The sequence below is a fragment of the Phalacrocorax aristotelis genome, chromosome 3 (genome assembly GCF_949628215.1).
Source record: "Phalacrocorax aristotelis chromosome 3, bGulAri2.1, whole genome shotgun sequence".
Taxonomy (NCBI): domain Eukaryota; kingdom Metazoa; phylum Chordata; class Aves; order Suliformes; family Phalacrocoracidae; genus Phalacrocorax; species Phalacrocorax aristotelis.
In genome coordinates, this window is record NC_134278.1 from 98,235,629 (window position 1) to 98,523,986 (window position 288,358).

General features: G+C 41.8%; 3 protein-coding genes and 1 long non-coding RNA gene across 8 annotated transcripts; 1 reads left to right on the plus strand and 3 right to left on the minus strand.

The window, feature by feature from the left end:
- Positions 1–3,750: 3,750 nt before the first annotated feature.
- Positions 3,751–35,727, minus strand: FOXN2 (forkhead box N2). Of its 3 annotated transcripts, XM_075088652.1 has the most exons (7): positions 35,615–35,659; positions 33,253–33,398; positions 21,263–21,813; positions 14,153–14,277; positions 9,241–9,305; positions 4,891–4,959; positions 3,751–4,431 (listed from the first exon to the last, which is right to left on the minus strand). In XM_075088652.1, the coding sequence occupies exons 3-7, from the start codon at positions 21,797–21,799 to the stop codon at positions 3,914–3,916; spliced, it is 1,314 nt and encodes a 437-aa protein (XP_074944753.1). In that variant the 5' UTR covers positions 21,800–21,813; positions 33,253–33,398; positions 35,615–35,659; the 3' UTR covers positions 3,751–3,913. The 3 variants fall into 3 exon arrangements, with proteins under 3 accessions (XP_074944753.1, XP_074944752.1, XP_074944754.1); XM_075088651.1 differs by lacking the exon at positions 33,253–33,398 and having other exon boundaries at positions 35,615–35,727; XM_075088653.1 differs by lacking the exon at positions 33,253–33,398 and having other exon boundaries at positions 9,241–9,302; positions 35,615–35,704.
- A 71,506-nt stretch (positions 35,728–107,233) lies between these two features.
- Positions 107,234–118,713, minus strand: LOC142055133 (uncharacterized). The gene is made up of 3 exons (XR_012659818.1): positions 118,521–118,713; positions 117,944–118,038; positions 107,234–108,501 (listed from the first exon to the last, which is right to left on the minus strand). It is a non-coding gene; the product is annotated as an uncharacterized LOC142055133 (long non-coding RNA).
- Positions 118,714–118,937: 224 nt separating this feature from the next.
- On the plus strand, positions 118,938–196,541 carry FBXO11 (F-box protein 11). Of its 2 annotated transcripts, none has more exons than XM_075088656.1 (23): positions 118,938–119,414; positions 157,407–157,534; positions 157,667–157,748; positions 164,236–164,380; positions 165,693–165,822; positions 166,902–166,985; positions 167,068–167,200; positions 172,286–172,392; positions 172,491–172,602; positions 177,648–177,754; positions 177,836–177,973; positions 188,019–188,236; positions 188,553–188,638; positions 188,721–188,815; positions 189,892–190,014; positions 190,120–190,205; positions 190,571–190,647; positions 190,755–190,898; positions 191,816–191,926; positions 193,082–193,189; positions 194,523–194,631; positions 195,036–195,134; positions 195,208–196,541. In XM_075088656.1, the coding sequence occupies exons 1-23, from the start codon at positions 119,306–119,308 to the stop codon at positions 195,335–195,337; spliced, it is 2,661 nt and encodes an 886-aa protein (XP_074944757.1). In that variant the 5' UTR covers positions 118,938–119,305; the 3' UTR covers positions 195,338–196,541. The 2 variants fall into 2 exon arrangements, with proteins under 2 accessions (XP_074944757.1, XP_074944758.1); XM_075088657.1 differs by having other exon boundaries at positions 164,239–164,380.
- On the minus strand, positions 196,508–211,550 carry MSH6 (mutS homolog 6). Of its 2 annotated transcripts, none has more exons than XM_075088655.1 (10): positions 211,192–211,550; positions 209,792–209,994; positions 206,853–207,037; positions 202,886–205,427; positions 201,277–201,542; positions 200,505–200,622; positions 198,207–198,296; positions 197,561–197,715; positions 197,159–197,358; positions 196,508–196,677 (listed from the first exon to the last, which is right to left on the minus strand). In XM_075088655.1, the coding sequence occupies exons 1-10, from the start codon at positions 211,464–211,466 to the stop codon at positions 196,596–196,598; spliced, it is 4,116 nt and encodes a 1,371-aa protein (XP_074944756.1). In that variant the 5' UTR covers positions 211,467–211,550; the 3' UTR covers positions 196,508–196,595. The 2 variants fall into 2 exon arrangements, with proteins under 2 accessions (XP_074944756.1, XP_074944755.1); XM_075088654.1 differs by having other exon boundaries at positions 202,886–205,430.
- Between the last annotated feature and the right edge of the window lie 76,808 nt (positions 211,551–288,358).

Sequence of the window (288,358 nt, forward strand, 5' to 3'; positions counted from 1 at the left end):
ACCTACTGGCAAAATTATTCTAAACAAACCAAAGGACATTGCTTATGCTACATTAGAAACAAGCTAACGGGAACTGTTTAAAAACAACTCTGGTTCATTTGATCAGAACGCATTCTTACAATTCACTTTTAAATAAATAATAGTTACAATGAATTGGCAATTATAAAATGTTTTATATCGCTATATGGCAGTAATGTAATACTTTTAATTATGCACTTTTTAGTTTGAAGAAATGTACATTTATAAAACAGACTTGATAATGGCACTGGCAGTTAGGTGTGAAGAATGTGCTTTAATATATAGTGGCAGGTGCAACATTTAAAATATTTTACCTTTTCAATAAATATTTTGACTACACCGTTAGTATCATGTATGAGTGTACTTTGCTTTAACCAAAGCTTGCACTTACTTTTCAGGCTGATGAAAAGCTGCAAACCATACAACTTCTGTTTACAGTCAGATTTTATAACATTTGATGTGACTTTTGCAAAAGCAGTAATTTAGTATTGGAATCTGAAAGGCCAATACAGGTTTGTACAGTACTCACATCAAATTTAGCCTGAACAGAGCAGCCTCCCTTGCACACAAGTCTCATACACTTCTTCACTGTATTTAAAGAATTGAATGTGGTTCATTAATACTTCTCTTGCCAAAATATATCTGAGTCAACCATTGGCATGAACATTTTACATAGTCACTGAAGAAAAAAAAAAAAAACAACCCCAAACCCAACAATCAAAATAACTTTTAATTATACTCCATTTATAATATATACACCAGGGTCTCTAACTGAGGTGGCAAACAAACCCAAACCCAATGTTTACGTAAAAGGAGGGCAGCTATTCTCCCACTACCAAGAGGGTGCTCTGCAACTGAGCTGGCGGCCTTCACCTGCCAAAACGTGCGGGCAGAGGCATGGGACAATGTGGAAGAATAGGTCGGGGCACAGATCAGCTGCCTGCTCCTTCGCAAAGGGGAGAGGGAAGATGGCAGAGCATGGAGAGCATAGCCCCACTTCCCCCTTCCACAATTCCAGTCCTCCCAGGCTGAAAGCCATAAGGACGGATGCAGCTTTCACCATTAAATTCTGATTAGTACGGTTTTATTGCTCATTGCATATGGTATTTAAACACATTGTTAGCATCCCAACCCCATCCCTTCAGAAATGCTGAAGTCATTATCAACAACTTCAGGGTTAACAGCAGCATAGCCACACTCCTAGTAAGTATTAACCTTCTCAAAACTTTATCTGAGGCAGAAAAATAATTCAGAAACAAAGCAAACCATGGAGCCGACTATGACCGTAGTTTCCAGAACACTTGGACCTTGATCCAGCTTTCACTGGAAGCTACAGAAAAGCTGCAACCACCTTGAGCAGGAGCCAGGCAGCACTCCTCTTCAACAGCATGCAACTGAAATCATTGCACCGAGCAAAATCCCAGGTTGCTAACAATATTTCTGTGTAGCTGAATCCTCGTTTTCACATTGATACAAACTCTGCCCTTTGCAGTTCTCCATCCAAGGTACAAAAGCAAAAAGCAATTCCACCGAGCATTCATATCTCCACATCCCAAAAATCCTAAGAACCACTGCGTTGGTACTTAATTTTCCTTTAAATAGCGAGTTTTACCCCTACTATCCATCAGTAACACATCCGAGATCAGATCTAATTGGCTAATGCACCACTTGTGATATCCAGAAGACATACACATCTGCACACGTTACCCTGTTACGGATGTGGGCTAACAGGTATTCACACAAAGCAGGAATGCAGCAAAGTATTTTTCTTCCCTTTCAAGAAATAAAACAAATCATGCTTAAAACTGAAATAGGTGGAAAAAGAAAAAAGAATCACTTTTTTTTCCCCCTAGTGTTTGTGCTTTAAAAAAAAACAATGTTGGCTTTAAATTCCAGAACACAAAGAACCTCAAATATGTCAGGCTTGATCCAACAGCCACTGAGTCAGGCAGAGCACCGCCGTTGTCTTCAAGAGGCACTGGAACAGGCCCTCAGAGCAACAGACCTTCAGCAGCATGGCTGTGTTCATATTTAAAGTAGACAGTTTATGGCAGTATTCACAAAGAAACTGACAAATAAGAAAAAAAACCAAAAAAACCAAAAACCACACTGATCAAAGAAAGGCCTCCAAATAGCCAGAAAAATACCCCGTTGAGGAAAGGTTAACTTTTGGCTCAATCCAGCACTGTTTTCTACAGCCAAAACAGTGGACACTAGTTTCCTAGGTGGCTCTGCTCCTAATTTTCAACCAGTTTGCCCAACACCTGCTGGAAGCAACAGCTTCATGTGTTAGTGAAAACATTTATGGCACATTGTGCTACCTTTCGAAAAGAGGAATGACCTTTGATAGTTGTGTACTGTTCTGCAACATATTTAAGGCATCCTTATACTTATAGTCCTGTTAAAACCCACTCCAACAGAACTGCTAACCATTTTTGAACAGAAAACTTAATAAAAAAAGCCATCATCTACAAGAAGATATAAGCAATCACCACTGATTTAAAAAAAAAAAGAAGGAGAAAAAGTTCACCATACCACTAAAACATTTTTTGGCTGAAGGATGTCTGGGAACTATAAAGAGATTCTTTTATTGCAAAAATTAATTGTGAAGGAATTTCTTCCCAAAACAGAGTTCCTCCCGAGCTATGATGTGCATCCAAAGGCTAAAGCCTAGCCTCGCCCCTTAGATGCCCCATATGCAGCAGGAGGCTGACAGGACTCACACAGCGCAAGGCACAGTGATCGGGGAAACAAAAGGGATAGAGAGCCCAACAAGAACTGGGGGAAGGGGCAAAACCCCAAAAGCAGTTTGGGGTTCACTGGTCTAAAAGGAAAATCCCTTTTCAGACATTCCCTTTTCAGCAGCTGTTCACCACCTAGGCATCTAAAGCCTCCATCTCATCCATGTTGTCCCCACCATCAACTGTCGGGTTCTTTTTCCCCCAAAATCGGTATAGGGGAGCAGAAAGGTAGATTTTGCAGGACTACACAGCTACTACATATTTAACAGTGGTGGTAACACGAGGACAACAGCAAACTTGGCAAGTGGCAGTTTTCACTGTTGGCTACATCCAAGGTGCATGTATGCATGCATGCACCTGCATGAAAAGGACCCCACACCCCACCCCCCACCCACACACAAAAAAAGACAATTTGTCTTAATATGAAAAAACCCCGTTTTCCTTCAGGAATCTGACCTGCACACAGCAGATTGAGGGGAAGGAGAAAAGAAAACTGTGGGTGATAAGCACCTCAGCTACCCTTTACCCCCACTCTTCCAGGAGGTACTTAGCATCTTGCTGAAAGCAGCTCCTAGAGTGCTACAGGGTTTCAGCCACCATGTCAGATGGGCTGAAAACTGCAGCCACTCAGAGCTGCTTCACCAGTGTTTCCACTGAGACCTGCCCAGAAGAGCGAAGAGAAGATGGGTGGAAAGAGGCAACTGAGGCCAGAACCCTTCCCCCCCACCCTTTCTTTGTCTCCTCCTTTGTAATCCTTTACGTGGAAGTCAGAGCCCTTAGTTAGGGCAAAATTCACCTCTGGAGATGGGGCCAGCAGAGATGGAACTATAATCCACAATGTGCATCTGAACAAACATCTCTCTGGAAAAAAAAATATATCAACTATAAAAAAGAAAAGAATTAAAAAGTGATCATTAAGAAGTATGCTTTCAGGTTTTCACAAGTCATGCATCTCTTCTAATTTGAGAAGATTAAATATTTTTTTTTTTTTAGGCAGTGATTTAAAAATAAATGGCTAAATTATAGTTAGCGCCAAAAAATAAAAAAGCAATGAGTCCTCTTATGGCTTTGATCTCCCTTGTGAAGGGTAAAAGTAGAAGAGTATTGCCACAATTAAAAAAAATATATGTATATATTCAACACTGAGAAACATACTATTTTTTCCTTTGCTTGTGACAGTGGGTCTTTGCAGTACTTATTAAGGAACTCAAGCACGTTTGGATGCCAGCAAGGTGGAGCAGAGACCCTGCTGCTTCTTTCAACTCCTCATCAATTTCTTGACATAACTCCTTGAGTGCTTTGTTGCTAGGCTGATTTTCCTCAGAGGTATCTACACAAGATTGTGATGCATAGCCACTGTCTCCAAGAGGATCATCTTCATAGTCAACGTCTGTATCCACTTCGCTGTGAAATCCTTCGCTGCCATCACTTCCGTCATGGCTGGTCTTGGAGATAAATTCATACACCTCGTCAAGGGAGGAAAAGGAAGACATGCTGGACCTGGATGCACAGCGCTGGGAACCCATGCTGCTGGCACTGTAGTTGTGATCCTCCTTTGGATCAATATTGGTGGCTGCAGAATCATTTTCCTGCAAACTTATGGAACTGGGAGGATTAAATGCACTGCCGTAACTCCTCTTCTTGGGTGTCTTCAGAGGCTGAGGTTTCTCACCTATTAAAAACAAGGTTCGTCAGTAAGCCAATACTCCAATGAGATCACCTGCAAAATGAGCACAGTATGGCTGGCTGATTGCAAAGTAAGCTGAATGTGAGCATTTAAGAGTCATAATATCTTGTGCACATTTAACGTCATCCACAGAGGACAAGGGTCTTCAGCTAATCACAACTAAGAGCTGGAGAAACAGAGAAAGAGGTAAGAAACTCTTCTTACCATCTAGTACAAAGAGGGCAGGGGAGGAACTTCCCAGAAAAAAAAAATTAATGGGGGAGGGGAAGAGGGTGATTCTATAAAACTCTGTAATGCCTGCAGAAAGAATTATCAAACCAGAATTGCTTCTTGACTGCTCTTACTGTTTGGAAACTAGACTATACTCATTTCATGAAACTTCACAGAGAAAACATTTAGCTGCTGGGTAGAGAAGAAAAACAGAATAAAATGGCTTATACTTACAGTCCAGCATCCCTTGTTGAATGGAAGTATTTAACAGCATCATTGCAGTAGCAGCATCAATATCGGATTCTGTGAAGGAGAAGCAGCAAAACATTAGATCTTGGGTAAGCCTGACAAAATGAGATCCCTAGAACATATGAACAATATATATCTACATATACTGGCCTCCGATAAAGAGCAGGTGAAAAAAGACATGTACAAATTTAGACAGAGCATGACACTTATAGAGTACAATACGGAAGTCTCATATCTTAACAATGACTTTCAAAAGCTGAACTCTCACATTGCACTTCCCAAAGCTGAAGCCAAGAATCAGTGACATTAATTAGGCATTCATTTGATGATGCTGTTGCTATACTTATCAAAAAGTGGCTTTTGTTTGTACCAGTTGAGAAAGATTATGCATATGGCACAGCGAAGCATCTAAGCAGCTTCGTACCCTGGTTATGTGAATATGCAAAGCTGAGGAACAAATGCACCCATTAACGCAGCACTAATTCAGTGCACCTCTCTCCTCCAGCAGTACTTTTCACACTAACAACAACTCAAATGGAAGAAATGAAGAAGATGAGGAGGGAAAGGGCACTGAACTGCTCAATCCAGAAAGCATGGGGATCTAAATAATAAATAGACACTTTAGAAGGTTTAGGCGAACTGTGGCACTTTAAGCTAGTGGCAAGCACTGCTGTAAAATTCCATCCTTGCCGCACCGAGCGGATTGCTTACATCTCAGAAAGGGCACCTTGAGGATATTATGGCAAAGAGTGACATTTCTAACCAGAATCAGGTGAAAGGGAAAAGAAACAAGCACACCTTTCAGCTACAGATGACAAAGAACAGGCTATATATTCATCTCCTTATATAGGAGAGAAATATGTAAAACTACATATATGGTGGACTAACCAGGCAAAAGAAGAGTAAAGAGACTGTGAGGTCTCACAAGAACCTTTTACCTTTGTGTCTCAGAGCAAAAGATCACATCCCAGGTGTACATTTGTACTTAGGTAGGTGTACATATGTACGTACGTACACGTGAGTGGAGGAACAGGGCTGGAAAACAATGCGTGGAAGGTGCCAGCAGTGAGCTGAACAGGCTCTCAGTCCTGCTGGACTGGAACTGGGGTGGGAATTGCCAAAGTGAAGCACCAACAGTGTAATTTTTGATGGCATTTCCTCCCCCCTGGCCCCCATCATATGCATTAACTATGTTACTGAATTTGAGGGGAGGGTTAGCATTGGGAGGGGGACTGCAGAACTGTCAGTTTGGCTTCCTTATCTTATACAATTGTCCCTAACTTCATCTTGGTTAAGGAGAAGTTAGAAGATGGCATTGCCTTGGGAATGTTGTACCAACATGGAAAGGGGATCGAGCTGCTGTTTCCAACACAGGTTATAAAACATACACATTCCCCCCTTGTTTTCACTTTCTATCATTTTAAACCCAGCATACTTTAAGGTCTATACCACTGCACTCATGAGATTATTCTATTCTGTCTTGTCTTTTTTTGGCAGCAGCAGAGCCCCTGAATTTACAAGTCATATGTATCCAACTGACAACGAGAACAAGAAAAAAAAAAAAAAACAAAGCATGAAGAGTTACTTTCCTCTGCTACCACATCAGAAAGTGAAATATTCCCATTCTTTACTCGCTGTCACAGACATTTTATTTTAACATGTGATGTTGGTATATAAACACCACCTTGTTAAAATGACAAGCAGTCAGAGGCATTAACACAACACAGAATTACTACCTGCAAATAGCATTTCTGCATGTTAGTACCCCCAAAGAGGAGACACATTTCTGCAGTGACTTCTTAGCAGTGCTCTGCATCACCGTTAATGTGCTTTGGCTTCATTTGTGATCGCTCTCCTCGATAGAGCGGTATTTCCTAAATTTATGCTTCCCCAGCTGAACGGCTGAGGAAGCGCCTTATTACAAGGAATTCTTTCATCTGCACAACAGCTGTCCTATATGACCCTGGGTACATTAATGGCTTTCCTCTAACGCCAGGGAGATGCTGAGCAGGTTCACCAAGATGCAGAAATTAAATGAGAGCAGATAGACGTCATTATTTCGGCACCTCCAGTGTAGGAAGTTGGAACAGTTAGCATCAGACTGGCAATCTCCAAACCTGTCACAGGACACACCAGCGAAATCATTAAGAGAGGGATTTCTTATTTTCTCTAACAAGCCCCAAGAATCCCAGATCCTGCAGCCCTGCAGCAGCCAGCCAAGGATGCTTCTTTGCCACCAGGATACCACCATAAAACCTCCATCTGGATGCACAACAATTATCATCTATGGACCAGGCAGCTGCTAGGTCTTTAAAAAAAACCTTGGCTTTGCTGCATAACCAATGTTTCTGGCTGAAAGCTAAAAGCAACCTTCTCACCTCAATAGCTCACCGTGCTAGCAAAACCAGAGAGCTGGATGCCTGCTATGCTGCTGAAGTCCTACTTCCTCGGTGGCCTTTTATTAAGCTTTTGAAAGAGCATTAGCAATAATCCTCTACAACAAATTAACACATGCTCACTTTTTCTTGGGATCAGCTCTTTTTTTTTTTAAAAAAAAAAGCACAATTCACTTTTCAGCACGTTTTAAAAAAATTATTTTTGATGAGGTTAAGCTTTCAGTGGATTAAGCTTTATTACTGAGGTACAAGTCCTGTGCTCAAAAGGCTTCTTCTAAAGAAATGCTGCAATATCCCAGCATGCTGTCTAGCTCCCTCCTGGTATCAAGGTCCACTAAAATGTTTTAAAATGAAGAAAAAACTTTTTAAAAAGTACATACGGGAAAATGAAGTAAGCATCTTCTGCTCAACAGCTGTTGCTACTTCTATTTGCATTTGACTGCTGATGAAAAACAGATTTCTATCTTAAATTCACTTTTGGGGGTGGGGGGGTGTTTGGTTTTGCTCTAAAATCTGAATCTGGCTTGCTGTTTTTTGTCGTGGAAAGCAGAAGTAGAAATGCCTCAGACAGAACGATGGCCAAGTCCTTGTTACTCTAACACTTGTTAAAACCTGTAAAAGTAGGTACATCCCAGTGGGCTGAAGAAGGGGACACCAGAAAGACGAGCAATGCTGCACTTCAGCAGGGATTCCCTGAAAATAAACAGCAAAAAATACCCCCAAAACCTGCATTCGTTCTCAGTAGTAATACCACTTCGGGTCTGTCTGTGCTACAAAAGCACAAGCACAGCTATGTCAACATCCCCTGCACAACTTGCACACTGCTGCCAGTGCCCATCCAGCCCCTTGGGCAGGTTTGCAAGTGCCGAACAACTGCCTTAACAGTGGTGCCAGCTACTGCAGGGACAACCAAGAGGGACGGGCACCTTCTGAAACATCATCTACAGACAGCTATGTTTAACCTGCTAGGTGGGGAAATGTGTTGTGCTACTGAGTTTCTGCGATGGCTAGATCACTCATTGACAGTAACGTCCTGCGTGTGACTTGGTCTGATCCAATCTTTCTCCTCCAAGTTTTGGTGACTACAGTTAAGGTAACATTTATACAACATAAAAGCTTTTGGTTGGGGACATGCCTTGGTTTTGCCTGTACCTACATCATTCCTTCTGCAGGAAATACAGAAGGATATAAACTTGGTTGAGAAGCAGCACTGCAGCAGATGGTATCAAGACCTGTATTTGGAGTCCATATATTAAACCCATCCTATTTCTCTCCCCCAGAAGTTAAAAATGAACATTTTGCAATTTTTAAGGCGATACCTTAAACTAAACAGACATCATGGGGCTCTTCTGTTAACTAGGTTAATATCCAGAACGGAGGTCTTCCTGCATAACTACACTAGCAATAAGGCCAGCTTGTGCCCAACTTTCTGGCAAGCGAGTGAAAAGTACCACGTAGCTGTGAAATACTCCCCTGAATTGCTCCACATTCCCCTGCAAGTCCTGTCATGCTCTCCCAGCCACCTGTATCAAACAACCAACTTCAGGGTACTTCTATGGCCACATCCCACAAGTTTTAGACATTAAAATTTGCTGCCTTTTCTAGTTCTCAGTTCTTGGTAACCAATAAAATTAACATAGAGATACGTAGGTTTCAGACTGGTTTTCTACTGAACTATTCATTCTTTAAGTATGTCATATTTGGGAGTGATGTGTCTGCTAAATACCTTGCTGGCAGAACGAGACAACTCCTATTATACCTTGAAATTCATCTTATGGATTTGATCTTAATACACATGCATGCATTCTACTACATCAGGGTTTTTTTTCATGATCTAGCAGACCCTTCAGAGCAGGTCCATACACAACATCAGCTGGGCTTCAGTACATGCTTGCAACTAAAAACAGGAGAGCAGCACAAAAGAAAATTAAACGTTTACCTTTGAGGGATCGGCCATGATTCTGCTGAAGCACTGAACTTAGGTAGTGGGGGGACGCTGACCTACTGAAAAGAAATTCAACAGGTCAAAGCCAAGCCCTAATTAGCCAAATGATTTGTGCAAAGTACAGTAGACGTAATACTATGATCATAGAAAGGTACAAACAAAACCAACCCAGTCACCACAGTTGGGTGGGCAAGCAATTTCTATTGCCCTCAGTAGATGGCTTGACACATTGGTTGATGGTTTATGTAGCACAATTAAGCTATCATCAGCATTTTGAAAACACCCCCAAACACATACACTAAGCAAGTCTTGTTGGCAAGCAATACAATTTCTACAGGTTTTATGTACCTGGATCTTAAACGAAGATATGTTTTTTTTAATAAGTAAAACCTACATATGAACAAAACATTAGCTTATACAGGGATGCTTAGAGCCCAGGAGCGACAGAACAGATAAGGACCAGTTGTGTCCCTCTGCTCTTCAAAACGGTGGTGAGAGGTTAACAAAACCAAAAGGTAGTGTCGTGCAAAAAGCCAGGGGAGAAACAGAACCAAACCAAGTTATCTGCCTATTTTAAAGTTATCTGAAGCCGGGCTGTTTTGGTTATCTGTCTGCTTTTCTGCATTATCAGACCAGCTTTGCGCCTAAATAAAAGGCAAGTTAAAGCTTTCATGTGATTTTCTGCTACATGTCCAGCCCTAGTTATTCAGTTCATTATAAAGGTACTAGCAAACAGAAATAAATACAACAGAAATAGTACACAAGTATTAAAATTGCATGAAACATAGCAACGTGCCATCTTTTATAGTATTGCTAGAAGAATTCAAAGGGTGATAACAGAATTTTCAAGCCTAACCTGTAACAGCAACCTCATAGGATTAATGGGGTGACTTCTATCATTAAGGTGTGTTTACCTTCTATATTTATCATATTTATAGGCAGTTCTATTCTCCAAATAGGGAACAGCCACAAATTCCCCCCCCAAAAATAACACACCTGCTAAGTGCTTTATATTTTTTTAATTACTGGTCTAGATGATTAATTAAAACCCACACAATTATTTCTAGTTTTAAAAGGGTATTTTAAAATAAGGTCTTCATTTTTAAGTTGAATTTTGAGTAAAATATTTTTACTGGTCACTAGCCAGTGCTGTGGCTGCACACATCATAACAACCCTGAGATCAGCTACTGTGCACAGCTGTTTATGAGGGATACCTATTTAATACTCTTGCTGCTCCAACTTGCCATCATAGTATCCAGACTCAGCTGGCCATTGGTAACAGCTCCAAAGGTTAGCACAGTGCAGACTGTTAATGGCAAGGAGGAGATGTGAAAAAAAAAAGACTGAAGCAAGATGGCTTGAAATGCATCATCTGAGCTACGTAAGGAACTCTTGCAGCTCTACAGTTGCATGGTGCTGGCAACCAAAGCTACTGAAAAGGGGAGTAATATTTAAGCATCTCCCGATGTGGTAACCTATGGGAGAAAAATCCAGTGCAGTTGAACACAAAAGTAGAGTTCACTGTCTGGTATGTTTTGTTGTGGGGGTGATGCAATGCAAAGGGAACAGATCCAAAAATTGCAGAAAAAAAAAATTAAAATAATTAAAATACTTTTTAAAAAATCTCAAGGAAAGCAATGTGCCCACCCCAACATGGCTGGCTCTGCAGTCTACAGGTAAATTGTACAAAGAGATGCTAAACATCTTAATCCTTTTGTCTGAGCTCAGATCCTTCAAGATCATATCCACGTAGAGCTTTCCTACAGCAAATTAATGCTTAGTATCGATTAAGACAAGCTATGCATATGCATAAGGTATTTGCAAGATGAGGACCCTGGCCATCCCCAGAGCCTAGGGATGTAACACAAGTAGTACTAGAAACAGAATGCAGCTAGGGGCCTTCCATCAACTTGTTGAACAAGCTGTGCAGGAATAAAATGCACCACTGATGCCAATCATCTATGATAATACAAGTTTCAGTTTAACTAGACACAGATTACAGTTTCAGAAAGCTTCTGCTCAAAGTAATACCTTAAATTTTATTTTAAAGTGCTGCTGAATGATAGGTATATTCCCCACTAACACACTGTAAAATAATTATGAACACAAGCCCTCCCACAGAAAAATTCAGAGACTCTCACGGTCTAATTCTAGCATCACCCTATAGTTAAAATTGGAGAGTCCTTCCAGCCTCTCTCTAGCTGTACCTCTGGGCTTTCTCTCCACACACAAGGCAGCCCTTTGGGGACCCTTCCCCAAAATTAAGCCTGAATTTAAATCTAATACAAGAATTTTTAAACACAGAAGGGCAAAATATAAATCTCTTTTTTTTCTATGTATGAGTGAAAGTCCTACAAATGTTTTTTATTAAAGGGAAATAAACCAGCTTTCATTAGGAATAAGTTGAGTGTCTTAAACACTGTTTTTATTTTGTTGTCCTTATATTTATAAGCACTGCAAAATCCATCACATACTTAAGTCCGTGGGGAATTTTGCCATGTGGTTTCTTTAGGACCAGGATTTCCTTGTAATTGTGATTGTTGGCAAGTGTGACTAGTCCTCTAATAAAGGAAAAAAGAGTTCACAGAATCACAGAATCACTTAGGTTGGAAAAGACCTCTAGGATCATCAAGTCCAACTGTCAATCCAACACCACCATGTCTCCTAAACCGTGCCCTGAAGTGCCATGTCTACACATCTTTTAAATACCTCCAGGGTCTCCCCTCAGCCTCCTCTTCTCCAGACTAAACAACCCCAGTTCCCTCAACCTCCCTGCATAAGACCTGCTCTCCAGACCCTTCACCAGCTTCGTCGCCCTTCTCTGGACACGCTCTGGCAACTCAACGTTCTTCTTGTACTGAGGGGCCCAAAACCGAACACAGGATTTAAGGTGTGGCCTCACCAGTGCCGAGCACAGGGGCACAATCACTGCACTACTCCTGCTGGCCACACTATTCCTGACAGAAGCCAGGGTGCTGTTGGCCTTCTTGACCACCTGGGCACACTACTGGCTCATGTTCAGATGGCTGTCAACCAACACCCCCAGGTCCTTCTCTGCCAGGCAGATTTCCAGCCACTCTTCCCCAAGCCTGTAGTGTTGCATGGGCTTGTTGTGACCCAAGTGCAAGAGCCAGCACTTGGCCTCGTTAAACCTCATACAGTTGGCCTTGGCCCATCACCAAAACCAGCTTCAAATCAGAGTCCTGGATCTTGCAAGTACCTTCGCATTCAGATAAAAGCTCTCCTTCCCTACACCTGATTTCAGTATGTTGTATTTATACAAGCTAGGTAAATCATACTTCAACGCTTGTATCACTGGAGTAATCTTGAAGACCTTGGAAACATTAAAAGCTTAACTGGTCAAGGCTCTGAACGACCTGCCCTAGATGGAGTCTGTCTTGATCCTCTGCTCCTCTGGCTGGACAGACAACAGCCAGAGGTCCCTTCCCATCTGCATTGTTCTCTAAATTTTAAAGTTTGACCATGTTAACGTAGACACAGTGTTAACAAAGCTTTCAAGGACCAAACCTTCACTCAAGTTGTACTGAAAAACGGAATTCTATGACCTTAGATAGAAACATTAATGCCTGTAAAAACATTATCATCCAGAGTCAAATTACAGTAGTTTTGACAATCTTTGTTCCCATAAAACAAAGGCTGACAATACCATCAGCCATCTCATATTGTCTGATCTTACTATTTCTTAATACTTAAATGCTTCAGGGTTATTTTAGTAATGCTCGTGTTCCAGCAGAAAGCTGGAAAACAGGAAACTTCTGTCTGGCTCGTTCAAACCCAAAATGATCCTTTACGGCTCAAGATGGCTGGAAGGTCAGAGACCTTGTAGATCTTGTAGATTACAAGCCCAACTGGAAAAGCCCACGCCAGACAGCTAAGGCTTGCATGGGGGTGCCAGCTCCCAGGGTCAATGTCCCCTTGGACCCTTAAATGTCTACTCAATGTTATCAGTTTTCCATCCTGCTCCAGTAATCCCAGTTCCTCCTGTTTGTTAAGGAAACTCCTTGCAATAAGGTTAAGGCATCGGGCAATGTGCGGATACCTTAATTATCTCTTATCTCACCCAAATTCTTTGCTGAACTAGATAAACCAGCCACATGCCTACCTAAGAACTGAGCTCACCAATAGCAAGGCATTCCTCTCTTTCTGTCCTCCTCCTCTGTGTCCCACCTCTGTAGGCTGACCCAGCTGCTGTTCCTCTTCCTCTACTGAGAACACATTACATAGACTTCAAATTCTACAAAATGTATTGCCTAATTTTAAAATGTGTCAGCTGAGGAATCCCTGATTTCAGAAGCCTTGCATGCTCCACTTCAGTGTATGTTTATGGTAAAGGCTGTTCTTTGCATCCCTGCTGCAAAATGCTTTTAACAGCCTCAGAGGAACGCTCCTTTCTTAGACCAGCCGCTCTAAGCACTTCAGATTGTAGAAAAGTTGATTGTTTTTGACAACAGCATAGAACATGTATATTTTATAACCAGATGAGTGACTTACAGGAGAAGACACACACCTCCTTCTAAGCTAGCAGCACCGGGTACCCTAGATCAGTCCTGGTAAACTGTGCTTGAAGGAAGATTTTGCTCCAGTCCTCAGACTGCCTGCCCTCCAGAGAAATGGGGTCGCCAGTAAGCACCCAGCACAGTCCTGACCTTTTAAATTCTCTCACAGTTATGAGGATGACTCGGACACAAAGCCCAGATCTGGTATCTGGGAAGCCTGAGTTCGTTACGTCTCCCCACCCCATCTAGCTAGTCTCACCTAAGCCCCAGTCAAATTCTTCTCTTGGGTGGCAGCCGGTAACAACACATCAGCATCTGCGCAGGCATTTCCTCTGCTAGGTGGAGTAACACAACCACATGCCGCACTTGGACGAGAAAATTCACCTACCTTGGTGGTGACGCTGGTGGAGTATAAAATGCAAGTGCTGAGGGAAAAGGCTGCTTTTTCAATGCTTGGACAAGATTAGGTTTATATTCTGGGTCAACGCACCATAATGAACCTTTTCCATTCACCTGCAAGAAATAAATACTGCAAATTAGAAAATCCAGGGAGCAGGGTCTTACAGTAATTTCTAATTTAATATTCCCAAGATGTAGCAAAATGCAATGACATAGGCACCCACCGCTGTACAGCTGACATATATCACCTGCATGAAAAGCGGATGGTCCTAAACCAAGTGTGTGGTCCCAAGACCCTTGTTATACTGTATGGAAACACCCATCTTGCAGCTTGGAATAGCATATCCAAAGCCCCATTTCTATTCATGTTCATCCACTGAAAGCTGTAAACCTTATTTAAACACTTGGCAAATACAGCTGTGAGTTTAAGGATCTGTCCAGGCACCACCAATGAATTATCAGCAGTCTTTTGATTAACAGGTTTCTAAGTAAGAAACCAAAGCACCTTTCCCTTCACTTAGGTATGGCCACATACTAATTTAACTTTACACCGCTCTGTCAAAGCAATTTGCCAGATGTTTAACTACATAATGGATTATTCCCACTTTTTCAAAATCTGAAAGCATAATTAATATATTTTTGATGCACCTAACACTGTAAGCACCACTGTGCTAGTTACTCCTGATATTAAATTTAGTATGCCGAAAGGTAAGCACGATAAAGCACCTCATGCTCCTCTTGAGGGTTTCTTCAGATATTTATTATATAAAGAAAAAAATCCTGGTTTTTGAGCCTGCTAGTTCTTGCAAAATAAAGGGGAAAATTAAAGAGGAAAAGTTAAAACAATTCTATGATCACTGACCTATGATCTATGATGATGACTGATAGAGCAGCTAACAGCTCTAGAGGTAGCCGCACCAGGTTTTTTTGGGGGAAAGAGATGTTACAGGGTTGGTCACGCACATAGCAGAAGGATGGGGCAGCTCTACACTTGAATGGGAAGATCTTTCTATAGGAATTCAGGGGGAAAAAAAATCTCAGAGCAAAAACCCAAGCTTCATGGATCACCTCCTGTGAGCCCAGCCAGCCTCCTCCTGCCAGTACCAAGGGGGTATTAATACCATTTTATGGATGGAAACTCCATGACTTACTTAAGACTGAAAAGGACCTGCAAAGCATGTAAGTCTGTGGCCCTATTTAAGTCATGGGATTTTTCCTGAAAAGAGGAAATACTTCGCTATCAATAGTGAAAAATCAAATCAGTAAGAGCTCCAGCTGAGAAACTGAGAGATGCTGTTCCATAATTTTGGTTGAAGCCACTGCCTTCCATAAAGAGCTGCAGCATCTCTCAAAAGTTCTTTGTTTTTTTTACCTGGATCTTTCTTATACTCATCTTTACATGCTAAAACTTGAGCACAGCCTGTAAGATACCAATCAAGAAGCTTACCTTTAATTAAACAGCCAATTCCTTCACCATAGTGACTGGCAGGATGATTCAGCTAGTTAGGTACTAATGGATGGAGCTAATTAGGAGGATATCCGCCGTCATCCCAATAACAGACTAATGCCCTGATCCCTTCCCTACACCTTTCCCAAGCCAGCCAGCTCATTACTTTTTCCCCTGTAAAAGACCCTGCCTAAATCTGAGTTCCCTCCCACTTTAGTAGCTTTGAGGCTCTCACCCTCCAGGAGCAGCAAGAACAACCACCACCCACACACCGCTGCTCTACACTATTTTATCTGCTACTTTAGGAGAGCACTTACACCTGACACCTACTTCAGTTCAGCTGTGGGCAGCAGCCAGAATAAGGTTAGTTTTCCTTTTCATCTTCCCAGACACTTGCTCCCACCAGGTTGCTGCCCTGATAATACAATACAGTGATTTTGGGTGGGTATTGCAACAGCAAGCTGAACCAGGGCACACCCTTGACACCATACAGACATTCAATCCAGCGCAAGCAGGTGATAAACAGAGCGACTTCTTCTTCAGGTAGTAAGGCTGGATTAGGTGTAAAGCAAAACCATGCTTCCATCCACCGTTATTTGTACTAAAAGCAGACATTGAGAAAAGAAATAATGCCCATGGGGCTGCTCACATGTGCCGTTGCACTCACGTCTGCTGGTTTGCAAAAGAAGACAGACACACAGTAGAAAGCCAACACAGGCCTGAAGCTAGTGCCACACTTTAGGGGAAAGATGTGCACAGCTGGAGCTGAGAATCCCATAAAACACAGATACATCCAGCTTCAGAACAAACCAGCGGTATAACCACACCACCAAAAGACTGCCATTTCTCTAGAAAAGACAAAGCCTAGGTGATCCAAAATGCTAAACCACCTTTGGAGGTTACTAGTTCACATCAACAGTGGGGCAGTTGTTGATGTGCTAGCTGAAATGTAGATGTAACTTTTATTTACCACCTACGGAAACGTCCCTCCAGAGTCAGCGCAGAGCAGCCACCAGACTGTTTTGATTCCCCATCTCAAAATGAGTGGGCAGTTAAATTGTTCTGAGATGTTTTTTTGGTCTGACTATCATCTCTTCTGCATCTTTGTAACATTTCTTATTTGACTTGTAGGAATTTATCCAGCCAAATAAAGAAAATTGGGAAAGGAAATAATCCCTGCATTTTGAAGCACTGGACTATTTCATAACAACAGTAAGTTTCCAGTCCCCAGCATTTCCGGGCTTGATTATAGCAACATGGGTTGGAGGCAAGACGTCCCCCACGGCACAGCTGTGTCCTTTACCTGTACTACCGCCTCACCATGGTCCTTCCTCTGCTAGCAATGAAGTATGACCACCAAGTATGACCAGATCAGTGAGGAAAGCCCAAGGAGCGACCAAAGCTGAGCAACCCAGCCAGCATTGGTGGCTTGGGCTTGCTACAGAGGTAGACACCCGTCCCACGCTGCAGAAAGCCCTCCATGAGCTCCAGCCCTGGGCAGCGGCCCCAGCTCCATTCAGTATGGGCAGTTCTCACCAGCCTCTTCCACTCGAGCTAGGTGAACCACGGGAAAACATTGTGCATGTGCACGGAGGTATATCATATATTCACCAAGTTTATCAGGTAACAGACATCTCTCTCCTATCTCTACAGGCTTATAGATAGGACCTGCTCTTTGCCCAAATATTTGACTAGCCACACAGACTGTTTACCACCATCTCTTGTAAAAAAAAAAAACCTCTAAAAGAAGGAAAAAAACCCCAACCCTAAAACACATATCTACCAAGAAGAAGAAGAAAGGGAGATCTTTTGGAAGATATTCAAGCCCTGTCCCCACCGTCTTCTGGAGAGAAGAGACGGTGGCAGGGCCACATCCATGTAAGCAGTGAAATGCCAAATTGATGCTTGATGTGGATGCCAATCCTGTCTCCTCATACCTTTTCTCCTCAGGGGTATCGATTAATAAAAAATTCCCAAACCCAAAACTGTAAAAACAAGCCTAGCAAAGAGCAGGGAGACTTTTCAGGGCTTTCAACTCCAAAGGGCTTTTCATTCCAGGTCCTCCCATGCTGTATATCAGACACTGCTCCCTCAAATAAAGCAATATCTCACTGTAGACCTCTGTCCCCCCAACCCCAAGGCTGCGCAACAGTACTTAAGATGCAAAGAGCATTAGCAGTGTCTTCTGAGGATCACTAGCCCACAATCACACCTTCACACCTTCAGGGGCACCAGGGCACAGCAGGTATGCTGGAAGGCAAGCAGCGTCCCAGGAAATGGCTCCAGTGCTCTCCCCTTGCTCTCCATCAGCTCCAGCTCCCAACCACCATTCCCAGAGAACCACTGAAACCTCGTCTGTCTGGATGACTGCAGACATGAGTTCAACTGCAACTCTAATAAGGGTATTTCAGCTCATAAGTCTATCACCTGGGGTAAACCTTGACAAACCACTTAGATACAGCAGCATCACAGTATGTGCATGCAGAAAGGGTAATGTATATTTTAGCAGAGATTTGACGTACATACATCCTGATTCCATGGCATGAGAAGTTCCTCCTCTCAACTGCAGTGCTGGCTCATAAGACCTCTCAAAGCAGTTACTTTCCCTTCAGTGCCCTTCAACTCATTAAAAGAAAACCATAACGTACAATACTTTTCAGCAATCCAGGCAAGGACAGCCTTCCCTCAATCTCTGCTGAATGCCATCCTGGACTCCCAAATGCCCACAGCCTGCTGCAACAGGCAGGGTAAAGGTATTTAGCTGGCTGATACGAATATACATGCAAACAGAACAACCATCCACAGCTACGTCTGCAGCATTGTGCAGCACAATGCGGCGCAGCTCAGTGGAAATAGCTCTGCAGGGTGAGAGAGTTGGTGCTGGGGGATCACCTGCACGTGCCTTGCAGGTTTTTTGACTCCAGATCTGCTAAAGCAGGGTCTTGTGAACAACATCTGGGAGCAGTCAGGGCATAGCAAGCACGCTTCTGCAGGACATCTTCCAGGTTAGCACCAGCCAAAATGAATCCGGTTCATGTGTCCCAATACTGCCCTGCAGTGCCAGCTCACATGGGTAAGTGGGGGAACAAATCATGAGACTCACTTCAAAATGTGAAGTCCAAACCAGAATATTAGCATTATGGCAAACATGAGGAAGGATTCTTCCTACCATAGCTGCCAGACCTCCAAGAGATGATTTTGTAGCTGAGAGTTGGCAGCAATAGTGAGGGAGGTGTCAGAAAGCAGCCTGCTCTGGGATGCAGGGGCACAGATCCTCCCCTCCTGTCAGACACTTACACTCTTCCAATACAAGAGCCAAGATTCATTTGAAAGGCTTTAAAACCCTTCTAACCCTGGCATTGCAAAATAAAGCATGCTCCTCTCATGCAACATGCCATAGGCACCTCTGCTTCCACAGGCACTTGGGATAGAAGAAAGCTGACTACATGCTCACTTCGAGACACAATTAAGATGACATTAACAAAGAAAAAAAAAAGGAAGAAAATACAAAATTATCTTGCCCTCTCAAAGAAGCACCCAGAGGCATGGTTACAGGCAACACAAGCAGCAAGACAAGCTTGCAAGCTATGGCTGCTCGCTGCAAGAAGTGACACCAGAGGAGGTCATCCAAAGGGGTCTGTAGCATTCCTGTCATCCCCCGTGGAGTGTGTGCAAGCCACTGTGCTCCACAGACTTATTTTGCAGGAAGAATTTAGAGCAGTACCCTCATCTGGTCCTTTTCAAAGCAGGGCAGAGAGTAAAGATTTAACTACTGCGTGCTAGAAATGGGGAAGCTTCAGCAAAGTTTCAGGAGAGGCTTTTTTGGGGTAGGTTTTTTTTGTAAAAGCAGTTTCTGTTCTTAAGAGTTAGAGTTGTGCAGTCTCTAGAGCCTTGGGAAAACCCTGACAAAGCACATCAACATCACCTTACTGGTAGATGTGGTACCTACTCTACATTTTGTTTTTGCTACTAGAGGTGTCACATCTAGCAGCAAGCCATCCTTTGCCTTCCTTCAGCCACCCTGAGCCCAGCAATACTGGTGGAGTTGGCAGAGTAAGAAGAGGACCTAGTCTCTAGCTCCTGCCACCCATGTGCCAGGACGTGAGGTTTGACTGGTAACTCCTAAATGGCAAGGGTTTCCAGGCTGGAAACTGCTGAGCTTTAAAAGGCAGATCCACAGACAGCAGGAACTCATCCACCGATTTAGGAGATTTCCCTTCCCTGTGCCAATTCTTCTGAAACTCATGTCTCCCTTCCTGGATAGAGCCACCCAGTCCTTTAAGGGCACCTTTGCCACCTGCAGCAGCATGCAGTCGCTGCTCAGGTCCACAGGCACAGCTTGCAGCATCTCAGTTACTCCATTACAGCACCTGGAGCCAAATTAAAAGCCTGTCCTAACACTTGGCAGGACACAGCTATGGGGGAGTTACTGGACTTGCCATACAGCAGTAAAAAGTCTTTTTTTTTCAGGGAAAAGCTGCTACTTGGGAAAACAATGCCCTAACAATTTAATGTAAAAGCAGGGATATTGAGAAGTGGTGAAGTTCAGTCCTACCAGTGCAAGGCAGTCCTTCCCAATGCCCACTCAGCTCCAGGACGTCTATCTACAGCGAGAGGCCATCAAGCATGCCAGACATTGCATGCATTTCTGATAAAAAGCCTGTTACCACTTAGGCTGACCTCCAAGCACACAGGTCCAAGATTTGTTTGCTGACTTTTGGTATGTCGTTTGTTGGTTTATTTAAGTCGGAGCTGGCTCTTTGAGGAATGGGATGGGAAATGAGAGAGGGAAGAAGGAGATCACAAGTAAAATCATACAGATCAGAAGAAAGAATTTGTACAGAAAAGAGCATCCTTGAGTTTAAGAAGCAAAGCTTGTGTCTGCACCATGTAGAGACACACACTGATGTGTTATGACAGGTGTTAAAGAAATACAGTACATTAAATGCAGGAATTAAGATGGTTATTCAAAAGCTAGAGCTGTGCTACGTGTAAGAGAAGATCGCAGGTGGAAAAGTCCGTTTAATATTCAAGACAGCTTTCAGACTGAGAAACTCTCAGCCATGTACATACAGCATGCCTGCAAGCAAGGGCACCCTGCAGAAGACCACATCTGCACCCAAACGGGCAATGCCCATGCTAGCCATGTGGGGAAGGTGCTTGACATCTTGCCGGTATCTTCTGCTTCCCAGTGCAATCGTAGCCATAGCCAGGCTGGAAAAGCAGGGAAGGAGGAACACACCCCAAATTTTCAGCATGGGAAAAAAGAGAGAGCACCAGTTTAAGAAGCTTCAGCAAAAAGACATCCTAAGACAGATATCTGAAATTTCAGGCTGCGTATTGCAGGCTAACAAAATTATAAGTGGAAACAGGATCCTTTGCAATGGCATGTTAGCCAGATTTAAAAAGGATGCATTACAGATAGCTCTGCCCAGGTCAGTACTGAATAACAAAACCAAGAGACTTTTGTCATCCTGTGATTTGCCTGAAGTGGGATTTCCAAACCATCTCCAGATGCAAATAAAGTAGACATGGAGGGGGGAGGCAGAAAAAAAAATAAATCAAACAAACCCAAAAGTCCCTGAGAACAGTGTCTTCTCCATTTCCTCCTTAATTTCAACCTTGATCCACCTCCCTCCCGCCAGGTCTCACCTTGCCATGGCTTCTCTCCACCTTTCGGAAACACTTGTTCAAGGAGAGGTTGTGTCGGACTGAGTTCTTCCAGCCAGTGGGTGCTGTGGCAAAGTAGGGGAAGCGCTCCAGGATCCAGCTGTAGATTTCTTTGACTGGCAAGCTCTTGTTGGGGGAATGCTCAATCGCCATGTAAATGAGAAGGCTGAAAGAGTACGGGGGTTTGGAAGTAGAGGATTTTTTTTCAGGGTTCTGGTAGCAGGATGGCGAGAAGGATGGCACACTGTCGCCCTCAATGTCATACAAGGGGCTAACGATTGGAAGACCCTCGCTTCCGAGGCTGAAGTTTGTTAGGAGGTTAGTACTTTCATGCAGCCAGTTCAAATTCGTGAGCTCATCGTCTGCTGAATCTCTGTCCACCACAGTGGCCTTTGGCCTGCCGGCATCGCCTGCATCGGGCAAGCTTCCCATCCCATGACACTGCCGTAGTCCTGCAGCTTTTTCTGCTCCTGGTGTTTCAGCTTTCTTATCCGGAGTCATTCCAGTGACTGGACCCATTTAGCTTTATTGGTCTGCAACAAAGGAGACAGTCAGAAATCAAGGCAAACCTTCAAAATCATGTTCAGTGGCAGCCCACCAAACCCAGACAGAATGCTGTATCATCCCCACACTGTACAAGAATACTGCAGTCACTGATAAGAGCGAGGGTCCAACACAAGCCCCCCTCTGGCAGTCTCACGAGCACGTTAACTCCCCCTCATTTATAACCAGAACTTAGGGTAAGCACTTGGAAACTGCTGTACCTATCTTGGAATGCCAATTTGGATAAAAAAATAATGGCTATTTTGATGTCAATATCTGAAATCTGAAAAAGACCTTAACAGGTAGATTCTAATCCATTCAGCTCTCACATTAACTCTTTAGTTATTATATTGTAAATTGATCCTATTTAGAAGTGTTTGCCTTTGGTGCCCAAAGAGTGAAAAATAAGTTGCAAAACTTAAATCAGCATTAAGTGAAGCTGTGGTCTCAGCACAAATTAAGTCTTTCCAACCCCCTTCAAGTCACCGGCATGCCCAAGTACTGTCCCTTGTTTTCACCAGAGAAAGATCTGACCAGCTCATCAGTTCATCAGCTGGGGCCCATGGAGCTGCCCAGGTCTGAACAACCTTCTTTCCCCTCCTACAAGGCTTGCTGCTCTAACTCAGGCTTCCCTGCAGAGCAGAGGCTGGTGGGACCAGCTCTCAACATGAAGGGACCATCTACTGGGGTGGCATTTCAGACCTGTTGCAGCGATAATGGCTGACCATTTGCTTTGAACTTTTCCCTAAATGAAAAAATACATATAAAATATAAAATTTTATCTATTAAAAACTGCCACACAGAATGCACAGTCTAATAGGCTACCCATGCTTTAGAGGCATTACACTAACAAAAAGCATCTTCTTGCTCATGGAGTTTTAAAAGGGATCATCTAGCAAACTAAGTTATGCTAACAGCTGTTTTTTCTGCTGGTGTGACCATGTTAGAGCTTCACTACACCTACAGCTTTGGCCAACATAACTGTACCAGATGTACAAGGCAACAAAACCACTCTAAAGATGTGGGGCGTGTGTATATACACACACACGAATATATGCACACACACACAGGGGCCATACCAGCCTGCTATAAATACAAGGCACTCTGACTATGGATGCAGTTTACCAGCAAAGCTGAGATTCATATTAACAGTAAAAAAATTCAAAAAAACCCCAAATTAAAAAACCAAACAACCAAACAACCCAGTTCCCTGTCCCACTACGTGTGCGTGAAACCATTCTGGTTTCATGTTCCAGCTCCTACTGCAAAAGCTGAATTGCAAAGCTAGAATATTTTCTATATCATATCTTACCAGACAGCTCTGTGCAGTTACTGGATATTTCCTTGTAACAGAAACACATGGCTTTGTGGACTTGTATCTTCTACAAAGCAGAGGCAAGCAGTTGGCCAGCTTGCATACACAGTCTGGCTGTCCCACCTACAAAACCACACTGCTGCCTGGCTCCCACCTGACAGCCTCACTGCGTCCATGCAATTACACTGCCCAACCTGCCCGGAGACGTATTTGCCCAGCCTCCTTATTTTGGAGGAGGGGAGCAACGTGCACAAGGGAGGTGCAAGTGCGCGATGGAGGTGTGACCTGGTGATACAGAAAGGCAAAAGATACACCCATTTTACACTCCCCACAGGAGCCAGAGCCCCGCCAGCTCCTGCCCAGTGCCGGGCAGGTGTGGCATGCAGAATTCATGCCTCCCTGAGAAAACACACTGGGTTTCCCACCAGCAATTTCTTCTCCTCTCTTCATCTGCTCATACGCTTTCACACCAGCTATTGCAAAGCTGTTTTAACAGTAACACCTGAACCTATGCTCACCAGTACTAGCACTGGAAACCATCCCCAGATTTTCTATTTAAGTACAGGGACAGGCATGATTAACTACCAGCTCAGTCATTAAAAAAAAATTAAAGCAAAGTGAACTGCTCAAATAGCTGGTCAAAAATAGCTTTGCTGTCCCTACATTTTACTTCTCTCCCAAGCCATCAGAGCAGATTTATATTGGCAGTCAGTGATTGCTGGCTTTAAACACAGCAATATATACATATGCTTATGTCAATTTTCAGTCCTTTTTAAAATTAAAAAACAAACAAAGAGCTAGTGATAAAATTCATACAGTGAGACAAATCCCAATTCTGCTGCAATGTGAGTTGCACTATTTTCCTTATAACGATTAACTTTACCTCCTTGTTCAGCGCCTCTTTAGCCAGCTATGTACTAGCTTACAACTCTCAGCCATGTATTAGTAATTTTAGCACTCGGTTCATGTTGCACAAAATATCCCTTTGCAAATCTTCAGTCAGCACAGTAGATCAAGAACATGCACATGCACACGCACACATGCAAGTTTTAGGTCACTATATTTATTCCTCTGGTGAAATGGGGTAATAAAGTACGTTTCACAACACAAATATGGCTTGGATACTCTCACAGTCTTCCCAAAAACACAGAGGGAAGAAAAACATGTTAGCTTATTAAACTGGCACTTAAAATCAGGTAGGCTTTATGGTGTCAATGCACTATTTGTTTGCACACTGTTATGTGTTAGCAGAGAATCATTAGAATAATAAATACCCTACTTTAAAAAAATTATTTGCAAGAAATAGTTACAGTAAATATTGTAGGCTAATGCCACATCTCTCTTAGTAGATGCATTACAAAAATCCATGTCTCATATTACCTTCTTAGTGCCTAGTCCACAACCTTGCATATCATCTACATGAACACATCAGCAGGAATAAAAATATTTTTTCTAGAAAGCTATAAAGGCCATTATTAGACTATTATCGCCTAGTAAGTAAGAAAAATAAAATCACAGTTCCATAACTACTGCAGTATTCAAAGAGTCTTCTCCAGTGGTCTAAACTGAATGCTGCATCAAGGATAATTTAAATATAGAAACAGTAGAGTATGCAACAGGAAGAGTGATCTTAGTGAAGTAATACCTAACTCCATTGTGATGGCAGTTAACGAGACTGGTAACATCGAGGACCATAAACTGATAATTTTGGTGCTGCGTTTCTGGAGATAGGCAGTGTTCCTAGACAGCATCACCTCAGCACCAACAACATAATGTGCTTTATACCACACTAACCTACCCATGCTTCGCTTGATCTCAGAATATTGTAACCTCTAATTCTGTCCAGTTTACTCTGGCCTGCTGCTGCATCAGTCTGAAGATGAAACTAGCGTTGGCAGCCTTCCTACTGCAAAGAACTGCAAAGCCATCAAAAGCTCACCCTTCCCCTAGACAAAGATCAACGACCACAACTCCAAAGGGTACCCCACAGATGGGCTAATTAACAGCCACGTTAATGTCTCTCTCACCTCTCAAGCACTCAAGGACCATGTGGACCATAGGACCTCCTCACTTCTCAAGCACCTGAGGACCATGTGGACCACAGGACCTTCTCTACCTATTCAGCTGAGACAGCACTGCTTTCTGCCTGTAGCAGCCTGGTAGGAAGCAACAGCAGTGCCACTGGAGCATATCTGAAGACACACAAGTGGTCAGCTTGCATGCCCTCCAAAGCCCCTCTTCATTCACACAAAGCCTTAAAGACACCCAAAATTCACAATTTCATTTTCTCTGTGTGTGCTCTGCCTGGCATAAGCAGGTGGGACTGTGAAAACACAGCTTCCAAGCTGTTGTTTTCAAGAATACTACTTCCAATATTTGAGGTTTAATATTTTATATAAGGTCCATGAAATTCACCAAAGCCATCTTTGCTGTAAGCTAGCAGGGTTTTGTAGGCAGGGATGACCCAGTGGGAATTCCACAGTAAGAGCAAGGAGAGCAGACTATGAGAAGAGAAAGAGCACGAAGCTCTCCAGTGAAGGCATCGCAATAAAACTGTGTACGCTTGGACCCTTGGATTTTTTGTTAATGTTTCTCACTGTTACTGGTTAGAAGGGTTGACGCAAACAAGGTTAGAGATAGCCACTAGGACTTGCTCTCCACAGTGCTCCGACCCAAGCTGAATTAGCAGCACCAGTGTGAAACAGGGAGGGAGGGGAGAGGGAAGCCTAGCAGAAAGGCAAGGTTAAGAGCGCACACGAGCATTGCAAGGCCACTCAGTGAAATTTATCGTCCACTCCTTTATTCCCTTACTGCCACCTTCCCTGCCTCTGCAGCTACTCCAGGGGCAGCAAAAGCCTTGCAACAAAACCATCTCCAAATGACACACGCCTGCTCAGCTATTGAGACACACTCCCTGTCCCCCTCTGGCTCTCCCGGAGTCACTTCTTACTGAAGGAGGATGGCAGATGGCAACCATTTAACCGACCTCTCCTGCTGGCACACTGTACACCCAGAGACTTGCTGCAATTCCCACGGGGACCGCCCCAGCCCCACAAGCAGAGCAGGAAGGCAACTCCAGCCACGCAAATGCAGAAATAACATGCTTTAAGTGCACCTCTAAAAAAAGTGCAACAGTTTACACTCTGTCCCTTGTGCTTTGCCCTGCAATATAGAGTATACCAATAGGTGCCCTATCTACACAGCAACACAGCACATTGCTGTTAATCAGTATTATAATTTGCAGCTGAAGGATGAAGTATTCAAAGCCTGAGACCATCATGCATCCAAACCCTAAGGAACTCAAGCACCTATCTCCTGTAAGCACCTTTAAAAGAAAAGCCAACCAAAACACCTACTCCTCATACACAAAGTACTGCAGCAGAGGTGCACGTTATTTTGCATGGTAATTATATACAGAGGACTATGATTCTAGGGTAAGAAGATTAAAACACTGCCAAGTCAACTGAGGTTGCTCAACTAAAAGTTAGGGCCAGAGATGACCTTCTGTCCAGCAGTCTTATGTTTTTGGCATTGCTCAAGAGCATACGGAAATAATAAATGCCGGTCCAGCACCCAAACCAGTTAAGTCCTGCTCTTCCAGGCCTCTCGCAACCTGGACAGCACAGTCCATGTCCGAAGGGGCTGATAAAGGCTGCAGGTGTATTCAGGTGGCAATCAGGTTCACAGAAGCCCTAATAGATTGGAAGAGATTCAACGTCATAAGACAAGGTAATTTTTGCAGTCTTCTCTCAAACTCACTCAAGAGCTCAGTTTGGGAAAGGTAATGGGGGCTGGACGGCCCTCAGGCTACTGGAGCATATCTGGGGTTAAATCAGGTTTGCACGCCCCTGTATACATACACAGCCATGACTTCACTGGATGGAAGTCCTTGAGCACCACTGTGTTCTGCCACAGAAATGAATATTTTAATGCACAAGCATTTTATGAAGACAAAGCTTTTTTAACAAAACTGGGAGTCCACTTGGGCATATATCATCAGGCAAGCAGAGAAGCATGGTTTTTTGCAGTAGCAGCCCTTCTTCAAGAAGTCTCAGCTCCAGCAGAGTCCAGGTCAAAGGGGCAAAGAGATAGATACCAAAGGTGATGTTCTCCAAAACTAGCAGTGTTTCAGGTAACAGTGCACAGCTGTTGTTTTAATACTATGGCCACCATGGCTGGACTCATTGACCCAACAAGAAAGGATCCAGCTTTTACATTAAAAGACGCCATAGACCTCGTCCATGCCAAGTTAGTGCACGAGCAGAGCTGCTGCTGCAGCTGCTTGACCCTTTGCTCTCCAGTGGCATGGGATGAAAGGTGCCATTTGGCATCTGCCCCAAGTTAGGACAACCTCAGTGCCCCAGGTTAGGACAACCTTCTCCACAACTGAACGTACCTATTTACTTCTGTAGAACCAGCCAAGCAACTAGGTCACCTCTGCTAGTAGCAGGAAGACACAGAACTTGCTACCAGTGCAGTAATTTCCCTCCTTATTTAGAAAACAAAAATAAATAAAAAAAAATCTTACCATGCATTGTCTAAGTCTACTAGACATAGACATATTCTACTCTAAGGAGTAGAATACGATTTTAATCCAGCAGAAGAGATTTTTAGCCATAACACACCTACGTTAATGACAGCAGCTCTGCAACCACACTCTCTGCCACAAGCTCAGGGCATGCAGCCTTAGTTACAGAGCTGGGGCAATTTGTGTACTCTACACACAACTTTTGTACTAACACATACATGCTCTGAGAGAATATTTTAAAACATTGGTATGTGCCCTTGCATGCAAGTAACTATACCAACAGCAAACTCTTCTATTGATTTTTCATATACCCTTGCATTTATGGGAAGCGTATCGACACCGGGGTTTGTGCCTACTTAAATACATTAATGTAGGTATCGCGTTGCTAGAATAGCACAAGAATTACACAAATAAATGACTGTCACACTCACCTACACAAGTTTACAATAAACTTTCAAGACAGCACAGGACCAACTACAAGTTTTTGTGCATTAGAGGGAAGAGCACCACCAAAAAAAAAAAATCTTGGCACAACTAGTGGAAACGCATTGATAAAAAGCACCACATCCGCTTGACTGGGAGCATTAAAAGGACGTCACCAGACCATTTTTCCCCCCATTAATTTAGCCTTCCCCCCCCCCTTCATCCCCTTTGTCTCGGGCTGCCCTGCTCCATCCCCTGCCCACCTCACACGGGCGCCTCAGCAGGCTGGAGGTCAGCCTGAAACCCCCCTCAGCCCTGTAAAAGACCTATATTTGATTACAACACTATATGATGTCACGTATCCAAGACAACTAAAGGCATTACAGTCTCCCAGGGACAAAACCGCCTCTCGGCCATAGATTTTGGCGAGCTGGGGCCCATTGTCTGCAGGGGAGAAGAACAGGCAGCTGCACCCCCCCGCAGCAAAATGCACCCAAAGATGCTCCCCCAGGGCAGCACCCACAGCAGGCAGGACCCTTCCCACTCCCCTTGGCATGCAAAGGGGGGTAAATTTAAAATAATTGTTTAAAACCCCATTAAAAAGGCAGTTATTGGCATCTCAAAGCCAGCCTGAAAAAAAAAAACAAACCAACCAAAGGACCTGAGAAGTGGCGAGCTTGGGGGTTTCTTTTTAACCTTGGCATTGGTGGGCTCAAGGGAGGAGAGAGGTTTTCCAGGTCCTTGCTGAACTACTTCCAAGACTCTCTCATTTTAATGTCTCTTTAATGTCAATATTATCCCACACACTCTGATCTAATCAAAGGCGGGGGGCAGGGGGGGAGGAACCCAAAACATGGTAACAAAAATCAATTAAAAGATCCAATATTGGGAATAGTTAAGAAATGCTGCAAAATTTAAAACGGGAAGGGAATAAACCCTTATCATAGCCCAGGGAAGGGCAGGGAGTGAGAGAAAGGGGTTTCATCTGAGATCTAACTTGTACGAAAGAAGATTTAATTTATTAAAGTACATGTATACACACACACAAGTGAGTTTATGATTGAAATAAACATCTGAAATGAAAATACTAGGTAACCTCAGACATGCCCAGACCCCAGTCCAGACCCTGTGCACAGCCCAGACCCTCTGGGCCATTCATTCCAGAGCTGCCTGCAGGGACTTTGCAATCGTGAAGGCTTTCCAAAGGCTGCAGTCACTGTTGGATGGGGTTCCCTGTGCCTCAGATGTAAAACATGAACATGAAAATAGTCTGAGTGTAAAAGAGAAACTGGGAAGTGATTAAAAAACAAGAGTGAAATCTCAACTATTAAGAAAAGCCCTTGGGTGTCACAGAAAGCCGGGGAGGGGGGAAGTACTTTTAAGAAAAATGCTTTACTGCCAGTAGTAGCTTTTCAAACGTAGCTTTTCAAAAGATGCCTTCGGGTCATGTTCCTTAAATTCAGTACATTGCTTGCTAAATGGACTAAAATGCAAAAAAATGTAAGCCATTGATATGTTCACAAGTAAGCCATTTGAGCAAATGCCTTGCAAAATAATTCTGATGCTAATTTCCTTCCCAGGGTAACCCTTCCACGTGTTTCCCTACCATCCTCTTGAAACAGAAGTGAATATATCTACATCTCAGCTGGTGCTAGTACCAATTTACCAACACTAGAAAACATAATGCTATTTTTTCCATCCAGCTCTTCTGCCTTCTTCAGCCTTGAAGTACCAGAACTCTTGATTTTCAGCTGGAAACGAACAATTTGAAGCTTCACCCCAAGTGACCCTCATGCAAGATTGAATTTAAAAGCATCATCGGAACCATACTGCAAAGCCTCCAGCTGCGGCGCTTACAGCCATGTGCGGGCCTTCCCCTACGGCCGGCGACAAACTTGGTCTCTGCATTACAGCCACAGACCTGCGTACCTCAATATGCCTTGGAACGGCATCGTTGAGTACCTTCAACTTTATTGGTGTGACTGCATTTTCCATCTATAAAGTGCTGGATGGGTGGTAAGCATGGTATGGGTGATGCTGCTCAATCCTCATGTTATTTCACTTAGGCATCTGGGTGTCCCACCAATGTACGTTGTACGAATTGCCATCACGTTTTTATTGTGGACTTCGTGACGTGTGACTGGATGTGTTCCCAAAGCCCATTTCCTGGAGCAGCTTATCTTGATACCAGGCTCAGGCTTTGCTTCTTCTCTCAGATTATTTTCAGTGCATTCCTATCTTGCAGTTTGTAGCTACTTTTAGTTTCCCGGCTCACGTGTGGTCCCCTGCTTGCTTTCTTTTTAACAGTTTCTCTGGATTGCATTGTGCTTAGGTTTTTGACGAGTGTTTGGTTGCCTAAAAGATAATTACTGGATGTGGAGAGAGCTCAGCAACTAGAAAACTTGCACAAAGTAGAGCTGAGTGAGCGGGAGCTGGAAATCTTGCTGCCACGCACCAGCAGCAAGTGCTCATCCCTCATCCTCTGGTCTGTGAGGACCATCACCAGACCTGTTATCAGCCAGTTTGGTTTGGTTTAGGGATGTTGAGTAGTCAAAAGTATGAGCTGGTACGCTTTTGGGCTTTTGACCATGCCATATGAGAAGTGTCAGATGGCGTCTTGTACCTTGATGGTCTAGTTTTGCTAGCATGGGTGCCTGCCTTCTGTGTTTAGAGAAACTTGTCTTCTGTAGCCTTCCATCTGAAGGTGTACCTCAACATACAAACACTGTCTGATTAAACGGGGCCATTTTTCTATACGGGAAACCTGCTTGGTCCACTTGTTCCAGTGTGGAGTCACTGTATAGAAGAAAAGGTAATGTAATGCCACAATCATTATGAGCAGAGGCATTAGTCTGATATAAAATAACTTTGAAACAGAAAGCCAAGTTCAACAGTTGTGGAGTAAAATTAAGAGCAAGTTGGCTGGGGAGGTCAGCACAGTGAAGAGCATCGCTTTGCCATGCCTGGGGCTCTGGAGGAAAACTTGTGCTTGGGGAGCAGGGGATGGGAAACAGCAATTGCTGACAGCTTCACGATCACGAAGTTGTACTGGTAACGTGGTGGTGGCAACCACCCACCGTCCCATTAGCAAGTTCAGAGAAGCGGCATCAGCCACCTTAGACCACAACCGCCACCCTGCAAGGCAGCCAACATACACGGGTAATGCTGACCCGAGTAAATTGTTTCAGGATTTTCTGCCAGCGGGAACTGGGTGAAAAACATTCCCAATTTATAATCTAATCCTTACAGAGGCTGCAGAATAGGGCTGGGGACTGATTTCTGCCGCAGCAGTAGCCAATTTAATGGAGTCCCTAACACACCCTAACCTTTGAGGAAGAAGTAGAGAGCTCTAAGTTTAGTTTGAACATGACAGAAAAAAAATGTGAACACACAGGGGAGGGGGGGGAGGGGTAGTAAAAATCCACATCTTTGACTTCTGGTATAAATCCTCCAACCTGCACCATTTCCAGGCTTCTCTTGAAATGTCCTGGTACATGAGCGAGCAGCCAGTCAGTAACACGGGTATTTTTACCCCAGACACGACAGCTTGTCTTCCCGGTTGCTGATTGCGCAGACCTCCAGGCACTCAGCACAGAGGAGCATCCAGCAGTGCCCTCCAAAAGCGAGTGTGACCCAACCCACGTGCTTCTCCAGCCGTAACATTTTACAGGGAGGAGGCAGAGTACCAGGGGTCATAAAGACGCCGGCTGGCATCAGGCAGCACTTCTTCTGTACAAGGTTTATTACCAAAGTATGGGCAAGCTGTCTCCCACTGGCTGACTTAAATTGTACTTTACAAGTATGCCGGAGCATCGCTGTGTGCTTTTACCCAGCACAGTGAGGATGGGATGGCAAGTGCATCGTCTCATGGCATGCGCTAAATCAGAAGGCATGTGTAATATAACAGGGAACAAATAAACATGTACCACACATAAAGGTTCAGCCAGAAAAACGTGAAGCAGCACCTCAGGGGTTTCTTGTTTTACTTGTGGGCGTCCTCTCTGGGAGCCAAGGAAGCTGCTGGATCTGGGAAGAGACTCACCATGTGCACCCAAAACAACCCTTTCCGTTGCTGCGCTGGGATGTGGATGAGGTTTGCAGTCTGCAAGCGTGCACTTGTCGAGAGAAGCCGCGTGCTGACGTTGAGTCACCAAGTGCCGCTGACAGCAGCGTCTCGGCACAGGAAGTTGCCCAACACCATTTCGGTTGTCGAGCGGCGGGGCACACACGCTAGGATAAGGCACTCACTGCCTCCATCTACTTCCCTCAAAAAAGTTAGCATCAATGCAGTGACATTCTATATACGAGCTTATACACAAGACATCTCATTAATAGGAGGGGGAGGAACAGCAACAGCCGTAATAAAACTTGAGGAGCCAAATGGAATAAAACAGACAGAATTTACACCTGTGCTAAAAGGTAGTGAGCATGCATCCGTACCGCTGACAGCCTTTGCTTACAGGGACTAAAGGCTGCTTTTCACTGATTTACAGCGAGGAAAGGAAAGCTGTATTTCACACAGCTTGTTTTCCGCCGCGGCAGTACAGTAAGGCTACCCCATTGAAGGGAACAGCATAAGGGATGCACAGCAGCGGCAGCTGTGGGCACACCATCGTCACTCCTCCCAACACTCCTACTTTCTATCACTGCACCACCTATAATCCCGCTGTCCAGCTCATTCTGGTAAGGTAACACAAACTGTATTTGGAAAAAATCTTCTGAATGCCTGGGATATTTCCTCCCATAAACACCAGCTCCTTTTAATCCCAACAATGAGAAGCCAAGGACCAATGACGAGGGAAGAAGGTGGAATTACAACCCTAGTGTAACCAGCAACAAAACTTCCACTGTTTTTATGGGAACAAACGTCCCCATGCAAGAACTACATTGCTTCCTCATCAGTTTAAACTAAATCCATACACAGCACCTTCAGGTGCCAACCTATCTCATTCACCAAAAGAGCCTGGCTTTGCTCAATATGTCAGGTTTTCAAGCCGAATTCATAGAGCAGGCAGAGCCTGTGGTTAATTAGAGATGGCAAAAATGAGCCTGATGTACCCCTAAGCCTCTGTCTCCCTTCCCAGGTGCTACAGTCGCTCGCCAGGCAGTGCTTTTTCTAGTCCGACAGGACCGTTGCACATCTCCATCTGCTCCATTACTTACTGGACTGGCACGTCCTGACACTCAGAGTTGTGGCAATGCTGGTGCCTTCCATCTCAAGCTCTCCAGAGGACACAGGAGGGCTCCTCAAGCAGAAAACCTGTGGCGGTTGGAGCTGTTGAGGCAGCACACTCCTTGGTTGGTGTCCCCTTTGGATAAAAAAAAAAAAAAATCTTACTTCTGCGCTGAGCAGTCCGTGCAGAGTTCCTTCAGCATAGCTCCTCAGCGGCAGCACCCAAAAGGGTCACAGCTTCACCCTCTGGTCAAGACGCTGATAATGAAGACGTCCGACTTTTATTCCCGCAAGGTCCCCAAGAGCGCTCAGGGCCGCACACCTGACACAGTACGGGGTGGGTGCCTCCAGCTCCCTCCAGCGCCCTGCTCCCAGGGCAGCACCACAGCTGGAGCCAACGCAGCATCTCCACCATGCTCTGCAAGTGTAAACGCCACGTGCAGGCACCGCTCAGTTTATGGGGCATTTGGGGGGACGAAAAGACTAAGAGCACAGAAAAGTCCTAGATGTATGCATCTTGTGTAGGCAATTCAAACATACCAAGTGAGAATTACCATCTCCTCCCTATTTCTACAACGCTCAAGTCACGCAGCTGGACAGAAGCGAGCCCCCTGCAGAAGCCGAACCGCTGCAGCAGCACGTGGACGAGCTCAGAAATAACACACCCTGGCACTCAGCTAAGTTCATGAGCTCAAGCTCTGTGCCGTGTTAACTGCTACTATATCGCTTTCAGTTCAGAGTTGATGTGTCCAACTGCCTTCTGCAGAGCTTGGGAAATGTGAGTTGGCACCTGCCAAGGAGAAAAAAAAAAAGGGGTGGGGTGGGCAAAAACCCACAAAAAACCAACACCCTGCAAACTATTCAGGTTTTCTGACAGAAGATGATGCCAGCTTAGTTTTTCTTGCATAGGTATAGCATCACACCAGCCTTCTGGGAGGGAAGAAGGACCCCAAACCAAGAAACACAACAGAAATTAAATGATTCACGTGCCAGTATATTACAACACAACCGTTACCAAAGTCCATCTAAATGCAAGTGCACCAATAACAGGATTTGGAGAGAGAGAGTGTGTGTGTATATATATATGTAGTATATTATATACAAAATTGTCTTGATTTCACAGGTTAGCCACAAACTTAATCAAGTCACCTTCACAGCATTCAAGTCCAACATAATTCAGCATTTTTAACTTTACATTTTGCACATAATGCCCATACCTTAGGCAGGCACCAAGGCGGGGAGGTGAGTTTATTGGGCGCCGCTCAAGGTTATTCCGTGTTTTCTGGTTTTACTCTTTGTCCTCTTTACTCTTTGTTTGGGCCTTGTCAGAATCCAAACCTTTACGAACAAAAGCCAGTTTCCGCTCCCATACAAACTGGGAGACGAGGAGGATTCGTGTCCCCGAGCAGGAGCAAGCCAGGCGGGCAGCAGGACGCTGCCCCTCCGCCGCCACCCTCCCTCACCGCCCAACTCCACCAAAAACCCCCGAAAAAGCCGGAAAACTCCGAAGAGCCACGTGCAGACCCCAGCCTTGCCTCCAGCACCTCACGACCAGTTCCCAGCGTTTCACCCCAAAACGCGGGACCCCCGTAAGGCGTCTCCCACTCCCCCCTCACCTCCGCAAACCACAGACCCTTTGGACACCCGTGGGGGCTTCCCACCGATTCGGGGACGACGGGGCGCGCCGGAATAAAGCCGTTGGGGGTCTCAGCGCGGTGACGCGGACGCGGGGGGCACGGCGGGGCCGCGCTGCCGGGTCCCTGCCCCGGGCGGGCCCCGCTCCCATCACCCCACTCGGAAGCGCGTAAGAAGCGCGGGCCTGCGATGCCGTGGGAGGTTACCCGCGTAAAACCCGCGGGCGGGCGGACGGACAGACGGAAGCTCCGCGGAGCCGCGTCGGGAGGAGGAGCTGGGGGAGGGGGGGGAGGGACCAGGGGGTGGCCCCGCTCCGGGCACGGCCACCGCGTGGGGGGGTCCTGACGCACCGTGCGCACCCCCCATCCCCCCCCCCCCATCGTCGTCGAGACCGGTTGAAGAGGAAGCGCCGCGCGTTGTCCCCACGCGGGGGGGAAGGAGGGGGGTGTCGCTTCTCCGCCTCCACGCGTGGGGCGCAGCATCCCCGAGGGGGGCACCGGCCACCCCCCACAGCACCAGCGAGCCCCGCCACCCCGCTCCCCGCGCTTTCCCATTCCCCCATGAAATCCTCCCAGAGCGTTAAAAACAAAAAAAACCCAACCCCCCAAACCCCGAAAACCCCCGAAACTAAACCAAAAAAAGGGAGGGGAGCAATAAAAACGGGCGTGGGGATTGACGGGGGGCGGGGAGAGAAAGGGGAGCGCCGGCTCCACTCACCGCGGTCATGAAGCCGTGCGGCCGCCGGCGCGGACACAATATGGCAGCGGGGGGATGTGTCAGGGAGCAGCTGCTCCCTGCGCAGCGGCGGCGGCACCGCCCTCCCCGCCTCCCCATGGCAACCAGGAACACCCCACCAACACCAACACCCCTCCGTCTCCGGTACCGCCTTCCCGCTCCGCCCCGTCGGCCCCGCGGTGGCGGCGGTGCCGGGGGGGCCCGTCACCCCGGGGCCGACGGGGCGGCGTGAGGTGCTTCCAGGCTCCTGCCGCCTGGGGAAAGTTTCTAGCCCCCACCTCAAACAGCCCCCAAAAAACAAATTTAAAACATAAAACCTCCTTCTAGTTTCACTTCCCTTTCGTCTCCCTTTGCACGTCTACAACCACCCTTGTGCTGGTGTATTTTCCACCCCTTTTCCATGTTTTTCTCATTTCTCCCATGACATTAAACCTTTTTTTTTTTTTTTTTTTTTTTGTCCTCCTAACAAAGATGAAGCCGCCGTGTTTGCTCTGCCTTGTAGTGCATTGTCCTCCACTCGTGCCTTCGGCTTTAAGCTTTTCAGGGCGAGAACTTTGCTGTTTGCTTAGCGGGGTTTTACAGTCCCGCGTACACTTGCAGTTTTACAACATAATAAAGAGGACCTCGGGAAGTCACTTGCAGGGAGAAATGTTCTTTTGCAGCCCGTCTGATGCTGCAAAAAAAAAGTTTATTTGCCCTTTCAAGGTTTCTTTGCCTTCTGAAGGACGCTTGGCTTTCGTCTGCCTCATGATGCATTGCAGTAATTTTATTTATAAGGGAGGATGGGAACGTGTTTCAAGGAAATTCCCCAACTCCACGTTAGCAGGAACCAGCTGGGTTCTTCTTTAATTTGAAACCATTTCAGTTCACAGAAAAACCTCTTGGGATTTTTAAGAGTGAGGATGCATTGGGCCCAGGGTTATAGCAGGCAGAATATTCTCCCAAGGGCGGAGGATTGAATCCAGTGGCAGGAGGCTCAGCCCAGCGTGTACAGGCACCTTCCGCTATGCTGTGAAGGACAACCAGCTTCAGAAAGAGTCCGACCGCACAATTTTGACCAGAATAAATTGTTTCCAGCAACTTTCATTTTGCTCCTACCTAATTGCCACTGATTGAATACATTATGATTCATTTAACCTTTACTTTTTTTTTTTTTTTTTTTGCTTTACAGCTTCGGAAGTTATCCGGGCCCTTCCTACCCTCTCAGCAGACAACAGAAGTGCGCTGATATTAATTATGTATTACTAAAGCCATCTAATGCTGAATGCACCCTTCACTCCTAAACCATTAAAAATAGACCTATCACTGCTGGTACCAGCAACGCTTTGCCCGTAAGAGGATCTTTTGCCCAAATTCCCATCCCTCCGCCCCCAGCAAGCATGGGCTGCAGCTTGCCATGGTAGCTACCACACTTCAGCTGCTTCAGAGGGAGGGAGGCGTGGGGGCCCAAGCTGTGCGTTGTTTGTCTGCTGGAATCAGGGCGTGTTGCTTTGTCTTTTGCCTGGCTGGGCAGCAACCTGAAAGAGAGACATTTGAATCTCAGATCCATTCAACTTCAAAATATTACGTGAAAGGTTTGGTGTGAGCCACTGAGGGTGGCATCCATTCTCAACCCTTGATTGCATCTGCACCCTGGCCTTTAAAGCAGAGCTACTCACACATTTTTCTGTTTACCCGTTAAAGATGCAATCTAAGTTCAGTAGGAGTATATGCCCTATCACCCTTTATATATTAGTGGAAGACAAAAAACCCCACCAAACCAAATAAAACCTAAAAAGATAAAAGCTGAAAGTGCCCTGAAGTCACCACCCCCTCATGGAAACAAAAAATACAACTTGGCCTTTGAACAGGCGTTTTATTTAAACCAGGGTGCAGCACCACACTTCAAGTGAAATGTTCCTACACCTCCTGAAAAATGTTGTCGCCTTTATTGTCCTCAGTCCTCTCTACTGCTCAACGTGCCCACAGTAGGGTTTTTTTGGCTTTAAACCACACTATGTTGTTAAAAATCCAGAAACTCCATATCAATAAAGGCAGTAACCGAGATCTGAAGCCTTCTGGAGCACCTTCTGCATCACGCCCTCACCTCCAACACCAGCCAGAGTCACCTTCACTCTTCTGCTACCTGTGAAGTCACTGGTGGCTGCAGTAGCACATTTGGGGAGAGGGGGCAAAAGAAAGCCCAGCACAATCCCTAGAAAGGTTTCAGCTTTCTGCCTCATATCATACTCATCTCAATAATAGGCCATAGGCAGAACTGCATCTTCTAGAGGTGCATGTGTAGTTGCAATTCTGCAGCAGCTCGCCCATGCAGTGTTGGAGGACACGGAGCTGACCTGGCTCGGTTGGGGTGCAGAGCATTTTGAGTGGGCATTGCCAAGGCAGGCGGCGGGTACAGGACAGGCGCCTGCCACGGTTACATGACTCAGTATCCCTAGTGTTACAGTGTTGCTGGGGGTTGCTCCCCAGGGGTGTTCACTTTCCCACCAGCCACAGCCCCAGGAGCAGTCCTGCAAAAATCAGCACGTTCCTGATGGAGCACTATTTGCACCCTGGGGCGATGCTTCATTTTCAGCCTGTCTTCTGCAGCAGCCCGGATCCATGCCTGCAGCTAGGGCAGGAGCCGAGGCACACGAGGGCTCCAGGCTCTCCTGGTCCCCACCAAACACACAGCCAGAGGGAAAGGTATGCACCCTTCATAAACAGGCAGGGACAGTCCTCCACCACAGGCCTTCTTGGGCCATCATGAGGGCACTCACACCGTGCCTGAGGTTTGCCTGCTCTGCCTGTCCCTGCCTGTACTGGCTCCTGACTGTCGACCTCAGCCAGCATCAGGACACCTTCACTTAGTGCCCAGGCAGCTGCCGTATGATCAAGGAACCTGGGTTTTTCTCTAGTGTCTGTGCCAAGTTTCATCCAGGCATCCTTACCATGATCCAGTTTGCCTGCTAAATCCTGCATGCAGTTTGTAAGAGCAAGAGGGAGCAGGTGGTGGAAGGCTGGGAGCAGCGATATCAGGTGGAGCCAAGGCCACCAGTGACATCCTGCTGTGCGTTCGCTCACCCCTGAGAAGCTGGAGAGCCACAGCATGGAGGACGCCCTGCCAGGCTGCTTTGTGCAAAATCCCTGAAAGCTGCTTGTTCCCAAATTTTGGACTGAAGGGTTTAAACCATTCTTTCCTAAAATTGACCCTGTCCCACAACGGAGGCCTGCAGCTACGGGCAGTTCAAGCCCACATGCCACCTTGGTCTCCCTCTCGCTCCATCTCATCTTTCTACTGCACGCAGGACCAAGCCCCAGAGCTACTGAAAGAAACATACAGCAAAACAGCAACCAAGAAAAGCAGAACTCATCCAATAAATATGACAAGGACATGGTTCTATTTCCTAACACAGACCTTTAAAACAGGTGGGACAGACATTAGTTATGGTGCTACACCACGGGTCTCCGCACGGCTCCCCAGGATGCCCATGCAGCACCTCCTGCACTCCCTCAAGGCAAGAGGCGTGGGGAAGACAGGCTGCAGAGGCTGAGGCAGGTGCTGAGGAGGTGGCAGGAGGTACCCTCCACCCTATCCTTATCACCTCCTGCTCAGGGCTGAGTCAGACTCAGCAGAGGCTGCTGGTGCCTCCTGGCCTGGCTCCAGGGCTGTCCTTGAAGGTACTGCCCACTCAAGGACACGCCGTGCCTGCTTTGCCAAGGCGGCTCTCATCACTGCAGCTCTCCTTCCTGGCTCCTGCACAGTTTCTGCCAGAGGCTGGCTCTCCTCTCCCTTTCAGGGCACAGTCATGGCTCTGCTTGCCTTGCGCTCACAACAGGTGGTAAAATGCAAACAAAAAAAAAAAGAAAAAGAAAAAGAAAAAGAGGGGGTTTGGGTTTTTTTTTTGTTTTCCTGCTCTGGGCAGAAAAAAGGCCCTCCCACCTCTCCTGTGTCAAGGTCAAAATCCTCAGACCTTCTCTCTTATTTTGATTGGAGGTGTTGATGGAAGATGGCATTTATACATGCATCACAGAATAAGGCTTTCCCCAGGCAGAGGGGATGGTCGTCCAGACCTGGCACGTAGAGGACAAACACCATGGAATATGAAAGCTGCCTCCCAGCAGTTGCAATCTGCCTTTCCTGAGAGGAGAGGGCAGAGCAGGAGCTCTCTGACGGCTGTATCAGCTGGACCTGACCTGTGCCGCTCACTGCCATGAAAGCACCTCCTCACCCAAGACAGTCACCCATCCTGTCATCTAAAGTACAATGCATCATCGGTGCTCTTAGGCCTCACCTAAGAGAGCAGGGAAGGGCAAGAAAGAAACTGCTAAAAAGCAGAAAGGTTACTGTGCTGGGATTTCTGCCACACATGCGAACAGTCAGCTGGGCTTCATAGTGCCTCAGCACTTCACATCGTGAAACCACAGGCACTTTGATCTCGGTGACCTACAACCGGTGTATCACCCTGTGGAAAGCTGTCATAAGAACAGTTTGTCAGGTTAATCCACCTGGGAATGGTGTTGTCTCCTCCAGTGGGGCAAACTGGGAGCTGTTTGCAGGCTCTAGCTAACCTTTGTTTCTGCCCAGGAATGCCATGAGAGAAATGCTGGTCCAGTACTGGTTGGACACCTGCTTCTTCTAGGACTTCTTGTTGCAAGCAGCACCTCTGATTTGCATTGGCAGCCTGTGTGAAGTAATAACTTCAAAGGGACTTCCTCTTTCTCCAGGTTGGTCTGCCTACTCAGCTCCCACACCATAACTTTCTGCTTGTGGTTTCTATCTGGGAATCTCTCCCGCTTTGCTCGCTCCTACCACCGGGCTAGTTTAGCATTTGATCTCTTCCCTTGCCCTAGGCAAAGCCACGAGGGATACTGTTCAGTGTGTGATTCATAGCATTTCTTCTCCCACCATCCTGCCACCTGCCACATTTGCTTTCTCTCTCATCTCTTGCTATGTCCTAAATGGGACTCAGTGCTGAGGTTCTTGTTCGGATCTGGTTGTAGCCATATACAGACACGCCCGAAGTCCCTCATTTTAGGGACTGAATATGCTTTCTGCTTTTTTCTTTCCCCCTTAACAGATCCTCCTAAGATTGAGCGCCTGTGAACACCTCCCGAGACCCACTCTTCTCCACTGAATGTCTCTGCAGTATAGATCCAGAGCTTAGACAAACAGGTAGCTATAAAGGAAGTCTTAGGGGCAATATTATCTGGCAACCTTAATAATGAAGTGCTTTCCCGACCATACGAGCAAAGTCACTGCACTGATTGGGAAGATGTTCAGTGCTGGTTGCAGCATTCCTCCCGCACTGCATGTTGCATGTCCAAGAACTGAAACACATGTGTTGAATCACCATCAGAGCATGAAGACTCTACAATCCTGGACATGCAAAACTTTGCAAAGCTAGGAGCTGTCTGTGTTAGAAAGTTTGAGATTATTGCTATGCTGGGAGACCTTTTGGGTGGGAATATTGATCATACTTGCATCTGGTTGTTTGGTATAGGTTATGCTAACTCAGTGAATTATATAAGCCCAAACCTCCGTGAGATGTTTCTGTCGAAACAGAATAGTGAACATTTTGCCGGTTTAGCTATGTCACTTAGGGTGACTTTTTTTTCAGACTTCTAAATGATACAGCTGGAATATCATCACCAAGAGAACCAGGCTGACACAGCCTCGTTTGAAAGCTTATGCAGAAGTACCTACTCAAGAATGGATAAAACAACCATGGAGTAAACCAAACGTGATCTTCCTTAGCAAGACATTTGGATTATTATTTAGCACCATTGCCTATTTACTCTCAAGCAGGAGGAGGTTTATCTGTAGACTTGCTATCCTCAACAATGGATGAGGAATAAACCCAGCATTTTTACTATTGGAAAGAATCTTGCATTTTAAAAAGATAACTTACCTCCCTCTCTTCATGGGTCATACAAAAACCTTACAGAAAATAGTAGCAATTTACCAAGTAAGACCAAGTCAATTGTTTCTGTTGTGCACAAACAAAAAGATTCGTGCCTTTTAATAGATAGCCCACTATGTAATCTGCCAGGCTGAATTACCCAGAGATACTTTGTTTTGAAAGGAGTGCAGAAATCCTGCAGGTTTAATTGCCAATAAATCAGCATGACCTCCACTCCCTGACACTTTTTTTTCACAATGATCTTTTCAAGCAGAAAATGAAGAGACTGATTTTTACAGTGTGTGCATACTGCCTTTGGAGAGATAAGAGCAATGACACACACGCAGGTTCCTCCATTAAAAGCTATCCTAGATAATGAAGGACTCAATCAATGGTGTGTTCTGTTTGCTTTCTGGTTATTTTCACCTTGTGTTATGGTGCTCTCTTTTTGTTATGATTAGCAGAGTACTTGCTTGTTTAACAATTGTCTTTCAAATTGTTGTGTCCATGTATTCTGCAGTATTTGAATGGAGTTTATTTGTGGTTTATACTGATGGTTAAAAATTTAAGGCAAATGGCAATAGTTCAAGTTCTGATCTGGAGTTAAATATCTGACTAAGGGCTTAGCAGTTTAAAGAGAGCTTGAGAATTTTTAAAAGAAACTATTTTGATTTCAGTGCAAAATGCTCATTGTGGTGCCTCTCAGTAGCAAAGGTTTTATGGTTTTACATGATAATTCAAAAGAAAAGATCTGATTTAAAGCCCAGTGCAAAACCTGAAATCTAGCCCCTCATTTTACTATACATTGTAAGCTTTATGTCTCATATCAGCTTTTATTTAGCTTCTCTTTAATCCAAGTATCTTCAAACATTTTCAGATGCTTAGTTTCAAAACACTATCTGAGGCAGCTGGTTATTATCATCTCTTCTGATAGATAGGTGGATTGATGCAAGGAAGGACGGAGAGGTGAACAGCGTCTCATCAATGGATGGTGGTGGGCTGGGGTTCAGCAACTCTGAAATAATCCCTGAAGAGATTTACTTTCATCCTGCCATCATGTTTTTGGCCGAATTAGGAACAGTGCAGAAGAGTTGTGGCTCTGCTGTCAGATGTTTTTGGACTCACCTTACACAGGCCGATAAGCCTGAGGTGATGCCATCCTAGTGTTCTGCCCAACAGCAAAAGGAATACATAAGCTTTCCAAGGCCGTTGCTGGGAGGACAGCTTTAGGAGATGCTCTATGAAAGTCCCCTTTTGCACAGGACATTTACAAACCAAAGAGCACCTAGCACAACACAAAAAGTGACAATGGTCAGTCTTCCAACTGCTTTAGTCTACCTGTGTACTGCAAAGGCAAGTGAACAGATGCTGCCCAGATCCGGGGGAAGAAAGGACAACCAGTCTCCAAATGCGGTTTTTGGCATTGGATAAGTTGGTTTTTGGACAAGAGACAGAGGCAATCGGAATGGCAGTAATGGGGACTCTGATGGCTGTAAGGGCATAGCTCAGAAATGCATGCTTAGCTCCCTGGCTCTCCTTTGTCTCCTCCTTCGTTGCCAATAACCCATAAAACAAGGGATTGCAGAAAGGAGAGAAAGATTGCACATAGAACTGACCCTTCAATCTTATGAAGTTGCAAGTGTTTTCAACAATATATAAAAGGGAAAGAAAAGAAAACAAGACAAGAAATAGGACTGTGGTTGGAGCAAGTAGAACTGCATATTTCTTGTAGATATTTCTTATATACATGAGCCTCTTTGTGCAATGCTTTCATGTCAAGAGATTGCCATGGAGCTATGCCATCACTGGTATGAAGCGGTGACCCAGGCAATCCAAGTTATCAGTTCCAGTGGCTTCATGATATGATAAGAGCCCATAGGGAGAGCAGCGTTGAGTTCCCAATCCTCTCTGTCTAGGGACCACATGGTTTGAGCCCCCAGGTGCATTGATAATCGTGGTTTTGCAGCCTGGTTCTGCAGGTAAGTTACCCTCTATCTGAATCTTCCTCCACTCCTGAAAGAAGTTGCTTGATAATCTCTTCATACAAGAGAAACTCAGGATATGTGGTCCTTGTACGAGGCAAATAGCAATGGCTGGTTTGGTACCTGCAAACCAATTCTCAATGAACTTTTCAAGCAAGCTAAGAAAAGTCACTCTCACATAGATGATATTCCAGCACCAAGCTGGAAAACTCACAGCCTGTTCCAGTCAGGGATTTCAAACAGGCTCCCTGGCTGGAAATATTAGAAAGATAATGGTCAAAGATCTCATGTCTGGTTGCTTCACTGCCTCCGACAGCCAAAACCACGTTTTTGCTAAACTTTCTTTTTCAGCTAATGAACTTTGAAATCTTTATCACCATATGTCTGGGGGGATGGCATAGCTCCTGCTAGCTGTTGCTGATGTGTAGAAATGAAATGAAGGCATATGAAGTAGATAAAAGTATCAACCTGTGACCTTGCCATCACTCACAGTATAAAAAGCATGAGAGAGAACGGTGATTGAATGGTCTTTGTTCTGTAGACAAAAAATACTCTTTCACCCTTTCATTGCCCGGGCAGGATGTGCTGGGCTGAAGGATCAACTGTACTGAAACTCGCAGCTATGGAATAAAACTTGTTCTCTTCAGTGCGCTGACACTGGGTATAAATCTCATGAGTCAGAGAAGGAAATGGATGAGGCCCTGGAAAATAAGCTTCGACTCAGATGTACTGTTGATTACAGTCTTATTTGGAGACAAGAAAGACTATTCAACACCAGCTGGTGCATTTCTCTGTGGCATTCAGGAAGGTGCCTTCCAGCTGATTAAGGGCAGCATAATGGTCACACAGCATTTTGTTTACATTCTTATACTTATTGTGGCCTGCAAACCTTATGCTGCTAACCATCCTGCTTGAGTACAGGAAGCCTTTTCTCTCAAAGACAGTCCTTTCAGGCACATTCACGATACCCATTGCTCATGGATTATCAAGGTTTTAATCCACTTCACTATCAAAGCACCAACAGCTGGCTTGCCAACATTAAACCTGTTGATCATGGATCTGCTGGGTATCTGAGGTAGTTGTGCTAATAATGGGACTGGTGGTGTAGACCTCTACACAGGCTGATACATCCTGCTGGGGAATGGCCCTTGTGATGCTCCAGTGGCATCTCCAACTCTTCAGCTGGGTAGTTTTGGCACCTGACGCAGCTCGAGCAGGGCTGGCAGGTCCCCATGCAGCACAGCAGTGTAGTGCCTTTTAGACATATATCACCATGGCATCCAAGTGTGAGCAGTGGTTGGCAGCTCCCCAGGGATGTTTCCAGATGTGAGTGGGAATTTAAAAACCCTTAAAAGGAAGTTTTAAGAGTTTAGCTTTAAGAGTTTAAGTTAAATGGTGGATGGGCTGAATGTGGAAAGGACAGAAAGTAATTCTGTGCAGGGCCCGTATGTCTGCACATAAGTCTAGAAAATGTCCTGATCCCCATCTAAGGCTGGTTTCTGTCAGGAACCAAAGAATAGGAGCAAAATAATGTTACTGATTTTCACTCTGCACATTTATTTCAACTCAAAACCCTTATAACAAAAGAGAGACTTTGAAGTTCGAACTACAGCAAAGCAGCACTTTGAAAGAGAGGTTCTTTGGAACCCCGAGCATCCAAGCCAGGCTTGGTTTTGGCTGCGGTTGTGCCATGCACGCTGCTGTTGTGCATCTCACCCCTCACCCCCTCTACTGTTGGTCCATCCTCCTCCATCTGCCCCTGCCTCTTTTGTGGCTCTATCCTCTTGTCCTCCATCAGCCTTCCCTCATGCAGCTTCAGCCTTATTCCCTGTTCAGTCACACAAGGACAATTTCACACTTTCACATAGTCCTCCTCCCTCCCCTTCCCCAGGTTATTATTGTTGTCTCTCTTTTGAGGTGGACAAAATGTTGGTGAGCAGTCAAAGGCAGCCCTTAAACGCCTTGCTTTGTTCAATGAACACAGTCTGTGTTGAACATGCAATGGAGAGAATCAGCGGAAAAAACTGTATAAGATTCAGTTATGAGCCTGTCATTGCCCTAAACTGGCCGCTTTGACTGGAGCTGTTCAGTTCAGGGATGAGACCAGAGAGTTCATTAAAACATCAGGAATTAGCAATGTGACATTTTGTCACTTACTTTTCATTTGTACTTTGAAAATATAAAGTGTTTTGTCCTTGTATGAATCAGGGCGGGGCGGGGGGTGGGGGCAGCAGGGGTGGAAAGAGGACTGAATTAGAGATCATCACTGCAAATGCATGTGATATCTGGGATTTCCCCAGTGAGGGGCCCCCAAGGCCAAATCTGGAGTGGGAGAGAGACAGGGTGGGAGGAGACATAGTGCAAAATCTGTAGGAAAGGCCCTTTTTAAGAGGCCAGTTTGCATGGAGTTGATGCGGAGGAGGAAGACCAAACATCATGCCCCAGCAAGCTTGCTCTCCTAGCTGTGCAGATCTGCCCCTCATCAGAAGGCATTTCTTCCTGCCTTGTCTCCAGTGTCTTCAGAAAAAATAGTTTCATGACAAATGTTGCTTCTATGCCCTTGGGAAAAAGTAATATTTTAGAACCAGGCTTTAATCTGCTTTTTCTAGTGTAAGACTAGAGTTCAGTCACTGAAGCTGCCAGCTGAGTTTTGGAGAGCTGGTGATGGGTCCTCCATGCCTGTGCCTGCTGGTGGGGTGGTTCTGCACTCTGGCTTTCCCAGGCTTTAATAGCCTTTACGTCCTAATCTTTCTGTCACCTGTGAAAACACAAATAATTCAGAATTGTCTAAAACGTAAAGCTATCCAGGAGAGAAAGGTTTTCTCTATCTCCCATCAGAACCAAGGTAAGAGACAATCCAAGGTGCAATTAACATTCCTTCGATCTCGCTGCTGCCATATATCAGACTTCCCTAAAATGACTGTAATCAAAACACTTATCACTGAACATTACACTTAACAAGCAATTTCCACATTTGCATGTAGCATTGGTTACCACTCAGCTGCAGTTTACAACTCTTTAATCGTTGCAACAAATTTTCTCTACATGCCACTCAAAATATCAAAGTTGATGTTCCTGGGCTGGACTGTCCTGCATATTCAGGGATATCCTCATATAAGACTTTCAGAAACGATACGATTTGTCTTTTGAAATTTAGGTTACTGTATGTGTGTATATATATATTTATTTATATAAAATGTGTACATGCATATATCTTATGTGTGAATATATGTGTATATTTTTGTATATATATAATTTAACTGTAAGATTATATCTAAATATTGAATATAAATCTACTTTGTTATAGGCGTGCATGGAGTCCAGCAAAAGAGGGAGCTATATCCAGGTTAGGAGTATCAGGAAGGACAACAAGGTGAAGAGTAGTAGTGAGAAATGGCTGGGCTCCATCACAGTAATCCTCATTTGAGTAAATTTTCCAGGATTTTGCTGGGCATCTTGCTTGATTTAGGATGACAGAATTTGCCCCAAAGTAATTTCTTTCCTTTCTGGAGTCTGAGAGGATGTCTCCGATTTGGCACACAAAGTCAAAAGTGCCTTCTGCACACCTATTCCCCATGTGCAATAGGGACTGCCTCTGCCAGTGTGACATGGGGGGCTTTCTCTGCCCCTCCCAAGGAGGCAGAAGGGACCAGAGGAGAGTTCAGGCTCCAGCACCTTTTCTCCCAGTCAGCCTGAGCCTAAGCTCCCAGCATGGTACTGGAGAACCTCTTAGAGGTCCTTCTCCCCTGGCACAGGAGCAGTTGCTATAAAACCCATTGCAACTCATCTGCAGAGAACTGACCACCACTGTGACCCCACTCTGAGGAGCACCTGTGCTTTTACTAGCAATCCTGATGGCAAACCTGCATGCTCTGCTTGTTCAGTGAGTTGCTTCCCATGTCCTTTCTCTGTCGAATCTCTCATTTAGACTTTTCAAACCTAACCAGATTTACAGTGGCATAACTTAGATCAAAATCAGGCTCTGGGGCATGCACCAGCTATTCACTTCCATAGATCACTGCAAGTTATCACCAGAAGTCTTTTAGACTTATATTATCTAAAAAGTTAGTTCAACAAAGTTGAACAAAGTTCAAAAAAGTTAGCTCAACAGAGTTTGGTACTACAGCCCACTGGAGGGTCTGTGCCCTGGGCAAAGAAAGACAGGCTTTCTTAGATGATGCTTGTTGAGTGATCCAATCTATAAATGCTTCCAACAGGCACATCTGTGCAACAGCTGGCAGGGATCACTGCCTGGACCTCATTCCAGCTCTCCAGAGGACTCATACTCTCTGGCATCTGCATGGGGATAGCCTCTTCCATAGCTGAGGATCTGTCTATTTCTATTTAATACATACATAAAAGATGTTGCCTTACCAAAATTGCATTGTTCGCCATCCTCCAGAAAGCCCGAGGCCTCCAGCCACCCCAGTTGCCTTGGCCAAAACCTGGGGGTGGAGGAAAGCCTCCAGCCCACACGGAGAACACGCACTCATCCTGAGAGAGGCAGTGGGGAGACGGGAACCTGATGAGAAACATGATGAGAAACAAAATAAAGTGCAAACCATCATTAACATTTCATGTTACATTGGTATAATTGACATCGGTTCTGGCTCTGACCCCCTTGGTGCACCAGAGAGAAAAACCTCAGACAAACTCAGCTGGCTGAGAGAAATACAAGTTTTAATTAATTAATTATCATGATGAACAAAAACTGCATTTAATTGTCTCTGAACTGATGTCTTGCTCAAATCAGATTTGATCTAGAAACATGGAATGAGATAATCAAGTGTACTAAATGAAGGTTATTCCACTAGCATCTCTTGAGGTGGTGTGAAACTATGAATCATAGAAACTGCTACCCCCTCCTTAAGGGTTCATTTGATCATTCTGGGAACCCATGAAAAATAAGTTAGACAAACCAAGTTTATTTTGTATAACTTCTAACCTAAAGAAACATTGCACATGAGTCAAATTACAATGAAAGTAGGATTAGGCTTTTGTGTAGCCCTTTATTCATAGATCTAGCAGTACACCCACCACCAACAAGTAATTTTGCCCTGTTAACTTGAAAGATCACTTCTAGTGAATTAAGATGATGAATTTACTTAGTGTTTAAGCAAAAAGCCAGTCAAATAAAGTCCAAAAGTATTTTTGCTATTATTCACTGTTCCTATACCCAAAGGTTTGAGCCACCAATAAAGCAATCCATCCAAACCAATCACCAACAAACCACTTATGTTGCCCAGGAGCCACATGAGAAGGAAGCACTGTTGCCCCACTATTTTGAAGACTAAATCATTAAGCTTGGAAATGCAATCACTTGTCCTCTGCAGAGGCAGGACTTCAGCACGGGGTAACTTCTGCCTGTGAACAACCATTCAGAGGCTATGTCTTGCTCCTGAAAGCCACCGATGAGGTGACAAGGTGGCCACGCTCACTCCAGCCAAGGATCCCTCTGGCCCATCATTCTGTACCCCAGTGGGCAGTGAGGGGAGGGCAGAAGCAGCACAAGCGTATGTGATCCTTCTGCCCTTTAATACTCTCCCAACCTGTGCTTATGTTCATCTTGGGGGCTTTCTGAGCCTGATGCACTTTGTCTTCTGGTAACCAAAGGGTCCCTCCTCCAAGCACTTTTCCATCTGCCCCTTGAACTCCTAAAAGCATATTGCATCCAAACACCACCCTTTAGGAAAGACTTCCTAAGGTCCATCACTTCTTTCATGGAGCACTGCCTCCTTTTGTCTTGAACCTGGTTTACTTTTTTACCTATGTATAATTTGGAACCATTTGAGTAAAGGTCACCCTGTTCATTGTAAAAAATTCCAGCGTCTTTCTTTGTAAAGACTGTATCTATGTGACAAATGCTAGCCAGTTCCCCAATTATACTGAAAAGAAAGTACCCTGAATGATCTGAACCAAACTTTTGCTTTTTAACAAAGGGAAGCTAGGATGAATTACCCAAGAGATGAAAGTTGGTGGCCATGCCAGGAAGCAGCTTGGTCATGGAAGAGGTGTCCCCACATCGTGGGTCCACAACCAGATGGGGACCTCGGGCCAGCAAGTGAGGAGCAGCCAGGGATGGGAGTGGGGCGCATGGGTGTCCCAGGAGCAAGGCAGCGGGTGCACTCAGGGCCCTGGCAGCCAACAGCAAAGGCCAGACATGCTGCTTAGGGGGTTTTGGCTCATTTTCCAGTTCCAGGAGGAAGGAGGCTGTGGCAGGAAAGTAGGAATTAATCTTCTGGCTTGATCTCAAAGTGGAGTCGGTTCAGCAATTCTGATGCAGACTAGTATTGGATGCTTCCCAGGGTGCAGAAAAATCTGCATTTCTCATCCCAACACCAGGAGTTAAATGCTGGCATCCAGGAGGCCATTCAAGAGCTTTTTCAACTTTATTCTCATTTGGGTTAGCAATAACAATAGTAACGCTGGATATTCTTGATCGTGCCCGCTCCCTTTTGAAAATCAGTGGCAATAGGAAAGCGGAACTGGAAGTGATTCATGTGGCTAAAATCTGCAGAACAGAGGTGAACTGTTGGCTGAGCCAACATGGGCTTGTACAGATAACTTAGAGTTTTGTGGGTAGGAAAAACTCTTCATCTAAGAAACAGAAAGACCCCCCAAAAGGCACTGCCAAACCTTTTTTAACTTCCTGATCACATAGCTGTGTTTACACCACCCGCGTTATTTATTGGCCGTGTGCTTGACAAGAGATTACCGTGAGGAATACTAATTCAAGGTGGCAGTAAATTTCAGGAAGAGAAGCAATACATTTTTCAATTAATATTATTTGCAGCCTTACCTAGACATGGTGACCTGCTCATATGGAGATTTGTACAGAAAATAATTTACTTTGTCTATATGTGTGTTTGATTGTTTCAAATATATAAAAGAAATAAATCTGTTCCACTTTCTACTAAATCTGAATGATATTCTTATAAGATAATCAACAGCATCACACCTTTATACACTTGCTTGCTTCCTGATTTCTGTGTCAGCTTTATATGAGGCGGGAAGGGAATAATAACACTTGCTTCGACCCCACAGCCAGTTTCCAAATAAATGTATAGATACCACTTGGTGAGAATAAAGCCAATTAGCTATTAAGCTGGCTGCTACTGTTCTGCCAGAAATGTTTTTATTACCATACGAAATGCTTCTGACTTTTGAGTCAGCATAGCTGTATTCATTGTTTTTCACAGCTTCCCAAAAGCGAATGCCACAGCAGTCAGGGCTGGAAGCTGCTGGAAACCAACAACTGCTTAAGGATGCTTAAGGATGGGGAAGCAGGAGATAAATTTGCCAGTCAAATGGCCAGTGAAACAGAGATTTTGGGAGCGCTGAGCAAACCCCTGTCTACCCTGCATCACCACCTCAAATTGAGATCATCATGGCATAGATTGATAAGGGCACAGAAAAATCAATCCACAGTATGCCATAAAAAACCTATTGGCATACGCAAGGACACAAGTGATGTATTTCACAAAAGTGCAGCTATGCACAACAGTAATTTCCCTGCCTTATGTAATCATTGTATTGGCATTCGTTGCAACCTACTTTCAAGAGCATATTTTGAATTTTCAAAGCATGGCTAAGCTAGCAGGCACTGTACGAGTCAACATCGAACTGCAAAACTGCACATGTGTGATGTCCTATCATATGTTAATAGTGGCACTATGCAATGACATGAAAAAACTTTTCAACTTTTAAATTAAATATACTTTAATTAAAATTAATTATGGAAATTATCTCAAACTGGATGCAATCATAGCTAATGACTTTTTTTTTTTAAAAAATGAGGTAAACGTTCAAAGAACAGCCCTGAATTTTTAACCTCTGCAGTTGTCCTGTTGCCTGTTTCTACATCAGATTTTTGAATTTGCAGGAAGTCCCTAAAGCTATGTTGTTGCTAATGATACAAAAATATAAATTTATTTATTTACTACCCCCTATAATTAAAAAGTGAAACATCTATTAAGAAGGGGGCTGATGAGATGTACAGGATTACACCTATCCAGGTTTTTGCTGGCTGGTACCATGCCACATCTGCACATGCCAGTGTTGCAGCACTTGGCTTTGGGGCACTTCACCTCCCAATGTCACGAACATGCATCCTTGCTGCATGCAAGGAGACCAGGTCAGCACCTTGCACTCTGCCACACTCGGCCACCCAGGTGCCCAGGAGGAAAACCAGCAGCCAGCAAGGTGGCTAACGAACATAATTCCTCTCCTTAGTACTCGAGCTCCTGTCTGCTGGGCAGCCGAGCCCCCAGCTCTTCCCTTGGGCTCAGCACCTCCACCAGCCCTTTTGAAAATACAGAAATTCTGTTTCTGGGAGCAAATGACAGCAGTCAGGCTGGGAATGGTGGAGCCAGGCTGCAGATCTCAGTTTCTGTCCTAGGAAGAAAGGGAAAATTTCCTCCTGATGTAACTAGTTCAGCTCTGCTGAGCTCATGAGAAGGGTTTGTGTTTGTATCAGCCGCACATCTGTCTCCCAGCTTCCTTTGTTTACCCCTTCCATGAATGATCAAATGAAATAAGGAGTCCAGAAAAGTCACTCCGAGAGACTGTTCTGACGCAAGGACGGGCAGGGCAGTTGCTTGCATGTGACAAATCAGGCGTAACGTCAACACTATCAATGTGCATCAGGCCTGCTTTCAACCCACAGTGCGGCGGAGGATGACAGCATCGCTGTGCCAGCGCAGCCTCACTGGTATCAGCACCACTGTAAGTGCAACCCTGAAACAACAGGCTGGATCACAAAGAAAAATAAGGCTGACCTCGCTGTGAGTTAGCTGGCTCCCCCATCTTCAAGAGATACTGCACATACAAATCCAAGACGCTGAATTTGATGGCAAATGGAAATTTTGCAGTTGGACTCAGTAGAAACACAACTTAGTCAATGGTGTAAATTAGCTTTATTTTGCTTATCCAGGAAACATCAGGCTGATGCAAGTCCCATGATTTTGCCACTTAGAGCTGCTTTCTGGTTACTGTGGTGGGGGCATCCTCCATCACATTTCTTCTGATTTTTCCGGCTCTCTTCTTCTGTGCCTGTACAATATTGTGCCAGCTGTCAGCATTTAATGAATTACAAGAAACCAAAAGGGTAAGCTTTTCCCATGAGAATTAAACCAAAGCAAGGCAGAGGATCATTTAGGAACTTTATGTATTACAACAGAGGCCAGCAGGATTCCTGAAACACCTCTGTAGCAGTTTTTCATTAAGTTTTATAACTAAAACAAAGCTTAATGCTTAACTGCATTTAAAGTAATGTTGCAGACTTCAGGCAGCCAAATTTTCCTCCCAGCTGCTCCACCCAGCCACCGTCAGGCTGCTCAGGTGAAGACTTACATCCATGGTCAAATCCACACTTTGAAACCAGTCTTCAGTGGAGCCCATGCACTGGACAACACAGCTCAGCAGGAGCCTGTTTGGCAGGGCTTCCCCCAGTTTTGAAGTCTCTTGGGATGAATTTAACACAGCAAAAAGCTCAATGGGAAACTCAGCCTAAGGTAAGGCTGAGAGCAAATCATCGTCTCTGATCTAGATTGGGTCCCATGTAGGCTTGAGCATGCAGCTGCTACGAAACACAGCAGCTAGGAGAGCACAGGGGACTGCCTTTCTTGGTGGCAGATGATGCTGGATTAAAGTACTGGTGAAACTGCAGACTGAGAGGTTGTCTTTCATGTTACTAGGTGGAGCCTGGAGACAAAAAGCTAAAACCCACCGTGGTGATCATGCCATGGACAAACAGATACCCCAGGGTGTAATGTGCCACTCGGTGCTCTCACCACAAGCACTTTGCGGTTTGCCTCTGCCTGCTCAAACCCACCCCTGTCAAGGGATGTTTGAGCAGATGCAGTGACCTGCTTCTGCAATGAGCTACAAGGACAAGCAAAAGGCTCTCCAACTGCTGGAGCAATGCCGGCAAAATAGTCCCTGACACATGCACAACTCACAGCAGCAGTAGAGTCTTTTTACTGTATTAATTGCGTTGATTGGGAGATTTTATCTCTCAAGGAAGATTAGTTCTATCATTACAGGCTCCCTCTCCACTGCCATCCTTGCTGACAAAATCCTACCAACACAAATTTCTATACAGTAGCCTTTAGTCACTCCTCATCCCTGTCTTACGATGTGGATGCAAATGAACTGTTTGTATTAACTGAAGAAACCTGATCTTTCTGCTCCCAGCAGCATTAAACAGCTCCTCACACATCCTCTTATTCATATGAATTTCTCCCCAGCTTTATATGTTTCCCATCTGCTAAGCTAAATTTATGACAATACAGATTTAAAATCTGTATCAATCAACAGGAGGAAATTCAGATATTCATCTTGAAAGCAGAATTTAAGCCATGACCACAGAAGCAAGAGCACTTTTTTATCACCGCTGTGGTTATTAGTAACACTGTGATTGCTTGAAAAATACAAAATTCTTTTAAGTAAATTCTTTTGGCATTCGCTAAGATATGTGTTAATGTAGATAGCATATCTGCAACAACTACAACCATGTATTCTCAGTAATGACTGTAACAGTGAAACTGTTTTTCATGTTTTTACTGACGCGATAATTGGTTTGAACATCACAAAGTATGGGATGTGAGAAATTGCTGCTGTTATATTCTAAAAAAAAAAAGCTTTTCTTTCTGTTTCCATAACACAAGGGAAAGTCATAATTAATGTAATTTGCAAAGATGTTATTACATTAGTTGTGCCACACAAATCAAACAAGGCAAACAACTGGTTGAAAGTGTTCTCGATATCCATCACACATTTTGCACAATGAAAGCGATACTTCTGTAGCTGCCAGTTAAAGAACCCTTAATCACCTTCTGTAACAGCACTCAGTAATAAAGCCAGAGGAAGGATTTTGATCTGATTCCGTGTGAGAAAAGGGGAGCAAAGAAAGTGACGACAAAACTGATTGCTTTTTAAATAAACAGCCACTTTGAGAGACAGAATCAGAATAAGAGTAATATGACATTTAATTTGTGACTGATATTTATAACAATCTTGATGGAAAGGTGAAGGTTTTAGACAAAGGAGCCAACTGTAGCCATGCTGTACCTCCAGAGATTCAATGAAACCACTGAGCTACTTCATGGAAAGAATGAAGCCCACTACCTTTATTTTTCATGAGTCACATCTTGCAGACTTTGAGTTAGATGGATCTGCTCTTGCATTTTGAGCAGATAAGGCAAGACCTTCAGCTGGCACAAACAAGGCAGCACTTCTGGCTTTCCCCCATTCAGCTTGGGTGTCTCCTGTCCAGCTCACCCAGGCTCAGCACATGCTTCCAAGTGCCCCTGTTATTCCGGTTTTGGCTTTGAGGTTGGTTTGATACGGGATTATTTCCTTCCGATAGTAATTTGCTGCCCTTAATACTGAAGCCAGAGCTCACAGGCTTCTTCAGCATTTGGTGGCTGCAGAGTGTAGCACAGATTCCAGCTGCTAAGGGGTGGCAAGCCTTCAGCACAGACGGCACTGCCAGGCTAGCTTGCTGCTGTTTTCCTACATTTTTTTCCAAAACCCTCAAATGACAAGGTTAGGACTGACCAAAACCCACCTCTTTTGTAGTGGTGGGGTGGAAGGGTGAGTCACTTCAACTTGACAGCAGTGGGGAGGAAGGTCAGTGCATGAGCTTCATCCTCATCCTGCATCCAGAGGAGTCATGGAGTGTTGTCCCAGACCACATGCAAACGACACTGTCACTGCAACCTGCATTTCCAGCGGCTGTGGGGAGGGAGTCAACATGAACCCCACCTGGCCAGCAGCTCTTTGCTGGTACCAGCGCAGATGAAACACACAGCAGCTGAGGGGAGGAAAGTGGTTTAAGGTTTAGTAAACACTGGGGCAAAAAATGCCCCAGAAAGAAAGAAACAAAATGCCTTCATTGTTGAAAAAGGTGGAGGAAGGGGTTGCTTCAGGGATCTTTCTTTCACCACCCATTTCCTAGAGAGGTAAGACACAGACATGGGACTGGGATGTAGATGGACAATTCCTGAACTTTACCCACCTGCATGACAGTAAAACTACTGTTGCATTTTCTCCACTAAATGAGACAAAGTTTGTAAGAAGAGATTATATCTTTTGTTAGAGTATACCCAGACAGGAAGAAAATTATCCATCACTTTGCATGCACAAACCCTTTCCCTGGACTTTAGAGTAAGATAATTGAAGCACACCCATATTTTATCTGTGAAAGTGAAACAACTGCATTTGGCAACAGGGCAGTCATGCCCAGCCTGAGGTTTCTGCACAAGGGACTTGCCTGTCTGCCCTTTAGCATCACTCCAGCTCACAAAACCAGTACTCAGGTGCCTGCCTTTTAATAACGCACTGCTCCCAGAGGTCATCTGACTACATGTTATCAGTTACTGCTGCAAAAGGAAAGGGACCTCCAAGATTTTGGGGATTCAGCTTTGCTACGGCTTCTCAATTAACTGCCCTAAAAGAATAAATGGGATGTGCTAATAATATACCCGAACTCCAATGCCAGGCCTGGGAATTTTCTGTGCAGATACCCTGATTGGGTCCTTGGGAGATAGCACCTGGCCCACTTCATGAGCACAAGCAGTACATGTAGTGAAAGGGCCCCAGAGGCATCATCAGTACTGTGTGTTTTACTCACACAGAGAAATATTATTATAAATGAATCTCTAAAATCTTCTAAAAACGCAGTCACTGTGCCTTGTTACTGAGACACTAAGCCTCAAACTTTAAACACTTTGATGTCCTGCTTGTTCAAATATTTCAATAAATTGAATACCTCGTGCTCTTGATACTGCACATAAACTATTCACAACAATCTGCTTAAACCATATCACTGAGAGAAGCTCTTTATCCATTTCTCTGAGCTTGTAAAGCAGCAGGAATGTTTTATCAGTGCAAGAGCAGCATGGTTGGAGAGGCAGAAGGTGTGGCCTCTGTGATCTTTTCTCAGCCACTGTTTATCCATGTGATGGTGGATGTCGATATACTGGTCAAAGAGAACCACAGCTGAGTGATTTTCATGGAAGATATTTAACCATCTGAATATTTTAGATGCCTCTGTGGTGTCTATACTGAAGCAGGGTATTTGTGCACTGATTCAGTCCTAAACTTTTAGCCTTCTACCCAGCACCAAGAGGGTTTGATAGCAGAGGGTTTAGTGGCACGTACTCAAAGCCCGAAAACAGGCAAGGAGGGAATGTCCTGTCTAAAAGAAGCTTTCTTCTAAATCCTGTCTATTGGCAGTTGCCTCACATCTAGTTTACAGCTCATCTGATGTAACTGAGGATATTCTCATTGTTCCCATAAGTGATCTAACATCTGTTCAGCTCCCGCGTGCACAAAGTCTTGTTGCAGCGATTGCTGTGGCCCTTGGTGCAGAAATACCTCCTTCACTGCCTTACATCTGCAGCCTTCAGTGGTTCATAGGATGCCCAGTTGTGGAGGTGGGCAGATAAAAGGAGACAGAGAATGCTTTCCGTCCAGGTATTGTTCTGGGCAGAGCGTGCATGTGTACACACAGGTATTGTGTGCTGCAGTCTACCAAAAAGGCCACGTGGGTCAGCATTTCCCATCGGTACAGGGCCATGGCAGGAGCAGGCACCGTAGGGTTGCACTGAGGGACATGAAGGAGCAAAGGAACTTGATCTACCTCTTACATCTGCGATGCAAATGTTCTTCGCTTGACATGTAATGGAAAGTTGAGTCTGTTTCTCTCACTGTTGCTGTGACCAGCACGAGCAAACACCAGTAGAGCACAGAGAAAAATATTAGGAAGGCAGTAGGGGATACAGATATTCACCTCTTACGTGTGCAAGCAAACTGTGCCAGTCTACACTGCCTGCAAGGATGGGACTGCAGAGACATCTAGTAAAGCGTTATCTACTTCATAGCAATAAACAGCATTTTTTCCACTTTATTTTTAGCTTAGTTCCTCCTCTTCCTCCCCGCATCTGAGCCCTTCAGCTCAAGGCAAAGGTCCAAGAACAATAGCGTTTCGAGCCAAGGACTAAGCTCACAATAGGAAAACCAGAGCCTAGATATGACAGGCTGCTCTATTTACTAACACAGAGCACATAAAACCAAACCAAAATAACCTACTTCAATATTTCTGCTTCATACAGCAAGGAAAGCAAGTCTCCCTTGCACTCAGCTCTGATGTGCTGCCATCAGGAATACCCTGAGAAGTTGGACGAAATTTATAAAAAACACTGAAACCCTTGTGTGTATGTTCTTGCTATAAATTTGAACCTCAAATGGGAATGTGATTTGAATTTAAACACTTAAAGCTGTGGTCTTAACAGTAAGCACTTTTGTATATTCATGCTCCTGCCACTGTCCTCAGTCTCCCATGGTCTTGAATGACGTGTTGTTTTTAGACAATTAGCTTCTTGTCTGCAGAAGAGCAGTTTGGCCCTATCCCTTCCATTGTCTTTTATGTCCAGTGAGGAAAAGGGAGGGGAGAGGAAAAAAGAGAGAGACAGATTTCAATCAAAAGCACTACATTGACAAAGGATTAATGACAGCCTGCCTTGTGATCAGATGAAACCTAACAATCAGCCTGAACACCTTATAATTGATTAGCAAAAATGATCACTTCCAAGTTTTGCACATACAGCTGGCTGTACTTAAAGCAGCAGCAGCTCCCAGTGATGCCCATTGCTGGTCGGTTTGCACTCCAGCAGACCCTGCCGCTGTCGACTCATTTTAAGGACAGGAATTTGTTAAGCTAGTTGAGTGACATAGAATGGTGTTTAACAGCCACAGTTAATGCTGAAGCCACAAACAGCTTTTTCCTAAATACACGCAATCTGACTAGGAATCTGAATAGGAAAAAGCAGGTAGTCTGGTGAGCACGGTGGGTTTGTGCTGTATTTTAACTGTTGCAGCAGTTTTTTAATATTTGAAGTTTTAAGGGCCAGATATCCCACTACTGTGGAGGATGCAAGCGATGCCAGACAGAGCACAGACCAGCAAATATAGGGCAGATGGGCACTGCGGGGGTAACACTGGTTTGGGTGCAGGCCTGGGGGTGTGCAAGGCAAGGGGGAGGCAAAGTCCCTGGCACACCTTGCTGCTTCTTGAGGTACTCAAACTGTCCCCCACTGAAGCTGAAGCCAGCAGAAGCACCATCACACACAAGGAAGATGCTTTTGCTATGGGAACAAGGTTCAGAGACTCCAAAAGAGAGTAAATTGCCATGGATGCTCATGCCATTCATCAGGATGGATCCACCTATGTCTCTGGGATGTGTGATTCACTCCGTGAATTAATTCCATAGTGATCTCATTCCCACAGCTGCAGACAACTGGTGCTGTACCCGAAACAGTCAGTCATCCTTTATCCTACTCTTCACTGAGGTAATTCAGCGTTTGAGTTAGTTTCTGTCACCATGTGCTGTTACGATTCTTTTTATTGATATTTTTACAGCCATGTGTATATTTGATCTGGGCCAGGGCCAGGGAGCCACCAAAGGGAAGGAATACCTCTTAGGCCGCCGGGACTCCCTTGCCATCTTTGATGGCCCTTTATGTCCAGGGAAAGGGAGAAAGGGCCACATGCCTATGTCACTTTAGGTTGCCACAATGAAACACACAAAGGTGCTGTGTAGATATCACAGGTAAATATGGACTTGTTACATTCCTTGAGAGATAAAACAATCAGGTAATAGTTAGGGGTGATGACAGCTACCTCATGCTTTTTGTTGGCTCCTCATCAGCCTCTCACATGGTTTGCTGGAAGGAATAACCACTCTTGCCAACCACTGTCCCTGCCAGCACACTTCTTGGTGACAAGCCTGTCTGTCACCACTTTCCTCAGCTAGAGATAGTCCAGCCCCAAAGTTCTCTCTGCAGCTGAAATGGGGTCTCTTCCAGACACCCACCTAGGGCTTACCTGTTAAATTTGCGGACAGAAAATCAGCACTCCGCTGCATGTACATGGAGAGCCTAGTACATCCATAAGGCATTGCACATACTGTGTGCCTACAGACTGGTGTTAAGTGTGCAACCTGGGGAAGCCAGGCCCACCACACACAAAACAAAGAGGCACTCTTGTTTGCACAGGAGTCAAGATTTCCAGGGATCCAGCAGATTACCAGGAAAAGTTGGAGGATGCAAGATTACTGGAAGCAGTGATAATCCAAAACATCTGAGGTGGCTGAAAGAGGCTTGACACTTCAGCAGTGGTATGTTAGATACGAACTTACACACACACAGAGCCAGATCACATAACTGGAAAACCAGTGCAAGCTCAGACTGTGCTAGCAGAAGTACAAACGTCCTAAATGCAAGGCCATGACATCCCTGGTAATTCACAGTGTCTAGGGATGATGAGCAGGGTGGCCACTAGCACATGGCTTGTTTTCTCTCACCTGGCTTAGTCCCCCCAGCAACATGAGACCCTCTACACTGATGAAAACTTCCCACCGGTTTCAGTCTTTCCCCGCAAACCCATCTCAACACACCTCTTGTCACTTCTGTTGATCTAAGTTTCCATCTCCCTCCCAGCCCCTTCCCTTCAGGGCAGAAAAAGTCCCATCCCCTGCCTAGATCAACCCTGCCACCAGATATTTGAGTGAGCCAAGGTGCATCCAGGACCCACCTCAGCTATGCACTGGAATGCCCATGGATAGGTACAGGTGACACAGTGGTTAATACAGCAATTTTCATACCCTGGCAGGAATCATACAGCCAGATTCCCCAACTCATCCTAGAGTGATGCTCATCTGCTTAAACATCTTCACCTCCTCCCTCTGGAAAATGAAACAGAAGAACTAATGTATTTGATTCTTTGATCAGGTTGAATTTATTAAATACCGAGTTAAACACAATGCAATGGATTTAAGAGGCTCACGAGAATGACTGAACTCCTGACAAGTGTGATTGTCAGACTCTCATCTGCAGTTGTCCCACAGCCAGTAAGTAATCCATACAAGCAGCATCTTGCCTGAATGACGACTGCGCTTTGAACATCTCATTTTTTGCTGGGTAATTTGGCCACGTATAACACCAAAGCACACATTGTGTCATGGAAGATGATGTTCTGTATTTTACCTATATTATTTCTTAAGCTCAAGACATCATAAGGCAACACTGAAAATTTCTTGAGCAGAAGCAGGGTCACATTTTCCACCCCACACCGTGTGTACGCTGCCCTTAGCGGCAGCTCACCTTTCAAATGAGGAGAAATTGCGATACCCTGGTGCCACAGCTCCAGACCACGAAAAGCCTGACGGGAGGTTTTAAAAATGATACCGCAGATGTTTTACCAAGCTCCTGTTCACCATCTGCTCCAAGTGACACCACCAGTTTTCCTTTCGAAAGGTCAAACCCGGCGTCGGCGGGAAGACGAATGCCGCTTTCACGTGCTTAGCTACAGCTGCGCTGTGCTTGGTTACGCCGGGATATGCACACAGCGGCCACAACAGGCTGGCTCCTCTTTATGGTAATTAGCCATCTGCCAGAAGGCAGCCCAGCAGAGCCGGCAGCGAGAGCAAGCAGAGCCGAGCCAAGGCAGCCTTGTGAAACAGTGGGAAATAAAGGTACGAGCTCTTGTCCGGCAGGAGGGGGCACAGCTTCATGCTATGCTCTAAATGTTAGCCCTGGCTCTTTGAAGGTATGTGATCTGCTGGGCTTGTATAAATATATCTGTCATGGTGATCATTCCATATGGGAAATAGAGATGCAGTTTTCTAGATATGTGTTAATCACACTATGTTATGGGAGACGGAAAACACCCTGTGCTGTGCACAATCTAGTATTGCAAAACAAGACATCATCATGCCTTCTGACCATATCACGATATTTATCCTGACACTAACTTGCCTTCTCACATGAGACATTTTAACTATATCTGTGTAAATATACCCATTTCATAGTATGATGGCATATACTGGCAGCATGTCCTATTAATAAGGGTACGTTCCAACCTCATCTATAACCATTCACTTCACTGGTTCCTAAACACTGACAAAATAATTCCACTTAGACAGCAGGTTTTTTGTTTTTAACCTCTTTTTAGAAGCAGGAGGGTATTTTTTTTAAGTTCATAGCAAAAAAAGGCTGAAGAAACATTACTATATATGTATGGAATAAGTGTGCTCTAAAGAAATAGGTTCGGCTCACTGTAGGATATGTAACATGCTTAAGTCATGGTATCATGGCTTATTATACTTTTAACAGTTCATATATTTAAAACAAAAGGAACAAAAAGATAAAAGCAGCCTGGAGTGAATATTTAAGCATGAACTCTATAAGACTCAGCACAAGGAAATTTCAGCTGACAGAGATCCCAAGGGAGGGGCACAGGAGGAGTATCAGGCAAGTAGTGCCCAGCACTACAGTGTTCATGGGAGAGCAGGGGTACCAGTCACTGGGTGCTACCACAAGAACCACCGTCATCCAGCCCTTGCTGTTCCACTAGCTACAATGAGCTTCAGCTGCCCAACAGCCTCAGCACCACTGGAGCTATAGCTGAGAAGTTAACGGCTCAACAGATTTCACATTGACTTTCACTTATAACTCTTAAGAAGTTTTTCAAGAGTCTTTGCAGTGCAGCTGAGAAGTGAAGACAGAATGGCTACAGGAAGCTCAGAGACCTCAGCATTTTTATCAATTTGTCACTGTGACCATATCTCCTTCAGAACACACAGCTCCTTTCCAAACCAAGCCAGCTAGCAACTCACAACACTACGCATTTTCTTCTGCTCGTCAAAAGCATTTTGCTTGTCAATAAATTCTGAAGTAATCTGTATATCTTAAAGGAGACAGGTATGTGGGCTCCAGGAGAAATGGCAGTAAAGATGACTGGAAGAAGCCTAAAGAACTTTAAAGATGCCACTGCAAGGATCCTTGCTTACTTCAATGAGAAGAAAATTAAAGCCTTTCAAACTTAGGAAGATAAGACGCTTTGCACATGCCTATGTCTTTAGTGGGCATCATGGGTAGAAGACAGCATAGAATTGTGTCTCTGTTATCCTCATGACATTTACTGTTGTACAGCGCTCAGTTGTGTTCAAGTTATTTCTCATGTGCTGAGACTGTTGTGGAGCTTTTCATGCAAAGAGAAGACTGCAGGATCTCAAGCCCAAGGATACCTACCCAGATGTTTCAAGATTTTCTTCTACTTCTGTGTTTGAGGGTATTGGTATGGCCTGCTACTGTCATGTTTTCCCGAGACCCTGATAAGTTTTAAGGTATTGCAATAGTGTAGCTTTATAGTCTCATTTTATGTTTTAGTATCTAAGAAGCAGAGAGATCAGATCCACGTCCATGAATTTTATTGGGGCATATAACTCCCTTCAAGGCGAGTGGAGGATTAAGGCTACTATAAGCTAAGAGTTACCAAGGAAGATATGTCAAAATAAACTTCAAGAAGCAATCCAAGCCCAACAGAAACAATGCCCAATAATGTAGTCAATAATATTTTTGTCTGTACATTTTCCCAGCTCTGAAACTCGTTGGGGATTTACTACCTCACTTTGGGAGATGGACTACACAGCTCAAATGAAGCAGTAATGGAGCATTAATAGAATTAGTGCACTGAAAGTGCTTTGTAGGCTGGAGTTAGATATTTTTATCTGGGATGACGGGATCACTTTCCTACAGTAATTAGTGGAGCAGCTGACATTAACTGCGTAAGTGACCTGCTTGTTGCCACCACTGTGAATCAAAATTAGATTAGCAGCCCCCCTACAGGTGTGGCATGCAGTATGGAGGTTAAAAGCACACAAAATGCTTTGCTGATTCAAAATGAACCGAACTGCATCAAAAGGATTACATAGCATTTGGATCAGCTGCATGTGGTGAGGATTTGGGAGAGATCATATAGCCCTGGGGAAGGGAGGTAAAGTGTCAATACAACAAACAGTTCTCGCTAAGTATGGAAATATTTATTCCCAATTCCTCATGAAATTTACAGTGGTCACGGGTTGCACATATGTGCTGTGTTCAAAAACAACAGATGAAAATAAATGAAAAAAGGATTGGCTTGAATAAATCAAAAAACCCAGAAAATTCCAGTGCAGAGGGGGGTTGCTATAAAAACGTACTTTGAGAGAATACCAGAAGAACTGGCATCTCTCAAAAGTATATTATACATCTTGCAGTATTTGATGGTTTAAAGTGATGGCCCCAAAATTCCATTTTCATTCTAAAAGATAAGGTTTTAGCCCTCGTGGTTGCAGAACAAAGCTTGAACAAGTAACCCCAATGTATCCAAAGGACTTCTTAAAAACCCAGACAAAACAAAAAGAGCTCTAATCTATTAAAAACAGTCTCATGATTTCTGAGCTACTCTCAAGATGCTGTGGGGGCCTAGCAAAATTTATAACATGTAAATTTTTTTTTTTCAATTCTGTTATTAGGCATAAGACGAAAGGCACTGGGAAAAAAATTTGAGAAGTCAAGTACCATCTTCTAGGGCTGCAACCTTTAACTTCATTCACGACTCCATCATCATCGAGTCAACTGGGGGAAAAAAAAAAGGAAAAGAATGAACCCAGGAAAACAACATACACAATTTTTAAGCCAGGTAAGTGCATCAGGCCAGCTGAAGGCACAGGAACAGCTCAGGGGAGGAAGACACCATGCTGTCCCAGCAGCAACACCTTAAGCTAGTGCTGCTGCTGAGCACATGGCAGAATCAAAGCACTTGCAGGACAAAACCCCTCCTAACTGGGAGAGGAATAAAAGGTGGGTATACTGGGAAGCAAACCAACACAAAAAGGAAAAGAACAGGGAAAACAAGTGTCCAACTGAGAGAAAATAAACAGAAAAATTAATAGAGGAAAGGTTAAAAAAAACAAACAAACAAAAACAAACAAACAAAAAAAAAACCACATTTGCCTGGGACCATCTCTGACTGAACTAGCCAGGGAACTTTTCCATAGCATAGGCTCCTGGTCATATAATTAGAAGAATATGCATTGACTGCAATAGATTTTTACTAAATTCTAAGTGTCTTTACGGAAGCCATAGCGCTTCAAGCACACACATCTCAAACTGTGTTTCTCTGAATTCAGATTTATCAGATGATTTCTGGATAACTTTGGACATGCAAAAGATGCATTGCCACAGAGAAGAAAATAATTTGCTGAGATTTTCTAGTATCAGGAAAAAATGAGCAATAGGCCAGTTATAGACTGAATTAAGCCATGTTAAATTATGCCCACCATATGTTCAAAATGCACATATAAATTAATATGGTTATTGGAAAATGAAGTTCTTCCCCCTCCACCTTGTGCCATAGGGTGTAGTAAACAGCAACTTGTAAACATTCATGCGACCATCCACCCTTACTAAATGGACAAGATAGGATGAGAGGAAACAGCTTCAAGTTGTGCCGGGGGAAGTTTAGACTGGATATTAGGAAAAATTTCTTCACTGAAAGGGTTGTCAAGCATTGCAACAGGCTGCTCAGGGAAGTGGCCGAGTCACCATCCCTGGAGGTATTTAAAAGACATGTAGATGTGGTGCTTAGGGACATGGTTTAGTGGTGGACTTGGCAGTGTTAGGCTTATGGCTGGACTTGATGATCTTAAAGGTCTTTTCCAAGCTAAATGATTCTGTGATTCAATGAAAATGAGATTGTTGTCAAAAAATAAACTGTGACTCTTCTTACCTCAAGAGCGATCTAAGTTTCATGCTTAACACTAAGCAGACAGGCAATAGCAGTAGCAATAGGTACCATATATGGAGATACTGTCTTACCCCGCAGCAGTAAGGCACAGGTATGCGTCTACTGAAAGAATATATGCTTTTTTTGTGTTTGTTAAGAGTTAACACTGCTGACAACAACAAAAAGGCAGGTGGCATTCGGTTGCGTGGTTGTCAGCTACTGTGCAGATTTTGTCACAGGAGCAAGTCAATGACAGTATTCTGCCACTGACTCAGATCAGGGAAGGACACCTTTAGGTCTCATCTTTCAGTGTGCATTTTATTGCAAGAGAGGACAAGCAGGACACACTAGGGAGTGCTGACTTTACAATACTAGCTATCAGTGTCTTGCAGTGCCCACATTTGTTTGGGTGGAGATTTTGGAGGCCCTTGTAGGTTGGCAGACCAGTTGACAGCACTATCAGTGGTCTGGAGTTGCTAACCAAGCTGGGTCCCTTCCAGTTCTCTTCCTCTCTCCATTTTTTTTTTTTTTAAATACATGCAAAACTTTCACCCTTTAGTCAGTGAGCAGTGGAAGGAAGAGACTGACTTAGTTTCTAGACAACACTGCTATTGAAAACAAGCCCAGAACTGGGGTTGACCCATTTGGGAACTCCAGCAAGACAAGCAGTAATTAACAGAGCCAAGAAGCTGCTGGTATGTGGTACTGTCACCAGCTGTACTGCTCTTCGTCACACCCCCTCTTCTGGGCCAAAGTGCTGCTGCTAGTTCACCAACATGCAGGGCCTGCCTTAGGAGGCTCAAGGAATGGGGTTATTCACCAGAGGCCAAATGCCAGGCTTGATATTAGTTAAATTATTCTAGCTATGCCTTTCTTCCTGGATTCTGCCTCATATTTCCCCTGCTCTGCAGGGTGAAAGACACCACCATCCCCCAAAAAAAGAAAAAAGGATAATAAAAAGTGAAGCCATCGTTCACTCTGAACAGCTTTTAGCATTCTCCAGACCCTCTATCTTGATGCAACTACCTTTAGTGTAAAAATCTTTAAAGATGAAAACAGATGGCCATACAGTCTCCAGGCAAAACCATTGCAAAGTACCATGGATCTGAAATTCTTAAACTCTGTGGTGGCTTGTAATCCTCAAGGAGCCGATCGTCATCTGCTAATGGTTCCTCCCACATTTACATGGTCAGAAACGACAAACTTCCCTAGCATGCTTTCTAAAAAGCAAGCCATGTCTGTAATTGTCACATATGTGACATGTGACTGTAAATAAATGAGAATGAAGGCTAAGAAACTTTTAAGGTGACCTTAAATTGCTCTGGTAAGATATTTTCCACCACACAAAGAATAATATATCAAAGTGCGGGAAAGCAGGAGATTTGGGTTTGCTTCTAACCACTGAAGAGAAGATGTCCACTTATTGCAGACACTTGTTGATATGGCGGCTGCACTACCAGTTGCTCATCAGCATCATCATCTTCTGACTCAAGATGCACACAAAATTAGGGCAATGTTCAGACCATTTATTCTAAGTGCTGAAGTAATCAACTTCAACCAGACTGTTTATATCTGAAAAATAGCTGCCAAAACCCCTCTGTATCTCAGGACACAAAAAAGTCATCAGAAGCACTAATACTTTTGAAATTAGTGAATATGATTATCATTCAGATCCTGATACTAGTGTGTAATATTGGCATGTTCAGATAAAAATTAGTGCTTGTATTGAGTTAAAACATCTCTGACTGGTGATTTTGAGCTCAGGTATTTTTGCATATGAAAAGTTGGCTGGAAACTGGTTTTCCTTCTGCATTGTTTGACAATACATCCACTTGGAGGTAATTTTAAGTTGTGTTAATAGCATAGGGTGTTGCAGGTTACCTGTCTACAAAGCCCCTAATGAAAAATTTGCTGCTGTCTTTAGGCTTACAGTTTTGTGGGTTTTTTAATGTAATTTCCTTTAAGAAGACTACATAAGAAGTCAGACCCTGAGCTGATATCACTGTACATAGCTGTATTGGAGGAAATTAAGAAAAGCCAATATATAGCAGCTGTAAATCTAATTCCCCAATCTTAAAGTCCAGAACCATTTAATTTTAATTTAAAATAGCAATACAAAAAAATGGAAACTGAAGGAGAGAATCATTATCATGAAGATGAACTAGAATAACCCACCAAAAAAACCCTTTTATATATAAAATGCTTTTTAGAATGAGCCTCTATGATAAGTCAGAAATCCTTGTGTTAAGTGTCATTCAGCTGAATGCATTGATTTTTTGCTTTGCCTTTCATGATTTCCATCTACTATTTACTGAAACAGATGGAGAAGACTGATCTATAAAGCCTCTCAGCCCAATGCCTCCCTCTTTCAGAAACACATGCGGGTAAGAGCTTAAAGAAGAGTAGGAAAAAATTCCCAGACATCCAAGATGCATTAAACAGAGCATATCTTCGTTCAAACCAACAACATTCTTAGTAAAGGCAGGAAGGTAATAGCAGATTTTGGAGGCTGTGATCCTTTACACACATAGGTTGCTTTTTTGGATGTTTTGTTCTGTTGGGTTTTTTGTTTGTTTCTTTTTTTCAGTATATACAGAAGGAAATATCTGCTCTGAAGCACAACCCATTCACATTATAGAGCCCTCTCTGCCATTGCTTTTTCCATCCCACCATAATAAGGCTCCAACAGAAGCTGTGTAGACATTTGCTGGCACATCCTCTTTCTCAGCAGCTACCCAGTACCTGCTTTAGAAGTAATGCAGGAATAAGTAACCAAATCTCCTCTCCCTTATGGTTTTGAGTAGGGGAAATAATCAAAAGGAGACACGGGAAAAGCTTACCACCTTTCTTTAGCACCAGCTCTTCAAATCCATAGGCTTTCATACACACCAAACTACACAACAGGGTCAGTCAGCTGATATAAATCTGCTCAGCTGCACTGGAGGAGAGCAATTTTAAGCCAAAGTGCAGCAGCTGATGATCTGGCAGGGCAGGGCAGATGATGGTAGTGGGGGAGAGGAGGTAGCATTCATCTGTCTTCTGTAAGATTTGGGGTTTGGTTTCATGTGTGATGCCACCTTGCATCATTAATACTGTGTCATAAAGCAAAACAGGAGAGGTAAGAGTAGAAGTAGGGCACAGATTTATTCATAGTTTTCCCAAATGCCCACTGCAAGGCCATGTTTGGGAGACTAGAAATTAGCTTCACATCAGTTCTTGCAGTTTTCAGAAACTCTTAAGCATATCTCAATGCAATGTTCCTGCAGCACTCACATGTACTAATTTTTCTATAACACAGAGTAGGCAACCAGAATAATTGGCAATAAATTCAACTTAAGGTAAAAATCTTCAGTATAAAATTTTGTATTGTGCCTTGAAATTACAAGAAGTCAAGGAATTTCAGCTTGGTGGAGACTTATTGTTCCATTAACCAAGATCTCTTAGCTGCCTCCAAGTCTTGTCCAATAAAGACAGAAAAAAAGGCATTTTAGAGCAGTCCACCCTCTTCACCAGAATCCTATCTGCCTGTGTGGAATAAAAGGAAAGAAATGTTAACACTGCTATGGAGCTGATGGGCACAGGAGCATTACAGAAGTTGAACAAGACGGAGTTTAGGATTGCACACAGAATAAAGCAAGAGTTCCCAATACGTCCATACATCTTCCTCACAGCTCAAAAGACTTTGGATGAGGCGCACAGACACGCTTTTGAATTGCTAAATCCATATAATTATTTAGGCTATTTTCCTGCTGTGAAAGGATGGGTAGGAGTGTCTAGACACTAAGAGGCCAAGACTATTGATGCTGGCGGGATCTATCCCCATGGAGCTGTCAGCTCTATAGAGCACTGCAGCTGCATGCTCCAGCTCTCCAGCTGTGCTGTGCAGTAGCAGACTGCCAATGCTCATACAAAAGACAAAGCAGAGCTGTATATGATGATGAAAACGAAAGTTTTGGGGGGGAATCACCTCTTCAGATCCCCAGCGTAATCCAGTGGATCTTCTCCAAAAGCCTCTTAGAGACTGCATTCAGAAATTTATGGATTAAAACCAAAAAGATTAAGTAACTTTTAATCATGTCCCATTTTGCATGTATGTGTAGGTACATATAAGGCAGAAGAGATTCTGTTTGTGAACATTGTAGAGGGAAAACCCAATAAGCATCCCAAGCATCATTTAATTGAGAAGAGCTAGGGCTGGAGTACCTCTCTTTCCTCTCTCCTGAATTAATATAGTGAGGGTGAGGAGGTGCCAGGAGTAGGTATGTTTGGCATCCTCTTGGCTGAGCTTTGCTACACTGACGAGGAACAGGAAAACTCAGTGATGGCCTTCTCACATGGATGCTGGGCATGGAGGATGAGAGATTCCAGACCAGGGCTCCTTCAGGGCAAATTCCTGCTCCCTCTATGTCCCCTAACCTTCCTCTGCAGAAGATAAATGGTCAGTAATAAAGACTGGAACCAAACCTGATACCTCATCTGAGGCAAAAGGCATCTTTGCAAATTGTTGCTCTTGTGGAAGAGTAAAACAGTGTCACCTGGAGATGAGTCTACATTTGTGGGACCATCAAAAGGCAATCACTGAGGCAACTCTGTGATAACCCTGGAGACAACTTTCAGAGGAAGCCATCTGACAACAGAAAGTTTACTTACAGTTGCAAGCTGAAGACCACAAATATTTTATACCCAACGAGAATGCTGTAATCAGTCAGTTCAACTTGCCTGAGATGACATCAAGAGCTGCTTCAGGAGAATATGGGAAAGTTGACTGCATTTTCCAGAGCACTAGAAGGGAATCATGATATTGAAGGCTTTACTCAATTCCTCATTGCTGTCGTAGCATAAGGGAGTAATGTCGAGTTTCTTAGGAGCTATTTGCTCTTGAGGATTTCAAGCCCCAAGGCAATTTAGAAAACCTATTTATGACATATTTTTGATGAAAACAACATGCAGCTGTAACTTCTGGCCCCTGTTTATAGGTGGTACACCTTCAGTAATGAGAAGGACAATGGGTGTTGCAGCTCTCATAACCAAGGGATATCATGGATCTGTTAAGTTGCTGTTAAGTCTGAATGTGCCGAGCTTGTTCATTATCATCATATCATTCACCAGAAAGCTGTTATTGAAGACATCTCCAATGCAATGAGAATTCTTGGGAAGTCTGTAAACATCCTTAAATTCGGAACAATATTCCATTGCCTGTTGGAAACTTTTCTGACAAAACGAAAGTCAACACATTTTCATAGCTAAGTAGGTCCCAGCCTACAGTGATTTTTCATGTCATTGAAAGAAATGGATAAAATAAGGAAATAAAAGGAGGAGGGCTTAGCCTAGCCAAGCTATTCTGAGAGACTCTTTAATTTGGCTTTCTCAGGTGATACTGCTCAAGTAATGTTTCTTTAGTTAACTCAAACCAAAGCACAAGGCCAAAGAAAATTTGCATTTGATTTACAGCTGAGAGAAAACTGAAACCATTGAAGAAGAATGCAAAAACTCAGCAGAGAAAAAAAGTATGGAAAGCAATCAAACTCTTGCACTTGAGCAAATACTTGAAGATCGCAGAATATTTATAAGTAGAATTCAGTTAGCGTTTCTCCGACTTCAAATCCCAAGAGCAAGCATTTGCTGTTTTTCAAGGGCCTTATACTTGTGACTCAGGAAGTCCTCCAATACAGGGCTCCAACTCCAGTTGTTAGAGTTTATTGACTTCAAGTGAGTATAGAGACAAAGGTTTGAATGAAGTACGGCTGGTTTCTGTTAAAGGCGGCTATTATGAGCTATACAGTGTTTATTCAGTACTACCATTATCATTGTTGAATCTCTCCCTACAGAAAAAGGAGTAAATCTTTTCCACCGTGAATATACATTAAGAAGCCTAAATTCTGATCACTGTTGGCCAATGCCCACTTTCACCTGAACTCTTGCACTTTGACCTGCATAAACCCTATTCACACATCAGCTGAGTAATAATGGCCCTATTGTAACTCTGCACATGTAGGCATGGTGCATCAGTTTAACATAAAGGTGCTGGATTGCAAGTGGCAAGCTTCAGCAGCTGTTGGCCAAATATCCTACATTTCAAATGACAAAACACGACCCAAACTTGAGGAATCAGTGTTTTAAAGACTTATTCCTGTAATCTTCACTGAGGGAGTGGAGGAGCCCATGCAACACTCATCCACCACCAGCTGAAGTCAGTGCTGCTGCCTACAGCAGGAGCAGGGCTGCGCTAGCTCTTGCTGGTACAGCAATAAGCTGTGATACATCAGTATTACAAAGAAAACAAAGATTTGCTATTTCAACCTATCCCTACCATTTTACAGATAGTAAGATATTTTTTGCTATGTAGAGGGTAATTCCCCTAAAGGACACCACGATTAAGTGGCAAATTAATTTGCTGCTTACATTCACTAGCTCTTCCAGCTGGCTTAATTCTCATCAGCCACCATAATTTATTAACAGTGAGGTGAGAAAAGACATGAATCAGCTTAATGTGTTATAAGTAGGGCATTGTCATGGCAACAAGATGCGGACTGTTTTCTACTATTTATGTATGGTTTGTTTTGTACTCAACCTTAAGATACCGCTTGAAACAACTCGAATTAGAAACATCTTTTTTTTCAACATTTTTTTTTGCTTCAGTGTATTTTAAAAAAATGATTAAAATAAGCATGTGAAAGGCTCTGAAGCATTTCTCCAGGAAAATAGCTAACTATGTGCCCTTCAATGAGTCTTCCTAGAAACAGAAGCCTTAACTCTGATCTCCTAACCATTTTCTCATATTGTCACACAACTGGTTCCATGGATTAACTCCCAGTTTATACCAGTCTGAGATCACAACCAGACCTTCCCTGTTCCATGCTGTACATATGACTAATAACTAGAGGGAGAGCTGGGTGGGTGGGTGTGGAATTAAACAGTATCACTGAAAAGAAAAAGTGTTTTTTTTTTAAAAATGTAATACATTTTACCTAACACAGGACATGCAAAAATAATTAAGGATATTGCATTTTTACAGACTCATGATGGGGAAGTATAAAGTCAAAAATTAAAAATTAATTGTAAAGGATTTTTATTGCCTTCCTGGCTAAGCCTAAATCCCATGCACCTTTTGCATCAGCAATTAATGGTTTTCATAAAACGAGCTCTTCATTCATAGTTCATTTTATTTACTACGCTGCTGCATAAAGGGAATGGTTGGAATGCTAACACAGCCTTTTGAAAAACAATTACCCATGTTACTGTTTTGATTTCTTTTTTTTTTCCCCACCACCTCAGGAATCTGATAGTAAATAGTTAATGAAATTCAAAACATCTCTAAGATAGGTCAGAAATAACACGCAGAAAAATGAAATCCCTTTCATGAAAAATTTTGCAAGCTTAAAACATTGCTTTGTTCTGAGTAAGGACAAAAAAAAAAACCCCAACAACCCAAACCCATTTGAAAAATCTAAAGAGTTATTCCCCTTTTCTCCATCGAGTACTCATTATTATTTTTTTTTAATATATCTGGGTTTATACTACCCTAGGTATTTGTTTGCATAATATGTAGGGCAACAGGCAACTAGGCTGTACCATAACATAAAATAAAATTTTTTGTATTTAGGAACCTAAGAAAAAATAATATACAGTATAATTTTGAACTCAAAACTTCTGTCAAGCTACAATTGCAAATGTTCAGTTGAGCTCTACTAAATTATACCTGCTGAGGTCAACTGTAGAAGTTAATTAAGAAATGAAAGATCTGGACAGCCTTACCTAAAGGTTCAATGGATTCCTTCAGTCAATGTTGCTAATGGCCCTAAATACACAAGAGTTGATAGCTGTTAATTAAAAATGCTTGCAGAGGCCAAGTCAGGGGAATGCCAGTCTTGTTTTCAACAATTCTTTACCCCATGTCAAGTTCAGTGAGAAGTGGGTCTGAGCTGCAAAGTTTGGCTGGGGGCCTGGATCTAATATGGCACATAACAAGCAGGTATGCCAAAACATTTGGTGGGCAGCATGAACAGAGGCGTGCGCGTGTACAGCAAGCTGGCAGCGTGCTTTAACTGGAGGTGCTGTATGACTGATTACATGGCTTTACCGCCCAGGGGCCTTGCTAAATACCACCTCCCCACTGCAAGTGGTATTGGTTAGAAATACAAGACAAAAGACAAAGTCATCCCCCAAACCCTACGGTTAAGAAGGGGAGAGGGTACTGGATTGTCACTGCGCTTGCATGTCCGGTGGCACTCTGTTTGGTGCAACGTGTACCTCCGAGCATCACCACACGAAGCAACCTGGGCGCTCCCTCCGCAGGCTGAATGCATTTTTTTAAGGTGGCAGTTTCTAATGGACAGATTACATTTCAGCCGTCTTCTCCTTGCACAGAAGGTGATTATAGTTAACTTGGAAGGGAAAGGATATTTTCAAAACTGGCTGGTGACCTTTTTCCTTCCTTATATGTAAGAAGACAGTCTGAATAATTTCCCCCTCCCTGATATTTTTGACTGCTCAGAGTTGTTGGTCATGTCCATTGTGTTGGCAAGATCCTGACTGAGTGGGTGGGAACGCTCACTCCTTACACGAGACTTCCCTCACTCACATGGTGAATGCTTTTTTGATGTTAGACAATTGTTAACGCCCCAACGATTTTCCCCTCCCAGTGTTAAAGTGTATGGGCATTGTGTCCCAGGGTGCTACAGGTCCTGGGCTACTGCAGGTAGCTAGCGTGACTTCTTCATGCTCATCCTGACTACAGGTAAGTGCGCTGAATGAGACAGGATTAAAATGAAACATACCAGACCCCTGCCTTTGTGCAATTACCTGATGCTTTCCTCATGTTGAAAATATAAGATATACAGCCTCACCCTTCCCAAAGCCGGTCCTCCTCTGTTAAAAATGAATGTACATTTTGATACCAAATCCTTCTTTGAAGTTTTCAGCTTATGTCTGTAGGAGGTAATAAGAATGTATTTGCTGTTTGACCCTGAATTGATCTTTTCACCTCCCTGTGATTCATGTTACTGAAAGGTACTGATGTAAGAGTCCACCAGCAAAAGAAGACTTTCGAAAATGCTTCATCATTTGCCCTAGCTTCGTGATATTTAAAACTGAATTTCCACCTTAATGAGAAGTATCACTGGTATCATGCATCTCTGCCCAGTCCCGAGAAAATGGCAGGGGGAGAGAGAAAAAACCCAGGATGGAGCTTATGGTTCCCAAGATGAGGGGAAGGAGAAGGAGGTGTCTGGGCTTAGGTTGCCTCTGTTGTCAGTGATCTGACATTTAAATCAAACCGTGGAAAACATGAGTCTGGGCAGCCATTTGCAGAAATAGCTAGAGGAACCACATATCCCAATCCCATAGAAAACAAATAGGAGGCAGGGGCCTCCTTCCAAATGTTCTGTGCCAGACCATGCCTCAGGGAAAGGGCTCCACCAAGAGGTCTGGAAGCAAAAGTCCTTTATTCAGCCCCAGCCATTTTGAACTCCTCACCCTCCTGCAACACCTGAATTCCAGTCATTAAATATTGCTTTTATTGGTAAAGACTCATTTCAGGAGATTACTTTGAAATGAGGTGATTAACCCTGCTGAGTGGAGCCAGGCGAGATCCTTGCCCACCTTGGGTAGTCTGGCCTTCAAAATCCAGGCTCTGAAGATCATGGAGAGGAGCCAGCTCTTTGTCAGCTGGAAGGAATGTCTTTGATTTTGCTTTCAGCTAGTGATGTTGGATGTAGGACCAGACAACTGAAAAATAATTAAAATATAGTAGATGAAGAAAAAATTTACTCCCGTGGTATTTATTCCATATAATTTAAAAGATAACAAATTAGTAAAAGCAGGCACATTGCAAAATTCTGTTGAATTCATTGCAAAATTCAACAACGTTGCAAAATTCTGCAAGAGATTTAGTGTGTAGAGGACAACTGCTGGGTATTGAATGACTTAGTAAGTAAGACTTTTAGAAGATCTCAAAGGACTGCTACAAATGGCAGACGCAAAGGAAACCCTATGAGGGTTCACAGAAGTTGCTGTGTTAACCACCGTCCTTTGCCACAAAAACATTACCTGCTGCGGTGAAGAATTACTCTTCCTGGTAGTGCCACATAGAATTGTTAACTGTATTTGTGGATGAAATGTGATTTATTCCATTGAAACATCTTGCAGTCCCCATGTTAGAAGCAGGGTCACTCATAAGATCAGCTCTTGGTCTAAGACCTGTGGTATGAGAAACACGACCTAACGGTTCATTTCTATACAGAGGAGCACGTATCTCAGACTTGAGGTTGAGTTTCCCAGTATCCACCAAGATACCTCTTTACACCGAGATAAATTTACTGATTAAAATAAGGCAACATGCACGGCTGATGCAGAAGATGAGTATTTTCATTTAGTTCATAAGAAAATTAAGATTGATTTAGGCAATATTATTAGAGCTTCCTAAAATACATGCAAAACTTTATGTGCTAATTGTACTTCTCACAATGGGACTGGTAAGACCCGAGGTTGCTTGCGTTGCTGGCAGCACTCTGATTTGCAGTTTGTGCCCATCTCCTCAGGGATCGATAAAGATCTGGAGAAGTAGAGTCACTTGCTTAGCTTACCTCTTAATGCTTTCAAAGATAATCATCAGGGAGAGAAGAGTAAAAAAGCCCTTTTCCCACCTTACAAAATGTCTCAAGCCTTGAAAAGTGCCTCTGTTCTCCCATGCACCCAATTCTGGCCCCTGGCCATGAAAGGGAGAAAAGCCAAGGCTGGAGGAAAAAGGCAGTGGTTCTTCAGAGAGTGTCCAGCCACTGGTGAGACCTACCTGGCACAGCACCATGTCCCCACCCCTTCCTCACCTGAGCGTGACCAAACGCCTGCATCTCCATTCCCCCACATCCTTGCTCAGGGCATCACTGGGACCCTCCATACAGAGAAAAAATGCAGGAGAGCCTCTGGTTCCCTGCTTTGGGGAAAGTGGCACCTGGGGAAATACCTTGTGGCTATTTTGTGTGAACGAGAAGTATGCTCACATGGAAATTTTGGGCCGGTCAGTGTCCAAGAAGAAGCGGGACAGCTGGATAGGTTGTGGCAGCATGAGTGGTGTGTGGCGGGGCTATGGCCCTGGGCATGAGCCCCTGGCCCTGGCAGGACTTGGCTCTGGGTGGGCAGCTCCAGAATTTAAAAATTAAAGTTTGCCATCTAGCGGTAGGTCTTGGGCTTTGGGCACAGCCACCCAACCCCCTCCCCCCCGCAAGTCTTTAGGTGATCTGTTTATGATTTCTGAAACTTATATTTTTTGTTGTTGTTGGCGCCAGCTGACCCTTCCTGCCGTTATGCCTGTAAAAGTGATGAAAGGAGGACTTTCGATCTCAGTACATTGCCTACTGGTTACAGCTCCCTTTGTTGTCTTGTGGTGCAATGGAGATTGTTCTGTGTAGCATTAAATCCTAAATGATTTAAAAAACCAAAACCCTCAGACTTCAGAAATGTCACTGTGATAAAGAAACTGAGACAATGAAATGCAATTTTTTCCCTCCACGATCTTGTCTTGCCTGGGACAGTGGTAATTTTTAGGGGATTGTCTCTCTTTTAATTATGTATCTCCCCTTTGAACAGAGCTGCATCTGCAAGCGACACACTTGGACTGAGTTTGTGTGGTGCTCCCTTGGTTCAGACCGAAGCTGCCAGGAGCCATTACATCTGCAGAAGCACGTCCTCCTCAAAAGATTCCCTGTGACCTTCTTCTGAGCAGTGCATGTTGCCTATATGCAGTCATATGTGCCTATAGGATCCATTTAGAGACCTCCCCTGGCATCACCTGTCATTTATTTCCACGAGAAGGAATGATGCGAGGCAGTGGGAGTATAGGCAACATTTTCAAAGGAAAGAAGAAGTCAAGGATCCTTCACGGAGGAAGCCAGCAAAGAATGGCTGTGGCTGGGGAAAGGACCTGGAGAGGGGGGAAAGGGAAGGTCTGGAAGGTGATGGGCAGCGTGATCTACTTGGGTGCCCAGACTGTAATTAAGGAGCTGCAGGCATCCAGCCTGATGCCCGCACAAGCTCTCCTCTTCCACATACAACACTTCTAGTAACAGAACTCTAGGTGGGATTAGCAATTTTTGGAGCGTAATCACATTGTTGAGTCATATTTAATTTATGAACCGCTATACACACAAGATCATTTTCTCTTATTGACACTGAGCTGATTATTTCCCATTTTGGATTTATTCATTTGATATCTCCCTCTGCAGTGTAGCGCTTCATACTTGCCATTAGTGAACTTCATCTTGTTGATCTGAGACCATCTCTTTGATTTATCATTTTGCATTCTAATCCTGCCTGCCAGACTGAGCAAATTTTATAAGTGTACTCTATATTTATCCTCCAAATCACTAATAAAAATATTGACTAAAATTAGTCCTGAAGATCTCTGCACATCTGCTTGGAATACTCTCTTGAAATTTACTTCTAGTTTGACATTGAGTCATTGGCAATAATACTTTCAGAGTTTTTTCATCTATTTGTATACACACTGATAATCACAATTTTGCATAAATTGCATTTTGTTAGCTTATATGTAAGCATTTGGGTCACTAGTGCCAAAAATCTTCTTAAATATATTGTCTACTGTTTCTTCCCTTCATCAGTATTTAGAATACAGATATTTATGTCCTGCTACAAAACTGTGTCAATGCAGCTATGTCAGAAAGGAGCAATTTTTACCCCCTTCTTCAAGCGTATGAATTTCACTAAATAGGAATTAAGTCTCCTTCTTTAATGAAGGACCTGGTGAGGAATAAGGCACTCAATTTATGTTGAGAGTCCAGGGGGGGAAAAAAAAGCTCTGTACCTTCGCATTTGACTTCGTGCGCAGTATCAGCACAATGAAAATATTTGCTGATGATGTAGATGCTCCTTGATATAGCACATAGGACAGAAATGATGCAAGCACCTATTAATCCTAAGATAGAATTCCTGGCAAAATCCAAAAAAAATAAAAAAGAAAAGGACGTAATAACCATAACTGTGTCAGTTTCACTGCTAGGACATAGTTAGATCAGAAGATGATTATTTCAAAATGTCCAGATCATAACTGCTTCCTGCTATTTAGGTGATGTTTCTGATTCAGAAGCTGCAGGTCATCTTAAATTTTTAAGTGTAAGAACCTCTTCAGGGCCTACGTCCCCAGAGTGGCAGCAGGAGGATGCTCCTTCCCAGCCTCCAGATTTTGTAGTTTTCAGAGGAGAAGTATTTATCCTAAACAACAAAAAAAAAATCACATGCTTATAAAAGGGCTTGTTTTTTCCCTGCACAAGACCTCTTATATGTAATGTCTTTGTTTCTGGCATGGGCTGGAGGATTTTAGGGATGCCGTCAATCTGGAACATAGCATCCGCACACCACCCCTCTCAGACAGGTGCTTGGGAAGAAGCCAGGAAAAAAGTTGTCCACAGCCCCATGATGGAAACAAAGAAATTAGTCAACAACCTCTTCCCATAAAAACCTGTGTTAAGGGAACGCAATCAAGGAGCCAGTCTGGGAAACAGCTTGAGGGCCAGCAAAGCCTGGCTTGTGCCATGAGCAATGAGGAAGCAGGATGGATTTGGGTCTGGCCCTGACATTGAACAACGCTGCTGGTTTTGGGGGGGGTGTGTGGATGGTCACACAGCTTTCCTCTTCTTTTTAAGCTTCCTACTGCTTTTTCTGCTTAAGCCATGCCACTAAGAGCAGGAGTAAACGTCATTTTGTAGGTGTCTGCAATACAGTAAAAGTGGCCCCAATGCAATACCCCATGAAATGCGTAACTGCAGACAGATGAATCATGCCACCACAGAGTCAGCTCTCACATATAGCCAGTGTAGGTGTTATTATGACTGTAACAGGCTTCAAAAGAATAAATTGCACAAAAGCTAGGCTGGCAGCATTTCCCGTTAGCAGTAGTTCAGGTAATGCTGCTCAGATCACCTTCCCACTTTACAATCACCGTTCCTTGAAGGAGCTTTGGCTGTAAATTCCTCCCAGCTCTGCGTTAATTCCTAGGGATAACATGAGCGTCAATTAGGCACAAACATGACTCAGAAGATGAAATATTGCCCTCGGTGGGAAATCAAGAGAGTGTTTCTCCCTGCCTTCACCAGCACACATTGCCCTACCCACTAGGTGTCCCTGCCAGCCAGGGAAACAGCATGCCGCAGCCAGGGATGCAGTTGCTTCATGCTGTTTGGCTTCAGCTGAAAACATTAAAAACAAACAAAAACTCAGGAAACATGTCTGAAATAACTTCTTCTTTTTATTTTTTAACTTCCTTTTTGAAGCAGCTCCAAATTCATGCACAATGCGCAAAATGGAAAAGGTAGGTCTCTGTTTCGCTGTGTAGGGTAATAGGGAGGTTTTGGCCCAAAGGAGAATGGTTTCCCCTCCCGGGTAGCACTCAGATGATGTGCTGCTCTGGCCCAAGAACCACCAGCTCCATCCCTCCAACCTCACCTCTGAATTCTGTAGCAGCCAGACAAATTTTACTGTAATCTCTTACCTCGATTTGCTCATATTTAAAATAGATGCTCTTCTAATTTGTTTCCTGCACCATGGAGCTACAAGGTTAAATGAAGGCTGATGACATTCCTTTTGCTTCCCAGTTAAAAACATGCAAAAGTAAAGAAAAAAAATCAGATTACTATCAATGTGTGGATGTCTAAGCCTCACCAAAAAATGCCTAATTTGTGGGTAAATAGGGCTAGGTGGATGTAGGTGTCTATAACCTCAGGATGGATTAAGCATAACACACATGTGTTCAGTGGCTGCCTCTGTAAAGAAGAGATCTTTTGGCCCAACTAAGATGTGCTCCAGTAATCCCTGGCGAGTTTCCAGAGGTCAGCAGAGAAGCAGGGAGGAAAGTGAAGACATTAAAGGAAGCACATACTTGCAGATGGGGTGGCTTCTGCCAACCCAGGAAGAGGGAGAGGAAGCAGGAGGTAGAAGCTTGAAGATATGCTGGGAATTTTTTGTTTTTAAAAATGTTTTGTCTCTATGTGATACTGAATTGGGGGAGAAAAAAAAAAAGCCTGTTTGCTATAAGCTGGAGAAACCCATCCCACATTTCTGTACTTCTCTTTCCTGATCTGTCGAACAAGGGCAACAGCATTTCCCTGCCTCGTGTTGATCCTCAGAAAGGAAAGGGAAACCATGCAGCAGAACTGGGTTTTCTGAAGCCATCACACATGACAATTTCTGTATCAGAAGTCTCATCTGAAGGCTTAGCGTTTTGGAGCCATCAGTGGAGTTCACGGCCTTTTGTGTTGTGCGCTGTACAAACACACAGCAAGAGACGATCCCTGTCACAAAGGACTCACTCTCTAAATAGAGACGATGGAGGAAAAATAAGGGGGGATTAGAAACGAGTTGACTAGCTCAGGGTTGCACAGTTTGGTGAGGACGCCAGAGGCAGAAGCCTGGTATTCTGATTTCCAGCCCAGCAATCTGCTCTTTTTCACAGACAACCACCTTTTGCTGTTCTAATGCTTACGGGGTGTTAACAGCACTAAAGATAATTATATATGACTTGGTATTTTTAACTAGTGGGAGCTTTACTTATAGGCTCACACCCTGCAGAACTTGGTCACCCCTGGGGGCAGTTCCCCCCTCCCAGCCCTAACATGGTTTGGAGGGTGCTCAGCTAGTGACTATAAGGTGACCTTCACAGCAGAAATGCAATACAAGCAAAGGGAAAGGAGGAGGGCCCAGCTCTTGTGAAATCTGGCTGTTGAAACACCTTCATATCTTGCAACACAAAGTCAAAAAACTCTTTGTCTTAAAGATTTAAGAATAGACATAGGAAGAACTGTATTTATCTCATGTTAATCACCTAGGCAACTGGGAAAGCAGAAGTAAGCTTCATTTTCTAGTGGTTTTTATAATCTGCCAGTTCATTCAAATGCCTTTTTCTGACACATCAGAAATACATGTGGTCCTGCTGTAAATTTGCATTTTTAAGAAGAAAAATTGGTTCAGTAAAAAAATCAGTTTGGGCTTGTAGCTTTTCCTTTAACCTAGACGTTGTGTGCCCACATACCCAGGTAGTGGCACAGGATCTGCGGTAGAAGTAGAGCCTCTCTCCTAATTTTAATCTCTCCTCTCAGGGATACCACAGTTGAGGCATCAAGGATTTGATAGAGACCATATCAAAAGAACGGGCTGGGAACTGCCCTTTCCCTTCCCAGCTGGTAGCGAACAGCTCAAGGCTGAAAGGTGTTGCAAAGGATATATGAAAATGAAATAACACTGTGCATACGCAGACCTGAAGCTTGTGTTATAACCCTGCAACACAGCTTTCAGTAAGCAAAAAACAATCCAGCCTGCCATAGGGTCTTGCAAGATTCAAGTCTCAACTCGTACGTTTATCACAGGCTCGGTCAGGAAGGAGGCAGGAAGACTGTGTCTCTTAGCAAGGGAGAACAGCAAGGTTGTATTTTTCCAAGTGGTTCATTCGAATCTTTCAAATCTAGGGTTATTTTTGTAAACAAAGGTTAGCATTAACATCTGCTATTTTGCAGGAGCATATAAAAAAGCATAGGTTGAATATTCTTTGTTGAAACTGATTTTCTGTCAGAAAATGAGGCCTTTAAAACACAAAATATTTCACAGACGGCTCCTAAATCCTAAAGCTCCTATGATCCTAAAAAAAAGGTTACTTTTCATTTGATTGTTCCTTGTCTTGTCCAGATTGCTCTGCTTCTGATAGATTTTGATGGCTTTTCACAGGCTTCTTTATTTCCTAAATGGAAAAAACCCTCCATCCTGGATGGTCCTTTCCTAGAAGAAAAACATGTTTTTTGTAAAGTCTTTATTTACATTGTTTCAAAACCTATTTTCCTTGAAAGGAAATGTTTATGAGGTTTGGCTTTTCTCCCTACATTTCCTAGGCAGAGTTGCTGGTTCTTTTCTCCGCCTGCCTAAGCCCAACATGAACTCCAAATGATTAGTATTATTTTATTCAATGCAACAGATTTTCTGGGTTTTCTAGCTCATTTACAGTTATGCAGAGGGGGTGTGAAACCCTGATACTCCATTTGGGCAACATTTATAAATGCTCCCCCCCTTGACTTTGCAAAGTTATGAATAATTATACAAAAGGCGCAAAGCTTTGGAGAAACAAGCCAAGTTTATGAGGCCCAGAAACTGAGGGAATTAGGAATTTTTCCATTTGCTTGGATGAGTTTTGGTTTAAACACTAGAAAGTCAGATTCATCTGAACATGCTGAATGAATGGAAAAGTTATAAAGCTATGGACGACATGATACACTTTACTCCATGGAGGCTACTGATGAAGGCAAAAAGAAGAAAAAGCACACTATCAGATTCACTACCAATCTCTTTTGCAAAAGAGCACAAATCAAGCAAGAAGCAGGAACAGAGCAACCCTGTAAACCCTTTTAAAGGGGATAAATTCATGGTGACAGTGAAGGGGAAGTGGTCTGTGGCCATAGCTCTCAAGGCAGAAGAGAGCAGCGAGCACAACCTGACAAGCGCAGTGCTGTGGGGTGTACGGGGTGTCAGAACCTGCCTCAGTGTACATGGGCAAAAAGGAAGCCCTTGTAGATCCAAACTGCAGGCTGCAGGGTTTTTTTTCCCAAGGTCATGCAGCAGTAAAGGGGAAATAACTGAAGGCCTGGAAAATACAGAGGGCGACAGGAAGCAGTTCTGATGTTTCTTAAATTTACAATTAACTGAAGGTAGAGATATACTGCTTATACACTAAGATGGAATTAAATATGAAACGTTAAAGGCTCACTCTTGGTTATTTTCAATAATTAGAATTAATGAATGAAATTCCTAATCCTGTTGCCTCTGTCTTTAAATTATAACAAGGATCATGACACTGCCAGGATAAAGTCGTGCGATTGTCAGCACATGACAGCTCTAGGAAGTATTGAAATCCAATAATTTGCCTGTGGAACCATTTGTTAACGTTTTAAAACAGGTAAACAAGAATGCCATTTATTCATTAAAAAGGATGAGCTCTCAGGAGCCTGACAGAAGCCTCGGGACCACCGATATGAAAGGAAGTGGTGTGTGCAGAGCAACTACCATCTCCAAAGAGACTTGTTGAACCTGGGCCCAAAAATGATGAATAATCGGGCGGTCTTATGAGCAAAGAAAGACTGTGACATTAACAGACAGAAAGTGTTAAGGTGGTGGAATAAAGGAAAGGGACATTGGAATAAAAAGGGGTAGTTCGGCAAGGAGAAAGCTTCTGCGGCACTGGGAGCTAGCTGCACCAGGGGACCTCTCAGGCTTTGTAGGCAAACAAGAAGCTATGTCTGCAGGTTACAAATGGATGTAATACGAGACAGAAGCCATATGTTGTTGTTCCCACTCCCCCTGCAAAAGACATCCTCCCTAAAGTTTTGATCAAGGAATGGGTTGTAAATCACAGAAGAGGCAGGACGTGAAATTCAGTAATTTCCATTAACTGATACTAGGCTAAAACCATAATTGGTAAAAAAGTGGTTTGGGGCAGTCTATTAGCTTCTGCTTTGCTGTTCATCGTTTGCACAAGTTTGTAACAGAGTACAAGGCAGTAAGATGCCCAGCTGTCTATTAATAATTGATTTAATGTAACACATGAAGTGTGTGTAATCTGTTTCCTTGTTCCTCCGTTTAGAACAATCCATGAATCACTGGTGACCAGTAGAGAGGTTGATTGACCACATGATGCTAACTCTTTTCCTAACTCCAGCTGCTGACTTGCATTTAAGAAAGCTAAATGTCTACTAAATACTTTGTGGTTATAACAGGGATGCTGTGGAAAAGGGAGACAATTAGTCAGTGGAGTAAGATAATGTTTGCTTTTGGGTAAGAGCTTGTAACTCTGCCTTCAGCTATTTCCAGTAGTTCTAAGTCTGCCCAATGTTAGATACGAAAATAGTTGTTGTCAAACATAGAATTCTCCCTTTCTGGCTCAGTGTCTTGTCTCTCCCAGACCTCAGGAAAGGTTTAACTTGCAGGCAGAAGCTGCTTTTATTCTCAACTTATTGCTATAAGTTTCAGTACCATGATATCTGTCTACCCCACAATGACAAAAGATTTCCTATTTTCAGTACCTTTTCAAGGTGAGGAACTGCTGCTTTTCCTCTTTTACTAATAGGGAAACAAGGCACAGAGACTGTGTTGAGAACCTGCCTTTGCTAGGGCTTTTAATTGTATCATTTCAGGCACTTCTGCTTGTGAACATATGTGTCTTTTTCACCAATGCCAAAATTTTCACTCAGTGAGTGTCACTTCCTTTGTCAGCTCCAAATGTGCAGAGGTTGAAAGGGCATCTTTACTAGTGAAAGATCTCTCAAGGACTTTTATAAATCATTCAAACTTCTGGTTGAAAATGTTTCCTTTCACACACTTCCTAGTGCCAAATACAGGCCCATCTGGAATCATTATTAATTCTGTTGAACTGTTTAATTCCAAGTGGTTTTTTTTTTTTAAGACAGATTTGATTCAGTATTTTATAACCATAATTGGAATGGCGCATTAAGACTCAACAGCTCTTTTTTTTTTTTTTTTATTCCGGGAAATGGCAAGCAACACATCTTGTACTCAGTCAGTTACATTAGTAGAGCAATGCTGAAAAATCCTGTACCATGTAGCTATCCCCAAGTTTAATTCTTCTTATACATTTATTTTCCGTATATGCGGAAACCAAAATACTCTTTGGGGGCTTAAAAATCTTCTTAAACCATTTGGAGGACTTTTCCATGCATGCTTCATTGACCACATCAGTCAGAAAATTAGAAGAATAGATGCCCTGCCACTGAAATGCCCAAGCAAAGCACAAAGCATGCTCCTCCATATACAAACTCACATCAAAATGGTGGTTTCTGGTTCATCATCAGGAACGAACTATTAAATTCAGTTTGCAAGCAGTGTCCCGTTCACATTTCAAAAAAGAAAAACACAAAAACCAATTTGTGTTTTTGTGTAAATCTGCTTACCTAGCTTATTTTTGCATTAAACATTGCCTCTAGGATTTGTATGCACATGTTCAAGGGAGTGGAACTGTGAAATCTTGCTGTCATTGATATTAATGGAACAATTCCCATTGACTCAAACCCAGGTCAGCTTGGAACTTCTCTGCATACTTCTCCACACTCAAGTGACGTGGGAGACACTGAAGTTGTATGTTTGGTTCTTTGACAGTTGCACTGAAGAGCAATCACATCTCTTCATACATCGTGGGGTTGCATAGTCTGCTCAGTGCAGTCGGGCAGGCTGGAAACACAGAGCCAGTGTGTGTAGCTGGCCAGTGAAGGGCAGAGGTTGCATCCACCGCAACTTTGAGATTAAAGCACCAGAAAGTTTTTATCCTTAGAAGCAGGTGATTAATGTTCGGCTATAGAGATCTGTAGGTATGAAACCAGTTGGTTTTTAGAGTGATACAATTATAAATTCATAGCCAGACTGTCATGATACAAATTAGTCTCAGCACTCATTTCTTTGGCAAAACTCCCATTCTTTGGATGCCTTTCTGGTGGAACTTACTCTGACATGAAAGATAGCCAAAATACAGATAAAAGGGGTACTTTTCCAAGTGCAAAATTCACTACAAGTGTTTACCATAAATTCATCATAAAATAAGCTGGAAGGGAGCTTTCATGTCTGTCATCCATACCCCTGCCCAAAATAGGGTCAGCTTTGAAGTGAGATGAGGTTAGTCAGGGCCTTATGTAGGTACGTTTTGAATATATTCAAGCATGGAGAGTCTACAACCTCTCTGAGCACTCGTTCCAGTGCTTGATCATCTTCACTGTAAAGCTCTTCTGCTTATATCTAATTGGGATTTATCTTGCTGCAGCTGGTATTCACTGCCCCTTGCCCTTTTGCTGTGCACTCCCAAGAGGAGTCTGGCTCCATCTTCTCTATAACCACTTATTATGTAGTTACAGAGAGAAATAAGATTTCTCTTAGCTATCTCTTCTCCAGGAAGAACAACCAGCTTTCTCAGCCTGTCCTTGTACACCATATGTTCCAGGTCCCTGAGCATTCTTGTGGCTGCTGCTGAACGTGGTCCAGTATAGAATCACTGAATCATAGAGTCACAGAATGGTTTGAGTTGGAAGGGACCTTAAAGATCATCTAGTTCCAACACCCCTGCCATGGGCAGGGACACCTTCTACTAGATCAGGTTGCTCAAAGCTTCATCCACCCTGGCCTTGACTTCCAGGCATGGGGTATCCACAACTTCTCTGGGCAACCTGTTCCTGTGCCTCGCCGCCCTCACAGTAAAAATGTCCATGTCTTCCTTGTAGTGGGGAGCCTAAAACTGGCCATACCAGTCTTACCATGTCTCTGCTGAGTAGGGGGAAGTAATCACTTTCCCTGAGCTGCTGGCTGCACCCTTGATAATAAAGCCAATATGCTGCTGGCCTTGGCCATGAGGCCACACTATGGACTCCTGCTTAACTTGTTGTCTACCAGGACCCCTGGGCCTTCCCTTTAAATCTGCTTTCTAGCCAGCTGGAACCCAGCCCGTGCTGTTGCAGGGCATTATTCCTTAATAGGCGCAGGACTCTGCATTTGCCTTTGTTGAATCTCATGAAGTTTCTGTCAATCCATTTCTCCAGCCTGTTGAGATCCCTCTCCAGTGCCCAGCCCTTCACTGTATTGACTGTTCCCCAATTTTGGGTCATCGGTGAACTTGGTGGAGGTCCATCTTATTCCATTGTCCAGGTTTAATGAAGACGTTAAATAGATCAGACCCAGTAGTGACCCCTGAGGACCATCACTAATAACCGCCCACTAGTTCAACTTTGACCTGCTGCACCCTTGAGCTCTGTGGTCCAGCCAGTTTTCCATTCATCTTGTCATTCTCCCAAACAGTCCTCATGTATCCAGCTTAGCACCCAGGATACTACTGGAGATGGCCAAAAAACTTGTTAAGGTCAGGCAAACAACATCCACGGCTCCCCATTGCCTGCTGAGATAGCCATCGCCCACTGGCTCTGCACATTTCACTGCCCAGTGCCCAATGTCACTGCCCATCGGCATCATTGCCCACAGTGTTGTCCACAGTGTTTGTCACAAAGACCACTCGAAAGGATCCTAATTAAATTGGTTTCCTGGTACAGCTAATATAGCTATAGGACTTGATTGAATATCAATGCCAAGAGACAACTGCAAAACGAATTTTGTTTGAAAATATTGCTGCAAAGTCATCATATCCATAGAGAAGGGTTTGACGTATTAGTAATCAGCTTCCCTGGAATATTCCTATAATCGTTATGGCTCTTTAGGCATAAGGAAATAATTTTCTGGATTTGGATCACTATGTTAGTTAGTCTGACAAGCCCAAAATAAAGTAAATTTTCACACATCAATCGTTAACATATTTGCCTAAGAAACAGCGTGGAGAATTCATGCAAAATCAACAGCTTATTCAAGTAAATACATATTCATAATTATTCTATGTGAAATATTGCTTTCTGAGTTTATTCACTGAATGATAACTACATTCCTAACAAATATAGCGAAATAACAGTTCCCCTGTTACTATGGCGAGGGAGAAGAGAAAGTGCTGTGCTTGAGGACTAATTATAAAATCTTTGGAGTAAGAACAAGCTAGTGTGATTCCCTCATATACAGTAATAATAATTTAGCAGACCGAGGTTTTACATTCAAGGTTTTGGAGAGAGAAATGGAAAGTTGCTGATGAGTTTGTCTAGAGACATACTGAAGGGTTGTTTTATGGGAGGGACATTTTCCATCATTCAGAGATACAAGAAGGGAAAGTGTAATTCTCAGCTGAAGTGAAATAAACATGAGAACAGATTTGGCATTAGCAAGTATGCTACATCTTAAACTGATTCTAGCTCACTGGACACAACCATCACTATCATAGTCAATCCCTTCCACGTCTCCCCTAGTCCAGCTAGCAAAGCCAAGCAAGGATACATATCCTTGCAGGAATCAGTATGCACATGTGCGCACATACACACCTGCAGACACACGGCCATTTGATTCCTCATCTCCATAATACGATTTGCTTGTAGCAAGCAGAATGCAATTGCTCCTCTTCACCCCTCTGATGCATTGCAAGGAACTAGCATTACTTGTTTTATTACCGTGGGTATAAAAAAACTAGACTCTGAGTCACATTGATCAGAGAGTCAGTAAGGCGAAGAGCGCTCCCTGCAATATGGAGCCTGCAGAAGCATTGCCAAGTAGTGATTGCAGCACTGCCAAGTGTCACTGCAGCGAGGCACAGAGAGACTCAATACTGCGTTAAATAAAGGATGGGGCATGCTGCATTCATAATGCAGCTAAAAATAATATTTTACACTTTATCACCTTTTTGCCAAGGATTGCTAAGCACTTTGCACAAATTAATGATGTTCAGGATCCAAGCACCCGCATGTGGTAGTTTTCCATATGGCAGAGAGGCTTTTTCATCCCTAATAGCACATTGCTCTCATTATTATGCAGTAGATTTTTTGTTTCTGTACACCAGGCCTGGGTTCTTACAAGGAAGTGATTATACTTGCCTAAATGGAGATTCTGGTGACAAGATAATTTACAACGCTCTGTTGCATAATCATTGAGCCAAGGTCAGGGAAACCATTGATGTAGCACAGTCAGGGCAGTTGTAAATAAAACACACATCACGAAAGGGTTCATTCTCAGTGAGAACAGTCAGACAAGCAAGAACAGACAAGAAAGAACCTCCAGCACTCTTGTCATGGTAAAATCTTATTCCCCTCGTCTCCACGGATCCTGTGGTTGGCTAATTAAAGAAGGAGGTGTAACTATTAATCTAATCTCACATGCTCTCAAATTTACCATAATTTCTACACTTGAGACGCTGGTGAAATGAAACAGCACGACTACATTTTTCCATTCATGAGCAGGGAGCAGAACAACTGAGGGAATTGGGTTAAAAATAATTAAGAAGCAGGATCAGGTGCTGCGTGCATGCATCTGTGTCTGTACGTGGGCATGCAGACACACAATCATTTACTGGAGGTAGCAGCAGTAGCACAGGGGGAGATGAGCACCAGTAATTTTATCTCAGCATATGAATGCTTGCAGATGTACTCATAGCATACTTATTAGAGAGGCAAAAACACCCAAGAAAACTGCAATCAAATTACGCTATAAACAAAATCATCTTTTTAAACAAAACAGCCACCAGAATGATACGATCAGCGGTGCTGCAGGAGCCACCCAGGAGCTGCTGGGGCAACCACGGCACACAGGGTGCTCAGGACGTGGCCCTCACCCCAGCGCATTGTGGGTGCAGAGGAGTTATGTCACCCTTGAGCAGGAAGCTTGGCATTTTCTGGAAGCATTGGTGTTACTTCATGCGGGTTGCCATTGCTTTGCATTAGCACAGTAACGCCAGAGTGTACAGAAAGTATTGGAGCAACTTTTGTAGGTTTTCCATACAGGCACGCCGGAGTGAGGGGCAGGGCTGCTGCTGGGGCTCCGCTTGGCACAGCATGGATGCTGTTGGTCTGGGATGTCCTTCAAAAGACAGACCAGTCAGACACACAGATATATTCGATCATCAGACCTGTTCTTCAAATCTGCTCAGATGAGATTGCTGAGAGAAGGAGGACAGAAAGGAGAAGCAGACCTAGGATGGAGGATTGAACTAAATAAGTAGCTCTTACCTGAGAGAGCGGCTATCCAGCAGAAAAATTTCTGAGGAATATTCCCCAATATTACTATTAGTCAGCCTAAACTAAGGAAAAGTCTTAACTATCTAGTTTGCAGCTCCTCTAAAAAGTGTATAGAGAAACATTAACGAGACAAATCCTTAGGCCAGTGTAAATCAACACTATTTTCTTGCCTCCACTGCAACACCCACTCTTTATTTCAGTTAAGGAGCTAACACAGAGTATCTTAAATATGCATTTATGTTAATATTTGCACTTTGCAGTGCTAGGTAGATTGCATGGCTGGCATATGTCAGACTAAATGTCACTTCCAAAGGCTAAGGGACCGAACTGGAAACTGCCATTCAGAGTGAATAGCTGACAACATGTGGAACCTCTCCAGAAAAGCCTTCCCCCCTCAAGCACCTCCTTGTGATTAATCTTTCACATAGACAATACACATTACTATTTTAAAAAGCTGAATTTTTAAGGACAGAATACATTAATGAACAGAGGAAAATGTGAACAAATTAGCATCTTCAAGCACTGCAAGACACAGGGAAAGAATATATAGATAGAGTAGCCAGGCCCCCTCAGAGACCACAGCCGTTGCCCCTCTCTGCAACATTGCCTCCTGGCAGTGAGACTGGATCCAATCCCAGAATCCAGACTCCTTGCCAATCACTCCGGAGTGTTATTAAGATGTGTGGCACCACGGTAGAATCCAAATCAACATTTCTTTTCCACATGTTGGAGTGGGCTAGGTAGCAAAGTTTAACATGAAAAGTGAGCAAGCGGCCCAATAATGATGAGGTTTTGTATCATGGAAGTTTAGAAAATCGTCTGGAATATATGTGCATTAATGCCTTTCACACTGTGTCTTATCTTGCACTGCTATACAACTTAAACTACAAGTATCTGGCAGATTTTGAGATCATTTCACAAAGACTTGTCATCCTCCTTCACCAGATCACTCTCTGTAAGACACTATGGCGGGGGTGTTGAAATACATCATATTAGAATGAATATAAATGGTAACAATCATGTCCTTCCACAACACTTCCACTCTAAGGAATCAGTTAATTAACCCTGAAACAAGCAGCCTTGCTGGTCAGGAATATAGCAGTTGAATTGATAGCACCCTCCTGACCCCTACTTCTCAAGGACAAGATTCGGTAACCCTTATTTATGTTAAACATTAGCTTACCCTGTGAGGAACCTCCAGAAATCAATAGGGATTGTGCTATGCGAGTAAGACTGGCAGAATCTGATACCAATTATAAACTCAGATCGGCCTTCAGCTGGGTGTTTCTGTCTGCTTTTTTCTGTTTTATTCTCTCTTTCCATATTCCTCCTCCCCCATGTCTGCACCCAAGAAAATACAGAACCTTCCCTCTTATAGAAGGCGCTTGAATGGTTGCTTTTCCTCCTTCTCTTTAATCCAAAAAGTATGAATATTTCTTGTTACAGGAAGGTAATGTTTGACAAAACTTGGCAGATTTGAGTGTATTTCTAAACCTGGAAGGAGCCCAGCCTTTTTGACAAAATGGAAGCAACAATTTGTGGCTTTTAAATGTGAAGTGGTTTATTTCTTCTTGAACAAAAAAAGTGTAGCTGAAATCACTAGAGAAAGCACTAAGAGAAACAGTGTGGGCTTAAAGAAAAGGAGATAGAAGATCTGCACCTTTTTTTTTTTTTTTTTTTTTTGCATGGGGAGAGATGTGGATAGATACAAGGGGATGTATTTTCCATTTGCAGTTCCTTTCCCCAAATTCTTCATTTCTGGAGAAGTTCTGCTTCTCCAGAAGCAGAACAGACTGTAGCTGGGTAGAGGAACTGAAAGCCTAAAGATACTGGTAAAGAGAAGAATACCTGTGTCATATAAAAGGGGGGTGGGCACAAAAAATCCTTCAGCCTTTTGAGACAGCTCAAAGTGAAATTTCGTCTTGCTGCGCAGGGAAACCCTGTCCCCTGAGAGCTGCAGCTTGGGTTTCTGTGTCCCTTCTCTGGTCTGGCCTCCCGCGTTGGACTCCTTCTTCTAAAATGTCACTGCCACGTGCCACATACAGCAGGCTCCTCATTCCAGCCCAACCACAAAAGTACTGGAGCAGTAGTTGGGACAGGGAAGCTGGAGGGTGGTGGGGGCAGCTCCCTGCCGGCCTCACAGGGAAGCAACTCAGCCTTGAACCTTTTGGGTTAGCTCAATGCACTGAAGGACAGTAAACTTAGGTTAGGCAACCCTAAAAGCAATCCTTTTTTTTTACATCTCCTGATGAAAGAGTTGTTAGTGTGTTAGAGTTGTTCATGTGGTAGAAACTGCATTTTTGGTCAAAAACATTGTTTTAATGGGAAATTTAGAAGTAGGTCTATTCTTACTATAGTCCAAAAAATCCCCACTGGGATCTCAGGAATGAAATCATGCAGAAATCATCCTTCCAATACTGATGTGCCGGCACAATAGATACCAATGTTTTCTGCTACTGAATGACTATTGTTTGCTCTGCTTTTTTCAAAGCTGAGTGACAGATTGTGCTGGTATTAGATGGGAGGCGTTGCTACCTTGAAGCTATGTAACTGTCTGTGACTTTGCAACAGCAACTAGTTTTAAGTCTCTATTTCTCCCCAGTTTAGTAAGTACTTTTCTGTATGAACTAGATGCTTCCAGATTTTCTGAGCTTGTTTTTCACATCAGACACTGTCTGAGTGCCTTAAACTATTGGATACCTAGCAAGCTAATAAAAAAAGAGCTGTGTCTGGCTCTGGTGTTGTTTTCTGCTCATGTCCTAAAGCCATATCAGGTTGAAATAAGGTACACAGCATCTCTCCCATCCTCCTTCTTCGACAGTGTCCTGGTTTCCATGGAAAAGAAAACCTGGAGCATATGCTGAAAGGGAATTGCAGCATGGTCAAATAGGTCCCTGATATAGATGAGGGGAGCAGCAGGTCTCCAGGCACCTGCCCAGCTGTAGAGACAGAGCTAGCAAGTCAGGAGTGTCTTATTCTTTCTGTAGATACAGACAAGAAGATTTATTGCTTAGTGTAGTATTGCCTCTGGGGTTGGAATTGGATTTCTCCCCAAACTGTTACTTCATTTCATGTTTCTTTCAAGCTCCTCTTCTGTGCAGAAAATTTTAGAAGGAAATGCCACTGGATTACACAGCTGCTGTCTGCCTGGGCTTTAAATGTGCCAATTTGCATCAGTCTGTAGGCAGTGCTGAGAACAGGCTGGAAGCGACTGCAGCCTTCCTATGTTACTAGTGGCATCTTGCTTGCAAATCTGAAACAATCGAAGGGAAAAGGTGCAGAGAACTGGAGACAGCCAGCTCTGAGCTACTGAAAAAAATTTAAACCCTTCTTTTCTTCTGAGAAAAGCACAGTACTCTTGAGGGATGCCCTACAAGATGTCAGCATGAAGCGACTACATGATGGAATTAAAATGAGGTTCAGAAAGTAAAATTGCCTCTGTTTGTGTAACTTGATCAGGCTGGGAATGAAAATTGTTGAGAACGAGCCTGACACCAAACACACCAAAAACGTTTTAAACATAAATGGAAACAGTATCAGTGTACTATGAGAAAGCTGATTCCTATCCTTGTTTTGCAGACACAAATAATTTGGATAAGAACCCAACTGCAGAAATGCTGGTCAAAAGTGAAGCTCTAAAGCTTTGTAGTTACCTTTCCTGTTAACAGATAAGCGGGCATATTGTTATGGGAAGCATCACCATGTAGCATCACTGCAAAATCTGCTAATGTTACCTTTACAGTGTGCAAGTAGGTTTTAATCTCTTAGAAACCTGCTGTCTTGCTGTTCAGTCTTCGGGTTATGCAAGGACTTTGTACCTTGGCAGACTCAGAAGAAGAGGAGGCAATGTGAACAGCCTGAAAATTGGCTGTCTGCCTTGACTCTTGTTAAATCAATTCTGGTGTTAAGAGTTGTCTCTTGGGAACCAGACAGAGATGTTGGGCTAGGATTCCTACATGAAGGAACTGCCTTGCATGTTGGCTGCACATGCTCATTTCAGGACTGGCATATATGTGAGAATAAAGAGATTCAAATTTAGAATACCCTCCGACTTCTTTTATGCCCAAAAGGAAGGCATAAGCATCTGCTAGTGATGGATAGAGCACACAGATGTTAGAAGTCAAGGCAACAAAACTTCAATTTACTATCATCATTTGCCTTTCTTTGTGTGAGAGACTTTTAAAGGGTAGCATCCAGAAAAACACTGTATATACTCAGTATGGCCTTAAAGGACGGTAATAAAACCTTAAGACACATACAACATACTCTGTTGAACCAAGTAAATCATAAGAAATTTAGTTACCACCATTCTAGAGGTGCCGACTTTTCTGAACGGCAACTAACACCACTGCAAAACATTTCTAAAAAGCTGTATCAACAATTTCATGATTGCTATAGTGGATACTCAGGAGTTCCTCACTCCTCAAAAATACATGCTTCATTTTAGTTGGCCCCTTTGAGGAGCTCAGTGTTCAGTATCACAATATGAGCCTAAGGTGAAGTACTTAAAGGGCCTGAACTAGTAAATTATCATCCCTGTTTTCAAACGGGTGTGTGAGAGGAAGAAAATGGCAGACTCTCAAGTTAGCACTTAAAAACTTAAGTAAAGATCATATAGAATTATTTATAGAAACTAACTTGGACAGCTGCTGCTATGATTATCTTGTGGGATCCATTAAGGCCCTGTTTGACATTCAAATAAGTTCTTGTTTCTGGTGGCAACAAAGAGTGTGTGTACTTTAAAGAAATCACAGGATTTAGAAATGAAGATGAAAGATTCAGAACTATCTTGCAGTTACTTTCTGCTCTCTCTGCCCTCTTATAAACTGGAAATATTACGACAAGAGGTACAGTAGCCTCTGAGGTACTGCACAGAAAGAAATGAGAGAGTCAATAGGCGAAGCACCAAATTAGACACCTGAAAGAAGAGGATTAAAAGACAAATAAGAATATGATATCATTTGTCAGTATGGCATTAAAGAGCCTAACCTCATCTTTTTTCAGGTTTAGTTAAGCAAATGACTGGACAGGGCTGCTTCTTTCAGAGATCCATGGAGCCTATTAAAAAGGCAGGATACATTCACTCCAGTATTTGCATGCCAATAACACGCAAGGCTTAAAAATTATTCCATGAACAATGGAAGTTCCTATGGATTTGTATTTTACATCTCTCCCCCTTGTCCTAACTGGACATAACTTTTCCAGGTAGCCCATTCTTTGAGTGGGACTGAGCAGAATCCCACCCCTGCTGCTGAGCATCCTCATAGCTGCTTCACAGGCATTTCTGCAGCCAAGGCACAGATGCTCCTTATGCTTACATTATTAAACACATCAGTGAATGGGGTTCATATCACATAATCTGCGGTTCTTCCTCCCTGACATTCCCCCCAGTCATCCCATGATACCATGTAAGATCAGCTAGGGTTTTCCACTATAGCTTTAGGGAAAATGAAAATGTGTGTGCATTTTGCTCCTAATTTATCATTCAGCAGCACTCAGACTTAGGCATGGACCTTACTGATGCAAGATCAGAACTTGATGCACCTTGAGCAAATGCTTGCAAGTGTTAAAGTTGTCATTAGTCATTCAGGCTATTCCTCTTGGACTCCCATTTGTTCCTGAGTATCTACCAGCCATATCCAAGAGTATTTCTTTCCATATGTGGGCTGTAGGAGGTAATGCTTAAGTACTATGATGATTAAGATAATCTAAAAATACATAAAATCTAAGTAGATTAGACTAAAAAAAACATGAACGAGGATGTGTTGGGGGACAAACCTTTACTTGAAGTTTTCACCTTAGTGTGGCAAGGATTGAGATTTTTTGCTCACTTGGTACATTATAAATCTTGTATTTTTCCCTAGGCAAAAAGATGTATTGAGAACAGTGTAAGTGGGAGAAAAATATAAGATCTGGCAGATTGAGGGGTCATGGAAGATGTTATGCTTTTTTATCAGCTTATTTTGTGAGTTTTATATTTGGTTTTGTGCTGGTTGTATGCCTGGGAAAGATATCTTTCAGAAATATAAAAAATCAGGAAAAAACCTAGTATGTTGCAATGTATCTTCACCTGTTATATGTAGGCAAACTTTTCTTAGGAACGGGCTTTCACATTCTGAGTGGTTTTTAAGAAGTTGATTTTGACCTTTAAAACCAATTTTAGTTGTAGAGAAATTTTGAAGCTACATACATTAAAGACTGAGATGTTCAGGTATTGTAGTAACTGGACTGACTGGTACAGTATATAGCTGTCAGAAGCCAGTAGGGTTTTCCTCTGTATTTTCAGTTCATACAGGTTTGTATTACCTGGCATCTTGCTTTAAAATTTAGCTGGAAATAAAACTCAGTCAAAAATCACTCTTATCAGAGTGAATTCCAAATGGTTTGGAAGATGCTTTTGTACCCAAGTGCCTCCATTCCCTCAAGCACTTCTTTCTAGAAATGAGATTGAGCTTTAAGTTAATTAAAAACATTAGACAAGATTCCAATTGGTCTGATTTTCTTTCACAAGACGATCTACACTTCACAATTTCTGGCACATCCCCCTAAATAAGCAATATGTCACATCCCTGTTGCTGCGCTGCGTCTGTGGAACTGTATAAGTAAACTCTTTCAGTTATACAGGCATGCTCAGCCTGTGCCACTCATTTCTAGTTCTACCTGTACGTCCCTACTTAATTTACCAAAGGCTGCTGCCTTAGATATCTGCTCAACCTCTGTCTGAATTGGCTCACTGGAAACAGTTCTTGGCACACATACTAGAAAAAAAGTGAAAGGAAGAGGCAGGAGAGTGGAAGGAAAATGAGCAGAGAAAAGGCAAGATAACTGTTCTTTACTAGTTAATCTCTGAGAGCTTCTTCTTATCTTGCATTTTGTCACTGTGTACCTCACAAATGCCTAACTACTCCAAAATTATTTTTTCCTTGGTTATTTTTACAGGGGCTGTGCAGATTGATCTGGAGGATCTCTATTTTTGATGCTATTTAGTAAGTATTATCTGCTCATTCTGACAGCTGATCTACGACAAGAAATCAGCTGGTATCATTCCTCAGTCTTTCTCTCGGATTCAGAAGGAAACATTTTACCTGAAACATTCTCATTGCAAATTTCAGAGTTTTTCTTTACGTCTGACATTATCTCACAAATTCTGGCCCTCTGAAAAAAAATCCGAGGGTTGTTTTGAACGTCTTTCATCCAGCCTTCTCTTCAATAAAGATGAAATGTTTATGTCTTCAACTTTTATGTCTGGAACACATCTAGACGACAGGAGAGTGCAGTTACAGAGGTGCTACATCAAGGGGGTTGAATGCCCACAGACGTGTCATGTCATGAAGATTGATTTAGTTTAGTTAAGGCATCAGACACTTCCTTTTTATGTGGGGATGTTCCTAAAGGAGTATCTTGTACTTTGGGAACACCATTATATGCTGTGTGATCTGAATTAATCCTCTCTTATCCCACATCCTCTAATTTGCCTTTCCATACTTTCTATTTCTTCTGCTGAAACAGTTTCCTTGAGAATCACGGTAAGTCTTGTTTCTTTACTGCTTATCAAGGCTACTGTCTCTCTTGGAATCAAAATACCACAGTGAAAATCTCCAACTCATTCTCTTGTAGATCCATGTGGGAATCAATTTCCAAAGATAAAAACCCCTTCCCCCATTGAAGCATGTTTCCTTATCCCCTGCAATGATGCTGGGAAATCGTACACTGCCCAGCACAGCCTCCTGGCTTCTCTCCAGCTTTCAGCTACATTTTGCAATTATAGGGGCTCCAGAGCAACCACACTTCCATGCAGAGTCACACTCTCTAGCCCTGTGCAACAAGCCCACCCCACCGGGTCCTTGTTCACTTCAGGGCCACATCCCTCCCAGGATATTTTGATACCTCAAACTTCACCTTTGTCTATCAGGCAAGACTTCAAAGCAGTGGTGGGGTCAAGGTTCAGATCCTTCCCTGGAAAAGAAGATTCTAACTGGCTTATGAGGGTTGATGCAAAACAACTGATTGCATTTTGTAAAGATGAACGAACTATGCACAGGCTATCCAATAAACAAATAATTTAAAACATTTTGTAAGCCATATTGACCCACATTCCTTTAGGAGGTACCTTGAAGGATTTTAGAGAGGCATTTATAGAGGAGTTCTATCTACCAGGAAACAAAGCACTGACTGATACACTAAAAAACTACCAAAGAAATCTAAGCAGTCCCATACTGGAGGGAATTTTCTTCCCTTTCTTGAAATGCAGAAATTTCGAAGTGCAAAGTTATTTCTAAAGCATAAAGACAACAATAGTAGGATAGCCTAAATTACTAATTCTGGATTTCCAGATGCAAACTATCATGGAAGCAGTGCTCTCATACAAACAGCAGGAAAGAAAAATGTTACAGAAAAGGAAGAGGAATGCATAAAAATAAATGCTAGCCATATACATTAGTCTGTTGATGAGTTACGATAATTAACCCACATTAACACCACAGAGGATTATTAATCTGAAACCAACCTTGAGAATGAGGAGGGCGTACCAAGTTCCTATATAAGGACCAGACCACGCGATTATCCCTTGTGCCTCGATGAGATAGAGCAAGAGGAATATAAAATACCCTGAAGGATGCTAAGATGTCCAAAAGATGTTCACCACTTAGTGGAATGGAATGCAGCATAAGCAAAAGGGCTGGTGATACAGGCTAAACCTGAGACAGCTGGGAAGAAAGGCTGGTAGAGGTAAGTTTCTCAGTGATCCTTCTGATACCATGTGCTTACAAAAAGAAGTAAAAGCAACCTGAATGCCTTGGACAAAATCCCTTGATTTCATGCCAATTTGCTCTAATGACAATAAATCTTGTTTTGAAACCGATGAGATTATATAGGGTAAGGGCTGAAACTGGATCCTTATTCAGAGAGATGCTTATGGTTCTCCAGAGGATGACAGGTAACAACACAAATGGAGCTTTTGCTCTTTAAACTTGACGCTAATAATGCCAAGCTATTCCCCTTCCCACACTCTATTACAACTAGTTGTTTTTGTTATTAATAGTAACAATTACTGGTAGTGCAGTAGTGCCTAGAGATGTTAACCAAGATCAGTCCTGTTGTGCTATGTACTTTGCAAACACATGCAGCCTTGCCCTGCCCAGGAGCTCAACTCTAAAAAGACAAAGCAATCAAAATATAGGAGGAGACCAGAGTGCAGAGAGACAGGAAAGGAATCAGCCAAAGGCCACATCTCAATGTCACAAGGAAAAGCAAAATGAGGCGCTGGGCTGCATGGTTGCCAGTGCCAGCCTGTGCTAGCAGCAGCCTCTTGAATCCTGGTTGATTTGCACTGGTACCTTGGTCATAATTTTGCAGAGACCTGACTGATGAGGCTGGATCTTTGAAAACAAAACTTGCGCAAAATCCCCAGATTTCTTGCCCATGCTTTCTTTGTGTGATGTAGGTATTTATTGGCCTCTAATAGGTAGCACAGGTTAGCTAAACAACCTGATTGATGAAATTTTTACGCTGGTACCTGGTAAAATATTACTGAGGAATTTAAGCCCATGCTACAGTGAACCAGAATAGCTCTGTCTCTTTTTGACCCAGGCATCCTTGCTTGTCTCTTGTTATAGCTAGTTATTTGACACAGGCAAACAACTGTTGGTCTCCTCAGCTGCAGCTAAAGGCAACGAATGTCCAGCAGTCTGAACATCAGCCCTTCATGTGAAGGGATCGCAAAGCACTTTCCGAGACTAAAAGCTCCACTGAGCTGCAGGAGGCAGCCAGGCTGACAACTGGCACATCCTGGCTATGGAAGGATGGGGAGGTGGAAATTTCGATCAAGGATATGAACGCAAATCCCTGTTGCTACCAAGGGTCATAAAATCTGTAATAGTGAATTGGGGAGGACGAACAGGCTTTGTGCTTTTTTACTCCCATGAGAGAATTTCAGCTGTTTCTTGCATATAAAAGACATGGAAATAAACTTGAACACCCTGAAGCAAGTTCAAATAGATATATTTCCGATAATCTAAATGCTACAATATCATTAACCCTCAAAAAATGACAAAATCATGAAATTTTAAGAGGGGTCAAGTATTTTTCTTTGGGTTCTTTTTTGGCACACTGCACTCATGTTTTCCAACTTCTCAACTGCAGATAACAGAACTTACTTTTTTTTTCTAGAAAGCAGTATTTTAACATTTTTAAATTATTGTTGAAGCGGGAAGCTTAGTAAAAACACCAACACAACATTTAATAAAAACACCAACACTGAGACAAATGCCAATGCTGGTGATGCAAAAAACCACTAAGCTATTTCCATCCGAATAAAAGCATAAGCAACAAAGGCCTCTGAATTGCTAACAAGTTAAATAACAAATTGTAGGTTTCACTATTAAATATAATCTACCACAAGAAACTATATCACAAATGATTAGAGCTTGCATTAATTTCTGCTTGGCTTCCACTGCATAAAGCCCAAGTGCACCCCTGAGAGGGGAAGTCCTTGTGCCTGTGGAAAATAACTGTGAACTTTGACCTATGGTGAGTTTGCAGGAGGCTGACGCAGGAAAAAAGAAGTGAGTGGAAGGGATCTGACGGGAAACACAATAGCAAACATAAAAGGCTCTGATAAATGAAAAGTCATTCCAAGATTAGGGAATCATTCAAAAAAATAACAAAGACATTTTCTGGTATGTGGCTAAACATAGATTCCATATGAAAATGCTTAGTAGAGCTTATTAATATTTTTCTTTCCCAGCCCTCTTTGAATAAATGCAGCATTTTTAAAAACTAAAATGGCATTTTTAAAACTTCCTGAAATTTAGAAGCAGAAGCTACACAAATAATGTTTTCATTTTTCAAACCAATGCAGTTTTAAAGATTTTGATGTTGCAATTCCTTCACACTTTTCTTCCCTTCCATCTGCCTGATCTTGTCCTTACTTCTTGTAAAAATACTACAGTGAGGAAAAGAAAGCAACTTTCACAGAATCGCAGAGTCACAGAATGGTAGGGGTTGGAAGGGATCTCTGGAGATCATCTCGTCCAACCACCCTGCTTAAGCAGGCACACCTAGGGCAAGGGGACACAGGTGGGTTCTGAGTATCTCCAGAGAACGAGACTCCACAACCTCTCTGGGCAGCCTGTTCCACTGCTCTGTCACCCTCACAGTAAAGAATTTTTTCCTCATATTCAGGTGGAACTTCCTGTGTTGCCCCTTGCCCTGTCATTGGGCACCACTGGAAAGAGTCTGGCCCCATCATCTTGATACCTGCCCTTCAGATATTTATAAGCATTGATAAGATCCCCCCTCAGTCTTCTCTTCTCCAGGCCAAATAAACCCAGGTCTCTCAGCCTTTCCTCATAAGGGAGATGCTCCAGTCCCCTGATCAGCTTTGTAGCTCTCTGCTGGACTCTCCAGTAGTTCCCTTTCTTTCTTAAACAGGGGGGCCCAGAACTGGACACAGTACTCCAGATGTGGCCTCACTAGGGTGGAGTAGAGGGGAGGATAACTTCCCTCAACATGCTAGCCACAATCCTTTTAATGCAGCCCAGGATACCCTTGGACTCCTTGGCCACAAGGGCATAGTGCTGGCTCAGGGTCAGCCTGCTGTCTGCCAGCACTCCCAGGTCCTTCTCAGGAGAGCCTCTTTCCAGCAGGTCGACTCCCAACCTGTACTGGTGCATGGGGTTGTTCCTCCCCAGGTGCAGGACCCTACACTTGCTCTTCTTGAATTTCATCAGGTACCCCTCGGCCCAGCTCTCCAGCCTGTCCAGGTCTCGCTGAATGGCAGCACAGCCTTCTGGTGTATCAGCCACTCCTTGCAGTTTTGTCTCATCAGGAGACTTGCTGAGGGTACACTCTGTCCCTTTGTCCAGGTCATTGATGAATATGTTGAACAGGACTGGATCCAGCACAGACCCCGGGGAACACTGCTAGTTATGGGCCTCCAACCAGACTCTGCCCTGCTGATCACAACCCTCTCAGCTCTACTGTTCAGCCAGTTCTCAATCTATCCCCTCATCTAACCCACACTTCCTAAGCTTGTCCATGAGGATGTTATGGGAGACAGTGTCAAAAGCCTTGCTTAAATTGAGGTAAACAACATCCATTGCTCTCCCTTTATCTACCCAGCCAGTCATGCCATCATAGAAGGCCATCAGGTTGGTCAAGCGTGATGTCCCCTTGCTGAATCCATGTTGACTACTTCTGATAACCACCTTTTCCTCTAAATGCCTGGATATGACCTCCAGAATGAGCTGTTCCATCACCTTTCTGGGGATGGAGGTGAGGCTGACTGGCCTATAGTTTCCCAGGTCATCCTTCTTGCCCTTTTTGAAGATTGGAGTGAAATTTGCTTTCCTCCAGTCCTCGGGCACCTCTCCTGCTGTCCATGACCTTTCAAAGATGACGGAGAGCAGCTTAGTGACAGCATCTGCCAGCTCCCTCAGCACTTGTGGGTGCATCCCATCGGGGCCCATGGATTTGTGAGGACCCAGTTTGCCTAAACGATCTCTAACCCGATCCTCCTCAACCAAGGGGAAGTCTTCCTTTCTCCAGATTTTTTCTCTCACCTCTGGGGTGAGAGGGCTGGGATGCCTGAAGGCCAGCTTCAGCAGTAAAACTGAAGCAAAGAAGGCATGCAGTAACTCTGCCTTCTCTGCATCCTGTGTCACAAGGGCACCCACCTTGTTCAGCAGCAGGCCCATGGTTGCTCCAGTCTTTATTTTACTAGTGATGTATTTGAAGAAGCCCTTCTTGCTATCCTTGACGTCCCTTGCTAGATTCAGTTCCAGGTGGACCTCGGCCTTCCTCGTTTCTCTGCATGCCCTGACAACATTCCTCTATTCCTCCCAAGTGGCCAGTCCCTTTTTCCACATACTGTAAACCTCCTTCTTTCATTTGAGTTTTTCTAGAAGCTCTTTGTTCATCCGTGTGGGTCTTCCAGCCCCTCTGCCTGACTTCCTCCTCATAGGGATGCACTGATCTCAAGCTCGGAGGAAGTGGTCCTTGAATATTGACCAGCTCCCTTGGACTCCCTGGCCTTCTAAAGCCTTAGCCCATGGGATTCCTCCAAGCAGGTCTTTGAAGAGGCCAAAGTTCTCTCTCCTGAAGTCCAAGGTTGTAATCCTACTTGTTGCCCTGCTTCTACCATGCAGGATCGTGAGCTCCACTATCTCATAGTCACTGCAGCCAAGGCTACCCCCAACCCTCACATCCTCAAGTAGACCTTCTTTGTTTGTTAGTGTAAGGTCCAGCAGCACATCTCGCCTCGTTGGTTCCTCCACCACCTGTGTCAAAAAGTTATCCTCGATGCTCCGCAGGAACCTCCTGGATTGTGCACACCTCACCATGTTGCTTTTCCAGCAAATATCAGGGTGGTTGAAGTCCCCCATGAGAACATGGGCTTGTGTTTGTAGAAGGCCTTGCCAACGTCTTCTTCCTGATCAGGTATCCTGTAGCAAAAGCCTGCAACAGTGTCACCCACATTCGCCTGCCCCTTAATTTTTACCCATAAGCTTTTGACTCGTTCTTCCTCCACCCCTAGGCAAAGCTCGATATATTCCAGTTGTTTCCTCACATAAAGAGCAACTCCCCCACCTTGCCTTGCTGGCCTGTCTTTCTTAACTAGTATGTAGTTTCCATGCCTGAAAACTGAACCAGCTTTTAAGAGTCAGTAAATTCAAATGTTCCAGAAACTTTGTGGAAAATCTAGAGAAAGCACTGAGAAATATTTACCATTTTCAGACCATCTCCAGTATTCAATGAATCTTTAAATCTCTCTTATCAGGATATATGAAGAACCGTCACAGGCAGAATTTGTTTTCCTTTTCTATAAAAAAACCCAGTCAACTGATGGATTGAATCTGAAATACAATTTTAAAAAGACAAAGCAAATGAAAGAAAACTGTAATTTTTCTCAGGTTGCCTAACATCTGTTCATGGTACAGCGTATACAAATAAATATAATAAATTCAGTTGTTTAACAGTAAAAGCACACCTGGGGGAAAAAGCTATTATTATGTTGATACATTAGATATTAAAGCCTTGCAGCACAGAGTTAAACTGCTTTTAAGTACCAGCTTAGCGCTTCCACGTTTCTTACAGACAACATCAACCTGGGAGCAGAAATGGTCATAAATGGCACACAGGCAATCTCTCATTTCAGGAATCTCAGCCAAAAAAATAATACCCAGGCTCCCTAGAGCAACTTTACTCTAATAATTCTCTCCAGTCCAAATGGGCAAGAGATGTTATTGTCTAGCTTTATAACTCCCATACTTTCCTTCCAAAATAAACTCCAGCTGAAAACTTACAGCCTAGGCCACTGACACCCTGGAAACAGGAATGCAGAAGACCATGTAGGAGAGCACCACCTAGTGACTAATACCACAATAATATCACTGGTGAAAACCACAAGAAGAAAAACAAACACAAAACTTTTAATAGCAGTGCACCATATTCAGTTTATTTTTTTTATTTTTTGTCTCTTTGTTCTTGGAGAGGTCACATTTTAACCAAATATTGTTGTAAGTCAAAAGGCAACTTAGTTCAAAACATTGGGTTTTGATAAAACATATCCTCTGTGTTTTTAAACAGGCAGGTCTTCCATTAGAATTTGCACCATAAATATGCAGTGTAGGAATCTGGGAATCCAAAACACCAAAAACTCAATTCTGCAACCATGACTCAAGTGAATAATCATGAGACATCTGTGGGACTACTTCCAGGAGTAGGAAAAGCAGCATATGTCTCCAAAAGTGCTTAGAGCAGTACAATTCTGCCAATTTTGTCATGAATCTATCTGCCGGTTGAAGCTGCAGCTTCTGGAGTCAAGTGCTTCCACGTGAATCTGAATTTTAACCTAAAAAGAAAAACAAATTTCTAACTCTGAAGTTCAGTGAAAAAGCTTGGGGAAGTGAGAGACACATAAACCCCCAAAACTAGAAATCACCATGAGTAATGAAGTAGCATATTTTAAAATCTGTTTGAATGCCACTGAGAGAGTGTGGGCATAGCTGCCTGGAGATGACAATACTGAACAAACTCTCTGAACCTCACTCTTGGGTGCGGCGGCTCAGGAAATCAGCCTTTCAGGCAAGACCACCGCACCCAAATTCTACAGGCTTGCTCTTCTGCTGCTGTGTTCCGCTACTTCTGAACAACTATGTGCAAGAAGTTGGAAAACAGTTCTGTATTGCTTTGGTGAGGAAGGGGAAGGAAAGGGAATACTGACAAATCCTATTTCTTTTCACAGATCAAATGTGGCAACTGCAGGTAATACGAGTTGTATTAACTCCTAAAATTTGTAACTACAATGCATCTTCAGCAGAGGAGTAGCCCAAATTCACTACTGTAAATATAAACTAACAAACAAATCTAATTACATGGCTTGTTTCTTCCCATTTCCACAACGATCTCAGGTTTTCTGGGATAATATAATGAAGTAACCTCAAGTACAAAACGTTTCCTCTCTATTGTCCGACATCCAGCAGGTTGTATTATGCTATAGGAAACTTATTTTACTGTGTTTCTGTTGGTGTTTTCACCGTTATGTACATTTTTTTGTTGCTGTTCACACCAGTTTGTATCCTTCAGCTGGAAGTCAGTGTAGCGTCTAGACTACATCTTCAAGCAAAGGACTTTTGCAAGCTGATCCCATTGTGGCTCTGTTTAGAGGTTTGCTCTTGTGGGGGAGCAGGGAGGTCTTCCTTCTGGTTGCTTCTGAAAGCATCTTTCTTCACTGCACTTTCCACCTGCACTCTCTTTTGTTTACCATTAAGGTCAAGTCTGTGCATTTTTCCCAGCCTGCCTGTTGCATTAGTGGCACTCTGAAAGTGAGACTTTCTCTGGATGGGAAATGTTTGGTGAGTTTTTAAATACCATTATTGATTTCACGTTAATTTTATTTATGAACTAGGAAAAGCTCTTATGCGAGGCTGTAACAGCCAAGAAATATTTGACAAGTTGTTTAAAATGCACTGACTGGAAGCAATTTGATAGATTGACTAATTTATTTTCCTTATTTTTAAGTATATTCTTTAAACATCCCTTACCTTCACTTACACAGCTTATCTTCATTAGTATTATCCATCCTGAAATATACAGCACAAAAGTGATCGCATGTTACCTGCGGCAGAGGTGACCACCTCTTGGACTTCTGCTACAAAAGGGATGGATATTTTGCCCAAAGCTGTTTTTTTTCCTTTCCTTCAATGGCACATGATTAGAACATGATTTTGCCTCTGCACCAGCCAACGTGGCTTCCGTGGCTTGTTTTAGGGCATCGAACCTATAGAAGGGCAGATTCTTTCACATAAGCAAACTTCTTGCCTGTTACGTCAGTTTATTTCACATCCCTTTGTGAATCTTTGGATATAATCTTTGTGTATCCTTTTGGATACAGATTATTGACTGCTCTTTAGTGAGTAACTTTTTAGTCATTCTTTGGCCTCAGAAAATTACCTTTGAAATGTTTTATGCAAGAGTATTCATTAGGAACAATTAATGTACTGAAAACGTCAGCACCTCACGAAGACATTATATAAAAGATGAATAAATTTACATTCACGCATCACTCAAACTTCCTGCACTTTTCATTCTTCTAAAATGTATGTCTTACGTTGTAGTACAATAGCTTATATGAATTTGATGACCTGAATGGAATAATGTCAAAACTGCCTTACTATATATTTTAGAAAAGGAAAGCAATCAATTAAGAGTTTGCTTTTCTCTACCACTATTTTTGGGTAAGACATCTGACAGCTTGATAGTAATTCAAAGTACTTAACTCTGGAACATCTCTTTGCATGTTTTTTAGTCAGAAGCAAAAAAAATTGGTTCAGAGGGAGCTACAGTCTACATAAGAGACATTCATGTAAAGTGAGAAAAGTCTTTTATATCAATTGGAACGTGAAAGACTTACTTGTACCCACTTATGCTGATTATGTATTAAGTTTTAAGATGTAGAACAATTTTAATTTAAACCTCTTAAACTCTTCCCCTTGACATGTGGAAGGATCTCATTGTTTCACTTCATTTAGTAAGGTTTAAGCCTTAAATATGATGCATGTTTCACATCACAGTCCAAACACTCTAGAAAGTATTTCAGATACTGCCAGCTAATTAAATAAATCCAGGAGTAGCAGATTCTAATCTAATTTAAAGTAACGTGAAGTAACAGCATCAGTCACTTGAGTTGGTTTGCACGGCCGGAAGGGAGATTAGAGCATAGGTCACTCTATATGACTAGCTGCAGTCTAGGGTAGAATACCTCTCTCGTCAGCTCACAGCACCACACCTAGGAGAAGACAAGCAGAGAAGTTCAATGGCTGGTTCCTCCTTGGCAAGAACAAAGTCCCCCAAGAACCAGAAGAACCTTCAGCTCTGAGCTCTCGAAGTCATCGATCAACTTCCTTCTCTGGTTTATAACAGTTGCTCTTCAAGGCCACAATACGAGTGCCGTCTTTTTACCTTTTTAAGGCGAGACGCATAAGGCAGGTTGTGTTCATGAAAGAAAGGTTTATTGACTGGACTCCATTAATGTTTTGGCTGACAGAGATAATTGCTAAGTTTAATAGTGAATTAAGAGTGGCATGAGTTTTAGAAAAAAGTCATTAGATTGCAGATTAGGAATAAATATAATGCCAGTTGTATATCTCATACACTACAATAAGGAAAATATTGTTGGAATAAGGTCTGTATTTCAATTCAATTATATTTGACAGGTCAATTAGAATTGCTCACTAACTGTAATACAAATATTTCCTCTTTGAGTGTGCTATAGTAATGGATATTTTTCCCCTTTTATCTCACATTATGAGTGCTGAACAGGATGATTCTAATTAAAACCAACACCAAACATTCCATTCTCCAGTCTTCATCTTTTTATGTTCCTTCACTGACTACTCTTCCACATCTCCAAAAAATTTGACTCATAAATCAGACTGCTACCTTCTTTCTCCCACACCTCACAGGCTGAGTATGGAAATATTACATACACATAGTCCAACAGTGTCTTGCAACAGAAGGTAGTTAGCTGTCAAGACACTCATGCAGGCTGTGGAAACTCTGTGATTGTGATAGCTGGACATCCCCTATACACCCAAACATGTTCAGAGCTATGCAACATCCCATCAGTGCCCAACATTGACTACTGCAACTAATGTCATGTTGGAACAGAGGTTATACAAGGAAAATTTGATAGGATGTTTTTTCCTTCTCCTCAGTTTTCTACATCACATATCACTGAAAAAACTAAACTAAAATGCCTGATTCCATTTTTTGTTGTGAACAACTATTATGCTAGTCCATACTGAAAGTGGTTCACAGAAGTAATGCTATTTACACAGATGTAAATCAAAAATAAACCAACTTGCATCAAAACGTGCCTGGTTTTGCCAAGCAACCTTACAAGACAAAGTAATCCATTTAATCACACACAGTAATAAGATCACCAGTTCAATAAAAAAGGAAGACAACGATCAGCTGTTAAGAAATTAAGATTACAAAACAAACAATAAAGGTTGAACATTTATAAACCTCTAGAGCAACAGCTGGTTTATCTTGAACATGCACTTGCAGTGACTGTCAATAACCTGTATACACGAAACAGCATAAACACATCACTTCCCTTTACCCCATTCCTAATAGGAAAATTCTCTGAAATATTAGACTAGTCTTGTCTTACTCAAGTTTTCCTCCTCTTCTTAGTTAACTGAGACTTGAAAATACATCATAATCTTGAGCTTCCATTTTTCTCTTCTGCTTTTCTGTGAAGAAAACCATAAAAACTTAAGCCAAGGAACGCGAAGATGTAAGACTTTCAGTGACTCAGTAAATCAGAGTTTCTAGTACTGGACACAGACAAGTGGAAGAAAACCAGACTTTAACATATTTAAACCAGTTGTTTTATAAGCTGTCCTTACAGTAAATATGCATTTACCTATACTATATCAATTTCTTCAAGGCCTAGATCACACTGATGCTCATCACGAATAGTCAGTGGAGAGGATTTTACAGTCCTATTGATCTAATTTCCACATACATTCTTCTGAAAGGATGACCTCTTCTCCATCTCTCCCCGTCAGCATAAAACTGGTGAGATCCTGAGACATTAGTTATAGACGACTGAGAGAAAGGACAGCTTTTTACATGTACAGCACAGTTATTCTTTATCTGTTAATTTAAGTGAATTCCTGCTTTTATGTCCTTTGCATAATGAAAAGGTCATGTCTCTTTTGGTGTTTATGTTCATATGATGGGTGACATATAGTCAAGACTAGAGAATACACACCTATAGGGCATATACCACACACACTGCTAAGGAAGCAACGCAAGCACTTAGTTCTCTTCAACTGCAAAATCCTTGAGTCTTCCAGGGATGCAGGCTACCACTCCACCACTCACCCTGGCAAGCATAAACACCCATCATCTCCAGATTAGCTAGTTAGTGGCAAATAAACATTCGAGACTGATTACAAAGATTGTCACCCTGAGAGTGAAACAAATCAATATTCCACACAAAACAGCCTTTACACAAAGTCCTGGATTCTCCAGTTGGACAGAGGTTAAAGGACTATGCTTCAACCAGCAACACCATAACAAAAAGCATCAACAGTATCTTCAGAGAAGGTGAGAACTGACCCAATGAGGACAAGAGGACAAGCGTTCAGGTCTCACCAGAGAAACAGGGTCATTGGGAAGACAAAAAGATCACAACCAAGAATTTGATTGATGTGGTAAAGATGGGATGGGAGAGCCATCTAGATCTAGAATAACTTAGGATGACAGCTGAGCAAGGACTCAAATGGAGATACCTGCAGCATGCTGCCCTGAAAACCTATCCTATTTTGTCACAGTTATCCTTAGCTAAATACTTTCTGCTGTTGGTTAGCTGACCCTGCTGAGGGTATATAAACATATAGAAATGTTTACATGTAAAATGGAATACAAATAGAGCACAAATGTCCCCATCATGTGGATAACTGGAAAAACCATGCAGCACTAGAAAAAATCATCATACATATTGACCTCTAAGACACCATCCACCTAAGGGTGTTGAGAGAGCTTGCCGGCATCATCACGAGGCCGCTCTCCATAATCTTTGAGAAGTCATGGAGAACGGGGGATGTCCCAGAGGACTGGAGAAAGGCAAATGTTACCCCTATCTACAAGAAGGGCTCGAAGGAGGATCCGGGTAACTATAGGCCCATCAGCCTTACTTCAATCCCTGGGAAAGTTATGGAACGAATCCTCCTGGGGGCCATCACAAGTCAATTGAAGCACGTGATTGGGAAAAGCCAAAATGGCTTCACAAAAGGGAGATCGTGCTTGACAAACCTGATGGCCTTCTATGACAAAGTGACTTGCCTGGTTGACATGGGGCAGGCAGTGGACATGGTTTACCTGGACTTCTCCAAGGCCTTTGATACGGTCCCCCCCAGTCTCCTCCTGGAAAAATTGCTGCGTTATGGCCTAGACACGTGGTCTGTGCAGTGGGTGGGGAACTGGCTGACAGGCCGCACCCCAAGGGTGGTGGTAAATAGCTCTTTCTCAAACTGGCAACCTGTCACTAGTGGAATCCCCCAGGGATCGATATTGGGCCCAATGTTATTCAACATCTTTATAGGTGATCTGGATAACAGCATCAAGTGTAGCCTGATGAAGTTTGTGGATGACACCAAATTGAGTGGGCAATTAGACACTCCAGAAGGGAGAGCTGCTCTGCAGGGAGATCTGGATAGGCTGGAGGAATGGGCCAGCAAGAACCTTATGAAGTTCAGCAAGGAAAAGTGTAAGATCATGCACCTGGGAAAACATAATCCAGGAGTGCAGCACAGACTGGGATCCACCTGGCTGGAGAGCAGCTCCGTGGAAAGGGACCTGGGGGTCCTGGTGGACAGAAAGCTCAACATGAGCAATCAGTGTGCTGCTGCAGCCAAGAAGGCCAACAGGATGCTGGGTTGCATCAAAAAGGGCATCACCAGCAGAGATAAAGAGGTCATTACCCCACTCTGCTCAGCGCTTGTCAGGCCACACCTGGAGTACTGTGTACAGTTCTGGTCCCCGCTCTACAAAAAGGATGTGGACAGGCTGGAAGAAGTCCAGAAAAGGGCCACCAAGATGATCAGAGGACTGGGAAGCCTGCCATATGAGGACAGGCTGGGAGAACTGTGTTTGTTCAGCCTTGAGAAAAGGAGGCTCAGAGGGGATCTCATCACCATGTACCAGTACTTAAGGGGCAGCTACAAAGATGGAGATTCCCTTTTTACACGGGGTCACATGGAGACGACAAGGGGGAATGGACACAAGTTGCTCTTGGGGAGATTCCGATTGGACATCAGAGGGAAATTTGTCACATTGAGGCCAGCCAACCATTGGAATAATCTCCCTATGGAAGTGGTTGACTTGGCCACGTTGGATACCTTTAAGAGTCGGCTGGAAAGGGTGCTGGGCCATCTTGTTTAGACTCTGCTCTTCCTAGAAAGGTTGGACTAGATGATATCTGAGGTCCCTTCCAACCTGTGATTCTGTGAACTTATCTGCCATTTAACCCTCAGCAGTGGAAGTCCAAAGCTCCTTGAAGGCAACAACCAACATCACCGCCACATGGCAATGAAGAGAAATGAACTGCTTAAAGTAATTACATAGCTTAATGTCTATACTCACTGTGTGATCCCAAGTTGGTCATATTTTAAATACATGCCACCACCTTCTTAAATGGATAGCTCAATCAAGAAACACAATGTGGTGCTTCAGCAGCAGCCCAGAGAGATCCTACAGCAGAGCAGCTATGTCTAAGAGCATTCCAGTAAAACACATCTAATTAAAGGTGACTTTCTCCAAAGGCCCAGGAAGCATGCTAAAGGCATGCTTCCAGGATCACACTAAGCCAAACTGTATGCATGCTTCCTTCACCACACATGGGCCATCTCTTCACAACACTTCTCTGCACCAATGCTTGCACATGCGCCTGAAAAATAGCCACGCTTTCAGCTGGATTAGTTTTCAGTTGGATTACCTCCTTGATCTGCCTAACTGTGCCACTGCATAAATGCTAGTTGACAGAACAGGGGACATGTTAGGGGCAGCAAAAAGATGCCTGTGAAGAGGAGGATTGCTTCTTAATGGCAATGACAGTTCAGATCCTAAATGCAAAATGCTCTACAGGACATTCAAAAGCCCCTTCTGGGGAAATATTTTTAAGTTATGAGGATAACTAATCCTTTCCCCCCCACTCATGAGGTGAGTCATGACTGAGAGATCCAACTGAGACTGCAAGATGGAGGAAAAGGACCTAGACTCCTCTTCTAGCTGCCCAACCTACAGGAGCAAACTGGCAAGATTCACACATATGACATGCCACACTTTTTTTCCTGGTTGTGTTCATGGGTATTAATTTCACCACCTTTCTATATTTAAAAAACTCCTCTGTAGAAAAGGTTTGTTTTGGAGCAAGACATTTAAAATGACACTAGTCTGCCAGGCAGCAAAGTGAAAAACACTAATATTCCTCACATTCTCCCTTTTTAGTGTGAAGAACTTGTTCCCACCAGTAAACAAAATCAGTTGTTGGGAGGGTAAAATTGTCAGGTAATACCAACAGCACCCACACCCACCTGCTCTCAAGATCTGAAGTGAAGGCAGTTGTAGTACATGTCATTTCTCCAGGACTGAATGAAGCATCACTTCTCACTGCTGACTCCCCTCTGTCTAGAGATACTAAACTCCAATTAAGAGGCACCCTTTGGATGCTCTACAATGCCACCAACAGTTTGACACATTGAAAATGAAGACTGGGATTTCCGGTGCTCATTTCAGATTTAGTTTCTTATAATGAAGACAAAGCAAAGTTTACTTAACTGCTCCTGCCACTCTAGGCCCGTCTTGGATAAGCATCAGAGAGCATGCATGCTTGGTAAAAATAGGGAGCTCGGAATCCCACTGAGATATTTTTGGGGGAGAACTATTCCCCAAACCAGCAAGCCTTCCCTAAAGAGCCAGTTTTTGCTTTGGTAGGTCTAAATCTGGAGGTAGGCCCTTATACAACTCCAGCATCTTGTATTAAATGAGTTTTCCAGGTGGTGGTATTAGAGGTACTTCTTGTAAATATTTCCCATTTGGGGCCTGACTCAATTCATTATGTTGAAAGACTTTTCAGGCTGTATCTTGTCCAGGGCAATATAAACAACTGACATACCAGCCACATTTGGGGTCAGCAAACCCCCAGCTCTAAAGACAGAACTTGTCATTTGGAGACTTTGCTGATGCAATGAGCAAAACAAAAGTAGACTCCAAGAAATAAAAATTGAGTCCAAGACAAATTTGAAACGAGAAACTAACAGTAAGATCTAGGGAAATATCTTAAATCTGAGCCACAGACTTGAGAGGAGCTAAAAGTAAGTAATATGAAGTATAGCCCATGCTTTTTCCTCTGTACATGTATGTTTGAAAAGGAGGTGAACAAATGACAACCACCAAGTCAAAATATTATCTCAGTATTATATTAAGTGTCTAGACAGATCATTTGGGACAATCATGCTATTTTGACAGGCCACCCATAAATTATGTGATTTATACCCAATGTATTTTAATTACATTTAGCAATGAACCTTCGTATCAGTTTAGACTACCTGAAACGTCTAAATTCACCACAATCTGGAGGACGAAGCTTGGGGACTTCAATGGAGGGCAGCAGGTGTCACTGGGAAAACAAGGCTGAAAATGAAGATTGGATGCTTGAGAGAGTTCCACCTTCACATGCAACAGATGTCACCCACTCTTCCTCCTCAACATAAATTCCAGTCATTGACTGTAGACTGGTCAGCACAGCAGCATCTCTGCCCCAATGCTACCTTAAAACTGTCATTCAGGCTTCATCTTTAATATAAACTGTTGCTCTTTTCACTGAGCTCCGGAGCTCTTACACTCCGTATTTATAGCTGGGCTTTAACATGTAATTTCCTCAAAAATTCATTAACACAAAGGAAGTTATGAGCCCATTTCTCACATGCTCCCATATACAGCACATTGAGCTGCACAAGCGAGCATGGTACCCAGCCCCACTGTGAGGCTGCTTCTGACTCACAAGGGCCAAGGGTTAACCCCTGTGTGACAGCCCTGCCAGAGGCCAGCAGGCAGAGCTCTGCGGTAGCAGCCCAGAGGATCAGCTCCTGCCCACCCCCCAACTCTATGCCTCCCTCCTTGCTAGTGACCCAACAATGTAAAACTGCGTGCTTTTCCCATCAGTTGACATCCCTCAGATGGAAAGAGCTTCACACCCCCTCTCCCTCTCCTGAAAATACTCCCAAAAAATCCCAAGGCAGGTGATTTGTATATATTCACCTGGTTACCAAATTTCTACCATGACAGCTGATAATGCTTTTTAAAACTCAGACACCATCCCTCCAGGACTTCTTTCAGCAGTTAGTTTTATTAAAAAAATTAATGAGAACTGAAGTACCATTCAGATTTCCAGAGAGCTTTTGTTAGGGCAGAATCAAAATTAACATGTTAGATAAACATGTTGCAACAGTCATGTCAGCTTATAGGAAACACATTTCCCCACCCCAAGGTCTTTATTCTTCCTGCAGAAACCAGGTCAGTACAGCAACAGAAAACATACCAGCCACAGACATTCACCCAGAAGGCAGCCCACTAAGGTCAGCTAACATCAAGCTACATCTCAGGAGACACGGATTCCAGGTAAATGGAGGGTAGGTTTAAGAGTCTTTTTCTGTACGAGTGGGAGGATTTAGCTGCACCAGATAGGATGTAAAACACAACTAAAAGGAACTGAGGGTCAGAGAAATCGCAATAAAATAACATTAATATTTTTGAGCTGCAGAGCAAGCAGGTTTAACTAGTTCTAGGTATCACTATCTATTTCTGAAAGGCTCACTTCTTCCAAGCTTATAAGAAACAGCCCTCTAAGTTTAAAGAATTTAAAGGCAGTAGTCCACACTGGGTCAGTCCCAAGCCCTCAATGCAGTTATTTTTAGTCCAGGGATATATTAACAGTTTGAGATGTTAGAAATAATAGGCAAAAGTCTTATGCTTCTGAAAGCAGTAATGTGACACTGTGGACAAAGCCTTAGATAAGGACTCCTGTACCCTGGGTTCTATTCCTGGCCCTGTTAATAGCCTGTAAATGCTCTTGGGCAAGTCATTTCAGCCCTTTTTGCTTCACTTTCATCTGTAAGGAGAGGGATAGACATGTGGCTCCTTTGCAAAGCCATTTGAACCGATTAAAAAGCACGATGGAAACTGACTTCTTGTATTTCTTGTTCAAATCCACAAGCTGTAGCTAAAGGCTCTGTGGTGGGCTTTGTGTAACAAACTGCAACAGTGCTCTCAAAATATTTCTTGTTCTCACATATGTTAGAAAGCAAAAGCTAATGAGAACACTGCATTTTCCACTTAACTGCAAGGCAGTGATTCAGTGGGGTTTTTTTTCCCCAATTTGCAGTTTTGGAACAATTTTTAATAGAGCTTTAGGCCATCATATACAAGTTGAAGCCTGCTCTTACTTATCTTTCGTGAACCCCTTAGAATTAATCCACAGATCACCATTCATTGAAATCTATTACCCTAGACTTGATCAACTGTTAAAGCAATACTCACATCCTCAGGGCAATTAAAGATCATAAAAACTTACACAAATCTGTCCCACATTCAAAGCATTTCTAACAGTCTCCAAAGCAATGCTCTTCAGGTTGCTAGCAGTCATGTACATTAAAGGGAATAAAATAGTGGTTACTCCTGCAAGATCACCCTGGCCTGAATCAGCCTTGCTGACTTCAGTTTACACTGTCCCACACTCACTTCCCAATCCTGCTTCTTCTGTAGCCCCACCATCTCTAGTCTCTCACCCATCTCTACTGAGACTCTAGCAAAGGAATACTTAACTGTTCCATTATCCTGAACAGATCTTCCCATTGTTTTAGCTGTCTTTACTTTAGAGAAAGTCAGCTGAATCAAAGTTGCTCTTCCACCTCTGCACTCACCCTCACAAATAGGAAGCCCTGTATCAGTACTGCCTTCACTACAACTTGCACTACTTCTATGAAGCTGCCTCATTAGCTACAAAGCTCTAACTATATTCTATGTTAACACATAATTAACAAGTTACTGTTATTATCACTAACCACTCTGTGGCATCCTTTCCTCCATGAAGGAAAAAGGTGATCTCTTCAAAGCAGCAGCCAGCTCTTCATGTACATACAGAGAATCAAATATCATTAACGTTTAAATACATATACATTTGAAATTCAGTGCAGCTTAGAAGATAGTCTCATATGATGAGCTAGCACTTGACAACTCTGCCCAAATTGCTTATGCTGTAAATGGTCCAAGTAAACTCTTCACCCAGGTCTTATGCCTTTCTGTTCATAATGTGAAGTTGTTCGTGGGTCACCAAAAGGTGATTTGCGGTCAACATAACCAGTCAGGCAAGCATTTATATTGTAGACAATTATGCAAAAAAAAGTCACAGTATAGTTTAGTTACACTTTCCATTCCCTCTCTTCCCAATTTAAATAAAGCTGTCTTGACAAAGGCAAAATTATCTCACCTCTGTAAGTTGCACCCACATTCAGGAATGGTTTATTAGCACATCATACGGGGTGGCTTAAAGCATTTCAACAGTGGTCAATACAATGAAGCCTTTACATCAGTTTGGACTTTCAGTGTCATTTTCATAATGGAACAGTGTTTTTCCTCTCAGAGGCTACACAGCAGCCACAGGATGGCTAACTATAACATTTTAAAGATTGACCTACAAAACTGAAATTACCATGATCAAGTCCCAGTATTAACAAATCTGATAGGATGGATTTAATTTTGTTATGAGAAGACATATGGAGTTCTAGTCAAAACTGTTTTGATTAGTTTTGATGCTTTCTAATGTCCAGCCTTCTAAACTGCAGCCAAGAATATCAGACAAAAGCACAGTAACTATTTCTCTACTCCATGCCCTGTAAGCTACCAATGAATGCTCACTTTTACACCAGTAATTTATTAACTTCATCAAGTTCGTCTTACTCGCATATTAAGTTCTCATTATATCAACACAGGGCATTTTTCACAAACCTCTGCATAACCTTCTATAGATTGCCCTCAATGCACTCTGGCTAAGTCTGTGAGACTACATATTGGAACTGCTGATACATAGACTCACGTTCTTCCCGCTTAGAGTAAGTTTTGCCAGACTCCCATCATCATGTCCTTAACATGAGTTACCACCTTAAGAAGCCAGTTACAAAAAGTGGTTTTCAGGCCAAGAGATCATTGGGTTTCAAACTAGTTCAAGTCCAAGACTCTTTAAGAAAGTCTAAATCCTGCTCCAATTCAAGTTTTCAATGGTTTTATTCTAATATCAGAAGCTTTAGATTCCTGTATGCACAGGGTAACCTTGTGACACTAATTCATTTGCTAGATTTTGGTGAAGAGAGCACAACTCAAATAGCTGAACAGAAATGCAGCTGAGCTATTAAAATACTCTATTGTAAAGATTATAGATTTTTTAATGATGTGAAAACCCTTAACCATGTCACAGTAAGTTCAGCACAGTTCTCGAGTATGTTCATTCTGCCCATTCAGGAGTTAAAGCAATTTCACAATGCCACTACCAGAAGATAAAATATTTTTATGATACAAACATGTAATTGTGTAGCTCCACTGAATGTTTAGTACACTAGCCTAGTAATGTTGTGACAGAAACTTGCCCCAGAGTGACATTTATTCTGTTTCCCTATGAAGTTCTTTTCACAAGAGCTTAACTTTATTATTTCTTCCCCTCCTATTAGGGAAGGTGGCAAGAATTACTCTTCTCACGCATAGAAAACAATCCTCTACTGTTTCTCCAGCCATTCCTCAAGGAAACAAAATGCTAAGCCTAAAAATGCTCCTTAACAGCTACTCCAAAATGTCTGGTCTGATATGAACTTGAAAGTACAATTTCATTGTCATTTACTTTTAGAAGCACAAGTATGCATGTTTTTAAAGCTTTTTTTTTAAAGCTGTCATCTCCTAAAGTTATATTTTACCTTCATTTGTCAGCTTTGAACAGCTCCCACCTAATGTGTTTTTAATTATAGCCATTTATTTACACTTTATACCAGATAACACACTTTTGCTTTCCAGGTGCAGACACAGGCCTTGGTTCTGCAGACTCCAAGCGCTTCATTTCAGTAGGACTACACTCAAACCCACCTTACAGCATTAGAAGCAGACTCCTGAGCAACCCTGCAAAGAGGGGCTATGTTCCTTACTGCTTGGATTTTGCCATCCGTATTATTAAGTGATTTCTGAAAAGCAAAAAAGAGCACAACTAACTTTGGTTATTTTCCAGCTCTCAGACTACCAGCTGTGTACCAACATGACAAATATAATAAAGCAGGAGAAACCTCATACACTGTCTAAACTGCCAGCCCAAGATAAACAGTATATTGTTGTATTAGCATAAGGCAATGCAAACACGAGCGTGCCCACTGACCAAGGAACACACATTCCCTGAGTGAAAAAATTGTTAACAACTAGTCAAGAAACAAGCAGCCAGTACATGGAAACCGACCTGGGACGGCAGCCCCGGCTGGAGCTGCCCCAGGGCCAAGCCCACGCCCAGGGCAGGGTTACCCAGGCACACCGTACCCACGGCGGGCATTTCGGCGGCAGCCGCAGTCAGCCTCTTTCCCTCCCGTGTCACGCAGGGACATGTCTCCCCTGCCACTCAGTAGCGGGCTGCGGCCACCCGGGACCCTCCGGACTCCCTCTCCTGCCGCGCTCCCACCTGGGCAGGGTCCGCAGATGTCCCGCTGGTGACAGGCACCCAGCTGTGTCACCCTCGGGCTGCGTGAGCGCAGCCCACCCGGCCCCCCGCCTTCAAGCGGATCCGCTGGGGCGGCCCTACCAGGCCCGGGCCCCATATCCTCTCCTCACGCCGCCACTGCCGGGCCTGGGCCCACGCCATCGCCGCTCGCACCGCCCCACGCGGCCCGGCCCACCCCGGTCCGCCCCCCGCGCAGCCGCTGCCACCTCCCGCTCTCACCGCCCCGACCCTTATATCCTGCTCCACCACCCCACCCCGCGCCGCGCCGCTCCCCATAGAAGCGGCGCGGGGATTGGCTCTGCTGCCGCCAGCCGGCTGTGTGGGAGGCGGTGATTGGCGGAGCCCGGCCGCCAGCGGGCTGCCTCCCCGCGAGTGTGTGTCTCTGGCAGTGTCAATGGCTCCTCCTGCCACGGAGCAGCGACGGGCTTGAGACGGGCAGGACCGCGGGGCTCCTTTAAGAGAGGGATTTTCGGGGGGGCTGGGGCGGGGGGCCGCGGCGCGAACGTCCCCCACAGCCAGCGCTCGAGAGAGCCAGCGGCCGGCGGCTCCTCTGCCTCTCGAGCGAGCCGGCGAGGAGGCGGCAGTGGCGGCGGGACCTGCGCCTGAAGACCCCCCCCACTCCTTCCCTGCTGCCCGCTGCTGCGAGGCGGCCGCCCCGGGGCTCCCTCCTTCCCCCCCTCCCCGACGAGGCACCGGTTGCCGGAGGATTCCCCCCCTCCCCTCCCGCCACCCACACGAGTCGGCAAATGAACTCGGTCCGAGCCGCCAACAGGAGACCCAGGCGAGTGTCCAGGCCGCGCCCGGTGCAGCAGCAGCAGGAGAGGAACAACGCCGCCGCCGCCGCCGGGGATCGGGGTAAGTCAGGCGCCGCCGCGCCGAGCGGGGGCCTGTGCGGGGTTCGCCGGTGGCGCTGGGCCCCGCCGCACCCGGCCGGGCACCGGCAGGAAAAGCCCAGGCTGCTTCACCCTTGGCTCCCGCTCAGGCCGCGCTTTGTTTGGCTTGGGCTCTGCCCCGACTCGGGGCCGCTGGGCCCTGTCGCCGAGCGGGAGGGAGGCGGGGGCTCGGCCCCTTCCCCGGCCGCGCTCCCACGCCCGCCGGGGAGGGGGGGGGGGGAGCCGATGGCCGCCGGCGGCCCCTCAGGACGGAAGAGGGCGAACGCCCCCCCACCCCACCCCCGGCTCCGAACCCCCCGCCCCGTCTCCGGGGGCTGCGGGGAGGCGAGCCGCCTTAACCCGAGAGAGCCGGTGCCTCCCTGCGGGGAGCGGCGGGCTGGGCCCCCGGGCCGGCGGAGGGGAGAGGCTACGCGGGAAGCCGTGGGGCGCGGGGGGAGCGGCGAGGGGGGAACGCCGGGGCCGGGCAACTTACGCCGACACCTTCCCCGCCGCCCTCGGCGAAATGGTGTCCGGGGGCGGCGGCCCGGGTCTGGCCGAGCCTCCGCGGCCCGCCGCGCCGCGCAATGTTTGCTGCGCAGTTCGGCGCACGGGCTTCGGGTTCCAGCACCCGGCGGGGGGGCGCGGGCCGCGGCTGATCGGCCATTTATTTACCTCAGCCACACCGCTTCCCCCCCCCCCCCCCCCCCCCTTCTCCCCCTGCCGCGGCACCCGGAGCCGGCCGGATCGGAACGGGGGGCTCCGTTCCCCCGCGACCCAGCCCTACACGGCGGGTCCACCCGCGGCGGTGGGGCCGGGGCCTAGCGTAAAAATGTTGACAATTTGGAGCTAATGGGGGAAAGAAGCACCATTGTCTGAGGGGATCGGGAAGCGGCGAGGGGGGATTTGTCCCCGAACGGAGCCCGGAGCGGGGTCGGTGGTGCCGGGGGTGGGGGCGAGGGGGTGGTGGTGTCTCAGCCCTGGCACTGTCGCCCCAGTGATGGCTCCTGGGGGTGCGAGTGTGCGTGTGCTCCCTCTGTGCAGGGCTGGGTTTTTTCTTTTTTTTTTCTTTTTTTTTTTTTTTTTTGAAGGCGAGATGGGGGTGGGATTGGAGGAGACATTTTGCATGTCTTATCTGGTGGATTGGATTTTAATTTTTTATGCATTGGCTGTCACAACTCTGGCATGATAAAGGAGACTGATCTGTGGTGCAGTTTTAGATGTACAAATGTCTTTTTAAAATAAAAAAAGAGCCTTCATTGTCATCTGAATGTCTTTTGTTTGAGTATCTAGGATATCACATCGAGAACGAGGTGTTTTAACTACGGAGATGCATCGTGATAAATATTTCAGTGCGTTTTATGCAATCAAAACATTTTAAGCAAATGAAGTAAGGAAAATTTAATCTGAGGAAGTATTTTTAATTCTCCATTCCTTCCCCCCTGCCCTCCCTCCCCTTCCTTCCCCCGCCCCCCCCCCCCCCCCCCGCACACATTGGTCAGAGCAAAGAATGTTACCCAGACCAGATTGCTGTGTATATAACCAGAGGATGTGATGTCTTATGCCCAATTATGGGTCTTGTGTAAACCTTCCAAAATCTTCAGTAATTATATAATTAAAATGACTTCTCTGGTGCACTGACATTTTAAAAAAAAAACCAAACAAAAACCCAATGAAAAGAACTTCCTCCTCTCAATGACATGCACTGAGGATTTTCATCATCGATGTTTCATATGCAGAATATAGATTTTTTTTTTTTTCAACCCCACAGTTTACTCTTTTATTTTTTTTTAACTGATGAAAATATAACTTCTAAAAGGCACCCGGAAAGGTGTGCTTTTGGATTAAATGCTGTGATTATTCAGTTTTACATTGGACTACCTGTCTCGAACTGTTTGTGTGTTATTAATTTGCTAAAGATACAGGCAGAAACTTTTGCTGTTAAAATATGAGGCTGCAATTTATTTGCAGTAGTCTGACATTCTGTGAAACTCTACACTGGCTTTTTTTTTTTTTTTACGTTGTTCATTGCTGTTTACCACTCAGTGGTGATAAAATTGTAACAAAATCAAGCTCCACAGTTCGCTGAAATTACTGTTCCATACGGATCACCACTAGCTAGCTTTTTCCTTCCATTTTTGAAGGTCAGTTGCGCTAGGTCTGCCTTGCCCAAAAATGTATCTACAGCATTAGGGTCTTTTGCTAGTAATTTTATATCTACATTTGGGGTGTCTCTAGTGCAGTTCCTGTTCCTATCTCAGAACTTGCAAGGTCTGGTCCACTATCTCTGGAAGCTAATGCTGATTTTACCCGTGACTTTGATCACTTTGTGCTGGGCTGTTACTGAGAAGGATGATGAATAATGCTGCTAAATTGTAAGCCAATATACAAGGGTTAGACTATACCACACAAGTCTGTGGTGACTTTTTTCACCTTTATTCCCAAGGAATGTAGGTCATCCTTAAAAAGGCTGTACAAAAGAAGCAGTGTAAGTTATTAGGAAGGGGTTTCTATTAAACTTAGGCTTGAATTTGTTTAAAAAAACCTGTTATTAGATAATGTGAGTGCAGCAGTGATTAAATGAAAATTATTCTTTGTTATTAATTTCTTTCCTCCATATTACAGCAGAGTACTTACAAGTACAAATATCGTGGAAGAGAGTCGATAACATAGCGCATAGTTAATCTTTGGAATTTCTTGTTGTTTTATATCATTAAAGTATATAGCTTAGTAAAATGCATACTAGGTCTTGAGCTTTATTTATTATTTAATGCTGCCTTAAGTAGACAGTGTATTGCAACTGTGTAACAGCTGTTACAGTCCCTGGTAAGCACGTGAACATTTTCACCACTGGGTAAAAATTGAGTTGTGACTCCTGTTACTACTAAACAGATCACTAGGAAAACATGGTTTTATAAAAATCCTCCATCAAAGGTTCCTTGTAAGGGTTCAAAAAACCATACAAATCTGTGTTTTATACTGTGAAGTGATTTTTATTTTCATGTATTTTTTTATATGTATGAATAGATCTAATGAATGCATAATCATGCTATCTATATTATGCGTGATACACAAGGTTGGTGTACCTGCCTTCTGGTTAGTGGGGAAGGGAGATCATGAATGATTGCAGGTAAAAAATTTTTCTCCCCCAAATTCGCGGTGTTTTATGGCCAAGATAAGATGTCATCAGGTTATACTTCCCAAGATGTTTTGCCTTATGTTCTGCTGTTCACACCTCCCTCCATCTAAATTAGCCACTCTGGCTACACTATGCTGCTTCTGTTTTACCTTCTCCCTCCTGATCTTCCCCCCAGTCACCAGTGGGGTTGCCAGTGGTTTATTCTGTGTTTTTTGGAATTCTGTGAAGGATACAGATAGATGGGTCTTTTCATTTTCTTTGGGACAATGATCTGCCCAAAAGGAAATCTGGGCTGGGTGATGTCTGGGTTTAAATATTCCTGTGTTTTCTAGTAGTGCTGTTTTTTTTTTCCTTGAGGGTATAGGTTTGGCTACAGCTTTAGGAAGAAGACAAGGTTAGGCAATTAAAATAAAAAAATCTTTTTCAGAATGCAGCTAAAACTGTCAACCTTAGAGCTATCACATACAAATTTTTTTTCTTGTTTCTGTTCTTCTCAGAATAATAACATTAGTGCATATGTGCTTCTTGATAATGCCAGCACATAACTGGATATGGTACTGGTGAGGTTCTGAGCTTTATGTCCACTATTAAGTGCTTTTAGGACTGGATCCTGCACACTGTTAAGTACCAAACATGTAGCACCATGGCAGCTGTGTCTGCCACAATCCTGCGTGTTCCTTTTACGTGGTAGTGGTGTTCATGTGACAAGGCAGTGAGCTGGCTCTGGAGCTGCCTGCGCCAAATGCTCACTGCTTTTTTTTCTTTTCCCCCAGGTTGATTTTTGGCACAAGTACCAGTACAAGGGAAGGTATAACACTGAATGCCTGTAGGTGTGGTGGGACTGTGGCAGCTCCAATTTAGATTGGGTTAAGCTGGGTCAATACTACTGGAGTTGAGGCATATTTAATACATACAGCCTGTAAACCTACCTTGCAAGTTTGCTTCTTCCCCTCCCCCAATCTATTTTCCAAAGAAAACAAGACTTATACACCCATGCAGTCTGTCTGTCACTCTGCAACTTCTGAACTTGTTAGCTCATTTCAACCAGATTTGACAAGGGGGTGTGAAGTTCTTAAGTTTTGTGGAAATTATTGACTGGGCAGAGGAAGAAGACAATGAGAGAAAGACATTTTATAACTTAGCCTCTCTACCCATGCCAAGAAGCAGCAACCAGCTGGCCTGTTAGCACACAAGGTAATTGAATTAGTCATTTGTCTGTATAGGGGACATGAGGGTTTGAAGTACTGGGCGAAAGAGTAGGTTTAGGCTGTGTAAGATTCAAACATGTAGAAACTAAGCCCCAGGAGATTTCTTGCTCACAAAGCTTGAATTTTGTAGTGCTGAGATAAATATCTCAGGGAAGTTAAGGAGTCTTTATCTGGCCCTGTTTCAAGTGCATGTGTGTAAGCATGTGCATACTATTTTTTTCATATTTATATGCACCAAAAGGCACCATTGGTGTGTGCTGGGCTGTAAGAGTAACTGAATTAAATGACTCTTATTCTGAAGCAAATGTCCAGACTTGCATCAAAACAACTAAATTGGTTTCAGTTTTTGTAGGATCATCCCTTATGGCAAGAAAACAAGAAGTCAGGCATCAGTTGCTCCAGGTGGAAAGAAATCTAATACAGGACTTTCTATAATCCTTCAAAGAGAGTCCTAGGCTGTGAAAACTCATATTTACCTATGGATGTGTAATCCTTGTTTCTGCAATGAAAAGTCTCTAAGGTCTACCTTACAGATAAAAGGTTAGAATCTATAAACTTGGTACTTCCAAGTACAGCTTCTGTTTCCCAAAGCCTGATTCTGCATCATGGAGCACGAAGGAGTGTCTGGGTACCTCTGCTGTCCTTCATGTAGGACAAGTGCCTAAATTTATGCTAAAGTTTCTATATGTTTTTGGAGAGATCAAAACCAAGTGTATTTGTTCTTGATATGCAGAGTAGCGTTCATTGCCCATAGTTTTGGTGTATTTTGGTAATTTGTAAGGCCATTAACAACATGTTTCCCAGAAATACCAAATCTTTTTTTATTTAGCTTCTATATTACAAAAACCTTGAGCCCAGTGATTTAAGTAAAGAAGTAATGAAGTCTCCTGCATCAATCTATTTGACACCTTTCTGCTTTGGGGGAAGGTTATGCTCTGTGTCGCCTTCCTGCTTTGTTACTTCCTGCGAGAATCACAGTTACTGAGTAGGCCAAAGCTGTCCAGTGTGTGTCAGGCTTTTACTGCAGGTGTGCAGGGTATTAGGCATAGTAAGAATTATGTGCGCTGGATATGGAGGATTTAATGTATATGCATAGAATTGGAGCACTGTGAGTGCTTTGTCAGCCCAGCAGCTGCCCGGGAACATCAGGCTTGCAGCTAGCTTTACATCGGTGGTTTCCTCACCAGCATGGTAAATCTGGTGTGCCCAGCAAGTGCTGAATTTGCAGTGCCTGTACAGAGGGACTGCTGTGTGCGTGTGTTTATTCGGCACATTAAGCACACTTAGGCTGCACATACACAGTAGTATCATCAGGGAGGCCAGGTGGCAGCCAGAGGGGGCTGTCACTGCAGCAAGGACAACTTGTCTGGCCCACCCTCAGGTCTGGGTCACTTCTGTAAAGGGAGTGAGTATGCACCAGGTGTGTTGTAATGTGGGTCACCTGTGGTAGAGCTTAAACTTCCCCTTTCAGATTGTGGCTGTTAACTGTTTGGTTTGCTTGGAAGAGGAGGTAGCGTGCTTCTAAGATTTATAAATTGCGCTTATTAAATATATTTAGTGTTATATAACAGATGGTGTACGGAAGGTAAATCAGAACTGTTCAATGTGTGGACAATAAAAGCAAAGAAGAGAAGAAAATATGACTGAACTAACTGGAATTGAGAAAATGAAAGGTTTGTTCAGTTGACTTTGTCATTACCTAATCCTCTTATGTTTTCTGGTTGGTAAGTACTTCTGTTTGTTTCTTGCTTATGTGGTGTTTCTCTGTTCAGCACTTGAATAGACAGGGAAGAATACTTGGTGATTTTTGTTATTGTTCATGGTACTAAACTGCAGCATCTGAATATAACCTGGGATTTTACTGAGTCCTTCAGTTCTTGATTAAATGAGCGGGGCAGGGGGCAAAAAAGCAAGGTAAAAAATACAGTAAAATTATAGAACATCTATCAAAATTCTGCTTTTATAATGTATTGCTACTTTTTAAAAAGACTTTTAAATTGTTGTAAAAGAGGAGAGCAAGATCTAGGTGTAGATTCTGAAGTAAAGACGACATTCTAGGAGAACCTCCTATCATTTAAATTGTAATTCCTATCAGAAAGCTCAACAAACTCTTTTTTGAGGTGTTTAAAAATCTCTGAATCTGGAATAATTCTTAAAAAGTAACTTGCTTAGCGGTTATTGTGATTCTTCTCAGTAACTAAGTTTTGCTGGTTATGCTGCTGCCTGTTCTTAAAATCTTTGCCCATATGTAGAGGCTGGGAGGACATAGACGGGCAACAAATGAACACTTGTAAAACATACAGTTCTTTCAGCAGGCTTTTAGGGACTATTTTTTATGCACTCCCCTGAGATACTTCCTTTAGTTGCATTTTGATAAGTTAACTAATTTAGAGCCTGGCTGCTAGAGGGAGGGGTCTCTCCGTTATTCCTGCTCTGGCCCCATGTGCTTCTTGGTGCTTGTAGCTCCCTGAACCAGATCGCCACAGAAATGAAGCCTCCAAAACACCCTGGATAGCTGTCAGCTGGTTTAGCTCTTGGAACTAACTAACTGCAGAGTTTGAGTGTTTAAGTGGCCATCACTTATGTGGTTGGGAGGAGGAGGAAGGAGGTGGGACTGCCCCTCGTTGTTAGGTCAGTTTAGCTGTCATGTGAGGCTGGAGCCTTGCAGAGTGACTGGCAGTGGTCCTGTCTGGTTGAGAGGAGCTCTCAAAATGCTGCTATGGCGCTCTCTTCTACAATGTGTGCTACTATACATACAATGAAACCTACTGTTCGTTGTAACAGAAACCTGCAGTTTCCATTCCATTGCCAGGTTTGTCAGGGCCCTCCTGGTGTCTTAAATGTGAGAGTTCAGGCACTGCTTTGTTCTAGGAGCTCAAACTGCTGCATAGTTGTTTTCTGCCTAGAAACGTTGTCAGTGAGGCTAGGTTTGTTTCTGGTAACAGCTATATTTTCTTGGTTCTACTTAGTTTATTCAGCAAAAATGCCTAGAAATATCTTTCCAATACATACCAGATATTACTGGTATTCTGATATCGAAATAGTAGTGTTCATCTTCTTGTGCAACTGGTTCTGCGTTCCAAAAAACTGATTCAGCTGTCTAGCTCTACCATGTGAGTGCCAGTCTAGTGTTGACAGAGTATATAAAGTTTTTCCTCAGATTTTCTGTCCTGCTGGACTTCACTGAGCTTGGTAGGTGTTTGGATTAGGGTTGTTTGTTTAATGATGGTTTTTGCAATTATTTTTGAAAACTGATTTTAAAAATGAACTGAACCTCTTATCAGACACTGCTCTTGGGCTGGGCAAATACTGGGGCTGAAGAGTAAGAGCACGTGTGAGTTATTCTAGCTGTAGGCCACTGGAAGGACTACTCCTCCTTACATTTGAGAGGACTCTTAAGTTCCTAGCTGCCGAACACAGCGTAGAGAAACAAGCACTCTTGGGAATGAGGTTGGGAAGCAAAAGCTTGGGTTTTGTCCTACTGTGAATTGCCATTACAAGGCAAAATGAACAACTGTACTTGGAATTATTACACTTGTTTTAAACAACCACTGTCCAGAAAAGCTTAATTTGCAGTCTCATGGTCATCATGCTGTGTGCATGTTTTATACCAAAAGACTGGTTAGCATGACTAGGTCATGTTGTAGTAACTGTTTCCTTTTGGTAATCCCAGTTTGTAGTGTTTGGAAACAGCCTATTTGCCTTAAGGGCTCTGATATGTGGGTTCTCTTATGTTGCTTCTTTTCAGTTTACACATCTAGAAGTAAAGGTTTGAGGGTCTAATCTCTTGCTTTCTGAATAGGGGTGAGTTGTAGCTCTACAGCCAGTCTAAATTTCAAGCCGTCTTTGTATTTGGACGAGTTATTGTAGGATGACAGGTTACCATATGTCAGCTGATCTGTGGTATCTGATTCACAGTAATTGTTCATGTGTATGCTCTTAGCCTGTGGCAAATGAAAGGTAATTTGAGTTAGCTTGACCCCCTTTCATTATGCTCTTTCAAGGCACTCCCTTCTCCACGTGGATTGTTAGACCTGCTGGAGTGCCTTGGCTAAAACAATAATGCAGTTTCTGTCCCCGAGCTAGTTTGGGTGTATCTGCACAACAGTAAGATGAGGGCTTCGCCACAGTTTCCTGTATTGTTGCTGTTTTGAGATCATACCTTGCTGAAGGAGTGAATACTACAAAGATGCTACCCTGAAAATCAGTCAGATGGTATAATTACAAGGTACGTTTTTCTTCAGCAAAACTTCCGAAAGCTTTATTGGTATGCTTCAAAACACCACAAGTTAGTTGTTTATTTCACAGTGTCTTGGTATACTTCTGTCTTGTTTTTAAAGAAGTAGGTTTTATCTTCAGTTCTTTCAGAAGATGCTTGGTAATTGAAATAATTCTAACACTGCAGTAACTCCTTTGGATGTTCTGAAAATCCTGGCTAGCTGAAAGATTTCCACTGACCACAATGGCACTTGAATTTGATCTGAAATGACATGAAAGGTAAAACAATTGATTTTCTCTTTAGTGTGTAGTTCTTATTTGAAATTTGATTTTGCAACAGTAAATACATAGCTATCCAGTCTGGTTCATCGATAATTATTAAAAATCTAAAATACTACTTAAATGGATATGGAAAAATAGATATTGCTACCCTGTCTTGCTGCCCTACTGAATTTCTAAGGCTCCCAAAGAGAAACTCAGAACTGCCTCTTGAATCTATGTCATTTCCCCTTCTCCCACAGATGAATCTGGTTAATTACTGCACTACTGATCCTATGTGTATATGACAAATAAAAAAATACCCTATTTTTCATTCTCATTTGGCCAATGAGAGTTTTTTAGGAGGTATTGCATAATATTTATAGTTCCCAAGCTTCTCATACTTGGGGAAATTGAGTGGAAAGGTGTGACTTTTTTTCTTTACTTGGAATTTGGTCTTAAGACATAGGCCTTGGTGCAGACTTGCTGTAGTCCTCTGAGAAATAAATAGTTGTGAAAGTTTGTCAATATATCTTTAGAGAACTTTGTGCTGCAGAAGCATAACCAAACTTCCAATTCTAATAATTTTTCTAAGAGTTGAGGACAAAAGAGATGCTTTTTGGCTAAATAAGCCTTTCTTGACTATTGGGAAAGCAAGAGACCAGAAAGATGACCCAAATGCTGTTGGGTAATCAAATTAAATTGTGTGTAGTAGCTGTTCAAATTAATGTTCGCTATTTCCTCAAGTTGTTGCTGTCTTGAAGGAGGAAGGACAGCAACTTTGTTTAGATGGTTGTTTTGTTGGTCTGTGGCAAGATGTGACACTTCACCTTTCTCTGAACATGGTGAGATGTGTGACCATCTTTTTTTGGCAGGAAGGTTCTGCCCTTTCATCGTCTTCAACAGTTGTTGAAGATCAGTTATTCCAAATAAACCAGATATTACTCTGGAATATCACTGGCTCTGTTTTGACCTGCATTGACTGCAGCTGCCCAAGTCGAGATCATGGACAGGGACAGGAGACAGCTGGGATCCATCCTTTGTGACCTTGGAAGCTGCAAGACTGAAGGCCTAGGGTGGTTGCAGTATAGGAAAATGAGTAGCGGATTTTCCATCGCAAAAGAACCATTTTATTCAGATCCACTTGGAGCTTCCTCTCTGGCTCCATTTTTAACACACTGCGAAGCTATATAGTAATTGAGCCTCTAAGGCATATGCTTCAGATTGTTGTTGAGAGAACCTCCTTCAACGCAAGTTGTGCAGTCATTTGGCTAGCTAAGCATCAGTGGGAAGGCAGGAGATAAACGCTCTGGGCTACTGTTGCTGTCTGGATGATTAGAAGAAGAATGGGTGTGATTGTGATAACGGGTAATACCTGGATGACTTCAGGTGGCCTTTGATAATGGGTTTAGACCCTTTCATATCTTGCCAAATTTGTTAGCAGCAGCTGCTCATTGGTCAGCAGCTTGTGATCAATAATCTGCTGATACACTTGACGGTATCAGTATGGATGCTTGCTGTTGTCAAATTTTACCTTAATTTAAAAGGCGTAAGTAACTGAAAAAGGCATACGTGAGTAGCTTCAGTGGGTGTCTAATGAAGCTCTGTTCCGAAGATGAAGTTGTCATGGTACCTGTTGATGTGATGTTGTATTTCCCATTTTTCTAAGTAATGTTTGAACACCTGAGCTTGTTAATGTTAAAAGTGTTAATAGGAAATAACGTTTTCTGACAGCTCAGTCTCATCTAAACTGATTTTTTTAAATGCCAGAGAAGAAGAGGTGAAATTATTCTGATTTTCAGGTATAGACAAAATAACCTTAATATGTAATTTTAAAGGAAAAAATATTGTTCATGGTAATGTTGAAATAAGCACTTGATCTGTTAGAGGCTTCTTGCTTTATTATAGCTATTAGCTATAGTTTCCATAATTGGGCTGAAAAGAAAAAGTAAGTATAAAAGAAATGTTAACTTTTTTGTGAAAAAAAAGTGATAATGTGGGGAAAAAGAAGAATGGAAGACTAACTTTAAACAATTTTATCTGAAATTTTCAGTATTAATATTATGCGGTAGTCCAGTTTAAGATAATTTCTTTTTTTTTGGCCTATGTTTTTCTGGATAACTTTTTCAAGAAACTGAAGATTTAAGCATGTGCTCTGCTGTGGGTTGCTCTTATGCTGATTAATAAATATGGTGGAAGTTAAAAATAGGTAGTGTTGGAAAAATCATGATTTTTAACTTCTCTGTTTGAAAGGCCTACCAAGCAATACCTGCCATCCACTGATGCTGTAGGAGTGGCTTCATTACCATGTTCTTGGGTAAATCCCAGCAGACTGACTGCATAGTTTATGATCTTGGTCATTAAGACAACTGAAATAAATGAAACGAAGAGCGCTGTGTGCTGCTAATTTTTTTGTGTGTGTGTAAGATTCAGAACTGTTATACAATCCTGTGAAATGAAGAACAGTAGCTGAAGCACTGAGCATGCTGAAATCCCAGTGAGTTGAGCACAGTGATTTCCAGACTAAATATACTTTGGGTGCCACCCCAATTTTTTCTTCCTTAGCAGCAAGGTTGGACCTCCAGCATTCCTCTGGACTACCACTATTAGCAAACAGATGGAGTCTGTTGAAGGCAGAAATGATGAACTGTTTCTGTCACTTGAGTGGTGGAAATAATTACCACCTTCATAATGAGCAAGTTTTAAATAGTAAGAAAAACTGAAAAAGTGGTCTGGTTTAGTATCTTTGTGATGTTTTGATGCAGATGTAGACACTAATGTTATGTGTATATACTGTGTTAAACACTCGCTATGATTTTTCTTAATATTTGTATGTAGGGTCCTGTTGGCAGAAAGGTTATATTTTTCGGTAACATAAATACTGTGTCTGCATTATGGTGGCTGGGGGAACTGCTTGACCCTGGTTAAGGTTTCTTTTGTAAGATTTCTGGGATATATTTTTTTCTTTCACCCAAATTCTTTAGTACTGCAGAAGTGGCAGAATATATTACAGAAAGTGAATTTTGATTTCACAAACTAGAGGAATTAAAATATGGTTTGAGAAAGAGGCTAAGATCAGAATAGCAAGATCTGAGAACTTGGTATCTACAAATCCTGCTTGTGTTGGTTTTGTAGGTCAGTTTAAAAAAAATCAACTTGCTCCTCTTTTATTAATAAAGATAAGTGATAATTTCCTCCCAAGGCATGCCTCTTCTTCCTGCCTATCAGGTATTTTTCACATATGTGGAGGCAAAATTCTGAAGTATTCCTTTCTCCAAACCTAGCTGGCTAAGTTTCCCCACCTAGATAAAACTTCTGTTAGAGTCTCTGTAAAAGACTTAATGATCTTAGGAATTTAAATTAAATAAGAAATTACTTTTTTAGTGACTTTATTCTTTTAAGAATAGGCTCATACGTATGTGTACGTATTTAACTTTTTCTCTTTGAAATAAGAGGACTAATTCAGTGGTTCTTTCGTTTCCTCTTTCAGTATTTCTAGTAATAGTAATGCAGTGGGTAGAGTGAGGGTAAGGAGCAATTTCTAGTCCAGAAGGTTCCTGACTTACTGATATCTTCACAGAAATCCTTATTTTTGTATATACTAAGGGTTTACTTGGGAAAGAGCTGTTCAAGCATTCCATGATGTAAAAAAGATACTAATCAGTGCACTCAACTTTGAACCTTCCCTTCTGCCTGAATGTCTTGCATTTGGGTTCCAGTAAATGTGGGAAAATGTCTCTTACCCCACCATTTCTTACAGTGATTCTAGTGATGGCCTAGAGTAATTTCAGGTACTGGTAAGGGATCCCCGTTGTTTTACTAATTTGGATATTTGCCTTGCAGTACTCTTGTGCCCTGTAGACTTTCATTTGTGTCTGTGACTGTCCTCATTGCACACCTGGGATATAGTGAAGTGTCATTGTTCTGACTTCAGCAGTAGGAAATGAAAGTGTAAAGAAATGGCGTAACTTGCTCAAAATCATCAGGGAAGCCTTTAGGCACAGTTTCAATGCTGGTTTAAGCAGTGTAATTGCAGATTGCCACCAAAAGGGATTTTCTCAGTGGTGCTTTGCTTCTTCCTTCCTTTGTTTTTAGTGACAATGCATCTGCACAGTCACTGGCCATGTGTGAGTGAGCTGGTGGGAAAAGGTCTGTAGTCTTCTTTCTGGCAGTCTTATGCTCTTAAAGTGGTTTAACTTAATCATGGAACCACATCTGTGGCAAAGCACAGAATTGAACATGGTGCTCTTGAGTTCCCATGGTTGGTCCAGTCTAGTTTTGAACTATACAGTCTTTCTTGGTACAATACCTGTCGTCTTTCTGGACCTATTTTAGTGCTCAGCTTGTCCCACAATAAGAAGTAGACGGCTGGACTGAGAGTTGTTGCTCTCAGTTGTCATTTGTTATGTCTTCGCAGCTGATCCCTGTTCAAGGCAAGTATCTCTGGCTCAAATATGGTTGTGGTGGTGCTTTAATCTTTCAGGGCAGCATATTAAGGTAAACGGGAATTGCAGTTGGCTGGCTCAATTACGCTAGGCTGAAAACTGGAGCTGCTCTTGAATTGCCACGTGAGCTGTATGGCCATCTGTCATTGGGGCAACAACTTGTATTCTAAGGGGCAGCTGGCAGGGTTGAGGTTTGCTTCAGCTGGCAGACTTTTTTTTTTTTAATAATTTGCCACTGCATGTCAGTCAGAGCCCTTATTTGCGGGTAAGGAAGAGAGTAGGGGTTGCCTTAATTGTTTGTGCAATTAACTTAAAAAACCCCAAGAGGAACAGTGGGCATTTCTGTGAGAATAAATTATGTTCTATTAACTTGTATTCTGTGTCCTTACAGACTATTTCTTGCAGTTTTGAGATATAACAGTAATGGGACAGTTGTGAAGCCATAGGTGTGCCTGTGGATGCACTGAACCATACATATGGCACATGCAAATTATACGTTATTACTAAAATGCAGTGTTATATTGTGAAAGCAAAAATACTGAAGGAAATATGTTGAGACACAACCTATAGAAAGGATCATGCTGAAGACTCAAGCATTTAGATTTTGCACTTGTTCTTTAGAAACTATCTTACAGGTAAGGATGTGGGAACTCTTAATGGTATTGATCATATGGACATGATGCTGTGAGCAGAGAGAGGAAAAAACCACCACCAACATCATTTTATCTGAGGAAGACTATGGATTTATGAAAGGTAATTGTTGGGAAAGCAAGTAGTTGGAGAAAACACTAGCTGGCAGTCAATATGTGGCTTTTAATTTGAAATGCTTCAAATACTTTTATCAGAAGAGGGGGTACTGATCCCTCTGTTTTTGGTTGGTTGACTTTTGGTTTTGGTTTTCAAGACTAGGAATGAGTTGATAGTTTACTGGTTTTGGGAAGTCTCAGGGAGCCCAGGATACCATTTTACATTGGCTCTTGCGTAAGTCTAACTGCTATTATTTGTTCATCCCATACAGCTGGTTGATAGGCTGGGGGTAGAGGGTAGGAAACAGTGTAACTTCATTAATGGATTCTTAATCCTCAATCATAATCTGGACTGGTGCAGGTGATATTCTGCTCTCATTTACCCAGCTGCTGGCTGCTCTAAAAGGACCTTTATAAAGATGATGGTAGCTGGCATACATGTGCTCTGTCCATTTCTCCTCACTCTTCTAGCATGTCCAGTAGACCAAAGACCATTAAAGGGAATATGTGCAACATGAATTTACTGACTTTGTGCTTCTGAGAGAGACACTAGTTTGGTATTGGATTCTGCCTCAGTGTTGATTGTGCCTTTCCAGTGTTTAGAAATAATTGGTAGGGGCCCCAGGCTGTTCAGGTTGGTCTTATTAACATGCAGTAGGACATGTCCGAAGCATCTCCTCATTGCTATGTGTAGCTCAGGGAACAGCCTGGAATGAAAATTTTCTGTAGAGCTGCCTACTAAGTTATATCATTTGGTAGGTGAAAGCAAATTTTTGATGGGAAACTTTTTTTGCTTTCAGATGTAGTGGAAGCATTTGTCTTTAATTGCTTCAAATTTCCAGGAAATAGTATTTAGTTCTCTTGTACTTTTCAATCTGAAAAGTACAGTTGATTTAAAAAAAATATAATGACTTGGAATAAAAAGTTATAATCATAAATACCAGAAAGGGCACTGACAAACTATTGTTCTCATTTATACTGGCAAAAAGAAGTTCAGTGGGACTTCAAAAATTACTTCCAGTGTAATTGTATCTGTTAAAGGATTTGCCTGATATTGTCAGTATTTTGAGATGTTCAAGTCCATGACTTAGTTGCCTTGATTTTGGTCTTTACTCTGGCACCACACTTCTTCATAGACACATTAGAGACAGCTCTATGTTGTCAACCCTGCAGTCTTGTCTGAGGCTGTCCCACTGGGGAGGGTGGAGAGGCTGTGGAGCCCTGGTATTACTTTTTTTAAATTGTTTTTAACTTGTGTTTTAATACACATTAGTCTCCTGTCTCCAGTGGCATTTGTAGTGATGAGTGGGGAGAATGTGTGGTGGTGGTACAGCTTTTTCCTTCCCTTCTTTTTATCACAAGTATCCTCTTCGTTGGGGATCCAGAAGTCCTCTGTATTTACAGTGAGCAACTAGTTCACAGTAAGGTTTGACTTTATAGAAGATGAAAATTCATTTTGAACTGATCTTTACTCAAGATGTCTGCAGCTAAGGGCACCAAACCAGATTTCTTTTGGCACTTGTGTCATTGGCAATTTTGTTGCTGTGTTGGTTCTAGAAGTTCTCCCTTTGTATAATTTTCTTCCATTCCTAACACTGTCATAGCTGAAGGTTTGCAGATCTCCAGCCACAATGCATTTCTTTTCATTAGAGGAAAGCTCCTCTCCTTTCCCATTTGTTTTCTAATGAGCACGAAAGATATTTTTAAAAGGCTTTTTTTTTGCCTAAAAATCTAAGCTGAAGTAGCCAAACTGGATTTTTGTTTTTGAAATGGATGTGACTTTTTATTTTACTTTTTAAGTTTGAGGGCACTAGCTCTCAAGTGTGAAACGTGGTTAACAAATCTTTCAAAACCTGTTACATTATCTCACAGCTCTTCACTTTGCAGGAATGCTGACATTTTCTGACTAATAGATGGCACCACGTGTAGTGTGAGTGGTTCTCACCCTTGGAATAAAGAGGAGCTTGCTGCAATGAAAGATGGTCTTAGTCCTTTACCAACCTGCTGCTCTTAAAGTCTTGTTAGCATAATACTGTTTTGTGTGTGCTTAATTATATGTGTTCAACAGTTTACTGTGTGGCAGTAAATCTAGTCTGAGCTCTAAATAGGACTTTTACTCTTCCAGTCTAGGTTGTTATAAATGTTTAATGTATTAATTTTTTTTTTCATTCTGGTAACTGCATTTGACTAGTGCACTTGATCCAGAAAATATCTGTTACTACTGTATGCTTAGTACCAGATGGGAGCCCCAATATATGTGAATTGCTTTTCTCTATGTTTAATTAAAGTCATAGGTGTATATTGCTTAAAGGAGCTGTCAGCCTCTTGCCTGTATACAAGACCTATAGAGTTGCTTGTGACTGTTCCTCATACATTGTGCCAATGTATGTACTTTTTTTTCCTGGTTGAGTAGCATGGACTGCTATATTGCCCACATAGCCATTAAGATATTAGTATGACACATAGCTGTTACCTAGCACCAGCAGAGCTCTTTCATTGGGGGTGGGTGTTGGGAAGAAGGTATGAATAGCAGTTTCTTTGGCTGAAGCTACAGGAGAAGTTACTAGAAAATAGGAACTTATAAGTATGTATTAACTCCTCTCCTTCCATCCCCATTCAGGAGAATTGGAGGGTGTACTGAAAAAAGAAAAATGATATTTTTTCTTCCTTACAGAACTTTATTTTTAATTGAAATAGATATAGAGGTCAATATAATTTTTTAGTGTCATTATTATTACCTAAACTCTGAATGGTTACTGTTTGGTTGGGTGGTTTTGTTTTTTGTTTTTCAGTGCTTCCCCCCACCCCTCCCCCATTTCCAACTTATTATGTCTGGTATATTCTTGCACAAGAATTTAGGTCTCACTTGCTCCTCAGTAGGAGAGGAAATGTCACAGTAATCCTGTTGATGATGGAGTCCCTTGACTGTTGGGTTGCTTGCTTGGTTGATGTCCCTCTTTCATATTCCCTCCCCCCCCCCCCCCCCCCCCCAAGCTATTGTTTTGGGTTTTTTTGTCTTTATTATTATAGCTGTCTTACTTTTCATGTACCCTATGTGCACACTCAGATAATAAAAAGTAGGTGGATGGGGATATTTGGAAACTCAAAACTTTGAATGCTCCTTGCAAGTGAGGCAGATGATTTTTCTGCTGAAAAAAAGATTTAGGGTATCTATTCCCAGCTGCATCTACAGGGAGTAGTTGGCAACTGCAAGGAGAGAGAAGTTTATAATTTTCCAATTAAGGATGGCAGGAGTAGAGGAGAGTCAAATGCCAGTAAGTGTCCTGACTCAGGGCAGGTGTCTTGTCCTGCAGTCTCTTTTAGTCCTTAAAACTGAATGACCAAATGTGGGAATCTCAACCTCACTTGGAGAAGTCTGCTTTGTAGTCAAAAAAGTGGAGGTAACTCAGTGGTTGGATGCATCCTAGTGGGGGACAGAGATGCAGATGCAATTTGATGAAGAGGAAGAGATGATCTTAGCAATGTTTTATATTGTTGTTACTGAAGGGTGGGTGCTAGATGTATTGAGCTTCCATGAGAATGAACTGAAGGGGAGGATCTTAGAAATGGGTGGATGTGTTCTGGAGTGATTTTATTTCTTTGCCTAAATGATAATAAAAGCAAGTAATGTTTAAAGAGGTAGCATGTACTGGGGAATTTTGCTGTGAAGGCTTCATCCTCTTGTTTGTGCTTTATGCCTTAAACTTTTTTAAGTATTTGGGAACAGTGGCTGTGGCTGGTCACTTTGTGTACAGATTTGTAGGTTTGGAATCCTCCTTTGCTGCCTTCCATGGCTTTTACTGTAAGTAAAATTTGTAGTCCAAAACATTGAAACCTCAAATTTTACAGAAGCTTTGCATTATCTAATCTTGTCTGTACTGGTATGTTACTTAAAGATCAGATAGAAGAAATACTTCAGATTTTGAAACAAAGGAAGCTGTGCTTCTCACAGCTTTCTGTTAGGTTATATGAGGAGAAAGTAAGCAGAAGATGAAAATGTGGAAGAGGCAAGATGGTGGTGGAATTCTGTTTTTGTGTTTCAAAAAATGAAGAGCCTTCTGGAAAGGGATTTATGGTTCTTGATAAATACTAGCCATCCTTCCTTAACAGAGGAAGAATGTTCTGAGAAGGAATACTTGTTCCAAATAATATACTAGTTTATGAAGTTGGGAACAAAACCCCCAGTAATCAGCTAAGCCCCAGAAAGCTGACCCAATTGGCCTACTTAGAGCATCTGGATAGAGGATGGATATTGATGCATGTGGAGGAAAAAGAGTAAACATTGCTATAGAAAACTTCTGGATTAATGTCAGAACGGTGAGGCATGATGCATGCTGAAAGCTAATACTTTAAAGAATTATTCTTAAAACCTGTATTCTGTGTAAAATGGTATTGAAGTAATTTGTTCACATGTAATTTTTATTAACTATAGTGGCATTTTTAATATAAAATGCTTATTTGTTCAGTCTGTAAAATATGAACAGTTTGTTTTTAAATTAGCCATAGTTTGAGACTAAACATTTCAAGAGTTCAATCTGACAGTGGTTTAGAATACATCTTAAGACAATCTTTTGTGGCTATGTTGAGCATGAATATAACAAAGATGGCTAATAGTCCATGTGCTGAACCAAAGTCACTTGTAAAATATCCTTGATACATATTAGGACACTTAGAATATCTTAGTTTTGCTAGTGGAAAAACAAACAACGAACAGAGATTTAAGGATGATGTTTTGGATGGAGTATAATTAATAGTTGACAAGTATATTTTAGTTCAGTGGAGGAAAACATCCACTTATCTGGTAGGCTGGATTTAACTACGTTTGTGACCTATGTGGCATACCTTAAGTTGAGTGCACAAGATATATTTTACTTGCTAAAAATGTTTTGAATGCTCGTGATTTAAGAACAACTCATGAAGGATTCTGTGCTTTTGAGTATTCAGCGATACTGAATCTGCTTGCAGCTATGCGTGCACTTCAAATATAACAGACTGGATGAATGTAGTTGTGTAATGGGGGCTTTTTATGCTTCCGTATGAACAGTGTCTTATACGTTCTGCATGCATAGGATTTGAAACTTAACTATGAGTCATTGTACTGAGGTTGTGCTCTATACTCACTATACTATTGATAGGCATTGGTCTGCTGAGAAGGTAGATGTGGCAAGTGGAGTGGCTGTGTAAAAGGTATCATCAGTCTGTAGATGCTTTGCATGCAAGGCTTTCCTCTAGGAAGTCTTAGATACTCCAGAGAGGCTGTCCTCAAGGTAAAGTTGCTAGATGGTCAATAAAACCCTCTTGTTATCTAGAAGTGATGGTTAGTACTGGATTGGGGCTGAATTGTTGGCATTGGCTAGTGTTCCCTGAAGCATGGCAGTCTTCCAGGATCAAATTATCCAAGAAAGGTGAAAGGACAGGAGCAGAATGAAGCGGGCTGTGACTCTTCTCAATATTTAAGGTTTTTTGTGTTGTGTTGGTTTGGTTTTTTTAATTACCTTTTATCTGCATGCACACATGCATAGCTCTTATTTTGTGACGCAGGTCTTGAACTTTGCACCACCAAAGACAGAACCTCCTGTAAGTCCTTGGAGAGTCTGAGATATAAAGTGGAATTTTTTTTCTGGAAATATTTTTTTTATACTTTGAAAACATATCTGAGAGGTGTCTGTTAATGGAACTAAATCTCTATGGTGATGTCTCGGTTTTGTTTACTTGTTCATTTCTGGTTATAACTGGACACTTCCAACTACTGTAATATTTTCCCGGAATATCACTGTAGATAGTGCCGTGCATCTGTGTGCTACTAGTGTCCATTGTTTCTGTCAACTGGATATAAAGATCCATTCTATCATAGTTCAGGCTCTGGCCTGTTTCTCATCTTCTGCCAGTATCAGAAATCCATGCAGCACTGACATGAAATAATTCACTGACTGTTAAGTATTAACTTCAAAGATAGCAGCCTGATTTGATGTCAGGCTTCATAGTTTTTCAATCATGGTTTGACTGATGCACCAAAATTTCTTTGTGTTCCTTTACTTGTTAGTCATCAATAGTGGCATGTGCTCTGACATCTAGGGGGGGAAAAGATATTGTCAGCCAGCTACTGTACAATGACAGGGTTCTTCAAGATGTAATCTGTATTTCAAAGTAGCCTTCCTTCTAGCCTTGCTGGCTGGAAACCTTAGGTTTCACAGTGTTTGAATAATGTCCACTTGTCCAGCCCGCCCTTTGGAGCATAGAGAAACCATGGGCTGTGTGTTTTCTTCACAAGTTTAACTGCTTCCCAAAGACCTTCTGGGCGTGGTGTGTTTCTGAAACATGTGCATGCTTGTATGGCATCAAGATGCTGTTGTTGTCTTTGGGGTGGAGGGAAAAGGTGGCCATTCTAGCAAAATTTCAATTGCACGGTAATGTGCATGACTGTATAGTTTGCGAGTTCAGTGAAGAAAACGTGGGATGAATGTGGTTAATGAAATTAAGGACTTTTGGTACTGAATTGATCTCCTAAAGCATTAGCACAAGGTAAAGTAATTCCGATCAAACACTGGAAACTGTAGTTCACTAGATACTCCTTTATTGTCACCAGCAATTTTCAGCAGTATTTAAATTCAAAGGAGTTCATAGAAAATAGTTATTCTACTCCCGCTGTATAGCAGTGATGGTTGAAAGAAAACAAGCAGCAATGTCTCTTAAACCCTCCCCATCTACTTCTGGAAGACATTAATCATTTATGTGCTTATGGAACAAGTGGAGTATCTTGAGATGGCAGCAGCCAGCACTGAATTGGCTCCGTCGGTTTCAAGCAAGTCTTTGATGGCAGGGTTCTTAAACTGTGTGGCCATCATGCCAGATGATCAACTAGAAGAGATGGCTGTAGACAAGCTAGCAGGGACAGAGATGTGTTGTTCACATAACCTCAAAACGCTGCACAGTCAATATGCCTGTGTGAAAACGCACTCAACATGATCACTTTTTGTGTCCTGCATTCTCTTCTAGTCTTGCTTGCAGCCATGTCCATGGAGCTCTTCAGGGTAAGTTTGGGTTTTCTCCCCTCTACTTTAAGTGTTTGAAGTGACTAACTTGGCTGTGGTTCCAGGTGCCACTGCAAATTAGTACCAGTGGAACAACTGAGTAGTTTACAGGTGTGTCAGTGGTAAGTTCTGGACAGGTGAAACTGTGACAGGATGATTTGATGAAGGAAACTGAAACTAAAATGATCATTACAAAGACTGTCAGAAAATAGGGCCAGGAAAATAAATTTGATTTGCTGATGTTATGTAACTATCTTAGTGCAGTCTGTAGATTCATTAATTTGAGAACATACTTTGTAAGGGAGAGTGATCGTGTGTGGCTTCACTTTTAGCAAATTGACTGTAATTTAGAGTGAAGGTGTAGGAGGTTGAATGTGTTATTACTCTGGTTTTCTAGCTGGTGTGATCTTGTCTAGCAGGTGAGTTTTTTACTATTTTCAGCCAGCATGTGTTCTAGCATGCTTCAGTTGACACTTGCAAAGATCCTTGAAACCATGAATTGGCACAGTAGCACTTCTTGATTTTTTTAAAAACTTCTATTATTTTAAATAAAATATGGAAAAAGAATGAATAATCTCATTGCATACCAGGAGCATATTTACAGTTTTGTACAAAGCTGGTGTACAGCAGTAGTATCAAGTATTTAATTCCAGATAAAAGATATAGGGGGGAAAAGATAAATTTTGAAGATCACCCTTAAGTAGATGACGTAGTTGACTTACAAGTACCACCTATCCTGGCATAAACAGGAATGACTGGCAGAGCAGGAGATGGGGATAGGAGGAGAGCAGAGCTTGCTGCAGTTAACTCAGCTGGACACCCATCCTTTCCAGCCATGGGAGAGCGCAGCGTGAACAGCCCAGGGGTATGTACCTGGTAGGACTGCAAGCCTCTGCTCAGGTCACTGTGCCCGAGAGGTCTTTACTTCTGCACAGAGGTGGGAGGTTATCAATGCTCTGTCCCCATCCTAGCACTTCATTTTGACATCTTAATACTCTTGAGGAAGATCTGTTGGATGTCTTGGACTTCAGCTTGCTTTCTTTCTCAACTCTAGCGGCAAGGGATAGATCTTTTCCTCTACTTCTATAATGAAACCTTTTTTTTTTTTTTTTTTCCCTGGTTGTTGTAACCATCATTTGAGCAGTGTAAATTAAATCACACTGTCGGGCAGCAGTTTTGTTATTTCTCTGTGGCTGTCTTCATGCCCACCTTCCAGGGTAAACACAAATACCTCTTTACCTTTTGGAAAAGTCTTTAATGTGGAAAGGTGAGGAGGAAAGCAGCTTGAGTCTTCCTGTTAAAACTTCTGCAGATCACCTTTGAGACATCTTCTCTACTTTTTTCTGTAGATATAATTAAAGAAATTGGAAGTGATGTTTTGATCAGTTACTCATCAGCATTCAATTTTGTAAAAAGGTTGCCACTACTCTAAATAGCTTTTTTTGGTTACAATTACCTCATCAGTTGCTAACCCTTTAGCTGTTTGTTATTATATAGACATAATATGTTTGTTAAGGCTTGGTGATGTTTCACTTGGCTGGTCAAGGTTGTGGAAGTACCCTATGATATTTTGACCAGGAGTTAGGTTGTAAAACGCTTGGTATTGGTGGTTTTTCCTGTCAAACCTCTGCACCAGGAAGATGATGAAATGAAACTGAGTGTAACAGTTGGGAAGGAATGAGGTAACGTGTATGTTATGGAAATCTAAAAGAAGGGAGTTTCTATAACTGCAGAACACTTTAACAAGTTATATTTCAGTGCTTTTAATCAAATCTTTAAATTACTGTGCTGACGTTTTGATGTAACCTAAAATATTCTTGTTATTCCTTCATAATAGGTTTCTTGCTGACAAAATAGATTTTGATACAGATTCTTTGATTGCTTAACAGAGTAATGCTTGCCAGTGTAGAAAATAGCCATGTTTATGTAGCAGTGTAGGCTATGTAAAGCTGTGTAGTTTTACATGGGTATGGTTGAAAATATTATGGTCTGTCTTCCTATCCAGGGTTTTTGGATGTTTGGAATACTCACCAGAGTGAAAAAGGGCTGATGTTTTCGAGAGGGCACTTAACTTAGGTCATCCTTCAGAAATGGATGGAACAGACTTTTGAGCTAATCTTTTGCTTATTATCTTATTTTACCTCAAATAAGCCACACTGGCAAAGCCATAGCTGCCTTGAAAAGGGCTCACGGTTTGGAGACTCCACAAACTCTCCAGGCAACCTGTGCCAGTGCTCAGTCACCCTTCACAGAGTGGGTGTGTGTGTGTGTGGAAATTCTCTTTATGTTCAGACGGAAATTTTTTTTATAATGTCCTTCCAGTGCTTAAATGCTTTCTCACCTTTATTTGTGTAGAGCTGTAAGCTAAGTGAACTTTTGCAGTGGTTTGGGCCAAAGAAGTCTTTGTTTTTATTTTAAATAATATTTGAGCAGGTTGTTTTCCAGAAAAGATAATTATCTATAAGATTTTGTCATACAGAACCTATCTGAAGGTTTGTTAGCCATCTGTCTTGCTCGTAATACAGTGTTTCTTCTTAATGTTAGTAGTCTTTATTCCTGCAGCCTTTTAAGGATATAGTCAGGTGACCTAAAAACCACAATAAATTAATACTATGAAGTGGCAGCCCTCTTCAAGGGAGGTATTGCAACTGACCTAGTCTGTTGACGTACTAAGTAAAATTAGTTCGGCTAAATGAGGGGTATTTATCTTTTCTAGTGGATCAGTGTGTTTGGAACTGTTCCAGGGCTGTACACCTGTGATGCTTCTCTTACATATATATACAAAAATATATCTAAATTGTCTGTAGAAGAATGCCTTGACAGCTATGCATATGCAAACAGCTGCATTTCTATTCTGTATGCATTTGTTTAACTTTTCATCAACACAAAGAAGTACTGAAAGGGACAGGATCAAACTGCATAGGCATGTTGGGAATATGGGGTAGAGGAGAGTGAGCACTAGTCATGGGATGGAGGGGAATCTCCCCATGGGGCAGCTGCCATGGGAAATCTTGATATCTTTTAATATTCTTTACTCTTTCCACTTTTTTTTTCCCTGTGTTCTTTCTTGGGGGCAGGGGGACAGGACCCACCCCACCCCAAAAAAAAAAACCAAAACAATACCACCCCCAGGATATGTAGGTAAAATAATCAGAAAATTCATGTTTTTTCTGCATGTGTTTTTGTCCACTGACTGTCAAGTGTCTTGGTTTCTAAATACCCTGTTTTGTGTATACGCCTTAGAGAAAATACGAGAGGCAGATGGATAGTGATGGAACTATCCAGACATGAAAGGAGAAGTTGCATATTAAATATTATCTATAAATCGGACCTTCTTACTTTTTTGGCATGGTGATAAAGAAGACTTCTTCCTCTTAAAGCCTCTTTAGGTCCTTGTGGTCTTCTAGCATAAAACTTTCAATCTGTTTTAATGGCTCACAACATGGGATTACTGTGTATAGTGAAGGGCTTTGAGAGTCTGGAAGGAGCTGTGTTACTGGACTCTTTCTCCAACCTTATCATTTCCCCATTGCTTTTTGTTGCATATGTTCAAACAGCTTTTAGAGTTAATGCACATTGTTTCAAAATAGTTTTTCAAAATAGAAATTTACCATACTGAGACATGACAAATTACAGGGAATTTGTGGGAAGTATGGTAGGTCAGGACTTAAAAATGGATATGGAAGAAATGGCAGGGTGCCATTCGATCTGGTCTTAAAATGGGTGAAAACTATAGAAACCGAACAAAATGGGAGTTTAGATGTATGAGAGGGAGGACCTCCTTAAGAAAAGGAAAACTTCAGTCTTTCTGTATAGTTACAGCAGAATCCTGGACATAAAAGGCAGTGGAGGGAGGAAAAACAAACTTGCTGAAAACTTCCAGCACTTATGGATCTTTTAGACAATATGTAAAATTAGTAGTTCCTCTCGGTTTTGTGACTTACGCCTGCTTTCAGGTAACAAAGCTTACACTGCCTGTTTGAACTTTATTGTCTCTTCATGTTGTTAAGAATAAACTTGAAATGCTAATAGCAAGCACTTTCTTTATTTCTTTATTTGGGGGGGATGGGACATCTAAAGGCTGCTTTTTTTTTTTTTTTTCAGATGGTGTTTCCATGTTGTTTAGTATAACAGAGCCTTAGCCAAATTGCAACCATGAGAAAAAGAGTTGAGAGATGCTGGGAAAAAAATCTAGCTGCTTTTCTTTAAACGAAATTGTCAGTAGTTGAAAATAGTTCATCAAGATACAGGGTGTCATCTGCAGAGTTTTAAACTTGAGAGCATTTGCTGCAAACACGTCTCAATTTGGAAACTCTTAAATTAAGCTGCCATTACATTTTACTTCAGAATTTCTCAGGAAAAAAAATATCTGCAATTAGTGTAATTAGTTGCCAAAAGACATAATTAACAGCCAAATACAGTGATTTTTGCCCTTTCCCCCCTCCTCCCCTTAGCAGTTGCAGCTGCTGGTGTTTTAGTCTCTGAAGTTTTACCAAAAACTGAGTTCCTGTGTCAAAATCAGTTGTATTATCTATTAAAAATGTGTATTTTTCCGAAGTTCGAATACACTTATATGTATAAGCCCATGTGTAATAGCTACTCACAATGAGATGACAGTGTTAATAGAAAATACTAATGGAAATTTAATAGCTACTTAGAAAAAGCTTTTAGAAGTTCACTGATGAAGCATTTCATGCATGATACTGCTTTTAATGGTAAAAATACATGATCAGTCTGCATCTGACAGCATGTTTCCGTTGCAGTTGAAAACAGGAGAAAGTTAAAACTAGGTGAGCGTTGTAGAGTGGTTGGTTATGAAATGCTGTGGAATGGGCATAGAATTTACACAGAGTGTTTCAGTTAAAAAAAGTATATATTTTTTAAGCCATGTTTATTTTTAGAATGTCTGTTTAAAAGGAGAGAAGACAAAGGAGGGTAGAAACTTGGATTAATATATCAAAACTGTGCCATTTGGTTTTCTAATAAAAAAAAAATCAGGACATAATACTTTTTTTCCTCCCTCCAGCTGTCCAACAGCAGTAACTGCTGGATTGGGGTGCTTAGGAGATCTTTACAGGGCAAGGAAGAACAGTGTGTCCTCCCTGTGCTGCAATTTCCTTGAACATATAATACAAAACCTTGTTTCCAGCTTTCTTGATGTTTGTTTTGCAACACATGTTGGCAATGGAGAACAGGCAGACATGTTTTTCCAGTTTATATAATGTATCAATATTGTAAAACTTGGTAGAAAACCTATTTAGTCTTATCTCCCAGAGTGGAGGGTTTGAATATGGATAGTCGTTCTCTATATGGGCTTTCCTTTCCTTTCTTAAAGCAGCTTGGCTTTAGGTAGGCTGTTGGCCCTTACTACTACAATATTTGGTGTTAATAGCAGGTTTTTTATTTTCATTGTAGCTCTTAAAAAATTTAAGTTTGAATCAGAAGTTGCCTACTACACTGGTGTTTTATAGTTTGATAGTTTTCTTAACCCATCTTAAAAACATATATGCTGGCAAATAAGTAACGAGTAACAAAGCATTTTCTTGCGCCTTGACGATGCTTGGTTTTACTATAGTTCCACATGCTGTTTTCCCACAGTCATTTTACTGAAGCTAAACAGAGCCATGCTTTTCTGCTCTTGTCAAGCACTTCGGAGTTTGTAATCAAGTAACAGAATAATAGGAACAGTCCATTTAGGAAAGTTTTCAGAGTAAGTAATAGTCAGGTAAGTCTGACTTGGTACATGTGCCTTGCTACAGTTAGTCATGTAAAGTTGAGCCTTATTACAAAGTACATGAGATACAAAAAGCTTTTGACTAATGCAAGGATAATAAACGCTTGCTTTCTTTCATGTGTGCATGTTTCTGGCATAACTATCATTGAATAGCCTTGCTGAAAGTCAGATTAAAAATAACTATATACTGTAACAGGGGGTCTGTCTTCTTGGTGAGTAGAACAACAATAATTTGGGGATATCTAATGATCTATTTTTTTCTTCCCCAGTCTGTAGTGTATTTATGTTTTCAGTATACTGTTGCTAGTCATGTTGTTCCTATGGTGGCATTTCATGGTTGGGTGTTTTGGGGGGTTTTTGTTTGCGGTTTTCTTTTTTCCATTTCATCTGTAACATTTAAAATTCTTGTGTAAATGATTGTAGTACTTGGGCAGGAGGAGAAAGTAGTGTGTGTGTTTAATATAATTGTAAGAGTAAGAGGAAACAGCCAAAAGAGGTGGTGGAATTAATATTTTACCTTCTGCAGTTCACACAGTTCTCTCTCTCTAGTGGCATGCTCTTGGATATCCAAAATTGTGAGTATTATTACCTCAAGGTGATGGTTTCCTTTTTTTTTCCCTCCTAGCTATCTGTCAAAGTTACATGGTCCCCCTTTTTGCCTCTGGACCATTCAGTGTTCCTCTGCTGCTTCCTTGACTAATGGTTGGTGTAAATGGCCACCACAGCTGAACATGACTTGGAAACTTTGCTTGGTACAGTATGTGTTTGCCCATCTATACCAGTAGGGGTTTCTTCGGAAAACTATGAAGCATAGTCTGTTGGCTTGGAAGGCTATGTCAAAGTGTTACCTGGGATCTGTAAGTCAAGAAGCAAACTACGATTTTCTTGGTGACCCTCTGTTTTCCTAGGTACATTAAATCACACGAAGTGTTTAGGTTGATGGCTCCTGGTTCTTGGTTATTATTGATTATTACTGACTGTACCTCCCTTGCTCCCCAGCACACAGAAAGAACTGTCTGGCCTTTCATATTGGTTGCCTTTTTCCTTAGGTTTTTTGCCACTGCAAGACAGATCCGTGACTACCTTTGCTTGTTGATAGGCACTTTAGAAACTCTTAATTCTGAAGAACTGTAGCAAATTCCTAGTTTAGTATATCCAAACTGCTCCTTGACATAACTACGTTCCAGCTGGGCCAATGTATTGATAGGTGTCAGTCACTTCTGATGTAAAGTCCATATAAGGCAGATGGCTTTGCATGGCAAGTATCTCCAAATCTGCTACTGCTCTTAGTAGCAGGAGATAGATTTTTTTTTTTTTAATCTGCCTACGTTACAGCAGTCCTCTGCAGATGTGGCTTACGGCAGAGGAATCTGGGGGAGGCTTTCACTTCCTGAAAACTTGGTGAAACGATTGTGGCCTGAGATTGTTTTACGGGAGTTATGCTTGAATAGTTGCAATGGTGTTTAGTCATAATGAGACTTGTAGCCCTGTGGATTGTTTTATTACACATAAACTTTCCCATCCTTTCAAGGGGAGCCATGTTTCTCTGAGCAAAGTTTCTCTTAGCTTCCCATGTATCACAGAATCTCTGCAGATGTGTCAGTTATGGACCATGGAAAATTTGAAGTGTAAATTGTAGATGCATTAAGTGAAATCTCTGCATTCTCACTGAATTTACTCATTCCAATACTGTGAGTTTCCCCCATGGTTGAGTGTGGTGTCTCCCCCACACCCCCAAGATACCAGAAACTCAAACGGAGAAAAAAATTGTCATGCTTATTCTTTAATTCTAGCATTGCTAAAGGCAGTTACTCAATGCAGGATGAGATCAGGTGGGAAATAATTGCCACCGGAAGTTAATAAGGTCAATAATTTGCAAACTTCTGATTCATTCTTTTGGAGTTTGAGTATCAAGAATATCCAGATCTACTTTAATTAAAGAATATAAGCTTTCTGCTTCATAGTTCAGCTACTGTCTGCTTATTAGAAATAATCTATCCTCACAAATATCTCTTATTTTACATATGCTAGCTATGATATTTTTCTCAGGAAAAAAATGTTATCTAGCCTGAGCCAGGCTGTCAGATAAGATGGAAATACCGGTTTGAGTTAATGGTCATTCCATAAAACTAATTTACTTAATTATCCCAGCTGACCCCAGTCCTTTTCCACATACCAAGATCTGGAGGCTGGTTTCCATCCTATCCACTGTCTAGCTGTTATACTAAAAGCATAGTTCAGGGAAGCAAGTTCTCTGTTTGGGGTTTTGGTTTTAGTTTGATGGGTTTTGGGGTTATTTTGAAAAAAGTTTTTGTTTAAGTGTCGCTGTCTGCTTGGTTCAACAATTCCTCTGTGTCACCGAAGTGCATATGTTCTGGTCACTTTGGTGTCAATGTTGGAGAATCTATCATTTCTTCCTGTCTGAGATACCATCTGGTAAAGTGGGATTTTTGTAAGGAGGAAGAGGAAGAAGGGGGTTGTGTTTTCGTTTTTTTGTTTGGTGTTAATTTCCATCGGGATAGCTCCAAGGGTGTGGTCACAGGGTTGCATTCTTGCCTCTGCTCAGGCAGCTTGAAGTACTGCCTGAAGTTAAAGTATGGTGTTTAATCAGAAACATTTTTATGGTCAATTTGATGTAGAATAATATGGGAACACTCGAACCTCTTTCAGTGTGTTTTTATTGTTGTCAATGGCTATGCTTTTCTAATGAGATGAAAGTTGCTGTATTTCAGCCAAAGAGGAGGATGACCTTTGAGACTGGTAACTTGACCGCTCTAACAAATGAAGTGATATGACCAGGTAGAAATTTTGGTTAAATTGGTCCTAGTTGGAAAATCAAGTCACTAGTCAGAATAGACAGTGGGGGCAGAAAAAATCAGCTTGTAGTAATAAAGTCTATTTTCTTTAGTATCACTCAAAAATGTAATGAGGGGCTCCTAAGCACTACATAGGAAAGGCTCTTAGACACTGTATATTCCTGAACCTCATCTTTTTCACTGTAGCATCAAGGGACCATGCAGCAAGGCCACAGCTTTGAAAGTATTGCTTTATTAGAGAGGAATGCACCCAAAAAGGGATCCTTGTCCCTTCTCAATGAAAGCTTGTCAGAGCAGGAGTCAAGCTGCCTATTAAGGAGGAAGAGAAGTTCTCTTAATAAAATACTTGCAAAACAGCCACCTGGACACTTGTTTATTAGTTTGCTAAATGTTATAGATGATGCTGTAATACAGTTATCAGGTTAGGAAAACAGTAAAAAATACCAAAGGAAATAATCTATCTCCTTATTGTAGTTGTCGGTAGTATTGTTTGAAACATGGTAGTGCCAATTACTAGAGCTGCTTGTTCAATGAAAAATTTTTTTCTTCCCTCTCTAAAATGAGTTATTAAATAAGTGACTCAAGTGTGCAGGTATTTGCACAATTATACTGTATGTCTAAAAAATGTCCATGTGAATGTTTTGGGGTTTGTTTTTGGTTTGTGTTTTTTTGTTGTTGTTGTTTTTTAGTGATACGGTTTTAACCTGGTGTTAAATATCTCTTTTTGGAGGGATGGTTGTGGCAAGAAACTAGAATTTTTTATCAAATCCTAGTTATCACTTTCTGGTCCTGGCTTCTGAATAGAAAAATATTCTTCATAGTACCTGGAAGGCTGCTTAACTAGTGTTCACACATGGTTTTTGAGCTAGATGGTTTTAGACTATGAACTCCCTAGTGAACCAAGGTTCAGAGACGTGAGTAGCTGTTTGATGGTTAATAATTTTTAAAGAAATATAGTTGGGGACATGTTTTGGGCTTGCAGCCAGTTCATCTTTCCCAGTTGTCTCCTTTCACTTTCTGTCTGCTTTGTGCCAGTTCTAGGAACTTAAGTTTTTGCCTTGTCTATATAAGCTGTATTTTAGTATGCAGCATTCTGAGGGTGCTACATGAGCTAACAGACTTTTGAGGGAGTGTTTCCACTCCTGTCTGATTTGAGTGACCGATGTAAGGATTGCAGTTGTGGGCTTCACAATGTGCTGAGGAGGATAAAAGATCAGATTCTTAGATGGTAGTTTCCATTAGATCCTAAAAATAACACAAAAAATACTTCAAGCCTTAAGAAACTCTATGTAGACAGAAGTAGTAGTTGCTTTTCTCCTTGTAGAAAATACATTTAAATGTGATGTAAAACTAACATGAGCTTTTGAGCAAAAACATAGAGTTGAGCGTCTGATCTGTTCTTACTCTTCTTAGGCCATCCTGCATGACCTATTTTGAAAGAGTAATAAGCTGTCTCATTTGGGTATCGATGTTTAAAGGCTTAAAATGTAAATTCCAGAAAGGTGCTGTTTGATTCTTGGGGTGGGGGGTGGTGTGGGGTGTGTGTGTTTTATTTTGCCCTACACAAGTACCTAGACTTTTAGATTAAAGCATAATTTTCTTTTCTTTCCTCTCTCAATTTAAAAAATAATTTCCATACAGGACAAATGCTAGGTGTTCCACACAATTCTTGTAATTTGTAATGATTTAGTTTATAAACAATAAGCTTGCTTATTGTTGTATATCCTGGGTTTATTATCAGTAAGAAACTGTATGTATATTTAAAATATTCTAGTAGTCAGTAACGGTTATTGTGTCTAGTTCTTGCTTCCCAGAAGGCAAAAATCTCTTTATTCCATATGGTGTTCAGTTAGTCTGATCTTTCTGTAGTCTTTAAGAAAGCGTACATTTTTAATGTTAGGTCTGTCCCTTTTCCAAACTGAAAGCCTGCTACTCCGAGTGGAGCTCTGTCTCTGAATCTTTTTCATGTTGGGTCTTTTCCAGTTCCAAACAGCCTTGGCTCCTGTCAGAGATTAATCCTTCTCATTGACCTGTGCCATCAGAGCCTTACAAAAATACCACCTCTTAGATTTTATCTTTGTGTGAGTCAAGCTGCTTTGGATAGTGCTTGGAAAATACTGCTGGGTTTCTTTCTATAATAATAATTAAAATATATTAAGGTATTAATTTAAGTCTCTTTTGTGTTAGTAGTAGATGAGTTTGCAGCTCCTTATTTTAATACCAATTTTTTCAACATGAAATGTAAAATGAAGGGCATTGCTGTATACTTGTCTTCTGTTTCTTTGGGGTTTTTTGGTTTGTTTTGAAGTCCACTTTGGAGAAGTAGAACTTGACAGTGAAAGACCACCAAAATGCTCTTGCCTTTAGGACACGTTGGATCTGGGCTAAATGAGCTGTATGTGTCGTCTCTCAGTTTTTGAGTAGTTTGGTTGGTTTTTTTTTTTGTTTGGGCTTTTTTTTTAGTTTGTGTTTTGGTTGGTTGTTGGGGGGGTTGTGGGGGTTTTTGTTTGGTTTGTTTTTTTTCTTTTGGGGGGTTTTCTTGGATGTTGTTTTTTGTTTCGTTCGTTTGTTTTGTTTGTATGTGGTGATATTCCTAGCTTGTGGCTTTCTCTTCAGAGAGATATTCAGATAGCTCTCAAAAGAAAATGGACTCCACTTCAAAAGCAGCCTGCCATCCATAATTTAAACTAACCCTTAAATGCTGCCCTGAATAGGAAAGTTTCTGCTGGTGTGAGAAACTTTTGCTCTGAGATACAGAGTAGAATGTACCATTTCTTTACTCAGTATCTTTCAGGTTTTGGTACTATATCTGCTCTTAAGTGTCAGTCATTTGTTGGGAGTGTTTGCAAGGACAGAGGATATCAATCACACTACTGATACATACATTTATTTAATAGCTCACTCCCAGAGATTTTGCTTCTTAAAGGAAAGTGGTGGTGGTGTGTTCTCTTTGGTTTTTTGGGTTGACAATTTGTAACAGAGATGTTCATGTTTTTGCAGTTATTGTATATGCAAATACAGAACTCCTGCCTTGTATTTGTTTTGTAAAGTACTTTTGCCTTTATTGTTATCTCTTGTGTGTACCTTCCATTTCTACTCTTAAACTTGTGTTGTCTTTTCTCCTCCATTGCAATTTTAAGCTAATCCATCAGTGAGGTAGTTGGAACTGTCATCTCACAGGTTGGCAGTATGCCTTATCTGTGTTTTGCCAAGTACATGGCAAGATTTGCTCTACCCAAAGCAACTGAGCTGTATCGGTTCACATTTTAGTTCCATTTCTCAGATTTTCTTCTAACTATGAAAATGCACAATGTTGGGATTTTTTGTCTTAATAGTTTATTTCATTCTGAAATCACACCAGTTCTACTTAGGACACTATATGATGAACTGCTGCTACTGTTGAAACTTGTTTGATAGGGAAGATGAATCATCACTTCATTCGAATAGGTTCAGTATCAGCCAACTTCATTTTTCAGAGGTGTTCTTTTAGGACCTACTCCCAGTTTGATATGGATGTCTTTATTTTAAAACTAGTTGGTAATGTTTCTCACCATTTTCTTTTCCCGGTCTGCAGGAACAATTTCAATGCTGTGTCTGTTTGGGAATACCTGTCACCCCCAGCACTTGACTACCCCCACTCCCTTGACTACAAATAATTTCATTTTGTTTTGTTCCCCCTGCCCCGTTTTAGGAAGATGTGGAAATACAAAAAGATGTGGAAGCACAAAAAAGTGACATTGTGGTGTTAAAACTAAGTGATTAAACCCTACAGATTGGTGTATGAGCCTCCCCCCTTGAACACATGATGTCCCATGTCCCCCATTTCTCACCCCCACCAGTTTTCTTTTTTCTCATAAGTTGTTTTTTTAAAGCTTTTATCAGTCTTACTGTCTTCACAACAGTCGTTAATATTCAAGATGACTCTTGGAAATATTATCCAAACATGTGTAAGGTAGAAGTGAAACCACATGCACATCTTTCTGTAAAGAAGATGGGGTGGACAAATTTTCTCTAGGAATGACCTGTGGTTTTTTTGTGGTTTTTATCTTCTTAGATAAGCTATTTTGGCAATCTTTCATCACTTTTCTGTAACTTAAAATGCCTTCATGAAACAAAAAAAAGTTAATTGTGTACTCTTTAACGTACCTACTTAAAAGCACATACTTCCATAGCATTTGTGGAAATGCAAGACAGTCTTGATTATAGCAGTTGATGGAGTGGCAGATTAATTTTATTTTTCTTTTCCTCCTGGAAGTATTTGTGCTTACTGGTCTTTTTTGGGTGTTAAAGCTTGTAGTGTTATGGTTCAGGTTTCATGAGCCATTTTGAACTATCAGGTAACATACTACTTAATTTAAATTTAGAATTTGACTTGTCAGTGTCGCTAAGTTTTTGATTTTCAATAAACATGATTTTGTTTGAAATTATTTTTACTATCGAATATAATTGGTGTAAAATATTCAGGTAAATGCATGTTTGAGAGCAGACAGCTTAATTTAATCTCTTAAAAACTGCAAATGTATTGACTTGGTTAAAACTGACAGCATCTGGCAGTCATTTCAGCAGGTGTTTGTATGAGGATATTAATATTACACACACACTCCCCTAAATTTGTTTATTGACTTTTATACTTCTACCATCAACAAATATGATTATAATGCCTTTTACTTAGGTTCTTAGATACAGTAGTTGATACTGTTATGCTTTAAAAAAGGGTTTTTCAAAATATATTTTGGAGGCACTGAGGTTTTATATTTTAAAACTGATTTTTTTTTCTTTAAAGCAGGCACATGTTTTGAGTGTAGTTTTTAGGGGAGGATTTTCAAAATACAGCTCTTGGGGTTCTCAGTCTGTGTTGAGTATTGTCACATTGCTTGCTCAGGGAAGGGTAATATGCAGTCTTCAGAAATACTACTTTCTGAGAAGTATTTATCTGAAAGCTAGCACTGTAGCTGGTTTAGTCTGTTCAGAGCTTACGAGGGAGCATTTGCAAGGCTAAAAACAAGCACCGAGGCTACTTCTATTACAGATCACTTGAGACTTTCAGTTTTCCTGATAGTATTTCACTTGATAGTGCCTACAAAGGCTGCATTTGGGAAAAATATTATCAGTTGTTACTCCTGAAATGTTAAAAATCTATGCAGAAGCTGGTCAACTCCTCAGAAGTGTGACACAAACTGCTGGTGAGGAAGTCAGTTAACTCACCTGACTCTCGTTATCCTTCTATAGCCAGCAAATCAAATCACCTGTGTGCAATTAGCAGGTTCATGGCAGGGCCAGGCTGGAGGCTCTGGGTCCTTGAAGCTCTCTTCCCCCCACTGCCCCGTGAGCCACTGTCACGATGTGCTCCGTGTGCACTGCCGCGTGGCCTGGTGCCTCCAGGCTGGCGTTGCTCAGCAGTGATAGGCACCTTGGCACACGTGTGCCCTGGGCACTCTTCTGCTTCCCATGTGCTGCGTGGATTCGTGCTTTCCCCTTGTGCCCTTATCTTCCTTGCTGCTTGGATGGAATAAAGGAAGACTCTAATTCTTCTGATACCTGCTGTGAATCTGAGTGAATGTGTGCATATCCCTTAATGTCATCTGTGCTAGAAGAGTGATCTTTGAGCGAGACTCCTGCCATCCTCCTAAATCCACTGCAAGAAAATGACTATGTTTCTTTTCTGCTTAGCCAGTCCTTCAGCACTTCAGCCAAACTGACCTTTACTTCCATTTTCCCCCACAGGCTTCTGCCTTCTCTTTCTAGCAGTAATATGTCTTGTCCTTAGTGGCCTCCATGGGTTTCCTTCTAAGGATCTGATTGGGGTTTGTCTCTGCCCTTTTCATTGCCTACCGAGCGATCAAAAGTCTATGCTTTGATTTTTTTTTTATTTTACTTTTTTCCTGTTCTCTTTGCTTATTATGCTTTTGCTGTGTTTCATGTGATGATCTTGAACTATTGCACTGACTGTCCAGAGCAGGGAGAAAAACCCAGCTGTTCTGACAGTCATTTTGTTTCTTAAATGCAAAACAGGGGAATGGGCTTAAGACATTCAGAATCCCTGAGGAGTGTACTTCTGGGGGATATTGGCAAAAGAAATCGTAATTACTGTATCAGATCTTAAATAAAAATAAGGGTTGTAAAGTCGATACATGCTGCAGTGTTTGAGTATGCTTGGGTGTTTGCTGCGAAAGCGTTGCTGCTGGTAGTGGCTGCCAAAATTTCTCCTAGCGGTGCCCGCTTCAGACTCACAGCTTCTTTTCTGCTCTAGTGTGCAAGGGATGGCTGGGAATTCTTCTGTAGCAGCTTCTCTCTTCTGCCTGCTGTCATCTTAAGTTGGTGTAGGGTATTTTTGATCAGAGATTAAAAGAAACAGGAACAGGTAAAATCAGGAAACTGAATTGAGTATGGAATGGGTCTCCTCTGGGGTCAGTAACCTCCCGCAGGTATGCGATGCCAGCACTGGGACAGATGCTCCTTCACAGGAAAATGCACTGCAGTTCATCTATCAATGTCCTGTAGGTTTTTTGCATAATGCATAAATACTTAGCCTTCATAGGCAGAGAAGTGCTCATGTGCTAGTGAGGTATGTCATCTAAGTAGAAGACAGGGGAGAGGGAGCTAGCTTTTAGCTGATCTTAGGGAGGTTGCTCAGTTGTTTTAAAGTAGTGAGGGGTTTTTTGGCAGAAGTGTCACAGTTCACTTCTGTTCCTTAAAAACCTGTGCCGTTGCTGCAAAAAGGGTGGTAGTTCTTTCCAGTTATGTGGTCTTGTTCTCTCCTTGTGGCTGTGCTGAGCTGGACCAGCTGCTGGGCTGGCTGAAGGCTGATCATGGAGGTACGTCTTGCAGGGTTAGCTTTCAGGTGGATTAATGAGCTGATGACACTCTCCTAAGATTGCCCTGAGCTGACTGTGTGAAGTTGCACACATGCCACCAGCTAACTTCATCTCTTTACCAGCTTTTTTCCTTTATTTAGATATCCTGGCAGTGTTGTAATCTGTTTATGATACGTGGCAAGGTTTGCAATTTATAAATATCTGGTAAGGTAGAGGAAAAATTGGGACCAGAAAAGAGCAGGAAGACACTAAAATAGTTCCGTTTTTTGTTTGGTGGGTTTGTTTGGTTTTGTGGTGTTGGTTGGGTTTTTTTTGGTGTTTTTGTTTTCTCCTTCAGAATTGTGTTGGTTAGCTGTCACTGATGTAGCTGCTTGGGCTATGACGGCATGCATAATCCTATATAAATGCAGTGTATTGTAATACTTGTCAAAAAAAACCCCAACCCTTAGGAAAATAATGAGATTAAGATCTTGAAATGTAAGGGAATCTTTATAACTTTTAAAAATGCTTTTCTTTGTGTTTTCAACAGACTGGTATAATATTTGAAGGGTAGGGGGTTATGGTGCGGGGCTTTTTTGACATCAGTCACTCTTCACCCTAATATGTTCAGGAAAACTGCTTACAGTATTGCTTTTCTGGCTATCACTTTTACATCATGTTTTACCTACTTTAAAAACAAAAAAGCGGTTAAACAAAAAGGAAGTCCAAAATTCTTTTCTCACAGTTAAGTATCTGCAGAAAGTATACCTTTCACTTAAGTGGAGCTGGGCTCTAATTTATTTTTCTAAATGGTTTTTGTTCTGGCCTCTTGTAACTTCATGTGATGCTAGTTGTAGGGCATGCAGTGATAAGTAATTATTTGTTGCCCATTTTGAGTATGTTCCATAAACGTATGAACATGGAAAATTGAAACTAATGAATCAAACTTTTAAAATTATACTTATCACACTTTCTGCACTTTTCTTTTAAGGGCAGGGAGAGAATATAGTCTTACTTTTCTAAGTACAATTTAGGCAAGCAGAATGTATGCATTTAAAGCTGGCTCCATTTTACAGAAGGATTTGTATGGTGGCCTGGGCTATTCCTGAAATGTTTTGGGGAAATTGTACGAAGTGCTATGTTTAAGAAAGGATTTCTTGATAACATCTGGTTAGTAATTGAAACTCCAGTGTTCCTCGTTGTGCTGATAGGGTTGGGTGAAAAATTTGAGGTAATGAGGTGATGGAATTAGCAGACTGAGTTACATGCTTGCAGAGAAACCGACAGCCTAGGTCTTTGGTTTTTGTTGTGGGGTTTTGTGTTTGGTTCCCCCCCCCCCCCCCCCCAAAGCAGCTTCTAGTATAGCTGCTGTGTACGTATGGAGAATGTAAGTTAATTCTTTAAGTACTTTCTAATGTAATTTTATGTATGCTGTGTACATCCTGATTTTTCACTTAAAGGTCTTTGTGCTCTAGCACTTCCTCCCCACACTCTTGACTGGATGAATTTATCTGAAAATTTCTGTAGCATTTTTCTGCTATAAATCAAAACTACAATTCTAATAAGTAAATTTCCTTTTTTGTTGACAGATGATGATGTACCTGCAGATATGGTTGCAGAAGAATCAGGTCCTGGTGCACAAAATAGTCCATACCAACTTCGCAGAAAAACTCTTCTACCTAAAAGAACAGCTTGCCCTACAAAGAGCAGTATGGAGGTAACTTTTGTTTGTTTTGTTTTGTTTTTGTTTGTTTTAAAGTAAATCTTACTGTTTCAAGAATAGGAAGCTAATTAGTACTTCTCATAAGTTACCTAATGACTGAACTAATTCTTAATTATTTCATTAAAGGGTGCATCCACTTCAGCTACTGAAAACTTTGGTCACCGAGCTAAACGTGCTAGAGTATCTGGAAAATCCCAGGATTTATCAGGTAATTACTTTTTGTACAAAAAAAAAAAAAGGGATGGGGGAGAAGAGGTAGAGACATCTTGACTTCACACACCCACACCCACACGCCACCCCTGAACTTAGTTTTCCTGTGTGTTCTCCAACTGAGAAACAGTAGTGAAAAAACTACAAACTTGCTCAAACTTCAGATTTGGAAGCATTATTTTAATCTGATTTTTAGAATCCGATCCTTTAGTCTGCCTGCTTCACTGCAGGCATGTTGGTTTGGGTTTTTTTGGTTTTGTTTGCCTTTTATTCTCCTCAAAGTGGTGTGTAGCTGTATCCAAGCTACTGTTAGAAGCAGTAATGCTGCAATGGTGCAGCACTCTGACTAGGCTTATTTACCATTGCTTATATTGATGTATTTTTCCAGTGTATTATTTAGAGGTAGTTTTAGTATGGCGTTATAGCACTTCATTGTGGTGACAGGGAGAGAGTTTGTGTATCTTTACTTATAGAAAATACACATATATGTATGTGTGTGAAATATTACAGTATATGTACATTGTATAAGAAAAACATGCATTATGTGTGTATATAATTGTGTGTATGTGTATCTTCTGTGTGTGTGCACACATATATACACACACAAAGTCACAGGCACACATATTCTACTCGTTCTTTTTTCTACATCATTTTTCAGTCTCTCTGCTTTTACCCCTTTTTGTCTCCTCACACACTCTTTAGTTCTAGGAGATCTGTCGCTTTTCCCTGGAAAATCAACACCAACACTTGCCAACTCCTACTGACGTGGTTTCTGTGAATTAAAATTGAGTAGCTGGCACAAGGCTTTGGTCCGTTTTCATTGCTCCTGTTGAAGTCTGCTCTTTCTGGCTTCTCACCTTCTCCACAGTGTAGGTTTTATCTTTCAAGCCCTCTGTCTCTCTTCCCCCTCTGTTTTACTCTCTCCTTACCCCACCTGCCTTGATTAATTCTTTTAGTTTGAGCAACTTTTTAAGAATCATTTAACCTTGGATCTAAATCCTCGAAATAGCCAGAAACAACTGAACATCAACCTGTGTTATTCTACTTCGTTTCATTTCCTAATTTGATATTTGAAGCCTTGTGCATAGTTGTCTTGTCATAGACGCAGTTTCTCTTGCCAGTTCTAGGTTTTTATTCAAGGTCATTCACTTCTGATGTGTTTATTACACTTTTACATACCTTCACTAAAGCAAGGAGGCAAGTAACTTTACTTGAGTCCTGTGGTACAAATTACAGCATGAATGACACTAATTTCCAAAGGAATTCTACACGCTTTCGCTGCGCATTCCTTTTATTACATTCTTGAGCTCATGGGGAAAGTATAGGGATTGTGGAGGCTTCTCCAGCATGGAATTACCAGAGGAATTGTAAACAATGATTTTGTAATTGTACTTTTAAGGTTGTACTCCAAGCAGTCGCAGTCTAACCAAGGGAGTGTCCTTCTCAACCCATATTCTATTAATCTCTTTCCCAGTAGGGATGATTATTTTTAATTTTTCCCCATTGAGTTTTTGAGATATTCCTTTAAATTCGTACAAGTACTGATTGCGTTGAGTTTTTAGATTTCAGTCCTCTTTTTCCCTCTTCCTCCGCCCTGGTTTTTGTTAGCACACATGGTACCTGTTTCAACTGAGTTGTAAGTACGAGACTTCCTGGATTGTCATCAGTGGAGGTTGTATATTGTCATCTGGAACATATAGCTGTTTATTTTAGAACTATAGTTGAAATGAAGGCATGGGGCTGGAAACACAGGAGAACATCTTGGTGGCGAACCATACATTCTTTTATGGACTCTGAGTTGAGGAAAATTTGGCAGAGATGAAAGGAGAGATGCCAGTCAGTTTCCAACTGGAGTGGAGCCAGTAGTTGGAAAAACAGAAGACTATTCCCTATTTTAATACTGATTTCAGAATTAGTGCTGCTGAGAGTGAGTTGCTATTTCAAATTGTAAGGAAAAAAATCAGTCTCAACTACTGTCGAAGAACACATTAGAATTTTGAAACATTGACATGTTTTTTCTGTTATTTGCAACCCTGTTCTCCGGTGGTCTCTGTAGTGGAAAATGAGTTCCTCAATCCTGAGATGGAAAGATTAATGAATATATAAGAATCTTCATGACAAAGCAACACATTATGGAAAATATGTAAATAATTTTTCACTTAAACTCTTAAGTAAAATGCAAAAAATTAGGAACCCAAAAGTTTAGATTAAAAAAGGTATGATGGAGTTGTGCTGCTTACATCACAAGTGACTGGTGAACCTACAAAATCAGCATTTGTTTGACATCTGTGGAAAACATTTACAGCTTTTACATCTTACTGAGCCAAATATTTGAATTATATGTTAATTATTGGTTTACAGAAAGATTTAAATTCAGCATATTCTGACTCTTTCCTCATGTTACCTCAACTGTACATGCGTAATTCTGCTTACCAGCATATTAGTCTTCAGTACTACTTGTCTAGTCATGTCATTTTAATCCAGGGTTTTAATCATTTGACTTACTCTTCAGTTGTGTTTATTACTTCATAGGTTTTTTTTTTTTCTCTTGCTTTAAGATCACTACATTTGCATATCCATTTTATACTGGGCAGTTCTTGCTGACTTCTAACCATCTTTGGAAGGCTTTAGTTCAGATATGAGTAGTTTATTTCTTTTCACTGAACTACAGAGTTGCAATAGATGCTGAAACTCCAGGTTACTGGATCACTCGTTGATTGTTCTGTATATTACATACATGCACAGATTGTACTTCAGAAATTACTGCCCTTTTAAATTTATTTTTGATTTTTCCTATTGATTTATAAGATATTTTTCCAAGAACACTGCAAGCTATGTTTTCTGATGTATTTCTACTTCTTAACGAGAAAATGCCTCCTTACGGAACAAAAGCTATTCATCTCCATCTTCTCCATTAAAATGAACAAAAAAAGTATCCATACAAGACACAACTTACATTTCAGGGTTCATGGGATGGCATTCTTGGTCTTTGTACAGAGAAGGTAATTCACTTTCAGGCAGCTTTCCCTGTCCTTTGTTTTGGTATTACTATAGTAGTTTCTATTTACTAAATGATCAAAATTGAAACTGAATTAGCTTCATGCATATCCTGTGCAAACAGAATGACATAACCAGCTGTGTTCCTAATTTGCAGTTGTCTAGTAGATTAACACTTCACTAAGATCATAAATAGTTCAACTGTCAACTTATGTTAGGGCAAAGATAGACTGGTGATGACCTCTTCTTGCATTTTGTTTTTATTTTTTTTTCTTGTCTATTTTTAACACTTATTTGGAACACTGTCCATTTTTTTACTGACAGTATGCATTTTGTACTTAACCTTCACATTGTCAATGGGCATAAAACTGTCAGGAGGAGCTGCACACAAATGTTTCTGATTTGGTGGCCAGACAAACCTTTAAAATTGTTTCGGCTTATTCTTGTAAACTGTGAGGAAGAATATACTGAATGCATCCTTGCTTTGACAGATTACTAGAAGATACCCAAAATGTGAAGTGGGAATTTATAAAACAAAAGCATGGAGCTCTCTTGGACCCAGAAGATATTTAAGTCTTCACATTAAGAAGTGAATTAATTTTTTCAAATTATCCTGAAGAATTCAACCTAGTAATTGCCATATCAGTCATTTGAATGGAGAAATCTTAAGCCAACCCCTTCTTAATTGAGCAGAAAGGCAATTTAAATGAAATCTCTCACTTCCACAGGGTTTTGGATAAAGGTGCATGAGGATAGCAAACACCCATAAAATCATCTTAATTTTGCAGGCAGTGCCTAAGTTCCCAAGTAAATACAACTCAAAAAATTGCAGGGGATAGGGAATTTTATTGTGGCTTTTTTCATTTTATTTAATTTTTTATTGCAAGAAGTTTTTTTGACCCTTTCAAAGTAAGGAAACACATCTGGATTTCAATTTTCCTTTTGAGGCAGGGCCTAGGGAGCAAAATGAGAGTATGAACTCTTGAGCAATGGGAGGCACTACGCTAATGAACTTCCCTGTTCAATAAAAAACTAATCAAGGTCCTAACATATATAAACTTAAAGGAAGAAAAAATTCTGCAGGTGGTTTAGGGAAGTAACTGATTGTCTGAGGAAGAAGATGAACCTGTATGCCTCAGGGATTTGTGTGTTAAAAGGAGAAGACAGGTTGAGGAAGGCTTGTGAAGGTTGTCTTCTACTGTCTTACAAGCTGAAATACAATGTTGTGAACGCAAGGCAGAATCTCCATATCTAACTGGAAAGCTACCAGCAAAAGATTAATTCAGAAGCAGTGTCCAATTATTCTGTGACGCATTTCAAGGGTAATTAGGACTGTAGAATGAATTGCTGCTTCCCAGTTGACACAGGAAAGAACCTTTATATCTCCAGTGGAAAAGGACCTTTTTAAAAACCAGCATTGATTGTGCACATAACGGGTTTTTTTTGGTGATGCCCAACCGTGCTCATCTTAGGGACTGCTGATATATGATCCCCAGACTGGGCTCCCCAGGTGTCTTTTGAGCATAAGGCCTTTCCAGACTTCTTGGGTTTTATTAGTTTTGCTAACCTACTGGCTTCAGTCTGGCTTGTAAGGGGTTTTGTTTGTTTTTGTTTTTTGAATAAAAATTTTTTTATTCAGGCATTAATAATACTGCTGCCGAAGGGAACTCTCTTGGCCAGCTTCTGGACATTCTGTCCTGTCTCCTTCCTTGTGCCCAAGCGCTTGTGTATCTTGCAATGAACTACAACAAGGACCTGATCCATAAAAATTAATTTGGAGGAGGATGGGTAAGGATGAGGGGGGAAAAAGAATTCTGGTTTGCTCTGTCCATGAGCAGTGGTACCAACTTGATGGATACTTTGGGAGCAAATAGCTACGGGAATGGCGAGACTCATCCCTCTTGTACAGCATACATTTTTGTTGAATTAAAGTGGCATGTACCTATAGCTGATGACTGTAAGCTGTGTTACTGTTAAGAGCAGCCATCAGTCAAATGCCCTCCTAGCATCTTAAAGGAAAGCGGTGTTTGTGAATCACCAAGGTGACATTCATAAAATGGTGCAACAAGAAACGGGGTCAGGGAAAGTCACTGCAGAGTAATATTTTAGAATTTCTACGAACTGGTCTGACCACAGATGTAAGCATGACACCCTGGAAAAAAGCTTTAATCGGGTCTCTGATAGCACACAGGTTCTGGTGATAAGGTCTGTAGCCCACATTAGCGTCTTCGTAAAAGCCATAGTTCTGGTCCTTGCAATTCACGTCTTCTCTCCCTTCTAGCTGGAAATAATGTAGTTCTTTCTGCTGCTTTGCTCAGGGAAGACTTGGGGCTTACTTTTTTTTGTGTGGAATCTCACATGGAGACTATTTTTCAGGATGTTATTCTCTCAGATTTAGTAGGTTGTATTTCTGAGTGTCACTTTAGCAGTCTTCCTGTAGTAGCCAAAATCACAATCCTATTGCACACTAGGTTCAGATATTATAGGAAAAAATGAATAATACAAGGGGTATTACATGGATGTAATTGCGTTTTGAATGTAGCAGGAGCTTTTAATGCCTTGTATACAAATCCTCTAAACTTTGGGAGCTGGTGTGTATGGTTCTGCCTGAGAATGGTTACTGTCTTTAGGATCCTAACAAGTGACCTGTGCAAAGAGAACTCCCCTGCTGGGAGGATACCTGCCGCAGGAGGGTCTTGTGGGAAAACAAACTGCAGATGGGGGTTTCCTATATGAACTGTCTGTGTGTGCATGCCCAAGGGGAGGGGTTTAATGAAGTGCACTTACATCCCCACACAATGATACGGGAATGCCACTTTCTCAAACCTCTCTCAAGAAATACAATATCTGGCAAGGATAACACTACTTCTGGCTTAGATTTTTTCTTTACGTTTTAAAAGAAAGAGCATAAATGGGAATAAGGAGGAGGAAAAGTCTTTGGAATTATTGCTGGCTACTGGTGTCCTGCATCCCAGACGTCTGTTTTCCTAATGTGTTCATTGTGGGAGAACAAGGAAGTTTTACTGGTAGTTTTTTCCAGGCAGCGATTATTTCTGAGTAAATTATTTTGTGTTTGAAAACATTGGCAGAAATTTTGACTTTGGGCCTGGATGATGATGATTATTATTATTATATGGATAATGTGGGTTAATTGAACCACAATGAAGCTAATAGCAGTGAGGAGCTAGTATATCTGGAACATGCACAGTAGCCTACTTAATGTCTGCAATTGTATGCAGACTGATTCCTCCAACAGAAAGGTGAACTAAAAAGTTTTGAAATAGGACTTGAAGTCTACAACTTCTACCTGACTCTAGATTCAACTTTTTTTTGTTAGATTTAGATGAAATGTACTTTAAAAAAAGCTGCTTTGCAATCATTTGCATTTTAAATGGGAATCTTTCAAATGGCAAGTTGATGATCTGTTTTGGTCAGAATTTGGGCTGGTTAAATATGTCAATAATCTTATATAGATTACTGTTTAATAGCAGCACCTGCAGAACAGTACCTTCAGGAGAAGTTGCCAGATGAAGTGGTCCTAAAGATCTTCTCCTACCTTCTGGAGCAGGATCTCTGTAGAGCAGCTTGTGTGTGTAAACGCTTCAGTGAGCTGGCTAATGATCCAATTTTGTGGTAAGTGAAAAGCTATTCCTCACTATTTTGAGAAACGCTAGATGTGCTGCACGAGACGCCAGTATAACAGAAAAATTGAAATGTTGGTTGCAGTTAGTTGAATTAAAACCAATTGTATTTTAATATATCTGGTTTACTGAAGCATTATTTGTTACCTACTAATATCTGATTATGTGTGCTAAACAGGAAAACTTAACCAGTATTTACAGTGCTAGAGAATTAACAGTAATGGCTGTTTTAAAAAAATCAGTGAGGTATTCCTTCAGTAGCCACTCCCTTCCTTCTTCCCGTCTTTAACCTTTTTCATGCTTTTTGGGGGAATGTGTTACTTGACACAAAAGAAACAACACATTTCTTAATGTTAGATGTAAGTTTTGTGTAGTGTTACTTAGATATTTTTTCTGTTTCATTTTTGTTTGTTTAATGGTTGGGTACTTGAGCTCTTTTTCTCCCCTATGAATCCACCCTACCCCTGGGTTATTGAGAGCTGGGATAAACAGGATGTAAATTTGTAATTTTTTCATAAGGGAAAACTAGCATATGTTTCTTAGGCTATCTTTTTAAATAAAGATTAAGACTAAAAGAAAAATAATAAAATTTGAGTATAATATCACAAAAATACCTTTTTTTCTGTCCTGAAGACAGTTTTGGGGATGTCTTGTCAGACGAATTACAACTTCTGAGGTTCAGTGGCATCCTGTAAGTCTGGGCTTAATATCAGCAGGCTCAGACACTGCAATTATTTGTATTCTGGCACTAATCAAAAGAATCCAATTGTTGTGTCCTTCGTGTGCAATTTTCTTTTTAAGCCACTGTAATCTGTCCACTGATGAATTCTTTTTGAAATACAGTGCATCATTTGTTCTCTCTGAATGCATTTTTTCAGCCTTTTTTTGCCAAGCTGAAGAAGAGGTGGTGGCATCCTTTGCCTTAAGTTTTGTTACTCTTATGCTATGAGCTTTCGTAAGTGTTAAAGCAATGCTGTAGTTAATATACAATTAGATTCTGATTCCACAAACAGTGTAACTAAGTACTTAAATTTCCTCATGGAAATTACATGTTGAACTCCTTTGCTTGGATCGTGAAATGAATGTCAAAATTTTTCTTGAAAGGAACCACAGAAGTCAGTCCAACAGAAAAATTGTTTTGGAAGTGTTTTAAAGTGGTTGGTACTGATCTTGATCTGATTCACTGTCACAGACTGGCAAATACTGTTGGAAAAAAAACCAGCTTTTAACATTTGGTGCATTATATTAGAATGGAAAAGTAATCAGAAATACATTAATTTTTTCTGCTTGACACTTCTGCTCAGGAAAAGATTGTATATGGAAGTATTTGAGTACACTCGTCCAATGATGCATCCTGAACCTGGTAAATTTTATCAGATTAATCCAGAAGAATATGAACATCCAAATCCCTGGAAAGAAAGCTTTCAGCAACTGGTAACAGTAGTATTAATTTATATTTCAATTTAAAGATGGTTTATAAAAGTAAAAACCCCAGCTTCTGAAATGTGGCTGACAATAGTAATTGTTTTGGTTTTAGACTTCAACTAAGATGATGGGACTGAGGAGGTGGGGAGAGATCCTTGTATTGTATTATGCAGTAGGGGGATATCTGAAATTATTTCCTGTTTTGAGGCGCACTTCAGGGAGACACATCATGGTGAAGTGGACTCTTGAGCATCCAGCTCTTCTGTCTTGGGTTTCCCTCATGTTTTGCATCACTGAAATTCTGTGGAAGAGATTGTCATGGTCTGTGGCTCACAAATGAACTTCAAATACATTGTTGTCATATATTATTAAACCAGTGTGCATACTGGTTATCAGATTCGTATGCATCTTCCTCTAGTAAACCAAACAGTGTATTGGTGATATTACTTGGCCTTAAATAGCGATTTACAGCTGATGTGGCAGGAGCTAAACTAGTTACCTTTAAGATACGTGATTGAACCTCTAATCCAAAGTGTCAAATGTGCTGTAAGAATGGCTGAGCAGGATATTTGAAAAATGTAAGTAAGGGAAATAAATATCCAGGTGAGTGTATTATACAATGCTGTGTGTAATTGGTTAACAAAATTGTGAAGCTTGTTGGGGACAAATACTTGACTTGGCCTCTTTGTTCCATACTCAATCAAAAGTGAAGGTATAGGATTCTTTTTCCTCACCATATAAACGCTGTTTGTTTTCTGGCAAGCTGCTAGAAAATCAAAAGATGTGACCAAGAACATCTATTGTGGAGTGGATAAGGTACACAAAGCTTTTCAGTCACTTCAGAGGCTTCTGGCTTTTTAAGTAGGTTAGCCTCTTAGTTTTGTTGATCACTCTCCTAGGCTCAGACTTTTTTGGTGTTGCCATTTTAAATTGGGTGCCTAATATAGGAGGTAAGAATATGATCCTTAGTTCCTGGAAAAAATGTTATCATCAATTGGCTTGTTAATCAGGGGATTAGTAGATCTCTCCTCTGTGCATTCAGATCCACCTATCTGCAAGCTTATCATAAACTATTTTCCTTGTTTCAGTACAAAGGAGCACATGTAAAGCCAGGTTTTGCTGAACACTTCTACAGTAATCCTGCAAGATACAAAGGAAGAGAAAATATGTTGGTACGTTTTTAAAGGAGTTCTTAAGAATATTGATGTATCTTTGCATGGATATTTCTCTTTAAACTTGTCCTTTTTCTTCTAGTATTATGATACCATTGAGGATGCTCTTGGTGGAGTTCAAGAAGCTCATTTTGATGGACTTATCTTTGTTCACTCTGGTATATATACTGATGAATGGATATATATAGAATCTCCAATCACCATGATCGGTGCAGGTATTTAAACTGAGAGCATCTTTTTGTCTCAAAGTATGACTTGTATTAACTACCACCTTAATTACAAAGATATTCTGGTATATTAAATACCCAGTATGAATGCCCTTCTGTCTTCATCAGCCTAGTAAATAAGTATTTTCTGTACAAGTGTCACTAACTAAAAAGTAGCTGATGCTTTAGACTGAAGTACCATTGTCTGTTTTAGTTCTGGGAATAACTTATTTATCTTTTTATTTCATTAGGAGAAAAAAAAATTGAATTTGTCAGAAAGTATACTCAGTTACATGACTGCAGTTGAAATTTTCAGGTGGTTCTTACAGAATTTGTTTATATATAACCTATCTCCAGAGTAGAATCCAGCAGTGGGAGTAAGCCCAAATTAGTATCTGTCCCATTTTCTTCAGCATCGTAATTCCATCTCAAGGAAGGAAATGAGAGCATCCAGCAGAGCCATTCTGAGACTGGGGGTTCTTTCTCTGTCTCCCAACTGTTCCTTTATTGAAGGAGAGCCTTTATGGAGAAGGAAATAAGACTTTCAGAATAGGAAATGTTAAGGAAGTTAATATAAGATAATACACTTTGTTGCAGAATGTGGTGCTTGTGGAGTTGTTTGCTTTTCCTGTCCCTACTGTTAGCATGCTAATCCCCAGTATTATGATAGTGTGGTAAGAACTTAAAGTCTAATGTCTGGTAGAGATCTTGGTTAAGAGGTCTTGGACTTGCTCCTGTGGTGACCCAGAATTGAACTGTCTGCTGCCTGCTTTTTCTGAGATGCTAAAACTGTCTGGGTTGTTATTTTTGGTTGGGTGGGTTTTTTGGGGGGTTGGGGTGGGGAGGGGTGGTTGTGTTCCTTTGTGGTTGATTTGGTGTTGTTTTTGTTTTGTTTTGGGTTTTTTTTGTTTGTGTGGTGTTTTTTTTTGTTTTTAAAAGTCCCTCTTTTCAGGTATCTATCTGTTCTGCATACCAACGGTTTTGTTTTTGAGTGAGCCTATTCTGGCACTTCTTAGCTGCATTTTGCAGCCTTGGCAGTGAAAAAGGTTTTGAGCAATGCAGTCAGGTTGTTCCAGTGTTAGTCTTAAAACTCGTCCCTGCAGATCTGCAAGATGCAGCTGCATTAGTATGTTGGTCTGTCAGTTTATGACTACATTTCTGAAGCTAACATCCTGAACATCCCCACTTCCAGTCCTTTGGTTTGTGTTGTGGAGAGGTTTTGGAGCACAAACTGGATTCCTTTTGAATGAGACTAAGAGACATGTTCCTGGAATACTCTTACTCGCACTCTAGTAGTCAGTGTACATTCAGTCAGAGGGACCCTTCTAGGGCTAGTCCCGAGTCACAATCTCTTCTATCCTCCCTGTCCTTCAATGCATGTGGTGTGGATGTCTGATCCTCAGCACTATTTCACTCTGTAGTCCACTCCTGTTATGCTGCAGTGTTTGCTAATGCAAACGTGGCGTTAGACTAATAACAAAATACACCCAGCTTCCATTACAGATTGGGGATGACAGCAATAGATGCCAGTACAAATAGGGCAAATCATATTCATGAAGTGTATAAAATCCAGAAGAAACTGGATCAACACTGTCCTAAGACAAAAAATTTCTCCATTACTTCATGAAACTTGAAACATCTTTGATATCTGGTTTAAATTCTGCATGTTCTATAGCTCCCTTTTAAGTTTAGAAAGGCCCTCTGCTTTGCCTGCCACTGCAATTAACAGTTTTTCTGAATAACTTAGGTTATCTTAGCTATAGTTCTTTAAAAGCAAAGGATCTGTATTGAGTATTTTTGTAACAGAATAGCTGTCTTGGGGAACAAAACCTCCAAGAGGAATCCAGAAATGCTAGATGTATTTATATTTCAGTTTCTGGCACTGCTGACTCCTCACTTCCTCAGACTTTCTGCACTGAATGATCAGTGACATTGCAGAGGGAGTCAATTTTCATTTGTCTGGAAAAGAAAACAAATTAAAGTGAACCACTAAGCCTTGGAGAACTACCTCTTCTCTGTTCAGTCTGGCATGCTTTTCCGAATGGCAGGATTAAGGCAGCACCAAATCTCACCGCAGTTCTACTCAAATTTCTTTAATAGTTTCTTCTGCTGACTTCTGAAGAAGCACAACATTATTAGAAAGGCAGCTTTACGTACCTCAAGCTTTCAAGAAGCTTCTGCTTTCTCATAAAATCAAAATGTTCTTAAAAAATAATGCCTGATATTCTAGGTTGTTCGTTCTGTTTAATTTTGGTGTTGGTTATTTCTTTCCTTAAATCTAGGGGAACGAGTCAAGTTCCTAAGGAAGCCTTTGGAGGTATTAACTAGTACTGTGGCTTATCTGAACTGTCAAGTGAAAGAAGCAAGAGTAGAGGTCCTGTAGGGAAATTGACATATCTGCTTCAGCAGAGAGAAATACCTATGAATTCTGTTTTCCAGGGTTGGGGAGGGGGTTTCAGATTAATGCAGGAATACAAGCTTTCCATGGAGTGCTCATCTCACTCAAGACACAAAGTATCTCATCTTAATACTTGAGTTTCAGCAGTTGTACAGACATGTGTCCTGATCTGAGAATGTTCATGCATGTGTTTTCTGTATTTTAGGAGATACAACTTTCATTTTTCCCCTTTATTTTCCATTTGACTTAAATAATGTGCAAGTAAGTGAAAAAGGGATTTTCAAAGGATTTGACAATCAAGAAAGAAATTAGTAAAAACAATGAGAAGAATTATTGTAATTTTAAGGGTAGAAAAATCTAAAATTAGACTCTCGTAATTAGGTATTTTTTTACTTTTGAGTGCAAGAGAACTTTCACATGCCCGAACTCTTCTTTGAATACCCATTCTGCATCTTTGAATTGAAAATTATATTTTAGACTAGTTTAGAGCTGTGTTCTTTGCTATAGATTTTACAGACTGCAAGATCTAAAAGGGCCTCAGTGTTTTTTCCGTGATACGATTGAACAGGGTCACAATTAATTCCTGCAGAATCCAGTTATTTTTCTACTAATGCACTGAAAAGTGAAATTGTTTTATTGCTTTTGAAGAATAAAATAATTCTGAGGCAACATACAGTTAATTTTTAATTCTTTAGGCAGTCCCTTATCATAGGTTCTCTGTTAAATTATTTCTAAATGGTCTCATCTTGGTCCTTAAACAGAGCATGAATTCTGATCCCAGGAAACATGACTCCGTTAGGCTTCAGCAAATAGGTTTCTTGGGAGCTATGTTTTGCTTATGAAATTAGTGGTCCTTTTTTCTTTTCCCTTTCTTTATAATGGTTTCTCTTTTCTTAAAGTGGTCTAAGCCAAAAGCTGGAATATAAATGTTTCTCTTAATTCTTTTGCAAAGATTCAATAGGATGTTGCAGAGAATTTATTTTGATGCATTTAGAATGAAACCTGTGCTTGAGCAAGTCCCCTTCCCTCTTCAGACGTTTCCTTGGGGGGATCTAAATGAAGTGGTCTTACTAATTGGCATGTTCCATAATGGGCATTCTGGGACCCCCCTGAACTCAGACACCTGTAAAGTAACTCATGCTGAGAGGAAGGAAATGTCTGTAGAGAACATCATCCAAGTGCATGGCAGACACCTCTGAGCACAATCCCACAAATCTGTCTGCCTTGTTTACTAGTGTTTCAGAGCATCCAATGTAAAGTACAGTTTTCCCATGTGCCCCTAAGCAGGAACACAATCCTGATATTAACTTACGGCTCTCTTACTTCCTATTAAGGGCTCAATTTATTTTCTGGGTTTGGTTCACCTGTGGTACTGAGGTGCCATTCTTTCCCAGATGCTGAAGTATACTGATGTCTGTATGCCAACTGCATTTGCACCATGGTGAATATATAGAAATGGTACCAAGCCACAGAAGACTATTTTGTGATGACACAAGTCCTCATCAAAGCCTCTTTTAGTTGTTATCTAGTAGTAAATGAATAGTGGTATGAAGAAGGTCTAGACTACCTTAAAATATTTGTGGCTCTGCAGTAATGAAAGCAGAGATCTGGCTTTTAGATAGTCAGAACAAGCTGGATAATGATGTAAATGTTGCTTCATTCTGACTGGCACCTTTCTGCCTGAGTGATAAAGAACAGGACATACCACTTCTCTGTGCTAGTGTTAACAGACAACAGAAAAAGATCTGCTTGTGAGAAATCCTGTGCATAGGCTCTTCAGTAAAACACAGAATTTAGGGCAATTACCTGGTCACGCTTATGTCCCAAGTTGGGAATGGTTTGAAATTGCTATCAGATAACTTCACATATTATAGCAGATAACTTTCCATATTTACATTTCGTGTCTTCAGGAAGGCTTCTGGCTTTGCATATTGAATGTGCAGTTTTGAATCGGTCTTGCTTGTGAATGAGTACCATTGAATTTATACGAATATAAGACTCTTGTTAACTTGTGCTCCCTCTGCTGGCTGTTGCCATTCCAATGTAAACATTTCCTTCCCTTGAATTAAGGATAAAGAATAGAGCAGAGCCTTGCTACTAACACAGAAAATCAAATTGCGGATTATGGGAACTTGCAAATGAACCATTTTGAAACCTTCTGTACAGAAGTATAGTTCAATCTAATTTTGTAAGATTTTTCTTCTAAAGAATGAAAATATGGATGCAAACCTCTATCTTACCTTTGAGAAGTGTGCAGAGGTCGCTCGTAGGTCATGAGTAGATTACTAAGTAGTTGTTTAAATTGGTGTGAATTAGTGATGGAATGTATGTATTTAGCTTTATTAAAGGGTTTAGAATACCAAAATAAATTGTACTTTAACAGAATTACAGTGCCTCTAGGCTGGTATCATGTTTAAACTGTTAATTCAGTTCATCGTAAGTAGTAGCCAAAAACTAGTTCTGTATGAGAGAAGTTTTTTTCTCATGGTACTAGATATTAAATTGGTACAAGATTGTCCTAGTTAAAGACTAGTTTTTGTTGTCTTCAAAACTTCCTGTTTTAAGATTCATCTGACATTAAGACTATCTATATGCCAAGAATAGTATTAATTTTTTTGTTGCATTGTACAGAACTCTGTAAGCCTTTTAAGGTTTTTTTCAGTGGCATAAGCTAAGACTTGATGTCTTCTTTACAGCACCTGGAAAAGTAGCAGATAAAGTTATAATAGAAAACACTAGAGATTCCACCTTCGTTTTTATGGAGGGTTCTGAAGATGCCTATGTTGGATATATGACAATCAGGGTAAGAATCTCAAACTTCAGCAGAACTTTTAATAATTTCATTTTAATGCCTGAGCAATTAAATAAATACTACCTTTCTGTGTTGTCTTCCTTTTTCAGTTCAACCCTGATGACAAATCTGCTCAGCACCACAATGCACACCACTGCTTAGAGATTACCGTGAACTGCAGTCCAATTATAGATCACTGTATTATTCGAAGTACTTGTACGGGTTAGTGGGCTTTTTATTGTTTGAAATTAACACTGTTTAAAGTTACTAACTGAACAAGGGCACAGGGAAGCAGCACACAAATTGATTATGATCACTGTTGGCATATTTCTTTTTTTATGCAGGTGTTTAATATGGGGCTGCAAGTTTTACTCACCTTGAAAGGGCATCATTACAGTGACTTCTTTGTGTCCAAGACCTTTGTGATAATGTAGACTTGGTCCTCTGTTTGAGTCAGTTTGGAGACTCTGGGCAGTTAGTTTAAAACCTGAAAAGTAACAGTTTACATAAAGTTACCTGATTTTAGTGTATATATAGCTGTAGCTGGCAGGAGAGGGCATTTGAGGGGGGCACACATGGGATTTTTACATGAGGTTCATGGCAATATGCAGTATTGGGGTTGATGGCATTAAAACAGTCATGGGCTGTAACTGCTAAGCTAAGTTCACTTTCCTGTCAAGAGTGGAATGATTTGACATACTCCAAGTATGAGTGTCTAGCTCTATAGGTAGAAGAAATGCATAGCGTGCGAAGTTAGACTCATTTCACCATCACAGAAAATGAGGAATTTATACTGCCTGATTTGGGAAACATTGGTAGTCTAGGTTCAGGAAAGAAAGGGTCAGAGGCAGTGGAAGTGAAAGGCAGGATGGCAGTTCAGTTGTTGGCAGGAAGACATGGCAGTCTGTGATCACTAGACACAAGATGTGCAAGTTTAATGTGTTTGACTACAACCAGATGAAGTGGAGTTGGAGTGTCAGAAAAAAGAGGTACAGGAGAATTAAGGTATTGAGTCTTTGCATGGAAATGGCAATATGAACTCTATATACATAAGTTCAGCTAGTGAAATGGAATGGGTCCTGCAGAGCAGACTGTGAGTAAAGGTTGTTCAGCTCAACATAAAGGAAACAAGGTGATCTTCAACTAGATATAAAGCTGTACTTTACTGGTACAGACTACGGAGGAAATTCTGCAGGGAACTATAGTAAGAACGGTGGAAGGATTTCTTGTCTGTGCCTTGTAGAGGACAGTATGCTCTTTCTTGGAGGTTTCAGGCAATAAAGCACTACTTCACTTTTGGTCAAGGCAGCTCTACACTTTGCATCACCATCTGTTTTACTGGAGACATATCAGCTAATATGTGGAAGTGCTAAAAATTAAAAAAGAGAAACAAAGGACAGCTAGCTGCTCTCAGTATCTTGATTTTTTGTTTAACGATGAATACTGGGGAAATGGAAGTATATGAAGAAAATTTGTTTTGGAAGTTCCTACATACCAATAGTGGGGACCCTGATAACAAATGAGAGGAATTAGATTTGTCTTTTGGACCACATTCAGCTTGGTTATGAAAGTAGTTTGAAGAGCTGCATGGCTTCATATTGAAACGTTCTTATAGATAAGCTAATAGGTCATGATGTTTTTGTGAAAATTGTGTATTAAAATTAAGCTTTGATAATACTTTTCATGATCGCTTTTCACTGTGGAAGACTACTTCTGAGAATTTGGGACTTTTGTCCTCTTCAATACTCTGGATTCCTGATTGTTTGCTTCTCTCGTCAAAGTTAAAATTTCTGGTCAATTTTGGAGGCTGTGTGTAGGCTGTACTATCATAACTTATGGATTATTGATTTTTATTGACTTTTTTAATCCTACCAAGCCTTGCTGTAACCTACTTGGGAAGTACTGAGCATGTGTAAAAAGGGAGGAAGAATGGCAGTCTGCCAGAGAAGGCATTTACTGTTTCCAAGTCAATGACATCTCTGAAATATGGATCCATAAGCATTCAAAATATCTTTCCTACACATGCTTGATACACTTTCTGTAGATTTCCTAATGGCATTAAAGCATATTTCTACATTATGTCGTATGTAAAGTTCTTAATGTATGTAATATGTAAAGATGGGAGCTATGTAAGTGCAAGTGATTTAAGCTGGAGGTCTCTTGCTGCCAGTCCAAAGCATCTTTGAAATACTTTTAAATAAAGTTTAAATGGCAAGATCCTGAGTCTAGAGGTTCTATTGCATCCATTGTAGAGGAAATCAGTATTAGTCCTCACCCTGATAGATAAAAGTAGTGGATGGCAATGTGCCTTTTCTAAGTATTGCTTAAGTGTGTGCAATCGTTATATTCTGAGTAAACAAAATAAAGCCTAAACCAGTAATACATGTGCTTGGTACTCTTAAAAGGACTGATTTCACACAATCAATAATGAAGTCCAGTGAAGTGAGTCAGAAGAAAGATTGCATTCATTTAAATAAGCAAAGTGTGATAGAGGTATGCTTTTAGAACATCATACTAGCTTCCCAAAAATCCACAGTACCTTGGTGTCACCAAAAGAGGTGGAGGAAAGGGTAGTGAAAGCAATTATGAAATACAAGAAATGAAGCAGTTATTAGCAATTAAATAGGAAACTAGGAATTGTAGGAAACTGTGGGAATACCCCCCAAAATACAAACACTCCAACAAAATACCCCCCATCCCTCCAAATGTACTTGATAAACAAGATATAACACCTGCCTAGAAGAGAGTGCTTTTGTCTTGACTTAAGGAACAAAGGGAGTTTTAGCAGTGATGCTGATCCATCATAGAATGGAAGAATTTGAATGGCAAAGTGTTGTGTAATTTTTGTTCCATATTTAATGAGAATAGGCAGGAATGATAAATGTGCTCATACCCTAGAGGGATAATGAAATATGTTCCACTCTTGACAGTAACCGTGGATGAGGTTAAACAGCTGTAAAAATAGACATTCTAAAATCATGCAGGAGTTTAAAAAGAGCTGGCCAAGAAATCTGGGCTCCTATTATGTATCAACAGTAACTTGAAACCTGGGTGAGATGCTGTATATCCCAGGGGGGTGGGAGCAGCATGGTGGAGACTAAATAGGATGAAATATGGCAAGTAGTACTGCCTATTGATCCTGGGTAGAATAACGATACAGTAAATGCAGGGGTTTGGTCACGCAAGAATTTAAAATTCATGATTGAAGTAAATTAATGTGTATTTACAGAAAGTTATAATGGTTGCATCACACTATTAGCATTTTTGATTACTTTCTTTGACTGAAAGAAGGTAGCAATCCTCATATAATTACATAGATCCTTGAAATATATTTGACTTCAACATCTAGTGCCTTAAAACATTAGAATATTAGTATTGTCAGAGCACACATTAAAAAGATGAGAAATAACTTCCCAGGTAATTACAGATGGCTTTTTTGTGGCTATTTCAAAGATGACTTCTTGACTTTGAGCCACTTCATCAATGACTTGCAGAGAAGAAATAAAATGCATATTGATGAGACTTGTAGACAATGAAGACTTAAGATATTATAAAGAACCAGGAAGATGGGTTGCTAGGCCCTTTTTGGAAGGCGGGCTCTCAAACCATATTCACCTCAGTGTGGACAGTTGTGAAGTTACACACACCACTTGCTTTTGTTCCTAGTTTTAAGTGATAAATCTCTCTCCTAAGAAGCTGGATTCCTGGGAAAAGCTTAAAGACTCCGGGTGGGTAAACAGCTAAATATGAGCCCTCGTGTAGCTGAGTGGCCAAAAGAACTGATGTGAACCTTAGTTATACCTGTGGGAACATTGAGCAGAAGTAGAGACTGTGTTATGCCTCTGCTTAGTCCTGCTTCAGAAGAAAGTGCTCTTTTCCTGGTGACCATAGCAACATGTTGAAAATTTAGAAACAGTTCAATGAAAAGTCCTAAAAGATAAATCAGTTGTAATGAAAAGTACACTGACTGCAATTTGTTACTTTATCAAGGAGAAGGCTGAAGGAGTAAATTGCTTTCACTAAATACATGTATGCATTGGGTATGGCGTACACTGTTATAGAGACGCAGTAACTGGGTGCTAAAGCTGGAGGAATTCAGATGAGTAATTGAAGTGTAAATTAACAGGGTAACAACTCTGTAACCAGCTAACAAGCTTTATGGTGGTTTCTCAGTTCTTGGAAATACTCAAAATTAAATATGTTTCTAAAAGATACAGGCTGAAGTTCCTGCTACTAGAATTGCAGGAATTACTTCAGAGAATTATTATAGCCTGTATTATTCATAAGATCAGACTAGACAATCAAAATAATTTCTTTAGTATTTAAAAAAAGGCTCTGTAAATGAGTTTATGAATTATTAAAGTATAGTCTTTGTGGTAGTATGCTAGAAAGTAATAGGAAAACTTAATAACAGAGCATCTACTGGCTTGCTTATTTAGTGACGTTTAATTGCGGGGAAGGTGTGCATTACGTAGGCCAGATACCCTGAGATGAGGTCTTACCTTCCTGAAATCACTGTGACATGCTGTTGATTTTTAGTGGCTGCAGAATACCATGTTTTCGTACTTCGTGGAATTCAGGGAATTGAGCTGAGCTGATGAAGTCCTGAGCAGTTTTGAATCCTAGTTGCCTGGAAAGAGTTTGTTTTCTGGGTAATCGTACCATGGCTGAAATTATCCAAGATGCTGCAGCAAGGAGCTCTGTAATTCAGCTGGGAAGAGACCTGCTGGTTTCTGATGTGTAGTTCTGTACTTGAGATTGTGCTGTTTGTCTCCTGCTCATCTTTAGTTAGACAGTGTGTCTTTGTACGCTACAAAATTATTACTTGTTTGGGCTCTTTGAAGTACTGGGGTATGAAAGTTTAAAGGGAAGTAAAACAAGGCAGTAATTAGCCTAGAATTTTATTATATTTCTGTTGTCCTTTGTCTGTTGTGAACAGTCAATATACAGGGGCCTAACGAGGGGAAATAAATGAGTGAGAACTTTCATAAGCATGAGTTATTATATAAACTGTTGTCTATTCTGGCAATCATACGCGGCTGCATAACCTTGGCAGAGTGATTTTAAAGCAACTCCTACCTTGGTTTTTTGCATCTGCAAAATGACATGAGTGTTTTTCTGCCTGTGGCTTGCAATGCTTTGGCACTGTGCACGCCAAATCTTTTTTAAATACCAGTTCACACTAACTTTTCTTGCAAAAGCACTGCCAGACTATTTATAAATACACTATGCTTTGAAGCTATGGTAACTGTACTGTTTTCTTCCAGTTGGCTCTGCAGTATGTGTTAGTGGCCAGGGAGCTTGTCCTACTATTAAACACTGTAACATCAGCGACTGTGAAAATGTTGGACTTTATATTACAGACCATGCACAGGTATTTTTTTGATATCAATTTCTGTAATAAAATTGTTTACTCTTCTGGATTCCTATCTTAATTTACATTTTTATTTCCCAGGGAATATATGAGGACAATGAGATCTCCAATAATGCGTTAGCAGGGATTTGGGTCAAAAACCATGGAAATCCCATTATCAGACGGAATCACATTCACCATGGACGTGATGTTGGCGTTTTCACTTTTGACCATGGCATGGTAACGTATATGTTTTCTTCTAAAGAAAGAAATAGAGGTGTTGGATAGCTAAAGTCTTCAAATTTTGCCAGTCATTGAAGAAATACTAAAAAAACACTCATGCTTTTTACATGTGAACAGATACTTTAAAATATGCCTACTGTTTTTCTGTTGTCCTTCAGTGGGCAACTTCACTTTAAAGACAATTTTAGCTGAAAGAGGTTTAAGCAAGCTTTTAGCAGTTGATTGGCAGCCTGTTACATTGAATTATGTTGCAGTGACAAAATAGCTCTTGAAATAGGATGTAAATGGTAAGCTTACATTTACACTATACTTCATTCTTTTTCCTTTGAAATGGAACAAAAAATAAGGTGCTGGGAGATTTAAAAATGAAATAAAATGCTCTGTGGAGATTTCATCAGTCTTATTTTAACATTAAGTCTCTGAAGCAGGGTATGTACAACCTCTCTGGGGAGAGGACTTTTCTAGCATGGAGTTAGTTGTGGAATTTTAACACAAATTTGTTTCAGAATTCAGGTCGTCCTTTATAAAAACATCTGTTTCTGTGGGATGAAGGTGATAACTTCCACGTACGTGTAAAGTAGTGAGTAATGAGTTTGCATAGCCCTTGAAATAATCAGAATGGATTTTGCCACTGAAATAAAACATGATTATTTGCTGACTTGTTTTAGTAAAATATTCTACATGTCTTCCAAACAGTGGCAAATCATTGTTTTCCCTGCTTGAATGACAAAGTCCCGATTCCCCTGACCCAGCTGGCAAAATGAGCAGTTTTCTTGTAGTCACTCTTAAAACAGCAGATCTTTAAGGATGCTTTCAATAGAGTGCAAGAGCTCTCCATCCCCAGGTGCAAGAAATCAGGAAAGGAAGGCAAGAGACTGGCATGGCTGAGTTGAGACATGCTGGTCAAACTGAAGGGTGAGAAGGAACTGCACAGGTAGTGGAAGTGGGGACAGGTATCCTGGGAAGAGTATAGGGATGCTGTACAGTTGTGTAGGGATGGGGTCAGGAAGGCCAAGGCATGGGTGGACCTGAACCTGGCAAGGGATGCAAAGAATAAGAAGTGCTTCAACAGGTATGTCAACCAGAAAAGGAAGGTCAAAGAAAGAGTACCCTCTGTGATAAGCAAGACTGGCAAACCGGTAACAGCAGAAGAGGAGGAGGCTGAGGTACTCAACAACCTCTTTGCCTCGGTCTTTGCTGGCAGCCTCCCTTCTCACACCTCTCAAGTGGATGGACCGGAAGACAGGGACTGGGGGAGTGAAGTCCCTTCCACTCTAAGAGAAGATAGGGTTCATAACCATGTGAGGAACCTGAACCTACATTAGGTCTATGGGACTCGATGAGATGCATCCCAGAGTCCTGAGGGAATTGACTGCTGTAGTTGCCAAGTCACTCTCCATATGATACTTGAAAAGTCATAGCAGTCAGGTGAAGTGGAAACAGGAAAATGGGAAGTGTTGCACCCGTTTTTAAAAAGGGTAGAAAGGAGGACCCTGGGAACTACTGACCTGTCAGCCTCACCTCTGTGCCTGGGAAGATCATGGAACAGATCCTCCCAGAAGCTATGCAAAGGAATGTGGAGGACAGGGAGGTGATTTGAGAGAGCCAGCATGATTCCACCAAGGGCAAGTCCTGCTTGACCAACCTGGTGGCCTTCTGTGATGGACTGACTACATCAGTGGACAAGGGAAGAGTAACAGATGTCAGCTATCTGGACTTTTGTAAGGCTTTTGATGTGGTCACCCACAACATCTTTCCCTCTAAATTGGCAAGATATGGATTTGATGGGTAGACTCCTCAATGGATGAGGAATTGGTTGGATGGTCGCATCCTGAGGATAGTGGTCAATGGCTCAGTGTCCAGATGGAGGTCGGTGACAAGTGGTGTCCCACAGGGGTCTGTACTGGGACTGGTACTATTTAATATCTTCATCAATGACATAGTGGGATTGAGTGTACCCTCAGCAAGTTTGCAGACAACACCAAGCTGAGCAGCAAGTCAGCTGGCAGCTCAAGAAGTGGCCCTGTGTGAATGTCATGAAATTCAACAGGCCAAGTGCAAGGTCCTGAAGCTGGGTCAGGGCAAGCCCTGGTATCAATACAGGCTGGGGGATGAAGAGATTGAGAGCAGGCCTGTGGAGAAGGACTCGGGGGTAGAAAAGCTGGATGTGAGCTGGCAACGTGCGCTTGCAGCCCAGAAGGCCAGTTGTGTCTTGGACTGCATCAAAAGAAGTGTGGCCAGAAGGTCGAGGGAGGTGATTCTCCCACCCTACTGTATGCTGGTGAGACCCCACCTGGAGTGCTGTGTGCAGCTCTGGAGCCCTCAGTACAGGAAAGACATGGAACTATTGGAGTGGGTCCAGAGGAGGGCTGGAGCACCTCTTCTGTGAAGAAAGGCTGAAAGAGTTTGAGTTGTTCAGCCTGGACAAGAGAAGGCTGTGGGGGAGACTTTACTGCGGCCTTTCAGTACTTAAAGGGGACCTATGGAAAGATGGGGACAGACTTTTTAGCAGGGCCTGTTGCAATAGGACAAGGGGTGTAATGGCTTTAAACTAAAAGAGGGTATTAGGTTAGGTATAAGGAAAAACTTTTTACAATGACGGTGGTAAAATACTGGAAGAGGTTGTCCAGAGAGGTGGTAGATGCCTCATCACTGGAAACATTCAAGGTCAGGTTGGATGGGGCTATGAGCAACCTGATCTAGTCAGAGATGTCCCTGCTCACTGCAGGGGGGTTGGACTAGATGACCTTTAATGGTCCCTTCCAACCCAAACCATTCTGATTCTATGAAAATTACTCATGTCAAAAGTACAAAATGTGATCAGAGTATGGTAAACTAAATAAGGCATACTGAGGTTAATACTGCTCGCTCTTAGATCGAGTGTAATGTTCAAAACCAACATGTTTTCAGATTCCCTCTTGCCTTCACAAGGATACTACAGAACTTGATTATCTTGCTGTAGGCATTGGATACTGCAGGACATGGATTGCCTATAACTTCGGTGATAGGGAATGATAAACTAAACAGTTGCTTTGGGAGCTGCAGTTTTAAAGGTGCTGTAGATAAATGGGAACCTCTTCTCTGGTGCTGTGCTGCTGCTGTAATGAAAACCTCACTGTAACAGACTTGATTTCAGAATGCTGCTGAAGAGCAAGGTTAGTCAAACCAGCACACGTTTCACCTAATCTGGGGTAGTAGGGTATATTCCCCTCCATACATTTTGTTCCTAGCCTTACTACCTGACACACATCTTGCCTAGCTATGACTAAATATGTTAGGCCTGTTCTTTGTCAAGACCACCATAATTAGACCTGATATGTCATATCCACGGATGTTCTTCATAAGTAAATGTCTTTTATCATAAAAATAGTAGTTTTGCTGGTAGATCTTATTTAGTCCCTGAGAAAGATGAAAAAATACTTGGAAAAAATGCAAATATTAGACACTAATGGCTTTGACTAGCTGGGAAAGATGAGTCCCAAATCACACTTTTGCAGACATAGCTGGGGTGTAGGCTTGGACCTCTGTTTTCTCATTTGTTTTCTGTCTTCTGACCTTTGGACCCACTGTTCCTTCTGTATCCCTCATGTATTTCATCTTGGTGTCACACACCCCCACCCCCCGTTTTAGTATGTTCAGAGATGTAACTACAGTAGACATTCATTTTTAACTTTGACTCATTCCATGCTCGCTCCAAGGAAACTATAGTCTAGCATTTTAAAGTAATCTTATTCCTAAATAAAATGTTTATTAACTCAAGTACTAAATTGCTTCAGCTTTCCTACTGAACTTTTACATGAGGATTTTCTGTGCTGTGTGTTATGTGTTGCAGGGCTGTTGGCTAGGTCTCAGATACCTCTTGAATAAAATAATCTCTTGTAATAAGGCATGTCTTTGGGGAAATAAATTTCCATAATTTTGATGAATGATTAATGCAATTATAGCTAATACGTAATACAGAAGGCTTTCAGGAAGAAAAAGACATGTAGTTTTATCATGGATTAGAGGAAGAAGAGAAGCAGTTGGGTTTTGAAAGGTCAATATTTTGATCCCTGACTGGGTGTTTTTAGGCTCACTAAATGGTGGATCTTTTTTTCCCCTTTGTTAAGATATCTTCCTTCCCTTGTAAGTACTGTTCTATTGCTTTAGTTCTAACCCAAATCTGATAGGGTTCTTGATGAGTGTTGGCAGTCTGAAAACAGCATTAACAAAATCCACTGTGGATAGAACCGAGTGAGGCCTTTCTCCTTTCCGCCCTAGCTGCTGGGGAGGTAGGGGTAAAGGAGCAATGCAGTACTAATTGTAGCTGTTTGATCTGCAGTTTCTTGGTTTTAGTAGAAGGTAAACAGGTCACAGAGTGCTGTTATTTTTGTTGCCGGCATAAAATAATCTTGCTAGTGGAAGGTCAAATGTGGTGGGATTTTTCTGTTAGGTGCCTCTTCTCCACTCTCTTGGTTACATCCTAAGGAGCATATTTGCTCTTTGTTGGGCAAGTTCATAACAGCTCAGAAGAATGCCCTTCCAGCAGTCTTCTGACAGATTTCTGTACGTCATTTTATATTCTCTGGAGATGTAGTTGTTTGGCCATTTTGCAAAGAGTGGTGGCAAACTTAAGATGTTATGTCTTTGGTTTATATTATCTCATTGTTTGGACGCTGCCACTGCCTCATTTAAGCTGCGTTAACATATTGTATAAGCACTTCTAATCCGCTTCAGTAGATGCATATATCCATGCATCCCTCTAAGACTTAAGCGGGCTCGGAAACATGTAATGAAGTGATTTTGGCTATAGAAAAGCTGGTAAAGCAGAGTGCTTCAGTAAATCCTGGAGGGGAGATGTCTATATGTAGACCTGAGGGTTAATTGTAAAGTCTTGGCTAGGAGCTGCTTCTTGTTTAATTACGGAAGTATAAATATTAAATATGAGTACTGAAATATTAAAAAAATGTAAAAGCCAGACTGGACTCAGTTAATTTTAAATAAAAGTGTATTCGATCTGTTTTCCTATTGGGGGAATACCTGTTCCAATGCTGTGATCAGTGTGATATCACAAGCAAAATGGAATAGAAATAAATTTTTACATTTTGTTTAAAGGAAACATTAGCATGTTAAAGAGAACATGTGAGTAGTATTTATTTCAACTGCAAATATTATTGAAATCTTCCTTAGTCAAACTCCTTTGAAAGATCTCCTCCCTGCCCCACTTCCATCTCAGTCTGCTTTTGGCAATGTCCTCTGTTTTGTATCATGCTAGTGATAGAGTTGCTGAAATACCATCGCTGGCAATGTTTACATACTCTTGAAGTGACATGGTATCTTTCAGATACAAATTGTACATACCTAAACAAATTAATGGTTTTTCTATGTTCACTTCTCATTTCATATCTGTTATTTTTGGGTTGTTTTTTTTTTTTCATTGCTTGTGATAGTGAAGTGGGATAAGTACATTCCAGCGCTGAATTCCTACCCTACACGTTGTTTTCCTGTGGGTTTCTGTGCTGGAGTGCAGGCTCTGAAAGGTTCAAGAGTGCTTTGTTTTTCAGTTTCATGCTCTCAAGACTGTTCTTTGTGTTTTGATACTTGTAGAAATTTAACCTCTTCTAAACTGGCAGTATTCTGACATTTGCCTTAGTGCTTGTGCCAAATGTTTAACAAGCAGGCATTAAAAATGCAGCATGGCATTGGCAGCCCTCCGTGTCTTACGTTGACCTCTCTTGCCAGTTGCCTCAGAAGAGTTACCAGACGTTTGTCATAAATTGTATTTAATAGTTGTATGCAAACAGAGAAGTTCCGATTTACTCTAAGAATGAGCATAATTTTATAGTTTAAAGTTGAGATCTAGGTCTAACAGTCTTCATTTTTCACTTCTTCCAAGTGAGAAATGTAGCACTATTGCTTGGGTTTTTTTTCTTTTTGATGGAAGAAAAGTATAATAGCGTGTGTCTAAGTTGGGTGATGGTGGCTAGTTGGCAGCTCAGTCTTTTAAATACTACAAATCAGATAATTTTAAAGAAGACCGTGTACAAAGTCCAAAAAATATAAATGAAGCTTATGCTAGTTTCTATACAGGCCACGTAAAAACTCAGGCTTTTGCTGCAATAGCAAATTTTTCCTATGCACTGAAAATAGTTTGTTTTGAGTCTTGAATGTGGTTTTCTTTATTGCTGCATTTGGATTTTTGTAAAATCCACCAAGTCTCAAATAAAGACCATTCCAGGCTTTGGGACGCAAATTTTTATAAACATATTTTTTATGCTATTTAATTAAGTTGATACAGATACACTTTAGTAGTTTATTTCTTTCTGTCTTGGCCTCCTGGGGTTTTTTTCTTACCCTGTTGGGAATACAAGTGTCACTAAATATATAGGAAGTGTTACAGTTTGCACAATTCTCTCTTTTATTTTTCTTTTTTTCCCTTTTTTAAATACCTGTATTATTCAAACAACAACATGAAATACCTCTGTGTTTCTGTAATGTTGTAATCTTTGAGACAGAGAAAGAAAAATAGCCCTTGTAAAGATACATGGGAAAAAAATTCCTCTAAGAAAAGCACTGAACAAAACCCCATCAGTTACAAGTTTTAACCTTCATGCATTTCAAAGCAGTTAGACTAGATAAAATGCAGAAAGAAGAAAAAAATCCAAGTTCAGCTAGTGAGTTAGTCTTGATGTAAAGTCGTCTGAGCTTGTCCAGCTGCGCAGGAACCCTGCTTTGTCATGACATCAACCTTTCATACACATAGTGTGTGGAAACATAAACATTACCATTACTGCGGTGTTTGTCTGTTCGTGATTACTTTCTCTGTTCAGATCTTAACAGGGTGCAGCGCCGTGTTCTTGCCCACACTTTCTGTCACTCTAGCTGTCATCTTATTGCCCACAGCTAATGCTTTGACTGGTATGTTAAAGACATTTGATGTACAGAGCTACTTCTAATATTTAGGATTTTTCAAGCAGAAAGCTACTGCTAAGGTATTTTGAGTCTCCTTACACATGGTATTTTTGTGTAAGATTGTATTTGTTTTTCCATGTGCATCCCTTACTCCTTCTTCCTTATTAATCACGGGCCTGTTTTTCTTACTAAGCAATCCCAGCACTGCCAGGTGCTGTGTCCTCCAGGTTCTTCTGCTGCTAGTGATCTTTTCTGGTTATAATTCATCAACAAAACACAAGTAAAATACCCAGCACACTTGAAAATCATTCTTAGGAGGTGGAGGCAATATAATGCTTGCAATCCCTCCATGTGGAGGAGGAGTATTGACCTTCCTGACCTTACTAGCCACCTGGCAGGGTCTCTGTAAAGGATCTGAGCTTGAGCTTCCTGACAGCTGGATGGAGCTTAAGAGCTGCAGGTTGGGCAGCCCGTGTGTGCTGTTTAAGTGGTATGAAAGGAACAGGCTGTTTCTAATGGTGTTACTGGTTATACCTGGAGTGGGCAGTAAGTTCTGGGTTTGCAAACAGTATTAGTGGGCCCTATGGATAATAGATCATTCAACTACATACTTAAAAACAAAATTTCCTTGGTATATCTTTGTTAACAAAATATTTGTTAACTTTCCAAGGAGAAAATGTCTGAACCCATATGTGATTTCTTGGGATCCAGAAGTTCATCGCTTTAAAATAAAAGGGAAGACATCTTTGAGAGGATATAGTTCAAAGGCACAACACCTTTTGAAGGGGAGTGGCTGTGGTGGCTGGGAAAGATACCAGGGGTTGCCTGGGGGCATCTTAAAGACTGAGTTAAGTTTAGCCCTTCTCCCTAGGAGGTGAATTTTGGGCCAAAATTGTTGTTGGTTTCAACAGAACGGCATTGGAAATGGGCAGTCTGGGAATAAGGTGGTCGCTCAGGACTGTGGAAGAGCACTCTTCTGAAGAACAGCAATTCTATTGGTTTAACTGAATTCAGTTTAATAATCATGCACAAAGGTGCAAGCACAGAAATACACTGGCTTTAAACCACATCAGCTCCAAGTCACCAGTTCAGCTTAAGGTGACTCTGCTTGAGGTGGACTGGACTTTTTAATGCAGTTTCTCTTTATGAATATTGAATGATATAGGATCTTACCTAGCAGAAAGCCTTGACTTTCTGACCCAGCAGTCAGCCTTACAAAGGAATCTGAGATACAGTTGTGGGTTGTTTTTTTTCTTCTCTCCCTTTTGAGGAGCACTTATTTGAGGCTTACAGCAAATTCTGTTTCTTCTGAATCAGCAGCCCTACTTCTTTTGAGAAGGTAGAACTTTAGATTCCCGTTAGTGTGTAGCTTCCTTGAGAACTCTGAAAACACCTTGACTCACTCTGAGGAAATCTAATCGTAAGTCCTTGAAAAAAAGTATTGAGAATATTTACATAGAGTAGGCTTTTCCCATTTGACTTCTTTATTTGTCACCCAGAGGGGCCTGGGGGGCCAAGCTGTGCACACTGATAGTACTTTTTTGGAGAATGGTTAATCAATGCAGTGCCTTTACTGGCTGCAATCCTCAAAGTAGGGAGAAGTGCATGCTGTTTTGATTTTCTTGTTGAACTGTATGAATTTCTGATTTTTGTAATCAAAATATGTTTGAAGTCCCTTAGCAATTCACAGCACATAAGTAATACAACAGTGAAACAGAGTGTTCTCTACTTAGGTTGGCAGTAACCTGAGTAATTTCCGTGTGGTAGGTAGTAGAAACTCCAAGACTGAGGTGTTCCTGGCAGTAGGTCATGTGAGTACAAACACAGAATCCAGTTACACTCAGCGGTAGGAGGAATTGTGATTTTTGTAGCTCACAAGCAGAACAAGTCTCACAATTGGAGAGACTGAGTAACTAACTTAAGTGGCTACAGGAAAAATAGTATTTGGACGAGGTGCCTATGAGGGTGACAGGTCAGTGAAAGTCAGGCCCCTTTCCTTTTGGGTCAGAGGTTTTATCTATATACGTGTTATTAGTTCATTAAACAGGTAATCTTTTGCGTGATGATGACTGATACTGCTAAAACTATAGCTGGAATATAGATTGTTTATACTATAGGTGGCTTTGCAGAGCACAGACACAGACATTTAGGAGAAAAGAACTAAGATTGGTTCACATCGTTGTCTTTCAATCATGCATTCTTGGATGTAAGGGACATTGCAGTTTTAGTTGGTCGTCAGCAGCTGAGTACTGCTCTGAATGTTATGTACTCTGGTTTTAGTCTTGTCCTCTGCGGCTGCCCGCTGGAGATGGTCTGGGTAAAAGAAATCATTGGACAGAAAACAACCGTTTGCCAGATGAATTTTCAGACAGATTAGTTCATCGTGCTGCTACACAAGTGCTTGTTGGCATAGCAGAAGGAGCATGCCTGGGATGGCTTTGTGGAATGTCTTCCCCTTCCCCCCTCTCTCCCCAGCTATGCTGTTTGTAAAGCATGTGTTTAAATACAGTTTTGTTGTAGGCCTACTTCTACTATTACAGTGTTGAAATGGAAGTGTACACCATTTAAAAAAGGGGAGGGGGAAATATGTTTGCTGGCTGGCTGCTGAGACCAATCCAGCCCTGGAAAAATTACTCATTTCCCACATCCATATGTATGTATTCTGACGAGTTATTTCAAAGAAATTTAGGATACTTCTTCATAAATAAACTGTATTCTTACAAAATATATATGGTTCTGGATCTGAAAACAAGTTAAGTGGTCTTCTCCATAGCACTGTCCTTTTTATATTGGACCTGTGGGCTTTATGGCCTTTGAAAGGAGTCTGATCCTTGGGAGCTGCTAAGGAAACCTGATACTCATTCTTCTTCGAGGTGCTAAATCCAGAGTTGCCGTTTTTTCTTGGTATTCTGTGGCAAGTAATAAATAGCAATGCAAACACAGTGTCTTTGAAACAGTATTTTACTTTGGGGGGAAAAAAATTGTATAGTGGCAGTTGCTGTTTTAATTAGCTGTATATGTACTTATATATTGTCAATTTTGGTACTGTTCCCTTTTAAATGAGGATTGTATTTAGAGGGGAGGCAGGGGAGGGAATAGCCTTCATTTTAAAATGGACTTTTACAGGAAACTGCATGTTTTGTGTCTTAAGGGTTATTTTGAAAGCTGCAACATACATAGAAACAGGATAGCAGGTTTTGAAGTGAAAGCGTATGCCAATCCTACAGTAGTTCGATGTGAAATCCATCATGGCCAGACTGGAGGAATCTATGTTCATGAAAAAGGAAGAGGACAATTCATAGAGAACAAAATCTATGCAAACAATTTTGCAGGTGTTTGGATTACCTCAAACAGCGACCCAACAATAAGGTATTGTTTTCCTCATTGATACTTCACCACTTGGAAAAGGAGATTTGATGGGGATGGGAAGGTGCAATTTTATTTCATTTATTTATAATGATCTATAAATGCTCCTGTATGTGTAAAAACGAAATTGCTGTCTGTGTTTGGTTGAACTGCATTTTTAATTTGCCTGTATACTTGGAAGTATGTATTTCTCAAAGCAACAGAGAACATAAATTCTGTTTTAAATGTGAATGTTGTACAGTCCTAGACACTACATACATGTATAGTATTTCACAGTGTATTATTATGATTTCATAATGTGAATATTTTTCTTTCTTAGGGGCAATGCAATTTTTAATGGGAATCAAGGTGGTGTTTACATCTTTGGCGATGGAAGAGGCCTTATTGAAGGAAATGACATTTATGGTAAGCTAATTTGCTTATTGCATGTTGAATTCTGAGAAGAATGAGTATGTTAAGTTGTATTAAATAACATTTTTGTTAACAGGTAATGCATTAGCAGGAATACAGATTCGAACAAACAGCTGTCCGATAGTTCGACACAACAAGATTCATGATGGTCAACACGGTGGAATTTACGTGGTAAGTATTACCTACAAACAGACATACAAACTTGTTTGCTGATCATATAAACCTTGGAAAAGGGTACTCTATGTAAAATGTTTGATTGTACTTAAAATGACTGAATTTGTTAAGTTATAAACTAGGTTAGTTGTGATAAACTGAAGCTGGTGCTGATATTTACAAGATGAAGGCTCTTATGAATGTCACTAAATTATTTTTATTACAGAGTAAAAAAACTTAAAATGGGATAGATGACAGAATTTCACCATTTCTTGGTTAAAAGCTTTTTAAAGGCTTCATTTTCACAGCAGTTTGTCATTATTTTAAAAAATTAGAAATCTGTTCAGCTTTTTTGGAGTTTAATGTGTTTACTGCTAACCTCAGAAAATAACTTTTTTCCGCCTTCAGGATGATATACATTGCAATTGCTGTACGGTCATGTATTGTAAAAATGAGGAATAAAGTGCAATTTCCAGCGTGTGCCAGGGCTCTGCTAATTGAACTGAAAGAGCTGTCAGGTTCCCTTAAGCAATATCAGATTTTGAGAAATATTTCTGTATCTTTCTGCCAAAAGTTACCTAAGGTTCAGCTAATGCTGCAAGCATGCAGCTTCATCTGTTCATTCTGTAAATCTAACCAGAACAGCTTACCCTGACCAAGGATACTATTGATTTACTTTGAAGAACAAACACATGGTAAAGATAGTTACCTTAAGAGCCATGCCATTTTTTTGGTCTGTTGGGTGGACAGGGCTGGGTGTAGGTTTAAGTGCCAGGTGCCACAGCTTTCATCTGATTGCATGGCTCCAGGGAGGTACCTCGTCCTTCAACAGCTATTGGAGATCTGCAAATACTACTGCAGAGCCTTGAAATATTATGATTTACATGCAGAGTGTTCTTTGTTTCATGGCAAACATTCAAAATAATGAGGTACTGTTCTTTAAAAAAAATTTAAAAAGTAAAAATATGTATTCAAATAGAAAAGAATTACTTTGCTACAGTAAAGAAACCATGCTGGGGAGGGATGGGTACAGCCAGAAAAACAGTACTGGCAGTTTGCAGGTTTTCTCAACTCTTAAATTGTCTTGTATTTAGCATGAAAAAGGACAAGGTGTGATTGAGGAAAACGAAGTTTACAGCAATACTTTGGCTGGAGTCTGGGTGACAACAGGGAGCACTCCAGTCTTGAGGAGAAACAGAATACACAGTGGGAAACAGGTGAGTTTTGCTCTGTGGTTACAAGGCAGCCATAGAGAAGAAAATTCTTCTGTGGTTTTATACTTCATTATTTTGGAACTAATCTTTTTATTCTCAATGTGTTAGGTTGGAGTTTATTTTTATGACAATGGACATGGTGTGTTAGAAGACAATGACATCTATAATCACATGTACTCAGGAGTTCAGATAAGGTAACATGTATTCTGATTTTATCTCAAAACAGATGTAGCTTGTTTTGTGCTCTCTTGTGTCTTTTTAACTATTCTTGTCACTTTGTTTCTAAAAATAACTTCTTTTGAAATCTAATATGTCTGAATATCCTTGGCTTTAATGTAAAAGAAAGTAATTACTAATACTGCCTGGATATTGACTAGAATGTGTGGCCCTTGAAGACTGTAAAGCTAAAATATGTTTGCATGTTTGGAAATAACCGTATTTTAGTAAGATTTTTAAGCAGTGAGATCTACAGGGCACTTCTGTAGAGGCATTTGCAACATTTAGCCTTGGGAGATAGTAAACGGTTTTAAATGACTTTTTTGCTTATGGTTCTCTCTAGAACTGGAAGCAACCCCAAAATTAGACGCAACAAGATCTGGGGTGGTCAGAATGGTGGTATTCTTGTCTATAATTCTGGTAGGTTTGTTTCTCGTGTTTATCCAGAATTGTTTGTTCTGCAATATAATCTCTTTGCATTTATTATCCTTTCTGATTTTTTTTTTCCACCCTTCTTTCAATTATAGGGCTTGGATTTATAGAAGACAATGAAATTTTTGATAATGCGATGGCTGGTGTATGGATTAAAACAGACAGTAATCCTACACTAAGAAGAAACAAAATCCATGATGGAAGAGATGGGGGCATCTGTATATTTAATGGTGGAAGAGGTAGGGTTTTTTTCCCTTAACCAGAATATTCAGTATATGCCAGTAAGAGTTTCATTTTGGATTAAGCAGTGTCCTTTTTAAACTGCTATTTAGAAATGTAGCTCTTGTCTTCTGAAGTAATAAAATAGTTGTATCAAACATACACTGAATGCTTTTTTAGCCTTAATTACCTCAGTAATACTGAAATCTGTGGGAGGCAGAGAGGTAATTAGTCTCAACCAAGACGACTGTTAGATTGCTGCTTAGGACAGTCCTTTTATCCCATCTGCCTTTGTGAGCTTTCCCATTTGACTGAAAGATAGTATTGAATTCTAGTAATGTAGCCAAAATCATGCGTTGAACAGTTCAGGCTCTGCCAGTGTCAAAGATTTAGAGGAAAAGAAGACAGATCTTTTGTATACTTGTAAACTTAGAAGTAGTCCTCCTCTGAAATCCCGACTGTTGCATGCCTGATATCAGCTTCTGATATTTTGTAGATCATCACTTGTTGTAAGTGAGTTTAAGTGAAGCATTTTAAAGTAATCCTGTCCTGCAATAACAAAAATGCAAGTTAAGCTTTGCTTTGGCAGGCTGCTCGTTTTAGAAGACAAAACCAGAAAAATGTTAGAAAAATTGAAAAAAATGTGGAAAGTGAAAAGACTTAGTGTTTCCTCAAAAGTAAAACTGAGTTTTCTGTAACGGTGCATGTGATCCCAAATTCTATTCTGAATACTGAAAAAATACACATACACGATTATACAGTGAGAATTACTTTAAACTTGTATCACTAACTTCAGTGCTGTTGGTGGGTATTCTGCAAATGAAAGGAATTAATTAGCAGGATGATGATACATGAAATCTTCTGAAAATGTTTCAGAGTGGTTACAGGTAGGGAAATGCTAACAAGCTCAAATGTTGTGTTTGTTGGTTTGTCATAGGTCTTCTGGAAGAGAATGATATCTTCAGGAATGCTCAAGCTGGTGTTCTGATCAGCACCAATAGCCACCCTGTGCTAAGGAAAAATCGAATATTTGATGGATTTGCTGCAGGTTTGTGTTGTTGAAATCAGATTTTGCAGTGTTAGAGCTTAGAGTAAGCTCTTCACAAAGCTAACTCTGAGTTTCTTTACCCCACAGCATTTAGATGTTTTAACAGAGATGGGGATATCCTTCAGTGTATTCTAGATACCATTTGAGAATTCAGAATTGTAGCCAGAATGTCTTTACAGCAGTCTCCGCAATTACTAGTGTGTTGAGAAACAACGTATATTCTGCCTTCTCATTTTTCTGTAAAATACTTTTTAATTATTTGCTTTTAGGAGTAATTGATAAAGTTGTCTAGGACGTATTTATAGTTGATCTGCTGGATGCTGGTTGGAATCTCTTATCACTGCTTTAATACCTAGTAAACAAAGCAAACACACATCTTAGAGACTTGAATTGCATCTCAAGTTCAACTTTCTCACTCCCCAAACTTGAAAAATTAAGATGAGCATTTCTTACTCCAAAAGGGATGAAAACGTTTAATAGTGATTTTTGTGCAATTTGCTGTTTAATGATCACAGTTCCATACATCTTGCATTCCATTCCATTGCAACTAAAATTGCATTCTTGAGTTTTCTCCCATCTTTCTTTCAGAAGAACCAAGTTTTCTGAGAAGAGCCTCTAAAGGTGTTGTTTCAGTGTGGTGGGGGGGAAGGATAGGTTGCTGTCAAGAGCAGTCCTGGACAAATGACTTGGAAGACATGGGTTACTGATAAAAGCTAAGATTTAAAGAAATGAATTTTAGGTGCCTCTCTTGAGAACTCTTTTTAAAAGATATTTTAAAAAGGGTAAGGTATGTGCACAAGAACTTTCAAATATACATGAAGATGACAGCTTTAAGCACGCAAAAATATATGGAAATTTATGATCATAGTACTGTTTTTACTCTCTGATAAACTAGTAGTGTATTGTTACTACTAGAAACCATGCAGGCCAGCTGTAGCTCTCTGAAAGGATTCAACAGAAGTATTTGAAGCTCAGTTTTATAGCAAGTTACAGTGCCATTTCTAGCTATGTCATTTTCCTTTTTACCCCAGAGTTTATGATGGTTTAAAAAAAACGGACGAACTATAGATCATGAGAGAGGTACAAATGTACAGTCACTAAGGATTTAACTTTCCCACTTTCTTTTCTCTTCTTTGTTCCCCTGACGCAATAAAGGTATTGAAATAACAAATCATGCAACTGCGACATTAGAAGGCAATCAGATTTTCAACAACCGCTTTGGAGGTTTATTTCTAGCATCTGGTGTCAATGTCACAATGAAAGGTGAGCCTGAGCCCTCGTTGGTTGTTCACTTTGCATTTTTTTTATTTGGTGCTGGGTTTGGGGTTTGTTTTGCCATATTTTCCATTTTTGGCTCAGATTTGGTACCACCTTAAGCTGAGTTGTAACTAAGAGTTTCAGCTGAAGGTAGATCAGCTTGGCTCATTATCTTAGATTTTTAGACAGCCAGACACTTTCAAAGGTAACTTAAGGTTTTCCTGCCATATTAAAACTCTGTTGTTAGCTCTTCTGTCCCACAATCGTTTCTGAACTGGTTACTGGTCTTTGGCCCATCTTAAATTCTAATTCTAAGTTAGTATAATGGAAAGTCTTTTGTCACATGTCTGAAAAAAAGTGCCCAGTTAAGAATCATGCCTCACTTGGCTTTTAGGATCTAAAAGCGTGACTGTTCACAGTCCCATGTCACTTTTTCCAGAAAACAGGAACAGCTTACATACATAAAATTCCCATGTATAGTGGGGAAGCACGCATGAGACAAGATCCTCTTGGCGCAGGTTGGAGTGATTGATTAAATGCCAGACAGCTCCAGGAGATTATTCTAGAAGAGGTTCAGTTTGCAGAATTTGTACCTGCTTGGCTGTACTTGTTACGCCTTTTCCTGTATATTCTTTACACCGCTTAAAACTGAAGCTCTGCTTCCCTGCTTCGCAGCTCCTGGGCTTACTGACTGAGTCAGTCAGTGCTGTAATGGTACTGGGGGAGCAGACGAAACTAGTTTCAGATGTGCTTTGGGACTTGACAGAAGATCTAGTAGCTGAATAACGGAGAGGATTGTCAAATTCACTATGCCTTGGACACACCTTTTAAATGCTGGAGGTGGTCAGGCCTAATTCCCACTTCCGTTGGGTTGGAAAGTGCCTTAAACTCCCCTGGGGGAAGAGCCATGCTCTTCTGCTTTCTCAGGGATGTGTAGAAGTCATTATGGGAGGCAGAAGGCTTTCACACATTTCGGTTTCAGACTTCTCAACAGAAAACTTAAGCCTGATAGGAAGGTTTGTTTCTCTAACCGTTTATTCACAAACCAGTTCACAAGGAGTATTTAAATGAAGGCTGATCAGGTATTTTATACAACATGTGCCAAGAGGAACAGTCTTCCTGGTCTGAGAAGTGCACTGCACTGTCTGGGTATCAGCCTTGTAATCTGGCATTGAGGATTTGTTATGCTTAAATGCCAAAACTAAAATGCAGGTGTAGAACTAACTGTTCCTAATGGGTGGGGGGGGAGGAAGCTTTGCTTTAGCATCTCAAGAAAAAAAAAATCATTGATCCAGATGTGTGTAGCTCTTGGCTGTTATTTTTTTTTCCCCCGCAATAGATAACAAAATCATGAACAATCAAGATGCCATAGAAAAAGCTGTCAGTAGAGGCCAGTGTTTATATAAGATATCAAGTTACACCAGCTATCCGATGCATGACTTCTACAGGTAACAGGTTCTTTTCTGTCACCTACAGTAAGGTTTTCAAATGGGCATGATTTCCGTTCTAGCAAGACTTCTGAAACAGTTTTCCCATGTCTGTTAACACACAAATGTGTGGCCTTCCTTAACTGCAAGAGGATTAAACAAGTTCCCATTGTCTTGTATTTACTGTGAGCTTGAGGAAAATGCATTGTTGTGAATGTGAGCCTAAGGGATTACATGGCAGAACTGCTTTTTCAAAACAAATGACCAAAATTATGGCATGAAACCCAAGTTTGTGTAAAATTCTCAAGTTTTACAGTCCTGTGCACATCCTCTCTTTAGTGCTGTTCTATCCCTATGCCCCCCCGAGCACTTTACTCAGATCATCGGGTTTTGATTCATGCCTAATCTGCTGTGTTTTGCTTCAGATGTCACACCTGTAACACCACAGACCGTAATGCCATATGTGTGAACTGCATTAAGAAGTGCCATCAAGGACATGACGTAGAATTCATTAGACATGATAGGTATGTTTCAAGAGAGTAAGTTGAGCAATTTTGACAACACAAGTAGAAACTAAAGAGCTGTCTTTCTTCCTAGGTTTTTCTGTGACTGTGGTGCTGGAACACTGTCTAACCCCTGTACGCTTGCTGGAGAGCCTACACACGATACAGATACACTATATGACTCTGCTCCACCTATAGAATCTAATACATTGCAGCACAACTGAATTCCTTTCAGAAAGAAAGTCCTGCCATTTGAATATCGTAACTGTTAAAACTTTTTTTTTGGAGGAAGTTATACTTGCCCATTTCTGCAGAAAGAGACTGTATTAAAGCGGATGTGTGAGGTGTTGACACTATGGAGCTCAACCTACCAAAAAAGAAAGTGGCAATATGTTGACTCAGGATAACAGAACTGGGCGTTTAAGCATTACTGTGTAAACAAAGACTTTGAAGGGACAGAAGTGAAGAAAAATAAGCTGCAATTTTGTACAGATACCAACTTCTGAAAGCTGGTGTTTTTACAAGTAGCATTGAAACGCAGTCCAATTTGCAGTAGTACTATTCTGTAGACAAGCAGCATTCTTTGTTGCTGCCTTTATGGACATGGGTACCAATTGCTTTTGTAACATGGTAAAAAATGTGAGCTAGCACTTCTGCATTTCTTTTGATTTTTTTTAACATTTATTCAGATTGAGAAATATGATTTTAATGCTTTAATCTCATGTAGTTTGTTTCTAATTTCAAGCAAAAAAATCTTATTGTACTTGAATGTGTCCTGTTTTGTTAGCACACCTAGACTTGCTGTAACTGTACTCATGTCCCAGTATGTACGTTCTTTCTATGAAAGAGAAAACACTAATCTTAAATTATATCCAGCAATTTTTCTGGTGTCCTCTGAAGTTAGAATAATCTCCTTCCCTGCCCCAGCAATAGTCTGTACTCAAACCACCCTAACAAAAACAGCGAGTGTTTTAATGAGACTTCCTAGACTATAATGCACTATAAAACAAAGTACCCGTGTAACTAAGTTTTGTGAATGAAATTTTACTATGTTTTAAAGTACACAGTAGAAAGTCTCCTCAAAACAGTCTTGTACTTTACTCTGTTCATAGTTTTTTTTGAACAGTCTGGACATTACTTACATAACCTGCTGGAAATCACAGCAATTTCCTGCTCTAATGAAGCTGAGACAAGTATATATACAGCCCTATACAGTTTCATAGCTTTTTTCCATTTATGTGTATTGGTGACAGTGGGTAATCAACAGCCTGAAAGTGTATGCATGTACCATAACATCTAGACTTAATATATTGTGGAGTACTCAATAACCATTATGTAGAGGGTAGGTAAGAATTAAAGGGTTTAATTTCCTAGGAAAGACAATGGAAAAATGGTCATTTTTAAAAAATAAAGTTTATTAGATCATAATGTTGTCTGATACCACCTTCTTGAGACCCCTCCAATACAAAAACACTTGTGTTCTTAAAGATGATTGATCATAGCAGTAAGTTTTGAAACAGCATTTGCATCACGTGTTGCACCATCCACCACCATGCACAGGTACCTAAGGGAAATCATGACATTAGCTTTACTGAACACGGACACAGAGGGGCAGAGCCTCGGCTCCCTGCTACCTGTACAGCTTTTGAAGACACAGATGCCATCACTGCTTGATGCAGAGGCAGCTGTGGGGGGCTCCAGTACTGCTGTAGCAGCCCCTGGTGTCCCCCCAGGACCCCTCAGCACTGGGCTTATTCATGGATCCCACAGCCCACCCAGCACCTCTGCCGATTAAGCTCTTAGCCCTAGGGACTAGCACAGTGACCCAAGGCTTAAAATACCACATTACTCATCCTATTTGCCATCTCATCATCAGGCTTTAGTACTTCCCTCCCTCGCTGCCTGTGAAGTACATTTGATAAAACTATTTTTGTTGCTAACTTCCCCCTCAACTGTGAGACACTGAGCAAAAGCCACTGCCCAAACTTCAAAATGGAGGCCTACTGAGCAATGTGTAACTTAAAAAGGGAGAACCAAGGCCTTACCTAAATATTCTCAGTGCAGTGGTTGTTTTTTCAAACTCTCTTGCTTTTCTGTGCCCCTTCTGAATAACTTCCTCTGGAATATTAGCAAGTCTTGCTGCATTGAAGCCATAGCTCTTTGGACATGCTCCTTCAATGAACTTATACAGGAAAGTAATTCTTTCCTGGCTTGGATCTTCACTCTCGTTTTCCACCATGCATGCCTAGAAAGAACAAGTTACAAGGCAGCGTATGTAGTACTTACAGACTAATAAATGCATGAAACATCACATCTTTTTCTCAGGATGCCTCTGTGACCCTGGGTGGAAGAGCACAGAACAGCACACACAGCAGGAGAGCTGCCAGCCACTAGGCAAAAATCCTGTACTGCAGTGCGCACCACCTGTGCCTTACACTGACACGTACCATGTGGCCAAGCCGCACAGCCGCATTGTCCGAGTAATCTTCTACCAGCGAATGGTAGTGTGTGGAGAACAGAGTCCGACACCTGATTTTCTCTGCAAGTTCTTTCACAACTGCACTCGCTATAGCTGTTCCATCAAAAGTAGCTGTGCCTCTGCCTGGAAAAGAAATGGAAAAACAAAGACAAATGCAATGCATTGTTTGCCACGCATCAACATGTTTGTTTTTCTCCCTTCTTACTGTGTGGCATATTGACAAACAGCAGCAAGTAGCGAGAGCCACCAGCATCAGTGAAGTGACCTGAGCATCTGTCCTGTAATAATCACACATTCTTCTGAACCACAGGTAGAGACATTTGTGCCCTCTTGAGGCTTGCTCAAGGTTTGCTGCAAATAATTATGCAAAGGAAAGCAGGGAAAACTCAACTAGAAATAGGCTAGTAACGACTAGGGTGGGAGGTGGCGTATTAGTTCCCCAGGTGCTTAAGAAATACATGTTTTAGAGAAAAATCACATAGATACTGACCAGTTTAAACATTAGGAACATTACGATAAAACTGCCCCTGTTTGCCATTATGCAGCTCAACAGCCTTAGAGCTAGTCTTTAATCTTAGATTTAATTTCCATCTATTACAAAATAGAGTGATTACCCAGTTCATCCACAAGAACAAGGGAATGCTGTGTTGCATGCTGGAGAATGCTGGAAGTCTCACTCAGTTCAACGAAGAATGTACTTTCACCTTTAAAAGAAATGCACCACGAAGTAGTCAAAGATCTGAAAACCACAACTAAACCCCCCATTTAATCCTCCCTAGAGCCTTGGTCAAGCTAGAATGAAACTTGACAGTAAACTGACAATGAACAAAAGCAAAAAGCTTTTTTTTTTTTTCCCCAGCATGAAAACGCTGGGCCTCCATTTGCCAGAAAAAGCAGGTTTTTGGTTCCTTCAGAGTACAGACACAAGTAAAACTGAGTAAAAAGATTTAGGCCACCTTATCTGTCTACTTTTAAGAGCGCTGGTCAGATATACCAGCTGGACAAAAAAGAGGGGCAAAAAGGATACAAGATGGGGAGAATCTTTTGCCCCTTCTTGCTTTTAAATGCACGAGGCAGGCCTAAGGTGCATGGCTTTTCAGTGTGAAAAAGCAGGCAGAAAATCTTCAGAAACAGTGAGACTAGAGTTATTAGTTTGGTCGCTGATGTCATAAGGTTATGAATTACTCAGATAATTAAGGCTATACTCTACTTGAGTGAAGTACAACAGAAGAAATAGGACTGAACATCTTAGAGGAGTTCCAGCAACCCAGATAATATGAGGCCTTAAATTTAGACCTGAAATTGGTTTTTAGCAGATCACAGGCAGAAGCACATGCGTAACTATTCAGACCCCTGCACATGATAAATCCACATGTATAAAGTCCAGATTTACTAGTCAGGTTCATCCCAAAGAATTACATGCAGCAGCAATTAATGTAATCCCAGAGCAGACAAGCATTTACATCCTGTACTCATGCTGCACGAGCACTGCTGTGCTCTAACCTAAGTTTTTCAACATTAAGCAGTGTCCAACAATCCTGCTTTTCTGCATTTATTTAAAGAAATCGCCAAGATTGAATGTGTTTTTAACAATCTTTAGTAATAACCATTTATTCACTTTAGAAAATAAACCCCTAAAATTACATAGGCAATTTAAAAGCTACATTGCTAAACAGTTACTTCATAAAAGTCCTGTCGACATCCATTACAAAATGACTGCCGTGGAAAAACTTCCGCTGTGCTTTCACTTCTATACAGTGTGGAAACTAATGCTTCAAGAACAGATTTTTTAAAGCTAGTTCTGCTGTGCAGCATCCAGGCTCATGATGTCAAATGTTAAAATATTTGTGCACATGTTTGGAAGAGAAAAGAATAGCTCCCAGTTGATAGGAAAAAAAGCCGAAAATGCTGCATTTTTTCTGCAATAGAGAGGGGTGGTCTAGAAAAGGCAGTTTTTGTTTCTATTATAAGCACTTAAGTACTGTTCCAATCTTAAGATTTCTTTTTGTACTGAAATTAAACACAATGGAAAATAGCTGGGCAAAGAAAGCCTTAACGAAATTCTCTAGCTGCCTTGATTTGGGGAAGTGTAAATATTTTTTTTAATTAAGAACTCAGAATGATTCATTTCCAAATTCCTTATGTGCAACAAGTTCAGTATGCTCAACTCCTTTCATATTCACTGACCCACATTTTTCAGCACAAAGATCACAGAAAATCTGCGCCCTCCTTAAATGAGTTTTGATACTACCCTTATTACCACAAAAAATACTTTGTTCTTCTAGGCCAGTGACACCCTGCCTACCCCCACAGGCAGACTGTGCCATTCCAGTTGTTGTGTTGTCCTCCAATTCTGCCTTCCCCTCCATGGAAGAAACAAAAAAACCCTGAGAATTGTCAACTACTGCTTCCCAGAAGGAAGCCTGCCTCCCTCTTCATCATCTGAAGAAATCTGATTTCAGACGTAAGGCAGGCATTCTGATTGAAACAAGGGACCTCTGGTCCTTGTGAGAAGGTACAAAAGCAACTCCTCTACAACAACTACCTCAACGTCGCCGTCCCATTCCAGAACACTTAAAAGATACCTATGTAAGCAGAACACAATCAACTGCACAATACCCAAAAGGATTGTCCTCAGACTTGCATCCAGCTGGAAGGCAGGCTTTTAATATTAAAATCCATTAAAAAGTGGTCCTATGTGTTGTCAAAAATAATGGAGGACAAGCATATCAAACAAATCAAACATAACTACAATCCTGTTTCTCCTCTAAACAATGAGACACACCAAATTAGTTGCCCAGCTCTCCCTGCAAAATCAACAGACTCTCTCTTTCCAACTTGCCACTCAAAGCAAGAAAAGAAACTCACTCCGTGGCAAAAGCACTTTGGACAGCTGGATTTCAGAAACTCACCTGACATGATTCTGTCTGAGGCACCAAGTCTTGTAAATACTCTGTCAATTGGCGTAAGCCTGCAGGCTTCAGCAGGTACATAGCATCCCAGTTGAGCCATTATAACCAGGAGGCCAGCCTGCAGAACAAACATTAAAACATTTCAGTTTTTACTGTGTGCTTGGAGCTTCAGTTCCACACAGAGAACAAGGGAATGACACTGTATTTCCTCAAAAAAAAAAAACCCAAACAAACTAGAGCACATAAAGTATCCTACTGTTTTAACAGCTCCAGGCTGCAGCATCATAATCTCAAGTAGGACTAAACTAGTCTGAAAGCCTTCAAAACACAAGTTATCACAGCAAGCAGCATTTAGAAAGCAAACTCCCTGTTGCTTTCCCAGTTGCTGCTGATCTCTATTTTCATCTTGTTCAACCTGCAGAAGCATCTTTTGCCAGATGATGCCAAGTCCTGGATGAGGCCACTTGAAAAAGATAAAAGATACTCTTTTTTACCTCACTTTTTCCCCAACCATCTCTCCTAAGAGAAATAAGACTTTATTCCTCACTAAAGGTAAGTGAAAGTAGAAAATCTACTAACTAAACTTGGGTATCTTCTATCAGATTATATTTTGCCTTTCTAGTCAAACTGTTGTACTGTGCTGCACACCCTGATGACCACTGCTGGGGCCTACTTCGACATTTATGAACAGTCACATAAAGTCACATAAATTCCTGTCCACAAAACACAGAGGTACTCTGGAACGTTCAATCCTATGCAGAGAGTCAATCACCTGTCTCATGAGCGTAGATTTGCCACCCATATTTGGGCCAGTTACTAACACACAGGAAGCTTCACTACTGCTGTCTTCATCTTTGCTGCCTATCACGATGTCATTTGGAATAAAATCATCCCCAAAGAAAGTTTTTGTAATGCATGGATGGCGTGAATTTTTAAGTTCCAGGAAGGGAGGAGCACTATCCACAGGCAGTAGAATTACAGGTCGGCACAGTGGTCCATCACCATCTTGACTGTAGTTAGCAAGGGACATCAAGACATCTATAAGATTGAGAGAAATTCCAGTAAGTCGCGTTTTCACCTTTCTTTATTCATTCACTGGAATGCATTTACTCATTGAATAATATCTTTGTAAACACGATTTTCTATTTCCATTCCATTTTCCTATTAAGGAAAGCACCCCAAGAATTACTCCAGAAGAATAAGTAAAAGGTGGGGATATTCATGTCGTCTTTCCTCACTCCTTCCAGATTTCTACGAGTACCAGATTAAAAATCCTCCCCTCCAGTTTTCAGTTTAGAAGTCTTTAAAATCCGCATCATTTCACTCCAAAAGCTATTTTTTTAATGTACATGTATAAAATACTGTTTTCTTGCATTGGTTTTTAATTTGGAACAAGATAAGCAAAGAGGAAATCTGCTCCTGTGGCAGTGAATTACTTAATGTTAAGAATCACAGTACTGCTTCAAAGTTGCCAGAATGAATTCATATAAATATTAAAATTCTGTTGGCCTAGCAGAAAGGAACAGCACAAACCCCCTCATTTAGCCTAGCTCTAAGGTTCTACAATCTGATTACCTACAAAATGAGGCCATGTTATGGGATTTTATAGACTTTATGTATACATATTACAGCTGAGCCTGAAAGCTGTCTCCCTCTCTAGTGAAAACCAAGTCAGGACTTGCCCTGGTACTGTGCTGTAGCTAACGGGACTGCTTCCCAGCTCTCCCAGCCCACTCAGAGAATCTGTTCCTAGACCACACTCGCTGCCCGCCTGTCCTCTCTTTTCTGCCCCAGTGACATTCAGAGAGTGCTTTCATTTTTCCCTGGAACAAAGACATCCCAGAGTGCCTCATGCTAGTGGAAAATTCACAGTACAAGAGTATGCCAGTCCCGAGAAGGGAATACAGGAGACTTCTACCCCAGAAATTTAAGGAAGATTTGGGGAATTCTTCCTACTAGACTACCTTCTTCACAGCAATGACAATGACTGCTGTTTTGTTTTTAAAGGCTGCTGAGAAAGCAGCCTGCTGAAATGGAAAGACTACCAGGTTAGATTTTTACATCTCCATCTGCATCACTGCCTTCATTTCATAAGCAGCTACTAATCCATACACAAGAATCCTAGAAGCAGTGAGACACCTGCCAGGCTTCGCTGAAAGAGCTTGCAAACATCAAGACCCAGCCAGCTGTTCTGCCACTTACTGACAGGAAGGAAACAGGTGATCACTGTTAATTATCAATGCTATTATCACAATCAGAGTTTTTAAACTACAAATTAAGAGCTGGCAACAAGCCTTTTTTGCTTATCCAGATCCAACTTCATCATTTACTATACAATGGTTTTTTTACTATAGGTCAGAACAAAAAAAAAAACCTCTTACCTAACACAGCAATGCATTCCACAGCTGTCTGCCAGTCTTTGCTATTTTTATCGAAGTTGTAAAACAAGCGCCTCATACAGTCTTTTAGTGCTGCATCTCTGCGCTCTTCAGCATTAAGCATTGCAGCCAGCATCTTCTCGATCTCCTTAGTCCAGTAACGCTTATATCCCTTCCTGGTTGACTTCAACTCGTATTCCTCAGGCAAATTCCGTGATATTGCACTTTCTGGTATTTCCATTTGGTATCGGTTTTTGCCTGCCCCCCAGTACAGCACAGATTTGAATCCAAGCAGTTTCCGCTGCTTATCCAGGTACTTGTGAAGATCTTCCTCAACAGCTTTAATATCCTGTAGTGCTTTATCATAATCGGGGTCAAAGCCCACCTTCGGAGTAATCACTCCTGTCTTTCGAGCCTGGTTATGATCAAAAGCAGTATCCCACCTTTTAAGCTCCGCACTCAAGTCTGGGAAGCGACCATCTGGATTTTTGGCTTTGCGGGTAACTAGCTGCTTAAGGACTTTAGATTTGAAGTCACTGGCAATTTCTTCCATGACATTGACAATTTCAGTCATTACTTTAAACCCCTCCAGTGCAGACAGAAAGTCAGCAATTTTTTTTTTGCTGTATTTGATTTCTTCATAAAAGATGGCCCTGCTGTCAGGATGGTTCTGACTTTTGAGTGGTGATCCAATGCTGTGAATTTTGCTGAGCAGCCTTTCAAGGTCCGGAAGTTTCTTCAGGTGCTCACTAACTTCAGACATTTTATCGGGCACTGCCAGAAGGTCCTCAACAGCATCTAAACGATCACTGATGGATTTAGGATTACAAAGCGGAGCGCAGAGCCACTGTTTCAGGAGTCGCTTCCCAAATGGCGTACAACAAGAATCAATCCTTTCCAACAGAGTACCTTCTGTGGTTCCATTGGTTCTGTTCTGCAGGACTTCCAAGTTCATCAGGGTGACTCCATCCAGCACCATCCGCTGGTCGGTTTTCGCAAAGAAATTACTTGGACTTGTAGTTCTTGCAGTATCAATATCCACAGGGACATACTCCTCGAACTTTGCCAGCGATAACAGCTCCTGATCAATCAGACATTTTTTGAGATAGAAGACACATCCCCCAAGAGCTGACAAAGCTAATTCACTGTTCTCACCAGGAGTTAATCCCAGCGAGTCACTCTCTGAAGTCAGAGATTTGATTACAGAGGGCAGAGAACATCCATTTTCAGAGTTCTGTTTCTCCTTGAAATATTCTCCTTCAAGAAGGACTTTTAGTGTTTTAGATGCATTCCAGAACTGGGAACCAGAGATCAGTCCTTCTTGAATGCAAGAAACAAGTGAGCCCTTCAGTATCTTCTGTGTGTCCACAGACAGGTTCCCCTTCTCATACAGGACCTGCACCGGGGTGTAATGCGCTACTAAAGTCCTAAACCTCGAACAGTGCCGGTCATCTGAGAACTGGCCTACATAGAACTTGCCCACTGACGTGTCAACAAAGCAGACCCCATAAACACGTTGTCCGGAGGAATCTTCTTTTTCCTTAACACACAGAAGGTATTTGTTATGGTTCTCAGAGGGATCACAGTCCAAAACGCTGTAAGTCTGAGTTCCTTTGGTGATGATTCTGCATATTTCTCGGCGTACAACCTTATCAAATTTTGTTGGGCGGGCCATTGACTTGTAGCGCGTTTCCATCATTTCGGGAGTTTCTGTTTGCTCAACACGGGCCACCTTGTAGCCTTTCTGCACTAGAACATCAGAGAATCTGCCAAATGCGGTTTCTGGAAAACCTGAATGGGCCCAAGTACCCTTCATGAAGATCAGGCCCAGCTCATTTACGCCAGTGACTGCATCCATATGATACAACTCATAGAATTTTCCAACTTTGTAGAAAATCACAGCATCAAAGTTTTGGCTTTTCAGCTGCCACCACCTCCGCATTCCTGGCGTACACTTGTTCAGATAGTCCTCAGGTACATACAGAGTACACGGGTCATAATCAGGGTCGCTCTGCCGCTTCCTATGCGCATCTTTCTTTTTCCCTTCCTGCAGCCAATCAAGCTTTTCATGCTCCCATGCTGTGAAGCCACCAATGCCTCCACTGCAAGCATTTGCTTGAGATTCAAAACTTTCAGGTGCTGCAAAGGATGTCAGCTTAGACTTGGCCTCTAAAGAGACTGTTACCGCTCTTTTGGGCATTTCAGAACGTCCATTTCCTAAGCTACTCCTTTTAGCAGGCTTGTTCGTCGCTCTTCTCTTACGTTTAGAAGGGACTTTTACGGGACTTTCTGCAACACTCTCTGTGTCCGTCTCTGTGTCAGTGGATTCATTTTCATCCACCCCACTACTAGCTTCCTCGCTGCTTGCCGTTTCTTTCACATCAGGCTTGAACTCTACGTCAGAGCCATCATGATCGCTGTCAGAATCCAACACTCTTCTTCTTTTGGCTTTTATGGCACTCTCCCTGCTCATCACTCGCTTATTACTCTTCACATCCTCCTCACTATTGCAGTCATCACTGTTGCCTGATGCACTTTCACTCATCTGCTAGAAAAATACATTACTTTACCTATAGAAAATTCTGGCTACCAAGTAAATAAGTGCTAGTGCTGCAAAAAGAGGTGCAAAAACATGCAATAATGCGGTAGCTATGATATTTCAAGCAAGCAGAGCCACAACCAATTCTGTTTACCTTCACAGAATTGAGTTTTTTCCTCAATAAGAAACTGCTACCAGCCAGTGGCATTATTACTCCTCTTTACAGCTTCGTTCATTACTTTGCATAAGTGATGCTGATGAACAAAAACATTTAAACTGGACAAAAGGCATATGGCATATCAAATACAGCACAAAGGAGAAACCCCTCCGTAAGCTAACTCTGTAATTTTTCCCACTGACCTATGTTAGAAGCGTGATTGGGTTTTGCACACTTTCAGTGCTAGCCTATGTGAGTTTTGCCCATTATTGGGTTGGTTTGTTCTTTTTTTTAAACTACCTATTTCCACCTACAAACATACTACATTATAGTAACCTTCAAGATGATGGTGCATTTCTAGGAGAAAGAAAAGAAACTCCATTATTTGGCTTAGCAACCTGAAACTTTAAGGACTCCAGTGCCAGTGCTGGAGAAAAACAGCAGTGGAGGGACTGTAATGAGTACCTAGTGACAAAGTGCTAGTGCCCACTGCACTGTTGCCATGCACATGTGGCACCTGTCCCTCGGGGCAATGTCACACTGGAGAAAGAATAGATGGACCATGCTGCTGACAGAGGAGGTAAGGAAAACTGCTATCCCATTGACAGTTTCCTCATACCATTCCTTTCCAAAGAAATCTATTCCAATGCATATGGTGGTACTGAAATAATATTTGAATCATTCACAATCCAATGTGAATATAATACCATAAAAGATCTCTTTTTAGTTACCCCACCAACAAACTGGTGTTAACTGTACAAGATGAGGGCAGGCTCCAAAAATCCTATTTAATATGCCTTAAGATGAATACTCAAAAAGTTAAGAAATTTCTATATTATGACAAATTAAAGCTTCAGATCAAGCTTTGGGGAACTTGGAATATGAATAGCAGACAGAGAAGATATAAAGAGGCACCATAAAAAAAGTAATTTCTAAGTAAGAAAGTAGGTCACCCGGGTTACCCAAGGAGTGACTGATGAAGAGAGTTAGAGAAGTTAAGTAACTTTTGAGGTCAGTCCTTACCATACAGAACACCAAAGAGATATTAGACTTGTCTTTCCAACTAGAAAAGGTGAGAGACCAGTATATGACCGGACAACACAGAAGTAGTACAAAAAAAGACATACGGATACACACGCATGCACGATTGAAGAGCGGATAAGCTGCTATTACTGTACCAGAGAATTGCAGGTTATTCCATGCTTAGTTCCAAGAGACAGCTTCTAAGTTCTAGCACTATTTCTGAAAATGACAGCAAGTAAGAAAAATTTTACCTCCATTCCCTCCTCCTCCTCCTCCTCCTCCTCCTCCGTGTCTGAAGGTTCACTGCATACTGCCAGTTCAAGCCGCTTAGTTTTATCTTTACTCATTGCATCGTCCGCTAGCACCATTGCTCTTTTTATTTCAGGCTTTGTACTATAGAACATACCTCCCTTCAGCGTCTCCCCATCTGATGAACCTGTAAAACCACAAACAGTTTGTCAGAAACTGAAGTTAGTCTAGCATTTAGCCAGTGCTTTAGTTAGTGTTCATACTTCACTTTTAAATGTATTCAGACAACTAGTATAATTATGTAACATTCTGTGGTGTTACCAGTCATTCCCACCACATCTTAAATATAGCAACCCATCATTCATTCAGCCTGATAAACTACCCCTAGAGAAAGTCTAAACAGTCACAAATGAAATGCCTACCTAGTACATGAACACTTGCAGAATTGCTACTATTTCTGTAACTCATCCCCACATCTGAATACTTCTAAAGCTAAGCTCTAAACACCCTCATCCTAACTATAGTTACTACTGCAAAGCAGCACTTCATACCAGCATTGCAGCACACCTGACTGAGACCACATGGCTATTTTAGCCATGACAGGCAAGTTCAACCATAAAGTTATCTTCAGGTTACAGGCATCAGTCACCTATGACATAAACCTTTTGGCTAAAGCTCTGCTGGCTGTTCAAACTGCTCCTGTGAGTGCAGCATGGCATCCAGGCCCAACACCAACCCACTAACCAGATTAGCTGATCATCAATCATGCTGGCAATTCACCCTGACACTGCAGGGTATCAAGCAAAGCCTACTATTAATAACTGCACCATTCCCTCATCCTCTTTCATACCCTTTGAGCACCACAGTTCCTCCTTCCACTAGCTGTATGTAAACACAAAACCAAAGCCAACCAATCTACAAACTGATTTCTAGAAAGGGTCCCCAAAGACTCTGAGATTCATCTTAATGCCATGCTCAGGAAATGAAAGGTGTATATAAAACATTACATATTCCACCTGGAGAACGGAGGGGACAAAAGTACGCTATAGACGGGGAAGGGCGATTCCTTTTGTCCTCTTCTATGTTTAGCTGGCTGCATACGACAGTAGGATCTGTCTGAACAGCTCCTTACACCTGCTCTTGTGAATCCCTTCATAGGCTGCAATTAACTGAGACTGCAGCCCTACGTCAATGGTAGACAAAAGGCAGCTGACTTGTAGGAGGCCAACTATCTCAGAAAAAAGCCAAACAGAATTTTTTCTGGCATTCATTTCTTTGAGCGTGCAGTAGCAAAGCATGCAGTTACAAGTAGCTGCTTCTACAGCACAAATGCAACACATTAACAACCCAGATCTCCATTTTAGGTTTGCAAATGCAGTGAGACAACCTAAAAATATTCTGCATTTAACATTGACAATTTAACAATGGCAGGAGAAAAATCTCATCATATAATTTAACTGCGTACTCAAGTGTGCAACACCTGCATATGCACTTAACCAACTTGTACGTAACTTCACTTCTTGCATGCCCAGCTGCTAGAAGTCTAGCCCTGCGCTGGCTGTATTTATTCAGTTACAAACAATAATACAACATAAGAAACATCTCCATTTTCCTACCCAAAGGCTCCAACACTCTTACTTTGTACACAAACATGCTTTTTGTTTGAATTTTAAAGCAAAGCAAGTGTTTTAAGTATTTTTACTCTGTTCTGCATTAACCACATTCCTTGTAGACAGACAAGTGTTTCTGCGCTTAAGCCTTTTGAACACTTCTTATTTTTCTGCAATTTTCTTTCGGTAAACAAATTCTCCTTACCTGTATTTGCTTCCAAGTGCAACTGCAAGCTGTTAAAATATTTTTGATTCTTTTAAAATACCCTCATGAAAGCTACATATAAACCATGGACCAATTCACTTGCCTTAAATTACGCTAACACTTATGGTAATAACACTACCACTTTAATTCAAAACTAACTATGGCTTAAGTGCACTAACTTTAAGTATAAACAAGCCAAAAAACAATGACTACATGATCACATGAGATGGAACTCTGACTTGTAAAAAGGAAGAAACTGTTTAAATTTCACTGGCACCATAAGCAAATCCTACGGTCTATCAAAAATACTGTATTACACCCAAAGTATTTGTTTGACTAACAACAAGACAGTTCTCAGCAATGTGATTTACAGATGACAGCTTACAGCCAACGATTTACAGTTTTCAGCAACAGTAAAATTATAAAACAAGGGGAGAACAGATCATAATTAAGATCAGGTCAAGGTGAGATTCATTATGCAAAATATTGTTTTAATTCTTGATTACATTTGATTTTCATTAGTTAGCCAAGTCTTTTCTTCAAGCTACAAACACCATCTGTGCCCTGTAACTACAAGCACCACTACCCTAACAAATGCTCTGAATTCTCAGGTTATGTATTTTATTAACAAAGCTGTATTGCACCGCTTAAAAGAAATAACACCACAGTAGAATTAATTTGAGTCACCTGACATCCTATGCCTAGTCTTTTGATTCTGGACAAACTGCAGTTCCCAAATAGACGTTAAAAAACTGGGCTTGACATTCCTAATATTTTAAGGATTTCAAGGCTAAAAACTGAAACAGTAGATTTATCTTTTTTATATCGATGGGAGAAATAAAGGAAAAAACTTAAAATATAAGCAAGCCTTAAGTTTGTGTTTTAATCTTATAAACAAGAGGGCTTAGCGTTATATGTTTAAAGAGCTGTATAACCACAAGCAACCCATAACCCTCAAAAACTTGCTCTCTAACTTACAAAGTACAAAACATGCTTTCCCACTCAATACTAGTCTTGGTTTTGCGGCTCCTTCTCTATGGAGAATACCGTACCCTATACTCCATGCCTATTTTTCCAAGACAAGCGGCATATTTCCATTTCAGAAAGTTTTATTTATTGTTCTTACCTTTGTATGGCCTCAGATATTTAATACTGACCCAGCCCCTTGTAGGGCTGTCATCAAAAAACTGTACGTGGACACGAGTGGATTTCCCTTTTCCTCTGACTATGGTTCTTTCAGTTGGATGGTTGTATATGAGACACGGCCACCAAGGATAACCTTCCATCTTGGCCCAGACCAAGTCACCAGGCGAATACTCACAGGAAACACTGCAAAGGCAACAGATGTGTAATTAAGGAACACAAACATTTAAACCAGCTCTCTTCATAAATGTAACTGCAGTGTGCTTCTGAGCAGCTTGCCCTCTGAAGGTCTTGGAAGGCTCGTGGGTGGTACAACCTGGATTATACAGTCCTTCTATACCACCACCAATACTTCTCTTAAATGATTTCTTGGATTTGCTCTTCCGAGTTCTACTGGGTCCCCACAGAGACAGAGCTTTACAGCTGCAGAAGACTGGCTAAGGTCGGAAGGGACCTCCGGAGGTCATATTGTCCAACCCCCCTGCTCAAGCAGGGCCACCCAAAGCCACGTGTAACCAGACTCTTATTAAGGGAGGGAGGGAGAGTAACTGGGTGCAACCACACATTAACTAAAAGATTGCAGACTAGGTATTATGAATTGTCAACCTACATATGCAAGACAAGTTTTCCTGTAGAGACCAATTCTCAACAGGGTGCCTAAAGGAAACGAGTAAGATTTCAAAAAGCCCTCAAGCTACAGCAAAACAAATAACAAAATAAAAGCTCTGCCTCCACTGCAAAGCACCTGATGCAGCTTTTATCTACTCCCTCCTCCTCCCCCGAGATTTCAACCCAGCCACTGCCGCACACCAGCCCCGAGGGCTGCGGCTGCACAGCCTGTAGGGTGTAGCCCAACAATCAGCGACATTCCGTTAGCTGACGCCTGGAACACCAGCCGTCGCGATACAGAACAGAAATGAAGCTGAGACACGAGTGAAAAAATGCGTTTCAAAACAGGATAAAGCAGAAACAGGATCCCCCTCTCTGCAGAGGCCGGCGTTATCCCGCCCCGCGGCTCGGGGGGTGAGGAGGAGGCCGCCGGCCTCCATCACCGCACGCCGCTGTTGGCGACACCTCCTCCGTGCCAGGGGCCGCCAGCCCCGGCCTGCACGCACGCGCTTGCACGCGCACGCACGCAGGCCGGGAAGGCCCCGGCGGGCCCAGGGGACATCGACAACGGCGGATGCGGGAGGTGGGGGGGGGGGGGGGGGGAACGTCGCCCCCGCGCCCCGGGGAGTCCCGCTCCACCCGCCACCAGCGGCAGCGGCCGCCCCGCCCCCCTCCTGCAACGATCCGCGCGCGCTGCCGCTCCCGCCCCCCCCCCCCCCCCCGCAGGCCGCGCTCCCGCCGCCTCCTGTCCCCCCGCTGCCCACCACCGGTTACCTGGGGGCCTTGGCGGCCGCACCGCCCCCTCCACCCTTCTCCCCTGCCTCCCTGCGCCGGGCCGCAGCTCTGCCCGGTGCCGCGCCGCCGCTCGACGCGCCGGCGGGGCTGGTGGAGGCCTGGCGGCCATTCTGCTCCCCCGAAGAGCGGCGGCGGGTCCCCGCGCCGGCCTGCGGAGGGGTGGGGGCGGGTGCCGGTGCGGGCGCAGCTGCCCGGTTCGGCGGCGTGGGGGAAGCCTTGGGGAAGAAGCTGAGGAGGGTACTCTGGCGGGACATGGCCACGGCGGGAAACCGCCAGCTCGCGCCAAACCCGCGCCAAACACCCCGCCACCGGGCGTGGCCAACCCCGGCTCCGCCTTCCCGGCGCGCGCGCTACCGTCGGCCGCGGGCGGGAAGCGCTGTGAGGGTACGGGGGTGGTCCCGGCCCGCCCCGGCAGCCGGAACCTCGGCCCGCCCTCTGAGCCCTGGCCCCCGGGGCGCTCTTCAGGCGCTACCTGCCGCGGTCGCAGTGTCGGCCCCGCCTTCCCTCCCGCCGCCGCTGGCAGGGGCGCCTCAGGGCCCGCCCCGGCCTGCCGCGCCCGAGGGCTCCGGGCAGGCGTTCCCCGAGGGCAGCAGCTGACAGCGAGGTCTGCCCCTGTTAATTACAGCCCTTCGCACGCTGCGCCTCGTCTGCGGAGGGGCCGCAGTGGCTGTCGTGATTAACGTCGCGACCAAATGAGCCGAGGCCTTCCCACACAAACACCCCCGGGGAAGGGGGAGCTGCGGCACCTCCGCTGGAGAACTCCCTTCCCGCCTCTGGAGCCGAGGGCGAGAGCAGCGGTGTGGTGGGACGAGGGGAAGCTGGGGCAGCTGCCGGCCCGGCTGCAGAACGGTGCTCCTCAGCCGGCTGCGCTGGCAGAGGCGCAGTAGAGCTAAGGAAATGGCAGCTAAAATAATGGGACCTCTTCCTCTGCTTTTCCTACATGTCTTTTTCATTCATAGGTGAGGCTATGTCCTTTAAAAGCAATTTTTTTTTATGCATTATAAGACAATCCGTTGTTCTTAACTGTTGGGCTTAAGGTATAACAGTAAAAATAAGACCTTATTTTTATCGGCATAAATTCAGAGAAAAATCATTCGCTGTCACTAGATGTCCGTTAGCATAGCTTCTTCTTTCACTAAAATTGCCGTTTAATATTGCCAGCCAAAACCTCTCCAACCGTTCAGCACAATTTGTAGCCAAAAATGCCGCAGGTGCGCTCCCACCAGGAGCGGAAAAGTGGAACTGCAAGGAAGGGATTTGACCACGAGAGGTCAGGCAAACCCAAACGATACCGAAGGATTTTGGGCATGCGTTCCTCCTAAAAGAATTATTTCCGTTTAATTTCAAAGCATAATTTCCGTTTAACATACCATCTACTGCTTTCATGAACAATCTGATGTGTCGTCGGCTACCCACAACTCAAACTGAAGCAGAAAGCCAACTGCATTTAGTGCTGAGAATAGTCCAGTGGATTCCAGAGCACACGGACTGAGAAGTGCTTGGAAGTAGAACACGCTGCAGGATAACCCTCTCGGCAGGTATTGCTGTTCTTGTCAAAAACACTCGCCGGGACTGGTATCTGCGGAAATGTTTGGGCAGCACATTTTTGTCATTTGTTTGCAGGAAATAGGCAACCGTATTTGAATTTGTAACCGACTGGAAAATGGCACTCTGATCGTCCATCTGGCAGGCAGAAGCAGGGAGATAGGCTGAGGCAAAGAGGGGGAAAACTCTGGAGAATGCTGACAGCGGGCCCAGTCATTAAAGATGAAGCCTGTTAGATTCTGGGAGCATCTCCCTGGAGATGACCGTTGCCAGCTCATACAAGGAATGGAGATGACAGGAAAACATGAAGGGTCATCTGAATTTGATGGCCTCCTGAGCCAACATAGAATGAGCGCCACAGAAGTCGCTTTGGTGTTGGGGTCAGTTTTGGTAGCCCTGGAATTTCTCCAGGCTGGCAGGAGCACGTCAGTCTGTCCTGGTGACTGCTGGAAGAGGGGCATGTTGCTGATTTGGCACAACTGTGGATGTCTCAAGAGGAGACCATGGTCCTTGGAATTTACGGACCACATGGTCCACAAGCTTGAGCGAGGGGCCTGGAGTATGCACCTGTGAGAAGATTAATACTTTCTTTTGCAGCTTTTTAATTTGTCCCATGCAATGATACCGGTTCTCTGGGTCTGTTGTGTCCCCGTGTCTGGGTCTGGGCATCCCTCCATTTATGGTGACAGCCACTTAAGAAATTCTGCTTTGGAAACATACCTAAGTCTGTATCGTAGAAAGTCTGGATCCAATGTCAGGTGCCCTCCCCAAGGTGGGGTAGCTCCACACTTTGATATCCACAAAAATGTGTGAGTTAAACTTTGCAATACTGGATTACTGTATATCCCCCTTTCTCCACAGGGATCAGGCTGGGGGAAACACAGACCACACCAGTATTTATTAGATGGCCCTTTATTATGCTGTTATTAATAGCAAGGGACTCATCAAACAATGAATCCATTTATTCCCTCATGCAGTTCACAGACATGCACACTAACAGGTACCTGGGTGGAGCAAGAGTTGGGAGATCAACCCCAGCTGTTTACTTAAAAGCAGATGCAGGTACAGATGCGCCAAGGGCTTTGAGATGGTTGTCCAGGACGTCCCTCCAGATTATTTGTTGCATCATATATGTGTGTGTGTATGTATTTTATATATTTATATACATAGATAGATAATCATGTAGTTTTGCATATAGCAGCCTTCTTGGATGTAGCCTGGATTGTACAACCCATGGTTGAAGCTAGTGGATTTGGACAGATTCAGCAGAGTCTCAGTGTCCAGAGTTTATCAGTTTTTGTGGATTCAGCAGGACTGGTAGTCTCTGGAACTTATCAGTTCTTGCCAGACTTTCACATGCTACTGCTTGGTACGTGCTTTCCCTCTCTTCAGCCTGCCATTTGCTGGTACCTGTTTCTCCATACACACACATGCCTGTAGAGCCATTCACACAAACTCACACAGAGGGGGCTTTTTTGGCATGGTCTTCAGTTTCTGTCTAGTAAAATACACAATTCTACTTGTTTTTCTACTAGTCTCAGCAGGGTAGATTATAGAATAATTAAAAGATGGAAGCCTTTGAAGTTGTTTGATAGGAAAGGTGACATTACTGAAAAGATTATAAACAACTATGTCCTTCCCCCCTTTTTTTTTAATACCCTCTTTTGAAGAGAAAACCATAGGCAATTGTTCAGTTGCTGTAGTGCAGGCTTTACACCAAGCTCAGCTGAAGACTGAAAAGTGCTGTATTTATCTTAATTCTTTTCCTCCCTCTCCCCCTGCCAGTGCATACGCAAATACTCCCACACAGCCTTCAACTGTGCTTTTTATCTCCCTAAGTGGTTCTGAACAATTTCCATTCTAGGAACATTGGAAATGGCAAGATTTGGCTTTTTTCAAGATAATATCTCAAATTTTTTGCAACTGAAACAACTTTGGATGTACTTTGCTTTACTAGATTATACGGTACCTCTCTACAGCTGATACAGAAAAGGATAATGGACTGTTGTTAATCGTGGAGCAGGATCCAAGAGCTAGCTTGCAATTCAGTGACTGTCTGCTATACCTAGGCTTTCCTCTAGAGTTTCTGGAAAGAATAAATAACGTAAATCAAGAAAGATACCTATAACAATAACCACATGTCCTGGTTTCAGCTGGGATAGAGTTAATTTTCTTCATAGTAGCTAGTATGGGGCTATACTTTGGATTTGTGCTAAAAACAGTGCTGGTAATGTGGAGATGGTTTAGTTGTTGCTCAGTAGTGCTTACAGTAGTCAAGGAGTTTTTCGGCTTCTCATGCTCTGCTGGGTGCACAAGAAGCGGGGAGGGGACATGGCTGGGACAGCTGACCTCAACTGACCAAAGGGATATTCCACACCATATGACGTCATGCTCAGCATATAAATCTGGGGGAAGAAGAAGGAAGGGGGGGGACATTCAGCATGACGGCATTTGTCTTCTCAAGTAACCATTACACGTGATGGAGCCCTGCTTTCCTGGAGATGGCCGAACACCTGCCTGCCCATGGGAAGGAGTGAATAAATTCCTTGTTTTGCTTTGCTTGTGTGTGCAGCTTTTGCTTTACCTATTAAACTGTCTTTGTCTCAACATGTGAGTTTTCTCACCTTTACCCTTCTGATTCTCTCCCCCATCCCACCAGGGGGGGAGCGAGCAAGCAGCTCTGTGGTGTTTAGTTGCTGGTTGGGGCTAAACCACGACACCACAACAGAAAAGCAAAGTATACCTGAGGCCAGGTGCTTCGTTGTTTATCTTCTCTAGTGTTTGCTATTTCTGATGTTCTTTGGAAGAAACATTTGACAGGAAGGAGGAGTCATTCCTCAGGTAGAGGGGTCTTGTTCTTGAGGTTGCCAGGTACAGCCAAGAGCAAACTGGTGAGGCTTAGAGAACAGCAGGAGCAAGGGTGCTCCTGGCACAGGCAGTGCCCTCTCTGACCATGATGCAGACCCCCAGCATCTGAATCATAGAATCCTAGAATCACAGAATGGTTTGGGTTGGAAGGGACCTTTAAAGATCATCTACTCTAACCCACCTGCCTTGGGCAGGGACATCTTCCACTAGATCAGGTTGTTCAGCACCCCATCTAACTTTGCACACTCCCAGTGATGGAGCATCCACAACTTCTCAGGGCAATCTGTTCCAGTGTCTCACCACCGTCATAGTAAAAAATTTCTTTCTCATGTCCAATCTAAATCTACTCTCTTTTAGTTTAAAACTGTTGCCCCTTGTACCATCACTACAGGCCCTACTAGAAAGTCTCTCTCCATCTTATAAGCCTCCCCTATATATTGAAAGGCTGCAATAAGGTGTCCCTGCAGCCTTCTCTTCTCGGGGCTGAACAACTCTCAGCCCTTCCTCATAGGAGGAGTGCTCCAGCCCTTGGACCATTTTTGTGGCCCTCCTCTGGATCTACTCCAGCAGGTCCATGTCTTTCCTGTGCTGAGGGCTCCAGAGCTGGATGCAGCACTCCAGGTGTGGTCTCACCAGAGCAGAGTAGGGTGGGAGAATCACCTCTCTTGACCTGCTGGACATGCTTCTTTTGATACAACTGGCCTTTTGGGCTGCAAGCGCACATTGCCGGCTCACATCCAGCTTTTCATCCACCAGTACCCCCAAGTCCTTCTCCGCAGGCCTGCTCTCAATCTCTTCATCCCCCAGCCTGTATTGATACCGGTGGTTGCCCTGACCCAAGTGCAGGACCTTGCACTTGGCCTTGTTGAACCTCATGAGGTTTGCATGGGCCCACTCTTCAAGCCTGTATAGGTCCCTCTGGATGGCATCCTGTCCTTCAGGGGTGTCTCAACCACACCACTCAGCTTGGTGTTGTCTGCAAATTTGCTGAGGGTGCACTCGATCCCACTATGTCATTGATGAAGATATTAAATACTATTGGTCCCAGCCCGGACCCTTGAGGGACACCGCTCACTACTGGTTTCCACTTGAACATTGAATTTTGTGGATAGAGCAGGGTACTGATAACCACAGTAGCCCCAGACAAGGCAAAGGGATGGATCAGACCTGGCGTCCGTGCAGGAGGCAGAGGTGCAGGCAGGCACACCTGCAGGAAGCATCACTTAGGCAGGGGCTGGGTTCCCAGGGCAAACAAATTGTTGATAACAAACTTTTGAAAGCTCTTCAGGCAAAAATTGCTGAACTATTAGCAAAAGAGCTATCTCTATGATAGTTACTGTCAAGAGCAGTCTAGGAAATTTCACTTTGGTGGGTGTTTGAAGTACAAGATATGTGCACTACCCCTCTTTATGTGTCGGCTGAGCAAAGTAACAAATTTGTCTGCCAGAGCTAGCAGAAAGTACTTAAAGTGAGGAGAAAAAAAAACCCTGGCTATTGTAGGTAGGATTTTTTCATTTTGAACAAAACTGTAAGATTTTCTCACTTCAATATTCTGCAGTGGTCTTACTGGGACAAATGTAACAATTTTCACTTTTCCCCTTTAGCATAAGCACATTCTCTGAATATTTTCATTTTTTGGCACAAGACATGACTATGGAGGAAGATTGTGAGTCTTAACCTTTTTATGGAGCTGCTGCAAATACTCACTAGCTCCATCAAAACCAAATGCAATAATTCTGGCATGCAAATAGCATAATGGGGAGTGGGAAGAAGAGTCCCCTGTTTCATTCAATTAATGTGCGTCCTTTCTCTGAGGTTGACTTGAGCTGCTTTTATACCCATAGAGGTGAGATGATCAGAAGTAACCTTAAAGCAGCACTAAATGCTTTATGGCCTTACTTTGGTGACAAAGAGTGCCAGACCAATCTTAGATTGTGAGATGTAACCATTTACAGAAATAGTTTCATCATGTTAATAAAGACAGGACTGAAGACAATGTTGACCTTTCTCTGAAATTCCCCCAAAGGAGAATTTAAGCATGAGATGTATGCTGTAAATAAGGTAACCAGTGAAAGGTTAAGTTTTAAGAAAAACATGACTGTGACAAAATGTTAATGAATACTGAGGTCATCCTGACCTAAATATAATTGAGCTGGTAGGCTGGTAAGAATCAGATATCCTAATATACTCATTTTGTGCAGGCTTGGAAAAATGAATATGTAAGAGGGTTGTAAAAGTGTGTTTAAAGGACATTTTTTCCTCAGTGCTGAGTTTACTACTTCACAGTTTCCTCAGCATCCAGTGTACTTAAAGGGCTGAGCCTTTTATATATATATATTTATACTATTATAGTGTATATTGTTTCTATATTATAATATATTTATTATTTATTATAACATATAATGGCTATATATTATAAATTACATATTTTTAATATGAAAATAAGTCAGAGGCTGTTTATTCAGTAGCTCATTGCTCTGTAATTGGGTTGAGAAACCACCTTTATTTTAGTAACAGAAGATAATTAATTTCCTCTTTGCTTGTTTTTTGCATGTCTGCAGACATGCAGCTTCCTTGTACCAGTTTTAGAGGAGCTTGTACGGCAGCAAGAATTGAAGCAAGAAATGCGGCTTTATTTAGGGTCCCTTTAATTACACAGTCCATGACTAAAACCTTTTTACTGTTTTTCTTACATGACAAAGCAGCAAAATGAGGAGACGAAACTGCAAGATTTCTGAATAAATGACATGTTAGGATGTTTTGTTTACATTGTACCTGCTTTTAGATGCGGGTCTGAAGTGATATGAGAGCTGCTGGAATGGCATGTAGCAGAACTACCAGAAACAAGAGTCCAAAAATCAAAAAGAGTCTAAACATAACCCGTGAAACTGATTCGCAACCAAAACCGCAGACAGACTCTGTCTCAGTTCAGATGTTCCTCATGTGATACAGTATAGATCCCTGCATAATAATAGAATGTCCTAAAAAAATAGAAAAAAAAAGCAGGAAACAAAAATGGGTCAGGGCTGAAGACGACCAATCTCTTCTTCATGGTTCCATCCTGCTCCCACAGAGCAGGAACATTCATCTGCTGATTTTGTTGGGTTCAAGATGCTCCTGCTTTTTGAAAGTGTAGTAGCCACCCACAGTTACCCTGCTTCCTGCCTTCTGTTTTATTGTGCTTCTATTAATAGTATGAATGCTTGTGGGGTTTTCAATGACACAGTGTAATAACTTCAAGTTGCAAATAAAAAATAACCCATAAATCCAGAAAAAAACCAACTGTAATCAAACAGCCTGACCTGCATAGCACAGGGCATTGGGTTTCCTTGAATCAATCCCTGTTTAAATCAGATAATCTCTTGTGGAAGACAGTGTTGATTTAAAGGTTTGCAAAGACAGATCATGACAATGGTCGCTTAATTAAGTACCATGAGATATTTGCAGCTGTCGAGGCAGGGAACATAAATTTGAGCTGGATGGATAGGTTTAAACAAGTTCCAGTTTTTTATCCAGCACTGAATTAGCAAATCTGTGTTGCAAGAAGAAAGCGTTTGTATTTTGCATGACTGATGTTCTCTTACTTCAGAGATATCACCTGTCAGCATTGATGACGGGTGAGAGATGCAAAGAGAAAGCAGCCTGGTGATGAAGAACAAGTACAGCCACTGCTTGGAGAATTAAATGTTTTGGTTCTGCATCCCTGCCAGGTACTGCTCAGAGAGCCAAAGGAAGATTGGTTCCTACTAATTAAAATGTGAGGGGGGAAAAGAAGAGGCTTCTTGATTTCCTTCTTAAATCAGTAACTTTGTTCCTTATGGGGAGCTAATCTCCTGCCAAGTGACATTGGCACTAAATCTGGGAAATGTCTTCCAAAAGTTGTTTCTCTGATGAAGGTGCAGATCTGGACAAGGATGAAGTGACGTGGGGCGAGGTGCGCTGTTCTGCTGTGACATCGTGCTGTGTGTTTCACACTGGAGGAGTGTTGTGCCCTTTGAGCCTTGTCCACGCTGGATCCATCCCCTGACTCAGAACTCAGCTGACAACTGCTTTTTGTAGCGAGAGACATCTCGTTCAACTATGAACCTTTGCTGAATTAGTATGCTTTTACTAGGAAATAATAACCAGTCAGCTTACTGGGAATTAATAGCTAATTAGAACTACTACTCTGAGCCCTTTTTTGCAGACTTCTTAATGCAGATGCTCTGAGAGGTCTCTTTCCTGTAGCTTGTGTTTTGTTAGCAGCTTTATCTTTATGTGGATTTATTTTTAGGGTATGCATACACTGAGTTTGTGACAATCAACAGCTTATTGACTGAAGTGAGTCTAGAAATTAATTTTCCCTGTAATGGCCAGGTTAGTGCTTGTAAAGTAGCACAAAGGGCAAAAGGTCTGAGGGACACAAAATGTGAATTCAAATGTTTAACAAGATTTTGTTTTGATGAAAATCGCTGCCTGTATGCTTGTGGCTACACTAAAGAGCTGGTTCAATACACATTTCTCTAACCTAGTAGTTCACACTGTAAAACACTTCAGTTTTAGCAACTGCTTTTTTAATGTAGCTTGGTTTTCACTATCACTTTATATTTCAACAGCCAGACTTGGGAGCCACATAACACGAAGCTTCCAGGGAGACAGGGCATGAGATCTCTGAGACAGCATTAATGACCTCTTAAACTCAGAGGAACAACTCATGCTTGGCCCCAGGTAGAGCAGGGATCACCCCCTGGTATGTGCAGTGGAATTTAAACCTGGGGAAACACGGAGGTTGAGAGTTCTCGATGGAGTTACCAGGGCTCTCATCCCACTAAGCCCCGTGACAGCAAAGACTCTTTGTGCCATGTTGTTCCCTTTCCCATACATGGCAGTGGCTCTGTGTGTCACCTCACTTACTCCTTTCCACCGTTTTTGCCACCCCTCACAAGTTCAGGACCCTCTCTGTGGTTGTCTCCTTTTTTTTTTGCTGTGTGTACGGTATCTCTCTTCACATGCTGGGGACACAAGTTTTCCCATTCTTTTATTTATTCTGTAAGCCTTCCTTTTCTCTACAGGCATCTCCAATCCCTGCCAAGAGCTCTGCTTGGTGCTGTTTTTCTTTTCTTTTTCTTTGAGAAGGAAGCAATGCACGGTGCTAATATTATATGCTCCACCAAGCTACTGTTCAAAACTGTTATACATAAGGGCAATGTTAAGCTGTAAGGTGTTGATCTGTAGGCGTTTATCAATCTGTCTTCATTCCCCTCCTAGTTTTTACAAAGTTTTGACCACCATAACTGAACAGAAACAGCAGCAAACCCTGCAGACAAATACCACAACATTTGGATATAAAGTCCAGTTCATTATTTTTTGATACTGCTTTAAAGTTAGGGCAAAATATTGTCAAAGCATCAAATAACACAAGTGGTACTGGTCTTCTAGTGGGTACCTGATGGTTATCATTGAACTCAGTTGCTAGTATAATTGTTTTGGTACAAGTCTATTTGATGCTAAATTATATTATAATCTGCCATCAGTTTAGTAATCTCCTATTGTAGTTGTTAAAAGAAAATAAATATACATCAAATGTATCTGGATAGAAAATGGCAACTAAGCAGGCTGGGGAACCGGTGAGGCAAGGAGTGGTATAGGGACAATTTGCCTGCGCTACAGAATTGTTAAATATATTTGTGCAGCTGGCATCCACACCTTGGAGGGGCAGGGGATTTAAAACTAAACACATTTCAGGTAAGGGCAAAGATATCTTCACAAATTAGAGATAGTGCCAAATACACTAATTCTTTCCATAGGTCAGGCTCCAAAAATTATTTCCCTTTTCAAGCAAGTTTCTATTTTAATTAAAAAAAAAAAACAAACTAAGGTTTATTGATATCTGAAATAGGCTACTATATAAAGATGTCCTTCTCCACTCCTTCCTTTAACTGCCCTCTAAAGCCAACAATTTGGTCATGATCCTGTGACAATTGCATTGCCATGGAACCACTCAGTCCTGCACTGCCAATCACCATGGGACTTGATGCAACCCTGGTGGTCGCACTGAGCAAAAACATGATTTGAAGCTTCATCTTTAGGATCACTGCAGTATTTTCTTCTCTGTTTTGCTGTGGATAATTTGGAAGAGAAGCGCATAAGGCTTTTTGCCAGGACAGAGCAGGTAGCCTGCAACATGGAGTCATGGAAAGGATGTGCAGCCAGCCTTCGCGTGCTCATCATGAGACTGACATTCGTCACCCCATTTGTGTGATCCAGAGCATAAGCAGGCTGGCCATAGCTGGTCCCCCTCCTCAAATACTGGATGACCCTGGTGGTGGTACTCCTTATCCAAGGGCTTCCTACGTTGCCTACGGGCTTCCCACAGTGCTCTGCAAAACCAAGTCCAACTAACCCTTATGTTAGAACATTGATGGGTGTTAAAAAATTATGGGCAACACCTATATTCATTTTACATGTAACACAGATGTCAAAAACTTATAAAGTAAGAAGTTCTGATCTCATAGGGACACTGAAAAAGTGTAAGGTTTTACAGGTTTTTGCCAAATTGTAGTGGGGTAATTATCCATCTCTGAACAGAACTGCTGTAGCCATGAATGATATGTATCTTGCCTGTGTGACTCTATAACCTGTGAACTGTGATCTTCATCAGAAATGTGAGTTCATGTGCCTGTGCCAGGCAGAAGATACCTATATTGCTCATTCTGTAGGCACTGGCATTTTCCCAAATTTGACACTGAGCAGTTGAGAGTTTAGACTAGTTGCACAGCAAGTCTGTTATCAGTGGTGCCTGACCTTCAGAAGTCAAAGCTTCTAGCTGTGACATTCATTCATGCGTAATTTAAGGTATAATCTCTATCACTAAATTTGACTTTTCCACAGGGTTATCAGGAGACAGGGTCTCATTTTACACACTACATTTTCATTACCGTCTTTTTGTTTCACACTTAATGGTCTTCTGTTTGACATGTTCTCTTCATAGTTTCAGGAAGGTAACTTCAGCAGGAAGACTCCCACATCATTGCTTGACTTGTCTATTACCATGTGTCATGAATATCCTGCGTTCATAGTAATAATACAGTGCAGCTTTTGTACTAATAGAAGTACACCTAAATAATTTTCACTTGTCTTGGAGCATCTGCTATCTTCTCCCACATTATTCCTTAATCTTAACACAGGGTCTCTTAAAGAAAACCCTGTTTCATAGTTAAACTAGCTCATCAAATTGGTGCACTTTTTAAACACATTTATTTTCTGTGAATGGAAAATGCATTTCATTAGTTTGAAACACTTCTGTATTGGAAAAATTACTAAACAGCTGAAGTATAATTTGTTAATTTTCTGGGTAAAGTTTCTGTTGACTGTCTTTTTGTCTCCCTTCAGGCAGTGGCTTACTTACCTTCAGCCAATTACAGCCAGGCAGCACTCGCAACGGGGATTCATAATTTTAGAAGAAACTCTTGGAAACAGATGGCCCCATATTTTTTTTGGTGAGGACTGCTGAACTCCTTTAGTATCTAATTTAAGTAAAATCTGTGAGCTGACAGCAGGATAGGACTTATGCTATATTGCCAGCCTCAGGCATTAAAAAATAACAAGTTTTTAAAATGTAAGAACTTTTAAATTTGCCTTGTGATTTTTCAAGCTCCAAGTGGTCAATTTTTCAAATATTTCCCTGGAAGGACGACAGCTCATAACCTGCCTTCCTTTCAAGTAAGAACTTAAATTCTCATGTAATCCTGATGATTTGGAAACTGGGGTTTCACAAAAGGTATCATGTGTTGTGAATTTCACAGAAAAAAACCCTGGGACTTGCAACTGTGCAGCTGACGGTACAGAACAGGGCAGGTCTGCACCCTCACGAGAGGGTGCATCTAGTGTGTGAGCCCATGGGTATGCACATGTGCATAAACACATGGTGCTCAGTTCAGAAAGCTGTCTTTCCCAAAGTGATCATCTTTCCAGTGATTAAAGTAATGTATGAAGGGTAGTCTGTTTTCATGAACTGTCCACTGAGAAGGAGAAAGTACCTGTTAGTAGGCAGGGAGAATCTAAGAAGGTAGCTGTACATCTTTTAATGGACCTACCTGGAGTGGTTGAAAATGGCACAAGAGCTACGTATTCACAGCCATCTACCAGCTGGACGTTACCTTCCACATCTGCTTCAGATGGAGGCAACCGTGTGAAGACTTCAGTGCCTGTTAATTCCACTGCAAAGTTGGACATGACCTCAAATCACAGATGTTCACTGGTATTGCAAAGATACAAAGGAATAACACTTACACAGCATTACGCACCAGGTAGCGACCACCTGCCCAAGCACCACAGTCATGCCAGGTGTTTGCAAAGTAGATCTAAGTTTACATATTGATTTCAAAGAAATATGCTTGGAATAAGTGTAAAATGCCATTCGACCATTTTTGGCGTCGATTCTGAATGTAGTCCCCAGTCCTCAGTGGTTTGTTTCTACCTGACTAACTGAGAGCGGACCAGCTTTGTGTAGCACAGGGATGACAGATCACACTGTTGTCGTACCACACTGAGACGGGGCACATGTCAAAACACAGATCTGCCCCAAGGTCCCCGGCATACTTCCTCTCATGGTTGTGTGGGTGGCAGAAGGTGCTTAACGCTTTTCATGGGGTTGGTGCACTGTAATATCTGCAGCATCAGGACACCGAACTAGTTTCTATTTGGGCTGCCAGTGCATTTTTCCTCCACTTTAAGGATTTTGTGTCTATGGTCTGTGCTGTTGTCGGGAAAAAAAAACAAAAAACCAACCTCCTTTCCCAGCAGTTTACCTTATAAAGAAGTGGTGAGGCAAAAAAAATATCAAAAAGGGAAAGTAAGCCTAAAACCGTAAGTGGAGAAAAATGCAAAAGGAGAGAAAAAGAATCAGGGCACAGGGTGGGAAAAGAAAAGCAGTTGAAAAAGGAGAAAAGTAATCAATGGAAGCAGGAGGAAAAGGAACCTTAAGCAATGTGAGACTGTATCCGGGGCCCTTCTGGAGGAACACACCACCTCCTTAAGGCACCTCCCTACCTTAAAAAGAGCCACAAGGCTCCAACTGCACCTGAAACTCTTTGGTGAAGTGTTTTAGCTAGCTCTACTACCTGAGATGAAGTGTCCTACCTGAGATGTCATCATGCCTTACTCTAGAGAATCGCAAAGCTTTTTCTTAGTGAGCCAAATTTATTAGTGTAATCTTTTGAGTTGGTTTGTTCTTAGGACTATTTCTTTTTTCTCATAGCCCAGCCAGAGAACCGACAGGGACCAGCAACACCATCTAGGATGCTGCAGTAGAGGGAGCCACATCATCACCATCCATAATCGTTACTGTAAGTAGGTTGCACTTAACCTTGCTCCTCTGTGAACATCTGTCAGCCAAGTGAACTCTGGCTTTTTTGGGTAGAAAAGGATCTATATAAAGAAACATGTGTCCTGAACATTCAGGCCTCCTCCATCACTACAAAGGACCAATTTATTTAAACAATATAAAATCAGAGCTCTCCCAGCAAGAAACATAATCAAAGAAGAAAGTTGGTACACGGAAACCCACCCAAAAGGGTTTATTCATTTCGATGGTTGTGGATCATTTTGTCTTAGCTAATGGGGTAGATGCATTTTTCAACTACTTTCCAGCAATGTTGTGTTTACCTAAATATGCATTCTGCATGTCTGCTGCAGTGACCAAAGCTCTGAAGAAAAAGGAAAAATTGCAAGAATGCATAGCATGCTTTGTATCGGTTTCATCAAAGTGATTTTTCTGTTATCTCTTACCTTCCAGTCATATGATGTTCTGTGTGTTAGGACACTGGATACCTCCACATGCCTCATGCAGCAAGATCAATTAAAAGAAATAATCTAATTAGAAAAACAGTTCCTAATTCCAGGTGCTAAAGGTTTAGCATCACCACCGGGCATGATTGTCTTTGAATGCAACAGTGACAGGTTAATACAATATTAATCATGGCTTTGTTACAACAGACAGAGCAAATAAAGTTTAACATAGTTATCTGCTGAACCTGGCCTGATAGGACTTTCAGGAAAAAAGTTTGTTTTAAATGTTCAAGAACCAGGCTTGTAAAGGCATTTTAAGGTCAAAGAATACAAACAGGAGGGTCAAATGGTGCTTTCTCGTATCTGTATGTACCTGTTCCTTAAAAGGCTTCCATTAAGGCTGCCCACTGACATCTGGAAACAGCGTTAGGCTTACACGTTACTCGCCTGTTTTTAAATTGTACTTGAGTGGTTTTACTACAGTTTGTTTTTATTGCCTGGAAATAAGCATCTTTTAAAAACAGACTGCAGAATGTTATTACTTAAAGACTTTCTAATTTTTATGTTACTTTCATAATATTTTATGTCATTGCTCTTCAAATTTTTACTTTTGCTTAATGCACAGGATGGACTAATTTGTTTCAATACCAAAAGGATGGAGGAAGTATATTTCCCTACCATTAAAGTATAATCTAATCCAGATGATCTTCAGTTTTCTGGGTTTTATGCCTGAAAGTTTTATAAACTGGACCCAGTTATTTTACTGTCAAAGGGAAAAGTGTATAATTTTGTTTTAAAAATGAAATGAAACCAACAGATTATAACTGTATCCTAGGTGGTATCTCATATATGCCAACAAAAAACTTACGTCACTGGGCGTCACAATGCAGATTCCGGATATAGTGTGGTTTTTTTTATATTCTGATGACATTGTGATCATTTAAAAATAGTTACTAGCTATATGTTGAACCTAAGTTTTACAATAAATTACTGCTAGAAGGATGTTACAATAGCAAGATCCTTCAAGTGATTTTATAAATCGTACTTTCTCATACCCCTACATAATACATTGAGACTGTGGAATCTAGTTAGCCTGATTGCTCGTTATTTTACCTCTCCCAGAGCTTTTGTTAAGTTAAAAAAAAATCCAATAATATTCCAGATTTTGTAACCTTTGGGGTCATTTGTAAAATTGAACAAAGGTATAATGAGAGATCACTTTTTAGGAAAATTCCAAGTTCCCATAGTACTGTAAAGAAATAAGCAGGGGGGTCGTCTTCCCCTGTTATAGTTGGTAGTATTTTCAATCCTGCCTATAAATACAGTCAGTACCAGTTCTTAATAAAGGTTTTTCATTTTTGCCATGCTGAAATTCACTTTCTCCCTGCTTATGTGTTTTGACACCCCTAATTTTTTTGTCCCCCCTTTCCCTAGCCTTATTGCTCTTGGTGAAAGGCAGGCCTGTTCATATTTGTACTGTTCAATATATCTCTAAAGTTCTGTGTGGTAAATGAGAGCTTCCCCACCAACACTAAAGATCTTTTTTAAATATATTTTTATTAAGTAGAAGTTAGATGATTGTCCTTTTTGAATTGTAGAGCAAGGTAACAGGAAAAAAATGAAGCTAGAAGAAATTCTGTCTGGCTGATAAATGATATTCCCTACTTTTGCTAAGTAGCACGTTAACGATGCATATGCATTATTCAATTCTGAAGAGTACATCACTGGCATGTAAATTTCCTGGAGGCACGTAGTTAGATCAGTAAGTACCTGCATTTGTCTTTTGAAAGAATGATTCATACATAGGTGATCATGATTTCATACCAAATTTACACTCTGTGCAATTCCCCTTTCTGACTGACTTCTTGGTCTGTATGTTGGCAATAACCTTTTGTGACTTGGCCACCTAAGAGGTTATAAGCAGAAGTTATCAAAAGATGGATATAATAAGAAGTGTGTTCAGAGGTGACACCATAGCCCTTTTTCAGGTGTAAGGACAGGAAAAAAGGTATGGCACCAACAAATTCTGCTTTTAAGAGGATAGATATCTAGAAGAGAATTACCACAATTCCCAAGTTAGATTCTAGTTTAGTTCAGTTTAATAGGATGGAAAAAACATGAGTGATACATCAGTATGTGAGACGAGCAGTTTGAAAGTCTGACTTTATACAGTTTAGAGAGGAAGAAGTATGAATTACTCTCAAACTGGACTTCTCTGTGCATTAATTACAACATTCTACTTTGATATTCAGTCAAGTAATAGAACACATGATACAGTAGTACACATCATTTTGTTTATGATTGCAAATGGCGAGATTTGTGTATAAAGTTAGCTGAAGTTTTTCATGCAAATAATTCATTTGCTGAAAATGCTATTTGGATACAACTGGAACTACTTGCAAATTCATGCTGGAATTTAGCCAGTAAGCTTCAGCCAACAAATACAGAAAACGCCCTAAAATGTGAAACAGTTTGTTTCAATATAATATTTTATAATGAGGTGTGCCACTTTTTAATTTTAAAATAATGTTTTATTTCAAAATTAACTGTTTAAGATGTCGTGGAAGTATATTAATATCTAATGAAATAGTAATAGTGAATTTCAAAACTATTTAGTTTGATCTAGCAATCATTGTTACTTTCTGTTTTGATCAGGGTGAAACCCCAGCCTTTTCTTTTGAGTAGACCTTAATCAATTAGCTTTTAAAAATCATGTATTTGTTCAGCTTCTTTATTTAGATTAAGAATATATTTCTTCTTCAGATTTCATTTTAGAAGATGCTCCGAGCTACCACTATACAAAATGCAGCTTGAATTAGGCTCTATCACTTACCTTCTGCTAGCAGATACATCACATGGAGGGGGGGAACCTGGGCTATTCCTTGCACAATTCAACGGAGGAATAAAAGCATATGACTTAAAGGTGCTTCCAATTGTGAAGCCAAATGATCAGCATGCTTAGTTCTCGTGTGGTAACTCTATATGTTGATGATTTACAAGGACAAGGAGGATTTTGTGAATTATAGGAAAGACTTTCAAAAAGCTTTTGACAAGACTCCTTGTGAAAAACTATTACAGAAATTACATTTCCATGGGATTGGAGGAAAGGTCCTTTCATGGGCTGAGATCTGATTACAGGACAAGAACCAACAGGAAAAGCAAAACTGTCACTTTTCAGGGTGGAGAGGGGTCAACTGAGCAGTGTCTCTCAGGAGCTGGATGCGAGGTCAGTTTCATTCCACATCTTCATCAGTGACCTGGAGAGGGCAGCAGACAGCAAAATCTCCAAATTTATGGAGATTAGTAGTCAAACGATGCACTGACGATGGGAACTCAGTGAGGGTCAAAAAGGTGGCAGATATGCTTCAGTGCAGATAAAAGTATAGTTACATATCTTTAAAAAAAATCTAAATTGTGCTTACACGATATTCAACTAGGAACAGGCAGTTAGAGCACTCAGGAAAGTTCTCTTGCAGCCATCACTGGCAGGTCACTGAAATCATCAGCTCAGTGCACAGCAGCAGGTGGCAAAGCCACAAAACACTGTCAGGGCACCATCAGAAAGGGTCCTGGCAACAAAACAGATGACATCTCTGGGCCACCACGAAGGACCATGGAAAACCCGCAGCTTGTGTCCTACGTGCAGGCAGATCTGGTCCCATGCACCTCAAGGAGGGCAGAGGGGCATTAGACATGGCTATGAAATTTTGAAAGGAGGAGCCATTGCCTCGCACCAAAAGACCAAAAAACTGGGACTGTTTGGTGTGGAGAGGAGAAGGCAGAGCGGGATATGACTGAGGTTTACAAAGCCATGATAAGCTGAATGGGAAACTGTTGTTCCCCAAGTCTTGCAATGTGAGAGCTGAGGGTCACTCAATGAAACCAGTGGGAGATGGGTTTAAAAGAGATGAAAGACATACTGCTCTATATAGCAAGGCCTGAACTTCTGGAACTTGGTGCCCTAGGGCATTGTGGTTCTGATGCTCTCAGCAAGCTCAGAAAAGGCACAGGCAAACTGTCTTCAGCTCCATCAGCAGACACTAAAGGGACATGCCCTCTAACATTCCCGGTACAACAGTTGTGGCTACTGAGGGAGTTAGTAGGGAATGTGCTGAAGAAAGTAACCAGGCTCAGGTGCTCTCCTTATGTGGCCTCTGCCATTGCCAGTGCTGGAGACAAAGCACTTGGTCTGGATGGTCCAAGCAGTCGGACCCAGCAGGGATGTTTTTCTATTGTTATATGCCTAATTTTCAGTACAGTATGGTCTGGTCAATTCCTATAGTACTAAAAGGATTTTTAGTAGAGCAATCACCCCAGCGCAGGGTGGGTTTGGAACCAGGCTAAGGTGTTTTACAAGCAGGGAGGAGAAGACAGCAATTGCTTAGTTTCACAGGGTTCCCACACAGGAGCTGGGCACAGTGTGAAGTTTTCTCATGTTGCCTTTATTTTATAGGGGTGAGAGCAAGCTTTTCACTGAGATCGTGTGTGAAAGTCATGGAATGACAGTGAGTAGTCTGATCATGTTCATTTTCACTATAAAGGGTGTATCTTTCTGTCCCTTTTCAGAAATCCCATGTCAGAGGCAGTGGCACAGTCCCTTCTGTGGTGCTTTTTTACATACAGAATAAACTGAGAATTAGAAAAGACACACTGCTGTCTGAGTCACCAGCCCTGTCCATATGATAGCGCAAAGCTGTATTTTACTAGAAAGGCTCATAACTGTGGAAGCCAAATTGAAAAGTACTGATTCCATAATAAATAATGATGAGTAACTCCAGTGGAAGGGGATTGGGCTGGTACAAGGCACCTCCCTTCTTGGTGTAAAAGCCGTCCCACAATGTCAGATGCTCTGACTGCCTATGGGGTACCAATAGTGCCTGTAGGAGATAAAAGCACGTATGCATTGAGGGCACAATAATATGGAAAACTAAGCCACAGAGTGTTTATGTAAGACATCCAAAACTAATCCACAAGCCTGTAGAAAAGGACAAAACAATACTAGCATTTTTCATGAGAAATACATGTCAAAGGCTTAGGTATCTAGTATGTCTCACTTTTCCACTCTAAAGCTTTTTGTGAGATTTCTGGAACGTGAAGCCAGACAATGCTACCAAATCTGCAGCCACAGGGGGCTCCCAAGACATAAAAAAAGACTCTTTATTCCATTAACTTTTCTGGATTTATAGGATTACTGTGCTGAGGACTGACTTGATGCTAAGCACCCTCCTACAATTCAACTGACTGTTGAGAGAACAGTCACTGGTTGTTTTCCCCACTGAAACAGATATCTCTGAGAACATCACAACTGTAGGACTTCCTACTCAAGTGATCTCTCAGTGTCTCACCCCAGCACCTCCATTCACACTCCTCTGTGCTGAGTCAAATGAGGGATTTCACGGTTTATCAACTAAGCTGTGAGATCCACCCTCAGGCAGACAAAAGCCAGAGTTGCTTTGTAGAATCCAGCTACATCTCAGGGTGGAAATACTGATCTGGCAAAAAGAGTAAGGAGTTTCTTATAGCTTTAAAAGTTTTTTTAAAAAAAATCTACACCTGAGTTGCACCTGGAGACTCACTAGCAGCCTGTGCAGCACAGATCACTGCCAAAGGCTTCTCTGGAACTGGTCCTCGGTTATAAGCAAACCACTGCATTTTGCAGTCTTTTCCTCTTCCACGTGGCCTCAAAGCTTGTATTGCTGTAGATCTTTGTTGCTCCACTGATACACAGTACAGATGGTTTCTACATCTGAGCCAGATTCTACCTAATTTTATTTTTTTCCCCTTAACTGTTTCTTCTTCATTTCCTATTCCTCCAAACTGATGCACTTTCACTCCCATTCTGTTAGCAGTTTTTATGCACCACATTCTGCTCTTAGTTACAGTAGTAAAAATCTGGTGGTGTTGGATTGACACAGATTTAGCTGGTCAGAGATGCTCTCCTAGCAGCTGAGCTGGGTTATCAGGGTTGCTATCACCAGGTAACCACTTGGGTGGATGCTACTGCCCCTGCAGTAGTACTGACTTAGGAGCTGTTGGCAGGGTTGCATATACAATGGCTTCCTAAGGTCAGATAACAGAACTCAAATCTGCATGTTCAGTTACGCCTGCAGATCTTAGAGAGGCAGTAACATCGATGGGGAGGTGGCGACGAGCAGCTTCAACAGTAACCTCTTACCCAACTGGAGCCACAACAGCAAATCTGGCTATGGCCTGCCCTGCTGTTTTCCTTCTTTCTGCTTTTATTGTTTGTCAATTTATTTCTCTCATTACTTTAAAAAAAAAAATCCTAACACCTTTCTCTTTCTTTCAGCTTCTTTTCTTCAGAAATGCAGCCACCGAAATGTGGCTAATGAGAGAGAAGTAAAAATAAGTAGAAATGCATACACATACAGGTACATTTCTCTTCTTATTTTTATTCCAGATGCTTTACCATGGCTTTTTTCTTCAGTTCTGTTTTCTTTCAACTCCCTGTTAAGGTTTTCTTTATTCTGCAAGCCAATGGTATACGAAAGGTTATATTAAGTTTGCTGTGGGATAGAGACCTCAGTCAGTTAAATGTCATGGTTACTTCTAGTAAATCAGAAATGTGCATATTTTTAGTCCCTTGAGAATACCCTGTCAGATCACAAGTATTCAAACCAACTTCTGTTAGCTGATTAGCAGCTGAGCAATTAAAACATCTTTGCCCAAAGAGGAAAAAAAACCCCACTTTAAAAAAACACTTAAAAGCCTTTATTAATTACAAAAATCTTAAATTATTTTACAGATGAAAACAGTAACAAATACCAAAAGGCCAGATGATGCCTCCAGTTATACCACATAAGTGAGTCTGAAAAATGGAGATGAGCCAATTCTATAAACTGAGAGTAAAGCAGGCTGATAATGTTATGGCTCAAAGGGAAGAATGGGCTTCATTAGTTCTAGTTTTCTGCAGAGCCCTGGCTTTTTTCTGCTTCTAGCCATAAGTGCATAATTGTTCAACACAGTTTCCTGACAGATTCAGCTCTTTCCCTTATCCCCATGTGTACTTCCAGAGCTCTTTACACAGAAAAACAATAGCTTACCAAGCTATGCAACATTTATGAACTTTCAACACTACTTTTCATTACATTCACATACTACACCCTCTTACTAAATGACATTCCCAATAAACAGTGGCTAGAATAAGCTAATTTGAAGCCCATATGTATTGCCAAAAAGCCTTCCATAGCTCCGTACTCGGTAGCCTTCTGCCATGGTCCTACTTAACCAGTGAAAGTATCAGTGGAAAATAGGAACCTTTTCTTTTTGTAAGAGAAGAAGCAAGAGCAGCAGGATAACCTGTAATATCTATGTTAATTTGCAGGGCACAGTGACATAGTGAGTAGGCAGGTTTTACCACAATTATTTGTTCCTCCCTTTTCACTGCTCTTTGCAAGGGTGGTTGTTCCTAGCTTCGCTGGGACCATGGATTTAGGGATAAACACAAAATAAAGATGCATACTGGAGGTCACACTCTTTAGAGCACATCTCAGGCTCTCAAGAGTATCACATTGCATCAATCTCTAGAGTTCTTGTTTCAGGCCCTCAGGCAGATGACATTGCATCAATTTCCTATTTTAAAGCTTTTATTCTTCCTTTAAAGCTTTCTGTGAAGGCAAGAAACTTGCTGTTTCTTTTATATGAAAATGCAGATTCTGATGTAATATTATGGCACTGTGAGCTGAAGCCCAAAATAACTGTATTATACTGCCTTGGCCACAAAATTACTGAAGGATTTACAGTATTCCCTAAATGTTCCTACAGACAAACAGCTCTACTAGCGCAAGAGCTAACGTTATTGTAAGTCATTTAAACAGTACAGGGATTGCAAAACTGGGTAAAGTCTCCTCTGTGCATCACACTCTGTCAGCTCAGATGCTTCTGAAGCATTTCCGTTCAAGGAACCCCGGGCTGGCAGCCATGGCATGGTACCCTCCTCACAAGGAACGTTTCTTAGGGAACCTGGTAGGCCATTGGCCTTTCATGCTCTGCGACAACATTGAGAAGAAAAAAAGAGTCATGCCATTATAGAAAACTCAAACCTTTCTTTGCAGTTATACCTATCGAGACTTTGATTGCCTGGATGGTATTCTGCACACGCCTACTGGTGTCAGGAGTTCAAACTGCCTGGTATGTTCAGTGAAGCAAGAGATCAAAGGTTTCTAGGAACACACTATTCATTCTCCTTTGTTTTTGCATGATGCCGACAAATACTATCCCACATCAAGGAAACACCCACCAGAAGTATATATATATATTTTATTTTTTTTTTAAGTGGAAGGGCTTTCTAGTTCTTTCAGATTCAAACCTGGTATAAATGGTGCTGACAGTTTGACTTCACCAAAACTGGTGTTCAGATTCTTAAACTATTATCTTTATTTTATGTTGCATTGCAGAGAGTAATTTCAGTGTAACTATTTCTGGGAAGTAGGTTAAAGAACTTGTAAGGGGTATCAACCACAATGCAGATCATACAACACCTAAAAAAAGAAATATCAACTGAATGGGTGGGAAAAGTGATTTGGTTTAATATTTTACAGAACAGGTCTAATTCTCTTAATACTTTACATTTATAGAATTCGCTTTGAAATAATCATTTTCCTCTGTAGTAAATCTGTGATACTTGTCTCTTGTTATCTGCTAAGAAGGAATTACTGGCTAGGTCTTTTAACAGTTTAATTCATAACAGGGTTCAAGCTATGCTTTTTGTAAGGGTGCGGTGCTGTTGCAAAAATAATTTAGAGACAGAGTTGGTAGCCAATCTAGGTGTCAGGCAAAGCAAATAAATGTAGTTAACACATAAAAATGGTTCACCCAATGAGTCCAAACATGTTCTTTAAGGGTTGCATTTTATACTCACAGGGAATTTTTGGAGCTAGTATTTTTAGGTATTTTAATATTTTCAGGTAGCTTCACTGGCCAGGGAGAATCCCTCACTGTTTGGATTTGCTAGGCCTGGTTCATATTCCCTGAACAGAATTTGAATAGCATCCTAATAAAGCAGAATTTGCCAGTTGGATACAATGAGCTGTATAATGGGAATAAATCAGAAAAAAAAAAAGTGAGCACCAGCAAATAACAAATTTGAAAATGCTCTCTGAGAGTTATTAATATGAATTGCTAGATCAAGAGAATATGACTGCGTGCATCTGATACCTCTTAATCCTTAATTGCTTTTAATTAAATCAATTGTTTAGGAGCTTACTATACCTTCTCAGATTCTCAGATAGCTGCTGCATGAATTCTAATAAGTCTGAGTTCATAAGTAACTTATTAGGATTAATCTCAGTCTTCCCAAAAGTTCCAAAACTTACAGAAATATTCTGGTAGATAATTTCTATCAGTGGGAAGCTCTTCATTCTCTGGAATCTGTGCAATGGTCATGAATATCTGTTGTAATTTTGTGACTATCAGTGCTAAATTTGCTGTCTTGCCCAGCTGAGTCTTCTTCCAATCTGTAAACAGACTGAGATTCAGGGGCAAAAAAATTTCCGGAAGCACTAGAAAAAAAGCCCCCACTTTCTGAAGTATCAAGATCTATGTCAGGAAAACTGAGCAGGGAGCTATAACCATGATTCCCCTCCCTCAGCCTTTGTTTATAACATTTCCAGTGTTAGAGCTGGAACTTGTGCAAGCAGAGCAGGAGAAAAATAGATTTTGAAATATAGTATGAGATGGTACAAAGCCCTTTGGACACAGCACTTAAAAGGATTTTATTCTTTCAGGAGACATCAAAACTACTTAGATCTGCAAATCCTGCACATTCAGCCAGCTTTCTGCTCTCAGGAGGATGGTGGATACCCACGTTGTGCTCTAGTGTGGAGCTGGGACATGGCTAGACCCAAGAGCTCTGCAGCTCTCTGGGATCTTGCAGTCGCAGATTGTGCACCTGTAAGGGTTACCAATCTTCCGAGCAGTTTTTATCTTGCTGCAATAAATCTTGTAATATTCAGGGAAATCTAGTTTAACTTCACCCAATGAATTTCTTTCCCTGTAAACTGTCACAGAGTAAAGCTATATTTTTTCCCCTGATTTTCAATGTTTTTTGTATTTCTCACTCTGATTATTTCCATTTTTTTCAGCACCAAGTGTTTTAAAACACCAGTAGTAGCACTGTTGGTCTAAGAGAAGCACCGAGGGTGAAAAAATATGTTTTATCAGATAGACATGGAAAAACATAATCTTTCAGGCAATTAAAAACTAGCTAAGTGTTTTAATGACAGTATACTTTAGGTCTCCCTTGAGAACGTAGGATGGCTTGAAACCAGCTGTAGTTTTGGTCACTCATGAATTTAGATAGCATGAAGAGGCTTTAAACAACCCTAACACATTAGCCCTTGTCATCCCAAATGTTCATTTTCCATTGCAGGACGATTATTATCTTTTTTACACCTCAACGTTCACGCACTTATTACCTGGCACCCTTTCCCCATGATTCTATCCTCTTTGCCTGATTTTCTTCTTCCTGTAGCCTAAAAATAAGCTCAGTCCTTATATATGACTAGCCTCTGTTTCTTAAAGTTAGTCTGCTAAAAGCATACTTAATGTGTGCAATAAATTATTTTTACGAAATATTATTTCAGCTTTGCATTGTTTAAATTATGTTCATAAATGTGCCCATTTTGCTGCTTTATTTCTCTTGCCTTTGTTCTCTCCTTACCTCTGAGGTCACTATGTTTTCTTAGAACGGCTTGGTTTCTCTGCCTACACATAATGTACCACTGCATTTCAACAGCTTCAAACCTTTACATTTGAAAATTATGATCTCTCAGAGATACAGAATGGCTTTCAGCAAGAGAAATATCATGGGAAAGTGAAGATTTTTGTCTACAAAAGAGATGCAACACCAGTTTAAATGTCTCATGCACTCTTGTACCCATTGTGCCTCAGCCCTGACCTTACAGATTGGGATTTGCAGCTAATGGACCACATGATAACTTTTGATTTTCCCAAGGAATCTAGAGGTGACTATCTCATGGCCCGTGCCAGGAACCGTCAGTTTTTCAACATTTACAAGGGCTAATGGCTCACAGACACCTGACTTTCAACTGTAGGAATATGATATTTTAAACTACTGCCTTTCTTGTCCATTCAAATTCTTACCCCTATTAATTGAATGTATGTCCATTAATCAAAAAAACACACAGGATGAAAGATTATTATTTTCCCTTCTGCTTCTTTTGCAAAATCAAGTCCATTTGTCTTATCCTTGCAGGCTCTGGACAGTTTAATGAAGTGCTGACATGTACTAATCATAGGCAGAGAACTGCAGCACTTCTGTTTGCAGGGTTACTGTCTCATCATTTCAGATTGAGGAGATCAGTGTACTATTGTAAGAGAACAACCCCCCCCTTGGAAAGAACAGGTGTTGTATATGTTTAATTAGCGTGAATCTAGACTCCTTTAATACTTAACCTAAGCTTAGGGATGGGATATCTTGACCATCAGCGATTATCCATTTAATCAAGGACAAGCATTCCTTTTAGAAGAAAATTATGGAAAGTTGACAAGAGAAAACAGTCTTAAATTGTCCTTGCGTAACACACGACCATATATATGGGTGAAAAGGGTTAGGGTACTTCATCTGTAAAGACCACCAAGACCCCCGAAGAGAGGAAGGCATGCGCAGAAGAATCTGAAGTGGAGCCAAGAGGAGTGACTTAATGCCATTATGCAACCTATGTAGGTTAGAATGAATATGTATTTGATAGGTAGAATATGTATTGACTCTAGTGTATAAATATAATGAGGAAGCCGGCTTTGGTGTGCTTGTTTTGTGGAAAAGCACCGAGAACCCAGGCTGGTACAACCCTGAAAAAAACTAGCAATGTCTCTCCTGAGTGTGTGATTATTGACTCATTGCACACTGGGCGATGGATCCGCTTTTTGGACAACACTATAACTAGGACTTTAAACTACTACAGGCAAAATACAGAACATTTTGAAGCACTGAGAAAATGGAATTAATATACTACAGGGATTTTACATGTTTTCACAATATAAAATTGACCACCTGTGATGAAAAGCAGCAATGAGTATATGAGGCAACAGGTGTCTGCAGTACGTTACAGAAGAGTTGAAAAACATCAGCTAAAGTCCAGAGGTTTTCTCAGTCTGATTCCACTATTCCAGGCAGTCTGCAGAACTTTGCCATCCATGGTGTCACAATAGCTACAGTGAAAACATGTTCTAAACATAAGAGGCATAATTATCAAAATAAATAGCTGGATGGGCTAAATTATGCTGCTGCTTGTAGTTGCAAATGCCACATGTACCAATCCCAAACTTGTGTAAACTCCTTGACACACAAAGATCAGGTACCGATTGGTTATGGAGCAATCTCAGAAAATATAGGCTTCGATTGTACATAATTATTTTGACCAAGAAGTCATACAAGAATTTGCTTATCAGATGCAATTTTATGTAAGAATTTTAGTTTGCTATTAAATTTTGTTGAAGTGAAACATTGACTACCAGGAACTATTTAGATGGCAGGTAACATGGGCTTATATTGAGAAATAGAAGTTAGTAACCTTTTAGGAAGCTCTCCAATGAGATTTTATCTGCATGGAACTGCCCATAGGAAGCAGCTTGCTTTTATCAGAATTATGCACTGCCGGCCAAGTGCTTGTGCTGCAATCACAACCTCTTGGATTAAGCAAGAAGACAGATTAAAAGTTCTGAGTCATGTGAAGAGGCTTATGTCCCTGCACATTTCTTTCTTGCTACTTGTATTGGTAAAGAGTAACTATGTGGCTTAAGCACAAAAAGGTTATGTGGCACTTATTCAGGATTACCAGGTACATTGCTATTTTTCATAAACTGGAGAGTGTCTTTGCCTCCAGCAGAGCATGTGGATTTGTGACGATTACCAGCAGTCACTTACATTATACAAATTAGCACAATTACCCACAATTATACAAACACTGTTGTATTTTGCAAGACATGAGACACCACATCCTCTCCTCCTATTCTGCTGCCAGAAGTAAATTTTGCTTACCTTCCCACTCTGGTTACCAGACCAAAGTAGAGGCCTGCAAGGTGGAGGACTTGGAACAACCAAGAGAAAAAGATACTACTAAGCTGTGTTTGCTTTACCAGGCCTACCACCTGAAGAGTCAAAAGTCAGCTAGTTAGACACTGCAAGTGATGCTTTAGAAAGGATGAAAAGAAGTTCATCCCCATGCATTATTGCCACTGGGATGGAATGACTCATCTTCCCCAAACCTGTACAGAGCTCTGCCCTCATGGAAGCATCCAGGATGACGAAATCTGGCAAGAAGGTGTGATAGCTTATTAAAAGTCTTTGCAAGATGCCCTGCTCTGCCTTCCAGACACTCTTCATTTACCATCGATGGTATTCACTAACAGGGAATGTCAAAATGAGGTCAAGTGTTTTACCATACTGTGAAGGCGACATACGTTACTAAGAGGCAGCATACACAAACTGACAGCAGCAGAAGCTCTGCAAGTATTTTGCACTTTTCCTCTTCTAGGAGACAGTATTGTCCCTGGCAGTAAATACAAATGCCCTCCCTGTCAGTTCCTCCTCCATATCCACTCTCCTACTCTGAGCTCTCTTCCTTTCTAGCTTTCCTATTGATGATGATTTTTTTCCTTTCCTCATAAAACCCAGAACCCATGTCTTATACAAGCTGACCTACTTCAGTGCCCACAATGAAACTGAAGGTTGCGAGGACAAAATTACACCTTTTAGGAAGTTTTGAAAATAACTTTGACAGATAAAAAGCAATTACAACACAGTACTTAATTGCCTGATAACTTCCCCAGCACTCCATGACTAGGACATACTTGACAAGTGAGATCCAATAGAGTCATAGAATCATTTAGGTTAGAAAAGACCTTTAAGGTCATCGAGTCCAACCGCTAACCTACCGCTGCCAAGTCCACCACTAAACCACATTCTCAAGCACCACGTCTACCTCCAGGGATGGAGACTCAACCAATTCCCTGGGCAGCCTGTCCCAATGCTTGTCAACCCTTTCAGTGACATTTTTTCTAATGTCCAACCTAAACTTCCCCTGGCACAGCTTGAGGCCATTTCCTCTTGTCCTATCACTTGTTACTAGGGAGACGAGTCCAACCCCCACCTCACTACAACCTCCTTTCAGGTAGTTGTAGAGAGCAATAAGGTCTCCCCTTGGCCTCCTCTTCTCCAGGCTAAACAACCCCAGCTCCCTCAGCTGCTCCTCATAAGACTTGTTCTCTAGACCCTTCACCAACTTCGTTGCCCGTCTTTGGACACGCTCCAGCACCTCGATGTCCTTCTTGTAGTGAGGGGCCCAAAACTGAACACAGTACTCGAGGTGCGGCCTCACCAGTGCCGAGCACAGGGGCAGGATCACTGCCCTCCTCCTGCTGGCCACACTATTCCTGATACAAGCCAGGATGCCATTGGCCTTCATAGCCACCGGGGCACACTGCTAGCTCATGTTCAGGCGGCTGTCAACCAACACCCCCAGGTCCTTCTCTGCCAGAGAGCTTTCCAGCCACTCTTCCCCAAGCCTGTAGCATTGCATGGGGTTGTTGTGACCAAAGTGCAGGACCTGGCACTTAGCCGGTAAACTATCTTCCCAAAGACATATATCTTTCCAAAGAAACCTTATGCATCACAGACACTGAGAAGATACTTAAAAAGAGAAAGTGGAGTTTCAGTTCATCAGCCTTCACCCTCTGATCAGAGTTTCTGGGGTGGAAGCTGAGTTCAGCGTGATGCACCTACTAGTTGTCTCAGTGCTGATTTGCATGTATTTGCTTTAACACTTGATCATTTCCTTGATGGAAAGAATGGTTACACCTTCTCCTTCCCCAGTTTTTTCCAGGACTGAACAGGATTCATTATTGAATCCACTGATACAGATTTACTACGTGGACCCACAGACAATCATTTCAGCGAACGCCTGCTGTGGGGCCTCCTGCTCTTTTAAGGATATGTGGTCAAAGAGTGCTGAGTGAAGCAGGTTTTAGCTTACTTCTCTCCTGCTAACTGCCAAATGTATTTTTAGCAATATGTATCTCTGGCCCTGCCAACTTCATTCTTAGTGAGATCCTAATAAGTGCTGGCTATTGCTCTGGGACCATCGTTTCTGCTTCCAGGCAGATTCTGCTTGTCTGCTAGAGCCTGCCTACAGGGGAATGCATCATGCTGTCTCAATGGCAGGTTGACAGTTTTTCAAGCACTTCTTGAACCTGATTCAGACAGAGCTTACCAGCAGGACAGCTTACACTGCTCCTGCCAGCAAGGGAAACCTGATGTGTTTCTTGTACCCAGGCCAGATGTCTCCTGGGCATTCATCTCCTGCCCAGTGAAGTGCTACTGCTTTCCCCTGGGCGGCCAAATGGTAGAGTCATAGCCAGGGCACAGCAAGAAAGGTGTGCACCCTGCATCCATGTGAGTGGTATCAAAAGGAGGCACATATGCCAGAACTTCTGTAATTCCTCCTCCTGCTGCTGCTGCTTATGCAGCAGGATGAGCAGGCAGTAATGGCAGCGAAAAGGTAGGAAGGCTGGGGCGAGAAGGAAGGAGTGGAGAAAGTGCCACATCATCTCCCCCGCACTCTGGTCCTGTGCCCAAATATCATCCATCCTCCACACTGCAAGTAGAAATAGGGTGAATACAGTGTGTCCAGTCTGCACAGCCCAAAGGTGGCTCTGATATTTCCCTTCCTTCCACCACATACTCAAGCACACTCCCAGGCTGGGCTGAGGGACACAACTGGCAGGGTCAGGCAGCCTGAGGCAAAGGGGCAGTCTCTGGGGTAGCCCTGTGTTTTCACCCCAGCTCTTTCATGACACCCGGATGCTGTATTGGGTTCAAGAAACGTGAGAGGTGGGAAACGATCATTATTAGAATATAAGTATGAAGTTTATATATAGTCTAGTTTAGCTAGTCTGTAGTTTAGCATATAGAAGTCACAATTATAGGCAGCTCAGGCCAACTTTATTTTAGTTAGGCCAGTTGGCAGTTATGGAATCAGAAAATAACAGAGGAACAAGACAGAGAACTGAGACTTCCATGGGTGGAAGGGTAGGAAAAACAAATTGACTACCAAGCAGCTGACAAACATACACTTTACTTAAATTGAGATGTTACAGTTGTAATCCAAATGCCTTTATAGTTTGAGCTATTTCACAGCCTTGAATTGGATAATGAAAGAGAGGGCTGGCACTCTGGTTGTACCCCTCTGACCCTGAATGGTGTTCATGCAGAACTTTCTGCCCACAAACTTCCAAACTCTTCTTGAAATGTAGTTGTGGAATTTATATAAGGCAAAACAGTGTCAAAACAGGGAGTACCCTTCTTAGTGTTTCTTTGACATAGTCTCTACTCTTGATATTATGTACCTACCTTTCTTGTTTTTAATTTGCTTTTATTTTCTTTCTGTATTCACAGAATCATAATGTGCATACAGCAGTTCAGCACATGACTGCCAGTGTCATATCTGTATTGCATTGTTCTTTATTTACCCATTCTGCTGCATGATCAGACAGTGGAGTATGATTTTTTTTACCTGTTGCCATGAAAACCTCATCTTTGAGGATAATTCCCTGAACTCTTGATTTTCCAGCTTGTACCTGGAATTCCACACCAAGACTGGCAGAGGGCTCTGATGGCTCCTGAGCTAATGCAGACAAAGCAGACCAAGTGGGGAGGAACAGACGGGCTTCAGAGGGTGGGGAAGTACCCTGTCCATCAGTCTATTTAACACATTCAGGCTTAGGATGGAGTTTGTTTCATTACTGGTTTTGTTCTGCTAGGTCTTCAGTGCATTATTGCTGCTTTCCTATGCTCAGGAGACTCTTTCTGTTAGGATGTTTCATATCTTGAATTATAAAACAAGTCAGAAGTGCTTTACTGACCTTTCCCCAGCCAGGGCTGCAGTATGCTTCCCCCGTTTTCTCATCAAATCCATGCTTGAGGCAGCTTAAGAGTGTTTCAGAGCTGAATGAAATGCGTGCATCCCTTGCAGTCCTTAGCTAATATAGAAATGATTAAACGATACCTTGTATTTTCCTGGGACTTGGTGGATCTCACAAAGTCCTCAGCAGCTGTAAGTTCCCAGTGCTGAGTCAGTAGCTGCCATGAACCTTCCTGGGATTAAATCTCCCTGAGTGGATCTTCCTAATTTTAGATTTGCATATTAAACAAAGACCCCAAAGCAGGCTGCAGTAAAGGCAACCTGCAGAAAAAGCACTGAAACCTCCCTAATAGTCTGTAATCCTTGTATTTGTGGACTGGGTTTTCCTTGCCAAAATTCCCATAGCTTTAGCGCTATGACACTGTGCCCTGGACTGTGTACAGATATGTGTTAACTACATTTTCTGCAACATCCATCATGTGCTGCTGTGAGCTCTGTTGTTTTTGCCTACCAGTACAGATGTTCCCTGAGTTTATCAGGAAAGTACTTACTACTCTTTCACTGCTCTCTGCTTGCTTGTATCAACCCCCTCTTGTATTACATTCTCCCTTTAGTCTTTCATTAGTTGTACTGGGAAGACCACTTTGACAATCTGCAAGATTTGGATTTGCTTCCATTTTGTCATGTTTTTCCAGACTAAAATTCCTGCAAATCCATGGACAGGTTACTTGTGTGGAGAGGTAGGTCTAGGAAAGGTATTCCAGACATCCCTTGCCTCATGATGAAGCTATCTTTGTCAAAATGCAGTGGTCTGCAACACTTGTGTTCTACCCAAAACCCCTCCAGAAGGCATATATCTTAGCTGAAACTGTCTGAGCATGAGATCAGGTATCCCAACTCTCCATTCAGATCTTACATCTTCTCCTTTATTGAATTCAGCCTTATTGGGAGACAATGTACCTCTTCCCAATATTAACCTGCTTCTTTGCTCCAGAGCAGAGATCACTGAGAAATTGTGCTCTCTGCCTGTATGTGCTGTCACCGCTGGAGCCGATTGTGAGCTTAGGAGGAGTGGAAGTGCTAGTTGCAAACCATTTAACTCACTGCTGACAGTCTCCCATTTATCAAAGGTAGCTAAGAAGCAAGTCCACACCATATGGCCAGAACAGGTAGTAGCTGAAGGTGCCCTCAGATAACGCTTCTTTATCTATGCCCAAAGCTTTTCTGGGCTTCACTCCCTTCCCCAGTTTTCACTTTGATTGCTGTAATCTCACCTGTTTCACAGTTTGATGCCACATGTGGAGAACAGACAAATCACAGAGAATCAGCAGAGCTCTGGAAAACCTCAGGTGGCAAAGTTGGAAGTTTGAGTCACATAAATGGTTAGGCAAAATAGGTCAAAGAATCATAGAATCATAGAATATCTCATGTTGGAAGGGACCCATGAGAGTCATCAAATCTAACTGCTGAAAAGGGGAGGGAGAAGAGGATAAATGCATATAGTTATTTCATTTCACTATTGCTGTGTAAATTTTGTAATGCATGGTATTTTATAAATACTTCAGTAGGAAAGTTTATAGGGGGAAAAAAAAGTCATTTTTACAACCATTTTCCAGAACACTAAAGAGAGTATTTTCAGCAACAAGTAACAAAAGCACCAAGTATGGACGAATTAGTTAGTTAAGAAGTCTCTCTTCATGTCAAATAAAAAGTAAGTTGATATCTTTCTGAAAGGTGTCTTGACTGCCAGTAGTGCTTATTTCAGCTTATTTCAGCTGACAGTAATTACAATTTTGTAAACGTAACTTAATTCTGTCCAAATACTTGACAATTAGGGCCAGGTCATAAGGAATGCTGAAATTTTTCTGTGTTCCTATGGCAGACAATAAAATTAAAAGGCATTTATCTCCTTTCAAAAACTGAACATTGAACTCTCCCACATGCAAATTTTCTCAAATTTTTCTTTTCATCTTGAGGATGGGTCATCTAGCCAGTAACTCTACGGGCTTGAAGAGTACCAGCAACAAAGCAGTATAATTTAACAATAATAAGACTTAAAAAGTGTCTTATAATGAGGCTAATCCTAGAAGCATCTTACTCTGGTGGAAGCATGCTACACTCATCTCCTGTAACAATTTGGAGATCAAAAGTGGTAGCCTAGGTGCAACAGTGCATAATGAGTGATGGCTTTCATTCCAGAAACGCAGGGCTTGGGGCAATTCTTTGTTGTAGCTCTCTGGCCTTAGTGCAGGATGTCCAGTGCGAAGGCTGGCAGGGAGACATTCTGCCCCGGCTCATGCTTTCTGTGTTAGAAATGGATATCTGTCGGCCGAGTTATTTTCTCTTGTAGCAGTAGTGCTAAACACATCTCTTCACCAAAAATTTCTCTTGGACAGAAGCTTTCATTGCAAGAAAGAGGAGTCTTCCTGCAGTACCCACTCATCTAATTGGCTGTAGGAGTCAGAAATGCTCTGTATTTCTTCTCCTTTATTTTCCAGCCCCCTCCTGGGTGAGCTAATCCCATTCCAGGAGATCATTTTCATCCACTTTAAATACCTCTCGAGCAAAAGTTCTGCCCTGACATCCTACAGGGATCATGGTGTGAGGAAATCTCTTAAACTATTTCTCCTAAGCCTCCTCCCACAAGGCCCAGTTAGCTGTGCTCTGGATAGAGGGTGACTAAGTCTCACTTTATCCAACTGTAAAATTTAAACCAACACATTCCAGAAGTGCCAGGCTTAAGGAAAGGGAATTGAGGACTAAAAAAGGAGTTGGAAAACAACAACAACAAAAAAAAAATAAACAGGATTTGAACTGGAAGTCTTCCCTGCATGGATTTTCAATTCAGTTGTGCTGCAAGAGAAGCTACCGGGACAGAGCCCTGTAATTAAGATAAATTGTCGGGGCAAAAACAAAAAAAAAAGGTTTTCAGTAGTTTATGCCTGAATTAAAAAAATGCTACTTGCCTGGGCAGCAGTGATTCCAACGCTTCCTGTCTTTGAGGTTATGTAATCTGAAGATTCTTCTAAATAGATAATTTAAGTTTACGTTCCTGGAATGCATGTCCTTTTCTTAAAATGAGATATGTGAGATGCCATTGATAATAACTTAAGCCACAGTTAGTGTTTGACAGTTACTGTCCAGCACAGATCTCCATCCCTGGCAAAAACCAGATTAAATAGTAGTGAGGGTGGGTGGCTTCTTAGAAAAGTAAGGGAAAAGGAGTAATACAGAGCAAAGACACAGGATGAAGGAGTTATAATCTTTTTCATTTAGTTTTTTGGTGGATTGCTCCAAACAGAAATCCTTCAATGATACAGTTTTCTCTGCACATTGCCTAGGACTGCTTCTCAAAGCAAGAATGATCTTTGACAGCATCCTGTGGCACTGGTGAGATGGAAAGGAGCCAGCTGGAAGAATTTGTGCCTGCCTCTGAAGAAGCTCCTACTTTTTCACTTTGACTTTGTCTTTAGGATCTCCTAAATTCCTTTGGGCCAAGTTGAGAGTCAGGTACATCACTCCAGGGAAAATGGCACTGACATAAGAAACACGGAGCTCTGAAAAGACACACATGATATTTCAAACATTTTTGGTTTGGTTTCTTTGTTTCTTTGCTTGACTGCATTCACAGAATCACAGAATCACAGAATGGTAGGGGTTGGAAGGGACCTCTGGAGATCCTCTCGTCAAACCCCCCTGCTTGAGCAGGTACACCTACACCAGGGTGCAGAGGACCGCGTCCAGGCAGGTTTTGAATGTCTCCAGAGAAGGAGACTCCAAAAATTCTCTAGGCACCCTGTTCCACTGCTCTGTCACCCTCACCATAAAGAACAGTGAATGGCACACAGCTGTATCCAACCTGTTAGAAATGGCTCTCGTAACTGTGTTTTTCTGTACTGTAGCAGTTACATCATTGACTGTAACTCTCATGCAGCTAAAAGGTGGCAGGCAGACACAAGGCAGGCAACTGAGACAAATGCAGCTGTTGTGCAAATGAGTTATTTTCATCCAGTATGCACATTGTAGTGACTGCTTTCCCACAACTGCAATACACTAATCAGCAAACAGTACACCGAAGAGGCTGGTAGTTTAATTTTAGGACCAAAATCAAATGGATATATACAGCCCCAGGTCCCACCAGGGATGGTAACAAAATTGGGCTCCTTTGTTTATTTTTTTAGGTTTGCTTATGAATTTGGCATTTACTGAACTCTTCTTCTGAGAACAAACAGTTTTGCAATGTGCGTTCATGATTTTGTTTTTTAACAGGCTTTCTGTGTGATGTGGTAAAGAAAACAGACTGTTTCATACTTAAAAGGAAAAGGGTACTGATGTTCCCTACAGGTGTTGCCAAGACTGTTAATCTCTGAGATGCTTAGATGTTATTTTGAGGCAGTTTCTACCATACACAAAACATTATGAATTCACTGAGATTCAGAAAGAGATGCTTTTGAAGTTTTGCTAAGATATGGAGAACACAAGAGTTTTAGCAGGACTACATTTACCGTATCAACTGATAGTCAACTAAACAAAACCAATGCTGGCAAGACTTCACTGATTTTTCTGAATTGTGTGTATCAGTGAACTGACCTAGAATTTCCAGACACTCTACTTGTTTTGATGTCATACTTTAGTTGTAACTTCCACTATTTAAAAAGCAAAGTTGATGCATTAACCATAAAGAACAAAGAAAGAAGCATCCATGTGCTCTAGCAAACTACAAATTCTGAGATGCTTCTTGCCATAAAGAGTTTAAAGGCAAAGGAGGTGGGTGATACAGAAAACAGAAGATGCAAAATTATTCGAGTGTGTATTACATCATGATGGCTTGTGTAATTATGGAGATTAGTAGTGCTGCTGGCTGGGAATGACTGACAGCTCCCCCAGAAGACCATTACTATCTGCTCCTACATTTGCCAGATGTAACAAATGGCATACAAATCATCTGTTCAAGCTGTTTGTTCCAGTCCAACTCCTGTTGGTGGCATATCCTGAAAGCATCAAGCATCCCATGTGATAGAAACTAGTTTTTATGTTTTCTTTGGTTTTATTCTTCCTTGGTTTATGGGCATGAGTGGGGGAAGAGACATTTTAAACAGTAAAACCCTATCACAGAAGTAAGGTAAATCAGAGTTCAATGTACTGAGTTCGGTCCAGTTCCTTTGTGTCCATCCTCACTGCGATAGCCGCCTTCTCAAAAACTCATTCCCTCTACATCTCTCCTCACCCCCAGACCCCAACTTTATTCAGTGCTCGGTTTAATGTCAGTATTTTGTTCATACTCAGTGCTTGATTTTCAGATTAATAATTTCCTCTTGGTGTCCTCATAGTATTTATCGTAAATGTATCCAATGCTTTATAAGGAGTCAATATTCCTTCATAAAACTCCTGTGAAGTCATAGGAATAGAGTTGCCCTTCTATTAACAGTGGGTTAATTCAATGTCTGAGGAAGGTAGGAGAGCCATGCTGCAATCAAGGATTTTGCCATTTTGGATGTCCTGCCCAGCCTAAACACTACAGATAGACCATGGGGCAGTGATATCAGTGCTAGAGTTAGTTTAAAGAAGGCTCAAACTCTTAACTTTTGCACAACCAGTATCACCGGAAAGAGTGCTCACACATAAAACAATCAACAAAATACACCCAGCACACTCCTTTCCTTGTTGACATCCTTAACTAAAACAATTTAGACCACAGTCAAAGCAGTCACGAATTGCATCATGCTTACACAGCTGTAGTGATACCCTTTCCACTGCCAAGAAGCAAATTCAGAGCATGAATTTCCATCAGTGCAAAGCTTCCATGTGCTCCCATTTCATCTAGCGTAGGATTTATGCGAAGCCCTTGACCAGAACCAAATTTTTTGTTCTTGCACATAAAGAAAAAATAAAACAGCGAAACAGAGTTAGAGTCTTGAATTCCCTAGCTTCCTAAAAGCACCTTCTGGATAACTGCATCATGTCAGTGGTTGGAATACTGGCTTTCTGAGGCTGCCAAGAGGTTTTGGGAATTACCCCACAAGGACATGCTAGAGAAACTGGCAGAAAATCTGGTATTGAGGGGCATCCTCCACAAAGATTGAACTCCTGATGAATTAATGTCTTGCTTGATCTTTCAAGGTTTGATGCCGTGCTACTGGACTTCATCTTAAATATCTAAACAGAAATATTCTGCTACAGTTTATTCTTTCAAAAAAGACATTCCTGCCATAACATTTGTTTTAGATGAAGATGCTAACAAAGCCCCTTTGTAGCAATTAATATTGCAGTCATATAGATAAGAGCTGATGAATGTTCTTTGCTCTTTTGTATGAGGACACAAATCAGGGGTCAAGTCTCATAGAATTATAGAATCATAGAATCATTAAGGTTGGAAAAGACCTCTAGGATCATCAGGTCCAACCATCAACCTAACACTACCACGTCTCCTAAACTATGCCCTGAAGTGCCATGTCTATACATCTTTTAAATACCTCCAGGGATTGTGACTCCACCACCTCTCTGTGTGGCCTGTTCCAATTACTCAAGTAATTAATCATTAAAAATTGTTTTTATATGGTTTTATTAATCAAACAATATGGTAGTACAAGTGAAAGCAGGATCCAATGTTTTAGTGGCTTTACATATTATGAAGCAGTCTTGTAAAAAGTGAAGATTTTGTGATTGAATTATTTGAAGTGCAAAAATAAAATCAGGCTTTTAGGCTCCAGAGTTGGCACGTTTATGTCCTGTGGTAAAGGAATAAAGTCACCTTGCTCTTACCTACTGCTTTTAATAAAAGAGGAAATTCTAACTCCTTTTTCAAAAATCTTAAACTATAAGACTTCTGCTCTCCAAATCGGTATGTTCACTTAACATGCAGTGAGCTAGACTTGAAAGGTCACAAGGTAGCACTGAATCATTATCTATTTGAGAGAATTAAGGGATAAGGAAAAAAAATCAGGTCTATTTTTAGCTTGGAAATTTATGGCCGTGATACCATCTGGCCAAATTAAACTGATCTGATCAAAAAGCTGAAAGGCAAGGATATGTTTCTTTCATGCATCTTTAAAAACAGTCCAAGCCAAGATGTTGGAACCATAGGGAAGAAGTTAATCTTACCTTCAACTAAAAGATTTACTAAAGCCTGTGGCAAAGAATTTAAATGTTAACAGATCAATTTCTCTTGCAGAAATACAATTCTACCAATTCTCTTACATTTGTTATTAATTTACAGGCAAGGCTCCATAGAACAGGCAATTTAGGATGGGAGCAAAGCAATTTATCTTCGTGTAATAAGACCACATGAAACTATGCAGCCTAAGAAACTAAGAGTTTCTGTGTGGCTTTGGAGTTGTAAGATTAGGCCGCTTTAAGTAGCTAAAGATAGTCAAGTCACTGAGAATCTCCTATCCCGCTTCCCCCAACCTGTAGGGAAGAAACTGCTTCAGCGCCTCATAGAGAGTTATGTCAGTGTATAAGGCTGTATATCATGATGCATTTTTAAGGAAAAGCTAATTCAAAGAAGGTTTGAGCATGGTGAGAACTGGGGCCACTTTAATATATTGTAAAATAAGTGCTATAATCCAAATTTATTCCCTAGGACAGTTCTGTCCCCTGCACTTTTGCTCCCTCCCCTGGATAGACAGTTCCGTTACTTTAGTAGAAGTTAATTTTCCCAGGGAGCCATGGCCACAAAAGTACAGTACCTTCCAGAAAGTTGAAAGACTAGGGTCAACACGTGAAGGCAAATGCTGATCTCAACTCTACTCAGGGAGAGTAGCTCTACAGAGGGAATTTCTGTGGCTTGTTGACGGTGCTGACTTGGAGACCTGCGTTGTTAAGCAATAGCTGCTGCACTATCAACTAGACAGAGCTTTCTGAAAGCCTTACGAAAGATAATTTTTTCCCTTCATTGACGCAGACTGTGAACCCCCCCAGATTTGCTCACAAAACAGATTTTCAAATCAAATCTCACGTGAAGATATCTTGTTTCCCTAGCAGATGTCTCCGTGTTGGCCTGCGTCATGGAAACGTCACGCACTGGCAGCACCAGCATGGAAAGGTCACCAACCAATTTCCTGCATTCTTCACAGAAGCAGGGGAAGAGAGTCTTTAACGAGCATGGTAAAAAGTAGGATCTTTTGGTCAGGAAAATTAAATTTGCAATGCTGGTAATCTTAAAGCTGTGGGAGAACAAGATCCATGGCTGTCCATTTTGGACCAAAATTACGCAGTTTTTTTTGTTTGTTTTTCTGACATCCTTGCTATAATACCACGTTTAGTCTTTCAGTGATGAGCACTCCAGCAATCCCACACATTGATGATATTGTTTCTCTGACATCATAGCAATTTATCTTCTCTCTGGCTAATCTCATCAGGTTTGCCTTGTATTGGAAGAATTTTTGCTGACTAGATCCCCAGCAAACTGAATCCTGGTGGACAAGTTTTCCAAATCTATATTTCTTCATGTCATATACCAGACATAAATTATTCCCTTACCTGACAGACACTTCAACTGGCTTCTTTTTTTTGACATAATTTTCATACCCAGACAAACCTTCCCCAGTTAGCAGGTTTATTTTCACAGCACCACAGCATTACCAGTATTTTACCAGATTATTTGAAACTTTATGTCTTATAAGCACTTGGGCCTCTGAAAGGCGTTGGCTGCCCATCAGTTGTTATTTCTGTAACAGACAGGCAATGTTTTATGGCAGCTGCAAGGCATTATTAACTTCTTGTTCTCCATGCTTCTTGTTAACCTTTGGACTCCAGCGGCAGATGCTAACTGAACCTCTTTAGCCGCAGTGTGGTTATGAAGAAATTTTGTCCTGAGCATGAATCCCGTGCTTCTCCAGGGTTTATTGTGTTCAAAGCACAGGAAAAACAGAAACAAGGGGGCTAATATGCAAGTTTAGCTGAGCAATTCCTATTTCTCATTCCCGTTAGGGCCGATGTCATTCCGTCTCTGCATCTGAGAGACACCTATAGAGGTAGAGAAGTGTGGTGTGTATATTATTGTCTGGTGTGAACAGACACAAATGTTCTCTCCATTGTACCTTTGTGCTCATTACATTTTGTGCTTAACTGTTTCTGCATGGTCCTCAATACACAGTTGTAGAAATAATTTCTGAATACTCTGTTAAAGGAAGCTACAGTTAGGTTAAAAAAAAATTTGAATGAGTCACCATAGTTACAAACTGCTCTCTCTATGGGCAAATATATGTATAGAATGAAGATAAAGGCTTGCATGCAACACACTGGGTGCTCTTGTATCTCACACTTTTGCTATAGAAAAAGAAACTCATGATGGATAAATACATCTCTTTTTGTGGAACTGTGCCAACATGTCCATGTGACAATATCCTAACAAAAGAGAGAGTAGGAAGGCAACTTGAGAACAAGCTATATTGCTATAGCACAAGGGCATTTGTTAGGTTAGCAAGTGCAGCTTTCTTTCCAGATTATAATTATGGTAATAATCTGTGATGCGAATTTATATGGCACCATTTTAAATCAGTTTCAGATGGAAAATATTTAATTCCTGCTTGCATGGGTATCCAGAAGTCCTAAGAGTTTCTAGAGAACCTGAAGGCTATGGATTTCACAGAAAAAACAGGTGTAGCATACACCCAAAACAAGAAAAGTAGCTTTTCCCTTTTGGTGTAATTGGTCAATAATAAAGCAAGTTAAGCAACGTGATGGTAATAGAGTTTGAAAAAAAACTCTTTCAACGGTAACATTTTAAGTGAAATATTTCATCTTAGTGAGCCCTTTAATTTAGGTTCTTTGCACATCCTCCCCCTGCACTGATACAATAGAAAATTATTTTTACAAATAGAAACCTTAAAAGTACCACTTCTATAAGCAGAACAAGAGGGATGCCAATGTATTTTAAATACTGATTTAATGCTGGGAATCTGAAGGTCAGTGCTAAGTGGAAGCAATCTTGCTCAGAGAAAGAGTTTTTTTCCACCTCACATCTCTAGAAAATGAAACCTTACCCTGCTATTTATCCTTTCAACACTTCTTATCAGGTGTTGAACTGTACTCGGTACAGACCGGCTGCACCCACATCAGAGACACCGTCTGTTCAGAGCTGAGTTTTTCTCTCCATACGCAAGACCACTGCAACTGTGTTACAGCTTTATTAATCCTATAAGTTTAAGTAATTTCAACTCAGGATTCCTGAATTGCCTTTTTTCTTTATTGCAAATTCAACATTGTTTTTTCATCTACTGTTGCCATTGTCTTTCAGAGATAACCTGGGCAAGTGCTGCTCCAGTGCTTCCTCCTTCCCCATAACTTTCACTTGAGATGGGAGAAGCTGCTGCCCTAGTCATATCCCCCTCCATGCTTTCTATACACACACTCCTGTTCCCCATCTGCCTCCATACTCCACTTGCTTCCTTTGCACTACCCTCCTGTTGTATACTATATTTCTGCCGTGCCATATGTCCTCACACATCTTTCCAGTCTGGATTTTTGCAGTTCCTTTTTTTTTTTTTTGGCTCCTTGCAGCTCCGTGGCCATTCCGTTCGCTCAGCACCTCCCTGGTGCCTGTTGTTGTTGCCCACACACTCATGTGTCCCCTGTCTCCCTGTCACTCATCACCCTGAGCATTAATTGCACTCAAATCCAGCGGTGCAGTTGCAGCCTGCAGAGGCATATTCAGGCTGCTTCGGGCACCCATAGCCCTTCAGCTGTAGTGGCATGGGGCACAAGATTGTCTAGAACCAAAGTATCCTTCAGGGGTTCTCAAAGGCTTGCAGCTTACAGTAACCACCATGAGGCTGCCCATCGCCCTCTAGTTAAAGCAGCTCAGATGTATCTGCCTGCTCTACAATGCTGCATTTCAGTTCCCATCCAGACACAGAGGTACCACCTTTCCCTGGGGGTTGATAGGCTTTGCCCCCACGTGAGAGCGACGGCATCTCCAAATAGTACCTCATCTTACACTGGCTGCAACTATGAGGGTGAGGATGCCTCATGATTTCAGTGCCACAGTCAACAAGGAGAGGCAGTAGCTGCTTTGAACAAGAACAAAACAGCTGCCTGAAAAATGTGTACACCTCCCCTTATTGTTATTTTTAGCTTTCCAATAGGCCAGGAAGTAAAAGGGGATTGGATCTGGGAAAGAAGGAAGACAGTATTTCTAACAGAAAATTAGGTGGTCCCTCTTTTATAGCATGTGTTCATTTAACAAACAGGTTATATATAAATATATAAGGTGTTGATCTATCGTTCAAGTCAAATATCCAATAGCTTATTATTACTGCTTATGATAGTGTGTGGGTGTGTCTTGGTCTCCTACACAAACTTCCACATCCCTTTGTAAATCTTTCAAGTAAATCTTTCAAGTAAATGTTACGTGTTGGATTTTTTTGTCTATTACTATGGCAGAAGTTTGGCTTTGGTACCTACTTTATATTTCAAAATATGTAAATATTTACTCTGACAAACTAGCTTAATGTAGAGCAAGATCCGGCATGCATGCTTTGGATCTTAGTTTTGAGCTACGGCAGAACAGGCCATGAGCCTTTTCGGGGGGCTGAACTTCAAGCCTCTGCTTTGAAATAGGATCCCTCTCCCCGAAGAATTTTGATTGTTTATGTTATGGGCTTTTGTTTCTACTACTCTGTAAAGTATACTGCTAAGTCTTCGCAGGAAGTGTGAAGATATGCCACCTCCAGAAGCATGGAGTACCAAATGTGTGTTCTTTAAACACATCAAGATCAGGAAACAGCTGCAGAGACTGGATTGCAGAACACAGCCGGGCTAAATGAACAGCTACTATCCTGATATAAGTTCTTCATTAGCTGTCGAAGCCAACTTAAGCCTACTATATCCAGTTTTAACTGCAAATCAGACATGAGAAGTCTAATTCAGGCAAGCTATAAATTACCCTACATGCTCATTCTTTGTCATGAGCTCCAATCTGTTCTTCCGGTGAGATCTTAGAAATATTTCTTTCACTACTATATTAAGCCAGGAAGGTGGTATGGATTTTTGTGCAAGTAATGATCCATTTTACAGGCTTATGAATCTACATAAATGCTGAATTATCAGACTGCAAGGTCTACCTTCTAAAATGACATTTTCCACAACATCTGGTGTTCCAGAAGAAAACAATATGTCCACTTAGGCCACATACAGTTCCTGAGAAAAGCAGGATTTCCTACTGCAGTTCCATCTTTGACATTTTCCTGAGTCTTTAGGATTAAATATAGCCAGCCTTGCAATGAAGCTGTCTCAGTCTCAGCTTTTCCATATTTAAATGTTCCAGAAAGTTAGCTTCAAGATGTAGTAAGCCTATTCAATGGCACCCACAAGGTCAACTGTATTTTTCAGCATGTATTAAAGTTAGGAAAAGCCTTATTAAGCTGTCTTATCCTGCTAAGATCAAAACCAGCTTCAGGTGTATGGTCCCCTAAGAAATATACTACAAGTCTGACCTTCTCATTCACCATAGGCAATACTAGCCCGTGCACAGAAGGGCCATGAACTTGCTGGTACACTGATTGAAAGATGAAACACAGTGCAGAGAGGGACATTTGGGCAGAGCTGTACTACAAATTGCTCCAGCACTATTCTCCAGATGCTTTTGCTCCTCAGGGATCTCTTCCAGCTGCTTTTTTCTGTACTCATCCACAGAGCTGTGGTCTGCATCTTCCCACTTGCCAGTTTACACCAGAGAGAAATTTCTCCATTAGCTGCAAGGGCAATCAACTAGTCTGAATTTCTTACACCTCTGGCCTCCTGCAACCCCATTCCCATGTTCCTAATGCCGTGCCCCAGATGTAGAAATGGGTCCTCTGCATTCCTGAACCAGGAGCTTGTGTTTCCTGTTTTTGATTACCACTGTTTCATTGGCTTTTCAAATTACTTAAAAACATTATTTTCTCTCAGGCTGCTTCCTCGCTTAATGGACTTAGTACTAGGTACTAACCACCCCGTTCACCAGACAGCTAAGGGCTGCAGAGAGTCTCTCTCCCAACAGCAGCATTCACAGGGCAAGTCATGGTCCATCTGATGCTTATACCCCATCTGAGGGTTCTGTTAAGGGCACCACAGCAGCATGTGCTGTGCTTCACGTTGCCAGCCCGATGGACTAAGAGCACTGGCATTAGAAAACCTTTGCAGCACCAAGGGAAATTGGGTGATTCCTACTTGGCTTACCCATCCTCTCTTGGGGTTTCAACTCCTGCTTTCAAGACTGCTACTGATAAAGCACCTCTCTGAAGCAATTAGCAGAACTGCTGGACTCTGGCCTTTCCTGCCAGCTATTACTAATAATTTACTTACCTGCAGCCAAGGAACTAATAGGTCTGTCTGCAAACTGCTTTGTAGCTGTTCCAGCATCAGGTTTGAACAACTCATCATAAATCAGAACTGAAATTTCAAAACTGAGTGTCCCTAAAGTGCTATTTCTTACACCTGGAAAAAGTAAATCCAGATAAAGAATGAGAGGATATATGGCAGCTGACAGTAACAAGGGATGGGACAGTTTATTTGTAGTCCATGCCAGAAGACAGTTACAGATGTATTTGTTGTCTCTGTAAGAGGCTATGTTTATGAAAGAAAGAAAAACTTTTCTAATGTATCAAGAAGGTATCATGTACAGCTTTTTACTTAATACAGATTTTGAATTTGTAAATACCTTGCAAAAGATTTTTCTGACCATCGCTACTCAGAACAAACACTGGCCAAGCTTTTATATTTATGCTTTGTACATGTGCCAGTGTTTTATCACTCAGGTAAAACAAAAGTGAAGGCCAAAAGCTCCCTGAAAATGGCAGTATTTAAAGAAATGTTCAGTTGAGGGTTTCAGTCTTTTGTTATACTGCTACAAAGGAAAAAAAAAAAAAATTAAATGCCCCATGCTGTCCCAAATCCATTGATAGTGAAGGCCGTCTCCGCTCCCCAAGAAAGAATTACTCTTGCAGGGCCAAGCTAGGCAGCCTGGGATGTTTCAAATCACTTTATGATCTGGAGATAAAAAGATTCCCAAGGAATTGGTGAGTTAGAAAATGGTGCCGATGTGACTAACTTCTCCTCTTTTATGTTCCCACCAGTGTTCAAATAACCAAAATGGTTCTTTAAAGATTAACCTTTCAGAAGTAGTTTTCCAGCATATCCAATTTACTTACAAGTTTATTAGCCAAATTAGTCCCTTAAAATTCTAGTCTCGGAAGCAGAAAAATAAGATAAACACAGCACTTTTCTTAAAGTTTGTGCTGATTACACTCTATACATTTATATTTATGTGTTTGTGGGCTTGGTACTCATCCTTCCTCAGCACACCCTAAAAAATATTGACAGAGTTGGCGTACGTGTGCATATTTCATGCGTGTTGGCTAACTGGCAGTAAAACTACCTTGAACCCTGTCCCTCCAGTTGTTATGGGTGTGACAAGTGGCACTGACTTCGTCACTAGAAGGGACCTTCGTCATGCTAGATGGGGCCATAGGACACAGGGCAAAGACATGGGATGTCGTGTCAGTTCCAGTTCATCTCTGCTGGTATAGGATCAACATAACTGGAAGGACTCCAGGCAAGTGAATGGCAAACCATGGGTTGCAAGTGACACCAGTTCAGTGGCACAAGGAAGTCCAGCTCATTTTCAGACCAAACACACTGTAAAGAAACCTACAGAGTGAGAGAGAGCTGAAAAATGAAATTTTCACAAAGGAAATCCAATTGAGCTTGTAGAATTTCCTGCCAAAATAGAATAAATTAATTTGAGAAGTACCAGTGCTGGCAACGAATGAGCTCCTCCAAGTGCAGATAATTGTTGAGTAAAGCAAGAAACCCGTGGGTGATAATGAGAGGTCAAATTCCTGTGCGGACTGGAGGAGCTGGTGGGAGAAGCCTGTAGCCTTGGTGAGCCTGAGACCCTGAACAGATGAGCAGGCTGGCAGCTGGGCAATGTGGGGTACCTTGTCTCCTAAGCACCTGCATCATCAGGACTGCTCTAGAGCTGGTGACCTTGCAAGAGGGAGCTCACAATGCTGAGGGACTTGATCCTTAGGGCTTCCAGTCTCCTGATGCAACATACCTCACAGGTTTCTGAAGGAGAGGTTAAGTTGGTAAAAACAGGCATGGTAGAGTTTGCCCTGAAATTCTGCTGGTATCCTCCTGTTTCTGCAGAACAATTTGTTGTGGTGTTATTTTCCATGGGAAGGATATTCCTCAGGGGGTTTCTAACTGGTTGACCTTGTGCACATACTTAAAGGTGGGAGACTCCATTCGTGGCACCACTGGCTGCACTGGCATTGCAGCAGATTGCATATGGGAATCTGATTCATAGTTCAAGGAAATGTAGACAGCCTGGATCTTGATTCTGGGAAGCTGGGTTTGTTTTATTCCCTACAGTTTGCTTAGCCCTGGCTACAAAAGGTGCAGACACATTCCTTCTCTGTATTCATGTTGCTGTTTTCTGGCTTTTCGAGGTAATGTCTTTTTAATTTTCTTTTTAAAGTTACTGTCTGCTAATAATCATCTTAAATCCTGCTGTAAAACACAGCTTTTTCTCATGCTGTATAAAGAAATCTTTGTTTCTCCTTTAGTATTACTGGCCATGAGATACAAGGCTTATCTATTTTTTGCAAGCAGCCTTTCAACCCCCTGGTTCTTGCATTGCTACAAAACCTCCAACTGCCTCTTTACTAAGGAACCTATTAATGAAGGTAGTTAAACATTTACTATATTTATGTTAATGATTTGCATTACTTAAATTAGGCACATGCTGGCATATCTTCTTGACTGCAGTTACCCACTGGTATAAAGCATGTTTAGAAAAACATTTTGAGCTTTGCATCTTGGAAAGTTATTGCAGTACGGGCAAAGCAGGACGCTCCTGAGTTTGAACAACAGTGTTTATGTCTGCCACGTCAGAAGAGCCAGCGGGAAATCTAGCTCAGTGGGCTAAAATTGGAAATAAATTAAGGGAGTTGGGAAATCATAATTTACACAGCATGACTAGGCTTCAGTCAAGGCAAGACGTATCATTTCCTTTGCCCCAACACTAGACGTCTTTACAGTTTGACCAAGTGACTTTTATTTTCTTGCCTTATTGATATGTCCTTACTTTGAAGCCAGCACTGGGGAGGAAACAAACAGGCTTTCCAAAGAAGCTGCCAAAATAACCCTACCCAAAGTGAAGTATGCACCTTTTTCCTTGGTCTGGATTCCTTTCAGTCTGATGGAATGAACCCCAGTAATCAAACAGCTTGTTGTGAAGGTCATCCCATATTGCAACACTTAATTAACAGCATACATGTATATGCCCATATATACAGCTAGATAGAACTGTATTTATATGTATATTTTTATACTTATATCAGATAACAGGAGATACCAACTGGAACAAATGCTTAGTAGGAGTGAATATATCAACTTGTAAAAAATGAAAGAACCTCCTCATTCTCGATTACTTGAAGTCTCAGTGGAGTCTGAGAATTGGATCATCATCAGAAATAAGGGCAAAGAGCATCACTGAGAGAGGCTACAAGGAATTAATTGCAAGCAATAATGTTCTGATGCAAGACTGACTGCAAATACAAGTCATTAATTTTTAAATATAAGAAAAAGTGTGACAGGATATTAAGTCTCTCAGCACAGTGGAACCCAAAGGATTTTTGTTTAAATTCCAGCAGCAAATGCTTGCAGAGAAAAAAATTGTTTTACTGCTTTGCTTAACAGTTTGCGTTTCATGAATTGTGCTCTGAAAATGGCATAATTCATCATGTGAAGGGTACAGAACAAACCAGAGACAAGAATTTCAGTTCAGGAAATTCTGAATGTAAGAGAATTGGAAGCCATTGAAAAGGGGAGGGAAAAAATTGTATGTATATGCCATAGATATGTGTACATACATGTGAAAATACAGTTACTAAAGATAGGCTGTAAATTAATCATAAGTGATTCCAGATCATTCATAACCCACAATTCATTCTTTGGTCAAACTTCAGTGGGGGTTACATCCAAAAGGGCAGGGGAACAAACTGTATTTCTAAGTAGTTTTCCATTTGTGATTATGACTGTGCCCTTCTCCTCCGATCTGTCTTCCTTGGGAACTGCTAAGCTGTCCAGGTGGACATCAGCACTGCTCTGAAAGCATTAACCACTGCCCCAGATCCAGGCTACTACCTTGTCTCCCCTTTCTGTGGGGCAATGTGGCAGCTGAAGTCGCTCTGTAGCACCTTTGCAAGTCACCTACATCTGAGGATCCAGGTGAGATTGCATCAATTTGCCACCCTCAGCTCCATCCCGGAACGGATCTGTAATGAGTCCCTAATTACCTTTCTCCCTGGTGCAGGCGATGGAGCCACAGTAATGCTCACATGCACTGGGCCTGGTGGGGCTAAAGGGGAGACTCAGCACCCAGCCCTTTGCACAAGCACTTCATCCGCTCCTTGCGCACTGAGCACAGCAAGAATTTTACACTGACAGATCTTTTCATACACCATGGTTGAAAATTTCTGATAACAGTATCCTAAATTACAGATTAACTGATGAAACACCCAGGAAAATGTTTACTTCATTTATCAGTACTTTATTAAAAGCATTTAATATCTGTAAGTGAAGTAATTGATTGCATAGTGCCTGGCTTTATTTAATATTTTCACTAATAACCAGTATGAGAGAAAAAGCATTGGCTGCTTGAGTTTTCAGGTGACATCGAGGTGGGAGGAACTGCAGCTGAGTAAATACAGAGTGAGAAAGTGATCTTGACAGAAGTAAAATATGATCAGAAGGTAATAAGATGTAACAGGAAAAAGTGTACTCAAATCACTTTAATTTTGCATTTTAGTTACTTAGTATTATAAACTCATTTCCAGCAGTTTACAAGGGTAAGGATATTCAGTACATATTTTAATAAATGGTGGCCAATCACTGCATAATGTAAAAAATCAAGCAGGTGACTTCTGATTCTGATTTATAGTAATCTGTATTACCTCCCAGTTTGTTTAAAATACGTTTAAAATATCATACACTGATCATGCCCATAACATGCTCATGCCATCTATTAGTGTCTATTAAATTGTTTGTCATTCTCAATGTCTGGCGAATACTTTATGAAGAAATACACTGCAAAAGAACAAAAGAAAAGTTCTAATCAAAAATTCTAATTCAAATTCTAATTAGCAAAGTTTGTCCGCGGAGACTGGTGTGGAGACGTGTGTGTACCAATACCACCACACAGATGCATTAGGTTTTATTGGGTTTGCCAGGATTTCTCAGGATATTTGCTCAGTAGCAGGCCTGCTTTCATCCTGTTCAGCAGCAGAGCGCTCATTTCTAGATCTATTGCACCTGATCAAAAATGTTCAAATAAAGGGTTCAAATAAAAGGACAGGTTAACTGGGGAAATGGCCGCTCCGCAAAATATCTAGCCCACAACCTATGAATTATCTGATCCCTTTAATTCAGACATCTGGGCATGAGCACCTGAGAGGCAGGGCAAGTCTTAAAATGGAGCCATTCAAAATGAGAGCTGCTGGCAAACAAAAGATTAGGTAAATGTACGCCTCCGCCACATCTTGAAGGGTTTTTTAGGTGATTAAACCTCCCCACTGGGATCAAGCACCAAAAACTGGTATCAAACCTGTTCCTTTCACCATGCATCCAGCCTGGTGGCCATCAGATGATATTCCCTACATTAGCATCCCATTTCCCCTCTTTCCCCACCCGGCATAAACCCCTGGCAGAATCTCTGAACCATGGACTGGTGGGTGCCTGTAACCCATTGCTGCGAGGAACAGCCACCATATGACACTTCTGACCAGAATGTGGGGACAAGTGACCGGTGAGTGGAGGGAGGCAAATGATGGCAGTCATGCCAAGCACCCCCATTACATGAGAATACGGCTCTTACTAGCAGCCGTGCCTTAAATGGCAGGGGAAACAAAGCCCCATTTGCACATATGAAAGCACCAAAAAAGTGATAATCATAGGAATAAGAATGAAGAAATATAACCGAATTAATTTTAATAGTGTTTTGTTACTTCTAAAGGAAATTGTGCATAATTTATCCCCAGGAAAGAAGGCTCTTTAGAAACTATTGTGTCTGTTCAGAATCATGAAGGCTCCTAAGTGGAGGAAGATGCATGGCTTCATATAGGTATGGCACTTTTCCTCATTATGCTGAACTAAGCACATCCACTTGTCCTGAATAAAATTAAAGCAAATATTTCTGTTTCACAAAAAATATTTAAGCAGTACAAATGCCTTCATAATAAGTGGCCTTTAAATAACGAGCAATTTAAAATATAGACATTAAAGTTATGTGAAAAACCCTGTCATTTTCCAAAACAAAGCTGTTTTCCTCTGATGGTGGCTTAGCAATTTATTATAAAGACAGAACAGAGACTGAATTAACATTGTGTCCCCTTGCAGTGAGAAGTGCTAATCTGAATAATGTACTCCAGGGGAATTCTACTTAGCATTTATATGAATATGGGGAAAATGATAATATGATAATTATCACTGGGTTTTTTTCCAAGCAAAGATCTTTCACAGAGAAATGCTCAGCACTGATTTAAATTTTTCCTGCAGCTCTTTTTACCTCAGTTTTATTCTGAACTCAGTTTCATGGTGTGTTAGACCTATGATACTATTTTTCTTAGGGAGTCCACACCTTTCATCTCCCTGCGCTGCCCCTTCAGATTTCTAGAAACGCAGTCCATTTTTGTGGGATTTCCAGATACGCTCAACATTGACCAACATTTTGCCCTTTGAGCCAATTATCAATTTGGTAGGAATGGTGTTGGATTAATGTTGAGCACTAACTAAACCCCGACCTTTCATATTCAGCACTAGAGCGATTTGGCACATACAACATATGATCTTTAGTAAGCTTTTGTAGACTTTGTGCTTTCCTGACTACTTTCTCTCTTGTCTAAAAATAAGTCATTCCTACTAGAAGGTGTATCTGTACTAGAGATTGCAGTGAAGTGTGGACAGCCCTGAGCTAACTGCAAGCAAGAGTTAGCCAGGATGGTGGCAGAAGTCCAGGTGCAGCTGCATGAAGCTCTAAGCTGACTTTGCCACAGTTAAGCTTCATCTGGTCTGTGTACTAGTTCATTAAATAATGAGATCATTTATAATTAATTAGCTGCAATCCACTGAATTATAACATAATCAAAGGTCAAAAGACTGCAGAAAAGTGTGGGGAGGGCAGAGGTGGGGAATAGACACTGTGAAACAGAAAACCTCAGCAATTCCAGAGACAAACCAAAGTGTGTTGTAACCACCTTGGGCTGGGCTGAGTCACCTCCTGAGTAAGCCCCTTCTTCTGCAAAAGTGCCAGGAGATTCATCAATAGAGGTCCTGCACGGAGTGTGTAGGACTAATGCCACAACAGTGAAAAGGCAGTAGTAATTTCTTTCTCTCTTTCTTCCCGTTTGTAGGAGCAAAACAGTCCCTTCAAGGTGGTATTTGTCGTCACTAGAGCACGTAGTAATAAAAGAATGTAAAAACATTTTTTTAAAGTGAATTCAAGGAGAATCAGCAACAGGAATATTTAGGTGCTGGGGAGCTGCTGTGGTTGTTAACTCCAGAGACCTGTAAATTCTCAGTATTTCCAGACAATCGGCACATACAGGACTTTCCCCAGGGTCTGAGTAGGGGAAACCAGCAAATACCCAGTTTTTATTCAGAATGTCTGGATTTTGCATGGGTGTGACAGGTGGTGGGGTTTTTTTTAATGCACTATAGCTTCCACAACCAGGCAAGAGACCATGAACTTATAAACTTTCTGTTTGGCAATGACTTTTAGTGCTTTAATAGTACAGTTTAATTTAACTAGTTTTTCTCTTTGCTAGATAATGAAGTGAACCAGAGTACAAACCTTTAGGGGATCTTTCTAACAAACAAAATGTTGACCCTGACTTTATTGTTTGGATCAAATGGAAAAAGACATATACATGGGTTTTGACTTCATAACCAGCCCTTTGCAGTCTGATGTTTCACGCTGTCCAGTGGCCCTAAATTACACCTACAAATGTGTCCAGATGAGCAAGGATGAACACAGCCTGACCCCACGCGTCCTGCATACAAGTTTAATGTGCATGCTCAGGACAGTACTCTGTTCTGAGGGAAAAAGAAACCCTCTCCCATCCTGATTCAAGGGCAGACCAGAGGTCTACACAGTGTTGCAAGCAACGCTCCCTGGATAATATAAATTGGTGCATGGAATGGATTTTTCTGCCTTTGAAGAAACTGACTTTGATATTGCCATAGAAGGGGCAGAGCAGTGGAAAATTCAGCCTGTATTTAGTACTGACCAAGACAGGCAAATCATTATATGGTCTGTTCCTGGGGAGTAAAAATATATGTCCTTTAAGCTCCATTCAGTTTCCTTGCATTAAAATGAAAATTAATAACAAGCTTTAAGATACTACAGTAAATTGGATCCTATAATTGGAAAGTAAGACAGACATGTCAAACATGTTGCTGGCAAGGAAACTAGCAGACCTCTAACCTGGAAAAATTTATGTGAAAAAATGGGGCTATTTGGTCTGGATTTAATGAGAAAACTGAAATACCATAAGGAACTGTAGCAGAAGCACAGGGAATGGATAATATTGTAATAGTCTGAGCACAAGCAGGTCTGTGATTTGATGGAGATTTTAATTAAGGTTGCACATTCACACCAAAGGCACTGCAGCTACAGCTTCGATTTCTGCTTTCATCCTGAGCTGACACAACACCAGAAAACAGGGAGGGATGGTGGTTAAATCCCAGCATGGGGACTCGAATGATCTCATACACGTTAGCCCTGCATTCCTACCAGGGCAGGACCACTGCAGTGCTAGTGTCTGTCCCTCGACGCCTTTGGAAGTGACTGGACACACAAGCCCTGATGGTGCCAAGTTGATTATAAACCAAGTGGGCGGGAGGAAGAGTGACTCGGGTGGGGAAAGAGGAGTATATAGAAACAAATCTCCACTGAACTTCAAGAACATGGAAAATTGTGTCGGGAGGCTGAGCTTGTTACCCGTTATCCCACCCAGCAGTGTCCCCAGAAGAGCACTAAAAGCTGTTGTGGAACAGCAAGTATGGCTGGAAACTGTGCATCTAAGGCGTGAGCAGATCAACAGCAGCAGAAGGGAACAGCTGCAGCTTTAAGTCACTGCCACAGCAACCCCAGCACCCTGCTGTCTGGATGAAGGCAGTGTTTGCTCTTGGCATGCCATTTGGGGAGGGAGAAAAGAGGAAAAGATGCTGAGATATCAGACAAGAATCATGCACACCATCACTGCCTGATTTGCAGATTTTATTAAAAATGCTATATTATTTTTTCATGTCATGACTACTGGGATCTTGAGCCTGTAAGAGGTGAGCACCCTTCATTCATCAGATGAACTCAGAGAGGGGTGAAGGAACATGTCATCTCCTGGGTGCCCTGAGGGTCCATCAGGCTGGATGTGGCTGTGGAGATCTCATCTCCTGCTCCCTGCTCCAGGCAGGGCTGCCTGCCAGCACCGTCCAGCAGTGTCTTGAAAATAGTCAGGAAGGAGATCCAGGGCATCCAGTGCTGCACCTGCTCAAGAAAAGGTTTCTTATTTCCAGTGGGGATATCCTCATTGCAGCTTGTGTCCATTGCCTCTTGTCCTTTCATTGTCCACCTCCAAGAAGAGTCTGGCTCTGTCTTCTCTATACCCCCACTTTTACTTCGCACCACCATGCAGTATGTACCAATTCATCTGTCAGTACGAAAGCTGACATTTAATCTTTGGGGTGTTCTCTAAGTATTCTGGGGCATGGGTGGTAAGTAGGTCGAAGAGCACCCTCAGTTCAAATCTCCCTGGTGTTGACTCTTCAAGTAAAAATCCCAAACTAAAACAAAACCAACAACCCAATGCTTGACTTCTCAACAACCCTATGTTAGGACGAGGAAGCTGAAGCTCTGAATGGGAATCATATAAAGGTGTTGGGGAGTGGCGGGATGAGTGGGGAGCTGAGGAGACCACGGCACGGGGCAGTGCCCTCACCCTCTGGGCACCACCCTGCAGCACTCAGGTGGGGCAGGGCTGCTGCTGGCAACAGGTGCCCCCACCATCACAGCAAGGTGACCTACGGTCAGGTCTGGGATCCCAGGTAAGATTTTACTATGATGTGCTGTGCCCAGCACAGTATTGGCCCTGGAGCTGTTCACACCAGGACCTGGCAGCCAGCACTGTGCCCAAGCAAGCTCCATCAGCTTCTGGTCCTTTTTGGGAGGAAGTGAAGTTTCTGGCTTTACCCTCCAAAAACTACATGTTTGTGTCCGAGTGACTGACACTATCCCCACTCAGCCATACTACTTGTTGAAAGAGCACAGATTTGATTGCCATTGATATGCAAGAGTAAACTGCTCTTCTTTGCATTGCACATTTTTTTTTACATCTGTTTCTCCAGCCTCCCTTGGGCAGGGAAATAAAACTGCAGTGTGGCAGTTCATTTCAATTAGTCCTAACTTCCTTCATTTTTCTTATGCCCTCCAGTGATTTTCAATAGGCAAATCTCCATGTGTAGGCATCGTTCTGGTAATAGGTACAACTAACTCCTCATTTGCTGAGTTAGCAAACAAGCACTTCAGGTGGCACTGAGTTAGCAATTTCCAGTAACACATGTAAATTTTGAAGGCTAAGTTATCTCAATTCCTACATTCAAAGTTATATTTTCATTTTTAATAATGCTTCCATAACATCCCTAACTATCCCCCATGGCTATGAAGCAAAACATAATAAAAGTTCCAGAGTGGGAATATTTTAAAATACAGATGCAAATAGAGGGCTTTTTTTCAAATCAGATAGCACAAAACATTGAAGCTAGTACTAAGATATCTTCTATTTTGTACAGCCAAAGCTAATATATGGCTTCATTTTAAAACTGGATACTAGGGTGTTTGTTAGCATAAGCACAATTTGGAAATGTGATTTGCATTCACTTTCTGATGTATTTCTTGTAATTCTCCATTACTTCCTGCACAGCACAGGTTTTTGTGAAGTCAAAAGAAAAACAGCACCATGCTGCTCAGATACTCCAGATCTTTGACAAGGGAGGCGCCTGAGTCACAAAGCACACGGGGAAGCGTGGGCAGTGGGAGTTTGCGGAAAATGTGCAGAGATGTGAAAGTGAATGGCCAGCACAAGGGACCATTTGCTCATTCCGCTGTAGGCAATAAAGAACAAAAAAGCCATCAGGCAGCTCCTAGCACCGGGGCCAGATCTCAGCTGGGGAGCCAGGATGTGCTATGGGGAGAAAACGCTTAAGCCCTTGGCATCTACACCCCTGCCCTCAAGGGACAACCTACATGTTTTTTTTCCCATGGAGGGAAAGCTGTGCCCGTGCAGCTCATGGGGATCAAGCCCCTGGTGCACAGAGGGGGACAGCATAGCATGGTCACCAAGAGCATGCTGATATGGGAGGTTTAACAGAGCAAATATACAGATCTCAAGTGGCAGGTGGAGATGAAGCACTTTGGACCTCACTGATTGGGACACATGTCACATGTGCACTTGCTTTGATCCACAGTGGGCTAGTAGGAGAGACAGGTAAGGATACTGGTAGTGTAGGAAAGCTGAAAATCAGCATATTGCCTCCAGTTAAATGATTTTTTATCAGCTACCCAAAGTGCCACATGCCATGTCGTCTTTTTCATTTGAAGGCTGTAGGCAAGTTAACCAACACTTTATATTTTTCTGTTATAATTCTGATTAACAATTTACCCTTCTTAAACTGCACATTTTGATTGTCCACAAGGCGCTTTCAGGGTTTGCTATGTTTATATAGCCATATATTCACATATTCACATATATTCATATATTCATGTAAATACATGTAAAAATAAACACTAGGGAAACATCTACTGTGCTATACACCCAGGCTGACTTAGATTCAAGTCAGTGTCATTTGTGAAAATAAAAATTTGCTATTCTATGCAAACTTTCAATTATTTTTAAATTAAACTGTATTTGCTTCACATTAGGAGAAAAAAAAAAAAAGAGATTCAGACCCAATAAGAAACTTTCTATAAATCTGTAGGTAAAAAATACAGGCTTAAGTGATTTTCGACATTTTGAATTACATTCTGCCTAAGCTGAGATCTCATGAACAATGTCTTAACCTTATCCCATTTGAAATGGATGAAATATTAAACCTCAGATAGGAGGGATTATCTTGAAAGGCCTGTGTCACCCATAATAAATGACTAAAGTAAGTATTCTGGATCAGTGACTTACTGGCCAAACAGTGTAACATTGAAGGGAGCTGTTTCTCCATTAAGATTCTGCATGTCTCTCCAGCCTGGGCAGCACTTTGGGGTCAACCAGCTCCTCTCTTTACTGTCAAATTAACTTTGTATTTAATATCTAAAAATCTCGCTGTACATTAGAATTGGAAATCTTTTACAGGTCCGTTTCTGGTAGGACTATACACACCAGTTCTCCCATTACCCCTCATTTTAATGGCAAGAAGGAGTTTCTGCAGAACTCGTTCCAGCTCTGACTTGGAAGTTAGATGATTAAATATTGTTGATTGTGCTGCTTTTTGCACGATGAAATCTAGACCTGCACAGACAAACTAATTAATTATATTCTGCTACAAGCGCTCTCAGCAAAAAAAATGCAGACTTCGGGGTCAAAAGGAAAACAGACTGACCCCAGGCTGTTATCATTTAAAATTTCCCCATTCTCTTGTGAGCAAAGCAAACACAGACAGGAAATCATTAGGATAAGATGACTCAGGAACTTAATGTCAGTATACTTATTTTTCAGACTGTCACTGTATGAAGATTTTGGTACTGGTTATGTAGTCAAGTTCGTCTCCAGAGAGCTTCCTAGCTACACTGAGTGACACTGTAGATGAGTTTAGTCTCTCACAGGGTTTGTGTTATTTGTGTAGGGGACTTGTACTCTCTGCTTATAGCACGATCAGGACTTCATTTTGCTACACTACAACATAGGGAAAACACAATCGCCATGCTGAGTGAGAGCTGTAATTTACATTCTTGTTTTTTCCCTTTTGCCTACAGAAATACATGCCAATTATATGCTGAACAGCACTGAATGAAATTGCCACAAAACTGTCATTTGTTATAGAAAGCTTATTTAATTGAGATTTTCTTGGTTTTTTTTCAGAAGCGTGACTAAAGCTGCAACACTTTTGAGGGCGTGAGCAGCGCAGGCAGAGTGGTAGAGCGGCCAGGACACAAACCAGTTGCCAAAGAACTTTTTTGGTTGGGTCCTCAGCTTCTGACACACTCCTGGACTTTGCCGTCACACCACCCTTTGCAAGGCATCGCTGCACAGCAGTGCTTGTAGGGTTGCTGCCCTCCAGCTCTCCTCACCTGCGCAATGGCCCTTACCCAGCTGGTACCTTTCTGTTATCCCAAGTCCTTCCAAAGGCTGAGTCAGCCCAGCATACAGCATCATGAAAATGGTGAAGCACCATCAGGCTTCCTACCATCCTCTCTGTAGGATGCAGCACAGTCTAAAGGAAGGGAGAATTCAGCCCAGCATCTCATATTTAGAAGAGGTTAAAGACTTGTTTTCAACATTGATATCTCTCAGCAGTACATCGACCAGTTTTCTAGGGTGTTTCAAACACCCCATCACCCTCGCAGTTGCTGCTATAATTTTCTTCTGTAATTCACTTGTATGCAGTCAACACCTGTTCAGGTTTTGATGTGGTATCACTGTGGCAACCTGTATGAAAGACCGTGTGTCCATTTGAACACTGAATTTAAAAACTAATGATGTCTCTCGAGACACAGGATGTCATGCTACGTGTATATTTACCTTTACTACCCGTTACTATCTTGGAGGAACTATTTTATTACTGAGTAATTGCCTGCTGCATGGGAAAAATACTGTGCTGTGTCAAAGCTTATATAAAAAAATCCATGTTTCTTAATAGAAAGCTGTATGTTCCACTTGGATTTTTATTGAAAATAAGGCATGCTAAGAAAAATAAAGACTGTTTCTGTGTGATAGCAGGTAACAGAATGAAATAGCAGTAGAAAACATAAGCAAAACCCCTGAAAACTGTGCAGTATACTACAGCCAAGAAAGTCACTGGATTGTAGGATGTGGCCCTACAGATTTCTAGGTCCAGCTTTGTTTCTACATCTCCCTTGTGACCTGAAGAAAGTAATTTTTCTCTCTGAATGTGCCTTTTGTCTTTCACATTTTGTCTCTCATAAGTACTTAAATTGTAAATGTCCTGGGGTTACTAATTGTGGTTTAGCCTGCATTATAGCAAAGTGGCAGCAAATCAACAGCTTAGACTGCATCAGAAAATTGTATTTCTTATGGGTTAGGAATGGGGGTTCTAGCATTTCCCTCCAAAAATCCAGAAAAAAGTGAAGAAAAAGGGCACAAGTTGCAGCTTTCTGTGCCATTGCAACTCATAGTGGAGAATTATACCTAAAACCATACAAAAATAAAAGCAATATCTTTTAACTGGACTGGTTAGGTTCCATATTTTACAAAAAATATTTTACAAAAACTGCAGAAGAATTATAAATACTAGCAAGAAAAATATAACTAATAAACCATAAAATATATTCCATTAAAATTAGGGTGGTACAAATGTACTTATGTCTTTACAAAACCATTTGGTTTTATTTCATGCATATGATGTCTGGAGAGCAGCCTGAATATCTCCTTTAACAACGATAAACCATTCAGAAACATATGCATGTATCACTATAATTACAGTAATTCTGGGGGAGGGGGGCTTCTTCTCTTCTATGAAAACACTTCACATCATAAAAGAGAATACATTCAGTCACTGAGCCCTCAAAGGTTTTTATACAGGCTCTAACGCATCTTGCTTTAAATCTTTCTTTTATGCTGTAATTTGGAAAATAGATGCATGGGGTTACTGCAAGAGGTCTCAAATTGCAGTAGGACACATCCCGTATGCAGGCTGTACCTCACACCTGGGAGCCACCGTTTGGTCTGAGCACTGAAACTCTGAGGAGCAGCAGATCACCATGGCCTCACTGTAAGGTGCTCATTAGGTAGCAGTGATGAGAGATGCCGTGCATGGGACTGTGGTGGATAAGCTGAGAAGCCTGCCTTTCTCTGTAGGGATTTGTGCCTTAATGTAGTTTATTTAATGTTTACTTACAAGCTGTAAATATGCCACTAATGGGAAATTGTAATGCTAGAACCATTTCTGGACAAACATTTAAATACTTAACGAAAGCAGCTTCTCAGACAACAGGACACGTCCTCCATCTGAAAGATGCACAGCCTTACAGGGGTATGGTATTTATCTCTAGAAAATAGGAATTTGTAAGACAATTGTGCTTTAGAAAGACAAACAGGTGAAGCTAATAAATGAAAATGTGATTATGCTTTGTTTAGGAGAAGGAGAACTTCAGGAATAAGCTGTCTTAAGGTCAACTCTCTATCCTTCTGTGCAAAACCAGCTGTAACATAAGTGAACTCCAAAAATGGCACAGTTTTTCTTACTGAGAGTGCTTTGTTCTCCAAACACTTCTTATTAGTCTTCAAGCTTCATGAAATGACATTCATGGATAAAAAACACTCTCCAGAAAATGGTGATTACTGTAATGTAATTCATGTTTCTTCAGAAGGCATAAGCCTTTTATGGTTGTTTTGAGATACATAGTTGTAACTTCCTAATACCCCATCAAGAGGAGTGAGAAGGTTAATGTATGCTCAGGCGATGTCAGTTCAGGCTATGACTGGTGACTAATACAAGTAACCAACACAGAATGCTTCTATTAACCAGAAAGTTCATTTTGTAATAGTCCTCCAGCAACTTCCTTAGCAAATTCAGGATAACTAGGGCCACCTATCTGAGAGCTGATAAGAAAGGAAAAATAACTTCTTAAATGGCTATTTAAGGAATACATTTAGAAAGCTTGTGGAAAATGGACTGAATAAATTAAAAAGATGCTCTGAGACATCTGACCACATTAAAAAAGGCAGTTGCATGTACTCCACAAGTTTCTTTAAATGGATTTTATATTCAGAAGCTGTATATGTCACCAAGATTAGCAATGCAAAGGAAAGAGCTCCCTTTGAATTTACTTACTCCTGAGATGTTTTCCTCCTTTTATCACTCACCATGGCACATTCTGTTCCTCTCTGCAGGAAGAAGCAGGGAGACAGCTAAAGAGTAAGAGGAACAGAGGAAATCAGAACAAATCATGCAGGAGCATCACTTTTTGCTTCTTGCTGCTTGGCCATGCGCTCTCCTCTCTCCTGTGTCATTACTTGCAGCATGGGTGCTTTCCTGTTCCTGCATCAGTGCTATTTTCCTTCCTCCCCCTCTCATTGGAAACCTCTACTACCTCTGGTTGTTCCCACTGTCTCTTCCAGAGTGAGGCTGACACCTCAGGTCCTAATGGTGCCTGCCTATGCCCCAGAAAAGCATCCTTTGGTGTCCTCCCCACTGGGTCAGTGATACCCAGTGAAAGCATCTGTGTCAAAAATTAGGAGGCGGCAAGCACAGTTCCATTGGATGTCTGGAAAGCCTTAGGAGATAGTCCACAGAGAGATGGTTGATCTGTTATAATGGGCTACGTACCCATCTCACTGCTCTGAGCACCCATGCCACGTCACAGGTAAAGCTTTCTCCAATATAGTCTTAAATATCAGCCTGGCCACCAGTGCATTTCTGGGGCTGGATGTTCAGGGGGGACTGTGGACATATTCCAGTAATGAAATGAGTCCCTCTTCTTATAGTTTCCACTGATTTTTGAAACTAGGTCTTCAGAGTGGCCTTTATTAAAAATGACTTATTAATGGACATGCATTAAAAACAAAGCATTATTAACAAACAGGATTAAAACTATGAATATCCAATCCCTATTAGTAACCTTAAACCGAATTCTGCACAGGTCAGCACTGTCAGCAGTCACTGGCTCAAACTGATACTAGCAGTTCCCCTATTCTGAGAAAGTTTATGGATATGCAAAATGTATAGAGATGCTGATTCTTTATATATGTGTGTGTATGACCTGATTTGCCCTAAAATTGACTTCAAGACAGGTCCAACCCCATGGGAAAAGGAAGAGTTGGGTCCGCAGGTGAATGCAAGACCCTTCCTAACTCTGTGGCTTTTGCAGAACAAAACAATACGGTGACTCCAAAGTTTCAGACCTACAGAAGTTAACTCTAAACTGCATTCTTCCCGGGTGAATTTTATGTCCTGGAAGATGAACCTCAAGACAACAGGCCAAAATGACCACACACATTTCCCTAAGGCTAGACAACCTTGGCCCGAAAATACATATAGAGTCCCTAAGTCTTCTGATTTCTAAAATCAGTTTGTGACTCGTGCACAAACTCATGTCAGACACACACTGAAAGGGAGCCACGCAGAACACAGGGGCAGAAACGACTTTCAGATATATTCAGACCTCGGCCTTGTATATATGTATGTAGATGCTGCAATAAACAGGCTTTCTTGTTTGCTTCATTTTGTACAGTTCTCATGTGCCAGCAATGAGGAGAGAGTTTTCTGGGGTTGTTTAAAGATGAAGTTTTAAGATGGAGATACATCAAAGGACTAAAGCTGTGCTCTGTGTCTGCATAACCCCCCTCAGTTTTATGGGTGGGGACATTTCCTCCTTCTAGAAAGCACTGAGAAACACCTTATAGAAAACTCCAGGCTTTGTCTGTTCAACAGGAAGCAGACATTGCCCATTGAAGAGCACAACAGTGAGATTACCTCTATAATACCCACTGTAATACGTGATACATACATTGTCAATGAAATCAGAAGCAAGGTTAATATATTTATAACTGCCCATTTTGCTGCAAGCTCAAAAGATGAGAGTCATCTTTATGTGTTTGCCCTCTGGTGGGAAGATCATTCAGCTCAAGAAACACATCTGAATTTGATGAGCTTTCCTGGATTTGTACCTTGAACTGACAACAGCTTTTGCTCCCCAGCATTATTTATAGCACAGTCACAGTAAATAGTGACTGCAAGTAGGATGGAAAAGGAAGGAAAACAACATCACTAAAAGACATAGCCCTGCTAGCTCCAGGAACAGGTTGAATCATAGAATCATAGAATCGTTAAGGTTAGAAAAGACCCTTAAGATCATCGAGTCCAACCACTAACCTATCGCTGCCAAGTCCACCACTAAACCATATCCTCAAGCACCACGTCTACCCTTCTTTTAAATACCTCCAGGGATGGAGACTCAACCAATTCCCTGGGCAGCCTGTCCCAATGCTTGTCAACCCTTTCAGTGAAGACATTTTTTCTGATGTCCAACCTAAACTTCCCCTGGCACAGCTTGAGGCCATTTCCTCTTGTCCTATCACTTGTTACTAGGGAGAAGAGTCCAACCCCCACCTCACTACAACCTCCTTTCAGGTAGTTGTAGAGAGCAATAAGGTCTCCCCTCGGCCTCCTCTTCTCCAGGCTAAACAACCCCAGCTCCCTCAGCTGCTCCTCATAAGACTTGTTCTCTAGACCCTTCACCAACTTCGTTGCCCTTCTTTGGACATGCTCCAGCACCTCGATGTCCTTCTTGTAGTGAGGGGCCCAAAGCTGAACACAGTACTTGAGGTGTGGCCTCACCAGCGCCGAGTACAGGGGCACGATCACCTCCCTGGTCCTGCTAGACACACTATTCCTGATACAAGCCAGGATGCCATTGGCCTTCTTGGCCACCTGAGCACGCTGCTGGCTCATGTTCAGGCGGCTGTCAACCAACACACCCAGGTCCTTTTCCACCAGAGAGCTTTTCAGCCACTCTTCCCCAAGCCTGTAGCATTGCATGGGGTTGTTGTGACCAAAGTGCAGGACTCGGGCACTTAGTCTTGTTGAATCTCATACTGTTGGCTCCGGCCCAATGATCCAGCCTGTCCAGGTCCCTCTGTAGGGCCTTCCTGCCCTCCAGCAGATCGACACTTCCACCCACCTTGGTGCCATCTGCAAACTTACTGAGGGTGCACTCAATCCCCTCCTCCAGATCATCAGTGAAGGTATTGAACAGGACCGGCCCCAACACTGAGCCCTGGGGAACACCACCTGTGACCAGCCACCAACTGAATTTGACTCCATTCACCACCACTCTCTGGGCTCGGCCGTCCAGCCAGTTTTTAACGCAGCGCAGAGTGCACTTGTCCAAGCCGTGAGCAGCCAGCTTCTCCAGCAGAACGCTATGGGAAACAGTGTCAAAGGCCTTACTGAAGTCCAAGTAGACAACGTCCACAGCCTTCCCCTCATCCACTAAGCGGGTCACCTTGTCATAGAAGGAGACTATGTTAGTGAGGCAGGACCTCCCTTTCATAAGCCCATGCTGGCTGAGCCTGATCCCCTGGTTGTCCTGCACGTGCTGCATAATGTCATTCAAGATGATCTGCTCCATGACCTTTCCCGGCACCGAGGTCAGGCTGACAGGCCTGTAGTTCTGCGGATCCTCCTTCCAACCCTTCTTGTAGGGGGCGTCACATTCACTAGCTTCCAGTCATCTGGGACCTCCCCAGTTGACCAGGACTGCTGATAAATGATGGAGAGTGGCTTGGTGAACTCCTCTGCCAGCTCCCTCAGTATCCTCAGGTGCATCCAATCTGGCCCCATGGACTTGTGAACATCCAGGTGAAGGAGGTCAGTGACTGCCACCTCTTCAACAACTGGGACTTCATTCTGCATACTGTCTCCGTCTCCCAGCACAGGGGCCTGACAACCCCCAGGATGACCAGTCTGACTATTAAAGGCTGAGGCAAAGAAAGCATTAAGTACCTCATCTTTCCTGGCAAGGTTACCTTCCGCATCCAACAAAGGAGGGAGATTGTCCCTGGCCCTCCTTTTGTCACTGATATATTTATAAAAACATTTTTCGTTATCTTTAATGGTGGCAGCCAGTTTAAGCTCCAACTGGGCCTTCACCTTTCTAATCTTTTCCCGGCATAACCTCACAACATCCTTGTAGTCCTCCTGAGTCACCTGCCCCTTCTTCCAAAAGTGGTAAGCTCTCCTTTTTTTCTTGAGTTCTACCCAAAGCTCACTATTCAGCCAAGCCAGTCTTCTCCCCCATCTGCTTGACTTACGGCACATGGGGTTGCTCTCCTTGCTCTCCTGCTGGCAGAGCATTGTGGCTTGGCTTGTGTCCTCTGCCACCACCTTGTCCTGCTTCCCTTGAAACCATTTGCAAGACTGTTAGCAACCAGTAACTGCTTTTGGATGGTTTCTTCTCACATTTCTGTGCCACGGCCACCTGTCACAGCACAAATAAAAGCCTTCAATTCCCCAAACCTGCCAATTCACATTCCTGAGGTTTATTGAGCTGTGAGAGACCAGCTGTGCCCACTTGTCAGACAAGAGCAAGATGGACAAGTTTTAGCTTGAGTTAGTTGTCTTCAACTCCCCAGCTCAAAGGATCCTCCTCTCTGTTCCCTTTTGATAACAGAGGTACGAAGCCACCCAGGAGAGGAGGAAGGAGACTTTGATATAGGAATCCAAAGGAGAGATTTGAAGAGATAAGGAAGCTCCTCCAGCAGCTGGACCAACCCCAGACTGAGGTCTGCAAAGTATCAGCCAGGTTGTGGCCTCCACTGCTGGGGGCAGGCGCAGCTGCCTGGCATGGTCCACATTTCACTAACATGTGAAACCTGCCCAGGTGAGCAGGGGGAGAGCAAGGAGGGCTTCCTGCTGGCTCCCGCAAACGAGCACCCAGCATGCAGGGACATGTGGGTGTGCATGACCGATGTCTGACATAACAGTGCAGGAATTTTTGGCATATCCAGTCTGTGCCAACTGGCTGAATATTCCTGCCTATTGCCTCTTAAAAATAATCTGGAGAAGGACACAACACTTTTCCTCACAGTCTCTCAGAAGTAACATTCAACTACTCTGCTTTATTGCATGGACTTTTGTCCTTTATTTCAGTGTTGCCTCATCTGAAATAAAGCCCATTAAGATGGAGAAGATGTTTGCTCTTTGCTCACACAGAAACAAGCAAGGTCTGTTAAAAAAGGCCTACTGGCAGCAAAGGGAAAAAATTATGTCTTGTGGAATACAAAGGTAAGGGCAGAAATCCTGGCTCTTTTCTTGCAGTGCTGAATCCAGCTGGTGTTCATGGGACACACTAAATGGAGCAAGAATGATACAGCAGCTTAGAAGCAGCAGAAAGCGTGGACATTTTTCTCTGCATAGTAGCAGAATAAGGCCTCTACTGTACCATTGCTATGGTCAATGGGAGGACATAAAGGTAACCCCTTTACCAGTTGTTCTCTCTAAAGACTTTGAGCCAAAGATAGAAAAATTCCACCTCCCATTTTTCAATGTAATTACAGTAATTAAGATGCCCTTAGCTATTTTTTTTAAAAATACACCTGCTATCTATACCCCTGCACTCTTGAAAGGCTTTGGTGCACATATACATCTAAGACTAAAGTCAAGTCACAGCCTATATGTTCTCTTTCAGAATCCAAGGAATATGTCTGTAAAGTCCATCTTTGCTTTACTCAGAGCTCTCATCATGGTATTCACACAGTGTTACTCTAAACAGCCTCGCAGAGACTTGTGCCTTGCTTTCTAACACTCCTGTAAGTAAGCGTCATTACACAACCTGTTACTTCAGAGCACAAATTCACTGAAATACAGCTGACAGTGTCATTTTTCAAAGCAAGCCAATCGTTATTTGCTAACCTACTGAGAAGTCATGTGGTTCTTCCTCCAAATTGCCTGTAAAATAATGAAGTCCTACTCTGTCCAAAGGCCAAACTGGCTTCATCCATCTTAAAAATGTGATATAAGGCTTTCTATTCTGCCTTAAGTTCCGTCTAACCAGCATAAATAGATGTATCCAAAACCCCAAAGTCTCTTTTCAGAATACCTCTTCCATATCTTTAATATGCTCTTCCATTTTCCTTATTCTAGTAATCATGAAACTTTAAAATAACTTAATCTTCTACTCAATATTTCTGAAAGAGCCAATGACAAAATAGCTACAGACGCAGGGGCTTGTTTAGGATACTGGGATAACACCTAATACCATCTACAGGGCTGATCTTTTCAAAATTGCTTAGGTATTGTCAAGTGTGTCTTCTTTTGACTCTCTGAAGCTAAAATATCCACTAAACTTGATCTTGAATCTCTTTATATTTTTCTACCCTTCTTACAAGGGTATCTGTATTTTCTGCCCAACTTGCTATTTCCTTCTTTTTCTTTAAAGCCAGTGTGGAAACCACAGCTGCAGAGTGATCCAACTGTGGGTTTGAAAGTGTCCTGAGGCAGCCATGTTATAACACAAGAAAATTCAGCCCTCATTCGGTGCCCTTTGCTTTTATAGCAACAATTTAAAAAAAAAAACACCACACAAAAACTATTATGCATTCAAAATGGATAACAAAACCTTGGGCTCCTTCACATTACAGAGTTGACACAGTCAGTTATAGAACCATGTAGATTATTGTGGTGGCTTTTCCTATTAATGCATAAATCACCACCTTCACACAGAATATATCCAATAAATCCACAAAGAAAGAAAACACAGTACTTGGTGACCTGGGTGTCCCAAGCACCTAAGTACAACAAAGCGAGAGGTTTCCAGTCACGCATACACACACTTGCCAAAATTAGCATCAGGAAATTTAGCCTTTGGGAAACCTTACATCGTAAATAAATTAGTTAAGTGATTTAAAGAAAAATTAAATAAAGTGTGGGAAAGGTCAACACTGGACTTGCTGAGAAAAACTGATTAAGGTGAAGTGAGATCTTGATGTTAAAGGGGAGTTGGTTTGCACAATGGCCAGTCAGGGCATAATTCACCTTCAAGGAAGGAGAATCCCAGTCTGTCTGGTTGGGGTCACAGTTTGAAAGAAGGCAAGATCTTTACCCTACTGATATTAACATCAAAGGTACAGCTGGTTTTTATGGAAACAAGATTTTATACACTAATGTGCTGGGGGTCATTCTCCACTGTTACATCCATTTTGTTTCAGAGGGATTCCCAAGAATGAAAACCCTCTTAATGCAGTGGAGTATTTTATTTCGGTGTCTTGCATTGGTAGGTGTCACATCCAAAAGCAAAGCAACAAACACAGCCAAATTGCATGACTTGTTTTAGGCTTCAGTTTCATGAGAGCATTGATTTCTTTGAAGTTAGCCCTGTGCTTATACGCTTTGGAATTTTGAAGCCAATTTTTTACACAAAAAGTGCATGTTGTTCTTATCTAAATTCCTAGGCCATTTCTAAAGTTGTTTGTGAAGTAGCTTTTCCTGCTGAAATACCTTGGCAGATATTATACACTTTTCTAACCTGATTGTCTCCCATACCTTTGGGAGTCTTCCTAAATAGCTGTATTTGTTTGTGCTTTTTTTTAATATCCCTCAGAAGGGAAACTTAATTCTGAGGGTAGGCATATCCACAGAGATTTGTCATCAGCTCCCTGACATGCTTGCTCCAAGGAAGCAGTTCTGTTGATGCTGACATGAACAAAGAATAATGTCCCTGGCTAACAGAGATATTATATACTGTTTGTTAGCTCACTTCTGCATGTATAGTTTAGCCTAATGCATTACTTATATTGGCAAGAGCACCAGAAATAATAAAAAAAGTCTCTCTAAGATGGAATAAATATCCATATTTACTGCAATGGTACAATACAAGGAAAAAGTAACATGCCTTGCATGATTTCTAAGGAAACGGGGCTGCTTTCAATAACCAAATTATTCAAAGGCAAGCAGGGGCTTTGCAGGAAACCAGGGCGGCCACAAGCCTTTTTCTGTAGCAGCAGAGCAGTTGGGAAACCCAAGGAGAAAATGTTTTCACACTCAGAAAGCTCTCAGAGCAGAAAGCTCTGGCTGCATTGAATGTGTTTGCCCCAAATACTTAGGTTTCGTCAAATCACCATTTTTTTTCTGTGAAAATCACTCTGAGGTAAATGTTATGCTTTTTCCATTTCATGCCACGCAACCAAATCGTTAAGGATCTTCACACTCTGGAATTATTTTAGTCCCTCACCATATGAAATGTTTCCTGTTTAAAACAAAGTGGGCTGATAAGAAGAAGGCAGAAGAATATTAATGTGAGTATAAAATAGTTGGTTAAGTGAGATATTAGCTAACAAAGGATAATTACAATTATCACAGCCTAAGTTTTAATTAGCTAAGAGGTAAGATGAAACCATGTCTCCAAAGCTAGTATAGTAAAACACACACGCTCCTTTTCAAATACAATTTTTCTGCTTTTTTCCTTGCACTTGTAACTTGCCATCCCACAAAAAAAATCTTCCAACCATGACACAGGCTGAGCATACATCAAAGTCTGGTTTACAAAGCAGAGCAATTAAAACTGTGGTCCCCATTCGTATCTCTCTTGTTATGCCTACAAAAACATGGTAACTCTCCCTTTCTGAAGAGGAATGTCAGATATCTGCCTGCTGCTTTGACTGCTAATGTCAGAGCGAGCCCTGAAAGCTGTGTTTCTTCCCATTCCATTTTTTATTTTTAATGGAGGAGAGGTGCAGTGCAGCTCTGGGAGAAACATCCTTAAAAGCTGAGAAATTAAATAATGCCAAGGCACTTTTCCATCGAAAGCAATCATGAATTCAGAGGGAAAAAGTTCCTTATCTTGAAATGTTATAGAAGTATTATATAGTGTATCAGAATTATGACAGCAATAGAAGTACACTGACTATTGCTGTGAAAGTACTTTAAAACGTTCACTGTTCCTATAAAACTGCAAAAGCTGTTGCAAAATTATCACTAGGCAGGCCTGTAAGATAGAAGAAATGCTTTCTTATTCTTCCCCAAGCAACTGCATACACCAGTACTACCATGAGCTAAGTTTTGTGTAGAAAAATGAAGTTCTGCATGAGCTAGGTTTTGTGTAGCACTCCAACAACCCAGGAGTCTCTCCTGAAGTACCAGCTTGCTTAGTCCAGGTCCCATTTCTCTGGCTGCATGCCGAGTGTCCACAACATCCACAGCTAGGGTAAAAAAAATGTAAAAGGTGAAACATGTATGTACTAAATACGGTGTGTCTAATTCACAGAATAAACGAGAGAAGCATCAGAGTGATTCCCCTTCCTACATCTACACAACAGACGAGTCCTGAGGAGTAAAACAAGAACAGACTTGAAAAGTTTGGGTGTCACCCATTCTGTTTTGCTTTGGGTTGTTATGCCACTGATAATAATTACCGATAACTAAACCCTTCAATACTGTATTGTCACTTTTAGTTATTTCCTTCCTGAAAAATGAACACACAGTGTTTTCCTTGGCGATACACTGCATAGATTTATTTTTTGCTTTGATGTATGTTTCTATTAGAAAAAAAATCACCTTGAAGAACACCTTGCTTTCTGAGTAAGGTGTACTGAATTTCACATGGCACTTAGTTTTTGCACAAATCTGTTCTGCAGCCATGGAGCAGTCTCCAAGGAAATGCTCGATTCTGTAGCAGTGAGTTTTGAGCTTGCTGAAAAGCGATCTGTTGTGCCTGAGGAATGAAGTGGTCAAGCACAATGATCATCCTTCAGGTGGTGATGTTTTAGGTCTTTAGAGCTGGATCACTGTTGTTTTCAAAGGTATGGAAGATAATCTAAAATATTCGGTGGTAGACAGCTTAATAAGGAACTCATAGTAGCTTACACAGCGAAATTCTGTGCTAGTTGCTATTTTCTTAACTCCGGTGGCTCCATGCCCAGATGTATTTTGGTGCTGCTGGGAGGTGACAAAGGCAAGCGTTACCAAGTCCTTGGTCTCAGCTAAACCACAAGCCCCCAGAACTGAATTATTATGATTTAATTCCAGTATATGATAGCACTTAAGTCATGGGATTGGTGTTATATCTATGAATAATGCAAGTTTATTTAAAGGAATGGAAGCAGACCAGATTATTTAAGACATTGGCTGCCAGGGCTGAATACAAATTTTTCCAAATGCCTTCATCTGTTAACAGAGCTGTTACCAGAAGCACAAAGAAATACTAGTTTTGTTAGGTATTATGAATGACAGACAAGTTGCTGCCTATCAGCATGGGAGCCGATCTCCTACCCCGCAAGAAAGAGGTAGGAGATGCTGCTGCAGACATCACAACCAGGCAGCTTGCTATAAATAAGGAATCCCATATTTATAAACTGCAGACCAGATTGACTACTTTAGCTGAGCATCTTCCACCAAAGGTAGCTGCAACTCTATGAGGTAAATGACTGCCCTTTCTTCCTTAGATCGGCTATTCATCACCTGCTCGTTGCTTTTGGTAGAGTGGTGAGAGGGATGGTAGGAGACATTAGAGCAAGGTATTGTGCAAACCCATCCCAGCTGCCTGTCGTCTTCAGGCTTTTGGGGTGAATGCAAATAGTCCTCATGGTTGCATAAGTATGGGGTACCCTCTGAGAAAGAGCTGGTTCTTGCTGGATTCTGCTGGCGAAAGACCTGCCTGGAGAGGTCCCTTTCCAGGGATGTTTGTGAGTGTCTCTTTAGGAAGCACTTGCTGCTCAAGGGCACCTCCCGACTGTATCACAACAGGGAACAGTTCTGAAAAGAGGTCAGGAGAACAAAAACCGTTGTCTTCCTTCTGGTAGTGTGTTAGCCACAGGTGCCAGCCCCTGTCCCTGCCGGTGTTCAGCCAGTACCGGTCCCGATGGTGCAGTTCTGTAGGTGAGCAGGGGAGCAGCTTTTGGTTTTTCTATAAAATTGCTGAGGAATGAATAATTTGATATGGAGTCACCACTGGTGACTTCACTGAGTTTTGCTTAACAGAGAAAGGAAAGTTTTTTCCTCTGACTGGAACTCTGGCAGTTTCTTTCTGGAGAGGCATTAACTGAACTTTTACTAAACAGAGGTGCACAGGTCAGATCTGCAGGTGTGGGTCAAGTGTCCTACCTGATACTGTATTTTGTAGACATGAGCTGAACCAAGGGAATGACCAAGGACAACTGGCTGATCAGCAAGGTGAACTGAATTTGTCTGACCCTAAAGCTTTCCTGCATTTGAAAACACATTTTAAGTGAGGGATGATAAATCAGTTTGCTTTTTTTAGAGCAGGATATTTTGGCAAAAACATATTATAGATCTTTGGGGATGTTTTGACATTACTATAGAGACCAAGAAGAATTGTCATGTGATATGTTACATAGCATTGGCATATTTTTGTTCAATATATTTTATTTCAGCTGGTCTTTTCAGCCTTTGTTTCACTGCTGGTAGAAAATCCGTCACCGCATGTAAATGCTTTCTTTTTACCAAGAAATCTGCTACAATGAGAAAAACATTCCTATAGCTTCTCTCTTCCTGTTTCTTTGCAGCTCTTCAATATCTTTCCCCTCTCTGTTCAGCTTTCTCCTATGGATTTGAAGAAATGCTAGGGTATTTCCTTCCCACATCTTCTGCATGTACTTGGAAGAGCTGCCACATACACTCCTCCTTCCTGCACCTGGGAAGGAAATATTCGGACTGCGGCAGGGGCAGCAAAAGGGGGGACACTATGCCCTTTTTTTGTGAAAGCAGAGGATTTGGAAAAAGGTAGGACAAGGTGGAAAAGAATTTAACGTTGCTGGGGTGATACTATGCAGTTTGAGTACACCTTGGCACAGCTGCCAAATTCTTCATGGCAGTGCTGCCAGGATTGGGCTAACAGCTGCACATCAGTGATTCGTTATAAATATTCCACCAAGGCAGTGTTTAACAGTGTTTTCTCCTTTGACTCAATTGTTCGAATGAAAGATACTGCTGGAAAGTGTGTCATTCATATCTATCGACTATCATGTTAACACAGCAGTGATATTCTACAAGATACCATCACTGCTTCAGTACATCTACTATCAGTGGCTGGTGCTGTTATCTCTGCTGAAGGCATTTAATAACAGCTCCTGGCAGGAGAAGAAAGAAGTCCAGGCTTTATTGACTCCACTTTCCCCTTGAAAAGCACTGGCAGTCCTGACATTTTCAAGTTATTGCAAAAGAAGCCTTATTCATTTTTGATGAAGTTACTCAAAATGCTTTACCCTTGAATTGCAAAACCCTCTATTAACCAAAACTGTTTCAAACGTGGGAGGGAACTCTTAAAGAGTGAACTTCTTTCCTCAGGACATTACCTTTGCTTATTCAAGCTGACCATTTACCAAGCTCTTTTATTCACTCCTGATGTTTGATTACCCAAGATAATTTAAGTGATTTTTTTATTTTGTCATTATATATCTTAGTGATATAGACCTGTTTAGCATGTTGGTTTGTCAAGGTTACATCTTGTTGCTTCATTTCAGGACACTCTTAGCATTCTGACACATGATGTGTGGATTGAGCCTAATCAACTGGCTGGTTTAATTTTCAACTTTCTTTCTTTCTTAGTCATTCTTTGAAAGACTTTCTATGAATGAAGCCCAACTCGAGGGGAGCTAAAATGTTAGTTTGGTTTTTTTTTCCCTCCAAGATTCACATGATTAATTTAAAATAAGGTAAAAAATTCCATTCTTGCTATTGATTCTTCAGTGCAGGTTCCTATGTTTTTTCTGATGAGATTATCTAATCCATCTTCCTCTGAGCAATACACTATTTCAGATTCCTAAAATAAACCACCACTTTCTCAAGGTTTATTCAGTGGCTGTGTTTGCTGACTTGGAATTTCATTAACAGCTTATCAACTGATCCCTTGACAGAGTTTTGCACCTGAAGTATAAATTGGTTACTTCCTTCCTAGGAAGGTGTATGCTTTGATGAAATGGACTGTTTAGTACATACTAAGTCTGTGTCCATGTCTAATGCAAATATCAGATATGAGCTCCAGTTCTGATTTGGCTACATGACACTGAAATGAAAGCTAAATGCAGGTAGAGGGGACGAAATGTGAACATTGCTCTTTCAGAAGCATGGTGCAGAATTCAACAGAGGTGAGAGGACTCTACTGAAGCAACTTCGAGATGAGACATAAGTTTAACAGTGAGGGGCAACCTTACTGACTGTAGATTCATGTTCTGAAAACAATGAGGGTAAACAATGCCAACACATGACAAATAGTCCTGCCAGCTAAGAACTGAGAATGCTGCTGAGAGAAAAACACACTGGTTTTGATCAGTCTACATTTTTACACCTAAAAACCCATATGCAGTAAAGATACCAGTGAATTACAAGGCTACAAATACTCCAAATGTTTTGGATGGAGCCTTTGCAAACACCAAGGTTGAGAAGCTGAAGTGATTGGTGATATCACCATTGGGTATATTCACCTGTTTTACAGCTTGTCTGATCATTTCTCACCTCTATGTTATTCCTTGTGGCTGTACTAGCAGTTAGAACTTGCTGAGGTCAATTCACAATGGTAAAGTTGTGCTAGTGCCAAGACAGAGGCACAGAGGTCAATATCTGTATTATCAAGTATCTATGAATGCATTCACAGCTTCATGGGAACAATATTGAAGATCTTTTGGAAACGTTAGGAAAGAAAATGAAGAAATATTAGAATCAAATATTAGTCTGTGCTGTGTCCTGTAATTTTGAACATTTGGGGGAAAGGGAAAATGAAAAAATTAGATGATTCATTGAACATCAATACTCATAATGGTATCTTGGCTCTAATCCTGTGGTCTCATGGCTAATTTAAACTCCATTTCTGGTTAACAGGCTGGTCCTGCCATGCTTCTGCTGCGGGTCCCACCCACTTTCCTTTCCAGCCACTTGTCCTTTTCCCCACCCACTTCCTGTTTGTGATGGTGGGCCCCGTGGGACCAGCAAAGCCCGTGGTGGGCTCAACCCCACCTCAATCCCATCGAGGTGAGGGAGAAAAGTGGCTCTGTTGGGAACACTGACTATGCTAGTTCAAAATACATCCTTTATAAAGTTATATAAGAAGAGATATCATGTAGGAGGAATAAAAATAATAAGCTGTTAGGATGATTTGCTGAAACTAGTCTTCACCTCAGCTCCCACAGAAACACAGAAATAAAAGTCCAATTTCCTCCATAGATAGAGATCATCAAGGGCAGAAAAATTACAGAATGAAGAGAAACATTTCCACTGGGTGTCTGCTGTCAGCAAAAGTGATGCTAAACAAAGATATGGAGTTATAGCCACAAGGGTGTAAGATCAAAATTGGACGAAAGCTTCAGTCAGCAAAGAAATGATGTAGCACCAAACAAATGTTCCATTTGCAGGCTGTGACACTGGGAAGAGCATGCCTGGCTTGTATGAATAGGTGAAAAGGAGAAAGTTGTCTCTTTAGACAATAGTTAAGTCCAAGAACTATAAATTCAGTAGGTTAGAAAGAATTTTAAAAGGTTATAAACAGCTAATATTTCCAGAATAGCCATAACATCTGTTCAGAGCTTCTTAATAGTCAATACCCACCAATTTCCCATATCTTAGAACAAGCTTATTATTTACATTCACATGCGTATGTGCATTAATTTTTTTAGAAAGATACATTGATCAATCCAATTTCTATATAAAGAATAAATAGCAACAGATTGTCATACACATTTGCTGACCCATTTCATTCTTGGAGTCATATAGCAAAGAGATAAACAGTTACATCCTAAAGTTTATTAACTATAAAAGAGGTGATTTATTCATTAGTGTAATAAAATTGTCAGTGTCAACAAAGTCTGAAAGAAACAAATGCATTGCTAGTATCTCCTGCTGCCATTTCCTTCATGCAGGCAGGTACCTTTGTGTAAGATCTCACAGAATTTCCAATCCTGGTCTGCCTTGACTCTGAATTAGGAGTTAATTTGGATAATACTGCAAAATGCTTTTACTGTGGTATACCCTGGGGGGAGATAACAAAGTGAAGTGAATAGGTGTGCTGTAGATATTGAAAGGGTAGTGGACTCTCTGCCCAGGAACTGAACTAGGAAATGTCCACCTTGTAGACTTGACTCTTGCTTGAGACACAGCTAGAGCACCCCAGCAATCTTGTTGTTTCTTATCAAGCTGTGTTTTAACTTTCCATATTTTACCCTTACATACCTCATCCTTTAGACAGCCTGAGAAGAATGGCACCCTAAAAAGTTGCCAAACCTTATATAGCAGCAATTTAGTTCAAAATCACCTTGAATCATCTTAACACAAGGTCAATATTGTCCACACACCCCCAGCTATGTGTGAGGTTTCCTCCATGCTGTGTGACCTAGAAGGTCCAGAACTGTCTCTCATACAACTACAGTTTCACTCCAAGCACCACTTACTCCTAGGTGTAGCACTCTAATTTTCTAGTAGATTAGCCACTGAATGGCAGGGCAGCAGGTCCACTCACCTTAGCAGCTTCAGAAAACTAAGAATGTGACCAAAATGCTTTATCATCTTCTTGGCAAACAACAGAATTACCAGAGCAAATTTGAAACCTACAATGTAGGAGTCTTTAAAATCACCTCCCCTTCTCTCCTGGAGCCACCTCCCAGTCCCTCCCAAAGCAGCTGATGTAGTAACATCAGTTTCTAGCCAAACAACATGGCAACCAGACCATTTTGTCAGGACCAGGTATCACACATTAATTTCTCCTCCATAACTTGGCTAATTTGTCTTGAGTCATAAGTTTTTGCCAGTCATCCTTAGGTGATTAACAGTTAGGCAAAGCATCCCTATCAAATTGATGCAGAAGTATCTGCATTAATACCGCATTCTTCTTATTATTATTGTAATACTACTGTCAGGTGTCATTTAATATTTATGTTACTACATCAGCTGCTTTTGGGAGGGACTGGGAGGTGGTTCCAGGAGAGAAGGGGAGGTGATTTTAGACACTCTACATTGAATCAGCCGGAATATGGTCACAGCACTACTGCACTTAACTCAAGAATATCCTAGATACCTTGTAAGTGCTAGGCAGTGCTATCTGATTCAACAGACCTGCTTCAGTTCATACACTGACTCTTTCTTTTCTGGTTACCTACCAGGAACAAAGACCACGGTCTTAGATTAATTTTATTTTGGCAGGGGGAGGTAAAGGAAAGGGTTAAAAGCAGAATACTTTTGCTCATTGTTGCAGGGTCCTACAACTTTTCTGATTAATCCTGAGCTTTATTCCTGTTGTAGTTTTAATGTTTCTCAAGGAATCACTTAGGATGTCTTTCATAGGCACCTTTATTGTCATGGAGTTAATTTTAAAACACACAAACATACCCCTTAAAAGCCTTCTGAGCAAGGCTTTGCTGCAGAATTCTTAGGAAAAGGCTTGATTTCAGTGAATATTTCAGGTTTCCAAGTGGTAGTGAAAGATAAGGTATTCCATTCTTCTTCCATCATAATTCACACCTAGTGTTACCTGGAAATTGCCTCATGTTTCTGCGGTAGAAATTTATTCAGCAGTGTGTGTGTAGCACATGGCATTGCAGAGTTCATCCTAACTCAGCTGACAGAAAAAGCCCTTGGATATGTCTGTCAGTGTAGGGTGCTGCACCCTGTCAGGCTACAAACCCAGTAGTTTTACTGGGGAATGTTATTTTCCCTTCATACAAACATATCAACAAGATAAGCAACACAGCAAATCGCTGGTTGCCATTTTAGCTGAGACATTTCAGCAGTGCCAGCTCATGGTCCATTCCTATTCCACCCACACAGCAACTTTGCTGGCGATAACCCTTCCCACTCTTACCTAACTTTACCTAGTTGCACATATTTAGGACAAGCACACAAGGACTGAGAACTTCCTGGTCCCTCCCATGGGCATCCAGAAGCTGCAGTCTACGTTGGAAAGATGCAGAGCAGCGTGATGCCAGCAGCATGATGCCTGCTGGTCAGACTTCACTCCCAGAAGGGTTTGGCACTTGGCTTTGCACGGGAGGTGGTGGGATTCCACATGACAAATGCTTCCCAGCAGGAACATGGCAGGAATGCAGAAAATCCTGATGCAGTCATGAAGACTGAAAGAGCTCCAGGACTTGTCCCTGTAAAAGGAAATGGTGCGTGTTGAGTTAGCTGCTGCACTTAGTCCCACTCATCTTAGTGGCATCAAACCTCTAGTGATAAAATACACCAAGAGATAAAATCTGCAGCCAAGAGCGATAAAGTTCTGGGGCTTGTCCAACTGACTGGTAAACTTTTTTTCCCCATCTGCTCTTCAGTGAGTAGAAAAAAAAAAATTACATTTACTGGAAGGGGTTTATGCCCTCTCAACTTTCTCCATGGTATCTCTGCAACATACTCTTGGA

Coding starts and splice junctions, on each gene's coding strand:
- FOXN2 (XM_075088651.1), bottom strand. CDS start 21,799: ATGGGTCCAGTCACTGGAATGACTCCGGATAAGAAAGCTGAAACACCA. Junction 9,306..14,152: donor CCACCAGCGTCACCACCAAG/GTAGGTGAATTT, acceptor ATTTCTTTTCAG/TAGGTCAGCGTCCCCCCACT. Junction 4,960..9,240: donor TCATGGCCGATCCCTCAAAG/GTAAACGTTTAA, acceptor TCTCCTTCACAG/AATCCGATATTGATGCTGCT.
- MSH6 (XM_075088654.1), bottom strand. CDS start 211,466: ATGTCCCGCCAGAGTACCCTCCTCAGCTTCTTCCCCAAGGCTTCCCCC. Junction 205,431..206,852: donor AGGAGGAGGAGGGAATGGAG/GTAAAATTTTTC, acceptor GTATTTTTCTAG/CAGATGAGTGAAAGTGCATC. Junction 197,716..198,206: donor TGTTCTTGTGGATGAACTGG/GTAATCACTCTA, acceptor TTTCTTTTCCAG/GCAGAGGCACAGCTACTTTT.
- FBXO11 (XM_075088656.1), top strand. CDS start 119,306: ATGAACTCGGTCCGAGCCGCCAACAGGAGACCCAGGCGAGTGTCCAGG. Junction 165,823..166,901: donor AAGAAAGCTTTCAGCAACTG/GTAACAGTAGTA, acceptor TCCTTGTTTCAG/TACAAAGGAGCACATGTAAA. Junction 177,974..188,018: donor TCACTTTTGACCATGGCATG/GTAACGTATATG, acceptor TTGTGTCTTAAG/GGTTATTTTGAAAGCTGCAA.